The 288358-nt window shown below is 44.2% G+C and overlaps 1 protein-coding gene across 1 annotated transcript; it reads right to left on the reverse strand.

Annotated features, from left to right (window-relative positions):
* Positions 1–18675: 18675 nt before the first annotated feature.
* Positions 18676–171522, reverse strand: LOC133352492 (ephrin type-A receptor 4-like). The gene is made up of 17 exons (XM_061568169.1): positions 171462–171522; positions 157058–157724; positions 154292–154296; positions 131992–132148; positions 125808–126206; positions 121686–121810; positions 94417–94579; positions 87247–87352; positions 61891–61958; positions 59373–59498; positions 56538–56723; positions 52819–52880; positions 48197–48409; positions 44033–44185; positions 33699–33892; positions 20664–20819; positions 18676–18942 (listed from the first exon to the last, which is right to left on the reverse strand). The coding sequence occupies exons 2-17, from the start codon at positions 157656–157658 to the stop codon at positions 18828–18830; spliced, it is 2829 nt and encodes a 942-aa protein (XP_061424153.1). The 5' UTR covers positions 157659–157724; positions 171462–171522; the 3' UTR covers positions 18676–18827.
* Positions 171523–288358: the final 116836 nt, after the last annotated feature.

The following is a 288358-nucleotide window of genomic DNA, read 5'->3' on the forward strand; positions in this document are numbered from 1 at the left end:
TTACGGGTTAATTTTTACATCCCAAATCTCACCTCCTCTGTCCACCTGATCAGTATGAATGGGTAGACCACAGCTATTTGGGTAGGTCACGTGTCGTGGGGGTGAAGTGTGCGTATCCGCAGCTCTTTGAAGACGTCTTGCCGGCGTGGAAGAGAAGGCCAAAATGCCTCTCTCGAGTGGCTCTCCAGGGCAGTGCTCTTCATTGCAAGGCCCACGTGCCCACTGGCAGCCCCTGGTGGGCTTTAGTGCAGCCCCTAGCAATACACGTGTGAACTATTTGTCACAACAGAGGTTTTTCCGGGGTTAAATCGCGTAAATGTGAATGTGTCGTTAAACCGCCACCACCCGACACAGCCAATTAGAAAAGGTTTGTCACGTAAACAAAACATGCCAAATTGGTTACTAGTACAGCATACCGGTGTGCTGGATAGTTAAACCAACAACATTCACAATTCGAGTACGACGTTTCGCCAGTGATTTCACATCCTCTGTTATGGGTAATATTGTTCGCGACAACCTACGTGTTGAAGTGAATTATTTCGTCTTGCAGGCGGTGTGGCGCCACTCACACTGATGATGTCTTATCGGCGAAAGTGCCCCCCCCCCTGCCCTCTGGAAATGAGTGAAGAACACTGCCCTTTCTCCCGCATTGGCACTAGCAAGTAGTTACCTTGTTTTTTTTTCTTACAGTGCAGCTCTGTTTGATCCAAGTGCTACAAGGAGAAACCAAGCAATTTGTTTCCACATTAAACATGACTCATACGCTAGTGCTGCTTAGAGCGAGCAGTGGAAAGCAAGATTTGTTGATTCCACGTGCGCTGTGAACAATGCTTTTTGCTCACAGCGTTAAATATGTTTTCACCGATGAACGTTACACACCCTCTTCGACTCTGTCCAGCCAAATAACGGCACGCCTCTGCAAGGTGCAAGGCGTTCTGTGCCAATTTAATGTGGCCAGACACAAGAGAGAGAGAGGTTGAGTTTGTATTAATTTCATTTGTTACACGTGTGGTTCCGTTTAGCCAGTTGCCCGGATTATTTGCAAGAGAGATTCGTGGTGCGTGAGCGTAGCAGCAGCAGCAACAACAGCACCTCCGATTTAGCACGTTTGGCTACGTACGGCGCGAAAAAAGATCAGCATGCCAACAACAAAAGAAAATAGGAGGAGGGCAGTAATAATACGCAGTGCGCCCACAAACAACAGCCTCCCTGGCAATTAACAACGACCACACTCCCTTCTCGATCCGTCTTCCGTTGTAAATCGGATTAATTCCTTCGGAATATTTAAATGGTATTGATGTTTCTTTCATCGTGTACATCGGACAGAATATAGATTTTTTTTTGCTCTGTATCAAGTTTTAATTTTAATGTTTGTGATTTGTATTAGTTTTGCTATTTGCTTGTGACGGTTTACAGTTAAATTGCCATGCTCTACGTGAGATGTTAAAGGTATGATAATTGTTTTTTACCCTTCTATCTGGCAACAAAACTGACACCTTTTTACAAGGAGTCATGTTTGCATAGACCGCAATACCTGCAGTCATAATACAAACAAAAGACAGAACTCTGAAAATGTGCACTGTCCTTGAAGTTGATTGGTCCACACCCGAGACAGCTTTCCTTAGAGCCTAGTCTCACATGGTGTTGGACCAGATGACGCCAAAAGGCGCACTCAACTTCAAGGACAGTGCACATTATCAGAGTTATGTCTTTTGTTTGTATTATGACTGCAGGTATTGCGGTCTATGCAAACATGACTCCTTGTAAAAAGGTGTCAGTTTTGTTGCCAGATAGAAGGGTAAAAAACAATTATCATATTTTTACTGGTAAATGAGGTTCCCATGATGTTAAAGGTAGTTCTCGATGATGAGCGAATGGTTGCCACGGTGGTAAAATGTTAACTACCTCGCCTGGTATACAGGAGGCCGTGGGTTCGATCCCGACCCTGACACCTGCCGTATATTTGGAGTTTGCATGTTCTCCCCGTGGTCGCGTGGATTTCTCTCCGGGTTCTCCAGGTTTCTCCCTCCCCATTTAGAAACTTAGAGTATTTGGCTGCTATGCATTTCCACAAACCGTCACTTCGTTGAGCTGTCATTTGTGGCCAGGCCGCTTGTGAAAAATAGCCATATACAGAACCGGCCCTAGACCTTTGGGGGCCCTAAGCAAAATTTGGTTGGAGGCCCCTTTGATGTTTGATTTTTTTCACCCACTAGCTAGCAGTGACTTTAGGAGGCCCTTTGCTGGCCACGGGGCCCTTTGCAATTGCAAGGGTCGCTTAGTGGCTGGGCCGGCTCTGGCCATATAGCTCAGTGGGCCTTACCTGGTAAAAAGTATAACCTGTAAAAACAAAGTTTTTCACTATAAATCCTTCATATGCGTGGCGGCTAGAGTCCTCTCGTCCTCTGGCTTGAGATGGCTGCCACCTATGGGTCAGATGATTTTCTGCCAGTATTAAGCAATTGGTAATTAAATATTTAATTTGTTTGTTTTTCCCTAAACAGTCTGTTTGCAAAATGTCAGCTCGATTGGATCACGGGAAGTGGGTTAAAAAACGACCGAAAGATTTGCACGGTCGTAAGCAAGCAAGCAAGCACGCAAGCACGCAAGCAAGCAAGCGAACTTAATTTAAAGGATTTAAAAACCAAAAAAGCATTAAATTGCTTAAAAATACTGTTGCTGGACACTTTTGCCTTGAGAAAAAAAGTATCCTCCCCTATTACAGAAAGATGAACTGAAGCGGTAAAACACACGCCCACCCGTCCTCACTCCGTTCTCCTCCACGTGCGGTCTTCCATGTTACTCGTAACTGGCTGCAAGGTGAAAGGCATATCACCCTCAATGGATTATTCTGCCACGTAATAATTAAATGTTAATTGCGAGCTATTACTCGTAGATAATTAGATATTCATATGATGGGATTCATCCTCCACACTGTGAGACGTAAAAAAAAAGAAACCCACGAGTTTCGCTTTCATATTCCTTGAATTTCAGTTTCGAACAAGTGAATAATTAATAATGTATGGAGAGCATGTGTTTACATTTTCTTTTACTATATCTATTTCAGAGATGTCAGTAACACACACGCATTGTTATACGGTACATGAACATTGTGGTGGAGCAGTAGGATTCCCGTTCATGGCTGACAGCAGTGGCAGAAAATATTTGAAATCATAAAATCACACCAATCACCGTCGTGAAATGCGGTCACACAAGCCCCGTGACTGAGATGACGTGCAGACGTCTACATTTGGCGGTGGGTTTTTCCAAAAAAACTGTAAATTGTAAAGAATTTAATAAATTATCGCTCATCCCTCGATTTCATAAGCGTTTTGCCTTAACACTGCTCCCCCCGCCAAGCCCAAAATGCACAAGCTGTAGCTAAAACATATTTTTTTACTCTCCGACTTGCTGTCCCAAAACGCCGTCGATTGCCTCTCCATCTACGTGCCACACGCTAGGCATGAACTTATTAAGATTAGCACGTCTTAATGTCAAGCTCCAACCCATGGCACTATGCATACACCTTCACGCATCCCATGGGTAGTCTCAGAGGTGCTTTGGTTTAAAGTTGTACAAAATAGTGCACATCTTGAAAGAAGAGCTTTGGGTGCCTTGCCTGTAAAGTTGCGGAGTCTGCTATGGACACGAACTCTCGTACTTTCACCGTCTGTGGATACATCTGAAACTGGCTTTCCTGGAATCATCTGAAATGTTGTACCCGAGCCTGATTTTTTCAGGTTTGTCAGATTCTTACAAAAAACGGGAGCACATCACGTGTATGTGTTTATCGTGTAAGTACATGTGTGCATATATACATACACACGAGTGAGTGATACTTGACTGCATTTGTTTGGGAAACTGACCAAATGTTGTAGAAAGGCTTTTGGTTGTCAAGTCTCTTTACTGGCACTGGTCTAGACCTATTTGTCTTTCATTTGTTTCACCGGCCAATTCCGCCGAGCGTTCTTTCTCAAACTTTAGTTTTGTTTTTACACGAACTTTTATTTCCACGCCTTAATCTCTCTGGGGCCCCACTGCCAGCAATCGTCTTGATGATGTTGTAAACACGGAAGGAGCTGAGCGCATCTGCCGTGGGTGTGTTCCGCGGGCTGCATCCACATGAGTTAAGAGTGTGCCAAACGACGGTTGTATGTACAGTATGTACGTTTAACTTTTTTTGTGCCGTATGTAGCCAACCGTGCTAATCGTAGGTACGGGGGGGGGGGAAGGATAACAAACTAAATACAAAAATCAGGTCTAAAGAAGTGAGTTTTCAATCTATGTGATTTTAAAGTGCATAGCTTCAGTGGCTTCCTAATATCGGAAGGAAGAGCATTCCAGACGGCCGCAGAAGCGCACCTGAAAGCGATGCGGTGACCATTTTTGTTCCATTGCCAGCCACAAGCCGTTGCGAGGATGATCGGGGTTCGCGTGATGGTTTATGCTCCTTGACGATGTTTGTAGTAAGAGTCAGGTATTCCAATGTGGTGCCAGAACTCAGTCTCGTTGTGGCTCCTTCACGGCGCCGAGACATCCACGGTTGGGAAAATGCTGCCATGGAGTTGGCAGGGAATGTAGATAACGCTAAGGCATTCTTCCATTTAGTGCTCTCATTCCTTGGTCACCCTAGTTGCGTCCTGAATAATAAGCTTGAGCGATGGGCACCACAATGGCGAGATGTTAACTATCTCGCCTGGTATACAGGAGGTCGTGGGTTCGATCCTGACCCTGACGCCTGCTGTATATTTGGAGTTTTCATGTTTTCTCCGTGGTCGCGTGGGGTTTTCCCTGGTTCCTCCAGGTTTTCCCTCCACACGAAGAATCAACATCATGCGTTTGGCCAATATAATTTCCCACTTGAAATGCCACGTTGTTGAGCTATCATTTGTGACCAGGTCACTTCCGAAAAAGAGCTATTTCGCTCAGTGGGGGCCTTACCTGGAAAAAAAAATAGTTCATAGTTTACATCTTAATTTCGGGTTTTCGGATCATACCCAAAAATTGTTTGGGGGTTCCAACTTCATTGGGGGGCAGAGTATTCGCGTGAAAAATATCCGCGTGCAAATCTGCTCCCGGGCACAATGAAGGCCGTGTGGGACAGCGTGCCCAACAGCACGTGATACGGATCGCGTCGTGAGAGCCTCGCATACACAACCGCGAAAACCTACGCAGTGGCTTTGAGCAATGTAATGTCGGACATGAAGGGCCCACGACCAGTCCCGTGACCAGCTGAGATATTGTGGGTGGGCACAAGGCAGCAGGCAATGGGGTCGATATGGGGAGAGGGGGGTAGGGATTGTTGCATTCTAGAAGAAAGTTCTAGCTTGCCTATGGGCCTGGATTCCCCCCCCCTCTCCCTTCAAAGCTTTGAGTTGGTAGGATATGGATGGTCAGGTTGACTTTCCTCTACATAATTGTATCACACGCCTTGTTCATTATAATGTTTTTTAGTCCAAAAATAGCAATTAGCTACGGTGCAGAATACTCACTTGAGATTAGTACAGGCTGCTTTGTGCATTTTTACAAGAGGGTAGCGTCATGAGTGATCTGTGTGTGCAATGAAGGCATCCCAACGTTTTCTATTTTTTTTTGCCAAAAGTTACAAATCGTACACATGTGCATAGTTTTCATCTTTCTTTCACTGGGCATCTTTACAGTTCATCGTTCATCGTTATGTCAGATTAAACAAATAAACAACTCTAAAAATAATAATAGGTGTTTCCCCCTTTTTTCTTGCAACAAAACTGAAACCTCTTTACGAGGAATCATGTGTGCATTAACCACAATACTTGTGGTCAAAATGCAAACAAAAAACACACTGATAATATATGCATTGTCCTTGAAACTGATTGCTCCACACCAGAGACGGTTTTTTTTTAGCTTCGTCTCAATTGGTGCTAGACCAGAGGATGCCAAAAGACCAGACGACGACCTGGTCTAGCACCAATTGAGACGAGGCTCAAAAGAAAGCCGTCTCTGGTGTGGACCAATCAGTTTCAAGGACAAAGCATATATTATCAGTGTGTTTTTGTTTGCATTTTGACGGCAAGTATTGTGGTTAATGCACACATGATTTCCTGTAAAAAGGTTTCAGTTTGTGTCCAGAAAAAAGGGGAAAAAACCCTATTATTATATTTTGGTACTGGCAAAGGAGGTCTAATGATGTATACTCTAAAAATCTTTGAAATCCCTAAGTGGTGTGCGTATTATTCAGATACCAGTAATACATGTCCATTTGACGATGCATATATTTCGGCGAGCGAATTGGCTTTCCAATGTCAAATCGCTTGGCCAAGACGCTGCTGGATGCTGTGTTCAGGAGCCTTTACACCACACGTGACAAGCAGCACATCTCACCACCGTCAGTGTTAGCTTAGCAGAGAATATGCACGTAACCAAACACTGCTATCATGCTGGGTCAACCCTGGGTATCATAGCTGTAATGGGAACTATTAAACACATTCCTGCGGAGGGAGCTGGTAGGAACGTTGGGTTGCTCGGTCAATGGCCAGGGTCAACGGCAGCGTGATGTATTCCGCAAATATGCCCGACTGTGAGGGCGGGCACAAGCCGGCGTGAGTAGGTTAAACGTTGAGTTTTATAAGGGCACCATGGGGTGACCAGCCCCTCCCCACCCAGCCCCACCCCTCCCACCCCCACCCAGCCCCACCCTCCCCACCCAGCCCCTCCCCACCCTCCCCACCCAGCCCCTCCCCAACCTCCCCTATCCACCTGGCCCCACCCCTCCCATTTTTGGATGCACGACGGACGGACGGACACAATAATCCCCTGTGGGCTGGTGTAACCAGGAGGTTCCTACCAGTATTACAATTAATACTTGGTAGCATTACTCATTCGTGCAGTATCGCACTCCGACGTTCTGGGAGAGTCTTCATGCAGCGAATGGGCTTCCTAAGATGCTGCATGCATGAAGATGCCCAGAACGCCGAGTCAAACGTAGGTCATCGTTCCAAGCGACATGCGGTATGACTCGAAAGCTCTTCGGAGAGTCAGTCATTGTCGTTGATGTCGTGTGGCGGTAATAATTCCATGTGTAATGTTGGCAATCAATTTTAGCACTGTGCCCTACCCTATATAGTTTTGCATTTTCTTGTAACCCACACAGAATGATAACGGGAATAACCTCGATTGCTTTTCGTGTGCTTCACGCCAGCGCTCGTTCAATGACTGCTTGGTTTACTTTTACGACACGGTCTTTCAAAATTTCTATCCCCTGAGGCTCCAACAAGGCTCTAGAGATGCGGCATGATAATTAGAAAATATGCCCGTTTCCTCTTTGAGAATATCGCTACTGAATCTCATCTGCTTTTTGAACGTGAACAGCTACATTTTCACAGCAGACAAAGTCGGGTTTCTTGGACTCAGGAATAAATTTGTCTTGTATGAGCACGAGGACTTGGTATATTCATCAGTCATTGCTTTGACATACTGATAGTTAATAATAATGCCTATTATTTACCCAGATATGTGGACATAATGAGGAAAATGGAACAAAATGTTTAAAGTGTGCAACGAAACTTGAACAGATGTACGCTTGTAATTACACCAAGAATAAGTATAACCCGTAAAAACTAAGTTTTTCACTATAAATCCTTTATATGCGTGGCGGCTAGAGTCCTCTCGTCCTCTGGCTTGAGATGGCTGCCACCTATGGGTCAGATGATTGTCTGCCAGTATTAAGCAATTGGTAATTAAATATTTAATTTGTTTTCCCTAAACAGTGTAACATTTTGGAAAAAAAATTTCACGAACATTAATTGTCTCGCACAACGAGTCTGTGTGCAAAATGTCAGCTCGATTGGATCACGGGAAGTGGGTTAAAAAACGACCGAAAGATTTGCACGGTCGTAAGCGCGCAAGCAAGCAAGCAAGCGAACTTAATATAAAGGATTTAAAAAGACGGATGATTAGAGAACGTACACAGATGAAAGATATAATGTTGAATGCTTTGGACAGGACACTCGAAGCGATGATGGATGATAGTCGACAATAACAATGGAGTTGCAGCCAAGGAGTGAAATGCTTCCTAGCGTACACACACAGTGGAGATGGAGCGATGAAATTCTGCTCATGTGCAGCTTTTGGGTGGGTTGTTATATTGCAGGGCTGTGAGAAAAGGCGACGGCTCGTGAAAATCTTCATCCAACTGTGGATCAGTCATGGCTAATGATCATTTTTCAGGAAGCTTTCACATTGAGATGTTTGGGTCACTATGGGGACCTCATTTGCCAGTAAAAATATGATAATTGGTTCTTTACCCTTCTATCTGGCAACAAAACTGACACCTTTTTGCAAGGAGTCATGTTTGCATAGACCGCAATACCTGCAGTCATAATACAAACAAAAGAACATAACTCTGATAATGTGCACTGTCCTTGAAGTTGATTGGTCCACACCCGAGACAGCTTTCCTTCGAGCCTAGTCTCATATGGGTTGGACCAGATGACGCCAAAAGGCGCCTTTTGGCGTCATCTGGTCCAACCCATATGAGACTAGGCTCGAAGGAAAGCTGTCTCGGGTGTGGACCAATCAACTTCAAGGACAGTGCACATTATCAGAGTTATGTTCTTTTGTTTGTATTATGACTGCAGGTATTGCGGTCTATGCAAACATGACTCCTTGCAAAAAGGTGTCAGTTTTGTTGCCAGATAGAAGGGTAAAGAACCAATTATCATATTTTTACTGGCAAATGAGGTCCCCATAGTGTAGATGCTTGCCCCGAACTCTCATACTCTGATGGTGCATTGTCCTTGAGTTGTGCGCCTTTTGGCGTCATCTGGTCCAACCCATATGAGACTAGGCTCGAAGGAAAGCTGTCTCGGGTGTGGACCAATCAACTTCAAGGACAGTGCACATTATCAGAGTTATGTTCTTTTGTTTGTATTATGACTGCAGGTATTGCGGTCTATGCAAACATGACTCCTTGCAAAAAGGTGTCAGTTTTGTTGCCAGATAGAAGGGTAAAGAACCAATTATCATGTTTGGGTCAATTACATCCATGAGTGTTTAACTTGCGCGGGAGAACACTGGAGCTCCCCGAAAAAACTCCCGAGTACGATACTCTTTGGTTCTTCCGGTAAAGTCACGTAGGTAGAAAAAAATAATAGATCACGACGTTTCGATTGCCACACAAGCAATCGTCTTCAGGTGGGAGTACGAGTTGACGAAACTCAGCGCTGCCATCCCATGGTTATCTCACAAACCCCATGCGCACCCCCCCCCCCCCACCAATACCTGGCAGGTACAAGGTGGTCGCCCATCCAAGGATCAGCCAGGCTCGGCTTCTTTTATCGCAGTTGGTATTTCCTCCAAGATAGATTGTCCGATAAATCTAATGTTTCACGTAAAACATATTTCCTGTTCTTTTTTTTCAAAGGAAATCATGGAGGCCTCCGGCTTATGAACAAATGTATGACAAACTAATTAGATTGCCAAGTTTACTCTACTTACGCATTTTGCATGAATAAAAAAAGAGCAGAGATTTAGTGCACAAATTTGCACCTAATATAATTTCAAGGGACACTTATAAATACTAAATGAATAGTGACAACAGTTTACAACAGTGAGAAAAATACAAGTGGATTCCAATGAAAGCGTGGCCATAAAACCAGACAATTGCAAATTAGAGGCAAGGACCCATAAGAATAACTTTTTTGTCATTATTTGCAAATTTGCATTCATGTATATAACAAGTGCTTGTTCACAATGTCCAATTGCACAATATTTGCTTAAATTGACTGAAAGTATTACGGCTTCATACATTAAAATTGGTCAGGATTTGGATTCTCAGAATCGTCATGATTTTGGATAATTAACAGGGGTTCTTGGAATGCGCAGTAAATTTTGGTAATCTTTTGTGTGCCGACAAATGTTACTCATTCAAATCTACGTTGGATGTTGCCGTGGTGTAATGGTTAGCACACAGAACTTGCAATACAGTGGGCCACGGTAGTGAGATGTTAACTCCCTCGCCTGGTATACAGGAGGTCGTGGGTTCGATCCCGTCCTTGACACCTGCTGTATATTTGGAGTTTGCATGTTCTCCCTGTGTTCACGTGGATTTTTTCATTGGGTCCTCCAGTTTCCTCTCTCCACATTTATAAACACGCGTTTAGAGCGAGAATAGGGTTTTCCCCTTTTTTCTGGCAACAAAACAGGTGTTAAGATGTTAAAACACCAAACTGAAACCTTTTACAAGAAATCATGTCTGCATTAACCACAATACTTGTGGTCAGAATTCAAACGAAAAAACATACTCTGATAACATATGCATTGTCTTTGAAACTGATTGGTCCACACCAGAGACAGCTTTCTTTCGAGCCTAGCCTCAAACGGCGTTAGACCAGAGGACGCCAAAAGGCGTACCGCGCAAAGACAATGCCACTATCAGAGTACTCTGTTTTGTTGCCAGAAAAAAATGGGAAAAAACAATTATCATATTTTGGTACTGGCAAAGGAGGTCCCATGATGCATTTAGAGTATATGGCTGCTATACATTTACACGTGATAAGCCACTTTGTTCAGCTGCCATTTGTTGCCGGGTCGCTTCTGAAAAAGAGATATATAACTCAGTGGCCCTTAGGGGCCGTCCATAAATGACGTCACGTACCTAGGGCGGGGGGGGGGGGTCAGACATTTGCGAGGATGTGTGACGGGAGGAGGGGGGTTTTGAGAAATGTGACGTCACATCAAAATGCGCAATTTTAAATAAATATAGACAACACGTTCTACTTTATTAAATAGACGTTTTAATAGGTGTTTTCTCCTACGACATCAGAGTGCAGCGCCACATTAAATACGCACTACAATGACAATGGTTTAAAGCGATTTCAAAATGGAAATATGGTTTTGAGGGGGGAGGGGCAGAGCTTTGTGACGTCATATTTGAGGGGGGGGGTCTGACTTTTTGTGACGCCGTGTGACGAGGGGGGGGGGGGGGGCTCAAAAATCGTCCAAAATCGCGTGACTTCATTTATGGACGGCTCCTTGGTAAAATAATTATTTTTTTTAGTTTATTTTAGCACGGGATTCGTTGAAACGAAAGGGCAAATTTCTAAAATCCCCCCACCTCTGTCCACCCAGCCAAAGGTGCAGTTAAGTGATTGGTAGGTTGCGTGTGGTGGGGTAAAGTGTGGGTAACCCCACCTCTTCCAAGACGTCTGGCCAAGCGTGGAATAGGAGGTTCTCTTTTACTGGCACAAACGAAGCTCAGAGATTTGGGTTACCTCTGTGGGGATCTGTTTGATCTGGCATCGTGAAAAAAAGGCCTCTTCTGTTTCCAATTACAACCTCATTTCCCAGTTTCGATTGGGATCCTGACCAAGTGCTTTCTTATGACTTGCATAGCTCAACAGCTACGCAGGGACATACATGCCACTGTACTCTTTGCGCACCGTACACATTTAAAATAACTTACCGTCTCTAAAAATAATCCTGATCGCGATAATAAGATGTAAAATGGTGTAAAGTACATGCTTAAGGGAACACATGCATTTTTAATATGTACGAGTTTTGCGCGTTAGTGATTGCACGCACCGTAAAAAGTATAGATTGCTTTGCTTAATGCATTGCTTTATAACCAAGTGAGGCTTTTGTCGAGATACAATATTGCTTATTGAGTCTGCGAGGCAAAAAAAACCACACGTGATGGTATTTGTCCTAACGACCTCCTGGCTACAGACATAAAAAAAAACCCATCGCAATTGTTTCACCGGAAGCGTTTGGCTCTTTGTGATGTACGAAAAGCGAGGGAATGTCCTAGGTGAATTGACTACCAAGGGCCCAATTCTGATCTTGGCAGAGCGCTTTTGTCTTGCTGCAAATCAATTAGAGAATGCTAACTCTCTGCCAACTTGAACGCATTTCAACAAAATTAGTCTCGAGGCTTTGAACTTTGCTGGTTATTGACCACACACACACACGCACGCAAGCGCACACGCGCGCTAACACATGTACGGGTTTGGGAAGTGGTGGCGCATTCGTTGGTGCGCAGCGCTGGGAACCCCGCTTCCAGATGGTGGGACGCCGTTAGGGTAGATTTTGAAGGTCGTGTCTACTGTGCAGCAGCTGCGGGATCTGGCAGAAGGTAGAACGCATTGCCGAGGTATGGAAGCTTCAGTGGCGTTGGTCATTGATGCCACCTTGATCTTGACAATAGTTCCATCCTGGATAGAATGGTATCTCAATCAGTTTTGCACCTCCATCCATCTTCCCACCCTTCACGAACCGGCATTTGCCATCGTGGTAAAGAATGGTCAAAAAGCACCTTCATCCTGCAGTGGATTGACAAAGTGATTAATATTATATTGTTACGCCATCTCTGGTGGTTATTTTATGTATGTATGTTGAACTTATTTTGCATCGTACGTAGCCAACTCTGCTAATTGGATGTGGCTACATTATAAAAATACGTATCAAGTTTCATCAGTGCATAATAATAATTATTTATCAATAAATGTACACATACGTATGTATGTACGTACAAAACTTGACTAAATAATAAGCGGTAAATGTATTTCCTTAAAAATATTTAGCAAAGCTTTGGCTTTTGTAACAACACGCAGTGCCAATGCGTTATGAGCAAGGTTGGCTTGCAATACTAAATCAAGTGACGAACAACAATATTTATTATTGTGTGCTGCTGCATATAGATCGTTAAAATGAGGTCCACCAAATTTTTCAAAATCTAACCGTTGTTAATCACACGGACCATGCATATTGTTCAAACGGAGCGAAAATTACTAGGGCTGTCCCTCTGTCTGTTAAAGCCTCGGAAATGTTTGGGATTTATGGCTACATTTACAGGGTATGCTGTTTCTTATATATATGTATAAATATTTGTTTGATTTACAAGGCAGTACGATAAATTAATGCAACACTCGTACGCCACGGGTGTAACGCTCACCAGCAGTTGCAGGAGCAAGTTATTGCAGGGCTGCACCTTAACCCCCTTCCCTTCTCCTCTCGGTACGTTGCATTAACTGGAATCAATTCATGACACTGCATGTATATGATAATAAAATACAGTTGAATTCTTTATTTTAGAAAACAAAAAAGATAAGCAACAATCATATTACGTACAGTAGTTATCTGTAAGACGTGAATACAGTTTTACAGACACTGAGGTATTAATAACTCTAAGAGAATAAATCTTCACCATATACTGTAATTATTTACAGTTTTTTTTTATACCAGCAGTAAAAATTTACACAAGAGCCAGCCGTCAAACATATGCAACACATATGCAATACATTATCGTACACCAAATATCAGCCCAATGTGTCCCTATAACTGCAAATGCAGCTGTCAATACGACAGTACCCTGGACCTAATCGGCCCCAGAGCACTGCCGACGCACAGAATCAGAACGGGGGGGGGGGGGGGGGAAACAAACAAAAAACAACAACAACCAGCTTTGTTGTCAAAGGAATAAAAAAAATTATTCAAATGCGTCACGTCATCAACCCTGCAAAAAAGTATCATTTTGCGATGTTTTAATGTCATTTTTCCGAAGTTGCAAAATACCGTCTCCTTGCTTAAACAAATCATGGGCCGGATTGAAGACTTTTAATTAAATCTGGTAACATATGTTGACTATTATGCTCTACCTGTAAGATGGCCTCTTTACTAATTGTGTTCTTTCAATGCACAAGGCGATTCATTCATAGATACCCCACTGATGTCTGTTGACGCTCTTGCCTCCGCCTCCCTGCAGAGGAGATTTAATACGTTTTTTGAGATTGTTAGCAGACGTGTAGCTGCTTTAATGCGATGTTTTGTCGACAATTTTTCCAATTTTCCGTATTCTCTGGATTATAAAATGCAGCTTTTTTCCTTGTAAAATTTACAACAAGAGTTGCAGGTGCGTCCCATCTTGTAGTCTGGTGGGTGTGTGCGTGTCTTTGATCTGGTAGGTGTGGGTATCAGTATTGAGACATGGGGAAAATGTTTTGGGGGGGGGGGGTGGTGTGTTGTTTTTTCGTGAGCATCTTGCAATCTGAAGAATACGCTATTTCTAGTCGGGCACAGATAAATGGTTCACCCTGCATTTCCAGGGCTCCGGTCTAAAGATGTAATTTTGTTTTGAAATTGCATAATGAGCCGAGATACCAGCCTTTACGTAGCCCACCCTCATTCACGAAGCACTATTTCAGTTGCTTTCATGTTATTTGTGCCCGTCGCACACAATTGGAAGATACAGCTTTTGCTCTTGGACTTCAGACGTTATGCCATAAGCGATAAGCAACACTCTCTAAAAACGCCTTAATAAATTAACAAAATTGTACACCGGTCTGACGACATGCATTGCAACTGTGAAAACAAAAGTTCCAAGTTGCGGTGTGATTATACCGTGTGTATATATATACAGACAATGGATATAAAAGTGTAAATGAGAATTGCCATGTAAAGCTTCCTTTGTAAACTGGTGAAGTATATCGTGAAGACCAAAAAGTGCCTTCGCTACTTTTGTGGGATTCTACTGAAACCAATTTGCCGTTGTCAATTTGGCGATTTCATTTCAAATACCACTCTCCGCACAATGGGCAGAATTATCAAAGGATGCCAACTATATTGTATATTAATTCATGTCCGAGCCATATTGGCAAAAAAAATGCAGGACTATTTTTCAAATCAAAATACATATTTTGATATATATATTTTTGACTTGCATTGCTTTTAATAGTGGCAAGGGAACATTAGCCACTGGAAGAGCAGAGACTTTCTTCAATATGCAGCCATCCTTCATCGGCGTCAAAATGCAAAGAAACCGGACGTCAATAAGGCAATGAAAACAATTTTAAAAGCTCAAATCGTACAGCCGAAGCGATGCTGAGATACGTGTCAGCGAAGACAAAATTGACCTGTAACAAAAAAATAGGACGGCTGTGACTTGCTAGCTGTGTACCATTCCGAGCAAAAACCAGGTCGCTGACTTTGTTTCACGTGTGAAGAAGAGACATCTGTAGTAGAACCACGATAGGCATCTCCTGTGTCACCATCACCAACGAAAGTCCTGTCTCGTGGTTTCCTCTAGACCAGTGGTTCTCAACCTTGTTCGGCTCCCCTTGTTGAATTTTGTTTCAACCGAGTAAACCCGCCTTGCCTGACTCCCCCAACATGGCTCTGAGATGATAAGTGTATCAATAATGAGCATCTATATTTCAACGAGTCGTCCATTTTGTGAGGTATATCCTCACCTGCTGGTGTCTGCAAGCGAATAAAAGCAAAGTAAGGGGCGCTATGCGCGCGCGCGACGTGATTTGTTCACACTCGCTGGTTCCTCTGGGAAACCACATTGTTTACGATCAACGAGTTTAGCAAGGTCTTTTACGTCGTCCTAAGTTACCGCCTGGATTCAACATTTATCGTAGTTATTTTATGTTGGCAGATGCATACGTGATTATTCACCAATGACTCTCACGTATGATGTAATTTCACAGATTTATAAAGCACCTCGCGTTGCCCCCTGGGATATTGCCACGTTAGCCCCAGCCAGGGGCCCCCCCCGGTTGAGAGCCACTGTTCTAGACCAGCCAGAGCCGGTAAGCGACTCTGTCGAACCTCATATGTCTGTTAAGCGCCTTGCCAAAAGCATAACGTCACCATGGACACACAGGTCTGGCTTCAGTGGAGTCCACTTGAGTCGGTCCCAAAGGACGTTTGAAGGTTCAGGCCTCTGCGTGCAAATCCAGCGAGATCCGGCCTTAGCCAACTAACAGTCAACGAAACGAGACTCTCGTAATCGAAGCACCGTGTGCGTTCGAGTCTGCTTCTGTCACAGAGTTACTTCAACCGAGTGTAAGAAAAAAAAAAGCATGAAAAATAATTGGTGATGATATTGGCAACCGTGAGGTCGGTGCTAAGCTGTGTTGAATAATTATAGCTTGTTGTGTAATCGTAGATAACGATATGTGCCATATCTGTGATCACACACGAAACGGGATTCGTTTTTTGTTGTTGTACAGATCAGTGAAGGATGCCATGACCATTAGCGAAGGTACTCAACGGTCGATCAGCACAGGGAAACAAAACTATTCGTGTGGTTTGAGGCTCACAACACCGAAACAGTTTCTCTTTACAAGGGGGAGGTGCAACGCGACATTACGAACACCCTGTTTGTCGTTTATCGGAGCTGGCTATGCCAGCTTAATACGTTTAGTATCGATTTAATGCACATACAGTCACCATAACCGCTGCTCTCTTAGGAACATTTGGCATTTTTCCCCTTTATAAATGATTATTTTTGCATGGCCACGAACGGGTTATGACAGCACAATTTTCACATGTCTTCACTAATGCCTGGCTTAAGGCAGTTTTGGCTAATTATTTGTGATTTTATGACCATTCTCATGGCCTGAATGTCACTACGTTTATTATGCACATCTTATGAATGCCCATTTTTTTTTTACCGGACATTGTTCTTTTTCTGTTTGCTCAATTCATTTAGTAGTTTATAGCGGTTTATCACTCCACTGCTGGATGAAGGCCTCCCCACGTTGTGTGTGTCGGTCATGTTGCGGGTCTGTTTGACCTACTTCACCACGTCGCATGGTGGAGGTTGGTGAAAGGTGGGAGAAGGGAACCAGGACCGGTGCAGGCATTAATCACCACTGATGCGAGCCGTGACCAGGAATCTAATTCGGACCACTGGGTTCGTCGTGAAGTGCGCTAACCACCGCTCCACCGTTTGCTCAAAGTAAAGCTGCAAATACCATCTCAAGGTGCACGCTGTCATTCTATTGCCCTTCGCCTCCCTGGCCTCCCAATAATAATAATAATATGAGAAGTTGTCAATTTATGACGTTGCCAGCATGCTCTTCTAGTACTTTATTTTCACGTAGTTTTATGTTTGGACTTTATGGAGCGTTGTTAAATTTCTATGGAAATGTTTTTTTTGTTTTACTGCTTCGCCAAATGTTAGTGGTGCTTAATTGCTAAACTTCTGTATTGCTAGCCGCAAGGGGTGGGTGGGTGGAGTTAATGAACAAAGTAAAGCAATTTGTATTCATGATTTGTAGATGAGAAATAATGATTGTGTATACGTGTGTGAAATATGAGCATAATAATATACAGGCCAGTGTCAATCCACCAGATGGTGTCAGTTATGTAATTTTTCTTGATTTGACCATACTGGTCAGCGAGGGTTAGTGAAGGAGGGGGACCCACCTAGTCCCGTTGGAGACATTACTCGCCACTGATGGCTGTGGAAGAGAATCAACCTCAAGTTGCAGGATTCATAGCTCGGTGTGCAAAACAATGTGGCACCACCTCCAACATGATATTCTTACATTGCACGACTTGCATACAACTAGAAGGTATTCTTGGTTCTTTCGGTAAAGTCACGTCGAAGGGAAACAATAAAATAAGAAAAATATAAAACAATAAAATTCTCACGACGTTTCGACTGCAACACAAGCAATCATCATCAGGTGTGAAAAACACGGCAAGAAAATTTGAAAAAAAATGTCATGCTGTGTTTTTCACACCTGATGATGATTGCTTGTGTTGCAGTCAAAACGTCGTAAGAATTTTATTGTTTTATATTTTTTATTCTTTTATTGTTTTCCTTCTACGTGACTTTACAGAAAGAACCAAGAAAATGAATCCCTGCAGTCACGAAAGCTTTAAATCAAAATGTAACTATAAGGTAGTTAGATCTTCCATTTGGATTCTTTCAACTGGAGTTTGATACCTAGATTCCCAGCCGTGCCTTCCCTCCCTTCACCAACTCGCACTGACCATAGCAGTCAAACAACAGTGCCACGACTGACACAGAATGGGGTGCCCTTTATCCAGCAGTGGATTGACAAAGAACTGCAAATTGTTACCCTGGAATGAAATCTGATCAATCCGTATCTTATCTTCACAACATATAGCCCTGTTGTAAACGTGCAGCGCCGGGGAATACTTTTGCAATGACGCGCAAATGTAGTTTCCATTTAAATGACACATGTGAGAGCACAGAGAGTGCAGTTTATCAGTGATTTGGTAAAACGTCAAATAAACCCAACGACTTGCAAATGAGGTATGACGTTTCTGATCACGTTGTGTTCTTATTAGGTAAATAGCACTATCACAACAAACGTGAAATGAAAAGGTGTTGATTGATAACCTCCAGGTGTCATAACGGTGTTGTCAACAACGAATATAATTGAGAACCAAGGAATACGTAAAAAAAAAAAATCCCACAATCGGAAAAACACAAAAAAATTGCCACTCGTCAGTGCTTCTTCTCCTAATTTGTACAAGCATTTAGTAGCGTGGAATCAAAACTTGCGATGCGACCGTAATTATTTGCTACAACACAAGAGCTTCGTGAATATATCGAGTATAAAACCAAAGCAAAACCGTGTACGTTCATCCTTTCATCGGACAGACGAGCGCAGATGCGATCCGCGGCCACCGTGAATCGCAAGCCACCGGCGGCGTGCGTTGTCCCTCATCGCCTCCCACCCCGCTCACCACGTCACTCACAGCGGGCGCAAAAGGGGGACGTCGTCTCAGAAGCGCCGCGCACGATTGTTACTTCTTCCTCTTCGGCTTCATGTCAGAAACACGTGCGGTGCGTTGCCGGCTGCAGATGTTCTCAACATCATCCCCCAATCTTGCCTTTTACTTTCTCCTCCACCCACCCCCTTCCCCACCAACCCCCCCCCCCTCCCGCCCACCCCCATTCGGTTCCATTTATTCCATTTGCAATGGAGAATTCTCCCTTAAATAATAAAGAGCCGGCCGTGGGGCCCTCCGGGGGCAGTGAGAGCAGGGCGTAGAAGCTCGGGGGCCGGTCCCGGTAAAGTGCCGCTTTACACCTGAACTCCTGAGTCCTGCATCTGCACCATCTGTGCTCTCATGATCTGGATGCTGTTTAGAATCTTCTTTTGATGGCCCACCAGCGTGATGCCTATCCGTATAACGTCGCTGTTCGGAATACACGGACACACACGGCGAAACATTAATCGTGGCAAAAATGCAGTCCCTTTTCTCCGGACGTTTATCCAGCACATCATGAACATTTGATGTAAGTACATCAGCAGTGTGTACTTTTTATAATTGTTTATTATAGCACGTACACATACGATGAAACTCGTCCGTGCTTTGAAGAAGGGCCATTGTGCAAAAATGTCACCTTTTTCTATAAATTTCCTCTTTGGGCAGTGTTATTGGCATATCTGTGGGTTTTTGTTATTGCTCTTCGGCTGGGCTCTCTTAATTGTGACCTTTCCTGCTCATGGTATTTAACTCGCCCTGTGATTGATGCTATTATCTAGAGATCAAATTACATTTTTTTTAATCTGCAAATCTGTGGTAAGTCGAAAGAATGTGGCGACAGACGCTATGTTATTTACACCGGTGACGCGAAGGCATTCCTGGAATACAATTTTCATGTTTAAGATGAATTGGCCACTGGGGTAATCATGTTGTGTGCGTGTGTGGGGAGTGGTGGTGCAACTGTTAACGCTGCGTTATGAACTCAGCGACCCGAATTCGAATCCGACTCACGGCCAACACCAGTGACGATTATCTGAACTGGTCGTGGGCCTCCCCTATCTCGACTCAGTCTCAAATTGAGTATCTGGTGCAGTTTGTAAACATCAGCAGTGTGGAGACAAAGGCGGCCAGGCATGGTGTTGGCTACCCACCCCCTCGTGTGCGTGCCGACCTTCATAGGTGCAATTTGCTAACAGCACTTGCCCTAACAGTCTGTTAAGGATATGTAGGGGATCTTTGTCTTTGATATTGTCGGTGAGCAACTGAAGATAAGGAGGGATTTTATTGCATACGACAAGATGAAACTTCTCGTATCATTGAGATGAGTCGTATTTTCAAACGGCTTTGAGCAAAACTAACGAAAATTATTTAGCATCAGAAGCGTAGCCATTTAATAAAGGTGCTGAAAATTATTTTGTTTAAAAAGTAACATTGCGAAACCTATAAATTGCATACATACATTTTAATTACATGCATTAGCAGCATTGTTTAAGCACAGGATAAAAATAAAATGACTTAACTATCCCAAAATAATAATAATTGATTTTGTTTAAAAACTGAAATGTATACAGCCTAATAGCTGCTATATTTACCAATTACTGTACGTATATTTTCTGCAACAACCTATATAGACTTTCTGTGTAAATATGTTATTTTCGTTTCTTAGAGTAAATAGATGATTCAAACTAACTAAATAAATAATGACAATATCACGACGTTGCGATCGAAACGTCGTGATTTTTTTATTATTTGATCTATCTACGTGGCTTTACCGAAAGCCCTAAGAACATGAATTTCTGCAGTCACGAAAGCTTTAATGTCAAGATTGAAATAAAAAATATTGTCCATTAAAAATTACCCCCCAATAGTAGCATTTAAAAGCTTGCAGATTATATTTCTCAACAGAATAGATTGCATGTAATTCATTATGGGGGAGCCCCTATCATACTGTAACACACTGGGGACCACTACGACAGATTCTTTCCGAAGAAGAATTGTTTTTAACTGCGTTGGTTTTTCGCAGTTGTGCTGTATAGCCCTCCAATGTAATTTCAGAAAAAAAAGTTCACGTATGTATAATTATATTTTACATAAAACACATTTTGATGCCACTGCCATCTGCCGCAGCGAGTAAAAACAATGTTACTCACTCAAGGCTCATCTGTGCAACTGACTCCAGGTGGTTGAAGCCTGCCACGGCAAAGTTGTCCTTGTAACGCCCCATCTTGATGACATCCAACCAGTCCCCCACTGAACGGAAGGCGATGAACAGTGGGACACTGTGCTCCAGAAATGGGTTCTGTGGCCTGGGCAAGACAAGAACAAACCAAACGTTCACTCGCAGTAAGCAGCACGCTCACTCTCTGCACCTCCCGATTAGCACGGTTGCCTATGTAGGGTGTAGAAAAAGTTCAACAACAACAGCCGCCGTTCGCCACTCAGTGGTGGTGATGTCATTATGGCGCCTGTGCCAGGCCAGGTGCACTTTGAAGCCACGTGAAGTATCGAAAGCTCGCTGGCAGGAGGTTACGGGACAGACCCAGGAGCCACGGCACGATTGACTGAGATGACTGGCAGATGCACCAGCTGTGCCCCCTCCTGTGCCAACTTGCAGCATTTTAGCCATCAGGCGTTCCGTCCGTTGTTGTGAGCGTCGCTCCTCTGCCCTCCGTTGTTGTTGGAGGGCGACTGCCTCCAACTGACCAGTAGCGTACTTCACGAGCCTCCTCCATAGTTGAATATACATATAAACATGCATGCTTCTGTGCTGTAATCATAGGCAGACTGGATGCACAATCCAGTGGTCGCGGCTCTATCTCCCGGCGCGGCTATTAAAACAATGGACACATTTATTAAAATCCCCTGCAGCCTGTGTCCAACCCAGCAGTATAAATGTTTATACCGAAGGGAGTCGATTTTGGCAGGACGTGTGTGGTGGGGTCAAACGTGGGGTTTTGTGTGCGGGAGGAAACCAGAGCATCTGCAGAAGAAACCCCCCCCCCCCCACTCGGACAAGGGGATACCACTGAAGGATCCGTACAGGTGGTTCACAGATCCTCTTGCTGTGCTGCTACCTCCAAGCAACATTACGGCCCAGTGCATTCGGGAGTTTCACAAATCTGTATTATCATCCACCAACGCTTGCCTCCAAATTGCCGGATTACAGACATGCAACCACCACATTTCAATTGACAATGTGGCTTCGGTGGACTTAACGATGTTAGCAAATGCTCTCAGTTTCTGCTTTCGACGTTATTACTATTTAATTAAATATATTAAGAAAACGCTTTTTATTTTGTGATCGTATGCACGAACAGTCCGCGCTTTGCACAAGGTGATTGCGGATGAAGTCATAGCTAAAGCCCCACTTGTAAAATCACCTACAACTACAATCACAAAATATGATATGTCTGCAAAAAGCAGTTTGCAGACATATCACATTTAGATAGCACCTTGGGACGAATGCCAAGTGCTATCTATTGCGTAGTGAAATTAAGAATACTGAGTGATTGACAGTTTGACACATATTGACTTGTTCCAAGTGTGTGGAGGGTATGTAAGATCGTATTGCAGTCCATCTGTAAATGCCAGACAGGCGTTTGGCGGGGAGGCGTAGGCGGCACAGGATATTTGTTTGTCTGCAAGAGCAATTTTTGGCGAGCTAAGCCTTCATGGATTTAACATTTCTTTGACTGTCAAATGGTGCCAAGTGTCCAAACAAACGAGCTGCCTTTCGAACGCTTTGGGCTGGAAACATGCGAGGCACTGGAATCATCAGAGAGGGTCAGTCTTGACGAAATAGCCGCTGGGCCACTTGCAAAACATATTCGCAAACTGTGTAGGCCATTTTCCCAGGTTCAAATGGCGAGCCTGCAACATCAATATTATTATACGTTTGTATGTTGTGTGGGTATGTGTAAGTGTATATTGGATGGATGTGGAATAATGGTTTAGCACGCTGAGCTCTGATCCCGGCGATACATGCTTGATTGCACGCCGTTACCCTCCATACCTCTCGGACCTCCTGACGCCCTGCTCCCAAACCACCAACGGAACTCTACGCAACTCTGCCCAGGAGTTACTCTCGACACCGAGAGTCAAGGCCACGATCGCCATTGCATCGTTTCTCCGTAGTCGGCGCCTTCACCTGGAACGCCGCCATGCCCCTCCACATTGGCAGTGCTGGCCCTTTTTTAAATCATTTATATTAAGTTCACTTGCTTGCTTGCACGCTTACGACCTTGCAAATCTTTCGGTCGTTTTTTAACCCACTTCCCGTGATCCAATCGAGCTGACATTTTGCACACAGACTCGTTGTGCGTGACAATTTATTTTCGTGAATTTTTTTTTCAAAAATGTTCCACTTTTTAGGATTTTTTTTTCATATTTATTTTAAAATACCAATGTGATAAAAAATTTCCAAAATGTTACACTTTTTAGGAAAAAAATAATTCTATTTAATTACCAATTGCTTAATGGTGGCAGGCAATCATCTGACCCATAGGTGGCAGCCATCTCAAGCCAGAGGACGAGAGAACTCTAGCCGCCACGCATATAAAGGATTTATAGTGAAAAACTTAGTTTTTACGGCTTAATTTTTTTCCCCCACCTTTAAGCGCCTTCTCAAAAAAACATCTTTCTATCTGACGATTACTGAACGGATCTCTGAGCTGGGCTCCACGCCTCAGGGTCGCTGCCGTTATGGGCGAGTGAAAAATTTGTGCGTAAAAAATTGGCATTGTTATTAATTGGTGCCCGTGTATAGTCCCCGACCTCCCCTCGAGTCAACACTTCATAGCCCGCCGTACCTCGCGCAATGGGTCAACACCAACACCTGAGAAGACTGGCGGTTACAAATGAAGCAATTATGGTCTCTCAAGTTCTCACGTGGTTAATACAAACAGATTTGAAACTTGATATCGATCTCTGGCCTCAACAATAATAATGTGAAAGCAATACAACTTTCGTTTATTTGATAATAGGGTTTTCCCCTTTTTTCTGGCAACAAAACAGGTGTTAAGATGTTAAGACACCAAACTGAAACCTTTTACAAGGAATCATGTCTGCATTGACCACAATCAATGCAGACATGATTCCTTGTAAAAAGTTTCAGTTTGGTGTTTTAACATCTTAACACCTGCTTTGTTGCCAGAAGGGGAAGCACCTATTATCATATTTCCTTGCTCTAATCTTTTCACCTGAAGACGATTGCTCGTGTTGCAATTGAAACGTCGTGATCTTTTATTATGTTTCGATCTACGTGACTTCACCGAAAGACCCAAAGAGTATGAATCGTACAATTGCTTTTTCTTTCAGGAGAGGTCTTGCTGCCTTGAAATGCGTGGCCAATGCCATCGATGAGAGTTTGTTTTGTGGGAGAACCCAGGTACCTGGAGAAAACTCACACAACTAGATTCAAGAATACTAAACGAAACTAGATATTTTTATTTCACCAGGTAAGGCCCACTGAGCCATATAGCACTTTTCTCAGAAGCGACCTAGCCATCACAAATGATAGCTCAACGAAGTGGCTTATCACGTGGACATTTATAGCAGCCAAATGCTCGAAACGCATGTTTCTAAATGTGGAGGGAAAAGCCAGAGTACCCGGAGAAAAATCCACGCTACCACGGCAAGGGAGACATTCAAACTCCCAATAGGCAGGCGTCAGGGACGGGATCGAACCCACGACCTCCTGTATACCAGGCGAGGGAGACATGCAAACTCCCGATATGCAGGCGTCAGGGACGGGATCGAACCCACGACCTCCTGTATACCAGGCGAGGGAGACATGCAAACTCCCGATATGCAGGCGTCAGGGACGGGATCGAACCCACGACCTCCTGTATACCAGGCGAGGGAGTAAACATCCCGCCACCGTGGTGACTCCAATACTTTCTCGAACTGCATGCTATGTTCTGGTGATGCCTCAGCCCAAGCCTATAACACCCAGTATTCCCAAGCAGTCTGTGTCATCCAATTACTAACAAGGTACACTGCTGCCTTAAGCTTCCAATACGTGACAAGATCAGGCACATTGCTGGTGACTTTAGTATCAGGGTTTCTGTAGGCGCACACACAATGGTTTAGCCTATTTTTTTTCTTTTTTTACAAATATTGATACAGACTCTATCACGGTAGAATGTTGTTTTATCAGGAATTGGAGCATTACATATCAGTGATGGGATTACTGCTACTGGGTTAATGCAATGTGCCATCTCAATGGAAAAGAGATTAAGTGCTGGTAAATCCAGCAGCCAATATATTGTATTATCCTAAATAATAGCTGGGACATTGACAGGCGCCCGTCTTAAGTAGACAGGATTCCACTCCCCCATAGGTTTAATTCTGCACACATGTGTGCTCACCAACAGCAGGAAGGCACGACTGCCATCGGAGCTGAACGTGTGGCCGCATGATCGTCTAGAGGACCAAGCCAGAAAGGGTTGGAACGTGGCAATCCCAAAACGAATGTTTCTACTTTGATGGGATTTATGTCGTGATTTCTAGGAAGAGTTTGATTTGAATTCCCAACCCGTGACAAAACAAAATTGGTGTTGAGTAGGCACATCTTCACTACGTCAGCACGTTCATTATCTACCCACTGCTGGATGAAGGCCTCGCCATCCTCCATCACAGTTCAGTGCGGCTACCGTCCATCTCTCTCCTGCGCACCATGTGATCTCATTGCTCCATGTTGTGACCAGCCTCGCCCACTGGCATCCATCCTGCTCAGCGATGTGTCCTGCCGCCCACGCCCATTTACCTTTCTTGGCAGTGAATGCGATGTCTCCGATTTGGGTTCCTGCCATCAAACTATGCGTAACGTTTTTTTTCTGTCTCTCAGTGTAAATTCTAAGCGTGCGTTCCCCCGCGCTGCTTTCTGCACTTGTTAGCTTTTGTTCCATTTTCTTTTCAACATCTGCGTGTATGTAGAACTTCTTTCGCACCGTACATAACAAGTCGTGCTCATCGGAGAAGCGAGTTTTCAATCTATATATATAAAATCGTTCATGTCTGTCTGTCTGTGTGTGTGTGTGTGTATTTCGGCCCATACGCACTTTCATTGGACGGCGGTTGCCCCTGGCAACGGCTAGCCACGCCTTCGCCGCTTTCATTGGACCTGGCAACGGCTAGCGACGCCTTCGCCAAGGGCTGCAGTTTCATTGGACGGCGGTTGCTTCTGCCAACGGCTAGCCACGCCTTCGCCACTTTCATAAGCTCCGTATTTAATTAAATAATAGCCATTACACAGTATTGTTGGAGCGCTGAGGGGGGGGGGAAGGAACGCCACCCGTACCCTGCCTCTTCCAAGCCGACAATTTTAGGCGAGGCCGCAGGCTTTGCACGCTACTAGGCCTCGACACCCACCACGCCACTCTGAGGTAAAAAAATCAAAGTTTTTCCTACTCTTCACTACACCCCCACCACAATGTGTGCTATTAATATTACTTTTAAACCCAACGCGCCAACAATCGATTACTTTAATGTTCACTGTACAAATACTCATTAAGCTGGGTGAGCGTACTGCCAGTCTATCATGTACACTGTAGCCTGCTTATTAAGCTCGGTGAGCGTACTGCCACTCTATCATGTACACTCTAGCCTGCTTATGAAGCTGACTGCGTGTACTGGCAGTCTATAATGTGGACTGTAGCCTGGTTATTATAATCGATTCTTTATATGTTCTTTGTACAAACAGTCATTAAGCTGCTTGAGCGACCCCAGTTCGATTCCAACTCACGCCCACCACCGCTGACGATTATTTGAAACGGACCTGGCCCTCCCCTAGGTCCACTCAGCCTCAAACGCGTAACTGCTGTCGTGTGTGAACATCGTCACTGGGGAGACAAAGGCGGCGGGGCATCGTGGATCCAAGTCCCGGGCGAAGCCGGGTCATGTGTATGTGTGTTTGTGTTTATGTGTATGTCTGTGTGTCTCTATGTATGTGTGTATGTATGTGTATGTATGTGTTTGTGTGTATGTGTGTGTGTATGTATGTGGGTTTTTTTTATGTCTTTATGTGTATGTCTGCGTGTCTCTATGTATGTGTGTATGTACGTGTGTGCATGTGTTTGTGTGTATGTATGTGTGTGTCTATGTATGTGTGTGTATGTGTTTTTGTGTATGTATGTGTGTGTATGTATGTGTGTTATGTGTCTGTCTGTGTGTATTGTGTATGTGTTTGTGTGCATGTATGTGTGTGTTTGTGTGTATGTGTATGTCTGTGTGTATGTATGTGTGTGTATGTGTGTGTATGTGTTTGTGTGTATGTGTGTGTATGTGTTTGTATGTGTTTGTGTGTTTACGCTCGCATTACACAAATGTGTTGCTGGTCTAAGGCGTTCCTCGCACAGCATTGCCGCTTTATTTTTTCAGTCGTTTACTGCCTTACGCACCCTGAAAGTCGTGTGTGTCTGCAGCAAGCGCGTGTATGTGTACCTATGGACGCGCGCGCGTGTGTTGTGTAGGGGGAACGGTAGTGTAGTGCTTAGCGTGCTGTCTGTGTGTCTGTGTGTGTGTGTCTGTCTGTGTCTGTCTGTGTGTGTCTGCGTGTGTCTGTGTGTGTGTCTGTGCGTGTGTGGTGTGTGAGGAGCGGTGGGTGTAGTGCTTAACGCTACGCTGCGCTACCAACCCGGCGAACCGAGTTCGATTCCCGCTCACGGCCACCACCGGTGACGATTATTTGAACCTCCCCTAGGTCCACTCAGCCTCGAACGAGTAACTGGTGTGGCGTATTAACATCGGCACTTGGGAGACAAAGGCGGCCGGGCGTGGTAGATCCAAGTCCCGGGCGAAGCCGGGGTTATGTGTATGTGTTTATGTGTATGTCTGTGTGTCTGTATGCATGTGTGTATGTATGTGTTTGTGTGTATGTCTGTGTGTGTATGTATGTGGGTTTTTTTGTATGTGTTTATGTCTATGTCTGTGTGTCTGTATGTGTGTATGTACGTGTGTGTATGTGTTTGTGTGTATGTATGTGTGTGTGTATGTATGTGTGTATGTGTTTCTGTGTATGTATGTGTGTGTATGTATGTGTGTTATGTGTGTCTCTGTGTGTCTGCATGTATGTCTGTGTGTATTGTGTATGTGTTTGTGTGTATGTATGTGTGTGTTTGTGTGTATGTGTATGTCTGTGTGTATGTATGTGTGTGTATGTGTGTGTATGTGTTTGTGTGTATGTGTGTGTGTATGTGTTTGTATGTCTTTGTGTGTTTACGCTCGCATTACACAAATGTGTTGCAGGTCTAAGGCGTTCCTCGCGCAGCATTGCCGCTTTATTATTGCAGTCGTTTACTGCCGTGCGCACCCTGAAAGTCGTGTGTGTCTGCAGCAAGCGCGTGTATGTGTTCCTATGGACGCGCGCGCGTGTGTTGTGTAGGGGGAACGGTAGTGTAGTGCTTAGCGTGCTGTCTGTGTCTGTGTGTGTGTGTCTGTGTGTGTGTCTGTGTGTGTGCGTGTGTGGTGTGTGGGGAGCGATAGTGTAGTGCTTAGCGTGCTGTCTGTGTGTCTGTGTGTGTGTGTGTCTGTCTGTGTCTGTCTGTGTGTGTCTGCGTGTGTCTGTGTGTGTGTCTGTGTGTGTGTCTGTGCGTGTGTGGTGTGTGAGGAGCGGTGGGTGTAGTGCTTAACGCTACGCTGCGCTACCAACCCGGCGAACCGAGTTCGATTCCCGCTCACGGCCACCACCGGTGACGATTATTTGAACCTCCCCTAGGTCGACTCAGCCTCAAACGAGTAACTGGTGTTGCGTATTAACATCGGCACTGGGGAGACAAAGGCGGCCGGGCGTGGTGGATCCAAGTCCCGGGCGAAGCCGGGTCATGTGTATGTGTGTATGTGTTTATGTGTATGTCTGTGTGTCTGTATGCATGTGTGTATGTATGTGTGTGCATGTGTTTGTGTGTATGTATGTGTGTGTGTATGTATGTGGGTTTTTTTGTATGTGTTTATGTGTATGTCTGCGTGCCTGTATGTATGTGTGTATGTACGTCTGTGGATGTGTATGTGTGTGTCTATGTATGTGTGTGTATGTGTTTCTGTGTTTGTATGTGTGTGTATGTATGTGTGTTATGTGTCTGTCTGTGTGTCTGCATGTATGTGTGTGTGTATTGTGTATGTGTTCGTGTGTGTTTGTGTGTTTACGCTCGCATTACACAAATGTGTAATGCGGGTCTAAGGCGTTCCTTACACAGCATTGCCGCTTTATTATTTCAGTCGTTTACTGCCGTACGCACCCTGAAAGTCGTGTGTGTCTGCAGCAAGCGCGTGTATGTGTACCTATGGACGCGCGCGCGTGTGTTGTGTAGGGGGAACGGTAGTGTAGTGCTTAGCGTGCTGCCTGTGTCTGTGTGTGTGTGTCTGTGTGTGTGTCTGTGTGTGTGTCTGTGTGTGTGCGTGTGTGGTGTGTGAGGAGCGGTGGGTGTAGTGCTTAACGCTACGCTGCGCTACCAACACGGCAAACCCAGTTCGATTCCCGCTCACGGCCACCACCGGTGACGATTATTTGAACCTCCCCTAGGTCGACTCTGCCTCAAACAAGTAACTGCTGTAGCGTATTAACATCGCCACTGGGGAGACAAAGGCGGCCGGCCGTGGTAGATACAAGTCCCGGGCGAAGCCGGGTAGTACAGCTAGTATAGATTTAAAAGTGGACAGCTCCAGTGGCTTCCTCATGTTAGAAGGAAGAGTGGAGCTGGCTGTGTGCAATGAATGAACACTTTTTACTTCAGAAAATCGGTCATGAGCCTTTCCACTATCATGTTCGCCCATCCACAGGCATTCCAGCCTGCTCTCGTTCTATCTATTTCTTGTGCCATGTATGTGGACAACGTGAATTCCCATACTGTTTGGTTCTTTCGGAAAAAGTCACGTAGGTATAAAATAAAATAAATCACGACGTTTCGGGCGCAACACGAGGTCTGCTGCTGAGGCAGACTGTTTTAAAGATCTGCTGCTGAGGAAGACTGTTTTAAAGATCATGCTTTCTCACCTGATGACGGACGCTTGTGTTGCATCCGAAACGTCGTGATTTATTTTATTTTATACCTACGTGACTTTACCGAAAGAACCAAAAAGTATGGAGTCCTGCAATCACGAAAGCTTCAAATCAAGAATTAATTCCCATACCCTTATTTTTATTGTGCTATGTGCAGAACAGCCCTGCAACATCGTGACTGAGAGCCCGCGGATAGATTGCCACTTGCAGTGGTTACTCACAATGCTGGGTAAAGAGACCTACTCAAGGTTTCCATCTCCTTCTGATAATTAAACCCGAGGCCTTGGATTGACTTGATGCTGTCGTGGTGTAATGATTAGCAACGGTGGACTTGAAATCCAGAGGTCATCGGTTCAATGCGATCTCCTAGAGCGGCATTTGAAAATGAACCCCCACCCCCCCTTCCCCACCACTCCCCGTCTCTGTCCACCCTAAAAGATTAATGGAAACGCTACAAGTTCGCCGATAGGTTGTGTGCAGTGGAGTAAAGAGTGGGCACTCCTACCTCTTGTAAGAAGCCATGGAAGAGGTAGGCTAAATTATGCTCGAGAAAGGCTCTCTTCAGCTCACTCTCGTGAAAACCTTCCACCAGCAGGTGGCATGAGCGAGAACTTGCAGAGCTGCGCCTTTACCTTTTATCTGGGATTGGAAGCCGATGGTGCTGTTTTGCTCGTTCTGCTCCGGCTGTTTTGTTCTACCCCAGGTGAGAGCTCAATGAAACAGTCCGATAATTCCAGTGTCAATTTTTTTTGTATAATTATACGTAAAAATGTGAAAACATAAACGCTTTCGAAGCTAACAGGCTGAAAAAACTAAGTGCAAATATATATATATACTTCGATGAGAGAAAAAAGATATGTAAAACGTATAAAATTTGTTTCAAAATAAACAAAAAAATCACGAAATTGTAGTCCAAAAGAACCTTAAGTGGTGGAGGCCCTTTGGCCAGCAGTGGCGTGAGCTGGTCATTGCAGGGCTGCGCCTTGACCTCCACCCTTAATCAAAACCTAATGAGCACAATGGTTGCCTTCCATTATCATTCTCAAAAGCATCTACATTCGTAAGCGCCAATGAACGCATTGATCCAGCAGCCTGCACAGCTGCACGAGCCATGATTATTGGCTTTTAATTATCGACCGAATGTGGTGCTAAAAGTTCAAATGCTGGTCAGGGGTCGGCTGGAGTAATTACTCCTCCAGAAGTTGATAACCGTGAGTCCGTTTGCAGAAAGCCAATAGCATTTGTTCCTTTGTAAAAAACAAATAAACTGACCCCTGCCATATGAATGTGGAATGAACGCCGCTGACCGACTCCAGCCAGTGGAGATGAGTGGCTGCCCATTGGTTTGTTTGAGTCCGGGGCATTTTAGTCTGTGACTAATGGAGGAGGCAATACAGAGGTCTGATGGACACAGTTGTTGCACAGAATTTGATCGTACATTTTACAAGCCGATCAATACTCGATTTAAATGTGTTTTCGAAATTGGAATGGAGGCGGTGTGGGAATTCCATTTATAACACGTGGGATAATTATGGTCTTTATACTTTTAAAATATTGAGAGTGATAGTTTGAATTAAGCATTCAGACGTAATGTAAAATCATCAATCCCCGATTTAAAATCTATCCTTATTTCACCGTACTTGCAATGAATCATGCGTGTAAGAATCATTGTATCATGGAAATAATTAGCAAATAATATGCTAATGACATTTTGGCTAATTGAGTGGACAAAATATGTAAAAATTGAGATTTCAAATGGGATGAAAGAACTCTTTTAAGTTGAATCATGAATATTGATCCTCACAATTTAACATTTATTTTTTAGACGTTTTAATAGTTAGATGATCCTGACCTCTTTGATCCACCGATGAGGGATTGTTAGACAGACTCAAGGTGCGATTACAAACATCTTGGGCCCATTCTTTTACTTATAAGGCCCAAAACCTTTTGAATTCCCCACCTCATCAAGTAAGGCAGTGCATCTGAACTGTTTTCATTTAACAGCACACTCAACCAAAACAATCAGTTTGGGTCCCAGTTTGTGGGGACGAATGTGCGATCTAGGAAGCTGAGAGGGCCCGGTGGGTGGGTAGGAAGCTGAGAGGGCCGGGGTGGGTGGGTAGGAAGCTGAGAGGGCCCGGTGGGTGGGTAGGAAGCTGAGAGGGCCGGGTGGGTGGGTAGGAAGCTGAGAGGGCCCGGTGGGTGGGTAGGGAGCTGAGAGGGCCGGGTGGGTGGGTAGGGAGCTGAGAGGGGCTGGGTGGGTGGGTAGAAAGCTGAGAGGGCTGGGTGGGTGGGTAGGAACGTGTGACCAAGGGAGCTGAGAGGGGCTGGGTGGGTGGGTAGGAAGCTGAGAGGGCCGGGTGGGTGGGTAGGAAGCTGAGAGGGCTGGGTAGGTCGGTCGGTAGGAATGTGCGATCGAGGGAGCTGAGAGGGGCTGTTTGGGTGGGTAGGAAGCTGAGAGGGCCGGGTGGGTGGGTAGGAACGTGTGACCGATGGAGCTGAGAGGGGCCGGGTGGGTGGGTAGGAAGCTGAGAGGGCCGGGTAGGTGGGTAGGAAGCTGAGAGGGGCTGGGTGGGTGGGTAGGAAGCTGAGAGGGCCGGGTGGGTGGGTAGGAAGCTGAGAGGGCTGGGTAGGTCGGTCGGTAGGAACGTGCGATCGAGGGAGCTGAGAGGGGCTGGGTGGGTGGGTAGGAAGCTGAGAGGGGCTGGGTAGGTCGGTAGGAACATGCGATCGAGGGACCTGAAAGGGCTGGGAGTGTTTGGCTGTTGGATGGGCCGCTGAACCGCATGGAGGAAAGTTCGTCATCTGTCAGAGATTGCGAACAGCGTGGTTCTTTGCTGTCATATAATTCCGCAAAAAAAAAAACTGCGGCGACACACCTAGTCTGACATTCCACTGCACACCGGTGGCGATGCACCGCAGTCAGGGACTCCCTGACCGTGCAAAGCTTTAAACTGGAGCTTAAAACGTTACCTGCTCAGCCAAGCCTTTACAGACGAAGATTACATTTGAGTCACAATAGTGTCTGGCCTGATATTAACCTGATTATAATTATAATTGCATGGTTTAGAAGTTTTCTTGGAGAATACAATTTTCTTGCACAAGAACTTCGCTTCAAGGTTCACCCTTTTAGCTAAATTGTTTGATTTGCGAGCTTGGTTAGCTAGGCAGACATTAACTGTTAGGTTTCATTTTTTCTACCTTTCAAATAAAAGCTTTATTTTGGAAAGTATGGTATCAGTAAATGCTGAGCACAATTTGCTATTGTTCTAAAGTAGCACGTATGTATAATGATTACCTTTCATCATGACTAATTGCTGTAAATTATATCACATTTCACACGTGAAAAATGAGGTCACGTTTTTTTTAAATAAGATATTAAACTGACACATTTTCTCTTTTTGAAATGGCTTTTAGAAACGTCCAATACAATAATATTACAATGGACACAGTACAAGCATTCAACTTTGTCTCTAGCTGGGACAATATCGCAAGAACTAACACTGAACACTTGCATTTGTGTGCAATAAATATACCTTGAAATGTTAAAGTAATAATGGGCTTTTCTTAATTACTCCCTGGCCAGTTGGAGCAAGACATAAAGACATGTAATTATGTTGGCTGGCTGTTCTCAGACGTAGAGACATTCCGCAGCCGTAATAGTTCAGCTACACCTTGATAATAAGGTCACATTTTCAGTTTCTTGAGACTGGCAGAGGCAAGTCCGAGAGCATTGCGGTGGACCACGTGACACACACGCACCACATTATGTTGAGTTGTCGCGTCATCCTGCCATGCAAGTGGCACCACGGTGGCGAGGAGATGTTAACTACTTCGCCTGGTATACAGGAGGTCGTGGGTTCGATCCCGATCCCGACCCTAACACCTGCTGTCCATTTTGCATTTGCATGTTCTCTCCCCGTGGTTGCGTGGGTCCTCTGGTCCCCCCCCCCCCACCACATTTAGAATGAACATGCGTTGAGCTTATTCGGCTGCTATACATTTCCGGACAATAAGCCACTTGGTTGAGCTATCATTTGTGGCCAGGTCGCTCATAAAATAAATAAATATATTGCTCAGTGGGCCTTGCCTGGTAAAATAAAAATACAATTCTTTTGCTGCAATGGGGGTGGGTGGGGAGGGCTGTGTGGTTTATTTGTATCATTCACAGAAAGAGTCGGACTTGAACCTTAAGGTGCCGTTGGCGAGCGTGTTGAGCAGTCCGGGGCTGCGGATGAGCCTGTCGAGAGCGTTGACGATCTGGCCGAACTTGGGCCGGTCGGAGCGCTCCTTCTGCCAGCAGTCGAGCATGAGCTGGTGGAGCGGCAGGGGGCAGTCCATGGGCGCCGGCAGCCGGTAGCCCTCCTCGATCGCCTTGATCACCTGGGGGGCGCACGGGGGACATCGTCAGCAGCTCGAAATGTCGTCGCTAAAAACCCCCCTCGATAACTTCTCTGCAAGGCGTCAGGTCGATTTACGTTCGCGTGAAAAGCGCGCGGTGAGGAAGAAGAAGGACGCCTGGAGGTACCGCTGAGAGAGACAGGAAGTGGAGCACGTGCATGCCAGAACGCACGTAGGGTTAATGGCATCGTTTCAAACTGTTCGCAAGAGTATGTGGGCTTGGGCAGGACACGCCACGAGAAGGGATGACGGATGATGGTCAACGTTGCGAATGGAGTGACAGCCGAGGAACGGAGTGTGTTTGACAGGGCACAGGTGCTAGACTGCTTATTCAATCGCAGGATAATGGGACATGGTGGTGGCTTGGGGAGGCCTTCATCCAGCAGTGGATTAACCAATACTGCTGCTGCTGATGATGACCGGAAGATGGAATGAACAATCATTTGAGGAACGCAGCCTGCTATGGCATCGTTCTGTCGGAATAATGGATCCAAATGGGAATCCACCCAAAGCAACGGGTGATGGTAGTGGAAGGCAACAGAGGCAGAGGACAGCTGAGATGAACTGATCAAGTGGCAGAGGAGACAGCACGAGAGCAAAGAGGAATGAAAGAGACATCAGCGGCAGATGGGATATCGCGATGAAGGTGATCGCCAGTGGTGGAGGGCTGCTGCTGCTGGAAGTTTGTGAACCCAGCAAGATGAAGGTTGGAGAAAAAAAGAAACTTTTTTTTAAATATATAAAGCAATGAAAGAAACGGAGGCAAGCGACTAAGCCACCAGCCTGGATGGAATAAGTGCATAGCACACGGTGTTTACTTATCCAATGAAACACATCAGCCATAATAAATAAAGTAACAATACATAGGTGCGCAAACGTAACACACATGCACTCGGATGTGAAAATCAAACATAATATACACGATCAGGTAGGGTTTTACGTAATAAAGCGCGGGGGGGGGAAGTTTACAGTTAACCACTGTGTACAAAATGAAAACTATTTACATTATAATCCTGAGGGCGGAGCAGTGAGCACGAGGTGAACACTGCGGAACGGCGACCACCAAAGTTGTGTACAGATTGATGTGAGGTGGAGAGAGGGCTGTGTGGTCAGAGCAGACGGAGCTGAGGAGGGGAGTGCTGCAGGGAACTAAGGTCGGAGAGGCTCGGGTTACGAGGCCACGCGTGCATCTTCAAGGACAACCAGGGAGATTGTGTCGCTGATGCACAGGGTGAATAGAGAGACGCCAATGGGATTCAACTCTCAGGACGACGGCAATCAGAGGTCGCAACCGGGTACCCGATACCCGTACCCTACCCGATACCTGGCTACCCGTACCCGGCCGGGTACGGGTAGCCGTTTGCGTCCCTGGTGCGGCCGGGTACGGGTACGGGTAAGGGATCAAAACCCGTTTGCGACCTCTGATGGCAATGCAGTCCGTTCCACTCGTGAGCATGAGCCAGGAGCGCAGGCAACATTCTGGATCAACTGCAGCCTGTGTAGTACGGATCTCGGGTATCCGCAGAGGGTGGAGGGAAGCGACAAATGAAAGTTTCGGTCAAGAGGACCAAGGAATTTGCGGAGATGGCCAATTTTCGCGGAGTGATGATGGAAAGGTGTACAGAGCTTCACGGATGGATTCCAAGACACCTGGCTAGCATGGAAGATGAAGCTTAAACACCCTCTAGAGGGGCTCTCTAAGATTCTCCATCTCGTGGGAGGCCCTTCCACCAGCAGCTGTGTGAGCAAGACAGTGCAGAGTAGCACCTTTATATTTTCATACCGAAAAACACCTCTTGCAAAAATTGGTAGATTTCACTTATTTCAAAAACATAACTCCAATTGTTTCTGATGTCCTTGCCTATTTCTAAATGGTCTCTGGTTGCAGCATTTGTGAGTCCGACTCTGATCTCTGTCCTTCGTTGACACTCTGAACTCGACGGGTAATGTCCTCGGTGATAATTTGTGTGGACGTAAGTAGACCATTGTGTGGTTGGTATTGCAGACAGAATTTAAGAGTCTCCAGAAATGATTGCATGACAAGACTATGCCCCTTCCTGGATACTTTCGCCGTCAAATGCCTTAAGTGTTAGACAGGGAACTGTTCATCCTGGCAAAACCAATGTTCGGCGACAAATGGGACATGGGTAATGATGACAGAATGATAATAGTTTATATTCATGTGTGTGAGAATACAGTGTATCTAACATAGGTGGTCGGAGTGACTGAATGAGTGATGTAAATCAGAGTTGACATTCGACACATGGAGAGTCCAAGTATATGCTTCTAAGAAATCAAAGCAAAAAATCCCATGGAAGTCTTGGAGGTTGCTGACTCAAAATATCAAATCACATTTAACTCGGTAAAAAAAAAAAACGTAATTTCAGATACCGGTCCTACCAATTTGGGGAGGGCAACATTTTTGACCACTTGTCTTTGTTACTCTTCAAACCCAGGCCTACTTAGGCTGATATTTGGATAATGTTGAACGGTGCTCCATCCGAATATTACGACGTTATATTTCCATTAACTGTGCTCAATTTTTTCAGATACTTTTTGGATGAGTGTGACACTTAAGCATGTGAAGCCTGTTAACTGGTTGCCAGGATGTACGTGTGTATCCTGCCTTGCTCATAATTAGTTCAGCTGCAGGATATCCCCACTGCCACGTCCTTCATTCACCACTTGACATTTTAGGGATTATAAGCTTGTGATGTGACACATGTCACTGCCAATTAACAGTCGGCACTGGTCTGACGATATGGCCGAATGTAATTACGCCGATTTTCTTTAATTCACGAACTCCTTAAACAACTCGCAGCATCAATAGGAAAAAATATACCAAGGTGCTTATTTAGAATGCATATTTCGATTTAAAGCTTTCGTGACTGCAGGGATTCATCTTCTTGGTTCTTTCGGTAAAGTCACGTAGAAGGGAAATGATAAAATAATAAAAATAAAACAATAAAATATGTAGAAGGGAAATAATAAAATAATAAAAATACAACATAATGAAATATGTTTTATTTTTATTATTTTATTATTTCCCTACTACGTGACTTTATAGAAAGCATATTTCGACTGCTGCATCGAAAAAGCTCCTCACGACGGACAGTAAAATGTTGGAGATGATGGCGGACCACGTGCGCTGTACAACCCAAAAGAGACAACCGTGAAAATCAACGCATCTTGTATCGGAGCATCTATCCATAGTAACGGAAGGTGGTGATGACTAACAGCGACCCGCGCACTGCAACTCTATTCGCAGCGCCAAGCTTTGTAGAAAATCTTGGGCATTTGCCACGCATCTCTTTTAAAACACGGGATGACAATGTAATTATTTTTTTCCTGAGCTGCCTTTAGATCAAATGCTGACGTATAAAATATTAAAATTCAACATGTGATACCCAAAGTGGAGTTTGTCAAAAGTACAAAAAACTACACTGGATGTGTCTCTCCCACTCTTCTCCTTGTCTTGTGAAATAAGAAAGAAATGCACGTGGACTTGGATGAAAGTACAGTCTCTTGAGACGCGTCATCAAAGATTGATATGCATTCGATTTGGTTTAGGAATTTGTTTTTTTTTAGTTTGTGCTACTTTTATGATATTTGAACATTTCCTCCCACCCTAATTTTATATATATGTGTGTGTGTGTGCTGTCATGGTGTAAACGTGAGCACGGTGGACTTTACATCCATAGTGCTCTGGTTAAACTCTTCTGGCGTGGCTGTTGAAACACTGGGCACATTTATTAAATTCCTCCCACCTCTATCAATTCACCGGTATAAATAAGTACACTAAAGTTTGTGTGTCATATGTGGTGAGCTAAAGTCTGTCAGTGTGTGGCTATAGCGTGGAAGGGTAAGCCAAAATACCTTTTCAATAGGGGCTCTCAGAATCAGAATACTTATTTATTCTGGAGGAATCCAATGAGCTATGAAGTTATTTTTCACAGATGTCCAGTAGGCTCTAGACCTATATATATGTCCGAGGCCCTTCTGCCAGCATTTGGTTGAGCAAGACATTGCAGGGGCGCACATTTAGCTTTGTAATACACTGGAATAATAAATTAGAATCACAAATTAGAACAACGCTTTGTCAAAACAGTATTCCGGGCCGATTTGGGTACATAAAACAGTAATAATAAGAATTAAATTAAGTATAAATGTATTCATGTTACATTCAACTTCAGCAAAGGTAAATTAGGTCAAGTTTAAATAAAAAAAAACTCGGCCGTAAATTAAATACCATTAAAAAGTGCAAAATATTGACAGACAATTGTGTACAATCTTGTGCACAATCTTGCGTACAATTGTGTAAAATCTTGCTCAAACAACCCTTTTCCTCTACCCTCGTTAAATGTTACTATGGTGACTGCAATGTTTGGACCCATGAATTCAGTACCTCGTCTGCTTACACTGTGTCGGTTTTCAATGTAATCAATTGCATTGAAATGTGTTTACTCTAGGACACATACGCACTGACCCGAACAAGGTAACACAATATTAATAGATTACGATTTTCCCAAAAACGCATTACACTAATTTGCAATCACATGTATGAAAAACCAAACGATGCTCGAGCCGCATAAGACAGTAATCCGCGACAAAACCACAAGTGAGAGTAATCATGAGTGGGTGTGGTGGTTACGCGTGTACATCTAGCAAACTTGGAGATTACGTATTCCACTGAAATCGTGACCACAAGACAGAAGGTGCCAGTTGGAATATTATCTCTCACCTGCTCACACACGTCGGCTTTCTCTGGGTGGTCTGGTTTCTAAGATGTTAACTACCTCGCCGGGGGATACAGGAGGTCGTGGGTTCCATCCTGACCCTGACGCCTGTATATTTAGATTTTGCGTGTCTCTCTCTCCCCGTGGCCGCATGGATTTATCTCTGGGATCCTCCGGTTTTTCCCTCCACATTTGGAATCAACGTGCATTTAGATTATTTGGCTGCAACACATTTCCAGATGATAAGCCACTTCGTTGAGCGATCATTTGTGATGACCAGGTCGCATATTAAAAAAAGAGCTGTATAGCTCAGTGGGCCTTACCTGGTGATTTTTTTTTTTGCAAATAGTGGACAAAGGGTCACTGTTTCATCAACACATTAATTGCACGTGACGTCAACGGCAGGGTTCGGTTTCTGCAGTGGAAAAAACAACCTGCTGCCTCCTTAGCCGGGCCAAGCTGTTTCGGCATGGCCTTAGCACGGCTCTGCTGTGAAGTGGAGAAAAGAGATACGAGGATAGTATTTGGGAGCCTGTTCATGAGAGGCAGGGCCTGTGCTGGATAATTTTCATTCCTGCACTCCTTTCACCACCCAGAAAGGATTTGTTGAGAAATGGCAAGTATATTTTCAGTGACTCTTATCAAATGTCCATGATACCGACAATACCAAAACAACACTATTCACTGTAATGGCATTTTATGACACGTGGAATTCTCAAAGCGATGTTCTCCAGCAGAGAAGTTTTTATTTATAACCCGGCTGGAGCCAAATGTCACCTAACATTACTTTTGGTAGAGCGGTTTGCATAACCAGAGATGTTGAAAAAAGTTAGGGTCTTCATGGTCAAATGATCAGAGGTGCCTTATCTGATACACATTAGTGATTCTGAATGTGATGGAAATTCTAGATTTATTTGACAGAGGCCATCCTCCACATAGGACATCCACTATATTCTTTGGGTCTTTCGGTAAAGTCATGTAGATAGGTTCAAAGAAAATAACAAAAAACTACGACGTTCGTAGTTTTTGTTATTTTTGTTATTTCTTTTAACCTATCTACGTCACTTTACCGAAAGACCCAAAGAATATGAATTCCTGCAGCCACGAGAGCTTTAAGTCATGACATCCATTGTTATTCATCCATTATCTATCCACAGCTGGATGCAGGCTTCCCCATGGCCAACGCCACCCCTCGCGATCCTGAGATTCCACGTTTTCATCTCACTTCTGACCATTGCATTGACCTCATTGCTCCCAACTCATTAGTAGTACTCCTCTCCGGTATGTTCTCTTGTTATTGATGCCATTCCATCACCAGGCTTGTCCATAGGCCAACATCCCTTTCGTGATGTGCCCTACCCCCATGCCCAGTTATGTCCTTAAATCGATGTCTATCATTCGCTTTTCTTCCGTTACCTTTGCCGTTCTCCATGTTTCTGATCGATGTTGACGCTGTGGGATACATGCACCGATTCAAAACTGTCGTCTTGTCATTCTGCTGCTTTTCAGAGACAAATTTGGTGCTTGAAAAGCACTCCACCGTGCTTTGATCGCTACGCAGCAACAATAGTTCTACTGTCCTTTGTATGGGATAATGGGGATGAGTTGGCCATCGGTGGAAGTTGAACTCACGACCTCAAAAAAACCACACGCAGTTGTTCTACCGGTGAACTTTCCCAGTTGCTAAACAAAGAAGGGTCCTTTTTTCATATAAATACATGTGATTTAGTCGTGAGTTATTCCAACTTTGGATTTAAGCCACGACACAAGTACACAGGAGGTCTTCTCTTGGGAATTATGTCACAAGGTCTTTAATGTGCCCTTTGAAGGCAATCCGCTGCAGCTTTACTGGGCACACACAGGAGTCCTATGCATGAATGCTGGCAGGCATATTACCCCTTGCACCATTGGGTTTCACCCACGGAGTCAACGCCACATGAGTTGTATTGAGGGTACGAGCAAAGTCGGCAACATCTCTCATCACTACATTAACTGAAAGCACAATCAGCCCTTTTGTCGACTCACTGAAGGCATCTGAATGTGGTGTCATGTTTTTTTTTTGGGGGGGGGGTTTGTTTGACCATACTTCACCACGACGGTCACTGCGCATTGGTTAAGTGTTCGCCGAGAACCGGTTCGCTTAACACGTCACTCGCCGCTGACATTTGTTGTCTGTGACCAGGTAGAGAACTCAGGTCGCCGGGTTTAGAGAGCAGTGCGCTAACATCTGTGCCACCACTCCGACAACTACTTCCACAGAGCTTTCCGTAACCGTGAACAAATGTATCACTCGTCTACGTTCGAAGCAAACAATTGTGCGGAAGTTGGAACCCTGCCCACACAGTGCCTCGTTGCACTTGAAAGAATTCTACGCAACGAGGTCAGGTTCTTTGATCATCCAGAACTCAGCGATTCACCCCAATCAGTTGCCTCCTTATAACTCTTCTATCACTACTATCAGGCTGACCATTTTTCTTGGGTTTTTTCGGTAAAGTCACGTAGGTAAAAAATAAAAAATCACGACGTTTCGGAGGCAACACAAGCCTCCGTCTTCAGGTGGAACCGTCACAGCACGCTCGCTGTATCAAGTAAATGTATCAAGTAAATACAGCGAGCGTGCTGGGACGGTTCCACCTGAAGACGGAGGCTTGTGTTGCCTCCGAAACGTCGTGATTTTTTATTTCAATTTTTATTTTTTACCTACGTGACTTTACCGAAAAAACCCAAGAATATGATTCCTTGCAGTCACGAAAGCTTCAAATCTACAAGGGTTGCCATTTCCATGAACTTCCCTCATAGATTCCGACACTGGTTCGTCTCATCCAAACTGTGTTCCACCACCGCGCTACAGCTCCCAGCACTTTGCTTGCCGCGTTTTCCCCCTTGCACTGTTTCCCTTCGGAATTCGCTCCCATCATTTATTTTCCCAAGTTCTCAGGCAATGAACTCAAGTTGCAGGCGCAAAGCGCAGTGTGCAAATCGTTGTGCTATCTCTCCACCCCCGGATTGCTGTGCGATGTATTATGTATGTTGAACTTCTTTCGCACCCGTACGTAGCCAATTAATCGGAGGTGAATACAAGCCGTGCAATACATTCTGAATTGGAAATCTGCAATGTGGAATCAATCATCGTCAGCCATGGTCTATCCACTGGTGGATGAAGGGCTCGTTTTCGTTAGCACAGTACGATGACCGCTCTGCCACCTTTGCCAATTAAAGTGAAGGCAAAGTGTGCGGTTGTGATGGGAACTCCGTCAAGAGACATCGCGGATTGGCTAACGGCCCACCCGTAGCGGAATGCCACAGGTGAGCTGTGAGCCGAAATATATCCCCAATGGTGAACTGAGAGATGACCACATTTAACAATGGGTATAGCCTCCTGAACGGACAAGCCTGATAATATGCGCAGTTTGACAAGTCGATTTCTCAATTTAACTGTTTACAAAGGCTAATTTCAAAACGCGGGTGTGCTGACATTTAAAAAGTGACAGCGTTCATCTCTCGGGGGGATCCTTTGCACGACTAAATCATCCCAACGCAGCCCAAAGTGGCTCCTCCTCATGAGCAGTAACAGAAACGCTCATTAATACTTCAGGCCTAATAGCCACAGGGGCTACCCTCGAAAAACGTGGCACAGTTGACCGTGGTTGACATGAACGCATGCACGCAGGATATGCTCGTGCTGAACTTTCTTTAATGTTTTTTTTTTATATATCCTGGATTCCCCCCCCCCCCCCTTTGGCATGGCAGAGTTGGACGCGCGCTAAACAAAGACTCTGTTTTTTTTTTACACACTGATCGCTGTGAATCCATCTTGAACCCCCTTGAATTCCAAGCCAGTTTGGAGTTAGACTGACGGATGAAAAAAAAAAGCGCATAAAGAATGGAGCAGTGTAAAATCATAATCCGATAAAATTATGGGCACTAATTACATTACTCTAGACATGACCCATCTGTGTGTAGTTTTCCCTGAGCCGAGACTTGCCTGAGCATTCAACTCGCTGTGGCAGTCCGCCTGGCACAGTCAAATTCATCTTTTTCCCTTTATTGTACTGAACAGCGGAACAATTCTGTTTTTTTACAACGGCGTTTAATATGGATGAGAATTATCTTGCTCCATCGCTTGTGAAGAATTAAAATGTATTACACGCGTAATCTGGTATGAATTCACCCGTGAATGGGTCCCTTTGTGTGTGAAAAATGTGGTGTTAACTTGCGTATAATACAACTTTTGTACTGAGCTCACCGAAATGCAAGTCTGAGATAAACAACGGTCGTACAAATCGCCATGTAACGCATATTTAAATGACACCGTGTGTTTTTATTTTATTTCTTGCGACGGATTTATCGGCGTACGCTGCATACTGCGGATACTTGACCTGGACTTGAGTCAGAAATGCGTTCACTCGCCTTCTCTCTACCATCAAACCGCACTAATGGGCTAATCACCTGTTGGGCATACAAGGAGGGTAATTGTGCCAACGTTATACCCCGGGAAGGGAAATGTAATGGGAACTGCAGTAAGGAATGTTCCATTATTGTGGGTCTGGATAATTTGGTAAAGAAACCACCGGCCGTAATGGCCTCCTCTCGCAAAACAGCTTCCTGAGATCTTTAACGACTTATCCGTTCCCAACAAAAGATACTACTTTATATTCAACGTGCAGTATGCCTGGCAGGATTTGCTTTCACACACACAAACCAGTTCTTTTTTCCTTTAGCCACATGCCCAATGGCTCGTTTGATCCACGAACAATAACACGAGGAAAACATTTCGATTTAAAGCTTTCGTGACTGCAGGGATTCATCTTCTTGGTTCTTTCGGTAAAGTCACGTAGAAGGGAAGTAATAAAATAATAAAAATTAAACATAATAAAATAATTCCCACGACGTTTCGGCCACAACGCAAGCAGCTGTCCTCAGGTGAAAACCAGGTCTGTCGTTGTGGCCGAAACGTCGTGGGAATTATTTTATTATGTTTTATTTTTATTATTTTATTACTTCCCTTCTACGTGACTTTACCGAAAGAACCAAGAATATTCTCCACGACAGTGAAGCTCTCCCCTTCGCGCTCCTCCTGTCCCCAACTAAAACATTCGCGGTGGCCCCCCTCCCCCTCGCTCCGCTCCAACGCCCTAAAATTCCCGGAAAATTCGCAAATCGCGTTTTTACCACCGAGGAGATGTTTCTTTCGCGTCGCATCATTTCATCGCGGATTTTTGTTTCAAGGGTTTCGGCGAACGGTCCTTTTGAACATCAAAGCGGACTCGATGAGTTCCGATGCGCGTTTAAAAAAAAAATCCCTCGATCGGACACGAGTCCAGGAGATGATGGAAGTAAGGGGGGGGGGGGAGGGGGGAGAATTAAAATAAAAACTCCAACTCACGTCCTGGTTGCTCATGTCCCAGTAGGGCCGCTCGCCGTAGGACATCACCTCCCACATGACGATGCCGTAGCTCCACACGTCGCTCGCAGACGTGAACTTGCGGTAGGCGATCGCCTCCGGGGCCGTCCAACGCACCGGGATCCTCCCTCCCTGCTAGCAGCAGCAGCAGAAAACGGAACGCGACATTCACACAACCTTATCAACCTTGTCGACGACGACAGCACCGTGACCTGGGAAATCTGCTCCCCGAGCGTATCGTTTCCTGTTATTGTACTGCTATTGTTTTTAATTACACTTGTTTACCCAGGAGAGCCTCACGAGAGTCTAACGAATCTTTTTCAGCAGCAGGGTACCGCCAAGTTTTCACAGTAGCGGGAGATTTTTGCTGCACCGCGTCAAGGAAATTGAGTCATTTGCTGATAATGTTTCCGGAGGAAACCCGTGCAGAACAGGTGGGAGAAAATACAAAAAAAATCGACATCGAAAAGGCACTCGAGTCAGGAATCGAACTCAGGTCCTTCTTGCTGAGGCACAAGTGTTACCACTTGCGCAGAGGTTAGTGCATTGCGCTCTAAACGGTGACCAGTTCAATACCTGGTCAAAGCTAACGTCAGAGCTGGTCATTCACCAAGTTGAAAAGATCAGCAATGTATTGACAGGGGCCTTTACACTTTAAACGTGAAATCAACAGGAGCACCCGTCTGTTAAAAATGTCAGGTATTTCATTGGAACGTGTTTCAAAATGTAATCAAGACATTTCAAGTGAACTCTTCACATGCTGCAGACCGTTGCGGCACTTCTACCATGGGAAATTAAGCAAAGTGCCTCTGTAGGAATCTCTTCAGTTGTCCGTGCAGTTGAATTAAACTTTGTCGTCTCAAACTAAGTTTAAAGCCAGAATTGGGCTTCATGCTCCCTATACTTTACCACGCGTTCAATGTGGCATTTAGTACTTAATTAATTTTCAACGTAAACCGTGTGTTTAGTGTGTACTTGAGTGTTATGTGCAAAAGAAACGTGGTTATAGTTGATCAGCAACTGCTACTGGTTGTCAAACTTTACCTTTTAGAAGTCCCATCGCTCAAGACCATCGTTTTTTGGTGTTATATGTGTTTGTGCACCACTGCCAAGGGTTGTATCACTTGTTCTTCGGCATGCGCTGTACTCTATGGATTGTAAGAAAATGTCCCCCTTATTTGCAAACACAAGTTGGAAGTGCGTCTTATAATCTAGTAGGCGTATGTTACCAGATTAGTATAACTTTATCGATACTAGGCAAAGTGTTTGGGTTTCATCTTACTCTCCTAAGTGTCTTCTTGGTTATTTCGGTAAAGTCACGTAGAAGGGAAATAATACAATAATAAAAATAAAACATAATAAAATAATATTATATTATTATATTATTTTATTACATTATTTTATTATGTTTTCTTTTTTTTCTTTTATTACTTCCCTTCTACGTGACTTTACCGAAAGAACCAAGAAGATGAATCCCTGCAGTCACGAAAGCTTTGCATCTCCTAAGTGTCTTCCAATAAAAATGTTGATGACAGAATGTCTTGTCACGTGATAACTTTCAGCGATTTTTCAATCCACCGTTGGATGAAGTCCTGCCCCACACTGTGTTGGTCATGAGGCTTGTCTGCTGCTTATACTTCACCACGCTGGTCGGCGTGGGTTGGTGATGGGGGTGACAAAGGTCAACTCGGACATCACCTGCCACTTGACGGACTGCCGTTTTGCAGCACCGTGGCCAGGAACGCAACTTAAGTGCACCGTTCCATTCCAACAAGTGTGGTCAAACGACCCACAGCACAGTGTTTGGAGGGGTTTTCATCCATCAGTGGAACTTACTTTGTCCCCCCCCACCCCTTCGTCTTAAACTAGCACTACCCTCGTATTTGCGTGAGATCCATAGGCGGGGGTGGAGGAGGGGTGGGGGAGGGGGGCGGGGGGTAGGTAGGTGTGCGTCATCGCGACGCACGAACGCGGACTCAACACTATTGGATGGCAGGTGACGTTACAGCGCATCGATCTGCCCGTGCGATAGTCAGCAAAACTTACATTTTTAACGGACTATGTTATATTTCGATTTAAAGCTTTCGTGACTGCAGGGATTCATCTTCTTGGTTCTTTCGGTAACTTTACCGAAAGAACCAAGAAGATGGACTATGTTATGTTTGCAGATGTCAGAAAAAAGTCCAGGTAAAGCTTGAAAACTCTCACTATGCATATAAAATATGACCAGTCGCGCATTAAGCGTATTGCAAAGTGAGAATCATGACTGTATAAAAATGTTTCCCCACCTAACAGCAAAACTTAACGTCACATTTTCTAACAAACGTGTGTGGGACTGCATTGCTTAAAACGTACATACAAATGCCTTTTTATAGAAGCCCGATGCATGAGTTTAATTATTAAAAAAATCTGGAATATCACAATCTCTGCCAGATAGGGTCTCACCTGATGACATCACTGAAAGAAATGAAAATCGTTTTGTGGTCCATCAAAATGTCCAGAAATTATCATTCTCGACTCTGAGCTTTGAGCCAACGCTTTTGAATGAGCGGCCTTGTGATCCCACAATTGCAGGGATCAAACGAAAAAGTCTACACTTTATTATGGGTAGAATGAAAACTCTTCAAAGGAAAAACATGTTGAACAAGATCGTCTTATGCGTATCACACGTGCATTCTTGGGGAAGTGGTGGCGATGTGGTCAGCACACTACGGTATATACACCAGGTGACCTGAGTTCAATTGTCAGGCCGTGGCTGACCCGTCCTTAGCGAACGGCATCGTGATCTCTGAACTGATTGTGTGCAACCAACCTCTTCACCAAGCCGCATCGAACAACGGTGGTGAAGTATGGTCAGACAGCCACCGTGACTGACACAACGTGGAGAGAGAGGCCTTCATCCTGCAGTGAATTGATGAAGGGACTGAAACTGATTGTATGTTTTTTTACTACCCATTATCAAACGAATAAAGTAAAAAAACATGTTTTTCCACTCACACAAATTTTTGTTAAATAACCCACATTAGACCAATACAATTTCAACTATATTTTCTCCCCATAAAACGCATTTTCTCCTTGTAGTTGGTAGAGTAGTTTATACCAACTGCTGAATGATAAATTGACCATTAAAAGGCTGATTCTCCTGGGAATGAAATAAATGGACAAAAGTTTCTTTTGAAAATTCCTCTTAAAACAAACACACTTCAGAGCTTGCGCTCCACATTTAAAATCTTTAAAGTTCTCAGTGCCTGCTGATCATGCAAAAAAAAAAACCTATTAAAACATTCGCAACATAAACACATTCCATGCTTTGCATTCAACAAAAAACCCAGTTTAGACTGTGAGTGTGTGCGTGCACTGGGCCAACATTACTCATAGGGTTGCCACCTCTGAGGTTCAAATAAACGGGACACATCATGGGGAAAAATATCTCAGTATCGGAAGAGGAGAAAACCACAAGTAGATGAGTTCTGGATTTTCAGTGCTGTATGACTATATTCTCCATGTTATAGGATGCTCTGGAAAATAAGACATCCTGAAACTGGATTATAAAATCCAACCCCGACGTTTTCTTTTTTAAATATATGGAGAAAATTAAGTCCATAATAAATCCGAGAACATGGGATTACGCAATTGACAAAAACCGAGATTTTTTAATGTGCCTGGAAGAATTAAAGATCTTCCCAAGGCACATCTGTCTCAATAAGAGGGACGTTCAAATAATAATGTGTGACACTTTGCATGTATGCCATTCGTATAGCAAGGCGGTCACGAAGGCGCAATGTTTCGCAGGCATCGTCTGCAGGATTTTTGCGGTCAGGGACAATGTTGCTATAAGATTTTTCTTTTCACCATACTGGCTCACACGAGTAATAAAAAAGAAACGTGACAAAGTCGGATCGTGCCGCCGGCACACACGCAATAACTTCCTTCCCTTTTTCAAATTCGGTCACGGGATCTCCAACTTCCGCCGCCAAGCAGACGCCGCGGCATTAACCAGGGGGCGGCCGCTGGGCCCGAACCGCACATCTACGCAACGAGCGGCAAAGGCGCTGCCGCCGAGCCCGCGTGTCGCCGCGCCCGGGGCCAGGTGGCAACCCCAGGGACTCGGTGTCGTGTGTTTCCTGCCGGCTTTGCTTCGCGCACCACCTTGGCGGTGTATGCGGCCTCGGGGTCGTCCTCCAGCACCCGCGACAGCCCGAAGTCGGACACCTTGCACACCAGGTTGCTGTTGACCAGGATGTTGCGAGCGGCCAGGTCGCGGTGCACGTAGTTCATGTCGGACAGGTACTTCATGCCGGCCGCGATGCCGCGCAGCATCCCCACCAGCTGGATCGATGTGAACTGCCCGTCGTTCTTCTGCGTGGCGGGTTAAACCAAAGTAAAAATGGTCAGGAACGGTTAAAAAACAATAATATATAAATGCCCCTATTCAACTGGCATATTTGAGCAGACTGCTGATATGGAGGCCTCATGGTGCAGGTTCGTCGTTTTCTACTCGCTCATTGCCAAGCTGAGCCAGAACTAAACCGTGATGAGTTGGCCTTGCAAGACATTTGAATTTGACTCCAGGCGAAGCAGTTGCAGGAATTGGGCGTATGTATGTAAATATGTTGAACTTCTTTCACACCGTACGTAGCAAACCGTGCTTATCAGAGGTGTCGGGGAAGGACAACAAACTAAAGACAAAAGGCAATGACACATTCATTGCGTGTGACGTCAAGTCAATACGGCGCGAGGACACAGCGTCACGGCGTCGTCTGCATTTGCGTCCTGACTCGTTCAGTGCATGTTGCATCAGTAGGACGACCTGGCTTCTGCGGTGGAAACACGAACTTGCGCTCCCGTGCCATGCCGGCCTGGTTGAGGCCATGTACAGCAGATTCTACAAACAATTGTAGATATCCATATGAGGGGTAATAGCTGTAAAACACAGCAGAATGTGTATAGCTTGGGCAGCTATTCAAATTGGACCAGGATCAAAATGATCAAGAGGTGGAACACAGCATGGGATGGAGTATTATTGGAAACCTGGGACTTGATAATGAAAAGTAAACATACTGATGTGCTGAAAAATAACTTTTTTGCATCAGTGTCTATGACCTATCCGCTGTGACATATTTACTTCAATATCACAATATCGAGGACGCTTAGCAACGGATTTAACGCAAGAGTGGGAAATTGTATAAAACATAAATTGGGAATTGCACAAAAATGTTTTCTACACCACCTTATTGTATATGGCCTGTCTGTGTCTGGAATGTTGTACTTTTTCACTATTGCATTAAAAAAAACACAATCGGTAAAACCGTCCACAAAAAAGCAAGGGCTCAATTCTAATTTTTTTTATCACTACGTTATTGACAAAGGTGAGCAATGGTTGCCACTTGTAACAACTTGCAGCCACTTATAAAAATCCAGTCCGCTTGAGCTGACACATTTCTCATTTTCTAATATTGTCCTTGGCTGGGGCAGTTTCTGCAAAATTATAGAAGGAGAATAAAATAACAATAATACGAATAAAAATGCGTGCGTTTGCGGTAAATTGGAAAAGGGCCATTCAGCGCTCAAATGCTTTTTGCTGATGTCGTTTTTTTTGCAAATATCCATTTGGTGCGTCCGTAGCTGATGAGTGGGTGTAATAATGCCGCCGTGACAGACTAATTGCTTAATGTGTTTCTCCTTTTCAACCTGTCTCGTTTAATTGTAAATTCACGTCTGTGTTTACCCGTGGCTTTGCCCGCGCCGTTTGTCAGTTGCTGAGCAAGGCGCCGACAAAAGCAGAACCACACTAACTCCGGTTCAATTTCGATTTAAAGCTTTCGTGACTGCAGGGATTCATCTTCTTGGTTCTTTCGGTAAAGTCACGTAGAAGGGAAGTAATAAAATAATAAAAATAATGAGAATTATTTTATTATGTTTTATTTTATTATTTTATTACTTCCCTTCTACGTGACTTTACCGAAAGAACCAAGAAGATCACTCCGGTTCGTTTTCATTGCAAGTTCAGTTTCCCCCGTTATTGTTTGCTTCATTGTAAAGCTTCCCTGCCGATTGTAATACTCGACTGCCATGTTATGACATCTTTATTGGAGGGGCAGCGGGCGGTTGGCGCATCCCATCACCCCTCTGGCGTCGATGTAATGAGCACCACTTTGTGGCGAAATCAGCAGTGGTTGGCCTACGGTCTGACTCGTCCCCTGCCATAGGAACGTGGAATTCCCACCACTGTCTCACAGAACTGTAAGCAGGAGGTGAACACCGCCTCAATTCTCGTTCGAGCAGCAAAATCACTTTTTTGACTCTTTGCTACCGCTCGAACAAGACAGTACCAGCAAGAGCTGGCCTACGATATGTCCATTGGCAATTACTAACAACATGTGTACAGCTTTGATTACAGACGTATTGGGCATGGTGGTTGTTTAACCGTACGTGGCCACGCTCGTCAGTGCGGGTTGGCGAGGGCAAGGATACTCTGGCACCGTTTGGATATCACTCGCCACTGATGTTGGTCGTTGCTGGGAATCAACCTCAGGCTCTGTCTTCTCGACCTGTTCTCCACCTGAGGACGAATGCTTGCGTTGTGGCCGAAACGTCGTGAGAATTATTTTATTATGTTTTGTTTTTATTATTTTATTATTTCCCTTCTACGTGACTTTACCGAAAGAACCAAGAAGATGAATCCCTGCAGTCACGAAAGCTTTAAATCGAAATTCAACCTCAGGTTGTTGGGTGAAGAGCAGAGAGGGCCTCGCACTGTGCCACCGTTCTCTCCGCATTGGCAATTAAATGAGCCGACATCGTATTTTGTATTATTATTATTATGATTCACGTATTAATATCCTTTTAAGAATATTTACAAATTTCTACTATTGGCCAACATATGTTCTGGCTGAATATAAACGTTTAATGAGCATCGCAAACGCGTGTAGCAATGCAACAGAATCCATTTAACAAAATCCAAAACCTGTGTAAAAAAAGAGAACGTATACACACTTGGGAACATGCAAAGAGATTAGGAACGACGCAAAATGGACTGTCAAGGCTTATGAAACCCATTAAAATAAATAACCTTGGAAGTGCATTAATAGCCCAGAAAGGGTGATATAATAATGAATCACGCAGTAAACAAAAACACATTTAGACGCAGGGGAAATTTGAATATTTCACTGCTGAATAAAGTTCTTCACAATTTGTTTCCATCTCTCGTGAGTTTGCAATTCACCTGCACGTCGCCCCAATCTATTAAAACTGAAACTATATATTTTTATGTTATTTTACCAGGTAAGGCTCACTGAGCTAGAAAGCTCTCATTTTCAGAAGCGACTTGGCCACAAATGATAGCTCACCAAAGTGGCTTATCATATGAAAATCTACAGCGATCAAATACTATAAATCCATGTTGATTCTAAATGTGGAGGGAAAAACCGGAGGACCCAGAGAAAAATCCACGCGACCACGGGGAGAGAGACACGCAAACTACATATATACAGCAGGCGTCAGGGTCGGGATCGAACTCACGACCTCCTGCATACCAGGAGAGGTAGTTAAAATATCGTTATCGTGGCACCCTCAGTGGATGGTCCCATCGGACGTGCTCCATTCCTTGGCTGCCACTCCATCACTATTCTTGACCATCGGTTGTCGTCCCTTCTCAGCAACGTGGTCTGTCCCAGCCCACCTACTTTTCTCCACAGTTTGAACTTTAGTCTTTATCGTGCTCCTCTCTCTGTCTCTCAATGTACTTCCAGGCCTGCTAGTCGGCCAGTAATATTATATTCGACCAGTTGAGAGACAATTGAGACTACACGTTCACTTTCAGAGCGAGATCTTGGATATGAAGGCAACTAGAAGATGCAGATACACATTGAATATTGTTTGGTTGTGGTGGTGGACTCGTAAAATCCATAAGCTTAAAGGCAAGATAAGTCTATCACAGATGGATCAATTAATGTGCCAACCTGCAGGGCATTGAGGTACCTATAGGGGACAGTAGAATGAGTATGATTTGAAACCTATCTACGTGGAGTTTTGAGCGTTCTTCAACCATTTTAATACATTTCCTAGATATGCAGGCTCTCCGATGTTTTCAAAGACAGAAAGACAGTCCGAAAATTGAGCAAAATTTAAAAGCAAGACATCTGAAAATGTATTTTAAAATGCATTGATACTTTGCTTGGTAAATGAAGAAATTAGTTGTGCTTGTTTCTAAAATCTCCCCGGTGTCTCTTAACGCAGCCGTATAATGGGTGAACCACAGTTAGTCGATCGCGAGGTCACGTGTGGTGTGCCAAAGTGCGGCTACTTCCAATCTCGTCCAAGCAGTCTGGCCAGCATGAAAGATTAGGCCGAGTCGCCTTCTCGAGGGGCTCGTTTTAGAGCTACCTCTAGCGGAGGCTCCCTTCCACCAGCGGTGGCGGGCAGCAAGCAACTGCAGGGCTGCACCTTTACCTTTGTATGGTTGTACAGAGAGTAAATGAACGTCGCCAAACATGAAGAGGCCTTCATTCGCCAATGAAATTGCGGCTGATGGGGCGATATTCGCTACATTACACACAGGCTTTAGAACATTACAGTATAGCCGATAGGTTTAGGCGAATGTGAAGATAATCTTAACGCCCCGTTTCTTGTAATATTCACACAATTAACGTCACAAATAACATCGTATTAAAGGTCTGCGTTAAGCGAATGCATTTGAACCACGAAGCAATTTTTTCGTATCGACAATAACAAAAATTAAATTATTCATTACTTCCGAACGCACTTACCCTTAGGAAGGAGTCCAGAGAGCCATTCTCCATATATTCCGTAACAATCATGACTGGTATACCTGTAAGGCACACATTGCAATCAGTGAATTTCATTACCGAATGCATCCACGCATACCTAACCACCTAAATACTACAGCACTCACAACTGTCCCACCGGCAAGCTTACCATTGCTGCGCGAAACTTTGGCTTTGCGTCCGAAGCCTCCTAAACATTGTCGCTTATGCAACATTTTCTAATTGGCTTCTATTTTCAGCCAGGGCTCTTCCTCCCCTCAGGTCAACTTGGCATGAAATTAGCAGCTGGCTGTTATATGTCAGAGCTGAGTTGGTGTGTAGCAAGGGAAAGGGCTGAATGCAGTCAACCGCGGAGCTAGTCACACACCTCTAGCTTCAATCAAGTGCTCGCTAATAATTCCTTCTCAGCTTGCAAATCACTTTTCCCGGGGTGGGCGAAATTCTGCTGCTACTACCACCGCCGCTGCTGCTGTTGCTGCTGCTGCTGCCATAACCAAACTTATCCCTTCCAGAAACATCGTGTGCATGTTTTCGTATCAATTCGTCACTTCCGATAATATACACTTGGGATGAGGTTTGTACGTAAAGGACAAAGTAGAATTTCTTTGGGGGGATAATTTAGACGAGGCAATTGTTTTACGCGCCGTTGCCAGATAACACCACGTTTGATGGGATAATGGAAATGTGACATTACATAAAGTGACATTACATTATGTGATGTGACATCGTTGGGTCAATCCAAAACATGAAAAAAAAATCGGGATCTTCCGAACGTTCGTGTTTGGGCCCATGTTTCGCATTTTTTGGATTAATATGAATAATTGGGAACGTCCCTAATATATACGTTGTTACGGACAGCTTGAATGTTGTATTTTCCTTAGGTGATGCACTGATGAGGAACATGCTGCTGATGTAACCAGGAACGCGATAAGGAGAGAGCCAAGGTTAATTACCGTAGAGATAATATCGTGCGATTATCGGTCACCTTTCACCGAATCTAATAACGCTTAGAAATATTCAAACAGACCCATGTACACAAATTATGCAGAGTAAATAGGCTGGATTATTTACATTCCATGTGATCATAGAGGATGATACTGTTGCTTGGTATAAGGTGAAGGCACAGCCCTGCAATCTCACACGCCAGAATCTGTTTTCTTTTTTATACTGGATGAATCCAATGAGCCACAAGGCGCTTATTTTTACCCACAGTCCCTTTCGCCACTGCTGGTAGAAAGGGCCTCCACTAGAAGCAGCTTAGGGTAGCCCATCTAGGGGTGTAGGTTTGTTTAGGCCTGCTCTTCCACGCTGGCCAGACGTCTCGGGAGAGGTGAGAGAATACCCACACTTTACCCCAGCACGAGGAGACCTGCCAATCGACTCGTTGTGCTGCATCCATTTATACCGCTCGGTGGACAGAGGACAGCGGGATTGAATAAAGCAAGCTTGCCCCCATTGTTTCAGCCCCATACATTCCAAACGCGCTCACCCATTACACTCGGACTGCATTGCCAACACCCAGCAACATGAACTTGTTTTCATATTTGTCTGAAAGGCCAGAGCCATTGCTCCAAACAATACGATTTCAATCCCCATTCTGTAATAACTCATATGCAGCAAACATCCCTTGTGCATTAGTAGTGTAAAGGGCCGTAATTTTAACAAGTCATCTGAGCATCTGGAATCTGATACAGACTCTCATGCTGCTAATTAACTCGTGTTTTGTGATTTAAAAAAAAATCCCTCCCCCTAATGCTTCACAGACACCGGGCAGCTGTGGCAATCAAACAGCCGGAATTCTGAAGACCGCCTTCATGGCTCAGTGTCTAACGCATGGACGACCACCAGAAGGTGTGGGGACGTGAATCAGAGATAGCGGGGGGCGGGGGGGTCACACACACAGCACACAGCACAGGAGCAAGTCCTACAAGGATGCAATGTCACGCACACGCAGACACAGAGACGGGCACTACCGCAAGGCAAAGACTCAGTTCGCCCGGATAGCCTCAACAGACTGCTGGGACAAGTTTGCATAGCGAGCACCTATCAAGGCCACTTGATAGGTGTTATGCCCAGCTGCCTTTGTCTCCCCACTGCTGGTGTTCACACAACATGCTAGGTACTCCTGTACGGTCGAGTCAACTTCGGGGGAAGTCCAGGGTATGTTTTCACACCGGTGTTAGTCAAGGTTGGGAGTTGTGCGGTGTGCTAGTCACTCGCACCGCCGCTCCATGCCACATAAACACGTGCTTACAGGAACCCACGCAGCAACGCATACATAGCAAAACAACAACAAAGATATTCTTAGGTTTTTTCGGTAAAGTCACGTAGGTAAAAAAAAAATTAATAAAAGTAAAATAAAAATAAAATAAAAATCACATTTACTTTTATTAAATTTAATTTTTTTTACCTACGTGACTTTACCGAAAAAACCTAAGAATATGAATCCTTGCAGTCACGAGAGCTTCAAATCTAGAACAACAAAGATCCCCTGCGTGCGCCTTAACAAACTGTTGGGGCAAGTGCTGTTAGCGAGCAACTGTGAAAGGCCGGCACGCCAGACGAAGGGGTGGGTGGCCAGCACCACGTCCAGACGCTATCGTTTCCCAAGTGGCGATGTTTACACATCGCACGAGGTAATTATTTGAGTCCGAGTGGACCTTGAGGAGACCCCGGACTGGTTCAGATAATCGTCACAGGCGTTGGCCGTGAGTGGGTACCCACTCATACTACATAGGCCCTTTGCTCACACACCAACGCATAGGGTGGCTGCAGTAAGGTACCTTTTGCTGAAATCCCTTAAAAAAAACAGAGGTCCTTTCACCTGAAAATATAAAAAATAACGGGATCGCTATATAAAATTCTTAGCTTCTTCTCACTATTCCGTCAATACTCGTATGTGCGCACACATTAGCTCACTTATTTTCATCAAACCCCCACTCGTGAATCATTTTTTCTAGTTTACACCCTGTGATTATATTGATTGCAATAATGGGGCTTCATTGCATCACCGGGCTCGCGCGGCCGCGTGGGCATCGTGGGTGGTGAATCAGTATTCAAGGGGCGATGTCACCTTTGCAAAGGTGAGAACAAAGTCGGGGGGTTCGCCGCGATGTGGCGACGCCACGATATATACACCCGTACGATGCAAGAGCCGCGGCAATCGCATCGGTCATTTCGTTTGCAAAAAGTATCGTTTGTCGTAGTTCGTTGAATATGTGTTGTGTGCATTTGGCAGCACGTGCATTACGCGCGTGTTGCGGATTCTAAGGTTGCAATGACTAGAAGGCTTCGAATTTGAAGACTTGTTGTTGCCAGAAAATTCAGCTAAATAACTTTTAATTATTCTTGACTTGCAGTGGTTCTACAGGAAAAAACTAAAGAAATACAATACTAATACTAATGCAACATTCAAATGCAGAGTTATTTGAAAATGGTGTTGCGATAATCGCGACACCGCAAAAGTAAAACGTTATCTCGTCATGAACACTGATTTCACGCGGCCTGAGAAAAAGCGTAGCTTTCTCTTTTCTACCTCTTCATCTTATTCCCCCTCTTTCCTTTTGCTTGTTTTCACCCATTCTCTAGATCACACCCAGAGCCACTTGTTGATGCACGTGTTCATGCCGGTCAGTCCCGACGTCGTGTACTCTCGCTCTGTGCTTGGCGCGTTGACCAAAAGAACAAAGTACATCACTCACTCTTGGTGATGACCCCCTCCAGCCTGATGATGTTGGGGTGATCGAACTGGCCCATGATGCTGGCCTCGCACAGGAAGTCTCTGCGCTGCTCCTCCGTGTAGCCGGCCTTCAGCGTCTTGATGGCCACGGAGGCCTCTCCCTTCCCAGGCAGCCTCAGCCGACCTCGGCACACCTCGCCAAACTCGCCTGCCAATTGCAAGCGCACGTGTCAAAATCCTCGCCCCGGTGGATAAGCATCGTACAAGGTTTTTCTGTCCCCGTATCGTACGGCAAATTTCCGCGGTAATGGAATTACGGCTCGGGACGTGAGACGGATCCTCCCGCGGTGTGACGGTTAGCGCACCGGACTTGCAATCCGGACGTCGCAGGTTCAATTTGATGTCACGGCGGAGCAGTTAAAAGAAAAGTGCAAGTTTCCTAGCTCTCTCCCCGCGTCTATCCAGCCAGCAATGGAAATGGGTACACCACGCAGTCGTACGATTGGCATGCCGAACGTAGTGGCGCAAAGTGTGGGGGCTCCCACATCTTCCAAGATGTCTGGCTGTGTAAAAGCGTAGGTCCAATGCCCTCTCAAGGAAGTCTCCAGAGCCTCCTCTAGTGGAGGCCCTTGCGCAAGCATTGACAAGCAATTGCAGGGCTGCACTTTTACCTTTTTACATACGCCGGCCGTTCAAGGTTAACACGCGCTTTTTTCCTTCTCGATAATTCACGAAAAAAATGACCGATCGCTGATAAAACAGTTCGTGGGGTGGCATTGACAACATTTGTTTGGCAACTTCTGTGCCGGTTTAGCTCACAGCTGTGCAAAGATATCTGGGTATTTTATGGATGGTGGGGAAATGTGTCAACTTCATTACCGCGTTGCATAAATAAAGTTTCCCCGTGAAGGATAATATACACGCTGTCCGCTTCTCAGTGGACGTTAGAGATCCCGTGACATGATTTCGAGAAAAGAGTAGGCCTTCGAATTATTCTTTGGTTCTTTCGGTAAAGTCACGTATAAAGATAAAATAATAAATTAAATTAAATACTAGCATACGACGTTTCGATTGCAACACGAGCAATCATCATCAGGTATAAATTAAATAGAAATACAAATCTAGTATACTTAGAAATGTAATGTAATACAACAGAGAGTCGGATAACATAACAGTCAACAACCTATCTGGTTGATTACGTTCTTCCTGAGAATGCTAAATTTGAGAGAGAGATTAAACACAGAACCAGAAACATAGACAGATATATAAGCAGACAATTGAAACGTCGTATGCTAGTATTTAATTTAATTTATTATTTTATCTTTATACGTGACTTTACCGAAAGAACCAAAGAATAATTCCTGCAGTCACGAAAGCTCCAAATTAAGTTTAGGCCTTCGAATGCTGGCTTTGCGGGCCAAAATTTGCCAAATTTTGGAAAATGTACTCAATTGGGAAAACCGATATCAAAATTGTCCCCTCCTGCGTTAACTTAGCGGGACATTGCCTAAAATGAGCCTTAAGAAGCAAGCGAGGCTTTCCTGCCAACATCAATGCAATTCATTTGATAAATACATATGGAAGACCTGTAATGCGTGGAAGTTAAAATACGGTTTCTGCCGGCTCCTGCACTGATGTGTAACAATGCCAAATGAAATGCGTCGAAATGAAAGTGCCATTACGAGAGATTTTCGTCAATTTATGGAAACTATTTCCCACCCCGTTGTAGAACTTTAACAATGTATAATAAATTAAAATTTACAATGCGGCCATTGTCGCTTCTTCTGCTGTTCATTAAAATGAGTCAATTTGTCAAAATGAAGCAAAATTTAATTCCAGCACCACGTAAAAGGCTTGCTCGGGCCCTGTAAATGTTTCATTGGGCACTTGTTTGTGTTGAGAGATGAATTGAAGCATTCCTTGATTAAAAAATAAATCTAACTTTAAAAGCAAATTATTCTTGCCGTCCGATGTGAATGCAGTAGCGCTGTGACTATTACCCATACAAATGCTGATTTATTTTCCACTTGTTAAAGTAAAACATTTCTTAATGATCACAAGCAATTCATCCGTTAAATGCACGTTGCAATGCAGGGCCACTGATTTGTTTTTTTGTTGGATAAGGGAAGGATTTTACAAGTCGGTTCTTAAGTGGCACAATAGCTCATAAAGTTGATGGATGCCACGTAATAGGAAACAACGGTATTCTGGTGCTGAATTGATGTACGTGTTCATATATGGGAGCTTGTAAGATGTGCACGGTTACGTGGGCGAGCTCGACTCTTACAAATATGATCAAATATTGAACAATGCAGTCTCGCTTGAATACAAATGACCATTGACAGGCCAGAGGACCGCAACATCAGTTTGTTGCCTTCAGACCTTTGAGAAATAAAAATTGTTGTGAAACTGCACAGCATGATTTAACGTCATGAATTCACCAGTAAATATGTAACGTTGTGCCAACGTTGGCCCAACGGTTCCATTCCAACCACATCCCAACGTTAACCGAACGTTGCGCGTTCACTGGGGGGTACTCTTCTGACGTGCTTTCGGGATGTGCACCACGTGACGATATCCAAGGTTTCGCTCCACACGCTGGGAGCTTTGTTCTGGAACCGAATTGAGTTCAATTCCCAGCACGTGGAGCGAAACGTTGGACAACGTGCTGAATAACGCCCGGAAACACATCGGATAGCTTTACATGCAGTAGTATTTCATGAATTAGTCACCAGTTCATTCAGTTTCAAGTGACTCTGAAAACGACTGTTTTATAATTAATCACTTGGCTTACATTACAGCTTACTTTCCCCCATCCTTCGACGGGCGCCTCGCGAGAGTGAAGATATCTGCTTACCGGCTCCAACGACGCCTTCGATTTTGATGTACGAGACGTCGATTTCTCTCGCGAACTCGTGGACAGCTTCGCATGGGTCTTCGTACGTAAAAGGGTCTATGTACATCTTCAGACCGGGCAATTTCACTGCAAAGACAAGCAAAGCCACACATGCCTCAAACCTAGAAGTTGTAATTACAGCATCAAGTGCAGTACTTTACTCAAACTTAAAAAAATTAACCCGTAAAAACAGAGTTTTTCACTATAAATCCTTTATATGCGTGGCGGCTAGAGTCATCTCGTCCACTGGCTTGAGATGGCTGCCACCTATGGGTCAGATGATTGCCTGCCACCATTAAGCAATTGGTAATTAAATATAATTTATTTTTTCTAAAAAGTGTAAAATTTTGGAATTTTTTTTCACGAAAATCAATTGTCACGCACAACGAGTCTGTGTGCAAAATGTCAGCTCGATTAGATCACGGGAAGTGGGTTAAAAAACGACCGAAAGATTTGCACGGTCGTAAGCGCGCAAGCAAGCAAGTGAACTTAATATAAAGGATTTAAAAATAGGAACTGATTAACGCCCCTTCGGCTGGCATTTCTCGTGAAGGAGAATAAGCTATCACGCAAACTCCAATTAAGCACGGTTGGCAATGTACGGTGTGAAAGAAGTTCAACATACATACATGCAAACTCCGCTCATCCTCGCAGCAGCTTTTGGCTAACAATCAAACAAAAGACGGCCATTGCATCGCGCGTTTTCAGATGCGCCACTGCAGCCGATTGGAACACTCTTTCCTTCCGATATCAGGAAGCCACTGGAGCTATGCACTTTTACATCTAAATTGGAAAGTCAATTCTTTAGAACCTGCTTTTTGTGTTTAGTTTGGTGTCCTTACCCCGTCCCTTCGATCAGCACAGATGGTTATGTACGGTGCGAAAGAAGTTCAACATGCACAGGTCCATTCCCGTACGTCAGTTACGAACCTTCCACTCCGTTTGATCGCAAAATATTGTCCGTTCTCTCAGTCTCCACATCGTCATTGACAGGAGCTTACTGCTAACCCTTTGCTGTCCCTACTGCTGGAAAACAAGCGTTTTTGCCTTCCATTCATACTTCTGAAGTTAAACAGTTTTGTGGAGATTGATATAAAAAAGCTCCACGCTTAACTAGTTCTATCCGTGTTTATATATATGTAGATATCTGTCTCCCGCATGTTTATAAAGCATTTGTATAAATGGAGCATAATAATTTGTGAATGATTATGTTATGCAAATAAGCAATTTGCACAAAGTGGGGCAATTGAAACGCAATCTCCATGTACTCGGTAATTCAACAAACTAAGTACAGTTCTGCCTTTCATGAAAACACATCTAAGCGTGGGAATGGTGGCACAGGAGGTGCCGCATGCGATATCAACGCGGTGATGTCTGAGTTTCGATGGCAAACTACGAAAAATATTGGTCGCGAAAGCCTACGCATTGAATTTTCCCAGAACAGTGTTCCGAATTGTCCTGGCTGAGATGAAGCACTCTATATAATTGAGCACATCTCAGATTGTGTTGGCGTATTCATCAGGAGATTGCGTGCAAGAGACTTCCACCGACAGAACATCCAAGGCGCTTGAAGCATGCAGCGCAGCGAACCGGGATTGCTGACCGATCTGCACAGAGTATGAGCGCTGGTCACCCGCCCCCCCCCCCACCCCCTTCTTGTGAGCACGCGTGTGTTTGTGTGGGATCTATTGGAGCACTCTAGTTTCCACCCACACGTAAACATGCTCAAAACGAAAATTGGGCTGACATTTCAAGCTCACGCCGTCGCAAAAGTGTTGTGAGAATCAATGAAAGCTGTCTTGAAGACATAAAATAAATAAATAGCACGTACACCACCGGCTTATTTATTGAATAAAAAAAGAAGCAGGCTGCTTACTTTTACACATTTGGTTGTCTGGAGGCCCTCCGTTAAGCGATTGGTCGTTAACAGGGGTGCTCGTTAATAGGGGTTCTACTATACACTACATTATACACTACATTATACACCACACTATACACTACACAATATACTACAATACACTACATTATAAACTACACTACTATACCCTACATTATACACTACATTATACACTACATTATACACTACACTATACACGACATTATACACTACACTATACACTACACTACATTATACACTACACTATACACTACACTATACACTACTATGCACTACACTACTATATTCTACACTATACACTACATTATACACTACACTACTATACACTACATTATACACTACACTACTATACACTACACTATACACTACACTATACACTGGGTTCTCTGGAGGCGCGTCGTTAAGCGATTAGTCGTTAATAGGGGTGCTCGTTAAGAGGGGTTCTACTGTATTGTAAACGACACAAGGGAGAGTTTAACATATTAGTGAAAAGTAAAACGTTACTGAGAATATCTGCCGCTACTGCTGCAACGTGCTAAAGAGACTTGGTGAACGTGACTGCACGTAAGAGGCTATGCTTACCATGGCTACCTTGGAAATGTTGCTTATCCTCGTCACAGTTTTGCTTCGCTTTGCTGTAACCGCAGTACCTGGGAAGAGAGAAGGCAGTTGCACGTTCAATGTTTGATGGGAAGAAAGTTCGTACAGAGTAAATCAAAGTATATATATATATATACACACACATATATATATACGATTATGTTACATGAAGTGTTTGTGATAGAGAAACATCTGTGAAGTGCTACAAATGGTGTATATGTAAAATGCAGTAAGAGCTAACTGAGTCAATGCTGAGGCTTAACATTTTGCAACAAGCAGTGTGAGAATAGTACAATCTGCGAACGTTTGCTTGTTAAAATGTGATATTGTAGGTGGGTTTAAAAAAACAGAATCTAACACAGGAATAGCAAATCAAAACAATCTTACATTGTACATTCTCTTGCTAATGTTCTTAATCAGTTACCGTATCCGAGTACTTTATTAGAATTTCGAGAGTTGTCATTTGGATTGATATTGTCCGATTACTATTTCGCTTAGACTTTATCTATGTTTGTGAGTGCGGTTTATTTTTTATGTACAGCGCTTTGAGATACTTCAATATGGAAGGCGCTTTATAAAAAATAGGTTAATATTGTTCAAAGGAATTGCTAGTGCTGTGCAATACCACGTATGAACAATGAATGGAAAAACAATGTATTGTTAAGACCAATATTACTCGGCAGCATTAGCTTAAACAAGCAAACTCTGACCCACCTATTGAAGACCTCCCCAATCTGTAAATGCCGTGGGGGGTTATGTGACTATACTTCACCATGCTGGTTAGTCTGAGTTAATGAATGGGAGTGGGCTATACACTGATGTTAGCCGTGTATAATCGAACTCATGTCCACGGGGGGGGGGGGGGGGGTTCAGAAATCTTACATTATAATGGTCACTGGGAAAGTGTCGCACCATGTCACGCATAAGACAAAGCTTTTTCTTGGCTCTTTCGGTAAAGTCACAAAGAAGGGAAGTAATAAAATAATAATAGACGCTGTCTCCCCGACAGACCTGTTCTTCACCTGAGGACGGCTGCTTGCGTTGTGGCCGAAACGTCGTGAGAATTATTTTATTATCTTTTATTTGTATTATTTTATTACTTCCCTTCTACGTGACTTTACCGAAAGAACCAAGAAGATGAATCCCTGCAGTCACGAAAGCTTTAAATCGAAATTTAAGACAAAGCTGTCCTGTTTAACTGACAACACCACGAGGAGGACAAAATGAAGATGTGCTATTGGGTCAAATTGAGGTCACGCGATTTATGATGCACGTAACTGAGATGTAGTTGGCAAATTTTGGTCGAAAATTAAAAAGACAATTCGTTTCACAATGCTGTCAAGGTCAAATCAAAGTCATGAAACCTTTCATGAATATTAGACAAAAAATATGTTTAAGAAGTTATATGTATAGAGTTTGAACAGTGGATCATTGATGGTCTATAATGTACAACCAAAGAAAGAATGTATGTAGACGTACAGAATATTGGAACAAGTGCTATTGTTAGGGAGCATCTGTCTCGGCTAATATAGCTCATTAGGAATGTATCCCAACAAAGCCACGCACACATACATTAGAATGTCAAATATCTGAAATAGAAGTGAAAAAGCTAATTTTCTAACCGTGTTCTTGTAATGCCATCATTAGTCTTGCAGGAGGAATAACATTTCCACATGCGCGTACACACACTTATGCATCGCACGTGAATACATTTTTGGATGCACAGGACAGGATTATATCCACACACAACAGCGCAGGTACACATGTACCCATCCACTCGCTCACAAGACAAGGCAAAGATCCCCCGTACAGCCTTAACAGACTGTTGGAGCAAGTGCTGTTAGCGAGCACCTATGAAGGCCGGAACGGTACACGAGGCGGTGGGTGGCCAACACCACGCCTGGCCGCCTTTGTCTCCCCAGTGGTGATATTTACACACCACACCAGGATACTCATTTGACCTATGGGAGGCCCATGACCGGTGTCAGATAATCGTCACTGGCATTGACCATGAGCGGGAATCGAACTCGGGTCCGCCGTGTTCATAGCGCAGCGTAGCGCTAACCGCTACAACACCACCGCTCCCCAATACATAGACGTATGAACACTTCCATGCACACACTCATCAGTCACGAAGACAAAGGTCCCCAGTTACACATCCAGACTGTTTGGGCAAATGCTGTTCGTGAGTGAGCACATACTAAGAAGGCTGTGCTGTAAGTTTAGTACAGCCAGCACCGCTGGTGGTGGTGGGTCACTTTTGTCTACCCGGGGGGTGGGCTGGCTGATATTGATAGCCGCGCACAAGTTACTCGTTTTATACTCGGGTCTCAAAATAAACAAACAAACCCCAGGTTCAATCATTACCCAATCATCTTCTGCGGGACCAGGGGCAGAACCTGAGTGGTTGGGAAAGTAGTGCAGCGTGCACATCACCACGACACCATTCTCGATAAAAATACAAAGATATCCTGTCTAGCCTTAACAGACTGTTTGGGAAAGTGCTGCTAGTGAGTAGCACCTATGAAGGCCCGTATGGCACACGAGGGGTGGGTGGCCAACAGCACGCCTGTCTCCCCACTGCTGATGTTTACAAAGTGCACCAAATACTAAATTTAAGGCTGAGTCTACCGAGGGGAGGCCCAGACAAGTACAATCGTGCAAGCACACATGGGTAGATGGAGGTACATACAGATAATGTACTGTATAGTAAAGCTCTGCTTATCAGCGCTCCTATTATCCACTCTTCCTATGATTCATGCCATGCCCAGCCTCCCCCACTTTCTGCATCGATCCACCCCCTTTCCTATTATCCGCACATCTATTCATCCTCTTACCTGTGCTTTACATAGATTTCGGGAGTAACTTTGAAGTCACAGAAAATTAATCCGATTATTTGCACTTATCCATTGGACTTGATCTGACCTGAAATGACTCGGAATCAGTCTCTAGGATGTACGGCAAGCCAACTATTATCATCCATACTCACCTTACAGATAAGAGGAGTCATCTAGCAGAAGTGGCTAAATTAATCACAGTATCCCTGTGCATCAACGATTCGTACTACATATTAGGTTGAACTGCACATATAAATTGCAAAAAATAGAATCTGCCCATGCACTAAAATATAATGTCCTACTCCAAAATATTAATGTATTTTAAAAGCAACAGTTGCCACCTGTCCTAGTTTCCCCAGGATCCTCCTCTTGTTGAAGTAGCTTTTCTTGGAACTCTACACATCTTTCCGGAACATTAAATGCCTAATGTTTGTCATTTGCACAATAATACAACACCCGAGACTATTTTACATGATGTTCTCCCCTCTTTATATATTGTGAGATATTCTCCTTTTACGACAAGTCTCGGTTTGTGTACCATTGAGCTTCTTTTTCTTTCGTACGGCTGTTGCAGATGCAGAGCGACGACTACAATTCCACATTCAGGTGGTCAAGCGAGATAACCCAGCGGTCAGGAGCAGCGGAGTGTGTCGCTCTGATGTCTCTTTCGTATTTGTGGATCGGGGCATTGCATCGCTACGTGTTCTGTGGTCTGCTCTGGATGACCACAGTCGCACACTGCTGCTGGAGAGATTTTAATTTCCCATTCGTGCATCACCAGGTATCCGCATCTACTGCCATGGTTTGTGTGGATGTGGTTTAAGGTGGAAGATCAAACCCAAGGACCTTCTGCATTGGGTCTTTCACGAGGTGTTTGTTTGTGAGCTCATTTGAACTCCATTCTGCTAACAATGCTAATGCTAATGAAAGGAGTGTTACTGTGTGTACACAAATGTGCACACACACATTGATGTCGGCAAATCTGTATGCATTTAAACACACACACACACAAAGACAACCACACACACGGTACACACCAATCAAAATAGGTCAACCATTGCATCTGCCTGCCAATTGCATCTGCCTGCCAAGTGGGATAAAAAAAATACAAAAGAAAAGTGCCTGATTAATATACTAATTTGCATTGACAAAAGCTTTGATATTATGTGGCAGCTCACTGATTACATGCAAAGATGGCCAAAGATCAATTAGCTCGAGCATGAAACCTGTGTTTATCCACACACGTGCTGTGGTCAGTAATAACACCAAAAACATCACCATTGATGGTGCATTTGCATACAGCAACAAATTGGATAATGTGATCTTAAATCTCAATATTTCTGAATATATTATACTCGTGTAAATATTCGAATTTTCCTCCAATTTCACCCAGATTCTGCTAACAGGGTCATTTCATTAGACAAAGTGTTCATTCTAATATTCATATCTCTTTGCAGGGCATTGCAACCCTTCCTAATAGGGAACAGCTCATGGAAGCAGTTATCATAGGGCTACCTTTGAAATTACTTTCAGAGACCTGTGGGCTACACAGCAGGGGTTATGCACTTTCTCACTCACTCTACCACTGAGAGTAATGACTGTTGCCACCACATTCAAAATTTACTTTTATTAATCCTCACACCTGGAATTCATCAAAATTAAGTACGTGGTTTCAATGGGATTTTTTTTTCAAATGGTCAATGCTGAAACTATAAACTCTCTATAATTGAGAGCCCCGTTTAATTGAAGGTGGCTGAAACCATAATTCGAACTCAGGATTCCAGTGCTGCCAGCTGAGTGCACTTAACCTCTGACCTCTGAGCCACCTCGGAAATAGTATTAACGTACAGAGTTGTAGGGACACTGGTTCCTAGGTTATGAATTGAACATTCTCATACTGTGCTGTAGCAAAGATAAATATCCCCCCGTATAGCCTGTAACGGACTGTTATGAAGGCCGGCACGGCACACAAGGGGGTGGCCAAACACCATGCCCGGCCGCCTTTGTCTTCCCAGTGGTGATGTTTACACACTGCACTTGGTACTTATTTGAGGCTGAGTCGACCTAGGGGGGAGGCCCAGGACTGATTCAGATAATCGTCACAGGTGTTGGCCGTGAGCAGGAATTTGATGCAGGTCACCGGGTTCGTAGCACAGCGCGCTAACTGCTACGCTGCCACTCCTCCGTGCATGTACACACACGCAAATGTACGCGTGCGTCAGTGTGCAATGTTATTTCACTAATAGCTAAAAAAAAACACGTACCAAAATGTGTTGCGCAGGCAAATATTGTTTCGGCTGCGAATCCAACTGCTTACCCACAAAGCTACCTGCTGTTGAACACATTGTGCATCTTATTATTCTGCTGCTGATAATTGAGGCCAAGGCAAAGCTTGGACGTGCCGTAAATGAGCGCCGCACGACGTGGAAAGTTTGTCAATTGTGGCCAGTGGCGGAAAAAAAATAATTGCGGGAGGGTCCTCTACGAATTTACAAAACAGCCAGTGAGATGACCAACTGACACACTGAGAGATGTAGTGAGATTAGAGAAACGTAAACCAAAAAAAATCGATACCGTATGCAGGGAGATGAGCGACGAGAGATACAGACAAGTTAGAAGCAAGATAGATTAATTGGCATCTTAAAGACAATTATCCGGTTGTGTTTACTAGTCTCTGATTTTGAGCTGATATATGGTGCACCTCTATTTTTTTTCTTGTCCATGAACCCTGGGTGCCCCCTTGAGCTACACAGGGTCTTAAGTTTTTAATAACAACAATAATAATCTTCTTGGTTCTTTCGGTAAAGTCACGTAGAAGGGAAATAATAGAATAATAAAAATAAAACATAATAAAATACGATTCTCATGACGTTTCGGCCACAACGCAAGCAGCCATCCTCAGGTGAAGAACAGGTCTGTCGGAAAGACAGACGCTGTCTTATTATTTTATTACTCCCCTTCTACGTGACTTTACCGAAAGAACCAAGAAGATGAATCCCTGCAGTCACGAAAGCTTTAAATCGAAACAATAATGACATTTTATAGAGTGTCGTTCATGCAATTGCATCCCACAACGCTGCACGTGAATTAGCCGGCGTATTACACGGATAATACAAAAACAAAACCCCACTATTTAGCAAATAAAATACAGAAAAATTAATACGTAAATAATGCTCTGGTATGTGGCACCCGATGCGATCGCTCTTATTGTGCGTGGCAGGGGAGAGCGGGGGGGCACTGCGCTATGGCAGACAACGCGATGGAAAACTTTAATTTTCAAATGCAAGAGGGGCAGACGGCTGGCATGCGACAGTTGGCGGTGGTCGACGTGGGCCGATGAGTTCCACCCGTCAACATTTGTGTTCCGAAACGATCGCGCACGGCTGTCGACAGATACAACGCCATCGGAGCAGCGAGCGGGCCGAGGACAGAGCAGGCATTAATCTGGAGCAGACGGAATCGCATTCGGATTATAATATATTGCAACATATGGCGCACCTAATTCACCAGTGTACAATTGCGTCCGCTGTGTGTGTGCACGTTTCAGGAAGCTTCTCTCTGTTTTTGTAAGAGGCTCGCCTTTGCTTAAATATTTTTTTTTGTTATACTGACGAAGATAAATGTGGCAATATTGAAAGTTTTTTTTTCTTCCTTTTCCCCCCTCCCCCACTCTCAGCATAAAAACAATTAACAAGCAAACAATTGTTCCTTCCAGGTACCCAGAAAAGCCTCTCCGAGTCTTAAGACACTTGTTTCAGGAATTGTCATGCATGCTCAGAGGTGGATCTCAAAACTTCCCAACATTTCAATATCGGGATTTGTGGTTTGTTCTAACCACGCTTTCACTCTCTTTCTTCTTGAACCCTCTAAAAAAAAAAACTTCCCCTCCACATTAAGCAGTAACCTCACTGGTTTCCGTTCCTCACTCAAAACTCACTTGTTTTTTCCCGAGCTCACGACCCTCTTAATCTCGCCCTCACAACCACCGCCGTTACTGTTCCCTATTAATATTCTCATTACATGGCATTCACTCATTCCCCATTCATTCGATCCATTCACCATCATTCACTGTCATCAATTTTGCTTTCACCGATATCACGCATCACAGATTCGCCCACATTGCCTCCTCTCATCTCCTTTATGCATCCCATCTCCACCACTACATTCATACGTACCGTTCTTAATTCTCAGCAAAGCGCCGTGGTTAAGGCGCTACGAAAATTACATTAAGATGAGATTCCCTTAATGGGAATTTACTGGCAAAAAAAAAAAAACCCTGGAAACAACCCCACGCATCCAAGGGATAACACTCCAAGCTCCACACAGATAGATGCACGAATGTGCTATTGTACTGAGTTATATTGGTCGCCTTGCAGCTCAAGCCTACAGCGCTTGGCATTCCCAGGCGGTTGCCTATTCAAGTATTAACCAGGCGTGATTTAATCGCAGTCGATTTGGTACGAGAGACACTGTGGTGACTGGACAAATGATAAATAATTAGGATTCGTTAATTTAATGCAATTTTCTCAAATAATTGTACCTGCTCTCATTGCGTTTTACTTATTATATTTTGCATTTGCTTTGCTTTTTGCTACGACCTGTTTTCCTGCGTGTTATTTGATTCCCCTTAACCAGGTCTCGCAGACTCGGGAGTTTCTCACCTGCTTTGTACTCCCTGCAATACTTTGCAAACAAAACGCAAAAGGTGCACCCCCCCACTGCGGATACCTGCTCATGCCTCGACCTCCACTAGAAGAAGCCATCACCCTGGCTTGCCAGCAGTTCGCTGTACAGCAAAGTGCGGAGCAATATAATCTGTCCCTTCTGTATGGTGAGAGATAGTGTTGCCACCTTGTACGCGTGCGTTTTCTCCAGCTGCTCCTGTTTCCTCCCACATGTCAAAACATCATTGGAACCTCATTTGCCAGTAAAAAATATGATAATTGGTTTTTTACCATTTTATTTGGCAACAAAACTGAAAAAGGTGTCAGTTTTGTTGCCAGATAAAAGGGTAAAAAAAACAATTATCATGTCAAAACATCTTAATACGTAGAGGAATGCAGAGCAACGGTTGGTGCCAAGTCACCACCTGGCAGCCTTCCTGCTTTTCCGTAATTCCTCAGCGATTGTGAGACGCAATTTGCATGAATGACGTTATTTGAAACGAATCATTCGATAATTTTTTTTTTATGTTTTCAGATAATCTATCGAGAGCTCCTCTAGGGCTTATTGGGCCTACTCGCTCACGCTGACCAGGCGTCTTGGAAGTGGTGACAGTACCCACACTTTACCCCACCACACCCCATCTGCCGATCCACTCGTTGTCTATGTTTCTTCGTGGACAAAGGCAGGGGCGTTCAAGAAACTTGCACTGTTGTTTCAACTGTATACGTTCATCTTCTTGGTTCTTTCGGTAAAGTCACGTAGAAGGGAAATAACAAAATAATAATAATAAAACATAATAAAATACAATTCTCACGACGTTTCGGCCACAACGCAAGCAGCCGTCCTCAGGTGAAGAACAGGGCTATCGGAAAGACGCTGTCTTTGTAAAGAACAGGTCTGTCGGAAAGACGCTGTTTTTCCGACAGACCTGTTCTTCACCTGAGGACGGCTGCTTGCGTTGTGGCCGAAACGTCGTGAGAATTGTATTTTATGTTTTATTTGTATTATTTGATTATTTCCCTTCTACGTGACTTTACCGAAAGAACCAAGAAGATGAATCCCTGCAGTCACGAAAGCATTAAATCGAAATGTATACGTTCCTGTCACAGCGTAAATACACACTGTCACAGCTAAATCTCTGAAACAGAATGTCATTATCTGCTTTTTACCACCACCATCGTTATGCTACGCTCTCAGATTTACAAAAGAACAAACGCGATAAGAGACGAAACGAAATTATTCACGCATCGAACCAATTGCTCTTGTGTCTTCTCCCCCTTTTCAAAGAGCTGAATGAATTGCAGATGAAAGCAGAGTTGCTTGAGTAAAACCACCATCGATATCACGAAGAACACAATGATTTAAATATAAAACGAGCCGCTCGCATTTATTTATTAGATCTCAGTTCTCAATTTTTTTTCGCGAAAATACGATTACTGAGCAAGACTAATGAGCCACCTGTGATGATTTAGAATGTTATCCTCCACGTAAGGGTGCCTTTCGTCTGTGAAATCTATTATTGTATTATTATGAGTACATAAATAAACAAAAAAATACGACATTCAAAGCGATAAAATTAGACTGGGAATTTAGAGCTGTGATATCAATAATCGGAGTGATTTCAATCCTTTGTCCATCCTACGTTGTGTCAGTCACGATGGTTGTTTGACTATACTTCACCATGCAGGTTCGTGAAAGCGGGGCCCCATGCACGCCCAGTTCAGATATAATTTTCCATTTTTTGTATTATCCACGGCTGGAAGAGAATCCAACTTGGCACGCTGGATTAACGATGCAGTGCGCAAACCACAATGCCACCACTCCAACCCCACTACGCACTGCCGCACGCGATTGTGTATTCGCTAAACACTCGCAGCGCACGGAGCGTTTTGGAAGCATTTTCGCGAAATGAACAAAAATATAATCGTGGATTTTTATACCACAAAAATAAAATGTCAGCATTATTTTTTGTAACATTAAATGCATGCCAACATGGGCAAGGCTTTACTTTAAAACAAAAAATATGACACACAATCACCCCTCCCGCCCCCCACCTCTGTCTTTACTCAGAACACACGTAATGGCTGTTTTTATGGTCACTGCCTCATTTACACAGAAGTAGAAAGAAGAAATAAAAAAAACGTAAGGTGAATGTCTATATTTTATTTTTTTATGCAGGGAATAAATCTTGATTGCTTACTGCCTCCTTTTGATGTATTACTATATTTCAGGGCAATTTGCATTTCTCGCTCGCATTTCTTCCCTTTTATAGATTCTGCTGGGTACTTGGGATGTGATTTATGCGAGATTTGTGTGTGTGTATTATACGCGGCATTCAAACAACTCTCATAAAAAATGAATTGATATACATATATTTATACGTGAACAATAGACGTGCCAGCCACAGCAGAAATGGTTATTAATATTTCAGCGCGTGGAAACTTTTTGCGCGATTTTAAAATTGAAGATCAAACACATGTTGTCTCCTTTAATAAAAGTCACTTCACAGGCGGAGGTGCAGCCCTGCAGTTTCCTGCTGACGCCACTATTGGTGGGAGTCCTCCACTCAGTGGGTATTTTGGTCTACTCTTCCACGCTGACCTGACGTCTTAGAAGAGGTGACTTAACTGTGGTGTCACCCATTTACACTGCAGAGGCAGGTTAGGTGGGTGGGTGGGTGGCATTAAAACTCGCGCCATTTCTTCAACTGCCGTGCCGGGAAATCAAACCAAAACTGACGACCTCTGGATTACAAATGCAATGCTACTCCATTTGCACCATGGCAGCAAATCAATGCAGTGAAAAAGAATAACAAAGCTTGGAAATATATTTTTGGTTCTTTCAGTAAAGTCACGTAGAAGGGAAATAATAAAATAATAAAAATATCAAACAATGAAATGCTCATCATCAGGTGTGAAATCCACACCAAGAAAATTTGTTTGATTTTTATTAATTTTCTTGCTGTGGATTTTACACCTGATCATGATTGAGTGTGTTGCAGTCGAAACTTCGTGAGAATGTTATTGTTTAATATTGTTATTATTAAATTATTTCTCTTCTACTTGACTTTACCGAAAGAACCTAGAATATGAATCCCTGCAGTCACGAAAGCTTTAAATCAAAATTTTAATAGCTTGGAAACTTAATTCTTTTCTCATCACATTTTAAATAACGCTAGCAGTAATATGTAAATTATGTGTAATTGACGGATATTAGGTACTGGTAGCCTTTCACCTGCACAGTATTTTAAGGACTGCGATATTATCTACTGAATATAATAGTAGTACAAAGGGAAATTGTTTATTCATTCAATTTTTTTTTACTCTTCAACAAATAATTCAAGCATTCATAAGTTGGCAAAGGGCATTTTTGTAAATCTTAAAATACCATACTGATCCTTTGTTGAACAACGCGTACATTATAACGGTGTATTCTATCTGTTGATTTCAAATGGACGGTAAAACTTTTTTTCTTATCATAATCTCCGCTAAATTATTATTTTAGCAGTGAATTTGCAATACAATCCCAAATTCAATTCCATGTTATAAAGTGTGTTAAAAATTCTGCATTAAATCTTTATCCTTCAGAATCACCACAACTCCTCAAGAACTCGACAAATTCATAAATAATAAAACTCCCCTATAATAGGAAAAAAATATATATATAAGAGATGACATTTCAGGCAGTGGTCCTTATTCAAAGCAGAAGCCACAACCATTTCCATGAAGAAGGCCCATTGACCGAAACGCCAAAAAAAAGATTATTTAAGAGCTCCATTGGCTGCTTGCCTGCTCACCGAATGAAATGTAAGGTCTTGTGCATAATTTATATGCCTCTAAATAAGCTGGAACTACCCCCACCTAAAAGGTCGCCCGGTACTCTTGTGTCCCGATGTAAAATCTGTGATCCTCTAGTAATGGCATATATATCGGTCGCCAGATGTCATTCTGAAAAGGATTGGGGCTTTTTTCGTGGAAGGGACCGAAAGACCCCAACGAGTATGAAGGACAGAGACTTTAATTCCCAACCGGTTGAAATGAATCTTGCTACAACTTTTCCGGGCTTTAGAAATCAATGAAAAGGGGCCGTATGTTCACCAAAAACCTTTGTCCGGATGGTATGCGCATGGGATAAATAACTTAAGTGAAGTGTTTTTCGGGCGCACGAAGGATAAGGTGCCATAAAAACGCACGCGCACGCAAACGAACAATCTCCTTTGGGAAAACAAGAATATCTCCCAGTGAAACGATGCTTTTCAACCGGATACACGAATGGTGTTACTGCTGACAGATTCAGGATCAGTCAACAAGTGCAGCTCTTTAACGGAGAAACTGCCCTTCGTCCTGGTTAATCCCGACAATAGCTCAGAATGGCATTTGGCCGTCGGGGAGAGATTTGTATACGTGTGTACGGCGTGCTAATTCGCTGGCAGCGGGTGTGTGAATGACAGAGACCGTGCATGCAGAGTGATGCCAAAGGGCTTGCACCATTTGATCAATATCGGCGCGATGAGAAGCAAAGCCACTTCGGGGGGTGCCTACGGCAGTGCCACTGTTGAGTCTGGCAAGCAAAGTGATGTATTGCAGGAGGGGGGGTACATTTCGAGTGGTGCAAGGTCAGATTATTAGTTGCGTTTCATTAATGTTGGACAATCAATTGGCGTTTAATATACAGCGAGTGGGGGAAAAAAGGACACCCTCGTCATCCATTAAGCGTTTATCTCCTGTCTCCTCCCATCATGACCTCCAATGTCCTCTCATTTGCATCCTCCTGCTGGTGCCCTCCCTCCCCCGCCCCCCTGCGGAGATCACAGCATCTCCCTGCAGCTCTGCATTTACGCGGAGCTCCCCCCACCCCAGCTCCTTCACTCTCGTCCTCTCTCCTTCCTTCCTGCACCTGCCTGTGGATGTAGCTAAAAATGACAAGGTGAAGCCCTACATAGTACTAGATTAGCACAGTTCACTGCGTACGTTGCGACAGAAGTTCAACATATGAACACAATTTTTTTTCTCTGCAGCCATGCCGCTGTCACGTGTTGTTGGTGCTTCCCATTATGAACTTCTCTGTCCATTTGTTTACATTTTAATGTAATTTCCCTCCGTACAATGTCTGCTGTTTGTGACGCGAGTGTTTACTTGTACAAGTGCATGCCTCTTCACTTTTCTCTTTAAGCACACGATGAAGTGGTTGGCTGTCGGAGAGAGATTAATGTTGTAAATGTGTCTTTCCCCCCATTATGGCTTTCTCCTCCCTGTTTCTCTTCATGGTCAATATTTTCAGGCTTTACTTTTTTCCCGTACTGTCTAATTGTATCATATATTATATACCCGTATCTCCCTTTGGTGCCCTGATAGAACACGTGGTAGAGAAGCAAATCCACAATTCTTTAATACACGTCAGTTAACTTAGCCGTTCCTTATCCAATTAAGCCAATTTTCGGGTTTTATCAAACTCCAGTCCGTGTGACTCACCATCCTACATTCACCAATCTTCTCCAGTGAAGTCGGTGCACACTGCACCCACCAAATGATTGCTAAACAGGCCCCGACAATGTAGAAGGCGGTAATTTGAATGACGATCCAGATATTGTATACCTGCATGCGTGTCACCACGTGACAGGCGGCATGATCCTCATTTAAATCGGGTGCTATCATCATTGTGTGGAATGTGTTTTGCAATCATCGTCCACGTAACGACGTCCTTGATAAAAAAAAAGTATAGGAAATGCTCGTTTAATCTTAATTTTGGAGCTTTCGTGACTGCATAAATAATTAAATAACAGCATATTCATATGCTATTATTTAATTTATTATTTTTTAAATCTTTAGACGTGACTTAACCGAAAGAACCAAATAATAAATGCTCGTTTATTCAATGACCACCACGTGGTAAGTTACACCACCCAATGGTAAGCCAAGTGGTTGTGTTAAGTACATCGCTGCAATGGGAATGTAGAGTACCAACAGTTGACCTGAGATCAACAAATAAACATGAACATCGCCAAATACTCGTAGCAAGCACGGAGGAAACTTTGACACGCATTCCGAATTCCCTTCTGGCATTGAATATTTTCATCTTCAGAATGAAATTCCTGCACAGATGCAGTCACTTCCAAGGCTTCATTCAACACAGAGGCGACGCGCATTGTGTGGCCTCAGATCCCCGCCCTTTGCACATCATCAGCGACAAGTCCCAAAGCGGCCAGCGCTGTCTCCTCTCTCGATACCTCTGACCGCGCAGTTGCGTGCGTATGTGTGTATCGCGTCAGCCACTACGCACGTTGATGCTCGCAAATAAAAAAAAATTAACCCGTAAAAACAAAGTTTTTCACTATAAATCCTTTATATGCGTGGCATCGGTTTTATTTTATTATTCATTTCTGTTTTTCTTGAGTAAGAGTTTCATTTTAATCACATTGGTATTTTAAATTAAATATGAATTTTTTTTTTCCTAAAAAGTGGAAAATTTTGGAAAAATTTTTCACGAAAATAAATTGTCACGCACAACGAGTCTGTGTGCAAAATGTCAGCTCGATTGGATCACGGGAAGTGGGTTAAAAAACGACCGAAAGATTTGCACGGTCGTAAGCGCGCAAGCAAGTGAACTTAATATAAAGGATAAAAAAAAAAACCTCCCATCGTCTCGTTGATTTGTATGATGTTAACGAGCTACCTTTATCAACGTCGCATTAAATACGTTTGCGTTTTTAAAGTACAATGGAAATGACCGCTGCATATTATGACGATGCAGATTTCAATAGACAATTTACGGTTCCTCCCCGGGGGGTTCTTCGTCATTTATTTTGTCAAGATGTCATCCTGCAATCGCTCCAAGGTCAAGAGTCGGGACTATGTATTACGCTGATCAAATACATCCCACTCGTACTGGTGTGAAGCCAACCCTTATTCACAGGCGGGTTATTATTTAATTCTTTGTTTATTATTACACAGTGACGGAGGCCAACAGCGAAAGAAAATTGCTTTTGGAAGTTCATAAACGAACAGTTTTTTTTATTTGTTTCCGTCCAACATGCGTTTGCTACTTCGAGCGAGGTTTTTAGGGGGAATTGAATTTCGGCTACACTGAATTACGTTATTTACGTTTAATACAAAATCTAATACTTGAAACCCCCCCCCCCCCCCCGAGACTTTTATGCAAAATATTATTTTAGTTTGACAAAGCTCCCGGTAATATCCGTCTTGTTAAAATACAAAAATGCCCTTATTTTACATCAATAAAAAAATCCAGGAGTTTTAATAAACCCGTTATATTTAGAATTTATTAAAATTGCCTCGCACATAAGGTAACACTTGTGTGTTTTCGTGCAGTATCTTAAATAATGAAGACACCTTGCGGGCTTTGCAATTTTGTATAATTTAAGCAACATTCCCAAATGCCACGGACAATTGTACTAAGAGGCTTGTAGTTTGTTATGATTGGCTCTTGGCCATTACAACAACAGATGGCTGGAGAGAGAACGGTGAAAACAAGGCGCAAATAATGACATGTCTTCCTTTAAAGTGCCTGCAATTTTAAATAAAATAGAGGCCTTTGAACGTATTGAGCATGCAGCTCTGAAGACTATGGTGGTTCACCTTTATATCTATGTGTGAACATGAGCAAATGCATATATTGTCCCCCCCCCGCCCTCGTTTTCCCTGTCATATTTTTAAAGTCGATATGGTACCGTTGACTCATTAGCCAGTCTATTTCTAAGAGGCATTACCATACTCTCGTCCAGTACGACGTCGGATGCTGCCGTGGCGAAGAGGTGAGCGCGACGGACTAGCAACCGGACGTCGCCGGTGCCATGTCGATCTCCCGGCGTGGCAGCGGGAACCATGGACAGGTTTCTTAATTATTCCCGCCTCTATCCACCCATCGGTATAAATGGGGGCACCACAGTTAGTAGTTGTACGCGGTTTGGGTCAAGTGTGGGAACTCCCACCAAGATGTCTGGCCAGCATGGAACAGTAGACCAAACACCATTCACGGGGCTTCTCACTAGCATGAGCAAGTCGTTGCGTGGCTGCGATTTAACCTTTCTATTTTGGCTGTTCCCGTCAAACGAAACGAGATGAGCACCAGGTGACCCTGGTTGTTAGTAGCTGCTTAGTAGTACCTGGTGGCTGGACCAGCACGGCTTGCCGGATGTAGCAGGCGTGGGGCTGTGAGGTGGTCAAGGGATGGTAGCACTGAGTGGTAACCTCCCCCCCCCGCCTCCTATGCATGGGTTTTCTCTGGGTTTCCCAGCGTCCTGCCATATTCCAAGCACGCATTCATGGCATTGGCCAAACAAAAAAAGCGGGATCCTTCTCGAAATAAATCTTAAGACTCGAATTAATTGCACGCTCTCGTGTTGCACTATTGCCAACAATACGGTGAATTATTAATCCTCGTTACGAAAAGGTCATTAAGCGGCAGCACTTATCTTCTGTACATTTTTAAAACCGTGATTAAAAAGCTGCACGCGCTGAGAACACTGGGAGCGATAGCGCGGTGGGTTGTGAGCTCAAGTGAACGTTGCGAAGGCGGGGAGTGGGGGTTGTCGGGGTTTGGTTTGCGACAACAGGGGGAAATTGAGTAGCATTTACGCTCCGCGCTCGCTACACCTTACCGTGCTGCCATGTCCCGCAGGCTCTAGCTGCATTGCTATTGCGTTGCACGCGCCGGAGCGTATCCATTCCTCATCATAAATTTAAAAACATTCAGCCGCCACATGCAGATTGCAAAAAAGAAGAAAGTTGAGGGCTTGTGGCCGTTAAAGGCGCGCACACATCGTCGCTGCTTAACAACTGCGAGAGGCGTTTACAACTTTTTTTTTCGTTCGCCAACGACAACCTAGCCACGAACTATTAACACCTCAACAATGTCACCTCGCGCCCAGCTCAAGTTACGTCACCGTCCTAGAATTTCGCCCGGATCCTGAAGAACGCCGCCGAACACAGCGTGGAACAACGCGGATATTCAGGTTTTTAACACCTCGTTTGAGAATTCAAAGATTGCTACCTCCTGGCTTCAACACTCCCTGAAGACACCGGTTTAGCCATCAACCATATCAGAACATCAACAGGCCGATGTGCCCATCTCGTTCATAAAAGAGACGTTCAAGACACACGCCATGGTAGTGCGATTGTAGCCATGGAACCAAAACCATGGACCACAGAAGAGTAATCCACTTTACGCTGCACTCCTTCAAATGAGGAATAGCAACAACTGCACAAACTAAAGTAAGACTAAACTATTTTGTATTTTACCAGGTAAGGCCCACTGAGCTTTATAGCTCTTTTGCAGAAGCGACCTGGCCACAAACGATAGCCCAACGGAGTGGCTTATCACGTGGACATTTATAGCAGCCAAATACTCAAAGCGCACGTTAATTCTTAATGTGGAGGGAAAACCCGGAGGACCCGGAGAATAATCCACTGCGACCACGGGGAAAATATGCAAACTCCAAATATACAGCAGGCGTCAGGGTCAGGATTGAACCCAAGAACTCCTGTATAACAGGTGAGGTCGTTAATATATCTTAAAGCCCACTTGTCATGGCTGGCAGACCTTGACATTGGCACTCCTGAACATACCGCCATACGCAAGGAATAGATTCGAAACAACAATTTAGCATGTTCTGTGTGGCCTTGTAGCTTGCAGAGCCGGGGCACTGAGCCAGTGTTGCTGAGATCCGGGGTTGAGTCAAGACCTGCCACCAGTGATTAAACCGAGTCTTCAAACGCACCTCCCATTAGCACCGATTGTCTATGTATGGTGCGAAAGAAGTCCAACATACATCTTTGTACATACACACACACAGAACGAGTTGACGGTGTCAGCCCAGTCACCAATAACTGAAAAAAAAGAAAAAGAAATCGTAACATTTTTGGAGTATCACTTAAAATGTCAGGTGCAGCCCTGCAATTGCATGTCATACGCCACTGCTGGCAGAAAGGCCTCCACTCGTGAGGAGGTCTAGAGAGCCCCTGTGGATGATTTCCTTGCCCACTATTCCATGCTGGCAAGACGTCTTGGGAGATAACTCATTCACTTAACGTGGCTTATTCCTGCTCTGAGAATTTAAACATTTCCTTTTGAATGCCAACTGATTGAGGCCCCTTGGGAAGGAGTTCTGGGAAGTCATCTTTCCGAGGCCACCCTCTGGCACTCGCAGCTGCAGAGTTTGCGAATGAAAATGTTTTCGTTTTGTGAGATTATGGCCGATAGGGACACTTGCCGTGTAATTGGGGATGGTAAATAAAGTAGCAATCGTCTCTGAAGACGACAAAACACTGGAAGCTTCAAAACAAGTACAAATCGCCACGTACAGCCGTGAATGGTTAGTGACAAAGAACATTGTTTTTTCTGCTGGTCATAAATACATTAAGGCATGCTAGGTGTTAATTTGATGTCTTTTTTTTCTTCTTCTCCATTCATGCAGGATAATATTCTCTCGACGTGTTAATGAGAGCCTTCCAATCATAAAGAATAACTAGATTCAACTCTGTTGACGTATTGCCATTGCATGTCCCCCGTATGTTGCGTGTGATTAGCTCGAAATATAAAACACTACATGTTGTTAAATTATGCGCAGTTGAAAACGAGTCTGCATTAAATAGTTTTTTTTATTATATTTGGAATTTTTCGGTCAAGTCACATAAGTAGAACATTTAATAAAATGACAACAACTCAATGAAGTTTACCGAAAAAACCAAAGAGTATGGATCCTTGCAGTCACGAAAACTTCAAATCTAGAAATATTTGGCATTGTCCATGAAACTATGTCACGTGAGCCCACCGTGTGGCATACACGTGGAGCGACTGACTCGCGACTTGGGGCTGTCGTGTGGCGTGGGATCCCCGTAGCGCTGCTAGAGTCTTCACTGCCGTCTTTGTCTTCCCTGTCTCGGCGTCGCCAGTCAGGCAGTCTGCCAGCTGTCATGACTGGTAACCGTAGTCGACTATAGACGGATTATTTTGAAGTGTCAACCCGTTGGTGCTTGTTAATAAACAGAGTGCCTCCAACTCTTAGTGTCTCCGATTCAGTCACTGCACATGTGTGCAGTATATTTGCCTACACGTGCCTGGTGAAAATTGAGAGTAAGTTTTAGGTGACGATCATGTCCTGAATCTTCAGCCTCAGTGACAAAGCAAGCAGCTCGCAAAGAGAAAGTTGGTCGTTCATATCCCACTTGTTTGTTAACTCAGGCCATCAACGCTCTCGGGTCGATAAAACAAGCTCAGATTCGTGGGGGAATTTAACAGGATATACACGCCTCCGTCACAGGAATGAGGAATTTCCACGATCGGCTCTGGGCTGTAAATTGGCGATGAGCAACAGGTCAAAGCTCATCTTCTTGATTCTTTCGGTAAAGTCACGTAGAAGGTAAATAATAAAAAAATAAAAATAAAACATAATAAAACAATTCTCACGACGTTTCGGCCACAACGCAAGCAGCCGTCCTCAGGTGAAGAACAGGTCTGTCGGGAAGACAGCATCTGAATGAGAACCAGGAATATGAATCCCTGCAGTCATGAAACCTTTAAATCGAAAAAAGCTCATCTGAGCGGGACATTGCTGTGACTGATTCATCAGGCAAACCCCACCGAGTCCCAGGACTACTTTTTGAGGAGGATCCTCAAAAACACTGAAAGGCATTGTGGCCATGCGACCCAAAACTATGGCCCGTGCAGTCATCCGCTGTATTCTGCACTCGTTCAATGGAGGCGTAAGGAAAACTACGCAAACTCTCTCCTTGAAACCCTCCTGTGGCTCGCAGACCTCGACATTTGGCATTTAGCTGTTTTCATTTATTTTATTTCAGTTTCATTTATTTGGAATAACCCTGTGAGCCATTCGGCTCTTGATTCGGGTGCAACCGCAACAAACAATACAATTACAAGATACATATCGCCATCATTATACGCAAGAACGGAATGAAGAGGATCCTGCATCGGGGTAGTTTGACAAGTGGTAAGAAATTAGAGTACTCGGAGAAAACCCACACATCAAATGGGAAATAACTCAAAGCTCCACACAGATTGATTCAATAATCCATGCCCATACTGCCATACCCTAGCTCTATTTTAATGACAGTTTTTATGAGACGCAACAGACCCCAAAAAAGGGCTTCAGCGTGTCAAATTGTATTCATCGCGAACCTATTGGACTAAGAAAAATATAATTTTGCTTTATATTTAACAAAAATTCGCGAGAAGATCCGGTGCTTTTCATTTGAATTTACCCCATCTGCTTCTCTGTTACATTAAAGTAAAACACGCGGTTTTGTTGAGTTTTCAATTTTCGTACAGCTTTGAAAGTTGAACGTTTTAAACGTGTGAAATCTTCCCCTCTGTATGATAATCTCACATTATACAGAATAGATGTTCTCGCGAATTGCGGCGTGTGTGAATAAAAGTCCCTGGGCAAAATGGATAAACGTGGCAGATTTTCAGCCGATGCTGAAGTCTGTCTCTGGAAAAATGAAGGTATTATATATATAAAAAAGTAACAAATGTGAACATCACAAAATGTAAGAGTTAAGCTTTGTTAAAGATCCATCACATGTGGGCTTTAGAGTTATATCTTAGTACTGCCCTTGGCGACACCATACATTTTTGCATAAAAAATTTAGATTTTGAAATTGTGAAGTGATTAAAGTGGGGGGGGGGGGGTTAAGAAAGTGCAGACTAACACTAATAGGGTTGGACATTTTCTCTGCAACTTACACCGACCAAGCTGAAACGATAATAATTTGTGCGTTTAAACGCTTGTGAACGCAACGATTCAATTTGGTTGGCTATGTCGGGTGGTGGAGGGTTTCACAATGGAAAATTGGCCAGATAGACCGATAACCTTAACCAAAAATCAATAATGAATTATAATATTGGCCCCGAAAGCTTTACGTATTATGCGATCGAACTTTGTTTTGCAGACCACAGAGGGAGGTTGTATGCATGCAATGTACAATTTAAAGCTCGCCTTCAAGAAACACACATCACGTGGTGAGCCCAAGATGTTTTACTCTTCAAACTGCAACTTCCTGTGATCTGCGATAACACATGCTACCAAGTTCAAGGGATGCTGCCCTCGTGCTAATGATCATCACACTGGACTTGCAATCCAGAGGTCACAGGTTCGATCTCCCGGAGTGGCAGTTGGAACAACGGGCACATTTTCTTAAATTCGCCACCCACCCCCGCTTCTGTCTTACCCAGGTGTCACATTTGGGTATGCCACAGTTAGTCGATCGGCGGTGGATGTCAAAGAGCTGCAAATTATTTCGTGTTTTTTGTCAAGAAGATGACCTCCTAATGATCCGTTTATATTTTGTTGCGATCGCATGACTAAATGTAACCGTGTTGTGGTACATTTTTTCATGCTCAAGAGTATTTTGTTATGTCAATCTTATATTAATAAACTTTAACTGTCAGAGCAGGCCTCGGCCAAATTAAAGTCAAATAACCAACTAATAATGTTTTCCCCCCACTCCCCTTCCCTCTAATATTCACTGGTTACCGGTTTGAGGTCATAAAGCTCACTATACGTGATGATTTGGTTCTAATCGCGGGCAGCCGCTATGATTTGCACATCGATTCTCGGCAATGCAGGCTCTCCACACCGATAAAGGCATCATCCCCTTAAGCAAATCAGCCACTTAAAATGTTTAATCATCTTGACGACCATAATCAGCTCCCACTCTGCTCGTACATGCTGTGCGTATGAATATGCACACATTAGACGCACAGTTACGTGCGGCTGAAATTGAATCTCTCCAATGTTATAATTAACCGTGGGCATATCCATTGGATCATCCGCAATAATGTCGGGACAAAATGAAGCATCTCTGAACCTAAATCATCATAACATCCAGGATTAACATTGCAATGTAAAATATTTAAATAAAGGTAAATATGCATAATACTGTCATGGCTGTTTTTTTGAATTATAAATCAAATTTGCTTTTATTGATTTCATCAAATAATTTTTGTATTTTTACGAAAATTCTTCAGTCTCCATCACAGTGTATATACTTAAACATGTGTATCACATGTGCAAAATAATAGACTTGCTAAATAATTAACGAATTCAGTGTCTCTGATTGTGGCCACAGGTCAAAGTGAAATTTGGTAAAATAGTAATAATAACGGAAATAAGTTCAAATGTGTTCAACCACCACTGGACGAAGACTTCTCCCATAATTTGACCATACTTCTCCACGTGGGTCAAAGCGGATTGGTGAAATAGGTTTGGTGGGGGAAGGCCAATTCAGATATCAGTCCCCACCTGATGCTAGCCGTGGCCAGGAATCACCGCACCCAGCATGATCTTACTCCTTCGTGACTGAGGAAATTACTACAATGCACTGTTATGCAGGATGAGTCCCCATTCTTCTTCTTTCGTATGGCTGATGCATATGCAGAGCAACAACTTACAATTTCATATTCAGGTGGCCAGGCCAGGATCAGCGGAGTGCATCGCTGTGATGTCTCCTTCGTATTTGTGGATCGGCCATTGCGTCGTTGTACGTTGTACGGTCTCTGTTCTGGATGAACACAGTCGCACACTGGGGAGTTTCTTATTTTTCCATTTGTGCATCGGGTATTCGCATCATCCATGGTTTCTGGTGATGTGGTTGAGGCTGGACCACGAGCTTCGTGGATGATTAAACCCAGGGATGTTGTGCGTTGGGTCTTTCACGAGGTGTTTGTTTGTGAGTTCTTTTGAACTCCATTCAGGTCTCCACGCTCCATTGGGGTTGAGCTCCATCGATTGACACCGTTTATTTTATTTGAATTGAGGACCTCCCATCCTACCGATTAATGACGATGGCCCTTCTAATGTATGTGCGCACGCCGGTGCGTTCCATCGTGAACTCTGTCATCTCTCTGCCTCCAATAACCCTCCTGGTGAAAACGCATACTTGCAGGCATCACACGCCGACTGCAAATGTGCCAGAAAATGTAAGCTTTTGGCAACAAAAGTGAAGGCGCATTAGCCACGCGTACAGTGTCGCCTTGTGACACGTAATCCCCACGAGCGCCAATCACAGAGAAAGCCACCGCAAGGAATGCCGCGGCCGTGTTTACCTGGATTACAATCAAGGTGCACACTGCTACCGCACTTGCCAATGACAATACCCTGATGGGAAGCGTGGTCGCAGACAAAAATTGAAATTCTACGTCTCCGCTGATTGCATTTAGTCTGTCCACTGTCACCTTGGAACACGGCGCTGTGATAAAGAGGCTACGTGCACATCGAGCGGTTCGGATAAAAAGCCATGTAATGGTTATCGTACTCAATCTATGTCCCATTGCGGGAGTTGAAACAACGGAGCAAAAGTTGTTCTTGTTATTGTTATTGCCCGATCTTTGTCCACCCAGCAGCGTAAATGAATACACCGAAGTTAAATGGATATGCCAACGTTCATCGATCGGCGGGTTGCGTGCGGTTGAGCCAGGTGTGGGTATCTCCCACGTCTGCCAAGACGTCAGGCTCGCATGGAAGAGTAGGCCAAATACGCTGTAGAGTGGCTCTCTGGGACTCCCTCTAGTGGAGGCCCTTTTGCCAGCAGTGGGGAAACAAGCAATTGCAGAGCTGCAACTTTACCAACTTGACCTCGCTCGTAATGAATGAACAAATTTGGCATCAGGAGTAGACAACTGGAACACAATGGTCGACTCTTTTCAACGGAACATGCTGTTTACAATCCACCCATTTCATAACCAACATTCTGTGGAACATTCTCTTCAGGAATGATTTGGGTGGGGTGGCTGTGGACACGACATCTTTCAATCTGGCACCAGTGGCCGCTAAAGGCTGCCCAAATCAATGCCCCCCATCGTCTCTTTTCCTAAGGTCTGATAACCTGGTTTAATTCCAGAAACGTATGAACCCATACATGTACAACTGTTACAACTCGAATATGGCCTCCTGTCGCGTTAGGACTTTGGGCCTTTGCTCGGCAAACGTGATAGAAAATAAATTCAGACATTACAAAAAAAGCTGCATATAAGCACAACTCATGAGCACATTTCCGAAAAAAACGACAATATCAGATTACATTGGCGATGGGAAACTTCTGATACAAGTACACGTTGGATATAAGCACAACTGACCTTACTCCAAAGTGCCGTGCTAATAGCCAGCTTTCTACTGCATGTACACGTGAGTTATCTTTGTGTGGTGGTTAACCTCATTTACCCCCGTAACTGCAGGGGTGGTAACTAACGATGAATGGAGTGCACTGCTACACAGCTTTGTATTTACATGTTCGTTTTTGCACAGCAACGCACGCTGATTTTGACAACCATACAAAATCTAGCAAATGTCCACAAAAGCGGTATTTACCCAATAGTATACGTTATTTTTAATTACATACAGATGTATTTTATGAACCTTTGTGTTCCTGCCAAATAATTGATACGGAAGTGGCCTTGCATGGCATTATTGTGCACATATTTGTAAATGCTTTTTGTTATTAATAATTATTTTGGCTGGGCCCTTGTGTCAGCACGATGTGTATGCATTCGACTTGGTGACTGGGACTCGCCTCTTTAAATACTGGTCCAAGGCTGCTATGAGCAAAACGTTCATCTGCAAAGCCCATAGGCCAAATTAGATATATATTTATATTTTTTTACTTTGACAATGAAAACAATGTCCCGTTAATGAAACAACAAATATGTTGTAGATAAATAGGACAGTTATGTGTGCAAGTGTAAGACAAACAATGGCAAATATCACCCGAAAAGCTTTTAACAGACTCCTTAGGCAAGTGAAAACCTAATAAAGGCTGACACAGCACATGAGAGGGTAGGTGGCCAGCCATCCGCGTTTGTCTCCCACGTGCTGATGTTCACGCACCACACTCAGGTACTCATTTAAGGCCGAGTCAACCTCGGGGAGGCGCCCAGGACAGGTTCAGATAATCGTCACCGATGTAGGCTGCGAGCGGTAATGAAACTCTGATTACCGGGTTCGCGGCCTAATGCGCTAACCACTACGCCACCTTCTTGGTTCTTTTGGTAAAGTCACGTAGAATGGAAATAATAAAATAATAAAAATCAAACATAATAAAATAATAATGTTTTGTTTTTATTATTTTATTATTTCCATTCCACGTGACTTTACCGAAAGAACCAAGAAGATGAATCCCTGCAGTCACGAAAGCTTTAAATCGAAACACTACGCCACCGCGAGCCACAAAAATACATGCAAACAGACGTCTCCAATGCAGGTACAAATGCACCCGTGATAAAAAAAATTTTTTACAAAGGTGTTACCTTGTGATACATTCAGTGCAAAAAAAAAAATCCAATGCTTTTGTAATTTTAAGCACGCGTTATTTAAGACAAGCCTTAAGTTAGGACATGAACAACTGCCTGCATCATATGCGACTGACTACAGATGGAGGTGCACTGCTTGTCTGGCTTTGTATTTACATCTCAATGTTACACAGCGGAGCGCACTGATTTTTCGATCCGTTGGAATTCTAACAAATCATCACGGAGCGCTATTTACTTAGAATAACTGCCTGCATCGTACGCGAGCATTTTAGATTGACGACGCAAGGCAGAAGGAACTTTGTTTGCCCAATAACAGTTATTGACATATTTTTTGAGAGGGTAAGTACAACACGGCCTCATCATATCTCTAAGGCATTTACACAAATAGCTTCCTGTCAAAAGATTAGTAAAAAAAATAAAAGAAAAGGTCACTCCTCAACGATATCCATCTTCAACCAGTATGCCTGCATTCGATCTAGGAAATATCAAGTGAGGCCACACGTGTCATTAAAGTATTCGACAGATTTAAGGAAGAATGAGGAAGATTGCTTCTTACCTTCCCTTCAATAAGAAGCAAACAATGATGAGGACAACTATAATCCCCGTCGCTACGGATAGCCACACAATGGTGCTCTGGCTCGGATCACTCGAGATATCCAGTGCTGCAAAGGAAGACAGAAAGAAACACGCTTTTAATATCCACAATTCAATTACGCGATAAGAGGTACCCGCGTATCAAAGGCAATGCATGTGCTGAATGGTGTTCAGCGATACATTCCACAGTTGGAAGAGAAGGCGTCTCGCAGTGGTAAGCAATTATGACAAGTGACATTTTACTTCAGGGCATCATGGAGGACACTGACATTTTTTAGATTGCTAATCTTGGGTGGCCTGTTATCTAACCAGGCATTAAAAAAAAACGAAGCTATTTTATAATTTACCAGGTAAAGCTCACTTGGGCTATATAGATATGTTTCAGAAGCGACCTGGCTACAAATGATAGCTCATGTGGAATTTTCTAGCAGCCAACTACTCTAAACGCATTTTTATAAATATGGTGGGAACACCGGAGGAACCGGAGCAAATTTCAAACTCCTAATTTTCGGGCGTCAAGGCTTGGAATCGAATCCACGACCTCCTGTACACCCGGTGAGATAGTTAACATCTCACGACCGTGGTTCCAACGGTGGCCTGCCTGTCGAATGGGGGACAGCTTGTGCTATTTTCTTATATTGTAGTGTCAATTTCAAACAGTGTCTGGCACATTTCAAATATGGCATGTGTGTGTATGTACTGCAACTGGGTGAAGTGGTGGCACCATGATTAACGCACTGAGATACTAACCCCGGCAACCTGAGTTCAATTCATCGGTGGTGAATAATACAACGGGATCCGGACCTCCCCTAGGCAGATTTTTCCTGAACAGAGTACTTGATGTGGTGAGTAAAGCAACATCAGCACTGAGAAGACCAAGGTGGCCAGGAGTAGTGCTGGCAACACTACCTTCTTGAGCGCTGTGCCAGCCTACACAGGTGATCGCGAGCACCATTGCCCCAACCATCTCTTCAGGCTATACGAGGGGGGGAGGGATCTTTAACTTAATTTTGCCCAGGGATAGTACAGATGTGCGTCACTGGCGTTGGCCGTGAGAGAGAATAGAGCTCGGCTCGCTCGGTTGGTAGTGCGGTGTGACAAGCACCGTGCTAGGTTGTGATCTGTGCTGGCCTCAAGTGGTGCTCACTGATAGGACTTTCCCAAACCGCCTAGGGAAGGCTGATGGGAAAAATCTTTGTCGGTGTTTGTGTGTGTGTGTGCGCTGTACTGTCGTTTTATGAGACTAGGTAATTTTTTTTTCTATTTGCATATTTAATCGACCTGGAAAACAGGCAGGGCAATTCGAAGCCAAATGTCGGTTTTAATAGATTTACGATCAACTCGCAATAACAGCACAGACTGTAAACAACCACGGGGATGGTGATCGACTGTCCTGGCGGTTTGTTTGGGTCAGCAAAAAACGAGATGAATAAATTACGCAAATGTGATGGAAAACACAGTAGCGGCCCCTTTTCAGTGGCAGCAACGGTTGAGGGAATGCAGGATGTATGCCCAGGGAAGCACAACTCCTGGAGGATAAAAAAAAAAACCAGAGAGTCTAATTTCCACAAAGACTCCACGAGAAAAAAATCATTCAGTTTCAAATTTCACGCACTAACCGCAGGAAGAATTTGCTACTTCACATTTGGCAAGTGTTGGGCAAGTGTCGAACATGCAAGTATTGAGAAGCCACTGGAGCTATGCACTTTTGAATCTAGATTGAAAAGTAATTTCTTTAGAGCAGCTTTTTGTGTATAGTTTGTTGTCCTTCCCCCCGCATCCCCGATTAACACGGTTGGCTACGTACGGTGCGAAAGATGTTCAACATACATACGTACAGGTGCACGGGTTACTTCAACGTTTGATTGGCATGGTTAGTTCTCGAATATTAATTGGACCTCAGTCCAACATATCAAACTCTGGCAGTGCCACCCACCTATTCCCATAATCTACACGCCCCACTGCCAAGACTTTGATGTGGAAAAGAGCCAAGCCCTGTGAATTTCTAGTGGTGGAATGTGCACTGCGGGTATGACAAATTGTTTCGTGATGATAGGACAAAGGCCGTTTTAAACATGACTACTCCTCATAATAATCAGTGCTTTGTCAATCCACCGCTGTAAGTCTGTATAACGGTCTACCCACTCCATTGGCGATTATTTAATCATACCTCACCATGCTGATCAGAGCGCATTGGTAGAGAACGACTGGTTCAGGTATTACTCGCCACCGATGTCGTCCGTGTGACGGCTATCGAACTCATGTTTCCGAGTTAATTGCGCAGTGCGCTAAGCACTGCACCACCACTCCCCAGAATAAAGTCACATACGTACACTCCAGCTCTCAGCATGGCTGGATAAAGCAATGCTGTGGCCGACCATGATGGAAAAAAAACAACGTGGTCCTTGAGGAACTTCAGCTTAAATGCTCAATTATCTAAATTTTGAGAAAGGATGTGAATTTAATGTAATAAGCAATATACAGTAAACTGAAAAAAAAATACTTTGCATGTTGCAATTTTTACACGGGAAATTTTCTTTCAATATGCAATATCGCAGGGATTCAATCTCATTAATATCTTAGAAACCGTAAAAGTGGTCCCTAGGATATAGGGGTTAATAGTCAACAGTGGCAATATCCTGACCCGTGACACCACTTACAAATTCTAGCTTGGGATTCCATTTTAACCCAAGTTTTGCTCGAACGTAAATTATAGAGGAATTGGAACACCGTTCACCGATTTTGTGTTTTCAGAAGACAAACATCCGCTTGCAGAATCTTTGAACACGATTTATGTAATAGGCTCCGTACAGGCGCCTGGCAACACTATAGGCATTTAAATCCATGAGAACAAATATGTTGGCAAAGGTAGTTCAAGGTCTAACATGATTTAAATGGCAGATTGGCATGACAAATTGTACACAAGTAGCTGCTCCGGCATAACGGAAGAGAGGGAAAAAATCAAATTGATTGGCTAGCATACGAAAAAACAAGACGATTAAGACCAATAACTATCAGTTTGTCATGTTAACAGCATACATTAACTGAATTAGTGTCCAAGAGTAAATATATAGCAAGGAAATAATAATGGGGAGAAAACTGTGTTTTTTTTTTAAAGGTGTCACAATCAGAGGCTTAACGAAACAAATTTCAGGTGTGTTTGTGCATGTGTGAAATGGCCAATGATTATAGGCTGGAACAGAGAGTATAAGGTGGAAGGATGCCGAGTGACTGCTCTGATTAGTGAGTTCTGCAGCGTGCCAGAAAGAAACATCTTCAAGGTCACAACGGGCAGTGAGCGAGCGAGAAGAACCAAGCCAAGCTAAGCTCCATGGATGTGAAATGTATTTTTTATTATTATCATAGACTGGAGAAAATGAGGTTTGTACTGGGGCAATCCATTAAAATATTCCTTAAATAACAATACTGGCAGAAACGTGATTGGTAGTCAAATGAAGGTTAAAGTTGGCCTCACAAGGAATAAAAATAATGCATATGCATGGACCCTTTAATGCTCTCCAACGTGGATTTGTCCTTAGAAAACATATATACTTTTTTAAAATATAATAAGGTTAATGACATAATTTCGTACTGTTCACAAAAGTAAGTGGATTCAAGCATGGCACGTCTAGAAATCATGCCTGTCATTTCAAGTGAGGGATGGAAGCAGCTGGTGTGCAGACGCTGGGTGAATTATTACATCGCAGGAGCGTGACAGATCGTGGTGGCTCAGGGAGGCCGTCATCCAGCAGTGGATTGACCGTTGGTCGATAACGATGAATAACAATCCAGATTAACAGATAACGTCACGTGGTACGTGAGCTCACGATGTATAATGGTTATAAGGCTCGACTCGCAAATTCGGATGCCAACAATTCTATATCCTGGTGTGATAGTCGAACCAATGGTACAAGTTTCTTGAATTCCCCTGCCTCTGTGCGCCCAGCAGGTATAAATTAATACAACAGAGTCGGTTGGCAGGTCACGTGTGGTGGCGAAAAGTGTGGATATTTGTGGCTGGCATGGAAGACTAGGCAATATACTCCCGAGGGGGGCTCTCTATAATTCCCTCTAGTGGGGGGCTCTTCCACCAGCAGTGGCACGTGCAAGCAATTGCCGTGATGCACCTTTACCATTTACCTTGTCGTGTGCATGTTTAACTTGCAACTGTGCAGTGTGCATTTGGTTGTAAGTATACACATAAGCAGACACAAAATGCATGCAGTTCATATACATCTGCAAGCACAATAGCTTGTTTAATTTTTTATATATTTTTTGTAGTGTAGCTAGGTAGTGAGAGTGATCTACAGTCTGTTTAAAAATGTAATATGTGTGTTTTTGTGTAATAAATTATAATTGGTTTATTTAGCTCTGAATTAGTTTTTGCAAGACAAACATTAGACTTCAGCATTGGACAATAGTACTTATTTCAGTTTAATTGATGATTAATTTCCCCGTATTTTTTTGCTATTCATGAGCGAGCAAGAGGACTATGATTGTTAATGATCTTTATTTACCATCTCCAAATGTAAGTATGTTTTGCATATACATTGGAAAAAATGGTCAATCAGCAGCCTTAATTGCCGAGGATACAATCCAGCTGTGATCTCTGCTTGAGCAGATGGATAACTGGGAAGGGATGCATCTGTAATTTCTCCACTGTATATTTCTAATTTAAAAAAATGTCTTCCCACCTTTGCACCTGTTATTATTAAAATCGTGGACTTTCATTTCGATTCGGTGAACATTCAGTTCAAATTATCTTCACCAACCTGACAATGCATGAAATATTTATGCAATAGGTTGAGTGTAATAATTCGCCCACACAATGCATAATGTTTGGGACATTTTTACCTTCATGTGCCTAATGCAATTCAAAGAGACAGGACATCGTACACTATAGACCTCTTTCAAGGAATAGCACTGCAATGTGTAGACAAATTCAAGCCACTTACGCAGTGGCTCCAAATGGTAGGAAACGTCTAACATTGGTGCAGTTACATACTTATTTTTTGCGCTGTCAACTTTTTCCAGAAGCGGTGAGTGCCTAATTCTCACAGCTCTGGCATGATCCAGCTTTAAACTCGGTTCTGGTCTAATTAAAACTGGTCATGAAAATGTGAGATGGTTGTGCTATGAATATAATTGTTAAGTGTTACAGGAATGTGAAATTTACACAACTGGTTCAAGGCCACGAATGGAGATGAGCATTGTTCAATGGCACTTTTAATGTGTCGACCTGTAATTTCTTGTTTATGCCCCTAATGGTGGAACGGCCTCTGCCTGAGGAAGCCCCTACTCATCCATGCTGGTGCCACGGTGGTGAGATGTTAACTACCTCGCCTGGTATACAGGGGGTTCGATCCCGACTCTGACACCTGTATATTTGAAGTTTGCATGTTCTCCCCGTGGTTGTGTGGACTTTTCTCTGGGTCCTCTGCTTTTTGCCTTCACATTTAGAAACAAGCATTGAGAGTATATTCTTGGGTCTTTCGGTAAAGTCACGAAGGTAGGTTCAAAGAAAATAATCAAAAATAACAGAAAACTACGAATTTTAGATCGCAACGGAAGCGGTCGTCTTCAGGAAAAGGATTGAAGTCGTAGTTTTCTGTTATTTTTATTATTATTTTATTTGAACCTATCTACGCGACTTTACCGAAAGACCCAAGAACATGAGTTCCTGCGGTCACGAAAGCTTTAAGTCAAGATTTAAGCATTGAGAGTATTTGTCTGCTGTAAATGTCTATATGATAAGCAAGCCACTTCGTTGGGCTATCATTTGTGGCCAGGTCGCTTCTGAAAAAATAGCTATATACCTATATACCTGGTAAAATAAAAATTAACCCGTAAAAACAAAGTTTTTCACTATAAATCCTTTATATGCGTGGCATCGGTTTTATTTTATTATTCATTTCTGTTTTTCTTGAGTAAGAGTTTCATTTTTATCACATTGGTATTTTAAATTAAATATAAAAAACACTTTTTCCTAAAAAGTGTAAAATTTTTGATTTTTTTTTCACGAAAATAAATTGTCACGCACAACGAGTCTGTGTGTAAAATGTCAGCTCGATTGGATCACGGGAAGTGGGTTAAAAAACGACCGAAAGATTTGCACGGTCGTAAGCGCGCAAGCAAGCAAGCAAGTGAACTTAATATAAAGAATTAAAAAAATAGCTTAGTTTATAGTTGAATAAATAGGCACGCTTTATCTTGAGCCGTGGTTCCAAAACTACTCTTCTACGCTGGCCAGACGTCTTGAAAGAGGTGGAATGACCCACACTTTACCTCACTGCACGCAACTTTCCAATCAGCTGAAACTGTGGTGTACCCATTTAAACTCCTGGGTGCAGCAGAGGCAGGGGATTTGAGAAACCTGCCCCATTGTTTCAAATGCAGCACTGGGAGATATACAGTATCTGTCGATCTGTGTGTGGGTGGCAAGTTTCGTGTGATTACCATTACACCAAGGTTGGCAGGATAAAAAAAGAAAAGTAATATTGACAGCTTTATTCTTACAAAATAGTCCTGGCTTGTGCTGAAACAACTTCCCCGTATAATTACTGTTCATGTACTTTTTTTCAGGGAGCAAGGATTAATGGAGGGCATGAGGGTCACGTAAATTTGGAATTTGAATAGTCTGTGAAATATTGGAAATGGCTGTAGAAATACGTTAAAACTCGGTGCTTCCTTTATTACCTTTTCGAAAATGCCAAAAAAATAAACTCAGAATAATTTTCTTTCCCCTGCACCTCGGACATGAATTTAACAAAATAAATAAATAGACATGCCAAGACCGTAGCTCTCGCAGTGAGTAAGTGTGATAAGCAGCGCTAAGCCTGAATATATTTTCGCGTGCGTTTCTTCATCTTAGTCAATAGCGGCGCATAAATGAATACCCCTCCCCTCTCCCACACCACATTTAGTATCAACATGCTGTTCAGAGTATTTGGGCGCTATACATTTCCAAGTGATAAACCACTTCTTTGGGCTATAATAATTTGTGGCCAGGTCGCATCTGAAAAAAAGAGCTATTTCGGCTCAAGTGGGCCTTACCTGGTTAAAAAAAAAACAACAACAACAAAAAATCCGTTACAGCGTTCGTTGAGAATAAACAATTGGACACGATGCTTACGCTCGTTGGAGGTCTGGAAGTGGAAGGGCCTGCTGTACTGCCCGTACCCTGCCGTCGTCCGTGTGCGCACTTGGAAGGTGTAGATTGTCGAGGGCTTCAGACCGTTAATGGTGATGGTGTTCCACTTGGACTTCACCGTGGTGTAGCTTATCTCCGTTTGCTCCTGGAGGCAAATTTGGAGAGAAAGTGGTTTGGTTGCGTTAGAACGTTCCGCAGATGGGTCATTTGTTTTTCTTGCTTTGCTCACCAGATGTGTGTGTTCAACGAGGAACGATCGCTCGGAGTCACGTAGAAGGGAAATAATAAAATGAAAAAAAATATATAAAACTATATTTCACGTAGAAGGGAAAAGGGAAAAAAATAATTAAACTATATTTATTATTTTATCATTTCCCTTCTACGTGACTTTACCGAAAGAACCAAGAATATGAATTCCTGCAGTCACGAAAGCTTTGAAACAAATTTTAAAAGATCACTCAGAGATTAATACGAACAGAAACTGAAAGAGGTCCTGTGAGTTGATCATAGGCGTCTTTGAAAACTCAACACTGCCCTAAAAATAAACAATATGTAATCGGTAACGTTTTTTTCTAAATGGCTCTGTATCCAAAGCAGAAGGAAAATATATGAATTGTATCATAGAGAAAATATCGAAAAAATACACACAGAGCAACACATCATAAAATGGCGCTATTCATTGCAGAGAAACAGAGCCATAGCCGGAAACATTGCGTAGACATTTTCCTCTTCAGGGTACCGATATTGATGCATGCGATTTTTGTTGTTCATAGTTTAGTTATGCACCAACTGCCGACGCAGTATTCCATTATTTAGTTTAAGCTTGTTTGAGTGGCCTGTATGAATAATATAAGCTACTGGATACACACTTTCCCGGTGGACGTATAGAACATGTAAATAAACATCAAGCTCAAATATTATACAGGTAGGCTTTCACGACCCATATTATAATTCATAATCGGTTTCTTTAGGGTTAGCTCGTCGTGTAAAAACAATGTGTTGTAAACCGTCCAGCATGTAAATGTCGTGAGCTCGCTCTCCGAAAACACCCGCCAGCGACGCTGCTGAAGCAGTGATACGTCTGGCCACGTTTAATTTACGTGACACTTTTTTTTTAATTGGCTGTCGGGTGGAGGAGGGTTTACAACACACATTACTATTACTACACTACCTCACTGAAGATAAACCAATTATGAAGCATAAAACTCAAGACGACCCATGTTCCCACCTGTGCCTGATATTATAATCGAGCTCTGTTTTAATTCTGGTCTCAACTGGCTTTGCCTTTCCCTGGTGGCATTTGTTTTGTATGATTACCAATGTCAAACAGGAAGAGAAGAGGATATTTGTATGCATACGTTTGGGTTAAAAGTAAATATACTTTTTTATCATCTTATGAACAAATATAATCTGTGGATTATTTTCATGCACGGCGAGATCAAGCTTAGAAAATTAAAGTGGAAATAAGTTTTGCCTGATTTATTTTAACACTGTATATCTTATTTCTTCCGCATCTTTTTGCATTACGTAGAATTCTCTATGGAAAACTGCGTGCTCCGTGGCTTTGAGGTCATTGTTGCTATTGAGTTAATATATTGATAAAAGAAATAACATTGAAAATTTCATTTTTTTTATATAACAAATGCTGCTAAAACGTTGCATGGGGAATTGTGATCCTGTGTAACTGTGTTTAGTGTGTAATGCAAAGTATTTTAAGCATCATGGGACCTCCTTTGATCACAAGTATTGTGGTTAATGCAGACATGATTCCTCGTAAGAAGGTTTCAGTTTTGTTGCCAGAAAAAATGGGAAAAACCCTATTCTTGTATTTTAAGCAGTTTGAAACTAAGTATAATCCAATAGAAACATGAAACAGGATTTTCCCAAGCTGTACCATTTTAATATGTAACTTCCTTGTTAATATGCTGTATGTGAATTTATATTTACAAATATATGCTAAGTAAAATTAAAAAAAATATATAAACATTTAAATTTACATTTCAAGCGCATTTCTGCATGCACATCATATAAGTCTCTGTGCCTTGTTTGTGTGTGTAACTATATATCTGAGCAGTGTTCTCCACCAGTCTATATGGAGAGCGCATGGTACTACGAACCCAGCGACCCGAGTTCACTTCCTGCTCATGGTGACGAATTCATTAACCTGTCCCGGGCCCTCCCTAGGTCGGCTACCTGGTCCGGTGCCTAAACATAAGCATTGGGGAAACAAAGGTGGCCAGGAGTTGCACTTGCATCCCACCTCCTCATGTGCCATGCCAGTCTTCATAGGTTATCGCTAACAACACTTGCCCCAACAGTCTGTTCAAGCTATATTGGGCGATCTTTGTCTTTAAAACATAAGCATTGGGGAGACAAAGGTGGTCAGGAGTTGCACTTGTATCCCACCTCCTCATGTGCCATGCCAGCCTTCATAGGTTATCGCTAACAACACTTGCCCCAACAGTCTGTTCAAGCTATATTTGGCGATCTTTGTCTTTATTTGTCTTTGTGTTTCCGACAGGACCCATGCCCATCATTTACGGCGTGCATAAAATACGATTGCTCGTCCATTATAGTTGATTATGGTTGTCCTCCCACCAAAGGCAACAGCGAAGGATGAGGAGTCATCCTTGTCTGCTCGATTGTGTTCCCCTGATACGGCTGGAATTGTTCTTGGCAACATCAGCCAATGTTCTTCAGCAATCTTGATGGCGTTTGAAAAGGTGGTACACAGAGACACAATATCTCGGTTGGGTCAAAGGGTCAACGTTCAAGGTCACCGTGGTCCCAATGGCATCATTATTTTGGTCTGTCAGTCTGTGTAAGCCTTGACATAACCTTTTTTGGCTTGATATAAAACAGATATTATAGCTCTGTTGAACTTTTCGTTGTTATTATTATTATTATTGGGTAACAGAAAAGTATAATGCGACTGAAACTTTAGCTTAAGTAAGCATAATATGAAAACAATTGTACCCAAATTGACGTAATGATCAACGTTGCCAACACAAAAGGGCATTTGAAAAGGATATTGTACTTTAAATATATAACATCAACGTAATGCAATGATCAACCTGCTCTAATGATCAACATTCTTATCACAACAACCTTTGGCCATCAGAGAGGGTCACGATGGCAGTGAAGAATCAATTATTTTCTTATTTAATCTCATATTAACTGTCTCATTTCCACTGTTCCTCAGTTTGTTTACCTCATGTGTACAGTTGTGGATTGTCCATGAGTCTAAATGCGTCATTAGCATCTGATATTTTGTATGCAAAGGTACAGCCCTGCAATGTATTGCTCATGCCACCGCTGGCAGAAGGACCTCCCTCTAGAGGGTAAGAAGCAATTTGATGTACTCTTCCACATAGGTGAAAGTACCCACAGTTTATCCCATCACATTCGACATGCTTTGCTTGATCGACGAACTCCGCTGTACCCATTCATCCGCAGCGGAGTGAGAATGGCTTACGGCAGTAACACCGCATATCCCGCAGGCTCGAGAATACCGTATAAGCTAAATTACCCATTATCTTATCTTAACGTAATTCATAAGCGCCTTGACCAAGGCGCTATATGAATGACCAAGACGTTTCGCAAAGAATTAACAACGGTACATGTGAATGTTATGGTCGAGATGAGGTGAATAAAAGAGATGAGAGAAAGTAATGGGTGAATCTGCGATGCATGAATTAGGTAAATTGATGGGAGCAAATGATGATGAATGGATTGGATGGATGAGTGGTAGCGATGGAGAGAGATTGTGAAGATGCAGCAGGGACGGTAGTGGTTATGAGAGGGGAGATTAAGAGGTCGTGGGGTGAGCTATGAAACAAAAAGTGAGTTTTTGATGGAGGAGTGGAGACTAGTCAGTAAAGATGACTGCTTAATGTACGTGTACGTCATTAGCTTTTCTTCTGATTTCATTCCGATTGTGTCACCGGAACGGAATCGGAAGGAAAAACTAACATAAAATAACTTCATCGTGAGGTCTTCATGTCAGAAGATGTACTGAGGCTCCCACAAGGCCATGCGGGAGGGTGTGTGGCACGGTTTGGCACCAGCTATCGCATAGTGCGGTCGTGTCGCTACGGTTCTCTGCGGTGAGTACAACGGCGCTTTGCCTCTCTAAAGCAAATGAATGCTAACCGCTTGCGCGGGTTCAGAGATTCAGCGGTGAACAGGACACCTAGCCTGCAACTTGCAGACATCTCGGAACAGGATAGGGGTCATGTGGAGGGGAAGTTTGTTCCAGTGAAGGGGGGCGAGAAGAGAGAGAGAGCGAAAGCGTGATGGAGCACACGGAGGAGGCGAAACAGAGAGAGACAACAAAGATTAAGAACGTAGAGGACGAGGAAGGATGCAAGTTGCTATGTAAACAACTTAATAGAGTTATGTCACCATTAACATCGAGCTTCAACGGGGGTTCACCTTGAGGAAAGTGGGGATTAAAACGAATTTGGACTTCAATAATATGATTTGCTACGACATGGGTGACCTACTTGCACATTAATAACAAACAACGAAAGAACACCTCAAAACACTCAGGGAGGACCCAATTCGTGAACCGTGCAAGAAAATGTCTCGGCAGAAAGTTCGCCCAGAGGAGATGATTCACGGAGTCGCTTTCAAGGATGCGTCGGACGGCTCACGTTTGCTCGACAAATTGTCCGACCATTCAGGGGTGTGCAGCCACGCTTTGGAAGTTTTACGGGGGGCGGGGGGGAGGCAGTCCTATTCAGGGACGTGCTGTCAATGAAAATATCTGTTACGAAAAGTTAAAAATAATAAAATAAAAAGTAATATTTTTCCACTGATCTGTGATATGTCATTTCTGTACGATTTCAATCGTTTTCATGGTCAAAATTGCCAAATTTGCGGAGCTCCGCTGCAAATGCAGGGAGAGGCGAGAGGTGAGGCAGCGACGCGTTCAGCCTCCCCTCTGATTGCGTAACCCCTCAGACACTGAATGGAGCGCGGCCAATAAGCGCGTGCCTGTTACTATCTCTCTGTAAGGATTGTAATCATACAGAAATGACATTTTATAACACAGATCAGTGGAAAAATATATATATTTTTAACTTTTCGTAACAGCTATTTTCATTGGAGTATGACAGGTGGGCTCTGCCTCCCTTGACCGCACCTCCCTGGTCCTATTAGAGAATGGTTCCCGGTGGCTATTGGTTCGATCGCAAACAGAGGATAGTATCCGCGAAGATTGCTGCCCAATTTCCTTGTGGATTAAGTATGCTGCCGTTCTTCAATTGTCCCACATCTAAGTTAACTACTGGTTGCTGATTCGGTACTGGGCCTGCTGTTTGTGTGCTGCTGCGTATATTTAAAGGTTCCGTCAGCGCAATCGACAGTTGTTATGGGCTAACTGTGAGATTTTTGGCAGAGGCACCAACTTTTCCCACTGCCCAAACATTTAATGTACAAAAACAAAGAGAAAGATCACCCCGTATAGCCTTAACAGACTATTGGGGCAAGTGCTGGTAGCGAGGACCTATGAAGGCCGGCACGGCACACGTAGGCGTGTGACGCCAGCACCACGCCCGGCCGCCTTTGTCACACTGTACCAGGTTGCTCATTTGAGGCTGAGTGGACCTAGGGGAGGCCCAGGACCGGTTCAGATATTCGTCACTGGTGTTGGCCGTGAGCGGGGTTCGTAGTGCAGTGCGCTAACCGCTACACACTACCGCTCCCCACACATGTATACACATATACACAAACACACACATCTACATAATGGTGAAGAGTACAATTTGGACAATAACATTGATGCTACCACACCTCACCGCTGCTTCCTTCCTTTCTTCCCCCTGCGAGCTCCTGCAACTGTTGCAAAGTCAACATTCAAACCTCTAAGGTCAACTCTTAAAATGTTTCATTATCTCCTTGGTTGGTGACCTCTGCACGTCAACTCCAGTTCACATCTCAGTCGCTTGCCCTTCTCTGCCATCCATACACACATTGCCCCGCACAGCAAAAGCCCTCCCCTCCACGAGTCTATCACCGATGCTTCCTTGCATGTTCCATTACAAACTTTCACGCCTCACACTATCCTGCCGGCTGACATGACAATCTTAACCTCCGTTGCAAGCACTCGCACTCATATCGAAAGAAGCTTCTTTTTCCACCCAGATAAAGTGCGGTGCTCAAACCCAACCTGTAACATGGGACATTTTTCATGCCGCCAACACACACAACACCTTAACGTGACGGTTCCACGGATAAAACTCTTCGGAGTTCGCAATGCAAACAAAACACATCTCGTAATGTGGCACATTAGGAATAGACCACTTTTTTCAATTATTCCCTCGTGCAGCACGGGAGAAAAGTGTGGTTTTGTGAAAGTCCTTATGTGCTGTGCAGTACATCAATGCACGTGTGTACACCAACATGCGATAACTGAATTGGGCCTGTGGGTGGCTGGCAGGGTTATTTATTCACCGGACTTGTACACCAGTCACGTGGTTAATTGCGACTCGGTTGAGGATTGCTGTGTGACACACGTGCTGTTGCATTTTATAGATTACCACAATAAATGTGTTTGCCCTGGATTTGGAGCACCTGCTCACGTCCTTCATTTCGAGTGTGCAACATTCACTTTCATTCTCTCAAAAAAACGTCAAGCTTTAGTGCACATGTAGCGATAGGGCCCAAGGCCTCGCTCCATCTCAGATGGTCAGACTGGTAGATACTTTCTCAATGTCGGAATGAAGGCAACTTGACAGCGTGGCTCATCCGAAATTGTAAAATGTGGACCTGCCCCAAGTCGTTGCAAAACAGGGCTGTCCCCCAACCTCCTTGTTCACACCACAGCTGGAGGAAGGGCTTCCAATCAAGGGGACTCGAGGGAGTATTTGGCCTACTCTTACGTGCTGGCCAACCGTATTCCATCAATCAACAAACCATGATGTACCCATTTATACCAGAATCAAAATCTTTGTTTAGACCGGAGGAATCCAATGAGCTAGGAAATATAAGCAAGTTACTAAATATAAATAAGGAATACATTAATACTGGTAGGAACCTCCTGGTTACACCAGCCCACAGGGGATTATTGTGTCCGTCCATCCGTCGTGGATCCAAAAATGGGAGGGGTAGGGCTGGGTGGAGAGGGGAGGGTGGGGAGGGGCTGGGTGGGGGGTGGGAGGGGTGAGGCTGGGTGGGGAGGGGCTGGTCACCCCGTGGTGCCCTTATAAAACTCAACGTTTAACCTACTCACGCCGGCTTGTGCCCGCCCTCACAGTCGGCCATATTTGCGGAATACACCACGCCGCCGTTGATCCTGGCCATTGACCGAGCAACCCAACGTTCCTACCTGCTCCCTCCACAGGAATGTGTTTGTATAAACAACAACAAAACAGTCCCAGACCATACCAAGGTAACACACAGTCCCTCAATAAAATGGCACGTCAACATTGAACTCTCGATGCACAGGTAAGGATCAAAGTTACAAATCACATTTGCAAATGTAAACAGATATGGGGGGGGGGGGGGATTTAATAAACTTAACTATTCTTTAAAACTGTAGTGCCAGGTGATGGAATTGAACGGTGACCTATATATTTACAAGTCCAGAGTGTCGAAGCACGGCACCCTGGCAGCGTAATAAAATAATGAAAATTTAACATAATAAAATAATTCTCACGACGTTTCGGCCACAACGCAAGCAGCCGTCCTCAGGTGAAAAGAACAGGTCTGTCGGAAAGACAAAGGAATTTGCATATCAAGAGGAATTTAGCATATTTATGGAAAATGCAGATATGGGATTAGTCACTACTTGTGGAATGCGTAGGAGGTGGGGGGGTTTCAAAGTCATATTATGCCCGTGCATTATGCAGTATGCAGGATTAGCAGCATCAATAGCGTCCTATCGTTATACACAACAGCAGGTGCAAGCGATAGCAACGCATTGCCTTGGAATTAGATCGGGATAATTAGAGCTAACGCTGGAACACACACATCGGCATATGATGGCAATTAAACACACGGTAAAAAGTGTACATATATCTGCAAAGTTCCTTTTCGTCACAAAGATGTTGCAAAAAAAATATCGAGTAGTCAGGACATGTCATCGCTGCCGTGGTGAACTGTACATTGTAAGTATATATATGTGTTTTTTTGCGATGCGCCCCAAATGTAAACGTTGACAAAATAAAATAAATAGCGCTCGCTGCTAATTGCCCATGCACTTTGTTTAAAATTATCATTATTGCATTTTTAGTCATTGTGGATAGTTGTAAAAAAAAAATTACCCAACAACTCCACTATCATACCGTCATCAGACACTGTGCACAAATTATCGGTTTGTTCAATTCCGTATGTAATTTTGGAAATGTTTAACCACTTCGTTTCACATTTAAATACGGGCACAGGAAATTATACATGCAGATTCCTTTAATTTACACTAATTGCACTGGCAATTGCACACATTCGTGTTGGGAGTATAGAAAGTATTTTTATAATAATATACAAATTCACATAATGGGTAGTCAAATCCTTTAATGTGCGCTAAAATATGAAGCCAAGGTGCCAAGGTGTGATGATTAGTACACTGGAAATGGAATCCATCAAAAGTCACCAGTTCTGTCTTCCGGCTTGGCAGTTGAAACAATGGTTCTAGTTTCTTAAATCCACCCACCCACCTCTGTTCACCCATCTCCAGTGAATCGATGGGGAGTTCATTGTTGTAGGGTAAATAGTGAGTGCTCCCATCTCATCCAACACATCTGGCTAGCGTGGAAGAGTAGGGGAAAATATGGGACTCTTTTGAGCTTCCTCGAATAGAGGCCCTCTTACCATTAGCGATGCGAGCAAGTACCTCTGATTACCACGGTTGGCTAGGTACGGTGCGAAAGAAGTTCAGCGTACATACACGTAATTGCAGGGCTGCACCTTTACCATGTATAACATGAACATGTTATACAGGCGCACAATTCATCTCTTTCTGTTGCAATACTGAAAAGCAAAGAATCGATGGTCTTATTCTTGTATGTGATTGCTCTCTATAGCTAGGACTTTAACATCAGACTAGCAATTGCTCTGTGCTATGAATGTACATTCAAAAATTGGTTCAGCTGATCCTGGTGCTTGTGTGTGTGTGACTATATGTAATACTCAGTACTTTCCATCCATTGTCACCCTAATAATATTTCCCCCCCCCAATTTCATCACACACGCCTACATAACACGCAAACAGTTACCGAATGATTTTTTTTGAGTGGTTTAAAATGAGTTGTATTGACGTCTCAGCCGCCCGTGTTTACGTTAACAGGTTTCTCTCTTACCGTTTCATTTGCGGGACAAAATGAATCCATTTTTGAAATACTTTACCTCGGCAGCGACCGGTCCACTTTTTATTTTTTATAAGCTATTTAGGATCCAGTGGCAAAGCTAGCAGGGCTGAACAGTGACCCCCCGCGAGACACATTAACAGAATCAGTCTTTATTCTGGAGGAATTCGATGAGCTGCAAAGCTCTTTTAAACAGATGTCCAGGCGGCGTAGGTCAGAAAGTTACAACAACAAAGAATTCAAAAACACGACAGGTGTGCAAAGTGTAGGAAAGGTAGGCAAATTAGTAAAACATTAAATAAAACTAAACCATTTTTTATTATACCAGGTAAATACTCTTTGTTTTTTTTCCGGTAAAGTGACGTAGGTAAAAAGATAAATACATTTCGATTTAAAGCTTTCGTGACTGCAGGGATTCATCTTCTTGGTTCTTTCGGTAAAGTCACGTAGAATGGAAATAATAAAATAATTAAAATTAAACATAATAAAATAATTCTCACGACGTTTCGGCCACAACGCAAGCAGCCGTCCTCAGGTGGAGAACAGGTCTGTCGGGAAGACAGCGTCCATTCTACGTGACTTTACCGAAAGAACCAAGAAGATAAATAAATGAAAAACAACTCAATTCAATCGCGACGTTTCGGAGGCAACACAAGCTTCCGTCTTCAGGCTCCTCTCCCCCTCTTGCCCGAAATAGTCGCGTTTCTCTATTAGCTCTCTTCACTTACTACAGTGATTTTGGCTGTAACCGTTACACCTGAAGACGGAAGCTTGTGTTGCCTCCGAAACGTCGTGATTTAATTTAGTTGTTTTTCATTTATTTATTTTTACCTACGTGACTTTTACCGAAAAAAGCAAAGAGTATGAATCCTTGCAGTCACAAAACTTCAAATCTAGAATTATACCACGTAAAGCCCACTGAGCTACATTACTCTCTTTTAGAAGCGATCTGGCCGCAAATGATAGTTCAACTAAGTGGCTCATTATGTGGACATTTATCGCAGCCAAATAATCTAAAGTCCATGTTTCTAATTGTGGAGGGAAATACTGGAGAAAAAAAATCCACACGACTGCGGGGGGAGAGTCACACAAACTCCAACTATACAGGCGTCAGGATTGGGATCAAACCGCCGACCTTCCGCATGCCAGGCGAGGGAAATAACATCTCGCCACCTTCGTGCCCCTTGACGTTATTGTGGAACCGTATATATACGCAGGGACGTAACATAAACCCTTCATGGAACCAAAGATCAGCTTGTGATGGAGAGAGAGAGAGAGAAAACAAAAATGTCTTTTAAAAAACCCAATGACAAATTTGTCAGCTCGTATGATCGAGACATGCACCCTTTACCGGCAGACCACAAGCAAACGATGTAAACATTATCCCTGTGCAGAGCATGCCGGGAAATTATTCCCGGCATGCTCTGCCTGAGCATTACGGATGACCGGAGGCAAACATAGCAATCGGAAGCCACGTGGATAAAATGCTGCTTCAGGCCGTAAATGTGGATTGGGATGCAACAATCCATCCGGCTCTCTTCCATGAGCTGATGGCATCGCTCCATCTTCTCATCATGGCTATTCCTATGAGGCACGTTCCCTCAATTGGCAGCCACTCACCATCAGTCCCGACCATCAGCTATCACCATCCCTGCGAGTGACTTATTCTCTTGCCCAACCCACTTCCTTGGCTTAGCAGTCAATACGATGTCTCTAATTTGCCTTTGTTCTGTGGTCTACGTGATCCTCTTTCTGTCTCTCAGTGTCATTGCAAGATCACGCAAATCCGTGCTTCTTTGCACATTTCTCAGCTTGCGTGTTTTTTTTTTTGTCAGACTCATTGTTACTCGTGTATGTAGTAGTGGTTAACATGAACTTATTGAAAAAAATGCTTCTTTCTAATCTTTTGGTGTATTGATTTTCTTTTGCAACACTGCCTTATATCATTATTTTCATCATCATCATCATCCTCATCATTATTTATACATCTCAAGGTCCCAGAACAAAGATTACTTGAGATAATTACTCAATAATGAAGTGACTGAAGAACTAAACGAAAGAGTGGGACGATGTAAACAAGAAACGGGAACAAACTATAAAGTTTACTTAAGACTACTCTTCCCTTTGTCTGCTTTATTTAAGCTATTCATCTGAAAATAACGTCTGAAAATGTAGACTTCGTTTGAAGCATGGTTGCTCCATTAAACACTACTTCTGGGCAAGCTGTTCCACGACCTTGGCGAAAAACAACTCATACCAGACTCATACACGGGAGGCTTATTTTACTGGCCGTGTCCCTCCTTCACTGCTCTAGCTGCTTCGATGGCCTCGATTGAACTTGTTTAAACCAGAATATCAGGACCCTTGAGGATCATCAGATGAATTTCAGAATTCCAGATCCCCTGGTCCCCGTAGATAAAGGATTTGCAGATAAGAGGGTGAAGGCGTCAAGAGAAGTTTAACTGTCATTGTTTTTTTTGTCTGTCAGATATATTATTCTTATTTTGTCATATATTATTCAAGGGATGCTGCTGTGGTGTAACTGTGAGCATACCGTTATTGCAATGCAGGAGCTGCACTTGCAAAAAAATAGACGGTCCAAAGGTTGTCCATCTCTGCAGCACTTCTGCAGGTCAGATTTGCAGGAATATATTTTGACGAGAGAACACAATGCACTTTTCCAGGTAAGGCCCACTGAGATATACATCATTTTTTCAGAAGCGACCTGGCCACAAATGACAGCTGAACGAAGTGGCTTAGAATAAAACAGTGTAATATGACAAAGTATAGTCAATAAGCATATTGGTTGCTGTGGTGCCATATTATTAACATTCCTTCCCTTTATTAATTCTAACCTTACTCCCTCCCTTTGATGCTGCTAATCCTGCATAATGCACGGGGCATAATGACTTTAAACCCCTCGCCAAACCTCCTACGCATTTCACAAGTAGTGCTAATCGCATATCTGCATTTCCCATAAATATGCTAAATTCCTCTTGATATGCAAATTATTTTGTCAAGACGCTCTTCGCCCCTCCATCCCAGCTTAAATAGTCGCTCCAAGCCTGGAGCGTGCCATTCAGACTGTCTACTTGACAGACCTGTTCTCCACCTGAAGACGGCTGCTTGCGTTGTGGCCGAAACGTCGTGAGAATTATTTTATTATGTTTTATTTTTATTATTTTATTACTTCCCTTCTACGTGACTTTACCGAAAGAACCAAGAAGATGGCTTAATCATGTGAAAATGTATATCAGCCAAATACTTTAGACGCACGATGATTCTCAATGTGGGGGGGGGAGGGGGAACCGAAGGACCCGGAGAAAAATCCACACGACCGAGGAGAGAGAGAGACACGCAAACTCCAAATGTACAGGCGTCCGGGTTGGGATCGAACCCACGACCTCCTGTATACCAGGCACAGAGGCTGTACGATGTATGGGTTTGTGTGTGTCTGTTGTTTGAGATTCAGAGGCCGACGGATTGTGTGCTCCCCGCGTGGCATTTGAAGCAATCGTTCAAGTTTCTTAAATCACCACCCCCCTCGTCCACCCCCCCCCCCCCCCCACTTGTCCACCCACGTAGTATACATTGGTGCACCAAAGGTCACGTTCTGTCGGGTGAAGTGTGGGCACTTCCACCTCTTCCAATATGTGCCTGGCCATCATGGAAAAGAAGGCCAAAACACCCTGTGACTTGAGCAAACGGTGTCATGGCTGCGTCTTTACCTTCACCAATAAATCGAGTACCAACACAGTTTGCGGGGATCTTCAACCAGCAGTAGATCGATGAAGGACCCTAAATAGTTATTTAATCATCATATGGCAATCACTGCTCCCTATCGGCTGTCAGTGTTTGCCAACTGAGATAACAAAATTTTTTTGGTGGTCAAATCTCACCCCTCTCACTCTCTTTTTCATCACAGGAATAAGCAGCCTGGCAGCTTTTCTAAAGTGATTCGTAAATGCAAACATTCCTTATGTGTGGCTTGCCTTCAATTGGCAGAGACGTGTAATTAATTGGCTAGAATGCTCTTGATTTTGTATGCTCAAGGCCGGCAGATTGGATTTTGTGTATTTTGTAAGATGAAAGCCGCCACATACAAATGCGGGGTGTATATAGTGGACCGTAAGTGATTGTCATTCATTAATCAGCAAGATGAAAGCCCTATTCATTGGAAGCTTGTGGATTAAAACATTTGGACTAATGAGGGTTTCGGTTCAGATGAAAGCGCCGAAAATTATACTGTAACATCATTCATCGTGAGGATTAAACAGTTTGGTCACAAATCAGTCAGGTGAATGTGTGGGATACAATGGATGATTGTTTTACAATGGCCACATTCATTCCCCAACAGTTGGCAAGATTAGGGATACAATCAGTCAATGATTCTCGTTGGGGCCCGTGGTTATGTTCTTACGCCATGGTGGCAAAGATATGTTATCTGCCTCGCCTGGTATGGAGGAGGTCGTGGGTTCGATACCCTGCCGCCTGCTGTATATTTGGAATTTGTCTGTTCTCCCCGTGGTGGCGTGGGTTTTTCCCCGGGTCCTCCGGTTTTCCCCTCGACATTTAAAAAATACGTGCGCTGAACGTAATTTGGCCTGTTAGAAATGTTTACGTGATAAGGCCACTTAGTTGAACTATCATTCGTGGCCAGGTCGTTTCTGAAAAAGAGCTATATAGCTCAGCGGGCATTATCTGGTAAAATAAAACAAAATTGCTTATATTTTACAGTACAACAGCAAATGGCAATAACGAAGAGAAGCATAGTGTGGTACATTGGGAACATTAACCAGCCCAAAACGTTATTCTTTAAACATTAAATTCTCATGTAATAGGAATGACGCGCTAAATCACTTGGCATTGAGCATTCGTCCCAGGTAAAACGGAGAACCAGGTAACGCTGCTGACGAGGACGTTATGTAATCTGTACCTAATGAAATGAATGCTATTTTAAAATCCTTTATATTAAGTTCACTTGCTTGCTTGCTTGCGCGCTTACGACCGTGCCAATCTTTCGGTCGTTTTTTAACCCATTTCCCGTGATCCAATCGAGCTGACATTTTGCACACAGACTCGTTGTGCGTGACAATTTCTTTTTAGGTAAAAAAAATATATTTAATTACCAATTGCTTAATGGTGGCAGGCAATCATCTGACCCATAGGTGGCAGCCATCTCAAGCCAGAGGACGAGAGGACTCTAGCCGCCCGTTTTATAGACCAATGTGGGCTGGGTTGTGGCCCATTGAACACGCATATAAAGGATTTATGGTGAAAAACTTTGTTTTTACGGGTTAATTTTTTAGGTACTTGATTCTGGGGTGCAGAGGTGGCACAGTAGTTGAAGCACTGCGCTCTGAACAAAGCGACCTGAGGTTGCTTCCTGGCCACAGCTAACATCGGTGGCGAGTGATATGAACATTGATTAATTCTAGATTTGAAGCTTTCGTGACTGCAAGGATTCATATTCTTAGGTTTTTTCGGTAAAGTCACGTGACTTTACCGAAAAAACCTAAGAATATGAACATTGATTGCCCCCCCCCCCCTCCTATTCACTGACATACACTGACCAGCATGGTGAAGTATGGTGAACGAAAAATATTCTTGACTGAAATGGCATCGGGAAGAGTTCATCAATTGGTAGATTGAGAATGGCTCTGATTGAGTTAGATTTTTTTACTTGATTCATTCATTGTGCAAACATGTATGCTTTGTTCTTAAATATAAAAAAAATACTGTAACATGTTTTACTGCACTTATTTGGGTCTGCTCTCTTTCGTAACATATAAAGCTTTCGTGACTGCAGGGATTCATCTTCTTGGTTCTTTCGGTAAAGTCACGTAGAAGGGAAATGATAAAATAATAAAAATAAAACATAATAAAATAATTATCACGACGTTTCGACCACAACGCAAGCAGCCGTCCTCAGGTGAAGACCAGGTCTGTCGGGAAGACAGCGTTCAGACGCTGTCTTCCCGACAGACCTGGTCTTCACCTGTCTCCCCGACAGACCTGGTCTTGACCTGAGGACGGCTGCTTGCCTTGTGGCCGAAACGTCGTGAGAATTATTTTATTATGTTTTATTTTCATTATTTTATTATTTCCCTTCTACGTGACTTTACCGAACGAACAAATAATTATATCATTTATCTCATCGTCTCTCCGCGAGTGAGGATTGCAGGGATAATCGGTTTGGGGTTGGGGTTGCAAACCTTGCCCGGTTTCCCCAGGCACTTCCTCCTGTGAAATCTGCTTGTCTTCCCGGAACATACAACTCCCATGTTTAGTCAGTTGTGTACAAACACGCCACTCCAGAAAACGCGTTGACATTTCCCACAATGCATTTTGCATGTATTGTGAGAAATGCTTCTTACTACGATGTGTCCTGGTAATGTTTTTTGTTTACATCACCGCACAGGTGACAACCCTAGCTCATGTATGGTGTTTGAACAACACAGCAGACACAATTTCCCACTGCTGATAATGGAATTCGCAGATCATTTGGTTGCAGATGAACAGCATTGTACTCTCCGCACACATTAGCAATGCATTTTTCCCCTCACTTAAAAATAAAATAAAACTTTGATCTGTTAGATTACAACAAAATAATTGGCCGCATCTCTCGACACGTGGGATAATAAACATCATCTCAAGCATTAAACAAACAAAAAAACCACACTCGCAACCACTCTAACACTGAGCATATGTGCGGGTAAAGTTGATGAGTTCTTACTCCTTAAACACGCCATTTAGAATGTCGTAAACACAGCTGCCAGGGACGATATCCAGATAGCAAAGCACGACCTTGAAATGGACACACACGAACGCCTTTTATATTAGTCATAATAAAGGTTTTTGGGTTAGATCGCGTAAGTATAAATGTGTCGTAACTCCTCCACCACCCGACACAGCCAGTAAGGTTTGTCACGTAAACAACTCGCCAATTATTTACCACTTCAGTCCACCATTCTGGCAAATAGTGCAATGATGCTGGATGCAATTACCAGCGAAACGTCGTACAAGTCAACTTGTAAATGGTGTGGATTTAGTCTCCATCACACAGGTGGGCCGAAGTAGTAACTAATTCGCGCGTTTTGTTTACGTGAAAAACCTTACTGACTATGTCGGGTGGTGGAGGGTTACGCCACAATTTATACTTGTGCCATCTAACCCAAAAACTTGTATTATGAAAAATATTGGTCGCGAAAGCCTGCGTGTTAAGTTGCCTTTCATATTAGAGATTATTCAGCACTCTCATTACAGCAATTACAAACTTGCTCTGCATTGTTGTGGATCATCACATGCAATACTGTATACGCGTGTGTGTGTGTGTGTGCATATATATATACAAAGACCCCCGTGTCACTTGTGCTGGCCACCTGCCGCCTGGTGTACCGTGCTGGCCTTCATAGGTGCTCAATCACAACACTTGCCCCAGCAGTCTGTTAAGGCTGTACTGGGAATCTTTGTCTTTGTACCACATGTGGTTAACTGGAGCCCGAACCAGTCCACGTTGAAGTTACTCAAAACATCTGGATCTGTTCCGTGATCTCATTCCGGCGAACCTTTGCCAATTGGCGTGGCCTCAAAGTGCACCTAGCCTGGCACACATTGCTGTGGTTGCGTCACTGTTGCTTAGTGGTGATTTGTGGCTGTTGCTGTCGTTATTGCTGCCGTGTTGCACGTGACACAGAGTGCTTCTAATTTGATTCCGTAATTGTTATGCGACGATACTGTTTCACAATCGTCAGACATGTGCGGTGTGTAACCATGTAATTTGTGTTCAGAGGGAGGTTGGTGAACGGAGTAACGCAGGAGCCTAGAACTGATGTGGGGCACGAGAACTGTCATGAAAGGAACCCACGCCTGTCAACCCGTACGGGTTACCCCGTATTATTGTATAGGGAAATTGAGTTTTCAGGCCCATGCAGCATACAGCCGTTTCAATAGGCCAACATTTTCTTTGTCTATTTGTGTTGTGTTTCTCCCCTGTCATGGGACTTTGTAGGATGAACGTTGAGATTTATAAGGGCACGGAGTGACCAATAAAGTCTAAATTGGTCTGTAATAAGGTAGGGCACTGATAAGGAGTTGACAGGTATGGGAAACCCTGTTATAAGCCTCACCAGTCGCAGGTACATCATAATATTTTATGACCGCATTTTGTCGAGCGAATGTATCCACACATGTTCAGCATTGCGTTTGCCGTACGTTATTGATATTTTAGGAGAGACATCCAAACACATGCTGGAAAATATGAGCGCGCATTGAAGGTTTTTTGTTTGTTAGGGCCCTCTTTAAATGTTTCGCATGCCTCTGTACTCCCTATTTTTTTTTTTGGAGCACAAACCTAATCATTCGCCTGAGCACTGTGTTTAAGCACTGTTACGTTGCACATGGCGGTATGACGGCAGCAGATTTTGAGATCCAGTCAGAGATGCCAATGTTCTGTAGCCAAATTACAAAAAAAAACAAAAGAACCTTTCACTTGTGTTGCACGCATGCAGGTCTGCTGTTCTGCTCGGCAAGACTTGGGCACAATCTGTTGAGATATCCAATAAAGTAGCATAACCCCCTACGAAGGGGATGGGGTGATAACTAAATCACGTATAGTTTTTGAACACTTTCCAACTAAGTTTAAAAACGTCTGCCTCTGCCTGTCTGTAGTGGGGTACACTATCGTATGCATACAGATAATGCAATGGGAGAGCGGTACACAGAAGCAGATCTCGCAGAACTACCTCTGAAATCCCTTCAAGTGACCTATTATCCACATTCTGGGAGAGCATAATATTTGTCACGTGACAGCCAAACTCATATTTAAATTCACAGACCTGGAATTTAGGCAAATCAAGTTAAAACCCAAATATACCGTCACGTGATGGTTTTTTTTGGTGCAATCATTATTGACAGGGCCCAGATCATCAACTGACGGCATTTGAGAACCGAGTTTTTATCGCCGAATCACAGACACCTGCCTGGACTCATATCCAGCATCTTGACGGTGCCAGCTCAGCGCTCTGACCTGTGAGCTATGCGGCCACTTCAGCCATCTACGTTATCACACAAACATTGGAACACGCCAACGTACACACACACACATGCGCGCATACACACACACACACAAAATTTGGCATTATCTCCACCCCCCCCCCCCCAAAAAAAAGTCTCAAAGCATCCTTGTCTCAAGCCACCCATACGTAGAGTAATTCCGCTTTTCAGTGGTGCAGTGTTATTCTTAACAAGTGCATTTTTGGCATGGTGAACAGACTACAATTGCTGGCTTTGTAGTTCTCGCTGGTATGGTTTTATTTGTATACTGTAAAAGCCCCAGCAAGAGCATTGCAGCACGTCAGTGAGCCGTTTACACCTGAGAGAAAGAGTAAGCTACAATGGCCATTTAGGATTTATAAATTCACAACTATGCAGTCGATATCAACGGCTTCTCCGGTATAACCCCCATACGTGGTCATTTACTGATGTCAACTGATACACGGACCCCTCCCCTTACGAACTTTTATAGATACGAACAAACTTGTTTGTATGTCCAGTTGCCTGTTCCGACCGAGTTTTTGAAGATGGCAGAGAGGAAACATGAACACCAAAGGGAATTAGCATGAACATCCACAGAACATAAAGAACCTGTGAAATCTATATCTGCAGAACATGAAGAACCAGTGGCATCTACGTCTGCAGGAGATTATACAACGTTTAAAGCCGTTCCCCGTGTTTAGTGTACACGCCGTACAACATGTTTGGAATCGACAGGAGTAAAGTTTGACTTATGAACAAATCGACTTACGAACAGACCTCTGGGAACGTAACTCGTTCGTAAGTATTCTTTGGTTCTTTCGGTAAAGTCACGTAGATAGAAAAAAACAATTAGGTGAATAAAAATGAAAATATAAAAAAATGAAAAATACAAATAAAAACCACGACGTTTCGATTTCAACACAAGCAATACAAAGTGCTGACGACCGCTTATGATGCTTTTTATATAAAAAAAATCACTTTTATTCACTTTTTTTCTATCTAAGTGACTTTACCGAAAGAACGAAAGAATATGAATTCCTGCAGTCACGAAAGTTTTAAGTCAACATTTCGTTCGTAGGTAGAGGAGTCTCTGTATAAACGACACAGAAGAAGATTCTGGTCGACCGCCACGCCTAAGTTTCACAATTGCGTGCCTCGACCATCGGTGACGAGGTAAAGTCCGAATTAAAGCGGGATTCTAATAATCAACAAATCCCCGTTATTCGTGGATTATTGACCATTTGCGTCTTCCATCCCGTAATCTGTGGCACACCGCGATGGATCGAAAACTCTTCGTGGACCCAAAACCACAAGGGGACGGGGGTTGGGCTAACACGCAGGAGAGGAGCTGCACACCAATGCAGAGATAAGGCTTGCATTTCCTTTTTTCAATTTTACTGCAGCACTTTGTATTGCTTTGCAATTGCATCAGCACAGGCGAGCTGCGTTGGTGCGATTGGTTGAGTAGAATAAAAAGTGTTGTATTTTGTCGTCGCGATTTGTAATTGCGTTTTGTTTCGTGCATCATTATTGGAGTTCCGATGTATTCAACTTTAAAGCTGCTCTCGGATGCAAAACTGTAAATTCAACTTTTGAATATTGATTTCATGTTATAATTAATCATCAGCTGTGATCAATTCAATCAACCAATCTTCTTTATGCGTGTCAATATTGCTCTCGATATTGTCGGCATCAGTGGATGTTACAATTCACTGCTAGATGTCGGCATCCCAAAACCATCGCCATCCTCTAAGGTTCCTGCGAAGTAGTAATCCATCCAGCGCCTGCGCATGAGCTGATTTCATTGCTCCATCTCCTTCTATTCCTCGGCTGCCAGTCCATTTGCATTATTTTTCTTCGAAAGCAGCAAAAGATAACAGGGATTTCTGCACGCTTTGCATGTCAAGATGACATCACCGCTGTTTTTTGCACTTATTCCGCACGCAACCTTGTTTAGAGCCACCAGCTGTCAAGGGAGTCGAGGTTGTGACATTTCGCTGGGGCAGCAGCAGATGAACAACAAGTCAGCTGTGTTTTGCTGGCTCTGTTCTTATTCGGACTCGTCATCCACGATTTCCTGCAGTTGAGCTCGATTTTCTGTTTTGGGAAATAAGTTACTGCCCCCACTACTGTAGACGTGTTTGTGGTTTTGCTGCATCAATGGCATCGCGGTGGTGAAATGTTAACTCCCTTGCCTGGTATACAGGAGGGCGTGGGTTCGATCCTGACCCTGATGCCTGTGCATTTGGAGTTTCCATGTCTCTTCCCATGATCGTGTGGATTTTTTTCTGGGTCCTCCAGTTTTTCCCTCCACATTTATTTGGCTGCTGTAAATTTCCACATGATAAACGACTTCATTGAGCTATCATTCGTGGCCCGGCCGCTTCTATATCGCTCAGTGGGCCTTACCTGGTCAAATTAAAATCGTCTAGTTCATAGGTTGTTTCATGAATGCGGAGAAAAATGTCAGAAACTGTGCCGAGCACGCGGAACAACCTGAAGCACACCAGAGAGTGGTTTTAGTAGGGAGATGATGAGCTTATCTGGAATGTGGATGGTCCGTTCAGGACACGCACAACTGCTCCAGAGGTCCAGCGCAGGTTGTGTTACGTTTGTGTGACAAAGCGCTATATTGGAGCTGTGACCATTTAGGATGCTTTTACGATTTAAGCTAAAAGCCGCTATTCAGGTTTTCAGTATTATTCTTTTTAAATGTAGGATTTCTTTGCAGTGTAGGATTTCTTTGCAGTATAACAGCAGCTTCAACATTGGTTTCTATGTTGTCCCATTACCATCTTCCTGAACATTTGATTCAAAACTAGGGGACAACATTCACGCAGGTTGCATGGATTCTGTAACGCTCTCCAACGTGTGTTTGTTCGCAGAGGTGTTGCATTCTTTGAGGGAACATATGGAGGTTAATGACACCGTACAACTTATAATTAAAGTAAGGGGGAGCTTGGGCAGGAGACCTTGCTATAAAGGATGATGGCAGATGGTCAAAAAGAGCCACAGAGCGGCAACCACGGAGGGAAACGCATCCAAGAGAGATGGTAATGGGACAACCTCGGAGGAGATGGAGCAATGAAATCAGCTTGTGCGCAGGTGCCAGGTGGATTATCGCATCGCAGGATCAGGGGAGAACGCGGCTGCTTGGGGAAACCCTCATCTAGCAGTGGATCGACCGTGGACTGATGACGATGATCACGTAAAAGTATCGTACACCTTCTTGGTTCTTTCGGTAAAGTCACGTAGAAGGGAAGTAATAAAATAATAAAAATAAAACATAACAGACCTGTTCTTCACCTGAGGACGGCTGCTTGCGTTGTGGCCGAAACGTCGTGAGAATTATTTTATTATGTTTTATTTTTATTATTTTTTTACTTCCCTTCTACGTGACTTTACCGAAAGAACCAAGAAGATGAATCCCTGCAGTCACGAAAGCTTTAAATCGAAAAGTATCGTACACGTGTAGTATTCATAGCGAACTCACAACTGACTACTGGCGATTGCTCTTGCGCCTGATATTGTGCAATCTCCAAGACATTAGAAAATCTTGTTACGGGGGAGTTTGTGGCATTAGCTATGCAGTGGCCGTGTGTCACGTCCTGTTAGGTTTCACAAGTCATGCTACGGATACATTCACACCGGGGCACTTATTCTGAATACATTTGTTCCGAACGAACAAATTGTGCAGCACAAACGATACAACTCGTTGACAGAAGTGAACAAAAAACCCCACTGCTGATCTTGCAAATCAACCGAAGACAATAACTGCGGCCTGCTGGATTAAATATGTTTATTACTAATATCACTGTGCATAATTGTAACGCTGTTAATGTTCTTGGCTTAGGTCTATACTGCTAGGCGAATGCGTGAAAAGATAAATGGAGTAGTCAAATTCCAGTAGGGGAAAACATAAACATCCACGGACACATCACACGGGCAGTACACGCAGAGAGTTTCAGTAACTACTGCAATGCTCTTCCTGTTATCCACAGTATTATTTGTGGATAATTGGGAGTCATGTGGGCAAAAAACTATTCAATTATCGGCAGGTTATCCACGGCTTTGACTGGCACTTTTTTCAGGCATTCCTTTTGGGAAAATCCCATCGTATATTTTTCATGTTGGGGGTGATATGTGGAGTTCATTGGCAAATTCATCCTGTTATGTGCAATCACGTGTGCTCTTTGGGGACGTCACGTCATAACTCCTATTACCCACAAATATGTCGCGATAAACTTTGAAACAAGACAATTTTAATTTTACCAGGTAAGGCCCACTGAGCTATACAGCTCTCTTACAGAAGCTCAATGAATTGGCTTATCACGTGGAAACGTATAGCAGCCAAATACTCTAAAACGCGTGATGTTGATTCTAAATGTCGAGGAAAGGACCGGAAGACCTGGAAAAAGATCCAAGCGACCATGGGGAGAACATGCAAACTCCAAATATACAGCAGCAGGCATCAGGGTTGGGATGGAACCCACGACCTCCTGCATACCAGGTGAGGCAGATGCGTGCTTTCCCACACGTGTGATGCATATCCCTTTTAAGCTGTACACATGGCTCCTTAATTCACTTGCATTTTAATCCGGTCACTTTCATTATTACTTTGTTTCTTCGGTTGGAATTTCTGAAAGAGCCGCAAGGGTTATAACCTGCAAGGTCTCCCCAAAAGCAAGATAGAGGCCTGAAATATTTTCTTAGAGGGCTTATGGTAGGCTGAGGTCAATCAACGATGTTGGTTTTTTTAAAATGTAAACACCATGCTCACTCTGCTAAATTCTTAATTCGTTCCTGACATCTCTGTTCCTTGGAAGTTCTTTGAGTGAACAATTCCCCCTGGTCACCGATGATATTACAGGTAGGATCCCCGAAGGTCTACTACCTACTTCGCCATGGATCAGGGCAGTTCTGTTCCACTATAATTATACAAAATCTACGGCAACCGTTGGCACCTGACTCAGTGCTGAGCCTAGGGCTCATGCGCCGCTGTAGTTTATTTAGTTTTATCGTCAGCAAAAAAAAATCTGCATTTATTTCACCATTGTAGAAGAGAGAATACTGCAGTCTGAAAGACATGATTATTTTTGTTCAAAGTTCTGCCCCTTAGCTGTGTCTAGACAATGTTTGCGGTGTCCAGGTACTCACAGTAGGTTGCACCTTGGGTTACGATGGAATTAGTGTTTTGTATGAACACCGGAAACATTCATGCTGAGAAAATGCTCCGGTATAAACACTGCTGAAAGCTCAGTGTAAATCACCACAAGTGGACTCTTGCACAGACCATATAAGAGCACCGGAAACTCGATGACCTCAACAAACCGGTGAAATATATACTTCTTTTCAGAAAACGCTGCACTTCCTTGCATTTTAGTTGAGATCATTGTTCCTACGATTTGCGTCAGCTAGAGTTTAAAAGGAGCACATTATTTTTTAAACATTATATTCCAATTGTTCTCTGGGAATAGTATCGCCAGTGAAACAAAGACACTGTGTAAGGATGAGATGAAAAGACTACATGTGATTGATGTGGTGCGACAGAAGAACGGAAAGAGCGAGCTCGCCTGAACAAGCTCCCAACATACGGAGTCAGACATGGTGACGAACAACACGTGGCACAACCCAAAATCACATCAGTGAGCTATTCAAAATTGAAATGTAAATATCGTTCACGGTTTGCATTGCATTGTTTCTATTTCCTGTATCGTTTGTGCCATTCTGTCACGTTCGCACGACAGCGCAACCGGGAAACCCTACGCAGTGGTAACAACCTCGCAATAAGCACAGCGCTGGCACGAGCAACATGTCCTTACGTTACACTGGTAGGAGGGTGAAGGGCAACTGTTGACAAGAGGACAGCTTTGAATGCGAGGCACAGCTGGCATTGCTCCTGAACGGTGTGTTTATCGCCAGCCCTCAGCTGCAGCTCAAAGCGAATGGAAATTGGAGGCGATATCAAAAGGCCGACACGATGATGTGTTGAATGTGCGGGAATCGTGGTTGGGGGTGTGGGGTAGAAACGGGTCATTGTCGAAGGCACATAAACAGCGCGCAAGGGGAGAATGGGGGATGACTCACGCTCTGGGGGATTTGCAAATTAAGAACGGTGCTGTCGTTTACCTTTTGATGAGGATTAATTGCCTCTTTAATTAGCTTTATTATATACATCTGATGAGGGGAATTGGAAAACAACATCACACCAACGTCCCACAATACAGGGTCATTTACACACGTGACTGCCTAACTTCAACTAGAAATTACAGTATTGATATGCGTACATTTCGATTGCATTAAGTAACATAAAGCACGTATTTAAAGCTTTCGTGACTGCAGGGATTCATCTTCTTGTTTCTTTCGGTAAAGTCACGTAGAATGGACGCTGTCTTTCTGACAGACCTGTTCTTCACCTGAGGACGGATGCTTGTGTTGTGGCCGAAACGTCGTGAGCATTATTTTATTATGTTTTATTTTTATTATTTTATTATTTCCATTCTACGTGACTTTACCGAAAGAACCAAGAAGATAAAGCACGTAGCTTCTTCCCAAAATGATCCCTTTTGCTCGGGCACGCACTCCGCCAATCTTTCGTGATCGTAAACAAATGCAAAAATGTGCTTCACTGACAAAATGTGAATCCGTGCAGCAGGTGGTTGCAAATTTATGAAAAAAATATTTCTTCTTGGCATCAATCGCGACGGAAAGCAGCGGCCCGCAGATGATGAGAGATGCCATGCAAGCTCGCCGCTTTCTGACGAACGCGTTCCGTACAGGTGCCACGATCGTGTGCAGCCGACGTGACTTTTGTACGGAACGTGCTTGTGAATGTGCAGTGAATGCAAAGAGGCAAAGGGGTTTTATTCTTCTTCTTCTCAGTTTAATCCCAAACCTCTCCACCCAGCATTAAAATCTCTTTGTCTTCCTTTGCACAGTGTAGTAGTAGTATTATTGATCTGCACAGAGATCATTGGAAATAAGGTCCTGTGGCCAATCCCTGCTTGGAAAAACGTAGCAATCTCGCGCAATTTTCCCAGACAAATTTGACCACGGTGTCGGCACACAATGCTCCAGTCGTTTTATTGTCATGGGATCTTCCACATCAATAGGTTAGAGCAGACGTGCATGTAGCCTGCAAAGGACAGGCCGAACTTCTGTGCTAAATTCCTCCCACGAGGGCTTAAACTACATTTTGTTGAACCGGCAAAACCCGAGACTTAAAAGGAAAATGCGCTAAGCTTCCCGGCCCACGCCAAATATTCGCGAGCGCTCGGGGAATGCGCCGCCCGTCCGCAAGTGCACACTTGTAGCGAGGTTAGGGTGGAGAGCGGCGGTGAGATTAGCCTTCATTCTTCGGAAGAAAGAGAGAAAAATAAAACAAAAACGATTTGCTCCGCAGCTGTTTCCCCCGCTGGAGATGTCCGGCGGAGAGTTTGGGTCGTGGCCGAGCGGCAGCGGGATTTGGCGGTTTCTTGCCGAGGTTTCTCGGTTCAAGTCGGAGTTGGTCGCCCCCGGTTAATACTGCGGGGCTTGGTTAACCGTGGAATGCTTCGGCACAGCGTGCGTTCGCGATCTCGTGGCGTTATTCCAAAAGGAGTAGGCCCACCGTCCCTCGTTGGCCGGTGTCATCGTCAACATTTGCCAAATTTCAATATTACTCGCAAATGACCGCGGGGTGTGTTAACCGTGAAATGCTGCGCGTGGCGTGTATTCACGATCTCGTGGCGTTTTTTCTTAAAAAGAGTCGGTCGCCGTCCCGTGTTGTACCGGTGTCATGGTCAAATTTTTCCAGATTTCAAAATTACTCGCAAATTACTCTAAGTGGGCAAAGCCACAGATTAACTTTGCTCCCCATACTGGTGGACTATACCCACTTGTGAAAGGTGTCTTGATGAATTTGTTGGTTTTTTTCTGAAACACAGTGCTTTCCTAATAACCTTTGTGCTCTAAGAATAGCGCAAATACCAAAGCAAATGTACAGCACTTGCCAATCTATTTCTTACTCCCGCAGTGCAGTCGTATAGCACCTCCGATAAAACTAAACGTTAGCTCCGAAGCTGTTTGTCTGTATAAAATGTAATTCTCTCTAAAAGGTCTGCATTGCAAAATGCATAGCAGAATCATTGCACAGAAATACAAAACACGAATAACAATAATAACTTTAATCTTCGACGGTCACATTTGCATATACAGTCTGTCTTTCCGTCTGACTGTCTGTCTTTCCGACAGCTCTGTTCTTCACCTGAGGACGGCTGCTTGCGTTGTGGGCGAAACGTCGTGAGAATTGTATTTTATAATGTTTTATTTTTATTATTTTATTATTTCCCTTCTACGTGACTTTACTGAAAAAACCAAGAAGATGAATCCATTGTCATGCTTGTACAATGGAAACGATCGTGTGTGCTTCATTGCTATGGATTTCTTTTGCAACACTTAGCTATGATTTTCAGTCTCATTTAAAGAAAGTTCTCAAACAGCATACTACTTTCTGGGAAGGGAAAAAAAATATCCCACGTTTTTTTGTCTTTTTTTCGTGCCAAACATTGCTTATGAATGTACAGTACTGGGGTTGTTTTCCTCCCACCCACCATTGGGAATCAAGACCTCTCTGTTGCTTCTTTTGGCTTAAACCACCTTGCCGTTTGACAGGTGTGACCGATGTTCGCATCGTATTTGTTAACCCTTTGAGAACTTGCGGATGCACATCACAGGGCACAGCATGCTTTCGAATCGCTGTTAAGCTGCAGCGTTGCGGTTGCTTTTTTTCTTCTTGTCATTTTATACCGCATCAAAGAAATACACAAACTCGCACGGAGGCGCATAAGAAATGCAGCACACGACGGAGCAGTGAATGTTTTTTTGTTGTTGTTGTTGCCGAGGTGAGAGCAAGTAAAAAAAAGCCCTTACCTTCTCGCTAAACGTTATTTCGTAATCCAGGATGACGCTGTTGGGATGCTTCGGCTCTGACCACGACAGGGCAATGGCGTCTTTAGATATTCGGTTTTGACGAACGTCCAATATTTGTCCCGGTGCTGAAAAGCAAAAAAAGGAGGAAGAAAACAAATCCGGTTACTCAATCTACTTTGTTTTCTGGCTTCTTGAATACCAATGACAAAAATATTAAAAATAATCCTGTTACATTCATCTACACGGATTAGAATGTGACAGACAAACGCTGATAAAGCCGACACAAGCAGTTGGGGACAAGTGCTGTTTGCGAGTTGCGATGAAAGCTGGCCAAGGGGTGGTGTGGCTAGCACAAGGGGTGGTGTGGCTAGCACAAGGGGTGGTGTGGCTAGCACTGCACCACCCCTGCTGCCTTTGTCTCCCCCAGTGCTCATGTTGACGTACCGCAAAAGGTACTGACTTAAGTGCCGAGTCAGCCTTGTGGCGGGGCGGGTGGTGGGAGGGGAATGCCCAGGATCGGTTCGGATATTTGCAACTGACGAGCAGGAATAGAACTTGCGTTGCCGGAAAGATAGTGCAGTGCGCTAACCACTGCGCCACCACTTCACAGAATACGTATATATATACACATAGCACACACACAACAACAACAACAAATATGACATTAGAGGTGGCCGGTCAGCATCCCAACTCGATAATAAATTGCATGTTCAGCTCTTGAAAGCTGTTATCCTGAACTTTGGCGGTTTGACGAATCCAAATGTTTCCTTCGGCTTTTGCCGCAAAGTTCTATTTATTATGCCACACGACACGTTGCGTGGGAGACAGAAATGCGCAAAAACTCATTACTTAATTCAATTCACCTTTGCCACGGAAGAAATCACCGCGCTCTTTAGGGAACGTGCACGCGCGTTAACACGTTTGAGCGGGAATGAATTGGGGCTCTCGCACTCGCCACGCTGTCCTGGTGCGAGGGGGGGATGCGACCCGTCCCCCCTCGCGTCTTCAACACTCCCCTCATGCAATTTCCGTGCGTCAAGTGACAAAAAAAGAGAAGTGATTCGCAAAGTGATTTATCTCCCGTTTGTTAAAATTCCTTAATGCGATTTTGGTTTCTTCGGACGCACGTTTGTTTTATTGCTAAACTCCAACTTTCATTAAACATAGTCATCCGTAATGGTTTGTTAGCAACAGATGCTGTTTTGACTATTCAGCCAAACCATCCACCCCACCCCCCCATCAATTTGTATGTATTTGTCTGCATTATAGCGCAAAATTAGAGCACAGAGAAAACTAGCAGACGTAGAACAGCCAAATAACTATTTTAATTAAGCTAAACAAATACATATTTAACGGCGAGATGTGCGTGCGGACAGAAGCCCGAGGTATGGCTGCTGCGATGTTTCACAAATCGACTGGCAAGTGAAATTGTATTATTTCCGTTTCAAAGTTCAAAATGCAAAAATGCGCGGTGCGAATTTGAGTAGAGGAGTAGGCTGATGCGCCGAATGGCATTAAGTATTTACAAGAGACAATCGAGTCTTGGATTCCTTGGATTGATTGATCTATGGCTTAATTTAAATCGGGACATTACAATGCTCAATTCCAAAGACGAAAGGAAATCTATGCCGGTAAACTTTCGCAGCAGCAAGTGTGGTTCCTTACTGTCCACTAGGGAATACACAACTACTCTGTGAAGGCAGAAATTCCAGTTTACGTTGTTTTGGTTTGATAGTTTGTGTAATTTTGGACACTGTGAAAGAAAGCTTCGTCTCGAATGGCTGGAACTTAGAATTGAGGGCAGCACTCACAGGTAGTAATAGCTCTGTTTGTCACATAGCAATTACCAAAACCTCAATTCTCTATATGGGCAAAAAGAGCTCAACACATTCATCAACAGGGACAAAAAATAAAACAAATCTTCACTATGGGAACCTCATTTGTCAGTAAAAATATGATAATTGGTTTTTTTACCCTTCTATCTGGCAACAAAACTGACACCTTTTTACAAGGAGACATGATTGCATAGACCACAATACCTGCAGACGTGATACAAACAAAAGACATAACTCTGATAATGTGCACTGTCCTTGAAGTTGATTGGTCCACACCCGAGACAGCTTTCCTTACAGCCTAGTCTCACATGGGTTGGACCAGATGACGCCAGAGTTATGTCTTTGTTTGTATTATGACTGCAGGTATTGCGGTCTATGCAAACATGACTCCTTGTAAAAAGGTGTCAGTTTTGTTGCCAGATGGAAGGGTAAAAAAAACAATTATCAAAACAAATCTTATAGCACGTAAAAAATGTACATGCTATTAAGAAGGGACATTTCCTGAAACGTAACCTATTTATATTGTATGACGTGTTTTTTTGTTCTCTTAAGGCCATCGTGTTATTGACAAATGTCTTGGCATCAGAGCAATGGCATCAAAGTAACCCGGCTTCTTAGAACAGTGTGCTAACCACGGCGCCACCGCTCCCCCCATAGATACGAACTAATATTGGAACGTGGGGCCTTACGATTGTGGTTTGAATGCCATGTCAACTATGCGACCGAGCCAGATAATGACCTTCATTAAAGTTTAAGAGATTTGAAATCTAAAAAATCTGCCACATATATAAAATTTGCCACAATAGAAATTGTGAACTGCAATTTACCGTTGGTATGCTGCTGTACAGAGTGGAATTTATTTTCTTGCTGATAAATGTGTTTACCACTACACAAAGTCGTCACTGCTGACGTGCGTTTATGAGCAACTTAATGCGTAATGTTGCTGAATCTTCAATAATGTCTCCCGTGCTGTGATGTTTAATATCAAACAAAGTGGTTTCTAAAGCATATTTTACGTTACAATTTGATTATTGTTATTCTCTTTACAACATCGAAATGTGTGACAATAACAGTGCATACCACTGTGCTGAGTCGATTTAATTATTACATAATAGCTTGATATTTACTAAGCAAAAAGTGCAATCATCTCTGTCTCAGGTGTAATGAAATCCTTAGCCATTTTAATCCGATATTTCACTTCCTTGCTCAGTGTCCTTTATTGAAACAGAAGATGAAATAGACCCATTGATGCACACGAAACATCACCGTCTCTTTTGAAGATCAACCTGGGTAAATATCCACGCGCAATATTGATCAATTTGCAATGAATACAGTTTACAATTAGAATGGTAAAAAGCCATTGGCCATTAGTCGTTTGTAAACAGATTTTCTGAATAAATTGACAGCATGGTGGTTATACGATGTCATCAATTTCTGACAGCATGGGAGTTACACGCGTTATAGATTATAACTTTATAATCATTAGAGAGACGTACAATAGGATTGAGTTTACCATAGTTGAATACATATATTCATACATAATTTACATAAAAGCACAAAGACAAGATTATAAAAATGCGAAATACAATGATAAGGGAAAGTGATGTTGCGATAATCGTCATTTCATATTGTATTGCCTCGCAGCATGAGCAATGACATTGTGGCAACCCTACTTCCCATGTGCCTTCTCAAACATTTACACTCACGTTTATGTGCTGCGCTATTATCAATACACCGAATGCTCTCCCCGTAAATCTGGCTTGGTGGCCTAGCGTTAGAACCAGCAGCTCGCAATCGGAAGGTCGGAAAATTCAAATCTTGTTTGGAGGTTGGCTCAGCCCATCATCTCTCCGGATCACTAAAAGGAGAACCACTCAGTAGAGAAGTCACCGGCGGTTGTTCAATGGGTAGACTCAGTCTTGCCATTTTAATTCTGAATTTTCTGGCTCGGAGTTGTAAACATGAGATGAGCACCACTCATTCATGCACTATCGATTTGACAATGCGTACAGATACAGACGCACAATGAGAGTGATCACTCCTTCCGCATGCCAAGGTGAAATTTATAACGTGTGTGTGTGTGTGTATATATCACCTGCTAAGTGTTCTCTCGATCTAAGCAACGTGCACTCGGATGACGCAAGGAACGTCTTCATCTTTCCCGCAACTCCGATTAGCATGGTTGGCTACGTACGGTGCTAAAGAAGTTCAACACACGCACGTACAACTGGCTATGGGACGTCGACCGGTCGTCGTGCAGTTCCCACGTGAAACGGCGTTCACTCACCCGCGGGATTCATCGTCAGCCGAATGGAGGCCGACTGTGGCGGAGCCCGGGTCAGCTCGGAGACTCCGTTTGTGGCCCGCACCTCGAACGTGTAGTTGGTGTGGGCGGCGAGCCCCGTCACCGTGACCCTCCGGTCCGTCACGCCGGACTGGCGCGGGGCGAAGCGCACCTCGGCGCCGCACGGCAAGCACCGGGGGGTCCCCGCCGCACCGCTGCTGCTGCCACCATTGTTGCCGCCGTCGCCGCTGGTCGGCAACGGCTCGGCGGGCGCGCACACCCGGCACGCCACGCTGTAGTTGAGGTCGCGGCGGCCTCCCGTGTCGCTGGGCGCGCTCCACTCGAGCACGAGGCACGTGGCGTTCATGCTGGCCATGAGGGCGCGCGGCGGAGACGGGGGTCCTGTGCACAGCGACGGGGGGCGAGGGGGGAGATGCACCCCAACACGCCGCCGGCGATCATTTTGCGGGTTGTGACTTGCTGACCACCGCCCCACACCTCACTGGAGATCTGTGAAAAAGAGCTGCACAGCTAATCGGAATCTTCCTGGATAAATGCAGGTTTTGATTCTGATCGTTTTCTCGTTCGACCGTTAATTCGTTCGTGTATAAGGTACAGGTGTGGCCCTGGAATGGCTCGCCACTCTCAGCCAAAGAGCCTCCACTAGAGGCAGCTCCAGAGAGCCCCCTCATATTGGGCGCTCGTTCGTTTGTGCAAAAGGTAAAAATGAAAGTAGAGGTTTAGCCTTGGGAATGTCGCGTAAATGTAAGATGGTTGCCCGATGAATAGAACTGTTCCCAGCTGCAGGAATGCGAATGTTTTTTTTTATCCTTTATATTAAGTTCACTTGCTTGCTTGCTTGCGTGCTTACGACCGTGCAAATCTTTCGGTCGTTTTTTAACCCACTTACCGTGATCCAATCGAGCTGACATTTTCTACACAGACTCGTTGTGCGTGACAATTTATAATCGTGAAATTTTTTTCCCCAAATTTTCCACTTTTTAGGAAAAAAAAAATTTCATATTTAATTTAAAATACCAATGTGATAAAAATGAAACTCTTACTCAAGAAAAACAGAAATGAATAATAAAATAAAACCGATGCCACACATATAAAGGATTTATAGTGAAAAACTTAGTTTTTACGGGTTAATTTTTCTTCCGTTCGTTTTCCACCAATGTAGGTGAGCATTGCTCAGTCCCACTTTGAGTTTCCCTGAGGCCACACAGGTCGACGTGGCAAATTAGTCGTAATTTTGTGGCACTTCACCTGTGGAAGTTTCCTGGCTTGGTTGGGAAGTTGAGATTTGCGGTCTGGGCTGCGACCTAATGGACTAATTTCTTTGTTTTGACAACTTATTTTTTGCGGTTTGTGCGTTCTGGTGCCATTTTTTAATGTGTTTATTCATTGCTTATTTACTTTTTTTGCTTGGTAGTAGAGTTTTAATTTGATTGGTAGTGGCTATATATGGGATTCGGTTTAGCATATATAATCATCGTACTGTGGTATGGGATGTTATTAGCATCGCTTCTCAGTGTTTTAACTAAGATCAAGCGTAGGATGGGATGCGATTAGCAATGAATTGTGCAATATCAAATTAAAGTATTATTATTAGATATTCTTAGGTGTTTTCGGTAAAGTCACGTAGGTAAAACATTAAAATTAATAAAAGTAAAATAAAATAAAAATCACGACGTTTCGGAGGCAACACAAGTCTCCGTCATCAGGTGGGACCGTCACAGCCAGATTTGCTGCATCAAGTGATGCAGCAAATCTGGCTGTGACGGTCCCATTAATTTTAATGTTTTACCTACGTGACTTTACCAAAAACACCTAAGAATATGAATCCTTGCAGTCACGAAAGCTTCAAATCTACTATTATTATTAGAGATACAGCCCTGCAATTATTTACTTATACCACTGGTGACAGAAGGGCCTCCATTCGAAGAAGCTCAATGAAGCCCTCCTCGAGGATATTTTGGCCCATCCTTCCTTGCTGGGCAGACCTCTTGGCAGTGCTCACACGTTTCACCCACCACATGTGAATTAATATCGAGAAAGCATTAAACGAAATTCCACACGGATCGTCAGAAACCTACTTGCTAGACTGCCTCACGCGGCCATTTTGCTGTCCTCTATGTATGTGTCTCGAGCATACAAGCTCAGCTCAGTGTATTGCACAGGCCCCGCTTCTAAGGGTTAGCATTTCAGACATGCCAGCACCGTATATGTGACATTTTGGCAATTGTATTTTTCATGCATTTTGATATTCGCCATCTATTACAAACATGAATGAAGCATTTTATTTAGCCTATTTGTAACGGTCACAGATGCACGCGAAGGATTTGGACAAAAAACTTTCACGAGAGTTGTGGGAGTTGGCTGAATGTGAAATTGTAAAAATTGCCTCGTACTCGAATGTTTAGATATCGTTTACACTCTCAATTGCAACTTTACTGCCATGGGGCTTCCCCTGAAATGGTGCCGTGTTCCTTCTGCCAGAATAATTAAATGTATAACGTGCAGCCCTTTGTCAGTCCACTGCTGTATGAAGGCATCCCCGTGGTGTAGACGTCATGGCGGTTGTTTCACCATACAGTATTTCACCACACTGATCGGCTCCCTTGTATATTATATTATATTCATCAGCGAGCATAGCTGTTAGGTTAGCTGACCTACAAAAAGTGTCTGCCTCAATATGGGGCACCATAGTTTAAATGGGGTGCTCTTGCCGACAGCTTCGGGTAAATTCAGCAGCATCAGTTTAAAAAGCCTCGCTGCTGATGAGACCCAGAAGGTCGAATCCGGTCAAGAGTTTTACTAATTTGAACAGATGCTGCTGGGTAATATTGGTCTGGTAAGTCAATAGGACGTGGGCTAAAATGCACTTTTATTTATACGTTGAGACACAGAGTGGAGTTCTGCTTGTATTTGCTTTTATCTCACAATAGTATTAAATACTCAGCTGTGATGTCAATGGGCCTATTCGGAGGTCCAGGCTAATAAAATCATCTCAGTTCAATAAAATCATTCAATTTATATTGACATGTCCTTCGCGTCAACTTATAAAATAATAAATGATGTACTGTTTTGATTTGGTTACTGGTTTAAGGCATTGTGTGGTGTTGTCAAGCGATATTAGAACACACTAGCTCACCGTCCAGGGCTGTTTTGTTACAAGCCAGTTGCTGAATGTTCATGCAGCCCAACGTCATCAACATTTATGACACGATACACAATTGACAAAGAAATATGTCAATCCACTGGCTAGATTAACCAGACTTCACAAACCTGGTCAGTGAAGGTTGCTGAGGGGTAGTAGCCCAGTTCTGGTTTGGTTACCACTCACCACTTCTTCTGCATGATGTAGAGCAACAATGAGCATTTGACGTTGCGCTGCTTGAGCCAGATGATTGCGTTGGGAGAAGCGGAGTGGAGCATTGCTGTGATGGTGCCTCCTTTGTTTGTGTGAATCGAGCGTTGAGTCGTTTAACGTTTCACGGTCTGTTCTGGGTGACTTCAGTCACACACTGGATAGTTTTTAAAGTTAAATTTGTGTACCAAGTCCCACACCTGCCATGGTTTATGTCAGGATGAATTTTAGGGTTGTAGCCGGGAAGCTTCGCGGAAGATCAAAGTCAGGGATCGTCTGCGTCGGGTCTTTTACAGATGTGAGGCATGGCCAGGTAACTAAACTGTAAACTAGACTATTTTTGTTTTACCAGGTAGGGCCCACTGAGCTGGAAAGCTCTTTTTCAGAAGCCACCTGGCCACAAATGATATCCCAATGAAGTTGCTTATCATGTGGAAATTTGTTGCAGCCAAATTTTCTAAAACGCGTGTTTATAAATGTGGTGGAAAAAAGCCGGAAAATCCACGTGACCACGGGGAGAACATGCAAACTCCAAATATACAAGTGTCAGGGTCGGAATCGGGATCGGGATCGAACCCAAGACCTCCTGTATACCAGGCGAGGTAGTTGACATCTCGCCACCGTGGCACGCCACCACCTGAGGTGGCTGGGTTCATTGTGCATTGTACTATGCATGTGCATTAACCACTTTGCCTCCACTCCCCTATCTGGAATTTAATATAGTTGTTAACATATCTACTTAATATAGGGTAACATTTTGTTCCCCTTTTATTCAACAAACCGAGAGAAATGTTCCTTTTATTGACGAAATCTATTGCCATTCTTAAGATGTGAAAGAATATCTGATTTTAATGACATTAATAAACACACAATGTATTTACACCCTCTAACGTGTTTTTTTTTTACGAATTCTATCAGCCGTAAAGCCTTCTGGGAAGGCGTATTTCAGTAGCTATCGCTAGACCAGTTTTGATGTACTACGGTGAAACCACTGGAGCGTTTGCTTGTGTTGAACCAAAGCTGCTGAAAATAAGCCCTCCCAGAAGGCTTTGCAGTTTATGGGAAGTCTAAAACACTATTATTCTTCATGTGGAGGAGCAGGAGATATATTGTCCGCTCATTTATTTTCTTACTTATATTCTCCATGATGATGCTCATGATTATTTTGCATAATGATGTCTTTTATGGAATTTGGTCGCAGGTAATTTTACCATTTTGCATTTGAGCTATTTTACCCGAACCCCAATGCATGCTATTAACATCTATTTTATGGCAGATGGTGTGATCAAGTAATTCCCAAAAGGAAATTGCTCAGCAGTTATGGATATTGAAGCCTCGGCTCCACACACACACACTGGCGCGCTAGCGAGTGCACCGCGAGGACAGCTGTTTAACTGTGCCCTCGTAAAAATAAATAAAGGTACAGCTCTGAAATCTTTTCTCAAGCCACTGCTGCCAGAAGGAGCCACTGCCTTAGAGGGAGCCATGGAAAGACCCTCTCGTGAAGGTACTTTGACCGACTCTGTCATGCTGGCCGGATTTCTTGGAAAGAGTGGGAGTACTCACACTTCATCCCACCGCACATGATCTCCTGATCGACTAACTGCAACGTAACCATTTATACTTTTTGTTGGATGGAGGCCGGGGGATTTAACTACCACGCTGGGAGACGAAGTCGAACAGGGGACCTCTAGATTGTAAGGCCACTGTGCTAACTATTACCAATTTTCTTTGAACCTATCTACGTGACTTTACCGAAAGACCCAAGAATATGTATTACTTAATAGCAGCGTGTTTTAATTCATTTTTACGAATTAGACGCAACATTGCATATTTCAGAAGAGAAAACTTGAAAAGAAAACGGAAGGTGGCAATGGGTTCTGCAGCTTAACAAAGTGTGGACACGAGTGGCGATGTGACAAGCACCGCTGCATCACACAGAATACGGGGGGGGGGGGGGCATCAAAACAGATCGGCTCGAATGAGCCTGTGGTACTGCTGGGAAGTCGAACAGGCGACCTCCGTATTTGTCTAGCGTGCTAACCATTACAATCTTCAACTATTTGTTATATTATTTTACCAGGTAAGGCCCGCTGAGCTACATAGCTCTTTTTTTCAGAAGCGACCTGGCCACAAAGGATAGCTCAACGAGGCGGCTTATCTCCACGTGGAAATGCATAGCAGCTAAACGCTCTCTAAACGCACGTTGATTCTAAAATGTGCAGGGAAAAATCGGGAGGACCCAGAGAAAAATCCACACGACCACGGAGGGAGAGAGAGAGAGACATACAAGCTCCAAATATACAGCAGGCGTCAAGGTTGGGATCGAACCCACGACCTCCTGTATACCAGGCGACGTAGTTAAGTAAAACCACGGGTAACATCGAGGACGTCATACTCTTAGGTTTTTTCGGTAAAGTCACGTAGGTAAAAAATAAAATTAAAAGTTAATAATGGAAATAAAATAAAATAATAAATCACGACGTTTCGGAGGCAACACAAGTCTCCGTTGTCCCACCTGATGACAGAGACTTGTGTTGCCTCCGAAACGTGACTTTACCGAAAAAACCTAAGAGTATGAATCCTTGCAGTCACGAAAGCTTCAAATCTAGAATCGAGGACGTCCCCCGCGTCATCGCGGAGTTCTACCGTCGTGCTGTTTGGATTGTGCGGTTTTTCATAAAACATGCGTTTCACGACAGCACTCTCCCCCCCCCGTGCGCTCTAAGAGAACGTAATATGACCCGCTTGCGATGCCGCTCAAGGTGTTCCCCCACCGCACGGAACCGCAACCCCCGACGCGTGCCAACGTACGTGTGCATGCCATGGACTTGGGATCCGCCTTGGCTCTGTAGTAGCTCTCGTCGCACTCGCAGTCATACGATCCGGCCCGATGCGATAGGCTGTGTGGGGGGCACTTGGAACACATCTGCTCGCCGGCGATCTCTTTGTAGAACCCGATGCCAGCAGGCTTAGAGACGGGGATCAGAGTGGAGAGAGAGAGAGAGAGCAGAGGAGAGAGGATTGAAAACAAACAAACAGAAACAACACCTTGAGCCTCATTGCCAGAGGTGGTTCCATCAAAGCACGCACGCTCTCGCTTGCACAACACGTCTCACTCATGAAAATAATTTTAATGAAGACGCATGCAGCTGTGAGCACGTAGTAATAACAATAAGCACGATGAAACATTTCAATAGCACAGTATCTGTACATACCTAGATATTTCTACATATATAGACATATACAAAGATCCCCCATATAGTCTTAATAGACTGTTGGGGCAAGTGCTTTTAGCGAGCACCTATGAAGGCCAGCACAGCACGCAAAGGGATGGGTCACCAGCATCACGCTCGGCCGCCTTTGTCTCCCCAGTGGGCGATATTTACACATCGCACCAGGTGCTCATTTCTGGCGAGTCCATCAAGAGGAGGCCCAGAACCGGTTCAGATAATGATCGTCACCGGTGTTGGCTGTGAGCGAGAATCGAACTCGGGTCGCCAGCTTTGTAAGCGCAGCGCGCTAACCGCTACACTGCCGTTCCCCTTGTACATATACATCCATACACATATCCACATTTATATCTAGACATGAATATCAATACATATATATCTATACGCACACGTGTGCACACATGCACATCTTAACAGAGGACATAAACGCATACCCACACAAGACTCATGTAAACGGTGTTGATCCACTCTAAATATTTCCCCAGAGGTCAGCCTACAAAGGACCATTATGTGTAAAATTGTAAATGGGAATCTCTTCTCGTGCCTGCGGTCCACTTGGGACAGGCGCTGTTGTCATTCATCGCTGCCGGCATCTCGTCCATGAAAGCGTGCGCACAATTCGGCTATCGCCCGTTCCAAGAGCAGCGCAACGTGACTGAGAGGGCCTCCACGCAGCAACCCACTGGGCTGTCATTGGCCGGACCGCTGGCGAAGTTGGCGTTGGAGGGGGGGACCATTGCAGGGCAAGAGGCTGTGGGTTTGCCCGGCTGTGAAGCATTACGACGCGTCGCGCACCGCTGCCGAAAAGGAGGGCATCGGTTAATATCGACACTCGTGCTCAAGATGCGGGCATGAGATTGGGCACGTAAGAATGCATGTTTCACGAACGCTTGTTGGTGGCGATACGGGGGACAGATTACCGCTGGATTCTATTACCCACGGATTTATTCACAACGGTCCTTCTGAGTAGCACAATGTGCAAGGAAGAAGGACCATTGCCCAAATGTTGCCCACCATCTTCTTTTAAGTCGGTGTTATTGACATAATGTGAGGTTTTGTTTGTTTGTTGTGCTTGTGTATCACTGCCAACGCAGCATCACCAAGCGATCTGTGTGTAACGTGTACGTATGGATGATTGGGATTAGTTACAGAGGGTAGTGTAGAAATGTGGGCCAAGAAATAGCCGCGATTACAACTCGTGGCACTCAGCATTAAGAGAAGTGAATGGACTTTGACAGGACACGTTGTTTGAAGGCTTGGGAATCTGCGCGTACATGCAGTCAAGGAAAACGACAGCAGAGAACAATTGTACCCGGATGGTCTTCATGCAGTGTTGTTTTTTTGCTCCTTTGGGATTATTGTAATGATTCATATTATACACGTATACGTTGCTTCATAGCTCTATTCGCGACGCACATTAACGTTTCGTTCGTGATAGTGCAGGTTCCAAAAGAATTCAACTGTAACCGTTGCTCATTTCCTCGGTGTGGTTCTGCATGTTCAAGAAATACACCTCGCTGGTTGATGAAATTATCAGTGCGTTACTACCTGCTCTAACATATGATTCAGTCATTAAAAAAAACACACACACGGAAGAACAAACGGAAGCGTGTGCAAAGAAGCGTGGAGAGATGCACGCTTGGAATTACAACGAGAAACAGAGAGAGGAACCACGTGGGCGAAAAAACACGCACAGGTTAAATAATTAAAATTACACCGTTAACCCTCGAGACGCCTGCAAGTTGCAGGGTGGGTGTACCGTTCACCGCCGAATCTCGGAATGTGGAAGCGGGCTCAGCGTTCATTTTATTTGGAGACGCCTAGCGCCGTTTCTTTTTAAAGACATTGTACTCCCCGCAGAGAAGTGTAGCGACACAACCGCACTCTATGATCGCTGGTGCGAAACTGTCCCGCACTGCCCTCCCGCATGGCCTTGGGGGAGCCTCGAATACCGATGAAGTTATTTTATTTGAGTTATTTCCTTTTGAATCGTAAGAAAAAAACTAAAACATTGCTTGAGTTTTTTTCTTCCGAATCGGAAGAAAAAAAACTGAAACCAGAAGTACTCAATTAAAAAAACACGTACGTCATCGGAATGGAATCGGAAGAAAACCTGGTGACATGCACGTACACATACGTCATCAAAATGGGAAAGGGTTAAGAAGAGTGGGTGGCCTTGGGCAGGATGCATCACAAGGAGGGATGACCGATGGTTAAGAGCAGTGCCGGAGTGGCATCCAAAGAATGGAACGCATCCGAGCGTGACGTCCACTGGGTGAGAAGATGCCATGAGATTGGCGAGGGCGTGAGCGAGGGTGTGAGTGAGGGTGTGATCGTTTCATCGCGAAATCACGGGGGATGGCGACGGCTTGGGAAGGCCTTAAATCCAGGCAGTGAAATGTTGATGATGAGATGACGATCATTCCCCCAAGAGTGGTGTTGTTCAATGTAGTGCTTTCCCTTTGCTTCACCTTCATTTAGCACGTGTCTATCCCAAATGTGATCATCCCTTCTCGTGCATAGGCATAGGTTAATGACTCTTATCGGCTATTATGGAACAATTACACTTCCTTTATTGTGCTAATTTCTTTGTTGCTTCAATCCGTCTTCATAAGATAATTTTTTCCAGAGTAGCCGTGAATAATCACTTGACAGCATATTGGATTTTGCACAATCATTCCCAATATAGCCCAGTCAGCAGAAAAATGTGTGTGCTAACTGGACTACTCATAGTTGCCTGACAGTTGTAAGACATGATGAATTTTTAATAGCTCATGAGGCGCCACGGTGGCGAGATGTTAACTACCTCGCCTGGTATACAGGAGGTCGTGGGTTTGATGCCAACCCTTGACGCCTGCTGCTGTATATTTGGAGTTTGCGTGTCTCTCCGTGGCGAGATGTTAACTACCTCGCCTGGTATACAGGAGGTCGTGGGTTTGATGCCAACCCTTGACGCCTGCTGCTGTATATTTGGAGTTTGCGTGTCTCTCCGTGGCGAGATGTTAACTACCTCGCCTGGTATACAGGAGGTCGTGGGTTTGATGCCAACGCTTGACGCCTGCTGCTGTATATTTGGAGTTTGCGTGTTCTCCTGATGGTCGTGTGGATGTTTCTCTCCGGTTTTGTCCCTCCACATTTCGAATCAACATGCATTAAGAGTATTTGGCTGCTATACATTTCCACACGATAAACCACTTCACTGAGCTATCAGTTGTGGCCACGTCTCTTCTGAAAAATAGCTATATAGCTCAGTGGTTGCCTTATCTGGTAAAATAAAATACAAATTGTTTAAATAGTTCATTTAATCGTGTTTTTTTAAAAACAATTTCCACAAAAGGTGTCTCGAGTTTCGATTTGTTCCTATTTGTGATGGTGTAGTAAACAAAAAAACCCCAAACACCCCTCACAGATGGTCAAACAAACACTTGCCCTTATACGAAAAATGTAATCATGACGTAAACAACGCTTTGGTAGTCTACGACTTGGGGACCATCTAAAGCAGTGGTTGTTAACCTTTACTGCAGCCTTGCACCCCTTGGGTTATCAATCGTAAAATGTTTTTACGTGAATAAATACATAGGGGTTGATGAAACATGGCCGTGCTTAATTCGTTTTTTTGATGCGTTACCTTCCAAAAAAATCTGGCAACGTCTCGCAACCCCCAGAAAGGGCATCTCGCACCCCCAGGTTAAGAAGAATAACCACTGATCCAATGTGAAGCTCACCACCACCCCCCACGTCTCCTATACCCCCGTCACCTCCCCCGACTACTGCTTGCGCCAACATGCAAGAAGGTTAAATTTTTGTTAAAATTATGAAATCTCATGGCAGCTGCCGTTTGTCATCACGAGGCTCTTCAATCTCCAATCGCCGTCAACGTCCACGGAGGTTATTACCCAAACGCGGGGACAATCCCGACGACAGAGCCTCACTCGTCGCAACCCCCTTGGACGCACGCCATTTTGACCGTGCGTGTGCATGTGTGTGTGTCTCTCTCTCTGTGGCTAAATCGATGTCGGCAGGGGCGCAGCGCTGCAATTGCTTGCTCATGCAACCTGCTGGTGCAACGGCCTCCTCCCATTTGGGTGCACGCCAGAGGTCGCAAACGGGTTTTGATTCCTTACCCGTACCCGTACCCGGCCGCACCAGGGTCGCAAACGGGTACCCGTACCCGGCCGGGTACGGGTAGTCGTTCCCTACCCGTACCCGTACCCTACCCGAAATGAGTGACAAACGGTGACTCACCGGTGACTCACGGCCTACACGTACCCGTACCCGGCCGTACCAGGGTCGAAAACGGCTACCCGTACCCGGCTGGGTACGGGTAGCCGGGTATCGGGTAGGGTACGGGTATCGGGTACCCGGTTGCGACCACTGGTGCACACGTGGTTTGTACGCATGCTTGTGGAACTTCTTTGGCACCGCCGTACGTAGCCGACCGTGCTCATCGAAAGGTGTGTGGTCTTCAAAGAGAGCCACCTTATTAGAGGTGGCACAGAGGCTGATGCGACAAAAAACGAATCACAATCGGGTTTGAAAAGCAAAGGTAAAAGTGCAGCCATCGCAATGTTCACGCCACTCCTGGCAGAAAGGGCTTCCACTACGGGGTGGGTGGGGGAGTCACGATAGCCCCTTCCACAGGGTAATTGGCCTACTCTTCCACGCTGACTATACATCTTGAAAGTAGTGGTAGTGCCCTCATTTTGCCCCACCGCACGCGCGAATTGCCGATCGCCTAACTGCAGTGGACCCATTTGCAACGCTGCATGGTGGATCGAGGCGGTTGGGAGGGATCTATCAAAGTTGCTCCACACAGTGAGATCGAATCAGTGACCTTTGGATTGTGAGCCCAGTGTGCTCACCATTGCACCGTAGCTGCATCCACCTGGCTAAATAAAATGCCTAATCGCTTGTATGTACGTAGCCAACCGTGCTAAATCGGAGGCACGGGGAGAAAGACAACAAACTAAACACAAAAATCACTTCTAATTAGATGACTGCTGCCCATAACATCTGCAACATAACATAACAGCATTGCTCTAACGAGGCCTCACTGCTGATGGGCATCATCACCATCATCATTAGCAACGTTTCTCTACTGCTGGATGAAGGCCTCCCCACCCTGTCGCCATCGAATCACCGTCATCAGGCGGCATAAGGCATCTCACTCGCAAACATGAGAACATTCCCCATTGACGCATCTCTGCAGTGGTAATTCTCTTGGGCAAGCTCCCTCTTTTGGCTGCCATTCCCATCAGCAGTCTCATCCGTCGGCCATCATCCCCTCTCGTTATTTTCTATCCAACCTGATTTTTTTTTTTCGAACAGTCAATGTAATGTCCGTGATTTGTGTTTGCTTCTTGGTCCATGTGTTATCCGCCCCCCCCACTCTCCCCCTGCATATCCCAGTTTAATTTCAAATGTGTAGCTCTCCCCAAGAATATTTTTCCACGCGTCTTGGCTGGCGGTCCTTTCACTTTGTCAGTGTCTGTGTTTTTAAACCACTTGTCACAGTGGGTACCATGCGCTGATTGGACAGTATCTTCTTCAGGCACGTGAATTCGTTGCCTTACATTACAGCTTTATTTATTTTAATTATCAAAGTGCTCTGCCGATGAAACTCAAAAAATAAAATCCAGCGTTTGTCTCCTGAATGATCTGTTGTTATCAACCATTGGTCTGGAATGCCCATATATCGATGTAAAATATATACATTTATATTTTATTGCAGACTTTGGCATGTGTAGTTATTTACTGTATCTCATTACGATTTGAGATCACATCCATTCTTTAGTACATTTGGGTATCGGTGTAATAAACATAAATGCAATATACATCTTACAGCCAAGCAGGAATTAAGATAACCACAGCACTCTCTGATGTTTATATTAATCACGCGAATTTCCCTTCATAAATATGTATCGAACAACATCCACGGGGCTCCGCTTCTCTTTGGCCAAGGGATAATTGACAAATGCAGATCAATTTTGACTCGCGGATAAACCAATCTAGGGCACGATCGTGTTGCGGATAAATGGAGCGTGAGAATATACACAAATGTGAACGTGTCCTCGTGTTCGAATGAGAACGGGACGGTGCTTGTATCAGTTGGCAGTGCTGATGGTCAGTCGCTTGACGGTTCTGGCGCGACTACAGCGTTTATTTTCACGTGACGTCACCAGTTGTTTTCTCCACCCTTGCTAAAGGGCTTGGTGTTCCAGACCCCACCGTGCTCAACCACCGCAGCGTAAGACAACCGACTTCCCTTCTCTGCGTTTCCCGTTGCACTGCTCCAATTGGGAAGTTGCCCTTCCCGTCGTCTCATTTCTCGACTCAAGTTTGCCGTTTCTTGCCGGCCGCGCGGCATTTTTGGGCCCCCTCCGTGCCTTGCGCTCATCAGCCGTGACGGAAAAAAAAAGCGATTACTCCACAAATGTTAAGTCCATCTCAAGTAGAAACATTGTCGGTGAGCCACAAACACAACTGCAGTGGCACTTGACCAGATTCAGTTTAAAATGCAATGACTCATTGCTAATGAGATGCCGACATCCTTGCTGCGGCCTACGCGCCACTGACAGCCCTGTCTAGCCACGATGACTCGTGCCACTGCTATTTCCATGGTCAGTGCACTTCAGAGCTGGTGAAATCCTGTTCCCAAAAGAGCAGCCCCCCCCCCACCCCGTGCCAAGCTCACTCCAGTCAATCTGTTCAACATCCCACCCGTTCTGTGTGCCAAACAGCGGTAACATCACTTTCTTATTCACCACATTTTTTTTACTGTGCAACGCGCTTAACGCTAAGCGTTATTTTCTGTCTCCTTAAGTGTACAATCTTCAGCGATGCGATTAAACGCATTGGAAATATGTGGATTTGGAGCTGTCAGGAAGACATTGCTTAGGATTCTAGATTTGAAGCTTTCGTGACTGCAACGATTCATACTCTTTGTTTTTTTTCGGTAAAGTCACGTAGGTAAAAAATCTAACTAAATAAATGAAAACAACACCTGAAGAAGGACGTTTGTGTTGCGCCCGAAACTTCGTGATTGAATTTAGTTGTTTTCATTTATTTTATTTATTTTCTACCTACGTGACTTTACCAGAATTTAGTTGTTTTAATTTATTTTATTTTATTTTTTACCTTTGTGACTTTACCGGAAAAAAAAACAAAGAGTATTGCTTAGGATCTTTGGAAAGCACACTAATTTATCACATTTTTTTTATTCCCTCATAAAATAAACGAAGATGAATGTAGATATCCATCGCACAGGCTTTTTTTGGGTTAAATCGCGTAAATATATAAATGTGTCGTTAAACCCGCCACCACCCGACACAGCCAACTAGTAACGTATGGATAATATTGGTCGCGAAAGCCGTCGTGTTAAAATTAATGTATATATGTTGAATTTCTTACGTAGCCAGCTGTGCGTGCACACTATTTTGGGTTCATGCTTTTGGTGAGCACCTGTTGTAAGCCATGCAGGATGGTATCACCCAGCCACTGTAGCCTCCTCAGCGCCGATGGTCACACACCGCACCAAGTACTATAACTGCACTCATTTTGGGTTGAGCTGACCCATGAGAGACGCGGGCGAGGTCCTGGATACCATTTAAGCTGTCGACGTGCAAAGTGCCTGGAGTTGCACTCGGTTTGCTGCCAGGGCAGTTGGGGGGGAGGGGGGTGGGGGGTGTGAGTAGTCCAGCTAGTGCATGGCTTCCCGGTGGTTATTCGTTAGATTAGAGACTGGGTCAGGACAAGTGGCATTCTGCTGCACTGCAATTACATTGCATCTTCGCAAAACCGCTTGGCTACCGACGGAGCACTGAAGCCGATTGAGCGCGCACCCGCTGTGAACGTAAAAGGTTTCCGTCGTCGCCGTGCCACGGATCAACGTTGACGTCGCCTTGATACGGGCAGACACTGGAGATGCCCCCGACGACCTCCTCGTGCTGGCATCATGATTTTTGAGCGTAATGTTTTTTTGGGAGGCGGGCGGGGGGAGTCCGATCAGCCTCGACGACACCCACGTTGGCTGTGCCCCTGGCGGCTGGGATTGTAAGTTCCCACGTGCACGTGGTTTTCAGGGCACTCAGAAAAGAGTTTGGCTAAGCGCTCTGTTTTTGGCCTGCCTCTTATCGGCTCTGCGGGTAATTCCGGGGGGCGGACGGTATATGTCACGCTTCAAAATCTGTTTCGCCGGGGTGTCGAGACTGGTTCCGTGTCACTTTTGTGATGTGCTGAAGAGCTTCCCCCCTATCTAGTGGTGCAAAAAATAATGTGTTTCGGGACACTAACAATGTGTTAGTCAGACGCTGTCCGTTTTCCTGAATAGGTCGCATCATAATCTGCCACTGGCATTTTGTGTTATCTTTGCGTTCACAGTGAGAGATGTTTCCAGGCAATCTCCATCCCCTCCCCTCCCTTCCCCAAGAAATATATAAATAAATGGGGAAAAATATGCTATATCTCTACTTGAAGGCCATTAATATACATCGAAAATGTGATGCTTTTCTCTTCAAAATGCAAACGAGTGTGTGGGTGACAATGAAATGTCATCTCACCGGCGGGGTCACTGATCGAAAAAGCCCACAATCGGTGCTGCTTTAAAATTGATTCATTTTTCATTTCTAAAAAAAAAAACTTTATGACTGGCTGCTATATTGATCCAGAAATGAATTTCACTCCCGACACTGTAATCACAAGCCTTAGCTGACAAAATTGTTCAGACAGTTTGACTTGAAATATCTCTGGTAACCTTTCCTAAACATTTTGCCAAAAGTGTTTTTTTATACTTTTAATGATGTCAACGATTACCTGTCACGCGGACGATATGGTTATGCTTTTTTCATAGGGACATTTGGATACACAATGCCATCATGAAAAAAACTACCTTTCTGTATCAATGGTAACCACCAAATTAAAAAATTTAACAACAAAAATGATTATATTTTGCTGGAATTGCTATCCTTTCTGTTTTTTTATACTATATGCGGTATTTAAAAAACAAACATCAATATTTATGGGAATACTGCCATTATGTAATGGTTAGCACACTGGACTTGCAGTCCAGAGGTCCCTGAGTCAATCCACTGGCTTGGCAGTTAAACTATAAACTATAAGCTAAACTCAAAACTAAAACCGACAAATATCTTAAATTCACCTGCCTCTCGTCCACCCAGCAGAATAAAGTGTTGCATCTCAGTCAGTCGATCAGCAGATTGCGTATGGTAGGGTAAAACGTGAGTACGTCCACCTATTTCAAGACGTCTTGCCAGTTTGAGACAGACGTCTTTGGTTCTTTCGATGAAGTCACGTAGGTAAAAAACTAATAAGAGTAAAAAAGAAAATCACGACGTGGGACCACCACAGCCAGTTGCTTCTGGCTGTGGTGGTATCACGTGATGACGAGCGCTTGTGCTGCGCCCGAAACGTCGTGATTTAATTAAAATTTTATTTTTTACTTTTGTTATGTTTTACCTACGTGACTTTACCGAAAGAACCAAAGAGTATGGATCCTTGCAGTCACGAAAACTTCAAATCTAGAATTTTGAGACAGATTAAATATACCCTTAGACTGGCTGTCTAAAGCTCCCTCTAGTGGGGAGGATCGTCCATCAGTAGCAATTTCCAGGCTGCCCCTTTATCTTTGATCTTAATGTATGGAAATGAAAGCATTTCTCAGAGCCGTTTTGCTCGTAACACGACGCCAGGCATGTGGCGTGGCCCATAGTCTTCAAGACATCTCAAATAAAGAGCCACACTCGTTGCTTGCCGCACCACTGCAGCGCAAAAATAAATGTCTTTTGTCCGTCCCGTGCAACACACAAACACACAACACCGGGGAAGCGAGCAAAAAAAAAGTTCCAAAAATAAATATCACTTTTAAAGGTGGAATTATTTACAATGGGTAACTTGACTCCTGATCCGACAGAGAGCTTCTCCCATTTCTGCACAAAAGCTCCCAGTAACAAACACGCCGCATGTTTGGGGGCGGGCGGGGAGGCGGGGGGCCTAATGGGGCCCTGGGATGGAATGGTGCACAAATAGGCGTTTTGTTCCGGTGGTGTGGGGCCGCTGGGTGGTGGTGATGGTGGTGGGGGCGAGGAATCCAAAGGCTCTGAGAGGAGACCGGCCGTACAATGTTCGTGGTGGCATTCCGCCGCGGCGAACGAACGAAAAAAAAATAAAGAGGGCCAGGGCCTTGTTACTAAAGTCAATCAATAGGCAAGCGAGCAATCCCGTAAGGTGACGAGATGGGATAAACACAGCGGAGCAATTTGTACGCAGAAAAGACAGATTTATCACTTGTTCTTTTTCCTCTCCCCGCTGCCCACCCCAGGTTGGGATCGCCCTCCCTGAGGGTGAGAGCAAGGCTGTGCCAAATGAAGCTATTTATCCTGTAAACCCAGCTCCTGTCCCAAGCAAGATAAGACACCAATGAATGTTAAATCTTTTATGGTTTCAACACCCATTTGTCATGCTTTCCCCCATTGCCCTTGTGTCCCTTTCAGTATGCATATAAATGATCATGCTAAACAGTTGATGTAAAGAGGTGGTGGTGGTGGGGGGATCAACATACTTTTGTTCACATTTTCTTGCATGTCGCTATTGTCGGATTATGGAGCTTGGTGGAAGGGATTAGCAGTTGGCGATGAATGATACGTTTGTGAGCGTTTGCTTGTTTATATTTTTATTAACGGAATACGCACGAATGTACTTGCATCCATGTCAATTTAGGGCCATAAGCGGAACTATAAATTTAAATATAAACATAAATTCCAGCCATTATCATATGCGCCAACGGATGCAGGCTTCTCCCATATGCTGTGTTGGTAATGATAATGATTATATATATATGTTTACAATACTTTACAACGGTCAGTGTCAATTCCGTATAAAAACACTGTGTACAAGCCGTCGTATGTTGTTAGGCGAGATGTGTTTCAGACTGTGTCGCGCAATCAACTGAACGTGGAGCGACCATGCACACGTTTTACCGTGCAGCATCCAGCACGTGAGAGCAGCATGTGGCTCTGCACGGACAACTTTCGATTTAAATCTTTCGTGACTGCAGAGATTCATCGTCTTGGTTCTTTCGGTAAAGTCACGTAGAAGGGAAGTAATAAAATAATAAACATATATAAAGCATAATGAAATAATGTAATAATATAATAATATAATTAAATAAAAGTATTTTATTATGTTTTATTTTTATTATTTTATTATTTCCATTCTATGTGACTTTACCGAAAGAATCCAAGAAGATCTGCACGGACAGTTCTTAATCATGGCCTTGCATCAAGCAGGTCGGGATGCATCTTTTTTTACACACTCTTATTTAACTCACTCTGTTGTTGTTGTCGTTGTTGTATCCTCAAATCTTGTAACTCAATTTTTGCCCACTTCCCAATGTGGTATCGACTGCAAACTTGGTATACGTATGTCATACTGATGACAATACTATATTCTATCATAATAAATAAATACATATTTAAAAACTTTTTTTTTTTATATATGTTATGTTTCGGTTTGGGTCTAATTGTCCACGGTCAACTGTCGTTGGCTGTAAATGACCACGGTCCCTTATGTTATGGCAAGCTTCGGGGCCATTTCCTGGAGTTGTGGAGTTCTTCCATTACTAGTACGGTGCATTTCATTAAAGCGTTTTTTTTTTAAATATTACTTATTTAAGGATGCACCACCGACGGCATTACCATGGCATATCCCTCGTATAATCGCCAAGGCCATCAGAGCAGAAGGAACCTAGCCAAACAAGACATTGAAAAGTCAACGCCACAACCGGGACTGTTAACTGCATTCTTTACCTTCCACACCTTCTGCCAACTTAAGATAATATTGTCCCATTGATTTCTTGTTAGCTTTGTAAAGACTGTGTTGTTTAAGAGTACACATTTGCTTAGCAAAGTGTTAAGCCGAGGGACGTTTAGCGTTTTTATTTTTTATTTAAAGCAAAGTTCCAATTGTTTCACGTCATATTTTCATAGCCTCAGATATGTATGGTTAATTCTTAGCCTAAAATAGTTGAATTTGTGTCGTGTTTTTATTAAAACGATTAATGTCGGGCACGAGATTTTCACAGGTTCAAGTTGGAACTCACTGTTCTGTACATATACGTATGGGGAAACATACGCTATGTTTGTCACTGGATAGAATGTTGTACCCAGAGCGTAATCCTCAAAATATCTTTCTACATTTCATGGTTCTGTAATGTATCAATCCACCTAGCATCTGCACATGAGCTGATTTTATCGCTCCATCTCATCAATTGACGCTCCCTTGGATGCATTCCACACCTTCAGATGTTTAACATCGAAATTATTGATTTAAAAAAACACCGTCTCCTCTCTTTCTTCTGCCTTTCCCACTCCCCTCATTCCTCACCCCGTCTCTGCGTTCTCAGATTTTCTATAAATAGGCCATCGCATTCAAGTTCCACTGCGCAAATAAAAAACGTGTAGCAACAAACAACATAAATTGGATTTTGCATGAAAATGTAATTGTTTCGTGTGAAGGCTATACTGGCTCTAACACAGGAACACATGGTTGGTCTTAATTACGAATGAGATGTTCCTAATTGCGCATAAGATACAGTGCATGAAAAGCACTTCTGGTGCAGTGATACATGCATTTGTACGGCAAGGTAGTCAGAAACAGGTATTGAGCATTATGATAATATTTAGCAAACACAAAATAAAACTTATAACTGTGCAACCTCTGCTTATCCCCCTACCATGAAATAGATATTTATAGTCGATTTTGCCCGACCCACTTGTCACTTGTACAAAGAAAGGAAGTTAATAGTGTAGAGAAAAACAAACATCTATCATATAAATAAACAACACACCTGCCACACGTTCAGGTAAAACAAGCTCATTGAATGTCTAAGCTCACTTTTAATGTGAGGTTATCACTATTACCCATGTTAGCCACCCTCCACGACTTGGCCACACTCATTGTACAACTGCTGGAGCGGCCACAATTACAACAATTATCTACGTCCCAAAAAAAAACCCACCCTTGTATTATGGATATCTACGTCCAACAGGCGTGTGCATCAAATTGGGTGGAAATGCGTCTCTGTTGTGGAACGCACTCCCCCATAGGAATGGGATAAAAAGATGACTCTTTTGCTGAACTGTAAGAAGCATTTAGTTTTTTTCTCTTTATAAATGTTCAGCTTAGCAATCATTTGCTCATGCCACTGCTCGCGGGAAGGGCCTCGACTGGAGCGTAATTTGGCCTACTCTTCCATTCTCACCGGGCGTCTCGGGTGAGGTGGCAATGCCCACACTTTACCGCATCAGGCTGCGAGCTTCCGATCGACTTACTGTGGTTTCCGCATGCATCGATGTGGCGCTCCATTTACGAATGGAAATGTACACGTGCCTTAATGGGTACACCCGTTTTATGAATGGTGTACGCATTTAGAAATGGGTGCACCACGATGGTGGTGCAGTTTCAAATATTGTTGTCTTGTTGTTGTTGTTTGACTTGCATCCCACTGGGATTTTTGCACACAGCGTTGGTGTACGGTGCTTTTTTTGGAATATTTTTTTGCTGTTTTTCCCTGGATTTTCTGTTTGAACATAGTCACACAGTCACTTTAAGATGTTTTCTTGTTCATGTTTTTGATTTTTGTTTGTTGCGGTTGCACCCGATTCAAGAGCCGAATGGCTCACGGGGCTATACCAAATAAATGAAACTGAGATATGGACAAAATGGTTGAAATGTAGCAACTTGATGATTTTCCTTACGCTGGTGAGAAGAGACGTATCGGTGAATTCGTTGAAAAGAACCGTACACGAACGGGCATTCACCGCCCGCGTGAATCATCGCCCTCGCGTCAACAGACCTGCAGTATTAGCAACACAGCACGTAACATAGAAACTCCGAGGAGAGGTTAAAACCCCACAGTTGATCCCTCAGCCCAAGGCGTCTTTCTTTACATCTCTCATAACGCGTTGCGCTCGGTGGCGGCGGTTGACATTTTGGAGCTGTTAACACTTTTTTTCCCGAGAACAACAACACACACACACACAAAAAGACTTGGGGAAAAGCGGAGTCAAATTTAACAGCCCCACAAGCCAGCAACTGTATCAGACACCAACCACCTGGGTCCGAATCCAGCGCCGTCACACGAAAAAAGCCTCCCCCCTTTTGAAACCCGGTCCAGTCAAAACAATGGGGGCGGAAATATTGCAACAGAAGTGTCTCTCTCTCTCTTGGCTTGCTGTCTCCCCCGGACTGTTATTGACCGCATAATCTCTTGGGGCCCAAAGTAAACAAGCGAGAGAGACAGTTGCAGCTGAGAACGTTGTTCAAAAGAGACCCAAGGTAAACATCATCCTAGCGTAACAGTTTCACCCCCCCCCCTTCCTTCATCTTCTTCCTGGGGTGGGATTAGAAGCTCTCCTCGAGCCTCCGCCCTTTCGTTTGGATCCCGCTTATCGGAGAAAATGTTGCATTGTTATTTCTTTATCTCCGTCGTCTCGTCGTCTCCCATCCCCAACTGATAATTCCACCCTTGTGGGGGCCCTTGAGTGCTTCCTAGAGAGCTCTCGACTGGTTTCCACGCCGCATTTGTTTCCATAACATTGCGCGAGGCCCGTCGCAGGCACTTGACGATATCTCTTTGTGTGGCGATGGGCAGCAAGGGGGGATAGCAGTGGCAGCAGCAGCAGCGCTACTCGTGCTAAAAGTCCGCCAGATAATGTATATTGTGCCGTCTCCCAGCATGCACGGGAGACATACTGTTGAGATTAAGCTTCAAGGGAATTTGCAATGCAATTAAATAACCACTTTTTTGTTTGTTTAACCAGGTAAGACCCACTGAGCTATGTAGATCTTTTTCAGAAACTACCTGGCCACAAATGATAGCTCAACGAAGAGGGTTATCGCGTGGACATTTATTGCGGTAGTCAAAGCCTCTCTAGGTGCACGATTTTCTATGTGGGGGGGGGGGGGGGGACCCGGAGGACCGAACCTACGACCTCCTGTACACCAGGCGAGAGAGTTAACATCTCGCCATCGCGTTGCCCACCTCACCACCTGAACATTTTTTTGCAATAAAAATAAAATACTGTGCGAATGCGTGGCAATGGGAATGGAGAATTCTAGGTTTTTAAAAGCATGCGCTGATGAAACAATGGAAACGTGTCTACTTATTTGTACATTACGATACTTATGATACACGGTTGGATTGATGAAAGGCTGACAGTTTGACATGTCATTGCATCCAATGGGTTCACATCACTCCTGCAGCCACATAGGGAGGCGCTACCATTCACTGAAATGTAAAAAAAAGTTAATTCTTTAACCAAATTATGACCGATGATCGTAACAGTTAATCGAATTAAATTGGAGATAATACACTAATCTACCCCTCCTGTGTCTACTAATAACTTGGGTACTTCATCAATACTTTGCAATATGTACATGAGGCAGGTGTTGTCGGCTGCTTTGGGGAGCGGTGGTGTAGCGGTTAGCGCGCTGATCTACAAACCCAAGGTACCCGAGTTCGATTCCCGCTCATGGTGAACACAAGTGACGATTATCTGAACCGGTCCTGGTCCTCCCCTAGGTAGACTAAGCCTCAAATGAGTACCTGGTGTAATGCGTAAACATCGCCATTGTGGAGACAAAGGCGGCCGGGCGTGGTGTTGGCCTTCAACCCCACACTGACCAGGCAGGGTTGGTGAACTACGGTCATCCAGGAGTGCTACTGGATGTACAGGGTGGTGGTCCAAATGTATTGTGACCCCACCAATTAATTATACCCTAATATTTTTAGTTTTCCTTTGCATATTCGTGTTTGTTTTAAATAAACCTTACTTTAAAAATAGACGTTTTAGATAATTAATGGGGGTCACAAGGCACCTACATCCCTCTGTACCATGTAACCCGTGATTTCCAAATACGTGCCCATTAAAACTTGCCGGGTTCCTTCCATTAAAATAGTCCGCAATAAATTTAACCTTTTATCTCGCTCTGAATCAGAGACAGCCTCTTAATAAAGTGCAGTTGCTAGGTCTGCAAAAAAGCAAGGCTGATATGTGTATAATATGCACATTATTAACACAAAGCGCTGCTTCAGCATATTATATAACAGCATTGCATGTATATTGAAAAGTACATTCTGCTAAACCAAGGAATAACCTATTTATCGGCCGACGGAACACCAAGGTCAATATTTTACTTGGCGTCTGCGCAAAACATTATGCATACCGGACGACGCACGGCACACGCGAGCACAATCAATTGTGCATTGTACGTGAAAAACAATGCAAGACCAACTTGAACCGTGGAAAGAGCAGGGTCTGTACACACAGGTCGGCCCCGCAGCGACGTTGGCTTGGAGCCCCCTCCACCTCTTCCCACTCCTCGTCACCATAACCATAGGGGAGCAGCTTCTCCCTGGCACTAGATTGTACCCAGTGTCATAATATCTTTACCGTGCCCACGCGTATGCGAACATCGCATATGGGAGGCAGAGACTCGGCCGAAAATTTATTTTCTCACGAATGAAATTCTGTAGGTGACCGAGATAGACAACCCAACATAGGCGCCATCCATTTAGTAGGTGCGCAAAAATCTGTCAAAACTTGACCCCTCCCCCCCTACCTGTACGCACACGTACTTTTTACACCCCCCCTCCACCTGCGTACGTACGCCTGACGCCCCCCCCCCCCCGAATCCTACAGAACGGCCGATATATAATCCACGCAGAAACGATCAAGGATTTATAATATTAAAGTGTTTAAGAAAACAGATAGTCCACCGCCGGACTATCTAACTCATTTGAAGGCCAATGTAGACACATTATTATTGAGGCTTCACCGCCCCCCCCCCCCCGTTTCCTATGCGTGCATTGCCAGTAGACCCCCCATATGCAAGCGTACACATTTGGGTTAACCCCCACTCCCCCCTCCATGCGTACGTACTAAATGGATGGCCCCCTTATTTTGCGAAAGGGGGGGGGGGGTGCGGGGTGGGGCTCCCCTCCCTGAACCTGTGACCCGTCACAGTTGCGTACAAGCACGTGTCCCTCCACTTTTGTCAAGCCCGCCTAAATTCGCGACGCAAGAAACTGTACAATGTTTTGCGTGCGCTTTCCTTGGGGCGAGGTGGAAACAAACGCAGGAAATAGACAACTATTGTTGAGCAGTGAATGCAGGGAAAAAAGGAAAAGCAGCGAAGGCCCCCAACATGTTCTGGAACAGGGCCTCCAGTTACCACGTCCAGGTTTCAACGCGGCACAGCGGTTAACACTTCTTTACAACTAGCTTCATCAGGCCACAGCCACAACTGTCTGGCTGTCGTCTTGATGAAGCTAGTTGTAATTACTGGCGAGACGTCGTACTCAGATTGTAAATGTTGTGGCTTGGCTCTCCGACACACCGGTGTGCTGTACTAGTATACTACACTATATACTACACTACTATACACTACAATACTATACACTACACTACTATACACTACACTATACACTACACTGTACACTACACTATACACTACAAACTACACTACACTATACACTACACTATACACTACACTATTATACACTACACTGTACACTACACTATACACTACACTACTATACACTACACTACTATACACTACACTATACACTACACTATACACTACACACGTTCTGTGCTGGTGACGAATTGGCACGTTCTGTTAACGTGACAACCCTTACTAGTTGGCTGTGTCGGGTGGTGGTGGGTTTAATGACACTTTTATATATTTACGCGATCTAACCCCCCACAAAAAAAACCTGTATTATGGGTGATATTGGGGGGGAAAGCCTACGACGTGTTAAACTGTTAAACACTTGTTTAGTGGGAACGCGAAAGGTGACTATTTCTCTCCGTCATGCGGCATTGGCGAGTGTGATGAAGAATGGTCACCTGCCCCTCGCGACCAATTGTAGAATGGGCGAGAGCTTCATCCGGCAGTGGAACTGACATGTTGTTTTCATTAATCATTCACTTCTGTCACTGCTTTATAGCGACATGACGCCGCCAGGCTGAAATGCCTTCTCGAGGTGCCGTCGAGCGAAATCCCCCGAAGTTCATTATTCTGTGAGAGCAAGTTTCGCTTCGTGGCGTCTCTCCAACAAAGTAAAACAAAGTCGCGTAAGGTCGTGCGTGAAGAACAGCGGACGTCCCGACTCTCACGGCTGCGAGCGGAAAAAGGAACGCCTCGCTCCCTCGAGCGCCGTTGCATCCACTCACTAACGAAGGTTTGCATCTTCTTGGTTTTTTCGGTAAAGTCACGTAGAAGGGAAGTAATAAAATAATAAAAATAAAACATAATAAAATAATAATAATATAATAAAATAATAACATAATATAATAATATAATATAATAATTTATTATTTTATTACTTCCCTTCTACGTGACTTTACCGAAAAAACCAAGAAGATGAATCCCTGCAGTCACGAAAGCTTTAAATCGAAGGTTTGCATGTCCATTGAAAATACCGATTTAAACTCATCAAGCATCCCTCTATCGGCTTGACAGGGGAGAGGGTTTAGTCTTTGCAAACAGCAATCTGTCTTTGTCAGAATCAGGCACGTACGGGGCTCAGTCTGCATTTCTGGGTGCTCGTGGGCACGAGAATGCGCACGCCGAGTGCATTTGCAAGAGTAAAACAAATTCTGTAGTGGTGGTGGATTTTGTTGGGCCTTAGTCCCGAACGACTGAGTTAAAGTTTGCACTTTTTGTTTTCTTTAGGCCTCAATGCCAGCCAAGTGTATTTGTGGAAAGTCAACGGGTTATCGCTGACCATCTGAAAATATGGTATGCAGTATTAGCCGTTAAGATGCTACTCTGATGCGCTGGTTAGCACACTGGACTTGCAATTCAGAGGTCACCGGTTCGATGTACGGTAACTCTCTTTGTGCGGCCGTTCAAACAACGGCTCAAGTTTCTTAAATCTCATCCGTCTCTATCCATAGTGGTTAGCTGATCGGCATGTTGCATGCGATGGAGTTAAGTGCGGGTACGGTACCCTTTTTCCAAGATGTATCGCCGGCGTGGAAGAGTAGGCCTATTACCCTGCGGAGTGGCTCTCGGTCTCACTCGAGTGAAGGACCCTTTTCCATCGGTGGCTTGAGCAATACATTGCATAGCTGCACTTTTACCTTTGCAAATATCGGAATCAGAATTTGTATCTATCGCGGAGGAATCCGACGAAGTAACCATGAAGCATGTTCTTGGTTCTTTCGGTAAAGTCACGTAGAAAGGAAATAATAAAATAATAAAAATAAAACATAATAAAATCATTCTCACGACGTTTCGGCCACAAACGTCGTGAGAATTAATTAATTATATATATTTATTATTATTTTTATTTTATTATTTCTCTTCTACGTGACTTTACCGAAAGAACCAAGAAGATGAATCCCTGCAGTCACGAAAGCTTCAAATCGAAACATGAAGCATGTGTCCCGATGTCAATGGCAATCGTGAATGTCAATGCTTCATACGCCTATAACGCGTGGTGCACGAACAATTACTCCCTGGCAATTGCTGCGACTGCAGTACGTTTATTTTATTTTCACCATAACAATCATTGTTTATTGGGACCACCACGGTTATTAAGTGTGTAATGATTATCTCCAATCGGAGCCATCCTTTACCCAATCAGCAATGTTTCAGTACATTCTCACGACGAGTTTGTCGCGAGCATTCCGCTTGATGCATATGTGTCCTTCTCAGTCCTGTAGCTGAGCCACATTCAAACGAGTGCAGGAATGGGGGCACATAGACACATAGCCACGATGGGCTGTCACCGATATGGTTGAGCGTGTGTGGTTTACATGTCCACGCACCTTTTGTCGATGCGTGGCTGGATGAGGGCCTCTTACCACGCCTTGTGGGCCGTGAGAGATATTTCAGCAATTCCGCCACAAATTCTTGTTGTAGTTACCAGCGAAACGCCGTACTCAAATTGCAAATGCTGTGGGTTTACTCTCCAACACACCAGTGCACTGAAGTAGTCACTAATTGGCACGTTTTGTGTACGTGACAAACTTTACTGATTGGCTGTGTCGGGTGGTGGTGGGTTTAACGACACATTTATATTTACCGAAATAACTTTTATTATGAACAGTATTGGTCGCGAAAGCACACGTGTTAAATTTCATAATAGCACACTGGTCACCGCCGGTTCATGAAAGTGGCGAGTTGGTTTTGCTCCACTGCCCCCTCTATTGCCCACGAAGCCTACTACACCTGTTTGATTAGCCTGGTCTTCATCAATCCAAGCACTTGTCAAGATTAAACCCTGGGGGAAAAAATGTAGTTGCTGCAAGGCAACACTAATTGTCCTTTATACAATATATGAACGAATACCTCTCCTTGCTACCCATAGGTCTATATTTTCCTTGAGCAATTTACTGAAGTTGGAGTCATACTCTTGAGATATTATCAGCCAGCAACATCTGTTCACGCGATCGCCAATGATCACCGCTGCGTTCACGCAATCGTCTAAACCTACGCTGCTCACGTTGAGCAGCGCGCTGTTCTAAAACGATTGGTGAGTTGCGGTATCATTTGCAAAACCGTGTTACTGGTTCCCAGTGACCTGTGCTTGATTTCAGGCCGTGCGCACCGGGGGGCGTGGGGCAGTGGGGGGGCGAGGAAGGGGTGCGTGACCCCTTTAGACAACTCGGCGCTATAATGAGTACCCGGCGTCGTGGTGATGCGGTCAACGTCAGCGCGGTACTAAGAGCCACGAAGGCAGCCAAGCGAGGCGTTGACTCCCAACGCCTTCCCCGCCTGTCACAGATGCTCGCCAAACTAAGAGAAGGCACCGTGCACAATTTACCGAGGCCAAAAGAGCATCTTTGTCGACGAGATTACATCTTCTGTATATATGTATTAAAAAAAAAACAACCTCAACTTGTTCTTCAATAACACTGTGGCCTTGAAAGGAAACGTATACAATAGGCAACGTGTCTTGCAATGCCACCTTCCTTACAGAACATTCCTTGCGATGAAAGTAAAGGTTCCCGGCCCCCCCCCCCCCGATACATGTATTTTTTATCCCCCTGAAATAAAGAGAATTCTTGAAAAATGTCAAGGAAGAAAAGAGTAATACATCAGTTTGTAATACTGGATACGCCCTAAAGGTAAAAGCAGAATAGGAAAAATGCCCCTCAAATTATACCCCAGTATCCGCGGGGTATAAACGGTACATGTATAAAATAATATATGACTATTAAAGGTGTATTTGGAAGGGACCCTGAGGCTTACAGGAACTTTATAAATTGAGAAATGTTATATTAACTATTCCCTGCAGGCAAAAAAAAAGAGAAATGCCATGTGGTGTATTGTGGTGCATAATAATAATAATAAACGTGTCCATCTGGAGCAGCACAGTATCACTCCTGCAATTTCGTACAACTTCTCGCTTAGTTCATGTAACAGGGCAATACAAAAAAAACATACCGTATAAGTATTTTCCAAACAATTTAAAACAACCAATGATATTTACTGTGGGATGGTGAACACTATCACGACCAAATCGCTCGAACTGCACCCAGTGATGGCAGATCGAGGAGGCTAAGTAGGGCTGATCTTGGTGAGTACTTGGATTTGGTGACCACTTAGGACTTGCCTGGTGTTTTAGCAACAGGGCTGTGAGGTGCCCAGGAGCTGGAAGTGCTGAGCATCAACCCACCGTATGCGTGGTCAGGGAGATTGTTCGACCATAACTTCACCGTGCTGATTCTAGATTTTAAGCTTTCGTGACTGCAAGGATTCATATTTTTAGGTTTTTTCGGTAAAGTCACGTAGGTAAAAAGTTAAAATTAATAAAAGTAAAAAAAAAATCACGACGTTTCGGAGGCAACACAAGCTTCCGTCTTCAGGTGGAACCGTCACAGCACGATAGCTGCATTTGCTTGATACAGCTATCGTATCAATCACTTGATACAGCTATCGTGCTGTGACGGTTCCACCTGAAGACGGAAGCTTGTGTTGCCTCCGAAACGTCGTGATTTTTATTTTAAGTTTATTTTACTTTTATTAATTTTTATTGTAACTTTTTACCTACGTGACTTTACCGAAAAAACCTAAGAATATTCACCGTGCTGCTCAGCTCGGGTTGGTGAAAGCGAACAAGCCCACGGTCGTTTAAGATATCGCTTGCTGCTGGTGTTAGATGTCAGACTCAGGCTTTATGTCAGCTGGTAAGGCCCAATGAGCAAAGCCAGCTCTTTTACACGGATGACCACAGCCCAAGACAGTTGGCAGTGGGTGGCAGCGACAGGACCCTGCAGGGAGGGAATGTGCAAGCTAAGCAGACCACAACAAATTATCTACACTGCCCCGTGGCAGTGGAATTGAACTCGGGAAGTCAGATTCAAAGTGGAGAACTACCCACTGCACCACCACTCCCTGCACAAGTCAATGTTATACCAGCTCCAATCCATCTGTGCTTGTTGCATGAGAACTTTGCTCTATTGATACAGCAGAGCACACAACATTCTGCAGGCAAAGCTGGGCTGAATGAACACGTTTAACGCATCAACTGTGAAGTGCATTCCCACACAGCCTCGCGGTGACATTTGCCGCAATAACATGTGAGGGGGGAATGCAATTACGCTTTTAATAATAGTGGGGTTGCATTCCTGGGAGATAGTCGTTCGGCACAATTAAAGTATTGCCCAGGACGAAGCGGGTCATGCACGTGGTGCAATAATTTGTCACGTTTCAAAATTATTTACACGAGCACCATTTTATTTACATTAGCAAAATGGACACTGCTTAAGTAGCATGAACTGTATGCAGTATGTAAAAAAAAATGCTCTATGAAAACATAAAGTTTCATGGTCATGCTGAACAGCTCTCCGACGCATTTTCGGGTTTCACCGCGTGCCATTCGGCACGATATCCCAACGTCAAAAGTTTTCTGGAGAAAAAATAAGTTTCCCTAGAACGTGGAGTGAAACGTCGGACATCATAGCCGAACAACAACGCGCGGTATAACCTGCGAAAGAATAAAATGTTCTTGTTTCACCACGACTGCCTTACTTGGTTTTGAGGCAATGTTTTAAGGAGGCACTTTCTTGGAATTACTTGGCCAATTCCTTGAGCATTTATGGATTTTCTCACACATTAAATTACGTCTGTACTGTTGGCATTGAGCTGTGCAGTGAAACCATCAATTACAACGCTTCTAAAACACCTGAGCAGTGGGTTATACGAGGTGATTATCCCTGAATGGAATGTACAGAACGACTCCGACGTGTCCTCAATAGTTCTCATGCTAAATCCACATAATATTTCTGCTCTTACACGTGTGGTTGGGTGCTTAACCCCATGTCTTCTGCTCTATATTGATCCCTCGTGGCTGGGATGAAGAAAATAAAGTGTAAAAAAACTATAATTTGCTTGTATTTGTTGGTATCTGTGAGCAGCCAGTGATGACCTGGCTGAAACCAACAAATCCACTGGACGAGATAACATGTTTTTTTTTTTACGTGGGCTCTCCATCCAAGGCTTAAACTTAAATCTCAGAGGTACCGGTTCATTGATCTGACACAATGATCAGCCTCCTGACCCACCCAGCCACCTGTATGGGCATTTTTTTCTTCCGTTTTTCCAATGCCCTTCCAATTGTGCCGTCAGTTTCATGTCACGAGACAAAGTATCGGTTCATAATTCTGGCAGGTTTGTGCCATAAAATTTCCCGAGGAAGTGGATACCATAAAACTTCTTCTGACATTCTTCTGAGATCTCTTCACAAATAACCTCTCATTTTGTATGAAGTGTTCCCTTCAATAGAGAGTGTTTTTGGGTGGCAGACCAACTCAGATTTGGAATTTTCTGCCGAAAGTATTGTGCCTGACCGCTGAGATTCTCTCATTTAAATATAAACACAAAAAATAGGTATTTTGTATGACATGCTGAGATTCTCCCATTTAAATATGAAAAAAACTAGGTATTTTCTATGACATGTTACATGAACTGGATCGTTTTTTTCTATCTGTACGGAACTCTGAAGACCTTTATTTGGTCTTCTGCACCTTATAAAAACGTAAAATAAATTATTGGGATTCATTTTTTGCTTGTAATGATTGGTGAATTGTCTTAAGACCTTCAACGCACTCCACTTGGGAGCCCAGATTAATCACCTATGGGTGAAACCGAGATTTTAATCCAAGACCTCATCGGGACCGGATAAGTGCTCTGACCCTCTAAAGCCACCCGACCACCTCTGATGCCCAATCACACGCACCACGAACACTTCACAACACATCGAACGTACCCATTTATAACACACACACAGTAGTCTCGGGATTATAAGACACTCCGGAATGTAAGACGGACCCCACACAGACATACGTAGACAAATGGTCCCCCGCCTTTGTCTCCGCAGTGGCGATGTTTTTACACACAGCACCAGATTCTCATTTGTGGTTGAGTCGTCGTAGGGGAGGCCCAAGACCCATTCAGAAAATCGTCACCGGTGTTGGCCGTGAGCGCGAATCGAACACGCGTCCGTCGGGTTCGTAGTGCAGCGCGACAATCACTGCACCACAGCTCCCCACACACACACACACAACACACACAGAAACACACGCAAACTCTCGTCTCACAGATCCAGCGCCTACCTCTACACGCTCCCACCACCACCTCCTCGTACCCGGGGCCGCAGACGCACCTCCCGATGGGCACGAGCCACTCGCCGTCGGCGCTGCAGAACATGCGCGGCGCCTCCTTCTCGACCGAGTTGTCGACGCACGCCCCGCGCACCTCGATGAGCGAGGACGAGTCGGCGCCCGTCACCGTGTCGGGGAAGACGGCCAGGCCGCGCACGGTGCGCGGGCAGCGCTTGTAGTAGACGCGCACGGAGACGAGCGCGATGCACGCGCCCACGTCTTGGAAGGCCAGGTGGAAGCCCTTCTTGGCGAGGGGGCCCACGTCGCGCACCTCCGTGTTCAGCTTCATGATGCGGCCGCCCAGGTCCACTTGCGTGAAGCTCTCGTCCGCCGCGATGGTGTCGATTTTGAAGAACTGGTTCTCGTCGACGTGAGCCGACGAGTCGCTGTCCGACTCGTGGTAGTGCAGGTTGAAGGTCTCCTTGCACGTCCCGGCCACGCCCGGGATGCTGCTGCAATCGCGGAGCGTGAACTTGAGCTCGATGTAGATCCGCTGGGCGCCCCCGCACGAAATCCAATTAGTCCTCAGCCAGTTGTTTTGGTTTGGCTCCATCACGTGGCAGACCTGATAGGTGGTGATGGGGGTGTAATATTCGTCGTAGCCGCTGATCTCTTCCCACTGTCAAAACAAGAAGAAAAAAAAACGCAATCGAGGACGAAAAATCATTCAAGCACACGGTGCGTGGATTCTGTGACACTTTCCGACGTGCGTTTTGTCATCGCAAAGAATGTCAACGAGAGACGATAACGCTGCCATCCGGGTCACGAAACTAGTTGACGTCACAGGGCGTGTGCCGTGTGATGTCACGGGATGACGTCACAAGCAACGACGTTGCAGGCAAGCGAGCGCTTGCGAGCGCTCCCCCATTATCGCTGATTTGTTATCGCCATGCTCGGGGTAACCCTTTAAATCTATTATTTGTTGGTTTTATGTAATATTAGCCTCTTACAACAACACACCTTCAAACTAAAATCTTGACGAGAGTTATTGAACCCTATGTTACAGACAGATGGACAGCGCTAATGTATTAAAGCTTTCGACGAAATAAATCGGCACACGCAGCAACTGCACTGTCAAAATGTCAATGTTTGTAAAAATGTCAACATTTTTTTCTTGATAAGTGTTTGTTGACAGCAAACTTCACGTTGGCAATTTGTCAACTTACAGACAAAAAAAACCTTCTAGATAGCAATAATCGACAAAACGCTGAATAGAAGAGGGAAACCGGTGAAGGCGCAGCCATGCAATTACTTCCTCACACTACTGCTGGTGGATGTATGCATGAATACAGTATTGCACTTCTTTCGCACTGTACGTAGCCATACCGTGCTAATCGGAGTTGCGGGGTGAAGGACAACAAAATAAACACGAAAAAAGTTCTCAAGAGACGAGTTTTCAATCTGGATTTAAAGGTGCATAGCTCCAGTGGCTTTCTAATTTCGGAAGGCAGAGCGTTCCAGACGGCCGCAGAAACGCATCTGAAAGCGCGAGATGCAGTGACCGTCTTTGTTGGATGGCAAAGCAAAAGCCGCTGTGAGGATGACCGGAGTTTGCGTGATGGTTTATGGATGTGCTTCCTCTTGAGGTATCCCTGGAGAACCCTTCAAGAGGGTGTTTTGGCCTCCTTTTAAACAACGGCCAGATAGCTTGTAAGAGGTGTGAGTACCCACACTTTAACTCACCACAGGCTGCATAACCCTCGACTCATTGCGGTCTACCCATTCATACTGCTGTGGTGGTCAGTGGAAGGGCGATCTAAGAAATTTGGCTGAATATAATATTGCATTTCGAATTGAATATGTTACTTTTTTAATTCGAAGGTAGTTCATTGAGATTCGTTATCTCTTTTTGAGAGGGAGACCCCAAGTGTCAGTATCATTATATGAGCAGTGCAATTACCCCGCGAACAATTACGTTGTGGTGTGTAATTTTCAAACTCGAAATACTTGAAATATAGAGTAGCCCGGCAATACGCACTCAGACACCCACACATGTGAATTGTGTCTAAAAATTGCCTTGCTGAAGGTTGAACGATTCCCAGCAATTTTACAAATTGTTGCGATTCAGGGTCACAGTTCGATATAAGAGTTTTTTCTTTCTTCATCACAACGTGGTGAGCGGTAGCGACCAAACGGGGATGAGGGCACGCTACAGCGTATCTCCACTCTGCGTCTCTATGCAAAGGTCACACTATTGTAGTCCGTCAGCCTTTTGGCTTTCCAGAGCAAAGTTGTTCGGACGAATTTTGTTTCAGAAGAACAACTTCTGGACCGCTTTCCACGTGGAGATACTGGACAGAGTTCTGACTCCTCTATGCATTTTACCTGTAATGATCCACAGTAAATGCAAAGTGAGTTTTTTTAATGCAATTGAGAACTACATGAAAATTATTGCAATAACCAATTTTTTTGCAAATGCTCAGACAGCATATGAGATGCGCTATCACTGAACGTTTAATGCTGTTCAATATGAAGATAACTGATTGTATGTAATGCGTCCGGGAATTGGTGCAAAGACTCACTGCTCAGGTTGCGATTTGATTCAAGAACCAACTTATGTTTTCACATTGTATGTGGACATAGCGGCGAGTTACGGCTGCCCAAGTCATTCGAACCAATTACAAACAACATGCGATCGAAGAATTGTGGTCGTCGCAACTCCTGATTTGACGCGTGCATCGTAAGATTAGGAAGCGATACTAATCCATGCACGCTTACACCTCTCGTCGCTGACATCTATTTGAATGAATAGAGGAGACGACTTTTTTTTGTTTAATATCACAAAAACTATCATGCTAGTATTCATACCCATGAGAGCAGTCCGACAGCGATGTCCAACAGTGTTAGCACAATTCTTGGACCAAACTTGAGCCGTATGATGGATTCTGCTACATTTTGCATGCAGGTGAAACACATTGACAATGTGCGGAAACTTGTTTGCACATTTATCCCCGTATTTATAAATCCCAGACCACCTGGACGCGGTTTTCAACGCCGCAATTAACTTTGGGACTCAACTTGTTTGCAAGCCAGCCGTTTCGAAATACAAAATATTTAGGAAACGATTTGAGTGCGATAATTAGCTCTGAGCCCACACACCCCTCGCGCCGGTGGCGTTAAACACCCCCACGTTTTTTTTTTTAAACAAATGCCCCCCCCTGCTCCTCCACCCGCCACGTGACAACGCCCTGTGTCCAAAACAGTGCTGCTTTATTTGGCAGCCCCCCCCCACCCTTTTTTTCTATTTGGCAGCCCCCCGTTTTTTCGTTGTTGTTGTTGTTGCTCAACGGCGGCACTTAGCGAGCTTCGCATTTTGTATTTTGAGAGCGCACGTGTTGGGCGACCTGGGCGCAGTGAGTCTGAGCGGCAGATGGGCAAATTGAGCGAGCTCTCTGCCCGGCGGAACTTTGCCATTAGCGCTAATCCGACAGCTTAGCGGGAGCAACTGGCGGGGTCAAGCCTTGCTTGTGTCGGCCGGGCCAGGGTCTGGTCAAGCTAGCCTGGACTGATGTCTGGCCGTTTGAAACCAAGCAGTGGGCAATTATCTGGAAACCGGGGTGGCGGGCGTGTCTCTTGCGGTCGGGCGTAAAAATGCCAGCTTGTGTGCACGCGCATGTGTGTGTGTTTGTGTGGGGTTTGGTAGTGTGTGTGCTCGCTAAAAAGCACTTGCCCCAATGGTCTGTTAAGGCTATATGGGGGATCTTTGTCCTTGTAGTTAGCGCGCAGGCTCTACGAACCCGACGACCCGAGTTCTATTCCCGCTCACGGCCAAGACAGGTGACTGTTACCTGACCCGGCCCTGGGCCTTCCCTAGAACGGCTTAATCTCAAATGAGTACCTGGTTTGGTGTATAAACATCCCCACTAAGGGGACAAAGGCGGCTGGGCATGGTGCTGGCCAACCACCACTTCGTTCGCAGCACTTGCTCCAAAAGTCTGTTAAGGCTATACAGGGAGTCTTTGTCTTTGCAAAAGCATAAATCAGAATCCATGTCGGTGTGTGGTGAGCGCTGGCGGAGTGATTAGCGGACTGCACAATGCAACCCACGACCTGAAGTGAATTCCCGACCGCAGGTAGCATCAGTGGCAAATGTATGAACCGGTCACCAGGTAGACCCAGCCTTATACGTGCACCTGGTGGGATGTGTAAACATCAGTGCTAGGGGAGACAAAGGTGGCCGGGCCGTGGTCTGCCTGGCCACACCGCTCTCTCATGTGCCCTGCCGGCCTTGATAGGCGTCTCGCTAACAGCACTTGTCCCAACTTTCTAAGTAGGGATCTTTGTCCTCGTATGGGCATGACCTTGTATAATATTAGTTCATGTGCAGTGATGCAGTTCCCCTGTGTTGATATTAGCAGCATGTCCAAATTAATTTTCACGTCAACCATTATTTCTATTTTTTGTTGAAACCCACAGCGGCACGATGGTTAGCGCCCTGGGCTGCATCTCTCGTCAACCCAATTTATATTCTTGGCCATGCCGGGGCCAAGCGTAGGCCAACTCAGCCTTAAATGAGTACCTGGTGTGGTGGTGTAGAGGCATCGATTAGTGCCAGGGAGACAAGGCAGAGAAGGCATGGCACTGACCCCGCCAATCCAACCGTGTAGTTCCGCTGTCAATAATATGCGCTCCCTAACAACACAATGCCCTCGTGGTCGGCCCAGTCTAATGGGGGGAGGGATCGTGTTCGTCTGTGTGTAGCCCGTGCCAGGACGCGTGCAGTGAGCTCTTGCCCTCCGTGCGGATATGGCAAAGCTCCGAGTCCCAGCTAAAACTTCTTCTTTGGCAACAAACCGGAACATCGTGCCCACGCACAATCTGGAATACCGAAGTAGCAGAACAGATTCGGCAGCTGCGATTGCGAATCCCCCTTTAACGTGTCAACACTGCGCAATGCGCCAATTAATTTGCCTAAATACCAAAGGAGCAATTTCCATCTGCTCAGTTTTGTGCAATTCTCCGTGTGAGAGCGTGGTTTCAGAATGAAGGGGGTGGGGGTGGGGGGTGGGGGAAACAACGCTGTTCTGTTGACATATTCACACTGCTTGTTTCCCAGTGCACAAGTCTCCACGCTCGTACTCAGGCTCTGAATTGTTCTGGGGGAAAACAAAGAAAGAAAGAAATAACACGAACCTGCAGTGACTATATAGCGATTCATAACTGAAAGTTATTTAATGGAAATGCTTTGTGGGCGGGGAGGGGGGGTTATTGATGACTTTATATAACGTCCGTCATCCACTATGGCTAAGTGGTGGACTGACACACGTGAAAGATCGCCTCTTTTGCAAGGGCCACCTGGGCTACACGAAGCAACTTTTAAAAACGTTAAACGCGGACAAGACAAAAGTCGCGGGCTACCCGCTCCGGATAACAGGACGGATTTGACACTCGACTCCACTCACACACGACAAATTATTGCGGACAATCGGAAGCGCTTTCGGCGAATCAGAATTGTACAAAAAACTGCGGTGAATTCCGGACATTAGTAAGAATATCTTGGGCAGACGGTAAAACGTTTCCGTGGAGACACTACAGCCCCTGTTGCAGATAACAAGGGTCACGGATGAGAAAGGAGTTCTTCTGCACGACCCGGCATGCGGCATGGTGACGAGTCGATTCCGTTCAGCACGTACCAAGGCAAGTCACGCTTGCGTCTGCTAAAGCAGCGTGCGCGACACCCACCTCCCCCTCCTCCTCCCTCCGTGTGCGTGGGAATTGAAGGGGAAGAGAGCTGCCGTGATTGCGAAAGTGCTTTGTGGCCAATACTGGGACCCAACGGGCAGTGCACGGTGCAATAATCTCCATCTTCACGGGCACTGCTTAATTGTTAAGAGACTGATACCGGGTGCCTGTTATGAGCAACAAACATCATCATTATTTATGCCACACAGTCGTATTCAGAGTGCACTGTGTATTATGTAGTATTTGCTTTAGTGCATGCCAAGTGATTGTTTATGAAAGCCCCCACTGAGTCTTAGGATTCTTTGCAAGAGGGTCCTGCATTGGGATCTTTGGTCAATGTCATTAATGGAAGGTTGGCTTAAATGAGAAAACTCACATATACGAGGGGATGATGCTCAACACTGTCATCTCCTGGCCGCCATACAGCCCCATCGCAAGCCCCTGGTGGTCCCTCATCTAAGTACTAACCAGGCTGTCAAACTGCTTAGCTTCAGAGATCCAAGAACAAGATGCAGGGTCATTTGGTTGTAGGACAATTAACAAATACAGGCCATCGCCAATTCGCTGTTGGATGAAGGCCTACCCATGCTGCGTCAGTCATGAGGGCTTGTTTGACCATACTTCACCCCGCCGGTCAGTGCAAGCTGGTGAAGATAGAGAGTTTATATCACTCGCCACTGATTAATAATTAGCCGCGGCTGGGAATTAAACTCAGGAGGTCAGGTTCAGAGCGCGGTGCGGTAAACACCGTGCCACCTCTCCTCTGCACCCCCTACCCCGAGAGCCAATTTAACCGCCGCATATAAAGTGTCGTTGTCTGCAGGCGCAGGTAGCAGAGAAGTGCTGTGACTTGTAATGCACCATAAATGCATTGCAGTGGCATCGTGTCCGTGTGCAACAACGGGTCCCCCGTATGAATAACAGCCCTCGCGGCTTAGCACTCGCTCGCTCATACTCCACGCGTTGGAAGCTGCAGGCTTCTGTTACACGTGTGCCGATTAAGGGCGCTCACGGGCCAGCGTTCGCCCGGCGAAGGGGTATCAATTCCGCACAGCGCCAGGGAGTTTTAAGCGCCGTCTCCTTTAACCGCGCCGGTGTGGCTGCGCTGGGAATATCAGGTGCCTCACTCAAAAGCGGCTTATACGAGCAGGACTCCCTCCCTCCACGCCCCCTCCCCTCTCCACCCACCCCAACCCACCTTTGCTTTGTCAGACATTCGGCCGTTGTACTCACGACCCCCTCCCCCCCACCCCCCGAAGGCGAATTAGCCGTCAAGCGCAACCGAAAAATCGACGAAAGTCGCGCTCCGTAGCCTGGCACGCGCAGAAACTGGTGCCCGTGGATTTGCGCGCTCGTGCTGTTCGTGAGAGAAACGCAAGCAGGCGAGAGAGCGAGCGAGAAAGTGAGCGAGAGAGTGAGCGAGAGAGTGAGCGAGAGAGTGAGCGAGAGAGTGACCGAGAGAGTGAGCGAGAGAGTGAGCGAGAGAGTGAGCGAGAGAGTGAGCGAGAGAGAGAGAGCGAGAGAGTGACCGAGAGAGTGAGCGAGAGAGTGACCGAGAGAGTGAGCGAGAGAGTGAGCGAGAGAGTGAGCGAGAGAGTGACCGAGAGAGTGAGCGAGAGAGTGAGCGAGAGAGTGACCGAGAGAGTGAGCGAGAGAGTGAGCGAGAGAGAGAGAGCGAGAGAGTGACCGAGAGAGTGAGCGAGAGAGTGAGCGAGAGAGTGAGCGAGAGAGTGAGCGAGAGAGTGACCGAGAGAGTGACCGAGAGAGTGAGCGAGAGAGTGAGCGAGAGAGTGACCGAGAGAGTGAGCGAGAGAGTGAGCGAGAGAGTGAGCGAGAGGTGGGGGTTTTACATAAAGCTAAGTTTAAAAATGTAAAAAATTTTTTTTACGAAATGATGAACGAAGCAAAGTGCCGAATACACTGAGCATCTTCTTGTTTCCACTGATCGTAAAAAAAAGAAAGAGCGAGTGAGCGAGAAAGTGAGCGAGAGAGTGTTAGCGAGAGGTGGGGGTTTTACATAAAGCTAAGTAAAAAAAGTACGAAATGATGAACGAAGCAAAGTGCCGAATACACCGATCATCTTCTTGTTTCCACTGATCGTAAAAAAAGAGAGAGTGAGCGAGAGAGTGAGCGAGAGGTGGGGGTTTTACATAAAGCTAAGTTTAAAAATGTAAAAAAAAATTTACGAAATAATGAACGAAGCAAAGTGCCGAATACACCGATCATCTTCTTGTTTCCACTGATCGTAAAAAAAACGAGAGAGAGATATGATTCCAATTGTGAAGAAAAGTCGGCTTGCGCCATGGCTTGTTTACTCAAAGGGATTAGACCCATCCGCCCCTCTCTCTCTCTCCTCCCGATGGTCAGTCAAGGAGGGCGACGGAGCCGCGTCTGAAGGAATGGAACGCGTCTGAAGGGGCCGTCGACCCGCTGAGACGGAGCGATTAAAATCAGCTCGCGTGTAAGGTGCTGGCTTGGTGGATTGCTGCATCGCAGAAGCGCGAGAGATGGCGAGACGGCTCGGGGCAGGCACTCATTCAGCGGTGGATAGATCATGGCTGATAATTGTGTGCGTGTGTAAAGTGGGGAGCGGTGGTGTAGCGGTTAGGGCGCTGCACTACGAACCCGGCGACCCGAGTTCGATTCCCGCTCACGGCCAACACCAGTGACGATTATCTGAATCAGTCTTGGGCCTGCCCTAGGTCGATTCAGCCTCCAATGAGTACCTCGTGCGGGCCTTCATAGGTGCTCGCTAACAGCACTTGCTCCAACAGTCCTTTAAGGATATACCTGGGATCTTTGTATTTATTTTTGGTTTGAAATGACTAATCTCAAAGTGTTCAAAGTATGCTACGGTCTAATGCTATTTGAAGATTCGCACAATCACGAAATTAAGGTGAGCTTCAATAACCTTGCTGTTGTGCTTGTTGCCACGTAAACAGAACATGCCAATTCGTCACTAGTACAGCACACCGGTGCGTTGGAGAGCCAAGCCACAACATTTACAAACTGAGTACGACGTTTCGCCAGTAATTACAAGTAGCTTCACCAGGCGACAGACAGATTTAGTAAATCTCTATTTACGTGACAACCCTTACTAGTTGGCTGTGTCGGGTGGTGGCGTGTTTTAACGACACTTTTATATACTTACGCGATCTAAGCCAAAAATCCTCTATGATGGATGATATTGGTCACGAAAGCCTGCGTGTTAAACTGCACCACGTTTTGTTTGGTCAGATAAACAGCTGCAGTTGAAACGTGGACCGTTAGCACATGCAAATTGCAGTGTCTGTCACTTACAGATTCCATTTACTGGACACAGTCTAATATATTTAGCATATATTTGTATATGCAAACAGTCGGGGTACGTGTACAATTAAAGTGAACTCATTGACACGGTTAGACTAATTCAGGACTTGAGCCATATGCGTCCATATTTTCCGTATCAGGCGCCAGACATTTCCGTACCATGGCTGCCTTGATCACATCGTAACTCGGCTATTGCAACTCTCCTCGAAAGCCTCCACACATCCCCTCACCAAAACCCTCACTCCAGATGATCCAAAATGCCCCTTGCCAGACTTCTCACCCATACACGTTAACAAGACCGCATCATCCCAACACTCCACCTCTGTCCACTGGCTCCCAATGTAACCCTCGGATGAATTTCAAGAGGGCACGAGCCGTCTTCAACATCTTCCTTGGACTCACAACTGCCTAACCCCCACCAGCCTTGTCTCACTCTACCGCTGCCCTCCATGCGCTCTGCTCCAAAACTCACGGCTTTCTGTCGAAGCACCCCCCCCCCCCCACCAATCAATCTCAGCCCAGCCGGAGGTGACTCAGTAGGAGGTGGTGGCTCTTGTTTTCATTATCGTGAAATACCTTCCTCTTAGCAATCAGTGTTGCTGACTCCCTGTCCCTATTCAAGTCCAGGACTATGATGTTCCTTTATTCGTCTGCTTATGACTGTGACTCACTCTTTCTTTCCATAAAATAATCATGCCCTCTGTATCTGTACAGCATCTTGAGATGCAATTGCATTTACACGCACGGGGGAAGAAAAACAACTTGTACATTGCATTGCATCTTGGCAAAAAGGCTACATGTTAAAAAGTCACTCACAAATCCACAGAAACAAAGATGAAAAATTAATCATGAGAATTAAATTACGATAAAGTAATAATACGTTACTCGTAGAGGACTAAAATGTTGTTAATTCGTGAAGATGCGACTCAAATAATCAGCCGACTGGGGTGGCGAGTTGAAACATTCACGATAAAAATTTAAATATGTCCTTGCTTTTCTTTACTAAGTGTTGGTCAGTGTCGAAGAATTTAAATAAACTGAAAATATCAAAACAAGTACTCAATCATTTTTGGCAAGTAATAATGTATCAAGCGTTGTTGTGGAACATTGTGGTTAATGAGCGAAATCTACTCCCGTTTATCTCCACACAGATAAAAAACTGTTTTAGTCTATCAGCTTATAGGCTTGGCATTCCACGGGTGACTGGGGGGCGACCCCAATGCCCAAAGATCTGCGGATCCAGAGTAGGACTCCTCAGCCGTCCTCAAGAGCCACCACCAAACCTGATGGACGTCATCCTCAAACCCCGAGGGACTGCCGCGGTGGTGAGATGTTAACTACCTCGCCTGGTATACAGGTGGTCGTAAGTTCAATCCCGACGCCTGTATATTTGGATTCTAGATTTGAAGTTTTCGTGACTGCAAGGATTCATACTCTTTGGTTTTTTCGGTAAAGTCACAGTAATTTTGCTGTGACGGTTGCACCTGAAGACGGAAGCTTGTGTTGCCTCCGAAACGTCGTGATTTAATTTATTTACATTTTTTACCTACGTGACTTTACCGAAAAAAACAAATATTGTCTCTCTCCCCGTAGTCGCGTGGCTTTTTCTTTCTCCGCATCCCGCTTTTTTTACCCTCCACATTTAGAAACGTGCTTTTAGAGTATTTGGCTTCGATACATTCCCAAGTGATACGCCTCCTAATTGGTGGCCAGGTGGCTTCTGAAAAAAAGAGCTCGACATAGCTCAGTGGGCCTTACCTGGTAAACTATTTAGATATTGCTTGAGAACAGCGGACGAGTTTTGTTTTGTACAACATCTCTCCGTTGGATATCGCCTTGTTGTGTATATGTAGGGCACTCTCCATGAACATCACCTGACCGCTGAATGAAATTTACTAAATCTGTCTGTCGCCTGATGAAGCTAGTTGTAATTACTGGCAAAACGTCGTACTCAGATTGTCAATGTTGTGGGTTTACTCTCCAACAAACCGGTGTGCTGTACTAGTAACGAATTGGCACGTTCTGTTTACGTGACAAACCTCACTAATTGGTTGTGACGGGTGGTGGCGGGTTTAACGACACATTTATATTTAAGTGATCTAACCCAAAAAAACCTGACGACGGACGCTCGTGTTGCGTCCAAAACATCGTGATTTATTTTATTTTATTTCTACCTACGTGACTTTACCGAAAGAACCAAAGAGCATAGACTTAATAAGGTCGATGATTGTCCAACGTTTGCGTCTTTAAAACAAGTGCTGCTTAATGTATGGTCTGAGGAAAGCGCATATCGGCTGACAGAACAACGATTATATATATCTACACGTAACTATTTTATTTAACATACGTTTATTTACGTTGTCACTTATTATCACTTGGCTACATGTGCCTGAGAGTGAGTGCCTTTAAATAGCTCACGAGCTAAACGCTCCAACAACAAACTGTGTACTTGGGAAATGTAGGTGTCACGGTTTTCACGCGTATTCCACTGGGAATTGGCCCTCCCTGAAGGCAACCGACATTGTTTCTATCACGGCCAATTCAGACGTTGTATGGGCCATGGAGCACCTAACAGCGGCTTACACGAGTGGGTTATAGCAATACGACCCCTGGTGCTTAAGTGGTGATTCATATAGAAATATTTGTCTAATGACTACAGCAATATGACCGGCGGTGACGGCGGTTCGAGCGGTGGGCGAAGCGGTTAGCGCACTGCACTATAAACCCTGCCACCCGAGTTCGAATCCCCGCCACGGCTAGCATGAGTGGCGACTGATATCTGAACCGGTTCTGGGGTATCGCACCTACACCAACCCTGGTCAAACACCTCCCTGTGACTGACAGAGCTTGGAGAGGCCCTCGTCCAGCAGCGTATTGACAAAGGGCTGTACATTACAATGATCTCGTATGTCAATTTCAGACAGGTGGCACGTATAGCAGATGCATTGTTTTGTTACCACATTAGTTCGAGAGAGAGAGAGAGACCAACACGTTGACATATATATAACACGCGCAGGTTAAATAGAAAATCCATCCAGCAGTGGATTACTGAATGAAAGATTGTACGTCTATCGCTGTAGTACACTGTGTGTAAAAACAAAGAGGATGCAGCTTTCATGCGCGATGCCTTACAACACTGGCCCCCGTGTGTAACGGGAGATGGCGCAGGAGGGGCGAAGGGATTACGGCTCTCACACACCCATTGTGTGCGTTCGCAGCAGCAACCGACTCGACCGCTTAGTAGGGGACAGTGGTTGCTGAACCTTCACCGCAGCAATTGCTTTGCACCCTCTTTGGTTCTCAATCATTGAAACATTTACAACGTTAATAGATGCACAGGGGGTTTTGATGAAACAATGTGAGTTGTACTTTTATGTGCCCGTGCTAAATTCGTGTTTTCGATGATTTAGCTTCCACAAATAAATCTGGCGTCTCTCGCAGCCCCAGAAAGGGCATCTTGCACCCCCATGGGGATATGTGCATCCCAGGTTAAGAACCACTGGCCTATGTGAACAAAGCGAATCAATTGGTCCCAATGCTTATCTTACGGGCAGGGATTATATTCAGCCGGAGCTGTCTGGGGCTGAGCTCTGTAAAATCCATGATAAAAATAATAATCCCCGCTTATGAACGGGAAGACAAATTCAGAGGGTGTGAAGCCTTTTAACGTCTTGTTCACAATGCTGTTGGTGGAAGGTCTACTACTATAAGCGCTATGAAGAAGGGCCCATATCCGAAACGTCACTTGTTATATATACACACACACACACGTATACATGTTTTCTTCCTCCCCCTTTCACGACCGTGCGGTTTAATTACGCGATTGTGTCGAGCTCTGCGTGTGCGACGAGTGAGTTGAGTGCTCAGCGTTTAGCTGCGCGTGCTGCGGTAGGGTTAACGCGCGCACTAGCGCCGGGGGATGCCACACTTCCTGCTGCCCGCCACGGATGCACACGTGGGGTGGCTGCGGTGGTTTAGCAAGCGCTCCCAGTAGCGAGAAACTGCTCAACCTATCCAAATGCAGGGCCCTCTTTGTAGCCGCAGTTTTGAGACTCGACGAGGATTTCCGCGGGGGTGGGTTAAGGAGGCGCGGTCATAGTCATCGTGTTCCCATGATTGATGTTGAGTAACCAATTATAACGTAACGTTATGCTGGTAAGTCATCTGGGAGCGGACGCATCAGCGGATCCCCCATCAATTGAGGGGTTATTCCCACTCGTGTCTCGACGCGCTACCACCACCACCACCACCTACAACCACCACGAGACGGGAGGGTTCGGTTCACATGGAGCTCGTTCATTTCTCAACAACAACATAAAACGTTCAGAGACCGCGTTGCCAGTTGCGTTCACACGCACAGAAGAAGATAAACACCCCACATCAATAACAACATCTGTCCACAATGGTCAACATTACTACCGTCTTAAAACAGAAACAAAACACTTTGGGGACTATCGTTTTTAATGGTAAAAAGAACTGACAATACACTGTAACATGATAATAAATGTAATGTGAATAGCTTAAAAAAGTCAAAGAGTCTCCACTTGTTCGCCATCGTTGTCAACACGTTGCCTGGAATCTTCTCCAGGTGGTCTACAGAGCCCGCAGTCACATTTCTTGTCGTATTATTGCAAATTCTCAGAAGTGTTCAAAATTTTTTGAAGCACCCTGTATATGTGTTGAACTTCTTTCGCACCGTACGCAGCCAACCGGTGCGGGGAGAGGACGACAACAAACTAAGCCCATGAAGGAGTTCAACGTTGCATGTAATCGACTCGCTGGGAATGGCGGTATATGCGGATATGTGAATAGGTCGGATATGTGAATAGGTCGGATATGTGAACATCAACAGAAAGCGACAGTAGCATCGGGCACACGTATAGGGCACTGGGTAAAAAAAAAGCTAAATTATTCAACGTGGGAGGGAATGCTTTCCTGTGATTTATAAGTCAGCGATTGTGCGTGAGATCAAGAATGCCGTTATCATTGCGCGTGAAAAGGTCAGATTTATGAACGTCTGTGGAAAATTACATTTACATCACGCACCTTTTTAGCAATGGGTGTGGGGCCGCTTAATTGATCAGGGCGGATGTGACGGCCGGATATGCGACGTTGTACTCGACAGCACATGTATGTGTACTGCACAGGCATCTCTGTGCTCTGAAAAGGAGCCATCGCCCGAAACGTCATGCTGAATTATTTTACAGACATTTAACCGTTGTAAGCCTTGGTGGGTGCAACTGACAAACGTGTTGAGGCTTTCTTGTTTTCTTTTTTAATCTCCCAGCAAAATGGACAGACGGACTAAACACAGACAATCGAACCATGCAATGGAAAACAAACCCCTGCGTGGAATGGAACTCACCCCCTCATGTGGATCGGCCGTCCATCGCCCCTCTCCTTCCAACGATTTGGAGTCCAACAGGTCAACTGTGGGAGCGAGATGAACACATAGTGAGACAGCGCTCCGTTTCAAGTTGTCGCGGGCTTAACTCCGGAAAATATTCCATTAAGCCCATCGGTGTGAGTGCGTGCGTGCGTGTGTGGGGGAGCGGTGGTGTAGCGGTTAGCGCGCTGCGCTATGAACCCGGCGATCCGGGTTCGATTCCCGCTCACGGTCAATACCGGTGACGATTATCTGAACCGGTCCTGGACCTCTCCTAGGTCAACTCAGCCTCAAATGAGTACCTGGTGCGGTGTGTAAACATTGCTACTAGGGAGACAAAGGCGGTCGGGCGTGGTGCTGGCCACCCACCCCCTCGTGTACCGTTCCGGCCTTCATAGGTGCTCGCTAACAGCACTTGCCCCTACAGTCTGTCAAGGCTATACGGGGGATTTTTGTCTTTGTTAGGCACACAGACGGGAACAACTTGCAAGGCGTCCCGAGAGAGATGAGAGTTGTGTGCCATCGGATGATTACGCACGCGTGGTCACGCGCGCGCGCGCGCACACACACAGCGATGTTCACGCGCGTTGTGTTTAGCGCTGGTGATGTTCACGTCGATATATCATATCACATACGGGAGATACGGAGCAAGGGTGTGTTGTATTGTGATGAAAGCTCCGCTACGGCGATCGTTGAGGTTTCATCACGTGCAGTCTATAATCATGTACAGTATTTATCAATGCAGTATGTAGAGAGAACGCATGCGGAACCTGGATTGTATTCTCGCGTTGCGCGGTCACGAAATACGTCACCAGAAAATACTGCAGGGCACCTTGGCATTCCTGGCTGGAGATGATTATTCTTTAATTAGCAAACGCTTATTTTTTTATCCGGCATATTTGTCAACGAAGGAGCGGTGGCGCCGCGGTTGCCGCCACTATGCTCTCTATTCTGCGCCCGGCAAGTGATGTTAGAACTGGTTTTCACCCCCCCCCCCACTCCTTCCTTTCACCAACCTACACTGCACCAATGTGGTGAAGTATGGTCATACCACCTCCCCCCCCTTACGATCCGATACGGCGGCGGGGAGTCCACTATCTATCCAGCAGTGGATTTCAGAGAGGAGGTGTAACGTTTCAATTGACACCGCCGAGTTTACGTCAGTAAGGGCAAGTTTTATTGTTTTATATTAGTATTATTTTATTATTTTCCTTCTACGTGACTTTACCGAAAGAACCAAGAATATGAATCCCTGCAGTCACGAAAGCTTTAAATCAAAATGTAAGGTTAAGTTTGTTTAACGTGGTGAGAAATCGACGTTTGTGGAGAGAGGGCTGTGCCAAGGTGGCATCTGTCCGGGTCAGCAATTCGTAAAAAATAAATCCACACCCGCCACACCAACCACATTGCAAGTATCCGTCACTTGTGACTGTGGCTTCTCATCACGAACCACCACCACCACCACCTCCTCCAGTCTAAACCAAGCGATCCGAGAAATATTCGTTGAGAACATTACGCCCGGCGTGTGCGTGTGTGTTAGTGAGCATGTGCCCATTGAGTAAGATAAAGTACAATTGTTGTTTCCTCTTGTTTTGTTCAATTCTCACACCGCGTTCAATCGCCCTAGGTGACTTGCCCAACAACGGTGATTAACAAGTGCCGCGTTGCAGCGTTTAACATTCGAGACGGGTCCACTTGTTTTTAACGCGACTCAAGCCTCCCACCCCCCCCCCCCCCCCGTATATTGAACCACGCGACAAGACAGATGTGGAAAAGGGGACTAATTCCAGGAGGGCGATTTGGCCGAGGAGCCGGTAATTGGTACGAAGTGCTTAACCTATTACGACAAACAACCCGCCAATTTATTTGCTCTAATGTTCTGGCATTCGCCCTCTTGCCCACTGGCATCCATCCATCCTCTGGCTAGATCTCGCGTGATTTCTGAACGCACTGCTGCTGAGTCTAGATTTGCCCTATCCCACAGCCGTTACATTGAAGCCCCGCTACGCACGGTCTTATGCAAGCAATGCCGTTTAAAGCATAGACAAGCAGAGAGTGGGTTATGACTCCACATATATTATATAGAGAGTACTGTGTAACACACACACACAAGTATTGAGTCCATCAGCCTATTAGCTTACGAGACCAATGTTATCAAGCAGCACGTATTCAGCGGTTTCGACCTTCTGGGTTCTCATCATGCCGTTTAAATGATTACGATCAAACAATGCCACTGGCCCACATGGAGCTAAAGGCGACAAAGCCTTATAAAATAAGAGGCGATTTTGATAAACTGGAATCCAATGGAACTTTTGAATTGCAATTGACCGTCGCTCTGATCGATGGCATTGAAGACTTCCTCCCCCCTCCTACACTTCACTCGGCAAATGCTAATGCATACACGCCACTTTATTTATTTCTCAAGATAATTCGTATAGGCATGCAGCAGACTGCCGGAGACACATTCATGTCAGGGTCCGTATGGCAACAAGAGAGTTAGTAGCGAAACAGCATCACGCACGGCCGTCTTTGTCTCACCAGCGCGTTTTTTCCAACGTACAAAGTACTCAATGAAGGCTAAGTCGACCTAAGGGAGTCCCAGGGCCAGTCATAATATCAAGTGGCATCAGCTGTGAGTTGGCCCTTGGCTGCCCACTGCGCCACGCACTCACGCATTCACACCCACGCGTCTACAGTTGTGGCAAGTCTAGCCTCGTGCCTCTGCCCCGCTTGAGTGAGTGCGTTAAAGAGTGAGAGATACGCTCCGATCACCCCCCCCCCCCCTTTTAAGAGTTCTGCAATCCATCATTCCGTTACGAGATTGGCACAAAGGGGATCTTTGCCTTAGCTCGCTAAAAAAAAATAGTCAAAGCTCGCCTCATATAGCTGGTTGACGTTTCGCGCGACGCCCCCGCTTCAGATGAAGGTTTAAAGGGACATTTGCAAGGTATCCTTAACGTCCGGATCAGCAGACGTATCGGTCGTCTGTCTAGACAGCGTTATTACCACGAGACAAAACGTTCGATTCAAATCTATAATCAAGATGAATAGACTACCCACGTTACTATCTACAATGCACTATTCAGTACCAACGTGATTATGTGAAGTGCGTTTATAATGGTATGTGCATGCGTACGATGTACACGCATTTGCAACAATGCAAACTGTAGCTGTATCACAGCAGGATGCAACGCTACGTGCACTCCACTGAAAGGGATATTTTATGATATAACCTGCCGATTCGAGTATGTATACACTCATTAGGAGATACGGCAATTACTCTGCGCTGTGTTCGGTGGCTGAAGAAGCTCCCAACACGCGGAGCGAAACGTCGGACATGCCGACGAACAGCACGCGGGCACGTTCCGAAAGCACACCGGCTTCAACAGACCCACACCGACTCCGACCACGGTGTTGCGGATCGAGGCGACCTGCTACTGCTGCTCTATCCGCGTGTCAACCCCTATCGTGCGATGCCGCCAGCGCAGACCGCTGCCAGCTCGTGTTCGGGATCCACCCCCGAGTCTGAGCCAGTTCCGCAACAGACTCAAAACGGTGGTTGTTGTTGTTGTTGCCTCCGAAACGTCGTGATTTTTATTTTATTTTACTTTTTAATGTTTTTACCTACGTGACTTTACCGAGAAAAAACCTAAGAATAGGAATCACTGCAGTCACGAAAGCTTCAAATCTGGAATCAGAGAGTCTGCTTCAACGTGTCCTCAATGCGCTTTCGTGATGGATTGGACCCGTCAGAGTGCGCGCGCAATATCAAATGTTCTTACTTACTCTGGCAGTCGCGCGCGCTACACCAACACTCACCACGCGTACCGATTTAGCACGGTTGGCTACGTACGGCGCGAAAGAAGTTCTACGTACGCACATCACCACACCGGCGCTCATATGCTCCGCTCAGATTCGATGCGTTACGAGACGCACGTCCCTCTGACGACCACGTTTCTCGCTTTCAACTTCTGAGCGTGTTGCGTGGAACAAACACGCGCTCTTCGTGTTTGCACTGGTGCAGAGGCTGCGCATATTAGAAATCAATAAATCATCCACAAGATGTGTATAGCTGCGCGCGCGCGCGCGTGTGTGCGTGCGTATGGGTAAGAGCGCTATCATTTTCACACCGTTTGGAGCGGTGGGACGGTGGTTAGCGCACTGCGATCCGAACTCCGCGACATTGACTTCGTTAGAATCTCGGCCAATGCTAAAAACATCACTTGGTGAGTAATATCTTAAAGGACTCCTCCTGCCCGGGGTATAGTCAAATCACACTCATCAGCGTGGTGAAGTATGGTCAAAAAGAAAAAATCACTCCCTCTATCCAGCAGTGAATTGACAGAGTGCTGCATTTTGCAATGATTTTATATTATGGTTTTCAGACGTGCGGTAGCAGATGCATGCTTTAGAATTACATTGGGAGAGAGAGGAACACGTGGATTTCAGAACATACGGAGGTGAAAAATCCCATTCGAACTGTTAGGAAAAGTCTGCGTGAGCAAAGCACGTCGCTTCAAGGGGATGATGAACCGAGGTGAAGAATAGTTACGGAGTGGCAGAGAAAGAATGGGGGCGCGTCTGAGAGCACGTCCACGCGTGAAATATGGAGCAATAAAAAAAATCGGCTACGGTGTGTGTGTGTCGGTGTGTGTGTGTGTACAGGTGGGGAGCGGTGGTGTAGCGGTTAGCGCGCTGCGCTACGAATCTGGCGACCCGGGTTCGATTCCCGCTCACGGCCAACACTAGTGACGATTATTTGAACCGGTCCTGGGCCTCCCCTAGGTCGACTCAGCCTAAAATGAGTACCTGGTGCGTTGTGTAAACATCGCTACTCGGGAGACAAAGGCGGCCGTGCGTGGTGCTGGCCCACCCACCCCCTCGTGTACCGTGCCGACCTTCATAGATGCTCGCTAACAGCACTTGCCCCAATAGTCTGTTAAGGCTACACGGGCATCTGTGTCTTTGTGTGTACAGCTCCCGTGTTGTGCATCGGTGCATCGCGGAACTGTGGACGACAGCCACGGTTTTGGGGGAATCCGTTATCCAGCAGTGGATTGAGCGCGGCTGACAGGCATTTGCGTAACACGACGGCATTGCCCCACGGCGTGCCGGTGTTGGAATTCCCACTTCGCTCTCCGTGCAAACACAAGGGCGGGATGTCTCTCCGCGAGGAGAGTTTAGCGAGTATCTTAGCAAGCCCGGAACGACGTTCGTGTGGGGGGGTTTGCGATGCATCACGACACGGCCGCTTTTGCTTTACCCCTAGCGGTGATGCATTTTTTTTTCTCTCGACAAGTTCAGCCATCGTTTCGTAGCGTTAAGCAGCGCATCGAACGCAACGCCACACGGCACACACACACATACAGACAGCCAGCCGCTTCAGAATTCGTATTTGCCGATCGCATTTCCGAGATACCGTCGTGGCTGCGGTGCGGTTTGCAAAGTGTGTGAGGTTTGTAGTCCGTCACTCGCAATGCGCGAGCGAGCGTCTTGTACACGCGCGCACGCATGCACGCTGTGTTACGCGTGATCTTGACGAGTGTCAAACGCTGCAATTCGAAGACGCCCGCTGACGTTAAGAGCCTTTAAAGCAACTTTCACGCCAAAGTTGCCTGCCCGGCAAGACCAGCGTGCACAAAAATTTCACAGTAAATCGCATGCACGAATAAAACACGTTGTTCTTTTTGTTGCTGTTGTTGTTGAAAACGCAAAAAAGGGCGCTCTTATGTATGATAACATTGGCCGCGGCAAGGAACGGCAATTTGGCAAGTCTTCTTACCACCCAAGGCGCCGCTGACAAGCGCTTAAACTGCTCCGAATCAATGAATGAATTGCATAACAGCGTGAGACCTCGCCTCTCGAAACGAGCGGAAAAGAATGAGCAATCTTTGAGGGCAATACGAGGCGAATAGACTAAGGAGAGAGAGGTCATTGCTGGAATAACACACGCACACACACACGCGCGCGCTTTGTTATATATATGATGAAACAACGAACCTTCATTGGTCGGATTGTTGGATGAAAATACAGACGTGAAGAATAAAATCCAGAGGTGCAGCGGCAGCAGCAGCAGCAGTTCTCCGTGCCATCACTGCCGAACTTGCGAACGAGTCTCTGCTATTTTGCTCTCGCTCCTCTCGTTCGCTCGCTCGCTCGCTCTCTCGCCTCTCCCGCCTTCGCTGCTGAGCTGGATTAAGAGGTCTCACATGGTCCCAGCGCAGAACGGTGCAAGCGGGGCTGTGTACATTTCTAAGCTCTGCCAACAGGCGGTGACGACTACCGCCAAGTAAGAACCGAGCTGCGAGCATAGACGGTGGTGGTGGGGGAGGAGGAGGAGGTGGGGACACAGAAACGTGACGACACACAGAAGCGAGGCGGGGCCGCTGTTCACAGACCCTCCAATTGCCTCGATCCACCCCCCACCCCCCCAAAATGATTTTTTTCTCCCCCTTTTCTTTCTCATTTATCCATCCAGCCCACCCCACCTGCCCACCCAGCCACCAACCTAAAGCCCCCACCCACCACCCACCCACACATCCCACGGTTGAGATTAGTGTGCAGTATTATGTAACTGCAAATTAGAGTCAGGACTCGTATTTTTTTTGCTGATAGGTACAAAAAAATAATGCCCCGTGTAAGGCAGCGAGCCTGCAATGTGGTGGTGGTGGTGGGGTAGAGGGGTGGTGGTGGTGGTATTGTGACATCTGATTAATCTGGACGGTGGTTCAATGATTCCTCCTGGTGGCATTCCCGCACCGCCAGGGTACAATGCGATCTCATTCGGGAATTGTTACAGGTAAAGGTGCAGCCCTGAAATTGCTTACTCACGCAACGGTTGGCAGACGGTCTCCACTAAAGGGAGCTCTAGAGAGCCCCTGTGGGGGTGGGGGGATATTTCGGCCTACTCTTTCACGCTCAAAACAGATGGTAGTTTTGCCACGCTTCTCCCCACCATACGTGCATCCTGCTGATCAACTCTCTGTCCATTGTGATGTGCTCCGTCTGCAGTCACACAGTGGAGTGCAAGTTGAGTTTATGGATAGACTAAAATTTTACTGCATCTCAAGACCCTGTGTGATAGGAGCGATAAGCCCAACTAGTGAGTTAAAAAAAATGTTGCTTTAATTAGAGTGGGGAATGAGGGAAATAACTCTCCAAGCCACAGAGATAGCTGCCGTGGCATTATGGTGTAAGTAGTATGAAGATAATTAACAGAGAGACAGTCAGTTATATGCATATGACATGAACAAAGTCTTACTTATGGTAATGCCTATTACTTACCCAGGAAAGCCTCAATAAGTTTCAAGGCTTATTTTCAGAAGCGTCCTGCATATGTATGTTTGGCCAGTATCAGTAATGAGTGTTTGGCATGATGGAGAGGAAATTGGAGTGACTATGGGAAACCCATATATATATGAGGAGGTGATACTCAGCACTGCCATCTCCTGGCCAACCCACAACCCCATGCCTACAGCAACTGGCAAGCCCTGGTGACCACCTATTATATGACTAACCAGGCTTAATCGGGATTAGCTTGCGAGATGTGACGGGTGCATTTTTGGTGATTTGGCCAGAGAAATTTAACAGGGGCAGGGTCTATTTCTATGATCAATTGTATGGAATTTCAGACATTAGGTGCAGCAGCAGAAACAGAACGACACCCTATGCAGCAAAGGGTGGTGATTGAGGTCTTTGACAGACATATGGCATTTAAAGTGTAACTCAAGGTCAAAGTGATTCCTTGCCCAAGTGAGCATTGAGGCCATGCTCACCTGAATGTTCACATCCCTGAGCCAGTGTTGGAAATTCCACATTACCATGGCAGGGGTGAGTATATCATTCTGACAATCGTTGTTGACTTTCCCAAACAGTGGTGTCATGTTGTTACTCTGAAGTTTTAGGCTTGCTCCACTATAAAAACAAATCAGTTTAATCACTTGGTTATGCTTCAGGCTATTTTTGGACAAACCAACATGCAGTTATACTGCCCGCTCAGAAGTTCAGGCATTGTGCATGACAATTTTGAGTTGTACCTAAACCCACGACTGCTAAAGCCCAATTCTTAAACCGGTGAAACCCTTTAAAATCCCCCCGGTACGTGTAAAGGCACTATATTACCAGAGAGTACTGCATATACGAGCGCGAACATATTTTAAGGGGCATGTTTTATTTAAACGTAATAAAAGGTCAGTGGCCAGCATTAACAATAATATAAAGCATGTTAGTGTGACGTTTATAAGCTCTTAAATGGTGCTGCTCTAAATGTAAATCCAAATCGTGGTCATTATCGCTTCTCTTTTTCCTGTCTCAGACGGCTTGGCTGGAATGTTATCCCACTAAAGTAGTGTCCCCTGAAAGACGCGAGCTGACTGCTAACCTTTAGGCATGAGCTCGAGTCTGCAAGTCACAGCGATTGTGTGTTTACCGAGCTCAATTGAAACGTGTCAAAATATAAGGCTGCAAGTAACAACTGCACAACTGGAAAGAAGAACGAAATAACTTGCAACGATTTGCTCGTCAACAAATCACTTTCAATGCGCCTGATTTATTCGGGAGCCTTGGGAGCCGCTACCGAAGGCTCGTGGGTCCTTAAGAGTAAATCCGTTTCAGCTCGGGTGGCGGTGACACGGTGGTCGGTTAAAACCTGCGGGTCCAGATTCGCACGCTGTGCGGATATTCGAGGGCTCGCTTGCCGTGACGTTCCTTTACGAAGGACCGCCGTCTCGTACTCATCCATATACATCGCGGCATTCTTGAAATATTGAGGTTTTGTTTTTACCGAATTCGAAGAAATAAAATGGCTCTCCTTGTTACATTTTCTTTGGGTGGTTGCCCTTTTGCGCCTAGCGGGAGCTGGTTCGCTGCTTGTCGCAGATGCTCACCGTTCAAATCTGCCGGTGTAATGACAAGCGGAAAGCACACCGGCCGTCTGCTTCAGAGGAGACGTCAAAGCTTCTCGCCCCCCACCCCCCTACGTCGTATGCAAGTGGAGGTCATCTTCTGCCGACGCTACGGTCCACATCTGTCCAAATGATCCACCGGTGAATCACAGCTGGAATATAACGCAGCGGCAATCTTCACTCCCACACCCCCACCGCCAAATGCGAGAACCTGGCTGAACCTTCCCGACAAAGAGTCGACGGGACTCGGAGACGATTTCCCGGGTCAGCAGCAAGTGTCTGCCTTAAACAAATAACGAGAAGTCCATTACCAAGTCCGCCAATAGATGACGTAAAACAGAGGTTGTTTTTCGGGGTTAGGTCGCGTCAAGTATAAATGTGTCATTTAGTCACCAACACCCGATCGAGACAATTGGTGAGGTTTGTTTCGCTGGTAATACATTAAGCATCATCGGGCAAAAAAAAAAAAATTGCGAGAAAAAAAATCGCCCGATGATGCTGGGTTTAATTACTAGCGAAACGTCGTGCTCAAATTGTTAATGTTGTGGACTTACTCACCAACACACCGGTGGGCTGAAGTAGTAACTAACTATACTCTTAGTTCTTTCGGTAAAGTCACGTAGGTAAAAAATGAAATTAATAAAAATTAAACAATAAAAATCATTTTTACCCTACGTGACTTTACCGAAAGAACTAAGAGTATGAATCCTTGCAGTCACGAAAGCTTCAAATCTAGAAGTAACTAACTAATTGTCACGTTTTGTTTACATGAAAAACCTTACAAATTGGCTGTGTCGAATGGTTGGTGGGTTAACGACACATTTATAATCACGCGATCTAACCTCCCAAATACACCTCTATTATGAATAATATTGGTCACGAAAGCCTACGTGTGGTCATGAGATGTGTTTGACCATCCTTAGCCGTGCCAGTCAGTGCACCTCCGATTAGCACGGGTGGTTATGTAGGATGCGAAATGAGTTCAACATACAGATTCGTGAGCTTGGGGGAGGGCAATGTGCTTCCTGAAACGATCTGTGCGGAGCTTTAAGTCTTATCTCCTCGTGTGCATGGGTGTTCTCGGGGTGCTGTGGATGTCTCCCACATGCCAAGCACTCGTTAATGGCCGTTTCATAATTCTGCACCATCTGACAACTGTTAATAAAAAAACTACTTTCGTTTTATAAATCAAGAACACATTAGGATTGAACAAAAAAAACATCTGTCACCTTTCCAGCCACTAGAGGCCGCTAGATTCACCCAATGTAAAAAAAAATGATTGCAGAGTAAATCTAAATTGTGACAATGCATCAAATCGCAGTATTTCCCTTTAGACACGTCTGCCAGCCGGAGCATGGGCAAGCGATTCCACGGTCACACCTTTACCTTGGGAGTAACAAAGAAGCGTTTTCCCCTCAGACACTGTCTTGTTTGGTAAGGGTGTCGGGGGTGGTCTGTGTGTAACAGCGAAACCTCTGCTTGTCTCTGAGATGACAGGGTCCGCTAGTTAACTGAGGCGCCCATATCACCCTCCCTTGCATAATGTGTACTGCTGGAACATCGTAGGCTTGGGCAATAAACTACTATCCCTGACCTTGAGAGAAGGTGTTCCATTTTTTTCCTTCCTGCCTTCTCTGACATACAGACATTAAAGATCCCACAGGCTCTGAAGAAAAAAAACATTCGATGTATGCCTGCATAAGAATAATATTGGGGGGAGATGACATTTGGGATTTTACTATAAATATAATTACTTGGGGATGCTGCAACGTATTAGTCAGCGCACTGGACATGAGGTCACTGGTTCATTTTGATCTCCTGACGTGGCTATTGAAACGATGATTCACCTTTCTTAAATGCCCCTGCTTACTCGGGCAGTACAAACGGGTACACCATCAGTTCGTCGATGCGGCTGATCGCGCGTGGTGGGGTAAAGTGTGAGTACTTGCCGGTGTGGAAGAGGAGGACACAATTAGCCATAGACGGGCTGTCCAGAGGCCCTCTTTAGGGGAGACCCCTTCTGGCAGCAGTGATGTGAGCAAGGAATTGCAGGACTGAGACGTGACCATGATCTCTACTGAGTAATGGGTCAATATCCTATCTATACATACACACACACACTTATCTTGCATTCAAATGAGCACGAACGAGTGTGTGCACGTTTGAATGATTGAGCGGAGACAAAAAAATTTTCTCAAATGTTTGCAAAGCAATACTCAACGTATCATTGGTATGCGGAGTTTTTCTTTCGTATGCAGAAGTGATGTTTATGAGCCTTACATTGTTGTTGAAGAGATTTTGAGATATCAACTAAATATATTGAATGTCTGATTCTACCTCCACTACCACCGCCACCAACCACCACTACCTTCTTAAATCTAATGTTGGCTCGTCCATTAATTTCATCTGCAGCTTATTTATACTAATCTTTTGAAGTACCATTGTGAAAAAAATCTAAAGCATGTAATCCGATGAATAACGTTCTGATATTGGTTCGTGATAGGACCAATATTTCAAAGAGCTATTATGGTTCATATGAATGAAAATCGTCATATATTAAAGTTCATTTCCCGTACTATATACTCTAGACAAACAAACAATTACGATGGAAGGCCACTGGACTGGTTCGGATAACACTCACCACGTGATCTTAGCCATAACTGGGATTATTATTTTAAATACATATCATGACCATCATCAGCATTGGTCAATACACTGCTCAATGAAGAGCTCACCCAAGTCTGTATCATCTCTCACGGTCTTGTAATGCAACGATCCATCTAGCACCTACCCATGAGCGGATTCCATCGCTCCATCTCTGGAACAGACATCCACTCGCCTGTGTTCATCCCTTTAGCTATCTGCCCCCACACCGAACAAATCTTAGTCTTTTATTAAATCCTTCAACTAACCCGCTACATGGCAGATCACTTGACGACGATGTCGTAATGTGGGGTCTACTGCCGTCATTTGCATGCTGAGATTACATTGTTATCTTCTTATCCATCATATTTTAGGTCTCTGAACAATGGAAACAATTTCAGGTGCAATTTCAGCTTAGGGAACCCATTGGGAAAGATCGTAAGACCATGCATTAGAGATGTTTCATAGTTACGCGAATCAAGGCTTTTTCCAATAAAACGTGAAATATATAGAGGTTATTTTCTTTACTAAATCATCAAAGAATAACACGGAGCAGCAGCAGCAACGATAATAATACAAATAATACGAACACTTCTGGCATTATTGAGCTTAAAAGATTTTCCATTGCATGCAATTTTTGGAAATGAGTCTATACAAAGCAATAAAAATGTTATTCCTGGTTGTTCATCACACGTGGCCATAACGGTAAGTTGTTAAGGACACAGTGAGGGAAGCTTAAGCGATGGCAGAGATTTCCATTTAAATCTATCATTCAAGTTTGAAAGGGTTATGAGTGACAATGAGTTGTCAGATACACCTTTAATTTACCTCTCATTCCTGGGAAACGGGAAGCGTGGCATAGAGATTGACATTTGAAAAGCAATTATGCTACCAATGGTTTTGATTTTTCTTTTAAACAAAGCAATGCAATACACTCAGGTCATGGCACACATCTGTGAGTAGCGTGCAATGCGATCGGCATTCCCAATTCTTCATACAGATATGAAGGGAATAAAAAATCTAAGAAAGCATACTCAGTCGGCGATAATATTCAAGGTTATGAGTTTTATGTCAGGTTCGGTTAAACTTTTCTCGAGGCCCATTATATGTTCAATTCAAAGCCAATATCTGAAGTGATTAGTGGATAGATCCAGTGAATTGCAGCGAGTCTATTTTACATCCACAAAAGGTGACAAAAATCAAGGGCTGCTAGTTTTTTTTTTGGAATAAATTAAGCAAAATGGCAATGGATAATCTCTGACACTGTAACGTGTTCCTCTTTCCATAAAATTCAATCATGCATTTTTTTCGTGATGTGGTTTACATATCAACCGTTGATGCAAATATGGAAACATTTCACATGAAACAGAAGCAAATACTGGCTGAGAATTGAGCATTCATCAATTACTGAACATGCTACTTTCATGGGTGTGTTCCCAATCTTCGGGATTAATCTGGAAAGCGAGCCTAGACACATTATTTTGGCTGATCCAAAAATGTGTTTTTGTTTGTTTAAGATTGATCCAAAATGTCACATCGATTGAGTAGTTTTCCTGCCAAAATCGGTGTCGCCGTGGCATTGGATGACGTCGCTATCCATAGCACGGAGCCATTTTAAACTGGTACATAATGTCAGTGATCTGGAAATCCGATGAAGACCTAACTTAAACGTATAGGCAATGGTAATGCGCAGACCTGAAATGTCTTGGAAGAGGTGGAAGTACCCAAACTTGACCCCACCACACGGCAGATAACAATTTGTACTCCTGCGTGGGACAGAGGCGGGCGATTTGAGGGGCATTTCTATTATTAGTTTTATTATAACTTGCACTATTGTTTTATTGTTTCAGCCTTCAAGCCATGAGATCAAACCGGTGACCTCTGGTTTCCAAGTCCAGTGTGCTCATCGTTACAAAGTGGCAGACTTCAACCTAAGAGTACATTATAGAATTATATATTTTTTAATTAGATGTGTTCATGAGATTCTCATTATTTTCGTTTCCTTGACAGCTATTGCAAATATATTTAAAAAAAAGTCAAATGTGCCTTTGCACCACACTTCCTCTTGAGAATGTCACCATGCAGGTTTAGCAAGAAGGCGTTTGTGGTCACAAACTCCGTCGGTTGAATGATTTGTATTCGTACATGTTTCCCTTAACATTCAAGCGTATTATTGGTGATTTGTCAACCGGGATTATGTCATGGGTTCCACCAAATATTCTGTCACCACTTGCCACTGAGCAAGTGCTTGCTCGCGGGCACGTAAAACAACATCGAGCATTGTTTAGCGTTGGGCACGCATTCCAAACAAGCTGTTGATGTGCCTAATTTCATACAATGCCAAAGGGCCCTTGAAAAGCATCAGGGGCCTGACTCGCGTGGTGTTTTTTGCCCATTATTCCACCCCGTTTTGGCAGAATGGCGGGTTGCTTTTTGCACAAAGTCGGCCCCATTCCACCAATTGCTCTTTATGGATGTCTCTGCTTTCTTCCGTCCGTTGAAGGGCATCCTGCCATGTCTGTGAGCTGGAGTCAAACTGCGGCGGGGGGGGGGGGGGGATAGTGGATGAGGTGGGGTCGGGTGATGGTGAAGTCGCGGATGTGTGGGCTTCGTGAGCTTCCATTTCACGAGCGAATTCACCGCTTCCTTTAGTGTCGGGTCCTCACCACGTGGCACTGTGGTGAGAGCTCTTGACGCGTCAAGAGGACGGACGGCTGCAAGTGACATCCTGGTTGAGTGTGGACGTCTCTGCTCATGAGGTCACTGCTGACGGAAGCGCTTCCACTTGTAGGTAGCCCGAGAGAACACCTCTCGAGGGTGTGTTGGCCTACTCTTCCAACTTCATTCCACAACATGCGACCCGTTTGCTGCACACCGGTGGTTGGACAGCAGTGTTCACGCCAAGAGAGGCTGATGCTGCCTATAATGATTATTGTTTTTTTACCCTTTTATCTGGCAACAAAACTGACACCTTTTTTTTACAAGGAGTCATGTTTGCATAGACCACAATACCTGCAGTCATAATGCAAACAAGAAACATAACTCTGATAATGTATGCACTGTCCTTGAAGTTGATTGGTCCACACCCGAGACAGCTTTCCACCCGAGACAGGAAAGTTGTCTCGGGTGTGGACCAATCAACTTCAAGGACAGTGCATAGTTTGTTTTTGCATTATGACTGCAGGTATTGTGGTCTGTGCAAACATGAATCCTCGTAAAAAAGGTGTCAGGTTTGTTGCCAGATAAAAAGGGTAAAAAACCAATTGTCATATTTTTTACTGGCAAATGAGGTACCAATGGTGCTGCCTATAATGTCAATACAATTGAGTACCACTGTGTGGGAAACGGACATTGGTCATCCAACTATGAGAGACTGCTCCCCCTCCCCTGCCCATGGAAATGTGGATGTTCCAACGTTTCCTCAAGAAAAACTTGACGGACATATGTACCGTCCGTGGCTGATTTGACCAGTTAGACACTCACACTTTTTCTTTCCTTGACAGGGCATTTAATTGTTTTAAACTACATTCTCATCCGCAGGAATTGTTCCACAATGTTATTGTAGAGAAATTACACTCGCCTTACATGTTTGTTCACGCCATCAACTAAAATATTTGTTTTATTTAAGTTTGCACCACACGCGCGCAGAAGCGGTGATTTTTTTAATCATCAGCAAATACAAACAGACGATTTGCTTGAAAGCTCAATCTCCAGAGACATAAGCATAATGAATCAATTGCAATGAAGTCAAATAAGAGACATGGTGATACAGAAATAGCCATAGCAACAAATTGGTAAGGAGTAATGGAATGGCACAGCAATATGCACATGACTGCCAGTACAGGTTATTAATATTAAATTGCAAATAAATATTAATGCATAAAATATCTAAACCTGGCTAAAGTATTACTAAATAATGCAATGCTACAAGGCGTGACAGGTTAATTTGCTAAATTAAATGGAGATTTGTCACGCTCCCTATAGGTAGAGTAGGCACATTAATCACATCATAGCACACATCTATTGATGGGTAATTATAGAACAAATGGGACGATTGGTGCACAACTGGACCCGGTAATACTGGTTAAAGTTTGACTAGTGGGGCCGTTCAAAGGGCGAAGTGATGGTGCAGAACTTTAGTTCAGCGCTTCGCAGCCGGTGTCCTGATGGAGAGAGCCCCCGGTGTGCCGCGGTATTTTTAAATCCTTTATATTAAGTTCGCTTGCTTGCTTGCTTGCGTGCTTGCGTGCTTGCTTGCTTGCTTACGACCGTGGAAATCTTTCGGTCGTTTTTAACCCACTTCCCGTGACCCAATCGAGCTGACATTTTCCACACAGACTCGTTGTGCGAGACAATTAATGTTCGTGAAAAAAAATTCAAAAATTTTACACTGTTTATGGAAAACAAATTAAATATTTAATTACCAATTGCTTAATACTGGCAGACAATCATCTGACCCATAGGTGGCAGCCATCTCAAGCCAGAGGACGAGAGGACTCTAGCCGCCACGCATATAAAGGATTTATAGTGAAAAACTTTGTTTTTACGGGTTAATTTTTGGAATTTACGGGGAAGGAAAGGACCTCGCTGGTTGCAAGCTGAGATGTGCGAACTCTGTGTGCCGGCAAGCGGCTCTGTGCAGCCCCCACCTCGCCTCTCCACTGGTTGGTGGCAGGAGACAGCCGTCAGCCACCACCCCCGGCCCTCTCAACTCCCTCGGTCTCCCATGCGCAGTTTGACAATGAGACACAAAGACAAAGACCATCCCCCCACCCCCGTATAGCCTTAGCAGACTGTTAACAGACTGTTAAGGCTATAGCACGGTTGGCTACGTAGAGTGAGAATTAAGTTCAACGTACATACAAGTGCTGTTAGCGAGCAACTATGAAGGCCGGAACGGCACACGTGGATAGCCAGCGCCACACCCGGCCGCCTTTGTATCCCGAGTGGCGATGTCTACACATCGCACCAGATACTCATTTAAGGCTGAGTCGACCTAGGGGAGGCCCAGGACCGGTTCAGATAATCGTCACTGGTGTTGGCCATGAGCGGGAATCGAACTCGGGCGGCCGGGTTCGTAGCGCAGGGTGCTCATCATTGCTCTAGCGCTCCGCACACAAAAAGACACAGACACAGAGACACGCACACTATTACACAAAGACACGCACACATACTACACAGAGACACACACACATATACTACACAGAGACACACACATACTACACAGAGACACACACATACTACACAGAGACACGCACATACTACACAGAGACACGCACACTATTACACAAAGACACGCACACATACTACACAGAGACACACACACATACTACACAGAGACACGCACAATACTACACAGAGACACGCACACATACTACACAGAGACACAAACATACTACACAGAGACACACACACATACTACACAGAAACACACAGAGATTATCACACAAACACGAATACACTGACTCAGTCGGGCAAATTCCCGTCGCGGATTTTGGCAGCGTCACTGCATTCCCATTTTTTTCTCGATAAGTATAAACACGGGATCGTGAAATCCCTCTCCGCTACAAAGCGTTGCCACCCCACCCGGGGGAGGGCCCACGGTGAGTTTTTGGTTTCGGTCCGCCGCGGAAACGGAGCGAGCTCGAAAGTGTTGCGAGTGCCGTGGAGAGAGAATAAGAAGATGAGAAGCAACCTAGCAGTTCATAGCACTGGGCAATGAAGTCAGTTCACTATGAGACATCTCCTTTACCAGTGGCAAAATATAGAAGTCGGTTTTTACCCTTTAAACTGGTACAAAAACTGACACCTTTATACAAGGCATCATGTTGTGGTTATTGCAAACATGATGCCTTGTGTAAAGGTGTCAGTTTTTGTACCAGTTTAAAGGGTAAATATCTACTACTATATTTTGCCACTGGTAAAGGAGGTCTCATAGTGTACATGCTTACCCCGAGCTCTCAATACTCTGATAGTGTGCTGTCTTTGAGTTGTACGCCTTTTGGCGTCATCTGGTCCAACACCAATGGAGACTAGGCTCTAAGAAAAGCTGTCTCGGGTGTGGGCCAATCAACTTCAAGGACAGTGCATATCATTATCATCATCAGAGTTGTTTATTTTTGTTTGCATTTTGACTACTTGTGTTGTGGTTATTGCAAACATGATGCCTTGTATAAAGGTGTCAGTTTTTGTACCAGTTTAAAGGGTAAAAACCTACTACTATATTTTGCCACTGGTAAAGGAGGTCTCATAGTGTACATGCTTACCCCGAGCTCTCAATACTCTGATAGTGTGCTGTCTTTGAGTTGTACGCCTTTTGGCGTCATCTGGTCCAACACCAATGGAGACTCGGCTCTAAGAAAAGCTGTCTCGGGTGTGGGCCAATCAACTTCAAGGACAGTGCATATCATTATCATCATCAGAGTTGTTTATTTTTGTTAGCATTTTGACTACTTGTGTTGTGGTTATTGCAAACATGATGCCTTGTATAAAGGTGTCAGTTTTTGTACCAGTTTAAAGGGTAAAAACCTACTACTAAATGAGGCCAGTTGCCTGGGATAGATTCCCGACCGTGACTAACATCATAATCGGTGAGATATCCGAAGTTGCCTGCGCCTCTCCCCCCCTTCCCCCTGCGACCCTTTCATGAACCCGCATTGACCAGCGTAATGATGTATGGTCAAGTGACCCCCATGACTGACATTACTCTAAAACTTTAGAAGCACTATTAAACTTTATTACTAAAGCAAACAATTTACCAAGCGGAGGAGGGACATACGTTATGTTTAACTACCATTAGCAGATGTTTAGTGGCAGGAACCAATAAGTGGCTATGGCTAAATCACACGCAATTAGTATTGAGCCTGGTGGACCACCAAGTATAATACACGGTGTTAAAGGCTACTGCAGGGCTTAATCTTTTTTTGATCCGAGGGTAATGCAGCAGATTTTATTGTTGTGCCGTGCAGACATCCACGTATGTATGTTGAACTTCTTTCGCACCGTACGTAGCCAACCGTTCTAATTGGTGGCGCTTCCCACCCTCGTCAAACCCACACTGTTCAGAGTGGTGAAGTATGATCAAAGAGCCCCCATTACGCACACGGTGTGCCGATGGCTCTTGGTCCAGTGTAGGGCTGACAAAGGGGAGCTGCGTGTACATATGCAGCATTGTGTAAATGCACTTCCAACCGACGCCCCTGTTAAACGCTACGTGCCTTTTACTGGTGCGTCTAGAATGCCACGTGTTGTTTAATGACGGTGAACGAGCCAAGATTTAGGAATCATTGGCATTTCTATCAATGCGTCTCGTATATAAAGCAATAACAAGAGTGTGCAGTCGTTTGTTTTGTTATGAACGGGACATTAACACGAGCTAATGAGATTTTCAAATCTTTCACCCGATGACTTGGGTTTGCGACAGGAGTGCACGTTCGTTCCTTTCGCGTGAGATTGAACGCCGTTTTCGATGCGAGGCACAGTAGGAATGTTAATGCACGATTCGATACATATTTGACTTATTGTGACTCGAGAGGGTCTTCTCAGATACCAGCAACAACAAGCAACATACTCTTAGGTTTTTTCGGTAAAGTCACGTGGGTAAAAAATTTAAATTAATAAAAGTAAAATAAAAAAAATAAAAAAAAATTCACGACGTTTCGGAGGCAACACAAGCCTCCGTCTTCAGGTGGAACCGTCACAGCCACGACAGCTGTATCAAGTAAATGAGAGATTGCAAGAGCTACCACTCCGTATATATAATGGTTGGAGAGGGGGGAAGGGCCAAGTACGGCACACTTTTTATTAATATGGTAAGGTGAGGCTTAAGAGGGTGAGCCTTTGTTTTTTAATTTGTTTTATTTTACTTTAATTCATTTAATTTTTTTACCGACGTGACTTTACCGAAAAAACCGAAGAGTATGAATCCTTGCAGTCACGAAAGCTTCAAATCTAGAACAAGCAACACTTGACGAGGCAGCGCTGCCTCAGCTGTTCGAAGAATTGGCACGATCGAGGAGGAGCAGCAGCAGCAGCAGCAGCCGTCGACTCTCCGCTGCTGGATGAATGCCTTCCCTACGCGGCACGCCATCTCGCGTGGCCCTGCGATGCCACGACCCATGTCTCCGTCGTGCGACCGCAGGCTCATCCCGTCGCGCCTCCGATCGTCGCGCTTGGCTACGTACGGTGCGACAAAAGTTCTGCACGCACGTGCTCCCATTTCTTTTGCGGGGGAGCATCTTCTCAGGCGTGTCTCTCTCTTCCCATTGAGTGCAATTCCATGACCACGCTTGCTCACTGACAATCTAATTGCCACGCGTCCTGTACAGTAATTTTGATGCCTCTCATTTTTTTTTCGTCCTCTGATCCACGAGTTCCTTTTTCCGCCTCTCAGTGCAATTCAAGAACGGATTTCTGTATCCTCTTTGTGCATTTTTTCTGCTTTGTGATCCATCTTCTTTTACGAGGAAATCCACGATTGTGATACACACCCAATCGCGAGTAATGCGCAGTGATTGAATTCAGAAAACAGCGGATGTGTTTCGATAACGAGTTGGACCACGCAGAAGAAGTGTGATATGGGATTACATTGTTCTTCATGCAGATTGTTGCGTTCTTTTTCACGATCCACTTCAGTTTCGATGACATTTTTTTTGGGGGGGTGGGGGTGGGGGGTGAAATGGCAAATAAAAAACAATATTAATAAAACAACTCGCTGCAAGTTAAACTTTGTCGCCCGTGCAAACTGTGAAAAAAGTGTGCTGATAACCGTTCGGTTGTGCAGCCTCCAACGTAAGCGAAAAGCGAAGTACTCCTCGACAGTGTTTATGTTTCCTGAACATATTTCATCTCATGATAAATGCATTACTGTGAGTGCAACAACATAAAAAGCCCCCTCCCCACCCCCCCGGGTTACTGGTCTGTTGGCTTTTATAATGCGATGCGCACTCTTATTTCCGAGACAGCACTTACTAGGCCAATGCACTGCGAGCCGTTAACAATGCGGCCGCGGTGTCTGAACAAAAATCACAGTCGGTTCGGTGACTCTAAAAAAAGAAAGTAAACTTTGTCTGATTTCATCGCATAACGCAGGCTTGCTCTCAAGATTTTGGCCAAGAGGGCTCATGTTACACTGCTTGACCATGACTGCACGTTTAGAGGTGCAGTGGTTTTATTGACGATGTATATGAGTGTGTTTATATATATATAAGCAAGGGCTCTGTTTTTTTATACTTGAAAAAAAAAAAACTAAACGAATGATTGTGAAAGAAGTCAAGTGGAACAGAGGAGGCCACGCTTTGCCAACAAATGACGAGGGATCAGAGACAACATCGTTTTCGGAGTGGATACCGAGAGAGGGACGCGAGAAGCAGAGGAAGACAGCGGAAGAGAGACGGCAGGGAGACAATTCAGAGACCATTACTGGATCGCAGCAAGTTACTCGAATAAAAGAATGAGGCGACTACAGTGGCAATATTTTAACTTACCTCGCCTGGTGTACAGGAGGTCGTGGGTTCGATCCCGGGTCATCCGGTTTTAATATCTCGCTTGGTATGCAGGAGGTTCGTGGGTTCGATCCCGGGTCATCCGGTTTTAATATCTCGCTTGGTATGCAGGAGGTTCGTGGGTTCGATCCCGGGTCATCCGGTTTTATTATCTCGCTTGGTATGTGGGTTCGATCCAGACCCTGACGCCTGCTGTATATTGGGATTCTGCATGTTCTCCCCGTGGTCATGTTGACATTTCTCCGGGTCCTCTGGGGGTTTCCCTCCACATTTAGAAACAATATTTTAGAGTATTTGGCTGCTATAACATGTCCACGTGATAAGCCACTTCGTTGAGATATTATTTGTGGCCAGATTGTTTCTGGAAAAGAGCTATGTAGCTCAGTGGGCTTTAGATCTCGTTTAGTATACAGAATTGAAGGGAATGGGCGAGACTTTATCGAGGCAATGGGAAGCTACAGGCAAACAGCAACAACGTAAAATCAAAAAACTTCACGTTACATTGCAATGGCTTAATTATTGGTGATTTTCGAAAAGTTTTTTGGTTTGGCCATGTTTGATTGTTGTAGTACAGAGTTAGGCTGATGGCCTTAATCTAAGTTGTCTTATGGTTGTTGTTTGACTTGCATCCCACTGGGATATTTGCACAGGGTTGGTGTACGGTGATTTTTTCTGCAATATTTTGCTGTCTTTTCTTGGATTTTCTGTTTGCACTTAGTCACATAGTCACTTTAAGATATTTTCTTGTTCATGTTTTTGTTTTTTGTTTGTTGCGGTTGCACCCGATTCAAGAGCCGAATGGCTCACAGGGCTATACCTAATAAATTAACTTTTAACTTTGAGCATACCTTCCCTGAGCCTCACAGCCCAATTATTAAAATTTTGCTAATACCAATGCTGCATGTGTTGCTTTCCCGATTTATCAAATTTCACCTTAATTACGATATTGTTCGTTGCAGCAAATGCCTGTTAAAAAATGTCCAAAACGTTGAAGCTAAGAGGGGCGTTGGAGGTTGGGCACACGGGGCCACGTGCTCAACGGACCCACTCGACAGCGTGGGTGAAAACTTTACCTTAAACAATCACCGCCTCTGTGAAGGTCATTAGACTGTGTATTTAACACGACACATGACCATTTGTATTCATATTCGGAGATGTGGTTGTCATTTGGCGGAGCAGGTGCAGTCGGTCACAATTTGCCTCCAGATGGCTCCATCGGTTTTTTTTGGGTGTTGTTGTTGTTTTTGCGCGGCTGCAAATTATCTCTGAGGAAAGCCTTTTTTGAGAGTGTAGGCCGGATCAGCCTCCCGGGTGCTTTGAAAGGGAAGCGCATTATTTGCATCAATTTATAACAGCACTTGCGCCACCAGTCTGTGAAGGCTATACGGGGGATCTTTGTCTTTGCTTCATTTTTCAGCCCATCAATTGATTGCTTGTGTCACTGCAGGCGAAAAGGGCTTCCGCTATAGAGCGCTCTAGAGAGCCATGTGAATTCTTTGGAAGAGGTGAGAATGCCCACACTTTACTCCACCGCGTGTGACCAATAAATCGACGAACTACGGCGCACCCATTTCAAATATTGGGTGGGCAGAGGGGATTTAAGAAACTTGCCAATTGTTTCAAACGCCATACCGGGACATCGAACCAGTGATCTCCATTGAATTAAACATTGCATCACGGCAACACCTGTTTGGAATTCACATGGCATCAAATTGCCTCTCATTTTGGGAATTTTTTGTTTCAAACATGTTTTAAAATATCTAGTGGTCATAAAATATGTATATACTGCACATATGAGAAGCAGACAAAGATTTTGAGAATGAGATGTTAAAAGTTCACGTGGAAAATGTGACTTGAATTTTCAATATGATAGCAAATTTTATACAGATTTAATGGAAGCCTGGACTGTTAAAGTTTCCTTTGTGTACGTAACTATTGGTATGCATAAGTGTACATGAAGTATAATTTAATGTATCTACAATCCAATTCTCTACAAATCATATGCTGTTGCCGACATGAGCATCATATTTATTATCCAGTGCAGACAAGTATCACCTGCAGGCGACTTGCACTCTTATACTACACAGAGCAATTGGATTTTTTTCATGCAAAATTTTAGTTTTTTTTATTTTCTTTGCTCATATGACTTATGAGACCTGTGGGAGGGGTGATCTCCCTTGTGTAGCGCCGCAATTGTTAGCCGCTAACAGTAGGGCTATTGACATGTTGTTGTTGTTACAAGATCTATATTGTAAATTATTGAATGAGCGAGTACCGCAGCAGTTTATATTCAATGATTGAACATTTGACGTGATAATTCCTATTGTATTTTCGTTTTTCAGCTCTTGAGCAATTAGTAGATAGTGCAATTAAACAACGACGACGATAGTGATAACCACATGCAACACTTTACACGGACACCCACACGGGCTATCTATTTGGGTGTCGGAGGAAACCAGGGGACCGCAGAGAAAACCCCACGCATTTCAGGGATGACATTCGGTACCATTGCCAGCTCTTGGCCACCGTTCCTACCACGCATGGCAAGCCCAGGTGGTCGCCAATCCTTTTAGCTCCTTAGCTTAGCACACAATCCAGTTCGATCTTGTTCAATCGAGGCGGTTGAAACAACTGTGAAAGTTTATTAAATCCCTAACCGCCGTTGTCCACCCAACAGAAAAAATGGGAACGCAACATTTTGTAGATTGGCAGTTCACGTGATGTGGGATGAAGTGTGGGTACTCAAACTTCTTCCAAGACATTTGACCAGCCTGAAAGAATAGACCAAGCGACTCTCCAGAGGGTTTTTTTCCTAGACTTCCCTCCAGTGGAGGGCCTTCTGCCAGCAGGGTTTTGAGCAAGCAATATATACGCTGCGCCTTTAACTGTTTCCTTTATTCATTAAACTGAACCTTGCATTTATAATCGCATGATTTGGCCCCCCTCCTTATCTTCACAGGTACAGCCCCATACCCACCGGACAAATACATTTTAATTCTGAAGTTGTTTTTGCCACCTTTTCTTCGTCTCTCGCTTCAATGATTGCTCGATCGCTTTCATTAAACCCAAGTAAGAGCCCGTTGAGATCAAAAGTCTCTTGTTCAAGGGAGCCTTGAATCAAAACAAATACATCAACCGGCGTAACAGGGTGCCTGGGTGCAAACAATTCTAACCGCAGAAAGTAAACAAATTATGGAAACAATATTCAACAATATAAACCCACGGGCATTATGTAACATTCAATTTAGATATGGTGACATTTCGAAAGTACAGTATCTACAACTCGTTATTTTCAAGGAATTGATTTGCCATAAGCACACAAATAAACGTACTTTGATGCTATAATAATACTTAATAATAATACTTTCAATTTATGTAGCGAAAATTAATACCAACAGCATCTTACAATGATGTACATTAATTATAAGGAGCAAATCCCATATATGTGGTTTGCTACGTAAGGCACAATAGAAGCAAAACACACACAGACACATACCAAGCAAAGGAAATCCCTACTATCAAGCAAATTAAGAAGTAGCAACAACAACAAAAAGCACAAGCAACCAAACAACCCTGTAGTCATCTTCTTGGTTCTTTCGGTAAAGTCACGTAGAAGGGAAGTAATAGAATAATAAAAATAAAACATAATAAAATCAAATAATTCTCACCACGTTTCGGCTACAACGCAAGCAGACGGCTGCTACAACGCAAGCAGACGGCTGCTTGCGTTGTAGCCGAAACGTCGTGAGAATTATTTGATTTTATTATGTTTTATTTTTATTATTCTATTACTTCCCTTCTGCGTGACTTTACCGAAAGAACCAAGAAGATGAATCCCTGCAGTCACGAAAGCTTTACATCGAAACCCTGTAGTTTTAAGCGTAACGCAGATATAATGGGGTAGGGATCAGTGGCACAGTGATTAGCACACTGCTAACTACTGTGCCACTGCTGGGAATTCATATTCTTGGTTCTTTCGCTAAAGTCACGTAGATAGAAAATAAAATAAAAATAATTAAATAAAATTACAAATAAAATAGAAATAAGCGCAAAAAAACTGGGTTTTTAGCTGTTATTTGATTTGATTTTAAATTTAATTTGATTATTTAAATTTTATTTTCCATCTGCGTAGAAATTGTATTTATTTTATAATAAATTTATTATTTTTATAACAAAAACAAATTTGCTCTTATTTTTATTTTCTTTTACATTTTATTTTATTATTTTCATTATATTTTCTATCTACGTGACTTTACCGAAAGAACCAAGAATGTGCGCTATAAACCCAGCGACCCGAGTTCAGTTATTGGCAATAGCCACAATAAGCTGTGAGCGATAGCTGAACAAGTACTGCACCCCCCCCACCTTCACCAACCCACACGGACCCATGTGGTGAAGTAAGTCAAAGCATCTACACTATGGGAACCTCATTTGCCAGTAAAAATATGATAATTGTTTTTTTACCCTTCTATCTGGCAACAAAACTGACACCTTTTTACAAGGAGTCATGTTTGCATAGACCGCAATATCTGCAGTCATAATACAAACAAAAGAACATAACTCATGTAAGATTAGGCTCTAAAGAAAGCTGTCTCGGGTGTGGACCAATCAACTTCAAGGACAGTGCACATTATCAGAGTTATGGTCTTTTGTTTGTATTATGACTGCAGGTATTGCGGTCTATGCAAACATGACTCCTTGTAAAAAGGTGTCAGTTTTGTTGCCAGATAGAAGGGTAAAAAAACAATTATTATGTCAAAGAACTTTAAATTTCAAAGAGAATTGTACTTCAACGAGACATTTCCATAATTCGTAATTATATAAGGCCTTGGCGTAAAATAATTATATCTGAGGCTCACCTTCCTGTCAATGAACAGGATTTCTGGCTCAGACACCATTTAAGAAAATAAAGGTCGAGGTGATAGCTTGATGAAGATGAATGTAACCCAGGTCGCATTGTTAAATTCATGGTCATCAGAGTGTGAAGCTTTCTGTCATTGTGCTAAGCAATTGGGCAGTGCCTTTGTCGATGTGTTGATTATGATGATGATGTGTTAATGCCTGCAAAGCTACGTGGCTTTTGCTTCCCGAGACAGATGGACGGGCGGCATACTTTTTAATTCACATGTAAATGTGTGACGAGGAGGTGGGGGGGGTGAGAAATGTGACGTCACATCAAAATGCGCAACTTTAAATTAATATAGACAACACGTTCTACTTAATTAATTCTACTTTTTAATAAATGTTGTCTCCTACAACATCAGAGTGCAGCGCCACATTAAATACACACGACAATGACAATACAGTAGTTTAAAGCGATTTGAAGCATGTTTTAGTTTTTTTTGGGGGGGGGGGGGGCAGAGCTTTGTGACGTCATATCGTCCAAAATCGCGTGACGTCATTTATGAACGGCCCCATAAATTAATTATCGGCCCTTTTTTCTCCTTGGTTCTTTCGGTAAAGTCACGTAGAAGGGAAGTAATAAAATAATAAAAATAAAACATAATAAAATAATTCTCACGACGTTTCGGCCACAACGCAAGCAGCTGTGATCAGGTGAAAACCAGGTCTGTTGAGGCGACAGCGTCTGAATGAAACAGCACACGAGCTTGAAGCATATATATATCGGCCCTTTGTTCACCCACTCTTGGAGGATGCCTTGCCGTGGCTCGTCGGTTGTGTGTGGTCTTTGTCCACTCTTCATCACGCTGGTGAGCGCGGGTTGGTGAGGGAGGGCACAGGCCCAGTCGATGTTTCGCTTAGCACTGTGGCGCAATAAGCGACGACAACCACCGCTCTCCCCATTTGCACCTCCTATTGGCACGGTTGGCTACGTACGGTGCGATAGAATGTGTGTTGATGATTGTTTTTTAAATCCTTTATATTAAGTTCGCTTGCCTGCGTGCTTGCTTGCTTAGGACCGTGCAAATCTTTCGGTCGTTTTTAACCCACTTCCCGTGATCCAATCGAGCTGACATTTTCCACACAGACTCGTTGTGCCAGACAATTAATGTTCGTGAAAAAAATTCCCAAAATTGTACACTTTTTAGGCAAAAAAAATTATTTTACATATATTCAAATAGAACGCATTCATGGCTTTGGCTGAACGTCAGAGTGTAAGAGCCCAGAGCGTAACCCCTCCACAGGCCGTGGCGGAATAGCGCAGTTGGTAGCGCCCTCGCTTCCCATGCCAACGGTCGCGGGATCGATCCCTGCGTCCTCCACAGGCGAATATATTTTTAAATCCTTTATATTAAGTTCGCTGCCACGCATATAAAGGATTTATAGTGAAAAACTTTGTTTTTACGGGTTATACTTATTTACCCTTCTATCTGGCAACAAAACTGACACCTTTTTTACAAGGAGTCATGTTTACATAGACCACAATACATGCAGTCATAATGCAAACAAAAAAACATAACTCTGATCATATATGCACTGTCCTTGAAGTTGATTGGTCCACACCCGAGACAGCTTTCCTTAGAGCCTAGTCTCACATGGGTTGGACCAGATGACTGCAGGTATTGTGGTCTATGTAAACATGACTCCTTGTAAAAAAAGGTGTCAGTTTTGTTGCCAGATAGAAGGGTAAAAAAACAATGATCATATTTTTACTGGCAAATGAGGTTCCAATGGTGAGAATGTGTGTTGTTAAACCCGCAACCACCCAGCACAGCCAATTAAAATGTACAATTGTAATGGTGTAAATGTTGTGGGTTTGCTCTCCAACACACCGGTGTGCTGTACTAGTGAAGAGGAGACCTGAAATGGTTAAGCAGGATCTTTATTTCCAATGCAACTCACACCGAACTTCCAATCATCATCGAAAACCAACCCCGAACCCTCCAAATCCTCTCCCTTGCAGAGCCCATCTCCCCCCCCCCCTCTTTTATAACACTCATTCCTTTCTCAGGTTTTCTGCCCTTGTTAACCCTCCACGGGGTTTTCTCCCCGTTGCCAATCCTTCTCGGGTTTTCCCCAACTGCCAATCTTTCTGGGGCCAATCCGATCAGAGTGTCCTCCACTCAATGATCGGACTACGTGTCATACACGGCAGCGCTCCCGTGACCGTTGACCCGTGGTTTGTGCGGTGTTTGTGTGCGAGGATGTGCCGACGATCATCTACATCAGCGGTCCCCAACCTTTTTGGCACCAGTGACCGGTTTCGTGGAAGATATTTTTTTCACTGACGGGGGGGGGGGGGGGGGGGTCATCATTGGGTCTTTTCAAAGACGCTCTCCAGCGACGTTTGTTCTTTTACTCATATTGGCTAGGGCTAGCTTGTGGGTTTACCAAAACTGTAACTTAGACAAGTGCGGGAAAGAAGCGCGGACGGAAGTGGTAAATAAAATAATGGGGCAGGCCACGCGCGGACTCACCGCTCTCACCTCCTGCTGCTGTACGGCCCGGTTTCTAACAGGCCACGTGACCGGTACCGGTCCGCAGCCCGAGGGTTGGGGACCCCTGCTCTACATCACCTGCCCCCCCCTTCTGTTAAGAAGCAGCCGTTCTCGGCTCGGATAATTCCCCGATTAGGCGAAGAACACACAACCGGGTGTAGTACCAGAACGTACGAGTAACAATAACTTCCGCAGTGATCACAGGCCACAATCGATAAAAAAAATTCCCCCAGCAGTAATCGCACAGGGGGGGGGGGGGTGGAACAAGAACAAAAACGTTCGCGATACCCCCCTTGTCAGGCCATGAGCCCCCGAACATTCTCTACACTAGTAACGAATTGGTGTGTTTTGTTTACGTGACAAACCTTACTAACTGGCTGTGTCGGGTGGTGGCGTGTTTAATGACACTTTTATATTTACACGATCCAACCCGAAAAAAACCCCCTCCATTGTGGATATTGGTTGCGAAAGCTTTATGGGTTGAACCGGTATGAAAGGCGTTCAACATACAGCACCTATATTGATATCCTTGGTTCTTTCGGTAAAGTCACGTAAAAAAAATCAATAATACAAATTCATTTTAAATAATAAAAGCTAAAAATCCAATTTTTTTATTTTTTTTGACTATTTAATTTTTTATTGTGGATTTTTCTTTTATTATTTTCAATTTATTTTCATTTTCATTATTTAAAAAATTTCTTTTCTTTTATCATTTTTTTTTCTATCTCCGTGACTTTACCGAAAGAACCAAAGAATATGCATTCCTGCAGTCACGAAAGTTTTAAGTCAAAATTTAAACACACATATTGATGTTTGTGTGTGACGGTCCCTTAAAGCCTCACCTCTTATCCACTGCCCATTCCCTTCCTCTTCCCTCCCCTCGCCCCTCCACTCCTTCCCGTCCCTCCCCTGAATACCCCTCAACCGCTATCACTCACTCGTCAGCACTTGCGCTCCCCATCATCTACATAATTCTAATTTGTTGCTGTTTTTTTTAACTATGTTTAAGCGCTTTAGGTAAAAGCTCTATATAAATGCAAAATAGGATTCCAGTATATTTCTGCATATTTCCACGATGTAAACACCCAGTTTAAGCACTGAAAGTAATGCGTGCAACTTCTTCGTGAAGGTGTTCCAGGTGATTAAACTTGAAAATTATATTTAACAGGATTACATTTTATCATAAGTGTTTCCTGTTGTGCATGCCTTGTACAGTTCGTTAGGCTATTAGCATTTGCACGGCATTTGCAATTACAGCATCTAACTTTCACACGTTGAAAGCCTTACAATATTTAGTAGTTTACAGTCATTGACTTGCAGGCACGAGTCATTATGGCACCATTAGCATTACAATAAGGAAGATGGGAAGGTATGAAGCACCAAAGAAGGAGATTTGAGTCAGGATATTAACAGTTTAGTTCTACACGCGTTCAGGGCCGTCCATAAATGACGTCACGCGATTTTGGACGATTTTTGACCTCCCCTCCCCCCTTGTCACACGGCGTCACAAAAAGTCAGACCCCCCCCCTCAAATATGACGTCACAAAGCTCTGCCCTTCCCCCGCCAAAAAAAATAACATGCTTCAAATCGCTTTAAACTATTGTCGTTGGAGTGCGTATTTAATGTGGCGCTGCACTCTGATGTTGTAGGAGAAACATTTATTAAAAGTCTGTTTAATTAAGTAGAACGTGTTGTCTATATTTATTTAAAGTTGCGCATTTTGATGTGACGTCACATTTCTCAAACCCCCCCTCCTCGTCACACATCGTCACAAATGTCTGACCCCCCCCCCCCCCAGGTGTGTGACGTCATTCACGGACGGCCCCTTATGTAAAAAAGCATTGCGCTTGCAAACGTACATTACACCGTGCAATACACTCATAGTTATCACGTGCTATTAGTACAATGTTTCAGTATAAAGCTCAGTAAATCAACGCTACTCTGCTGTAAGGTCGCCGGTTCAATCTCCCGGCAGTCTGAACGTGGGGCACGACCACAGCGAGCCCCGTCGGGCAGCTCGCTGGTGGTGGGGTAAAGCGTGGGTAACTCTTAAATTTCGATTTAAAGCTTTCGTGACTGCAGGGATTCATCTTCTTGGTGCTTTCGGTAAAGTCACGTAGAAGGGAAGTAATAAAAAAAAGAAAGATAAAACATAATAAAATAATTCTCACGACGTTTCGGCTACAACGCAAGCAGCCGTCTTCAGGTGAAGAATGAGACACTACCAAGCTAGGAGCTTTTTTATATAAGCTGGGTTGGAGGTAGAAGAGCGCCTTAACAAAAATAATGTGCATATGAAGAGGAATCCCATGAATATGCTAAATTCCTCTTCATATGCACATTATTTTTGTTTAGGCGCTCTTCCACCTCCAACCCAGCTTATATATAAGCTCCTAGCTTGGTAGTGTCTCATTCTTCACCTGAAGACGACTGCTTGCGTTGTAGCCGAAACGTCGTGAGAATTATTTTATTTTATTATGTTTTATCTTTATTATTTTATTACTTCCCTTCTACGTGACTTTACCGAAAGAACCAAGAAGGTGGGTAACTCTTGTCGTGTAAACCGGGCCACTGATTCGCACACCGCTCGCCAGTGGCCCCGTCACTACAAAAACGCCTCCGAGCCCGGCCAGCACTCCGCACGGTCGATGTCGCGGGACGTCGATCCTCCGTCTCCGCTCCTCGCGTGTGTAAAACTAATCTCAGCTATTTTTTGGTTTCTCGGGTAAGGCCCCGGTGAGCTACGGGGGTCTTTCATCATGAGCGGCCTGCCCATGGCAAATTATAGCTCAACGAAGTGGCTTATCGTGTTGAAATGTACAGCAACCACGCTCTCTCGAGGCGCACGTTCATTCTCAATTAGGAGGGAAAAACGGGAGGTCCCGGAGAAAAATCCACGCGAGAGAGAGGCAGAGAGACCCGCAAACTCCAAATATACAGCAGGTGTCAGGGTCGGGATCGAAAGCACGACCTCCTGCATACCAGACGAGGTAGTCAACATCCTCGGTGGCGAGATATTAGACCAGTGGTTCTTAACCCGGGGAACACATCCCCCCTGGGATGCGAGATGCCCTTTCTGGAGATGCGAGAGACGGCTAGATTTTTCGTCGAAGGTAAAGCATCAAAAACACACATCAAGCACGGACACGTAAGTGCAACCACTCTATTTCATCAAACCCCAAGCATTTATTAACATTGTACATTTTTTAAACAATTGAGAACCAAAGCGGGTTGGGGGGGGGGGGTGCAGGCTGCAGTAAAGGTTAAGAAACCACTGTCGTTGTTAGATGATGCTGCAGTGGTGCGGGGCGAGCGAGCGGCCCACCACCATCACCACCACCACCCAGTGTGCGAGTGGGCGGCTGGGCTGGAGACGACGCTTCTGTGGGCATTCGAGCGGAGCGTGGGCTTCGCCCCACCGCCCCACCACGCCCCCACAGCTCGGACCTGAGATTTTTGTTGCGCCCGTTATAAATCGAACTTATTTCCCGCACCTCCGACCAGCACGGTTGGCTATGTACGGTGCGAACGAAGTCCAACGTACACGCACGCATGCATACATCCACCATCATGGCGTGGAGGAGGCCGTGATGGCATGGAGGAGACCGTGATGGCGGGGAGGAGGCAGTGATGGTGTGGAGGAGGCCGTGATGGAGTGGAGGAGGCCGTGATGGTGTGGAGGAGGCCGTGATGGAGTGGAGGAGGCAGTGATGGAGTGGAGGAGGCAGTGATGGTGTGGAGGAGGCCGTGATGGTGTGGAGGAGGCCGTGATGGTGTGGAGGAGGCCGTGATGGAGTGGAGGAGGCCGTGATGGAGTGGAGGAGGTCGTGATGGTGTGGAGGAGGCCGTGATGGTGTGGAGGAGGCCGTGATGGTGTGGAGGAGGCCGTGATGGCGTGGAGGAGGTCGTGATGGTGTGGAGGAGGCCGTGATGGCGTGGAGGAGGTCGTGATGGTGTGGAGGAGGACGTGATGGAGTGGAGGAGGTCGTGATGGTGTGGAGGAGGCCGTGATGGCATGGAGGAGGCCGTGATGGTTTGGAGGAGGCCGTGATGGTTTGGAGGAGGCCGTGATGGTGTGGAGGAGGCCGTGATGGTGTGGAGGAGGCCGTGATGGAGTGGAAGAGGCCGTGATGGAGTGGAGGAGGCCGTGATGGTTTGGAGGAGGCCGTGATGGTGTGGAGGAGGCCGTGATGGTGTGGAGGAGGCCGTGATGGTTTGGAGGAGGCCGTGATGGAGTGGAGGAGACCGTGATGGCAGGGAGGAGGCAGTGATGGTGTGGAGGAGGCAGTGATGGCGTGGAGGAGGCCGTGATGGTTTGGAGGAGGCCGTGATGGAGTGGAGGAGACCGTGATGGCGGGGAGGAGGCAGTGATGGTGTGGAGGAGGCAGTGATGGCGTGGAGGAGGCCGTGATGGTGTGGAGGAGGCTGTGATGGCGTGGAGGAGGTCGTGATGGAGTGGAGGAGGCCGTGATGGAGTGGAGGAGGTCGTGATGGTGTGGAGGAGGCCGTGATGGAGTGGAGGAGGTCGTGATGGTGTGGAGGAGGCCGTGATGGAGTGGAGGAGATCGTGATGGTGTGGAGGAGGCCGTGATGGAATGGAAGAGGCCGTGATGGAGTGGAGGAGGCCGTGATGGTTTGGAGGAGGCCGTGATGGTGTGGAGGAGGCTGTGATGGTGTGGAGGAGGCCGTGATGGTTTGGAGGAGGCCGTGATGGTGTGGAGGAGGCCGTGATGGAGTGGAGGAGGTCGTGATGGTGTGGAGGAGGCCGTGATGGCGTGGAGGAGGCCGTGATGGAGTGGAGGAGGTCGTGATGGAGTGGAGGAGGCCGTGATGGTGTGGAGGAGGTCGTGATGGAGTGGAGGAGGCCGTGATGGTGTGGAGGAGGTCGTGATGGAGTGGAGGAGGTCGTGATGGAGTGGAGGAGGCCGTGATACACTCACTCATCCTACACTGACTCACTCACACATAATACACTTTATTTTGGTGATTTCGAAAACATATGGTTAAGCCGTGTTTCTTGCGGAAGTGCGGAGTTAGCCTGATAACTTTAATCTAATTTGTCTTATGGTTGTTATTGTTTGACTTGCATCACACTGGGATTTTTGCACACAGCGTTGTAATACGGTGTTTTTTTTCTGGAAGATTTGCTGGTTTATCCAAAACGTTTCTGTTGCGCGTCGTCGCTTTAAGATGTTTCTCTGTTCATATTTAGTTTGTTGCGGTTGCACCCGATTCAAGAGCCGCATGGCTCACAGGGCGATACCTAATAAATTAAACTTTGAAACTTGAACTGATTGCCCTTTTGGCGTCCTCTGATCTAACATCGTTTGTGACTAGGCTCAAAAGAAAGCTGTCTCTGGTGTGGACCAATTAGTTTCAAAGACAATGCATATATTATCAGAGTATGTTTTTTGTTTGCATTCTGACCACAAGTTTTGTGGTTAATGCAGACATGATTCCTCGTAAAAGGTTTCAGTTGGGTGTTTTAACATCTCAACACCTGTTTTGTTGCCAGAAAAAAGGGGGAAAACCTATTCTCATATGTTGGTACTGGAAAATGAGGTCCCATGATATAACACTGCTCTAGTGGATGCCCTTCCACCATCCGTGCCAAGGGTAAACACATTGCAGGGCGATACAAAGACAGAGTTTTCCCCCACCCCTCCGTTGAACACGGAGCCAGTGATCATCTTTGTCATTAGACCTGGCTGAGCCAGTGGTATGAATCCCATATTCTCACAGGATAACGACTGTTGAATTCACACGCAGTGGTTCACACTCTATAGACTCAGCGTGACGATGGCCTTAATAAGAACACGACTGAAGTTTGAAATCATTTCGCAGCTGCTCGGATTTTCCTTCCATCCCAATCGCGTGGCCTGCGACGAAATAGCAACATGCGGGGTACATCGAAAATGTAATTTAACAGTAATTGATTATTGGCAATTCAAACACATTTCTAGACTATTGAATAGGTTTTATTGGATTAATTTATTACTTTTCGTGATTGTGCTTACTCGGACTGTGAGATTGCAATCTTTTAATTTCCCCACTTTAACAGTGGCGCTCCTCTTGAATTAAAGCTGCGCGTCTCAAATATATTTACGCACCATATAAAACAAGAACCCCCAAAAGGGCTGCTGATATTATCGCCCAAATTGCTCCTTTTGTGATTCGAAGCCACGCATCGCCAAGTCGGGCGGCAGCGGTGACACACTGGCAAGCCCACCGCGCTCTCAACCTCGCAAACAAAGTTCGATTCTGACACCAGACCTGGGCCTGCCTTTACCCAACCACCATTAGAACACTGCCGCGCAGCACGATAGCAATGCCAAGACTCTTATAGGAACGCGCTCGATCTCGTCATGTCTCAGAAGCTAAGCAGGTCTGAGCCTGCGTGTGCGCTTGGATGAGTGACGACCATGCCCAGCACAGGGCGTGCTATGCTGATGCGGGCCACGTTGAGGGCAGTAGAAGTCAGTGAGGAAAAGTCCATTGTTGTACTGTACTCTACATACAAAGACAAAGAACCCCCCGGTATATCCTTAACAGACTGTTGGGGCAAGTGCTGTTTGCGAGGAGCAACATATGAAGGCTGGAACGGCACACGAGGGGGTGGGTGACCAGCATCACGACCAGCCGCCTTTGTCTCCCCATTGGCGATGTTTACACACCGCACCAGGTACTCATTTGAGACCGAGTCGACCTAAGGGGGGCCCAGTACGGTTCAAATAATCGTCACTGGTGTTGGCCTTGAACGGGAATCGAACTCGGGTCGCCGGGTTCGTACCACAGTGTGCTAACCACTGTGCCACCGCTCCCCATATGTCGATATGCTCCCCCACATTCACCAACATGCACTCACCAGCCTGGTGAATCATGGTCAAACAACTCGCCCTGACTGATTAGCACGGTTGGCTACGTACGGTGCGAAAAAAGTTCAACGTACATCCGTGCATACCGGAATGGCATCGGGAGAATTTCCTCCAGTAGTATAGTGACAAAGTGCTGTAATTTACTGTTAATTGAATGTGTAATGGCATTGTATTGTGTAATGCAAGGATGCTGTTATAAAGTACCGCATTGAATACAATGCGCTGGGGAATGGCTGGGAGACTGTTCACGATGCTGACAGCGTGACCTTGACATAATAGTCTTACCCCCAGCCCTTCACTCACTCAGCTCTCTCTCACGGAAACTCAATCACCATTTTTCCTGCAGACGACGTAACTCTCAGAGTGGCAGTTGACAGTCGATGTCAGAAACATATTTAACGGTTTCCATTCTGTTGCTTAGCTGTGCAGGAAAGCGTTATAAACTCGGCGCAGTATATATGTAAATCACGAGTGTACATCGCTCTGGAATGTTAAGAATAACATGTGTAGCTCTTCTGTAGAGCATGCAGAGTAACTGGCTTAATTGATGATATATTATCATCATCACTGCTGGTTTTAAGGCTTCCCCAAGCCATTGGCAGAAGCTGGGCAGTTATGGCGCACTCCGAGTGTCTTGCACTGTGGAGGCACTGAGGGTTGGTGGATGTATGCATGCATGCGTGTATGTTGGACTTCGTTCGCACCGTACGTAGCCAACCGTGCTAACATTGTGAAACTCTCTTCCCGTGGGGGCGAATGTGCCACACCCTGACTTTCCAGGAAAAGCTAACGCAGCAAAATGCGGACTCGTATCAATCTGTGCCATATTGATTGGATAGATTGATGCTCGCTTCACACGTGTGCTCCGGTTTTTCTCTCGCGTGTATACGTGTATTAACCGGCTTAAGATACAATCATATAAAGGACCGCAGACCTTGGGCAATGGTTGGTCTCTGCTCATCGCCTGGCTACCTACTCACCTGTCTGTAGTTTCTCGCACTTCTGAATCTCTCTCTCTCCCTTGGAGAGTGAACAGATGCTGTGCGATATTTGATTATATGTCATAATCTTGCAATTCAATGACCTTACTCATTCTAGATTTGAAGCTTTCGTGACTGCAAGGATTGATATTTTTAGGTTTTTTCGGTAAAGTCACGTAGGTAAAAAAAATCAAATTAATAAAAGTAAAATACCGAAAAAACTTAACAATATGAGACCTTACTACTTCCTACACGAGCAGACTCCATCGATGTATTGCCCTCTTGGGAATGTTGCCTCCTTTGGCTGCGATTCCGTTATTTGTCTCGACTAAGGATCATCATTCCTTCTAACGACGTATCCTGCCAAAGCCCGCTTTACATTTCTTGACAGTCAATATGACGTCTTTGTTCTCTAATATATGTTTTCTATTTTGATTTAAAGCCTTCGTGACTGCAGGGATTCATATTCTTGGTTCTTTCGATAAAGTCACGTCTGCAACACAAGCAATCATCATTTTGCTGTGTTTTTCACACCTAATGATGATTGCTTGTGTTGCGGTCGAAACGTCGTGAGAATTTTATTGTTTTATATTTTTACTAGCTGTACTACCCGGCTTCGCCCGGGACTTGTATCTACCACGGCCGGCCGCCTTTGTCTCCCCAGTGGCGATGTTAATACGCTACAGCAGTTACTCGTTTGAGGCAGAGTCGACCTAGGGGAGGTTAAAATAATCGTCACCGGTGGTGGCCGTGAGCGGGAATCGAACTGGGTTTGCCGTGTTGGTAGCGCAGCGTAGCGTTAAGCACTACACCCACCGCTCCTCACACACCACACACGCACACACACAGACACACACACAGACACACACACAGACACACACACACAGACACAGGCAGCACGCTAAGCACTACACTACCGTTCCCCCTACACAACACACGCGCGCGCGTCCATAGGTACACATACACGCGCTTGCTGCAGACACACACGACTTTCAGGGTGCGTACGGCAGTAAACGACTGAAAAAAGAAAGCGGCAATGCTGCGCGAGGAACGCCTTAGACCTGCAACACATTTGTGTAATGCGAGCGTAAACACACAAAGACATACAAACACATACACACACACACATACACACAAACACACACACACACATACACACACATACATACACACAGACATACACATACACACAAACACACACATACATACACACAAACACATACACAATACACACAGACATACATGCAGACACACAGAGACACACATAACACACATACATACACACACATACATACACAGAAACACATACACACAGACATACACACACACATACACACATACATACACACACACATACACACAAACACATACACACACGTACATACACACATACAGACACACAGACATAGACATAAACACATACAAAAAAACCCACATACATACACACACAGACATACACACAAACACATACATACACACATGCATACAGACACACAGACATACACATAAACACATACACATGACCCGGCTTCGCCCGGGACTTGGATCTACCACGCCCGGCCGCCTTTGTCTCCCAAGTGCCGATGTTAATACGCCACACCAGTTACTCGTTTGAGGCTGAGTGGACCTAGGGGAGGTTCAAATAATCGTCACCGGTGGTGGCCGTGAGCGGGAATCGAACTCGGTTCGCCGGGTTGGTAGCGCAGCGTAGCGTTAAACACTACACCCACCGCTCCTCACACACCACACACGCACAGACACACACACAGACACACGCAGACACACACAGACAGACACAGACAGACACACACACACACAGACACACAGACAGCACGCTAAGCACTACACTACCGCTCCCCACACACCACACACGCACACACACAGACACACACACAGACACACGCAGACACACACAGACAGACACACACACACAGACAGCACGCTAAGCACTACACTACCGTTCCCCCTACACAACACACGCGCGCGCGTCCATAGGTACACATACACGCGCTTGCTGCAGACACACACGACTTTCAGGGTGCGTAAGGCAGTAAACGACTGAAAAAATAAAGCGGCAATGCTGTGCGAGGAACGCCTTAGACCAGCAACACATTTGTGTAATGCGAGCGTAAACACACAAACACATACAAACACATACACACACAAACACACAAACACATACACACACATACACACACATACATACACACAGACATACACATACACACAAACACACACATACATGCACACAAACACATACACAATACACACACACATACATGCAGACACAGACAGACACATAACACACATACATACACACACATACATACACAAAAACACATACACACACATACATAGACACACACATACATACACAAACACATGCACACACGTACATACACACATACATAGAGACACGCAGACATACACATAAAGACATAAAAAAAACCCACATACATACACACACACATACACACAAACACATACATACACATACATACACACATACATAGAGACACACAGACATACACATAAACACAAACACACATGACCCGGCTTCGCCCGGGACTTGGATCCACGATGCCCCGCCGCCTTTGTCTCCCCAGTGACGATGTTCACACACGACAGCAGTTACGCTTTTGAGGCTGAGTGGACCTAGGGGAGGGCCAGGTCCATTTCAAATAATCGTCAGCGGTGGTGGGCGTGAGTTGGAATCGAACTGGGGTCGCTCAAGCAGCTTAATGACTGTTTGTACAAAGAACATATAAAGAATCGATTATAATAACCAGGCAAGAGTCCACATTATAGACTGCCAGTACACGCACTCAGCTTCATAAGCAGGCTAGAGTGTACATGATAGAGTGGCAGTACGCTCACCGAGCTTAATAAGCAGGCTACAGTGTACATGATAGACTGGCAGTACGCTCACCCAGCTTAATGAGTATTTGTACAGTGAACATTAAAGTAATCGATTGTTGGCGCGTTGGGTTTAAAAGTAATATTAATAGCACACATTGTGGTGGGGGTGTAGTGAAGAGTAGGAAAAACTTTGATGAATTTACCTCAGAGTGGCGTGGTGGGTGTCGAGGCCTAGTAGCGTGCAAAGCCTGCGGCCTCGCCTAAAATTGTCGGCTTGGAAAAGGCAGGGTACGGGTGGCGTTCCTTCCCCCCCCCCCCCTAGCGCTCCAACAATACTGTGTAATGGCTATTATTTAATTAAATACGGAGCTTATGAAAGTGGCGAAGGCGTGGCTAGCCGTTGGCAGGGGCAACCGCCGTCCAATGAAACTGCAGCCCTTGGCGAAGGCGTGGCTAGCCGTTGCCAGGTCCAATGAAAGCGGCGAAGGCGTGGCTAGCCGTTGCCAGGGGCAACCGCCGTCCAATGAAAGTGCATATGGGCCAAAGTCCACACACACACACAGACAGACAGACATGAACGATTTTATATATATAGATTATTTTATGTTTTCCCTTCTTCGTGACTTTCCCGAAAGAACCAAGAATGTATGTTTTCTAATTCGAGTGTTTCTCTTCCTGCCTCTCAGCTTAATTCCAAGCGTGTACCTCTCCATGCTTTTTTCTGATTTTGTATTTGCGTCAAACTTCACCAGTTACTTATTCACTCACTCACAACGATATACAAATAAAAACAAGACCAACGATTTAATGACGGTCCTGTAATTGCAAACATATCAAGGTGCAAGGGAAATTATTCTGGATGAAAGCCACGTAATTATATTGCCGTAGAGGAAACAGATGCTGCGAAGGATAAATCTAGTAGTGTGCTTGGCACAGCGAGTTGCCTCTTCAGGGTGAAACCCTCCTGAGAGGCCGTTGTTAGTGCCTTGGAGCAGCAGCTGAACGGGTGGCGGATGTCTTGTGAGGTTGGCGTAATTCTCTGGATCAGCTCGCTGAACTGCACAGCATGTTGCTGCCTTCATTGGCTGTGGTCCAGAGGCGGTTCTAGAAACTTCCCAAGTTGAGTTGAGATGGAGTCTTCAAATTTGAAGATTAAAATATGTATGAAGGCACTCCCACATAAAAAAAAAACTATTCAATGCATATTTTGGAGGTAAATATCAATAAAATATCAATGTTGGTGTCTCAGGTGATGGATAATAATTGTGGCGCCACGGTGGCGAGATGTTAACTCCCTCGCCTGGTATACAGGAGGTCGTGGGTTCGGAGCCCCCACCTGATGCCTGCATATTAAGAGTTTGTATGTCTCTCTCCTCGTTGTCGTGTGGATGTTTCTCCGGTGCAACCGCAACAAACAAAAACATGAACAAGGAACGTTTTAAAGTGACTACGCGCAACTGAAAAATCGAGGAAAAAACAGCAAACGAAGCCATGAGTCGCCCCTGTATGAATCATAGCATTCATATTCTTAGGTTTTTTTCGGTAAAGTCACGTAGGTAAAACATCTAAATTAATGAAAATAAAATAAAATAAAACAAAAATCACGACGTTTCGGAGGCAACACAAGTCTCCGTCATCCGAAAAAACCTAAGAATATGAATCCTTGCAGTCACGAAAGCTTCAAATCTAGAATCATAGCATTACACTTGATTTTTGTTGTTGTAAACACCACCCAATTTGTCAATTGTGTGCTGGCAGTAAAACAGACGGAGCTGGATTACCTGACACACTGTGTACAGTGATTGACGCACAACATTCATATTTAAAAATTAAGGCCATTGTCACGCAATCTAATTTAAACAAATCGAATTGTAAACTGTCCATCTGTTCCTCAGTTCATCACTCAGCTCTGCAAATGATCGTAATGAGGTCACGTGACATGGACCAATAATTGAACAATGCCAAGGCAAAGTTATTGTGATGAAGACAATAGTAGTAAGTTCCACAAAAAAAACCCCGCACACAGTTTCTAGGGATTTAAAACTGAAAGACAATTAGCCTCAACTAAAAATATGTTCCATCAATTTTAGATGGGTATCCCTCTTACCCGATTGTGCATTTACTGCCTGCCACTCTTGTCAAATCCTATTCTTTGGCGCCACGGTGGCGAAATGTGAACTACCTCGCCTGGTATACAGGAGGTCGTGGGTTTGATCCCGATCCTGACGCCTGCTTCACATTTGGAGTTGGCGTGTCTCTCTCCCCGTGGTCTCGTGGATTTTCCTCCGGTCCTCTGGGTTTCTCTTCCACGTTTAAAAACGTGCGTTTAGAGTATTCGGCTGCGATCCATTGCCACGTAATAATCCACTTCGTTGAGCTATCATGTCGCTTCTGAAAAAGAGCTATATATCCCAGTGGGCCTTACCTGATAAAAGAAAAACATGTTTATAGTTTAGTTTATTTTTCTCAGTTCCTATCTCTTCATAATCTTCTCTTTCGGTTCCCTTGTTTCTCTCCAACTGGAGCTAAGTGTGCCTACGATTAGATGATGTGTACCTAGGTTCTGCGCTTTCCTGCATTTGTTGTGTGGAAATGATACACACGTTCAAATAATGATAATAATACAAAATGTATATATCACACACAAAATCATTCAATGTCATTGCAGAGAAAACAAAGTCGCAATAAAAATAAGCAGACAATACACCTCTTCTCCACATGTGTCTCTTCACATGTAAACAAACAAAACATCATAATAATTGCACATTGATCTCGGGACATTCTCACCAAAGCATGGGGCTCACTGCAGGTAAGTTGAGGGCTTAGTGGCAGGGAGGACAGCGGAGTGAGCCTGTCGTGGTGACGGTGATGATGCATTTCTGTTGGAGATGAGGTGGGCCAAGCGAGGTGAAGTGATAGGGAGGATTGCCATCGCCAATTCTCCGGCACAGTGGTGACACGCGGCCCACGGGGAAGTTTAGTGCGGCGTCCGGTCACGGGGTCACGTTTTTGTGGGACTTGCGGGAACAGCGACTTTCGTGCGATGCGAGAGGAGATATTAAACTATGCGCAGGCACGCCGGCAACGACAGAGCCTCACCACCCCCTTGCCACAACCCTCCTCGCTGATCAAGGCTTCGGTCTATGCTTGTTTCTAGCACCGTTGGCTTCGTACGGTGCGAAAGAAGCTCGACATACATCCACGAGTCCTTTGTTCAAAGTCTTGAACCAGCCCTGCAATGACTTGCTTACACCACTGCCGATGGAGAATAGTACCTGGCCTCTAGGGATCCCACTCAGGAGGGTTTTTTTTTGCTCTACTCTTCCATCCTGGCCAGACTTCTCGGTAGAGCTGGAAGTACCCACACTTTACCCCACCACACAGAATATACAAATTAATTAGCTGCCGTGTACCCATCTCTACTGCTGGCTCTACAGAGGCAGGGCGACTTAAGAAACGTGGCAATTGTTTCAACTGCCGCACAGGGATATATAAAATATAACCGGCGGCCTCTGGATCGCAAGTCCATTGTGCTAAATATTGGTCACCGTGTTATTGTTATCCACTGTATTTTGGCACGCTAGCTCGCAACAGCAGCCTTGTGGCCATCATCAGTTCTTAGTAAAAATCTCCGTGACAGCAAGGCTGACCTTTAAGGCGCATTGTAGTCAGCCGTGCATGTCATCGCTAGCTGTGGACAGATTTGGCTTAGATGTTGCAATGTTGTTCCTAAATGTTGTTGATGACTGCACATTCTTTTTTTTATTATAAGGCATACAGAGAATTGTCACTTGTCAGGAGAGCCAATACAATCTGAAGCTGCCATCTGTTTCTGTTTTGCTTTTCAGCTTTTATAAATATAGAACTCCTCTTATCCGTGAGCCTATTAACTGTGATTTATATTATTTGCAGGAGCTGTGTACAGCCTTGAAAACTCCCGTCATCCACACCCCTACTATCCAAGATTATCTGTCGTTTTTTTCCCCGTCCCCCCACTCTAGAACAATTTCCTGTTATCCAGATGGCATTTTTTTTAGGGATAAGTGGAAATTGCCGAGGAATATAATTTTTCTAAAATTACTTGAGCTAACGACTCTAATGAAACAAGGCACGGCATAAACAAAAAGTCCCTCGGGTAGTGCCTTGTTTTGTGGGAAGTAAAAAAAACGCGTAAAAATATATATTCACGTACAACCACAATTAGCAGTGACAATAGCTGGGACAGATGATTTTTTTTCACATCGCACGAGCTTTTGCCCGGGTAATGATTGTCTAACTCCAGGTGTGCCCCGTGACAGTAATGCGGAGTTGCCGACTACGTTAAGAGACGATGCATGGGTGACGACCATCTTCCGCAGCGCACTGCGTTGCTGTGTGTACGCACGTACAGCATCGGCAGTAGCAGCAGCAGCAGCGCGCTTCTCTCTGAGCAATCGTGTTTAATTAACACCCAGGGTGCCGTTGCCCAGCAGGACCTGCACTGTAAATGAGACGTTACATCTTGGCCGAAACATTCCGGAGAAATAATTTAAATAAATAAATAACCGTACATCTGCATTCTCGCTGAGTTAACGCCCAATTTAATGCCCTGGTGGTTAGGGATTAAACCTGTCCCGCTCACTACCACGCAGTTTCAATGCTGCTTTATTTCCTCCCGTTGGCTTATAGGGATGGCGACATTTGAAATGGCCAGCGAGAGTATTCGAAGTGGCTAAATATCCGACGGATTTTTTTTTATTGATATTGGTTGCAACTATATTCCCATGATAATGTGCATCAACGAATTCCGAATTGCCAAACTAGACTCCCCAAGCCGATCTTAACTTTGTTTTTTTTATCAAGTTCCATCAGGGCCCTAAGCCATTTGAAAGATACATCTTTTGGTATTTGAGCACGGGTTTCCGAGACAGATGCTATAAATGTCGTAACAAGACAAGATAAGCGAGGTTCGGAAAAGGACGTGGCAGGTGAGTGTTGTCAGCTACGATTAGGCACAAATGGTTGCTGCTGGGTGGGACGTGTGACGATCCAACGACCAAGGTGAACACGGCAGATTGTGGGATGCTGTTAGGGCAGATCTTGGGGGTTCACGTGTGAACTGTGCAGCAGCTGCCGGGATCTGGCAGAAGGTAGACATTGTTGGTGTAGTGTGGTGACATCGACGGCTTTATACGTAGTGCCAAGCAAAAATAGCCATGAGCTCGTTTGTCGGGAGTTTAATTCACGCGTAGCAATGGAGCTTATCCTTCAAGATTGACGTTACGATTGCGAAGTTGTATGCTCGGCAGAGTAATTGTTGTTATGGCGTGCGCGTGTGTGTGTAGTTTTATATTCAAGAAAAGCATTACTCAGCCTGATGACTCGTTTTTTTTTCTCAGCAGGCATCTTGCATTGGGATGTTGGCCTACGACCAAATCATCCCGAATGTGCCAAATATAATCGGATCTTGGCAGGCTTGAGCTTAGTTAATATGGCACTTGCATGGGTGACTGCCAGTGCATGCCAGGTGTTGTAGGTATTGGACTACGAAGTTGCCAGGATATGGTGGGGTTTATCCCAGTTCTATAGTTTCCTCCTGCATGAATCAAACACACTCGTTAATAGAATTGGCCAAACATCCCCATTGCAGGACCCTCCGAAGTACATCTGTACTTCGACTCAGTGAGGCCTTCCTGTGAACACATTCCTGCGGAGGGAGCTGGTAGGAACGTTGGGTTGCTCGGTCAATGGGCAGGATCAACGGCGGCATGGTGTATTCCGCAAATATGCCCGACTGTGAGGGCGGGCACAAGCCGGCGTGAGTAGGTTAAACGTTGAGTTTTATAAGGGCACCACGGGGTGACTAGCCCCTCCCCACCCAGCCCCACCCATCCCACCCCCCACCCAGCCCCACCCTCCCCACCCAGCCCCACCCTCCCCACCCAGCCCCTCCTCACCCGCCCCACCCAGCCCCTCCCCACCCTCCCCTCCCCACCCAGCCCCTCCTCACCCTCCCCACCCAGCCCCTCCCCACCGTCTCCTCCCCTCCCCACCCAGCCCCTGCCTCCCTACCCAGCCCCTCCATGCACGACGGACGGACGGACACGATAATCCCCTGTGGGCTGGTGTAACCAGGAGGTTCCTACCAGTATTATCATTGATATAAACCCCAATGGGTGTCTTGAACGATGGGTACCAAGAGAAACATCCACATATACAAGGGAATGAAAAAAAATATGTACGGACAGGTCAATAATTCCCTTTGTTGTACTGCAATCTACAAAGGGCCTTACAGCCCAGTAGGATGAAGTCTCATGCACAAAATGAATATCTGCATGATCCACCAAAAACCCATTACAAAGTAGGTCTCCACCAATCAAAGAGCTGCTTATATTATATATTTATTTATGCACGACATACAGTCAGACAGACAAATAATCCCTGGTGGGCAGTGTGGAACATTGTTCTTTCCTGTAAAAAAGTAGTGTATACATTTATCAACGTAACTACAGCGGCATCCAACCTAAAGGATGAAACCAAATACGATCTAACATCACAGTTAATTTGCTGGCATGAGAATACACATTAATAGTGACACGACAGATAATAAAATGGTGCATCCCATGACAGTGACAGGGCGGGCTGAGATTGTGTGTGTGTGCGATCACTGAAATGCGATAATGCCCTCAGCGAACAAGTTGTCAATTTGGATTGGTGTGTAATGAAAATAAAGTCGCTTTATATAACAGCCCATCTGTCAATCCACTGCTGGGTGATGGCCTCCCCGTGGTCTTGTGAAGAAATAACAACAACAGCCGCTGGTCACCACTAAGTGTTGGTGACGTCACCACAGCGCTCGTGCCAATCTCGGTGTGTTTTGAGGCTGCAAGAAATGTGAAATGTTCGGTGCTGGCAGGAGGTCACGGGACAGATCCGGGTGCCATGGGTTGACTGACTGAAACGACTGGAAGATGCACCACCTGCGCTCCCCATTGTACAAAAAATTAACCCGTAAAAACAAAGTTTTTCACTATAAATACTTTATATGCGTGGCGGCTAGAGTCCTCTCGTCCTCTGGCTTGAGATGGCTGCCACCTATGGGTCAGATGATTGCTTGCCACCATTAAGCAATTGGTAATTAAATATAATTCATTTTTTCCTAAAAAGTGTAACATTTTTGAAAAATGTTTTCACGAAAATACATTGTTACGCACAACGAGTCTGTGTGCAAAATGTCAGCTCGATTGGATCACGGGAAGTGGGTTAAAAAACGACCGAAAGATTTGCACGGTCGTAAGCGCGCAAGTAAGCAAGTGAACTTTATATAAAGGATTTAAAAATACCTGTTTTTTACCCGCCCTGCGCTCTGCTCGTCGTTGTGAGCGTCACTCCTCCGCCCTCCGCTGTTCGTTTGAGGGCGACTGCCTCCAACTGCCCAGCGGCGTCCTTCCCGAGCTTCCTCGACACATCACCTGCGCATGAGCTAATTTCACCGCTCCATCTCTTCGGGCGGACGTACTCTCGGACGCGTTCAATTCCTACGTTGTCATTCCACCATTATTCTTGACGATCGCCTAATCATCCTTCAAAGTGTTTTTAATCATTGCCGGATAAACGAAAGCGCACGATTCAAAGTTTCCACCGTGTAAATACATTTTCAGAACCGTGTGTGTGTTTTTTGTATATTATCCAATTATCTTTCAATTTCAAGTATGATATACGTTCTCTCGACATTGTAAAATTAATCGGGCAGCTTGGGTTTCAAAGCCATAGGAACAGCCACATGACGAGCAAGGGCACTTAAAGATGTTTGGTGTGTAACTACATATACACATACATCCGTTTCGAGGCTTTTCTTGCGAATATACTCTTAGTTCTTTCGGTAAAGTCACGTAGGTAAAAAATGAAATTAAAATTAATAAAAATAAAACAATAAAATCACGACGTTTCGGAGGCAACACAAGTCTCCGTCATCAGGTGGGATCGTCACAGCCAGAGTTGCTGCATCAAGTTGCTGCATCATCTTGCGAATGTTAGTGGATGATGCTGCATACGCGTGCGACTCAAGGGTTTCGTGACATGCAAGTGGTGAGTGTAAGCAACACTTCAACTGAGGCAGTTTTTCCTATAATACGTGGGTTCGAAAGAAGAATTGTTTCACAACTTTTTTTGTAAGGCTGGCTGTTAATATACCGCGGTTATAGAAACTAGACAGGAAGTCCAAGATAAATAACTCGTCCGTGTGTTTTTGGGTCGTGCCGCGCAAACTCTTCTGCACGATGTCCGACGTTTCACTCCACGTGCTGGAAGATTCTTCCGGCACACATCAGAGAGCTAAAAGGGCACAGCCTTGAAAGTCTAGGCTGTACGAATATGCATATTTGTTCAAGCTGATGTTATTGTAATGCATTGCACACGTGAAAAATCGCTTTTGTTATTCAGCATCACGCTTCTCAGTGAAATCAATGAGAATATCAGGCTGCTTCAGGTGCGTGAATTCCAGCCCACACGTGATGATTGAGTGTCAACCATGAGCTGGCTGTTGGCAGGATAATGCCTCACTTTGCCATTGTAATATATTACAGTGGGCCCTGAGTGGCTTGTGGTGGAGAAGGTTTTGGGGGGTTAAGAAGAGGGGACCACACAGGTATGCAAAGGGTTCCTTGTGGTGTCGATTACCTGACAGTTGAGATTAAAATTGCGAAAAAAGTGCTTGCTTTCGCCACTGATGGTGGAACAGTGTCCACCAGACAGAACTCTGTAAGGCCATCCGATGGAATTTGGCCTCTTCTTATATGCTGTCTAAATCTAGATTGAAAACTAAATTCCTTCAAACAGTTTTTGTGTGTGTTTTAGTTTGTTGTCTCTTCCCCCGCATCTCCGATTAGCAACGTTGGCTACGTACGGCGCGAAAGAAGTTCTAGATACATACGCAACAGATGTCTTGGAAGAGGTGGGAGCAGTACCAGCACTTTACCCACACCACGTGTGTACACATTCATACTGCCGGGCGAACAGAGGCCAGGGGATTTAAGAAACTCGCACCGTTGTTTCAACTTGCCGTGCCAGGAGGTCGAATTGCAAGTGCATTGCTCCTGCTGTGTTTGTCTCGCCTGACGACGGTTGCTTGTGTTGCGATCGAATCGTCGTGATCTATTAATTTTCTGTCTACGTGACTTTACCGAAGGGACCAAAGAGTATGGATTCCTGCAGTCACGAAAGCTTCACATTAAGGAAGAGTGTTTTTGTTTTACTCCCATTCGTGACAATTGACTAAAATGCATCTCGAGTCTTCTTCGACTGGAAGTCCGGCAGCCAATCCGTTGCGGCAGTTGTTCCGAGTCATGGTGTTGTTGTCGGTGGCTTGTGGCACGAAGTGCGGCTTCCGTCGAGGGATCAAGTAAGGTGCGACCATCTCAAGGCTTCCTCGCTAAGCCCTCCCTCCATAGCAACAAGCACGTGTTCCACATATAATGTGCATTAGCCCCCCGCGGCTCACATTCTGTCGCCTTATTTAAAGCCCGCGTGAGATTACAGGCCTTTATTCCCATTCACGGTGCCGCATTCAGACTCGGCTGACTCATTTCAATCTCCCGAACTCAAAGAAGAGTTTAGCTTGAATGCCCAGTCCCACCCAGTATGATAAACAGTTGTTTTAAGATCCATTCAGAGCCGTCTGGCGATTCAAGAGGGTCCTGCTGAAGCAGAAAAAAAAGCAAAATCAGCTCTGGGCCCCGCACACGAACTGTGCTTAAGATTCTCGGAATTATTTGCATTTTTTCGTAGGGTAGGGTAGGGAGGGCACTCCTGCTTTGTGACCAATAGTGACACGAGGGTGAACGCGACTGGTGTAAGGACATCTAGATTCGTTCCACGGCACTGCTGAAAGCGTTCACCGGTTGTGATGAACATGTTTTGTTTACGTGATTAATGTGATTGGCACACCGAGCACTGTGGAGCGATAATAACGTTTCATTTGAGTTTGAAAACTTCGGGTGCATCAATTGGGAGTAAGTGCATTACTCTGCATTTGCTCGTGGAGATGAATAATATTTGGAGGTATATTTCTGCACAGAGACGTAATTATCAACAGCTTTATACAGCCTTTAGGCTCCTCCATGCCCATACCCAATTTCTAATTATGTTTCCATCTGTTTTCATTTATAAAAGTCGAGATAAACTCAAGGTCATCCCAAAGTAAAGCACTCTTTTTTCTTCTCTTGCGCAACTTCTAAAATAATCTCGACAAATTGGAGAACGATTTGAGGTCATCGTACCGAATGCCATTGACGCACCTACACCTGGCCAATGCATTATTCCTCCTGGCAGCTCCCACAGTTGTTTATTAGTGAACAGCCAACCGCCAAGGTGCACTCCAACAACGCATCCAACCATGTGGACTGCAGGTATTCTCTTTGGCGAAAAGAAGACTGATGAGCAACACTTAGTGAGAAGTCAGCAGTGGCTCATAATGCTATATTATGTCATCTGTTTTACACGTAGGCTTTTGTGACCAATATTATCCATTATATAGGTGTTTTTGGGTTCGATCGCACAAGTATAAATGTGTTGTTAATCCGCCACCACCCGACACAGCCAATTAGTAAGGTTTGTCACGTAAATAAAATGTGCTAATTAGTGACTACTTCTGCCCACCGGTTGTGTTGAATGATAAACTCAACAACATTTGAATAATATTGGTCGCGAAGCGTACATGTCAATCAGCAGTGGTTAAATTTCGATTTAAAGCTTTCGTGACTGCAGGGATTCATCTTCTTGGTTCTTTCGGTAAAGTCACGTAGAATAGAAATAATAAAATAATAAAAATTCAGCATAATAAAATATTAATAAAAATAAAACATAATAAAATAGTATGTTTTTTATTTTTTATTTTTTTATTTCCATTCTACGTGACATTACCGAAAGAACCAAGAAGACAGCAGTGGTTGTTTTAAAAAAAAAAACTTTCACCCATCATAGTAATGTGAAATTTTGACTAATTAGCTCAGGAATGTTTATTGATGAACACCCTTGCCCACAATAATTATTCGAGCGTGGGGACATGTTTTCTTTTAACGAGATGTGTAAATATATATATATATATTATTTATATAATTGTATATTTTACGATTTTCAAGGTCCGTTGTGTTGCAGATTTAACAGATCGCTTCTCATTTACCTGTACAAGGAGAGACGGACATTTCAAATGGTAAAATCGGATTATTCATCTTCCAACTCCGCCAATTAAATGTATAAATGTGCATCCCTACTCTTCTTCATAATTGAGATGTGCGTGCACGAATACTATTTGAGTTTTTTTCTGGAGCAATCCCCGCCCATTTATGATTATTTCAAGAACTCTTTATGACTTTAATGTCTTTATTAAACACATTTATATTGCTTCTCTTCTCATGAACTACTTTCACCTGCAACTAACCACATATTTCCGAGCAATTCTGTTTGTATTTTCGTATATTTTGCTGCGAATTATCATCAAATCTTGCAAAGCACAACTCGATTGGCACCTTTGGTTCGCACGGTTGGCTCCGTAGGGTGCGAAAGCAGTTCAACATACGTAGATTTACATATTTTGCTGATGTTTCTTGACATATTCCACCAATTGCATTTGAAAAACACACCTCAATGTTAACTTATTATGGATCTAATAGTGTACAGTGCATCGCCAATCCTTTTTTGGATGACGTTACACTTCATATTACAGTAAAGTCACGTAGGTTAAAATTTTAAATTAATAAAAGTAAAATAAAAAATAAAATAAAAATCACGACGTTTCGGAGGCAACACAAGCTTCCGTCTTCAGGTGGAACCGTCACAGCACGATAGCTGTATCAAGTGATTGATGAACACCCTTGCCCACAATAATTATTCGAGCTGTGATACAGCTATCGTGCTGAGACGGTTCCACCTGAAGACGGAAGCTTGTGTTGCCTCCGAAACGTCGTGATTTTTATTTTACTTTTATTAATTTAAACTTTTTACCTACGTGACTTTACCGAAAAAACCTAAGAATATGAATCCTTGCGGTCACGAACGCTTCAAATCTAGAATTCATATTACAGGTTCAGTAATTTCCCCGCGAGTAATGTGGGCATTACTATCTTAATGATTATGCCTCTGCTGGTAATTTTACTGTTATCACAAATGTACCACTTTAGACACGTCATTTGACAATTTAGTTTCCTAAACACTTGGCAAGCAATAATGCATTTTACCTAGCTTTGGACTAAGTTTCAGCATGTGCCAAACGGTAATTACAGTTGATTTCATTAAAATAACATCCACTTAAATGTTTTGCAACTAATTAAGATTTTTGCCACATACTTCCTGCCAACATGCTGGGAAGTGGCATGTGGATCTGGACCAAATACTCATACGTTTTTACAACTCAATACTATTGTAATTTATATGGCGAAAATTGGTTGCTTTTCATAACAAAAACAAAATCAATAAATACACTGATGAGCGACTTATTAAAAAAAATAAACTTAACACATAATTCACTTTAATTGGAAATTGGGACTAGGGCAATGTTTTTCCACCTCAGGTGGTTATGCATTTCTAATCTGGCTCATAGATTATAGGATATAATTTGACATTAGCATTCGTTTTTTTTTTTGTAGAAGTCTGCACACCTTTACAATTTGTGACCACCTCGCCACCCACTTTATAGATAAATACAGTATTGGGATTGCTAAGCATGACATTGCTATTAGCATCAGTGGAAAAATCATTGTGGTCCAGCAGTAATTTTACGGTAATGCCAGTTTCAGTTTAACGACACATTAATAACAGTTGATTACCGCTGTGCCCTGTGGTGTTGTTGCCTTGGTCATGTATTTTCTGCATTCAAGAAATGAATCTACTGCTCATCATAATCGGCCATGGTCAATCCACAGCTGGATGAAGATCTCCCCAAGCCACCGGCACGTTTCACAATCATACAATGTAACAATATCCACGAAACACCAGCTCATGAACGGATTTCATTATTCTACGAACCAATTTCGAATATTCCTCATTATTTGATATATATTAAAAGCGTGAGCCACCTGTTTGCAGGACTTGTGTGTTGCGAGTGTAATTTTCGCAATTGTTACCAGTAATTCATATTTCAAAATCCCCCCCCCTCTTATTTACGCACTGCTTTATTTCATTTTTACAATTCTTGATAAATATATATTAAATGAAATAATCAAAAGTGTTCCAAGATTTAAAAACAATTACATTTCTATTTCTCTAATGAGTGATGAGAACATGAATGAACATTCCAGCATGGAGTTCAAATGAACTCAGATTCAACCTGCCATGCAAACCACTGTGCTATGAGTTTGATTCCTTGTCAGCGGTCAGTGATATCTGAACTGATTCTAGGCCACCATTCACCCACCAACGCTGACCAGGGTGGTGAAGTCTAGACATACAACTCCTATGACTGACATTGTATGGGGATTCCTTCATGGAGCAGTGAGTTGCCAAAAGTAAATGTAGCAAATGTGGTATGGACACTGTGACAGATTGGGGCATGATCCATATTCTCACGTACAGACTTTAAGCATTCATGTCTTGTTGCAAAAAGGCCAGCTGTTATTATGTGTTTGTGCTATACAGTAACGTATTTGTAATATTCAGTAATTTATAAAATGACAATGCTGGTGTTCAGGAATTAGATTCGATGGTGAGAGCTGTCCCTTGATAATAGCTATTAATCTGTACGAATTGGGGCACTAATGGTTTTACTATAAGATTGTTAAACACCACTGATGATTACCACATTTGCAAATGCAACCGGCAATTTTTATTATTATTTAAGGATATTGCCAAATTAATGAATATGTTGCAACAATTAAACAGCATGTGTACACATTGCATTTGCAGACTCACTGGAAAGGCATTAACAAAGGCTTTCACGAGCGTTTCTGCAATTTATACTTGCTCCTGTTTACTGTCTGGCGTTTTTTGTTGTTGCACTGCCGTGGATTGTAGTGTATTAATTGTTTGTGTTTGATTTACATTTGGGGTGTTTGCATTTGGCTCACCCAAACTTAAAATACATTCTCAAGTGCTCCACATGCAAACAAAGGATGACGTTGTTATATACCGAGTGGTCATGCATCATCCCTGCAGTGCCTTGTTCACGCAGCTGCCAGTCGTAGGGGCCTCCACGAGAAGGAGCTCTCTAGAGAGCCCCTCTGGAGGTTATTTGGCCTACTCTTCCACGCTGGCCAAGATGTCTTGGAAGAGGTGGGGGGGTGGGGGGGGGGGTACCCACAATTGACATCGTCACATGCGGCCTGTGGATCAACTGACTTGTGGATGGCCCGTTCATACTGCTGGGTGGATGGAGGTGTTGCGGGGAGGGGGGGTAGGGGGGGATAGTCCTTTGGTTTTTCCCCTTGACATTTTGAAACATGCGTGAAGAGTATTTGACTGCTGTAAATGTTCCACGTGATACGCCACTTCTTTGAGCCATCATTTGTGGCCAGGTCGCTTCTGAAAGCGAACTACTGTGTATAGCTCAGTGGGCCTAAACCTGGTAAAATTAAATAGTTTCGAGTTAGTTAGGATTTAAGAAACGTGCACCATTGTTTCAACTGTCCCACTGGGAGATCGAACCGATGACCCTCTGGATAACAAGTCCAGTATGCTAACCAGCAACCATAACTTCACACTTCATATCATAACACTGCATTACAGGGGCAATACACGAAGGGTTGTGATTTTAAAATAAAAGCACTATTGGTTTGGTGGAACCATTGTTCAGTTTTTCATGTCAACCGTGTTTAAATGTGTACATATCTCTACAAACATATATATACACACATATATATTTCGCTCTGTATAATTATTCAGTAAACATTTGCTCAAAATGAACACAGTATGGCTGGAAAACAGTAATCATATTTTAATTACGTGCGATATTTCATTATCGTGTCAGCGGTGTTTGCATGATTGTAATTGTTTCTCAGTAATTTCATTCCACGACTAAAAATCCAGCTTTAAGGTCACAGCTGAGAAAACACACGCAACGTTTAATAACGTTATGTTTTCACTTTTAATTGTGCCTTATATATAAATTAAACACGCAATAGCAGAATGTGTATTAAAATAGGCACGGAATGTACAGAGGAACTTTATTTATTTATTTAGTATTGAAAGTTCATTAAAAAAGTTATCCCAGAAGAAAAAGTCTCACTCGTTATTAAAGTTGCGTTTGATTTTTGCGTTTGTTTCACGATGCATACATTAACAGCAAACACAAACAACATTCGGCTAAATATATCTGATGGTGCTCAGTTAAATGTGCCGTCTTTCAATTCCTTAATCATGCCGTTTGCTCTAATTAAAAAAATACTCATGCCTCCTTAGCTATGTAAAGAAAGAACAAAAAAATCCTGCAAATTTTATACACTGAGAAATAAATCATTGTTGCTTTGTGTGAATATAGCGATAGATTGTGGCTTGCAATATTTTCCCCTGTTTTTAAATTAATTCAATAGCATCACAGCCATAATCCCAAAATAATAATAATTATTATATGTCATTCAGCTAAGAGGATGGCATATTTATTCTCTCATAAAGCAGCAGTAATTGTATTCAGCCAGATAACAATTCCACCCGCCCCCCCTTATTTCCAAATAAAAAGAAGAGCACGTACATACTTGAGCTTGCGTTCCACAGGGTTTCAAGGTCAATATTTTAATTAGGGTCTCATTTTTTGATGGATGGGCCCAGACTTGGCAGAGGAATGAATTTATCTTTGGAATCCGCCCTGCTTCCTTTCGTGCAATTACTTTCGCCTGGCCCCCTTTTGTTTCCGCGTTTATTGCACTCAATTAGCACTCCGACTGCACAATTGTGAAAAGCGCTGCCCTTCCCGCTTCGGATTGAACTGGCCTCGTTCAAATGTGGACGTCTCATCAGGGCCGCCGAAGATTCTGCATCAGCTGAGAGCAGGTACGCAGCTCTGTTATTATTATCATTCCCGCAGCAACTTAATTTGATACATTTTCTGGTAGCCTGGAAGGCATCTTGCGCTGTCAAGGTGCTTATAAAATGTTGGTGTCTTATTACTACTGTGGTTTTGAGCGCAGTCGTAGCATTCAAACGTTTTGTTGCATCTGCACGAGTATAGAATACACTTGTGTGTGTGTGTATGTTGTAAGGTCAGGTGCAGTCTGTCACTCGTTCCCTATTACCAATGTCTGCATTACCTGCCGCTGGGTCAGGTCATTGGTAGAGTTGCACCACAGGGGCGAGATGTTAACTACCTCACCTGGTATGCAGGAGGCCGTGGATTCGATCCCGACCCTGACGCCTGGTATATATGTTGAGTTTGCGTGTCTCTCCCCTTGGTCGCGAGGATTTTTCTCCGGGTCCCCTGGTTTTTCCCTACACATTTAGAATCAACGTCATGCGTTTAGAGTATTTGGCTGCTATACATTTACACACGATGAGCCCCTACGTTGAGCTATTATTTATGTAGCTGAGCGGGCCTTACCTGGTAAAATAAAAATATTTAAAACATAACATTTCAAGATATGATGAAAAGTAAAATTTCACAATATGATTATTATCACAATTGCAGTTTGAAGCTGCCAGCACGTGGATCAAAACGTTGGACATTGTGCGGACACAGCACGTGATACGACCATCACAAGGTAGTGATGAGAATAAGTCCAAACTCTTTTGTCCGCTCATGTTGAGATCAGTTAGCAGAAGTTCGTGATTGCCACGACAGGAGCTTTTCTTGGACTCACGTGAGCATAGGAAGAATAATAAAAATATATGAATTTATATGTAAAAAAGTGATGAGGTTTTAAATGTTGCAAGTGAAGAATATCTGCGCACATGCTGATTGCTGTCAATGTATTGACGAATGCTGGCGGTGAACGCACAGGTATAGTTTGGAAAACTAAGCTCAGAAAGCAGCATTGACGTCCAATGCTCGTGGTGACGCCTGTGGGTGTTTGAATGTGCTTTTGTGCAATATCCTCGGTGACACTTTGATGAAGTGTGGTAAAACAAATTCTCCGTTACCCATATGGCATGTGGTGAATTGTCATGGGCTGAAAATAATTTTCAAGGATTTTAATTATATTTAACTTACGTAACTTATTTTGCACGTATTTAGGTTGGTTAATTTTTTTTCTCTGCATGAGTGCATTTTTTTAGTGGGAAATAAGTTAATAAATGAAACTGTTAAATGATTGTGTTAGGTGTTTGCGGTTGTGTCGTACAGCTCGCCGATGTTTTTTTCCGGGTTGTAACGGGTGTTGCTTTGCATGATGTCCGACGTTTCGCCCCACGTGCTGGTAGCTTCTTCAGCAACTTACGTTGTGAAAATACAACCTGAACATTAACTTCATATAAAAAGCTCCCAACGCACGGAGCGAAATGTCAGGCGTCGTGCCGAACGACACACGGTGCACCCAAAAATACATCGAAGAAAAAAGCCTGAAATTATATTATTGCTAATGTCATGTCTTCGTTCAACTCCTTGCTTAGACATCGCCTGTTGTGAAACTACTACTCTTCTGGCTATCCCGTCAGTGTCTGATCCCATCACAGTCCCCCTGCTTTTGTTTCACATCATCCTCTGACCCCTAGCTTACTGTCTTTTCACCCCTATCGGACTCCGTCTCTCTTTCTCTCTCTCACTGGCTCCCTTTACACCACCACTGCCCCACCGACCCCCTCCACTATCAATCGCTGCCCATCTAAATCATCCCCGTTGGTATTAATCTTTCCAGGCATCAGTGGTGAAATTTCATGCCCTGATTCCCTTTCACTATAAAGGTCCTGCCATCCTCGCTGTGTTCAGTCCGAATCAGTCCAAGACCAATATCGATTTTGCCTTGACTCACAAAGCAACAAGAGGCTTACGCAATCAGGCAGGGCAAATGAGTCGGAGCCTATTCGGTCTATTGCAATATTACATAACTAAATGCTGTAGCTGGATAAAAAAAAAATACCTGGTGCTCATGAAGAAGGACCATTGCCTAAATCATCACTTATTGTGCGCGTATGTTTCCTCTTTTGGTGGAGTTTTTTTAACGAATGCGTTGTGATTTTGTTATTTGTGATTGTGCACCACGGCGAATGCAGTACCACACAAACACTTCGTTGTTTAATTGCGTGACTAAAATACACATTCTGTCCAATGCAACGTCAATGCTCATATATAATAAAAAAAAATGTTTTACAAACAAAGAATCGACCAACGCCCGTAGATTTGTCACCTTCCGGCGTCTCTTGATTTGGCGACGGCTGGTACCAGCGGTGCCGAAATCAATTATCACTGTTGGGGCGAGGGGGGGGAAATTGTGAAAAATGCTGATGGGCAGCTGGTGCTGGTTGCGGCAGCTGCACTCGGGCGGCGATGAGGAGGAGGCGGACGACGAGGAGCGACGCTGACAACGAGCACCAGCGTCGCGCTTGCCAGAACGCACACAAGTTGGCACGTGAGCCAGTGGAGTGCAGGTGGTGCGTACTGCCAGTGACCTTGGCCTCTCCCAAGGAGAATGCCCTGGATCCTTTCGTTAACCTTTTGTTGCGAGGAAGCCTTCAGCCACTCTCACGCGGACTCTAGATGCACCTAGCCTGGCACGAGCACCGCGGAGATATAATGACAGGCTTAGCGGTGTACGGCTGCCATCGATGTACTCTGTGTGTGCAGAATATCGGAGGCATAGCTTATACATGTCCGAATATGCCAGCTGTGAAAGGGGATCACTGTGCATTAGTAATGGTGGTTCAAAGGTAAAGGAGCAGCCGTGAAATTTTCTGGCTCATGCCACTGCTGGTGGACGAATCTCCACTCGAGGAAGCTCTGGAGATGCCCTCCCGGGGACCACTTTAGGAGGTGCTTTAGCCATGCGCCTTACACCCTACTTCGTAAGACAGCAATGACACATAGCCCTCCGTCATACTCTTATGTTCTTTCGGTAAAGTCACGTAGGTAAAAAATAAAATTAAAATTAATTAAAGTACAATAAAAAATCACGATGTTTCGGAGGCAACACAAGCTTCCGTCTTCAGGTGGAACCGTCACAGCACGATTGCTGTATCAAGTAAAGAGCAATTCCAAGAGACCCGACCTTGTATATATACTGGTTGAGGGGGGAGGAGCCAGGGTAGGTCCCTGGATTGGAGTTTTTTTTTTATTATGATATTATGATAAGGTTGCTGTTAGGACTGAGCCTTTGTTATGTAGCCCTCCGTCAGTTCAAGGATGGCCTTGCCTAAGCAGCACTTCACCACGCTGCATGAGGACGGTGCAGGCGTCATTCCCCACTGATTTCAGCTGCGGCAGGGGACCAAATTGAGGCCGCCAGTTTCACGGCGAAGTTGCGCTAACCACTGCGTCGTCAACGTGCGTGCGTGTGTACATTCACTTGGCACGCAGATCTATTCCAGAAATCTCCGTGCCCTCGCTTTCACCGAACATTCCGGTTTAGAGAGGGTAGTTAAATGGAATAACGGCTGCTTTTCGATTCACCGCACTCACGTACGTATGGGGCCGTCCATAAATGACGTCACGCGATTTTGGAAGATTTTTGACCCCCCCCCCCTCGTCACACGGCGTCACAAAAAGTCAGACCCCCTCAAATATGACGTCATAAAACTCTGCCCCCCCCCCCCCCAAAACCATATTTCCATTTTGGAAATAAAAATGCTTAAAATCGCTTTAAACTATTGTCATTGTAGTGCGTATTTCATGTGGCGCTGCACTCTGATGTTGTAGGAGAAGACATTTATTTAAAAGTCAATTTAATTAAGTAGAACGTGTTGTCTATATTCATTTAAAGTTGCGCATTTTGATGCGACGTCACATTTCTCAACCCCCCCCCCCTCGTCACACATCGTCACAAATGTCTGACCCCCTCCCCCCCCTAGGTGCGTGACGTCATTTATGGACGGCCCCAATGTACGCACGTGTGTATGTACCCACGTGTGTACGCACGTTGCGAAAATAAGTTCAACGTAGCACGTCCATAGCGCAGTGCAACTCACCGCGTGCGTGAGCGCGGTGAATCAAAAAGGAGCCGCCGTTATTCCTTTTTGACTGCCCTCTCGAAACCGGAATGTTCGGTGAAAGCGAGGGCACGGAGATTGCTGAAATAGATCTGCGTGCAAAGTGAATGCAGATCGATCGCGCCACACACAGGCACGCGCGCATGCGCAGAGAGGGCAAGCGAGAGGTTGAAGTGGATTTGTACGATTTTGCCCCGGTGGATCCACGTCTGTGTTATTACACTATGCAACGCAATTTTTGTTCCTGGGTAGTAAGTGTTATTTCGTAATTGCTTATGCCCAACAAGTTTAGAAAATGGCTGTTATTCCCCACAAACTTAGCTTTTGTGACTAGGAAAGTGATATTTTGAAATTCAACAGTCTGCATTTGCGTTTTACCATCATTTTACTGTTTCTCCTTGAGGCTTGCAAGAAACGGAAAACAGCAAAATGCCTTTGAAAACCCCACCAGAGCAAAGTGAATGTAACCACCAGAATTATCCTATGTTCCTTTGGGTGTGGTGGCGGTTGTGGTGAGTGCACTGCGCCAATGAACTCGATCACTTGAGTTTATCAGCCACGGAAAACATTCCCCCTACTGCTTGCTGTGACCAGCATGGTGAAGTATGGTCAAATATACCCCCCCAACACAGCATCAAAAGGCCTCAAGAAATGGAATAACACAGGGCTGAAATTGATTGATGACTGAATTCTCTGAATTATAAGATGCACTTTATCCCCCCGGTATTTTAAAGCAAAAGTTTGGGTGCTTCACAATCTCGTTGGGGGTTAATCAGAATCAGAATGTGTGTTTATACTGGAGAAATACGATGAGCTATAAAGTTTTTTTTTCAGATTTGTACAACTTTATTGAGACCAGGCACAACTTTGGAGTTTGTCTTACATTCCACAGTCTCTTACAATCTACAAAATACGATATTATTTAAAGGATTATCGGTGAATGTATTTAAAGCTCAGATTGTGTTACTGTTTGGTATAGTTGAGGTTCTCAACAATCTCGAAAACATCAACGAAAATATAAACTTAATTATTATATTTTAATGACAGCAATGGCTATAATTCAATAAGTTTATCAAACTTGTTTTTTCCTCATTACAGTAATTTTTAATGAATGCAGCAATATAATAAAAAATTGCAGTTAAACTCAACAACTACAGGGGATGGTAAAAAAGTGGCAGCTGTCTTAGTATATGTCCACGGCACTTCATAATAGGATCCAGCATTACCACAGGCAATATGATGCATGCAATATACCCCATGCTAAGTGTATCTCCCGCTGTGGCTTATATAAATTCTCCAAACTACAAGTCAAAAGAAGTGCATCGCTCGTCGGATGTTGGTTATATCAACAAAGCAGGGCACGTCTGTTTGGAGATATGTAGCACTATAGGGAGCCAAGTTTATCTTCACAGGAATTATTCTGCATTTTAATGATGAAGACACGTGGTTCCTTTTGTGTTTGTGCGCTTGTGTTTTCTCTGACAATGTTAAGTTTCAGATAATGCTCCTGTTTGTTGAGTGCGTTGTTGCATAAGTGTTACCGTAAAGTGGACAGCTGTCCGTGTGTTCAATACCAATTATCCGGGAAAGGGGATATGCTGCCGTGGAATATTGCTTAGCGCACTGGACTTGCGATCCAGAGGTTTGCAGGGGTTCGATCTCCCTGTGCGGCAGCTGAAGCAACGTGGCAGGCTGCTTGAATCCCCATCACACTTCTGTTCACCAAGCAGACAGTTCGTGGGTCGACGGGCCGTGCGCTGTGGGTTAACGTGTCGTCCACTCCCACCGCTTTGAAAATATCAGGACAGCGTGTAAGAATCTTCTTGGTTCTTTCGGTAAAGTCACGTAGAATGGAAAAAAGAAAATAATAAAAATACAACATAATAAAATAATTAATTGAATTACTTTATTATTTCCATTCTACGTGACTTTACCGAAAGAACCAAGAAGATGAATCCCTGCAGTCACGAAAGCTTTAAAGCGTGTAAGAAGATATAATGTCACGTAGGTGGTGAAATAAAATATAAATAAATCACGACGTGATTTTAAATAAAATACAAATAAATTAGGAGGTGATTTATTTTTATTTTATTTTCTACCTACGTGACTTTACCGAAAGAACCAAAGAGTATGGATTCCTGCAGTCACGAAAGCTTCAAATGAAGGTGTAAGAAGAAGATCTTCATATAGAGCTCATTCGAGTGGAGCTCACCCTTCTGTCCGCAGAGGCACGAGTAAGAATTTTCAGGGCTGCATCTTCAGCTTCACACCTTTACCCAGCAACGCCTCACTCAGTCAAAAGGCACATTTTTAGGACGTAGGTATAATATGTATGGCAGACGGAAGGGTTGGGGGGGGGGGGGGTAGCAACAGCTTCTATCGATGATGTCAAAGGTGAATGTTAAGGTCCTTCATTCATTCAGACGCTGTCTCCCCGAAGACCTGGTCTTCACCTGAGGACGGCTGCTTGCGTTGTGGCCGAAACGTCGTGAGAATTATTTTATTATGTTTTATTTTTATTATTTTATTACTTCCCTTCTACGTGACTTTACCGAAAGAACCAAGAAGATGGGTCCATTAAACCAATCCAAGGCGGCGGCAGTAGACGCTGCACGGATTGCAGCCATACGGCCAGCGTGTGCGTGGATGATGCGTGTTGGTGGTCTTACATTGGGGTGCTTGGACAATTTTAGAGACCAGAGAGGTAAACACCCACCAACATTGATCATTGGTTTTTTACCCTTCTATCTGGCAACAAAACTGACACCTTTTTACAAGGAGTCATGTTTGCATAGACCGCAATACCTGCAGTCATAATACAAACAAAAGACATAACTCTGATAATGTGCACTGTCCTTGAAGTTGATTGGTCCACACCCGAGACAGCTTTCCTTTGAGCCTAGTCTCACATGGGTTGGACCAGATGACGGCAAAAGGCGCACTTTTTTTGAAAATGGTGGGAGAGGAGGTGGGGGTGGGGGGCGACACCCAGTGGTGTCACCTCCTGGTCACGCCGTGCAGCACCTGACAAAGCTTGACCAATTATTTTATACCTACGTGACTTTGACCAAGTTTTATATATATCGTTTATTGTTAAATTTAAATCACAGTTCCTATGATTACTGTTGTTACGTTGTTTTATAGCGTTATTTTGGTGATTTCGAAAACATATGGGTATCTTAATTGTATTATGGTTGTCATTGTTTGACTTGCATCACACTGGGATTTTTGCACACAGCGTTTTTTTTGGGAAGATTTGCTGGTTTATCCAGGACGTTTCTGTTGCGCGTCGTCGCTTTAAGATGTTCTCCGTTCATATTTTGTTTGTTGCGGTTGCACCCGACTCAAGAGCCGCATGGCTCACGGGGCTATACCTAATACATGAAACTTGAAACTTTGGTGGGTAGCCCCAATCCAAGTGCACGACAACCCTGGCTCAAGCCCTGCTGAGATGCCAGCATTTGATCACAGCTCCTCCATGACGCCCCCCACCCACCCCACAGGTGAGAAGGGAGTCTCGCCAACATCTGTCTCTGATCCATCAACCCTCGTTGCTCCCTCCAAAGCGCCGGATTGCAGGCCGCGTGCAGCGTAGCCACAGCAACCAATCTGGCCGTTGTTTTTTTTTTTGCCGTGGCCACATGCAGCGATCGTTCATACTCGCGCAACAAAAAAGGAGGTTGTGTCCACATGTTGCTGCATTCACAACGCGACGTGCAATGCTCACGTGGGTGTGTATGTGTGTGTGTGCGGTGGCGTAGCAGTTAGCGCGCTGAGCTACGAACCTGGCGACCCGGCTTCGATTCTCGCTCACGGCCGACACCAGTGACGATTATCTGAACCGGTTATGGACCTCCCCTAGGTCGACTCAGCCTCAAATGAGTACCTGGTGCGGTGCGTAAAAACGTCGCCACTGGGGAGACAAAGGCGGCCGGGCGTGGTGCTGGCCACCCACCACCTCGTGTGCTGTTCTGGCCTTCATAGGTGCTCGCTAACAGCACTTGCCCTGACAGTCTGTTAAGGCTATACGGGGGATCTTTGTCTTTGTGTACGCGCTGCACTACAAACCCGACGACCCGAGTTCGATTCCCGTTTCACGGCCAACTCCAGTGACGATTATCTCAAGCGGTCCTGGGCCTCCCTTAGGTCGACTCAGCCTCAAATTAGTACCTGGTGCGATGTGCAAACATCGCCACTGGGGAGACAAAGGCGGCCGGGCGTGGAGCTGGCCACCCACCCCCTCGTGTGCCGTGCCGGCCTTCATAGGTGCTCACTCACGACGCTTGCTCAAAATGTCTACTATGGCTATAAGGGGGAATCTTCGTCTTGTCCATTGCTATGTGTACACATGCCTTTGTGAGCACGATGCAGGTGTAGGCTGTGTTCAAATGACCTTTCCGTTCCATGATAAATGGATGTCTTGTTGCTGTTGCGTGGACATTATGGCGATATCACAGAGCATTTCTACGGACAAAAGAACCACGCACGCCACTGTGAAGGTGGCACTCTCTTGAATGTGTCGCGCGAGAGCAAACATGATTAGCAAACATGATTAGAATTATACGTAAAGTCACGTATAAGGGAAACAATAAAATATAAAAAATAAAATTCTCACGACGTTTCGTACTGCAACACAAGCAATCATCATCAGGTGTGAAATCCACAGCAAGAACTTTTTTATTTTATTGTTTCCCTTCTACGTGACTTTACCGAAAAAACAAGAATATAAATCCCTGCAGTCACGAAAGCTTTAAATAAAAAAAAAGATGATTAGAATTGATAGCTAAGCTTGGTGAAACATTATAATCAAACAACCTCCCCATGGACAACATGGCATGGTGGTGGGGGTGGAGGGAGGCGATGGCCTCGTAAATGTTGCTTCTAAACAGAGCTCTATAGCTCAGTGGGCATTACCTGGTAAACAAAAATAAAGTGTAATAGTTTAACTTGCTACTAATGTTTGTTAGCCATGGCCTGGACTGACGCTCGGGCCGGCTGGTTTCATAGCGCAAGTGCGCTAACTGCTGCGCCGCCACTCCTCTGAATTGTTTTAATTTTTTTAGAATCGGAATGTTTATTTTATACCGGAGGAACCCGATGAGCTATGAAGCTCTTGTCCCACTGATGTCCAGCAATTTCAAAGACGTCCTCACCCACCCCCATTCTTAATCAAATCGCAACAAGTTGTACGATTTAATGGGAGCAGCGTTCAACTCCCCTGTAAAAAGTTGCTGTTTTTTTTTTAGCAGCAGTAGCAGCATCAGCAGTGTCCGTCGCGCAGAGGTCGCAACCGGGTACCCGATACCCGTACTCTACCCGATACCCGGCTACCCGTACCCGGCCGGGTACGGGTACCCGTTTGCGACCCTGGTGCCGCAGGGTACGGGTAGACCGTGAGTCACTGGTGAGTAACTGTTTGTCACTCATTTCCCAACGTCTTGTCTCTTCTTCTTGGTTCTTTCGGTAAAGTCACGTGACTTTACCGAAAGAACCAAGAAGACGAATCCCTGCAGTCACGAAAGCTTTAAATCGAAGTCTTGTCTCTTCTCACAATTCAAGTTCCTCGAATCAACCCACCCGCGCCTGCAAACATGGCTTCATCCCAGAGGTCGCAATCAGATACCAGATTCCAGATACCCGTACCCTACCCGTACCCCGCCGGGTACGGGTAGGGTACGGGTACAGCCGGGTACGGGTACCCGTTTGCGACCCTAGTGCGGCCGGGTACGGGTACGGGTAAGGAATCAAAACCCATTTGCGACCTCTGCCGCCGCGTTATTACCCATCAGTGCCTGAAGTTGGGTGTGGTCATGAACGCACGGCTGTGAGGATGCCCCCCGACAGACTCCCGCTGGAACTCTGCCGGGCAGCACTGGGGGTAGACCCCGGGGTGGGCCCAGGACACGCTGCTGCTGGCGGTGGGACGATGTCGCTCGGCTGGGCTGGGAACGCGCCTGGGAATTCCCCAGGAAGAGCTAGAGTCTGTGTGTAGTATTGTAGTGTATATTAGTGTAGTGTATAGTAGTGTATAGTGTAGAGTAGTGTATAGTAGTGTGTAGTGTAAAGTAGTGTATAGTAGTGTATAGTGTATATTAGTGTATAGTAGTGTGTAGTAGTGTCGAGTAGTGTAGTGTATAGTAGTGTATAGTGTAGAGTAGTGTATAGTAGTGTATAGTAGTGTATAGTGTAGTGTATAGTAGTGTAGTGTATAGTGTATAGTAGTGTATAGTAGTGTATAGTGTAGTGTATATTAGTGTATAGTGTAGAGTAGTGTATAGTAGTGTATAGTGTAGAGTAGTGTATAGTAGTGTATAGTGTATAGTAGTGTATAGTAATGTATAGTAGTGTATAGTGTAGTGTATAGTAGTGTAGAGTAGTGTATAGTAGTGTATAGTAGTGTAGAGTAGTGTAGTGTATAGCAGCGTAGAGTCGTGCATAGTGAAGTGTATAGTCGTGTACTATGGTAGTGTATAGTAGCGTAGAGTAGTGTAGTGTATAGTAGTGTATAGTTAGTTCTTTAGGTAAAGTCACGTAGAAGGGAAATAATAAAATAATATTAATATAAAAACAATACAAATTCTCACGACGTTTCGACTGCAACACAAGCAATCATCATCAGGTGTGAAATCCACGGCAATTTATATATTTTTATTTCTTGCTGTGGATTTCACACCTGATGACGATTGCTTGTGTTGTAGTCGAAACGTCGTGAGAATTTGTATTGTTTTATATGTATATTATTTTATTATTTCCCTTCTACATGACTTTACCGAAAGAACCAAGAAGATGAATCCCTGCAGTCACGAAAGCTTTACATCGAAACTCCGCATCTTTTTACTTGTAACATTTCCGGGAGGTGTGGATGAAAATGTTTCACATCTGTGATGTTTATTGGACAGAATTACACTTACCATTAAGAGTACCACTTTCTTTCTCATATCATGTTCAGTTAAGGGCACATGACTGATATGAGAATAAAATAATAACCTCCTCCAAAAGATTATTTTGAGAATGTATTCAGTGGAAGAACTACCATCCCCCCCCCAGCTTCCTTACAACTGTAACAATAAAATAATGCGCGGATCTTTGCAAATCCGCTTGCCGAATGAGGACCCCCTCATACATATATCACTCATCACTAACATCGCTAGGAATCAAGCTCGGGTCGCGTGCCCCATTGCGATGTGTATCAACCACTGGGCCATCGCTCCACCCAGCTGAGGGCAGGAATGGTATGAGGTGTGGGGCTTTGGAAAAGTCTGCAGACAGTTGTTTGGCCAGGGTCTCTGCGCATAGTTCAGCGCTCCTATGGACGGGCTAATAGAGCAATGCAGTCAGTAAAGTCACGTAGAAGGTAAATAATAAAATAAAAAAACATAATAAAATAATTCTCACGACGTTTCGGCCACAACGCAAGCAGCCGTCCTCAGGTGAAGAACAGGTCTGTCGGAAAGACAGCGTCTGAACGTCGTGAGAATTATTTTATTATGTTTTATTTCTATTATTTTATTATTTCCCTTCTACGTGACTTTACCGAAAGAACCAAGAAGATGAATCCCTGCAGTCACGAAAGCTTTAAATCGAAATTCAATGCAGTCAGCTTGAGGCAGAGAGCAGTGAAGGGTGTAACAATACTTGTCTTTGTATCTGTACAGATACATTGTTATTTATTAATGGGCATGCAAATATAATAAGGTGAATGGAAACGTGTTAATAAATGAATACATGCATTATTAACACATTCGTTAACACATTAAAGGAATCGATAGGAAACAGTTCAAGACGGAACGATGAATAGATAAATGAAATAAATAAGTAATAGGTGCATACTTTTTTTAAAACGTTACTTGTTTTTTCGTCAATAAATTAGCGTACAAAGTAATCAATGAGACACAATTCAAGAACGAACAGATGCTTTGTTTTTGTATGAAGGATAGAAAAGGCGTGCTGATTGTGTTGTTAATAGATGGAGGGTTTAGCTTCGCAATGTCGTTCTCACACCGTCGCTGCTGCTGGAAGGGTCTGTACTAAAAGGGCGTTTGAGAGAGGCTCTCCAGAGAATATTTGGCCTACTGGCACCTCCCTTCAGGCAAATGCAATCAATAGCCGATCATCTCCGAGTAAGGCTTCGCCAAACAAACCCGAGTATTCAACGCATTGCGTATGCATTGGGAGGTCATCACGACCAAAGTTGGGCCAAGGAATCATTAAAACCATCTCACACAAAAGCACTTAGCCCAGAAATCCCTCCCTGCTCTCATCACCACGGCACATATTGGATTTTGACCACCAGTTCGCGGCCTGAATGGGACCCATCAGCATAGACAAATAAAGGGAACAGCCAACTGGTCCAACTTAATGACTCACAGCCGTGACCCGCAAAAGCCTTAAACAAAACTGACTTTTTGGATTATGGGCTCGGGGCATTGGCAATGACTGATGGCTGGAATTGTGGGTCAGAACATATCCAGTATTTTATTTTTTTCCTTTTTCAGACAGAAGATGATGATTTCCCGAGCAGGTGGACAGTCACATCCCGGATTATTTTCACAGCCGCACATTAAGCACCAAGGTTAGGAGCCTCAAGTGCCAGATGGAGCGACGTCAATTGAGACGTCGAGCGAGTGGCATTGACACTGAGAGGCATTTATTCAACAGCAAGCGGTATATACACACAATAAAATGTACTTGAAGTTTACATCGATAAAAGAAAAAAACAACATTCCTTGCACACGGAAAAAAATATATATGTAAGATAAAAGAGGACTTAATAATTAAATACAATTGGCATAATCTAAATCAAGTAACATTGTGGTGAATATAGCGCCTCTTAATTTCGATTTTAAGCTTTCGTGACTGCAGGGATTCATCTTCTTGGTTCTTTCGGTAAAGTCACGTAGAATGGAAATAGTAATTATTTTATTATGTTTTATTTTTATTATTTTATTATTTCCATTCTACATGACTTTACCGAAAGAACCAAGAAGATAGCGCCTCTAATGATTTGCGGGAATCATGCAAAATAATAACGTACAGCATACAACAGGTAGAAGGTAAAGGTGTAGCCTCTGCAATTTGTTGCTTGCACCACTGCTGGCAGAAGGGCTTCTACTCGAAGGAGCTCTAAGATAGTCTCTCTGGAGGGTATTTTGCCTACTCTTCCACACTGGTCAAACATATTACAAGAGGTGTGAGTACTCACACTTCACCCCTCACCACGCGCCGGGTGGACAGAGCGGTGAGGATGAAGAAGCTTGCCCATTGTTTCATTCGTCACACCGGGAGTTCAAAACGAACCGGTGACCTCTGGATTGCGAGTTCAGTGCAATAGCCATTTACACCACAGCAGCACCGAAGAATAAAAACATGTAAATGTTTACGTGCGTATCGAGCATACGTACAATGCATTATTGCAGTCCTGCTTTACAGTATGTCCCTATTTTCAACAATCGACTCATCCCGCTGTTGACGAAATCGTGATAAAGTTGCTGACTGGTCACGAAAGACTCAACTCTTACAAGTGGTGGTTGCGGCTAAATTACAGAGCTCAGCGGTTTGGGTTGTCATCGAAAATCCCCCTCCTGATGGCAGAGCTGTGTGCTACGGCTTAGGACAGATCTCCAACAAGACAGCACTTTCGTGTGTCCCTGGGGCGAACAAGGGGCACGATCCTACACAATCAGGGCTGCTCGCTCAATACTCTTATGAGGACATTATCCCACCGAGGCTACTAAGCCATATCTGTGTTTTCGTTGCAGTAATCTTACTTTCTCACGAACATTGTCATTTTATATTGTACTTTTTTTTCTCGCATACAAAGGATCTTCCTGTTTTTTTGGCACTGTTACTAATCTTACACGTAATGTAACGTATCGTCAGTAGGTGATTCAGTCGCAGATAATTTCATCAACATATTTGTGAGATAGTAATTTTTCTCAAGGTTTCATATCGTTTTCTTTTGTTCCCAAGTATATTTCAATTGTGCTATGGGTGTAATGTCACGAGGCAAAAAAAAAAAAAATCTCCATTCAGAAATATGCAGATAGCAGTGTATCACCCGGTGTTAGAGGATGGCCCAGGGGGAAGATTTGTGCGCGTATGTTGAACATTATTCGGTGCACCTTACAAAACCAACCGCGCTGATCGGAGGTGCGGGGAAGGGCAACGAACTAAAAGCTAGTTCTAAAGGAATGAGTTTTCAATCTAGATTTAAAAAGTGTACAGCTGCAGTAACTTCCGAATATCGTAGGAAACGTCACTCCAGACGGATGCTGAAGCGCGTATGAAAGTGCACGATGCAGTGACCGTCTTGGGTCAATTGCCAGCCAAAATATGACGTCAGAAGGACTTCTAAAGTCGCTTGAACTGGTCTCGTCTTTATCTTCTTGGTTCTTTTGGTAAAGTCACGTAGAAGGGAAGTAATAAAATAATAAAAATAAAACATAATAAAATTTCGATGTAAAGCTTTCGTGACCGCAGGGATACATCTTCTTGGTTCTTTTGGTAAAGTCACGTAGAAGGGAAGTAATAAAATAATAAAAATAAAACATAATAAAATTTCGACGTAAAGCTTTCGTGACTGCAGGGATTCATCTTCTTGGTTCTTTCGGTAAAGTCACGTAGAAGGGAAATAATAAAATAATAAAAATAAAACATAATAACATTTCGATTTAAAGCTTTCGTGACTGCAGGGATTCATCTTCTTGGTTCTTTCGGTAAAGTCACGTAGAAGGGAAATAATAAAATAATAAAAATAAAACATAATAACATTTCGATTTAAAGCTTTCGTGACTGCAGGGATTCATCTTCTTGGTTATTTCGGTAAAGTCACGTAGAAGGGAAATAATAAAATAATAAAATTAAAACACAATAAAATAATTCTCACGACGTTTCGGCCACAACGCAAGCAGCCGTCTTCAGGTGAAAACCAGGTCCGTCGGACCTGAGGACGGCTGCTTGCGTTGTGGCCGAAACGTCGTGAGAATTATTTTATTGTGTTTTATCTTTATTATTTTATTACTTCCTTTCTACGTGACTTTACCGATAGAACCAAGAAGATGAATCCCTGCAGTCACGAAAGCTTTAAATCGAAATTGGTCTATTCATCTTACAAGTGCGTCTTGTTTTCGTGGCTGCGCTGCACAGCTCCCCGGCGTGCTTTCGAGTCGTACCGCATGTTGTTCGACACGACGTGTGATCTTGTGCTGCACGTGCTGGGAGCTGAAGACGTTAGGTGGACACGTGGGAGCGAGACGTTGGGCAACATGTTGCACGACAGCATTGGCCACGACCCAAAACAAAGCAAATCAGAGCTCGGTCTCTTCATCCGCAATAAAGTGACTCTCATCAATTTACCCGAATGTATCGTTAATCGCATGCCAATCAAACAAAAGCGTTTTACGTCACGGAGCTGGTAAAAGCCAAAATAATACTCTCTGGTTCTTTTGGTAAAGTCTAGTAGATAGAAAAACTTTACCCAAAGAACCAGAGAATGTGGATTCCTGCGGTCACGAAAGCTTAAAATCAAGCCAACTTTGATAGAAACAAAAAAAAGATGATGCGCAAGCTTTGGTGAGAAACCTGAGACCATCCACGAATGGCACTCGAGACCTGTTTAACCGTGGCACTCTGCTCAGGCAACAGACCACATCGTTTTACTTCTTGGGCACGACAAGATATATCAACATAAACTCGAGTTTTGCCAATATCTCTAAATCGCAATTCTAAAGCGAGTGATGCAATAACCCGTGTTTAATACAATTCACTTTAATTAGTCGTGGATAGAAGCCCGGCGTCCCTAAATCTCTGCCACCATCCCCCTCGCCACCCGTATTCTGCTCTGGCCCACGGATTCGATCCATCGGTGTTGGCGTCTCGGTGTTGTGAAGCCACGAAACCAGCCTTCTGTCGCCTTCTCTCGTTGATGCAACAAACGCGTGGAATCATTAATGTCACAAATCGCTGTTTTAGACCTGTGTAAAAATAGCGCGAACAAAAACTATTCCTGATTAAATACAGGACGTTCTTTCGTCCCTTGCCTTGGCGCCTGTGATGAAATAAGAACTCGGAGAGAATAAATAAAGCGCTTTGACACGTACACCCTCGTAATCATGAGTGACAATCACCGCGAATGTTAGACACCCCGCGTGCACGTTTGCCTCTTAACGATAATATATATAATCACTGATATTGTGGTGCATGAACCACTCACATAGCAGGGGCAATGTCATCGTGCTGATGAGTGACAAAGACTATTGTGGTACATGCCACACTCATCCCACGGTAAGATATGCAAGGCCACACACGTCACTCTCAAAAGAAACGTTGGCATGTATAAAGATGCACACGGCACAATGTACCAAACACAATTATATTGCCGTGTTATTCCAATTGGGGGATGAGGAGGGGGCACAGTGGGCCACACACTAAGCTTGACGAACCTGGCTACCTGACTTCAATTCCCAGCCCCACTGCTCACATGGGTGACGAGTGATATATGCATGTCGTGGTATCGGACATAGGCGTGGGCACACCAACTCCTTCACCAACCGACAGCAAGCAGGGTGGTGAAGTATGGTCAAAGAAACATGCAGTGAGGAGACCTTCATAGGGCAGTGATTTAACAAGGGGCAGACCATATATGCATTTATGATGTATTATTGTTATTTCTGTTGTGTTCTAGATTTAAAGTTTTCGTGACTGTTTTTTTTCGGTAAAGTCACATAGGTAAAAAATACAAAAAAGTATATATATTTTATGTATTATGTATTATTTTTTTATTTTTCACTTACGTGACTTTACCGAAAGAACCTGTTGTGGTTTAACGGTTAGAACACTGGACTTGCAATCCAGAGGTGGCCGCGTCGATCTCCCTAATCAGAAAAATTTTCGGCGCTTTGAGTGGCATATTTGTGCCAGATAGGCGCGCCACGTGTTTAAGCAATAATACAAATTTACTTTGACTTGACTTGCAACGTTGGTGCAAGGCACTTAAATTCCTTCGCCACTGTCCACCCAGCAGCAAAAGTGGGTCCATCGCCGGGCCATCTATGATGCCTTCCAATACATCTGGTAAGCGTGAAGGAGTAAGCCAAATACCATCCAGTGGGACTATCACGCCCCCCGCCCCTGCCACAGTGGTGGCCCTTCTGCCAGCAGTGACTTGAACAAGAAATTTCAGGGTTGCACCTTTACCTAATGTCACCTATCATTATATAACACGTAGCAGAAATCCAACGCTGAATAAAACAATCCTGTTGGACTTACGTCACCATATGTGAAGCGGGGGGCTGTGGGGCACTCTACAATAGATACATCTCAACAGGCGTCACAGTCATGCACATTGAATGAAGAGTGGACGCTGGGATGGACGCATCGCTTGCGAGTGCTTGAATTCGGCTGAGCAATGTCGATTGTGTTGGCTCTCAGCAAACGCAAAGCCAGGCATCGTCCTTCGCAAAGCAAAGACAAAGATCCCCCGTATAGCCTGTAACAGACTGTAGGGGCAAGTGCTGTTAGCGAGCACCTATGAAGGCCGGCAAGGCACACGAGGGGGTGGGTGGCCAACACCACGCTCGGCCGCCTTTCTCTCCCCAGTGGCAATGTTTACACACCACACCAGGTACTCATTTGAGGCTGAGTCGACGTAGGGCGGGCCCAGGACCGGTTCAGACAATCGTCACTGGTGGTGGTGGCCGTGAGCGGGAATCGAACTCAGGGGCTGGGTTCGTAGCGCAGCGTGGCGCTAACCACTACACCACCGCTCTCACAAACCATTCCAGCTACCGCCCGCAGATAGAAAACGTAGTCACTGACAATACATGAACCGCTGCCAATGAGCAAGGTTCGCTTCTTGTATTGTGCGCAGCCAGAAAAATACATCCATCATCACCTTGCACTGTGATTGATAGCAACACAGAATGTGATGCAGTGAGTTTTGGCGCGATACAATTTGGATTTATTTTGCGTCTAAATGCGCATTCTTAATCTCCATTGAAAAGGTAACTGCAGTGGCGTTTTAGATTGATATTTTAACTGATTAATTATTCCTGAATTTATTTTGCTTCGAATTCACAACCACGTGCTCTGTCAAAGTGTTTATGGCTGTGGTCAAATAAATATCATCATCACCATCCATGATCAATCTACTGATGGATGTAGGTCTCCTCAAATCATGTTGATCATGGGAATTGTTTATTCTTCACTACGCTGGTTAAGGGAGCTAACCACGGTGGGCCCGGTTCCACTGCTTCACCACTGCTCACGAATCGTGGGAACTCTATTTAAATTGTATAAAATCAAAATAATACTTTCATGTCTCAGTGTTACGCAGCATACATTAAAAGACTGGAAAGTATTTAAAACTAAATTACTTAAACGTTTAATTTTAACAGGTAAGGCCTACTGAGCTATATAGCTGTATTTCAGAAGCGACCTGGCCACAAATGATAGCTCAATGAGGTTGCTTGTTACGAGGAAATTTATAGCAGCCAAATGCTCTAAACGCATGTTTCTAAATGTGGAGGGAAAAACGGAGGACCCGGAGAAAAATTCCACGCGACCATGGGGAGAGAGACATTCAAACTCCAAATCAGGGTCGGAATCAAACCCATGACCTCCTGCATACCAGGCAAGGTCGTTAACATCTCACCACCACAGCGTCTTGAGCTCTGAGAAGGGTGAGGTTGGACTGCCTGTTGGTTCTTGCCGTCATCTGAAACATTAACTAAATAACTGCAATTCTAATGTGACAACGCACTTTGCAGACGGGACATTTTTTATTTGTGTATAATGCCAAAACAATGACATCCAGTGTGATACATGAAAATGTATGCAGTTGCATATCAAACATTACCCAATATTAATGTAACTTTGTTACATTTCACAAAAAAGACCTTTTTTCTTTTTGTTGCCGGAGCACAGTAATTGCTTTTTATATATACGGTTTAAAAACACATTACAATTCTGTTAACTTCATTAGTAGTTCTGTGTCTGCAATATAGTGGCGGTACATTATCCAAATTGCAATCGAAGTAACAGTCACACATTGGAAGCTTGACGTTGTTAAGTTTCTTTGGAATGCCAAATTTTAAAAGCTATTTAATTATTTTTACTTACATTGCTTCATATGATCACTGGCAACTTGTAAAACAACGTGGTACATCTGCTAATTTAAACATTATCTGATTTATCGATAGAGATCCTAACTTATATATAACGTAGTTTCTAAGATGAATTATATCGCTTTGTTTAATATGGACGTAAATCATACCTATTAAACATCACAAAGATGTTTGTGCAGATATTTTTTTGATTGAGCGAGAAAATTATTTGAAGTTGTCTACACATTTTTGTCGCGATCTTGTGTCATTTAGATTTGATCACATGTTTAATTAATTTTAACGGTCATTGGGAATTGTAACGCTACTCGATATGATTCACTTTTTTTCCAAACAATATTTAAAAGTATAGTACATCACTTTAAAATTGAATTTCTGGACTTTTGGTAAAGGAAGCTAGAGATAAATTAAAGTCTCGTAAATCTTAAGTTGCTTTGAAAAGTTCGACACACGTATGAAACAAAAGCGAATGGGCAGAAAGGCCATCTCTCAATTTATAATGAAATTTATTTTGTTCTTAGGCCTATCAGCCTAGTGGACTAATATTTTCCAAAAGCATTTATTTAAGCAAACAAACTCTGGACAGGTTCTAACACATTCTGGGTATAAGCTGCAGTTTAGGCCTATTACACACAAATGCTGCTGCCTTGCCAGATTCTATATAGATATGTGAAATATTCACCATGCGCTGTTGGGGAAACACTTGCGCGTTTTAACGCTTGTCCATGGAGAAATGCATATGGTGCCGTTTGGCAGGCATGCGACGCAGCGCCGACGAATCCATTGAACACTCCAGACACTTGGCTGTATTTGCAATGCCTCTTAGAAGCCGGAACCCACAGCGAGGGAAAGATACATCGAGAGCGCTCGAGAGAGGACTCTCAGTGGATACGGACTTTGCTCAGCTGCCGTCCCACTCACCCACTGTCTCCTTTGGCCCGCATATTTTCCGTGTTAGTTAAGCTGATCATGACGAAGTCGTCGGGGGGGATGGGGGTGAATTGGGAGATTGATTGCATGAGACACGTGCATTTACTTGCTTGCTCTCCCACATTTATTATGCATGTGTAACTGTGTGGTCTATCCGCAAGCTCTTTTTGATCATCCCTCCCTAATTACGGGTCTATTCAGTTACATTTATTAGTCTGTACACGAAGTCGATGATGCTAATATAATTTTATCCCCTTAAATTCCAGTTTTTCTTTTACGAATGATTCATAGCATATTTTTTTTTGTGGTGTATGCACATTCTTAATTGTCTGCAGTCGTTTCGTACAATGTTACGGCTAACGTGAGTACAAACATTTTACCAAACGTCTTGGATTCATTAAATTGTAAATTCACAACGATGTTGTTGAGTCAAGCGACGTGGAAGAAGAGTTAGGGTCGTCTTTATTCATACTGGAAGTACGGCAAAAGCACAAAAAGCAATGCAATAAAATGTGAAAACAATTAGAAAGCTCCATGAAATATAATTAAAGTCAATGTGATTTCCTGCTCAATTGGCCATTGAGCCGTAAAAAAACGTACCACCACTGTTGACTTCCCCACATATCGCAGTCATGCGGTAAAAAACATAATAATAATTCGTAACGTGCCATCGTATCATGAAAACGATACCATCGTTGGCTACTTGATGATAGTCATGTTTCAGGAATGAGTCGTGTTGGCCATCGAGTACTTAAGCTTCTGCTTGAAGAGGTTAATCATCCTCGTGGGTTGGAACGTTTCTTATTGAATTGTAGTCGTATGAGGTCCGGGATACACATTTTTTGTGTGTGCTCACTTTCTAAGCAGAAGAGGAGCCAGTGCCCTTGAAGGTCTCTATAAATATCCCTGAATAGGTCATGCGGGCAGGCAAACAGTGCATCGGTGCTATTTCAGAGGATGTTCCAAAGCTTCGCCCCGTTCACCAAACCTCCGTGCTGCGAGCACAATAGTGCAACGTGGCATTTGTTTGAGAACGTTTGGAGGATTGGTTGTTAAACCGAGACGCGAAAGGCTAAAATCGCCGGTGTATACGAACTTTATTACACCCCTTTAGAGAGAGTTTATTGTTGTACTTTGACGAGTTCAATGGTATACGCCGAAAACATGGAATGTAAGTGCATCAGTGGTGTAACGTGACAGGTTTCGGTGTGTTCCATCAGACTGCGCACCGTTACGTGTCAATGTTTTGCAAACAAACAAACAAAACAAAATCGCTTTCAAAATGTGCGCCTATGAGACGTTTGGAAAATGTACATTGTTTTCTTCCAGTTGTTTTAGTTCACGGATCAGAGACGTGGTCGACAACGACGAAGCGAGTGAAGGAATCCAGACCGTTGTCAGAGATCTCTTGCAATAAGTAATCCTGCATAATGCACGGGCATAATATTAATTTGAAACCCCCCCCGCCCACCTCCTACGCATTTTCCATATTCTAAATTCCTCTTGATATGCAAATAATTTTGTCAAGGCGCTCTTCTTCCCACCCCCCCCCCTCCAAACCAGCTTAAATATACGCTCCAAGCTTCATTCTTCACCTGAGGACGGCTGCTTGCGTTGTAGCCGAAACGTCGTGAGAATTATTTTATTATGTTTTATTTTTATTATTTTATTACTTTCCTTCTACGTGACATTACCGAAAGAACCAAGAAGAATAAGTAAGTTAGCAGCCGAAGTGCTAGCTTACAGAATCAAGAAGCAGCGAAACGGGCATCATGGAGGAGGAGGGGGGGTCACTGATTACATTGACCGTTGTTAAAGCGAAATAAATCAAGTGCAAATGGACAGCGAGAACAGCCGATGAGACGTGAGGGACAAATTGTCTCCGGTAAGGCAGCGGAGGGAGGGGGAAGGCAGCAGGGGGTCGGTATCAGCGAGGGGTTAGGAGGGCCACGGCTGCAGAGGAAACAACAGCGAAGGGAGAGGAGAGGGTGCATCCATTGTTTTCACAGTTAGAGCACCAGGTACATAAGAACAATAATGTAAATAATGCGCATGTCGATGTATCTGCGAGTGGACCGTCAGCTCACGTAGCCACAGCGCTGTGCGACAGCCGTCTCCTCATCATCCTCATCCTCGTCATCCTCCTCCTCCTCCTCCTCATCCTCCTCACCCTCCTCCACATCCTCATCATCATCCTCCTCCACCTCCTCCTCGTCCTCGTCATCCTCCTCCTCCTCATCCTCCTCATCATCCTCATCCTCATCATCATCCTCGTCATCCTCCTCCTCACCCTCCTCCACATCCTCATCCTCCTCATTCTCCTCCTCCTCGTCATCCACCTCCTCATCCTCCTCCTCACCATCCTCCTCATCCTCCCCATCCTCCTCCACATCCTCCCCATCCAGCACGTGCACGGCGTCAGGCAGTCCGCCCCGGGCACGACGTGACGCAGCTGCCGCGCAGCCTGAGTCGATGTGCGGCCACGCTCCCACGAGAGAGAAGCAGCCGAAGTTCCCCGCTCACCAGAACAATGACGGGCAAATGCATTTAATCAGCAAGGCAAAAAAAAAAACAATTCCAAAAACGGACAACAATTACGACGGTGTAAGAAGAACAAAATGGTTACCTCAAGTCGACTGTTATTCTGCGAGTGGTAAGCCATAGTAATTATGACATGTATGCAAGTGCCGTCACTTTGGTCTCTGGAGAGAAAAAAAAATTAGAGGCTCAAAGGAGAACAGAATGATGGTCCCTTGTTTTCAAGCTGTGCACTGTTTTCCCGCTGTAGGGATGGAGCAATGTCATTAATTAACAACGACAACATTAACAACAACAACAAGTACACTCCTTGATTCAAGGCCGTAATTATAATATGTATTGGGGGGGACACATCCCCCCCCCAATACACCCCTCCCCCCAATATTTGAATATGCTCAAATTGTTCCTCTCAATATATTGCCATAAAAATATATATATTAAACAAAATTTGCAATGCTATGTAAATAAAAACAACTATTTGCTAAACCTTGGCCACAATATCTGGACTTGTCTTCATGTAACAATGCATTCATTTATGTTCATATGATTATGGTTATGGTTGCACTTTATGAAATCCTAATCTCTGCCAAGAAAAGGTAAACAAGAAAAAACAGCAATGTAATACAATACACTATTAGACATTATTGTCAAAAATAAATCAAAAGTCCATCCAATGTGTTAGTGAATTGTTTTTATATTTTAGGCAGGAAATTTATTTTCAAATTTAGATTTTTTTCTGGGGGGGGGACCCCAGACCCCCTGGAAGATTTGGTCCCCCCCAATGTTGACTTCATGGCTACGGCCTTGCCTTGATTACGGAGTTGCATGCACACACCCGACTGGTGAATTGTGGGTACATGTTACGTCGCAGGAGCGTGCGAGATGGTGGCGGCGGCTTGGGGAGGTCTTCATCCAGCAGCGGATTGGCCAAGGCCGATGATTATGTCATCATTGATGATGATGACATAAATTACAGCCTTTTGGCAATTCACTGCTGGATGAAGGCCTCCGAAAGTAGTGTTGATTATGGGAATTTTTTTTCTTTCACATAGCTCAACATGCTGGTCATTGCAGTTTGGTGAAAATGTTTTATTTTTATTTTTGCAGAGGGACACCTGGGTGTTATTGTCTGTGTAAGCGATGGAATGTTGCCTCGTCAGCAACTTAGAAAAGATAACAAGACAATTTCTTCGCTTTCTTTCTATATAATAAATTACTTATCGTGTACAAACAATGGAGTATTTTCATTACGTTAGCCATGCTTCAAAACTCAATCGCTGTTATTGGAGAGGAGGGGGGGGGGGTAAGAATGTACATTTTAAATATAACAATTTTAAAGATATATTTGTACCATATTGCAATGGAAACCGTACTCGATGTACTACTTGAATGATTGTTTCAAAAGTAGAAAATATCACACATCTGACATCTTATAATTGTGTGAAATTATCAACTCAGGCAGTAGAGCTTTCTTTTGATTGGGAACATTTTTCACTTCTTCAATGCTGCATATAGTACGTTCAACTCTTTTGACTTATGACTGATCAGTTCCATACCACGTGACTTTTGTAAAACTTCGTGAAGGCAAAGTTGTTGCACTTCATATTGGACTCTTTTTTCCAATATCAAGCTGATGAATAAATAATAGGCTTCACAATTTTTGGCAACAATATAGGTAAGATGTTCAAACACAAAACTAAGCTAAACAATGCAATGAGTTTACCAGGCAAGGCCCACTGAGCTATGTAGCTCTTTTTCAGAAGCGACCTGGCCACAAATCATAGATCAACGAAGTGGCTTATCATGTGGACATTTATAGCAGGCAAATACTCTAAATGCACGTTGATACTAAATGTAGAGGGAAAAACCAGAGGACCCGGAGAAAAATCCACGTGACCACGGGGAAAACACGCAAACTCCAAAGGAACAGGCGTCAAGATTTGTATTGAACCCACGACTTCCTGTATACCAGGCGAGGTAGTTAACATCTCGCCACCGTGGCGCAAACACCAAATGGATTGCTTGACCACACAACTGCGGGTGGACGGGCCTCGGCTATAGCGAGCTTTATAGAGCACCACTGGATGATATTTGGCCTACTCTTCCACACTGGTTAGACTGTGTCTGTTCACCATCCTGAAGGACGACACATTTCTGCTCGTGTTTCGTTGTTTCCACTGCTCAACTTTGCACATCCGTCTCATTGTGCCTCTTCCTGATTTCCCGTAACCTTGCTCAGTTCAAGAATGACGGTGGTTTTTGTATCAGCTGTGCTATCAAGTTCTCTTTAGTGCAGCACTCTGTGATATATCTCTTTCGGGCGATGGTCAGCAACTGCGATAATAAACAAGTATAACCCGTAAAAACAAAGTTTTTCACTCTAAATCCTTTATATGCGTGGCGGCTAGAGTCCTCTCGTCCTCTGGCTTGAGATGGCTGCCACCTATGGGTCAGATGATTGTTTGCCAGTATTAAGCAATTGGTAATAAAATATTTCATTTGTTTTCCCTAAACAATGTAAAATTTTGGAAACATTAATTGTCACGCACAACGAGTATGTGTGCAAAATGTGAGCTCGATTGGATCACGGGAAGTGGGTTAAAAAACGACCGAAAGATTTGCACGGTCGTAAGCAAGCAAGCACGCAAGCGCGCAAGCAAGCAAGCGAACTTAATATAAAGGATTTTTTTAAAAGTACGTCTCAGACAGGAGACGCTGCGCCTTCTAATAGCACATGCAACTGATAAACTTGCATGTGCACTTCAAGGTCATGTCGCTACGCAAAAGTATCTTAATTCGAGGGTTTTCACGGTTTCGTTTTGTCGGGTTGTGTCCAACGTTTCGCTCCACGTGCTGGGAGCTTTGTCAGGACCTGAATGAACCCGCTCACGCTCTCCGTTCATCAATTAAAGTTGCCACCTGCTGCTGACGTTTGCTCGCTATGCCTGTTACTTCATGAAAACTTCGAGGTAACTATTCATATGCCAATAAAAACAATTTCTTCAAATGTCATTCTTGTCATGCTCTCATCTCTCGGACTCTTTCAACAAAACAAAATGCCACGAGTAGTTTCCGTACATAACGTTTTGTTGTTCGGGCAGCCGCAGGCTAAGCGCGCTCGGAGACCCCCCCCCCCTCCCTCGGCAATTTGTTTTAATTTTAGCTGGCGTTTTTCACGCGTTGGTGTCTTATTGTTGTGCGAGCACATCAGCCCTCGTGTATTTCTAAGCCAGGCTGACGTCCAACGGTGAGAAAAAAATAAAATCGTCAACCAACCCCCAAGGGTAGAGAGAGAGAGAGAGATTGTTCAACTCATCTGGATAATTGTTACTCGTCATCGGCAAGCATCATTGTTGGTGTGTCGCAAATGGCCCCGCGGTGTAAACAATAAAAGTAACTCTTTCGGATCACGAAGGTGATCGTGTTAAGTGGGTAAATTGTGTGCAGGTGGCCACGACTGAATCATGTTCAGCGAATGGATAATGCTGCTCGGGGTTTGCCCGTGGAAGCGATCAGGACTGGGGGGTTCTCGTACAGACTTTCCTCGGTGGGACCCTCCATAGCCATCGGCGGCGCAAGGCACCAACAAAGTCGCCAATTTAGAAATTGCTTTGAGCTCCGAGGCGCCAGATTCACTAAATTAATACGAGAAAACCAAATGTATCATCGTGAATTTAATTCCCAATAAATATGTAATGCTGATTAAAATGAAAAAAAGTTTAATTATATCTCTCATCCCTCATCTTGTTTGTATCTCCTCTCATCTAACTCCATCTCTTGCCTACGTATCTCTCATATCGCTACATTGATGTCTCATCTGTATCGTTCGTCTCTTATCTCACGACTGCTTGATCTCTTGTCTTTATCTATCTGTCATCTCATTAGGAGTGTATAGAAATAAAAAGAGGGACCTCCACCATCGCCTATTGGACACCCGTATGGTCACGTCTTAAACAAGGACATCTACGAATTTGTTTATAAACCTCGACTGGGTTCAGAGGTTCCCCTCCCCCTCCCTCCCTTTTCCCCCCTTCTCCCCCTGCCTCCCTTTTTCCCTCTTCTCCCTTCCCTCCCCCCTCCCTCCCCTCCCCTCCCTCTCATCCCTCCCCTCCCTCCTCAGCGGTTGGAACTCCCTCCCACCTGGCGATCTTTGGCTGTCGATCACCTGCCCCTCTTGAGACCCGGGCGAAGATCACTGGCAATGAATCCAGGTACACAAGGGAAGACCGAAGATCACGTGGTGGGCACACTGTTGGCGAATACCTTGAAGGCCAGCTGTGGGATCTGGTGGAGGGTAGATAGTGCCACTGAGGTGTGGTGCCATCAACAGCTTTGGCTAAGATATATTTATGGGATGAAGGCATTTGTAGTTATTTAAACCCAGTAGCATTCTGAAAACCTCCTCTTCCCCTCTGGATGGTTGAGGAGTTCCACCGGAGGCCATGTACAATGCACTCTTGGGTATCCATCTGTGTTACACAGTTTTATTTTGTTTCCATGCTCAACCTTGTGCTCATTCACACTTGACTTGTCTCAGAACGAATTCGAATTTGTTTGTATTTTTATAAACAAACTCCGGGTCAAGTATTACAATTTTTCATGATTTAGCAAAAATTAATAATTTATTTTGAAGTGAAACTTATGCTTGCTTTTATATTGTATCATTAATTTAGTACAATTTGAATATATTTTAATCAACAATTGTGTAACACCTAAGCAGGGCTTAACATTAGCTAGTATGCAGCAGTGATTTTAGTGCACAAATCGTCACTTTCATGTCGTCTGGTTCCAGAACATAACGTCAGTGATGCTGGCTAATTGTTCACACCGATGGCGAGTGCTGCAAAGTAGGAATTCAGGGACCTGTGACATACTTCTCAAGAGTAGACCATTGTGATGAATACAATTAGAATTATATTTCATTCTGGTAAATCGTCCGATGAAGCTGGTTGTAATCACCCGCGAAACTTCGTACTCAAATTTGAAAATGTTGTGGGTTTAGTAATTGTCAAGTTTGGTTTGCGTGACAAACCTTACTGATGGTGTTGGTGCATTAACGACACATTTATATTTATGTGAATTTTCTTTTTTAACAAAATATGTGTCCCTATATATAAAAAAAACAAGGTTACTGATCTCCCTTTGACTTGGGGGAGAGTCCACGGACAATGTCTATACGTTCATATTGCAGCTTTTGCTTCGGTGGACGGTTTCAGGGGTAGAGCGACGCTTTCTTTCAGAACTGCTGCCCGGCAAATGACGGACACTGTGCAGTGGTGTACTGTGTGGCTCACGGATTGATGCTGGTCACACCATTCGGTTTTATTTGGTGTAACCAGGTGAGAAGTCAAGAGACGAGGAGAAGCCCCACTTGCAATAGTGATCACACTGCAGGCCATTCTTCATTGTCAATTAGAGTAGGAGATAGCCGTATCTGGTGTGCCAGTTACGTATGTCTCCCTTCAAAACGGATGTCGTGAATGTGCATAAGCTTTCACCCCATTGTTACAAGAACATGGCACTAACTGAATGACTAAAACAGACAAAACATTCATTGAGCATCTTGACTCTTTTTTTTCTGTATACTTTCAAGTCGTATGCCTTCAAGTACCGGCATTGAGGGCATGTGAAGTTTGAACACAGTGGAGAGGAAACTTTAAACAATATTCATAATGCTCTCCAATGGATGTGTTTTGTTTTATTTCTTGGCATGTTGCTCAGCACGACGCCCGAAGTCTCCCTGCACTTGCCCGGGAGCTTCTTCAGGTACTGAGCCTTTGTTTAGGTTGCTGAAGAACGTGGGGGCGAAACGTCGGACATCGTGCTGACAAACAAACGGAACGACCCGTAAAACACATCGGAGAGCTGTACGGCGCAACCGCGAAAACATCATATGGAATTATACAAAGTTATTCAAATTGATCGACCCGATTTGAAATCGCTATATCTCTGCAACCACGAACCGCCCATGAATCACACTCTTACCACTTGAAAGCGCGGGGCATAGAGAGGGAGGGGCATAGAGAGGGCGGGGCATAGAGAGGGCGGGGCATAGCAAGGGAGGGGCATAGAAAGGGCAGGGCATAGAGAGGGCGGGGCATAGAGAGGGCGGGGCATAGAGAGGGCGGGGCATAGAGAGGGCGGGGCATAGAGTTTAAAATGATGACCGCGAGATGCCTCTCCCAGCGCACAAACAGCCCCTAGCCTCAGTCATTCGCAAGATGGTGACCCCGCAACACACGAGGCGCTTTTACAATTCTGCAGTTCAGCAAGACCGAATCCGTAATTGTGGTAGAGCGTGCGTTTCAACGGCGTTTTGGCATTGATCCGCCAATGTCAAAGAGCATTCGTCGTTGATACTGACAATTTGAGGAAACAGGCTGTTGATGTAAGGGGACGAGCACAGGGCGACCATGCACCTCAGAGGAAAATGTGAGAAGAGAGGCGTTTGGGACGAATTCAACTATTGTTCGATGTTGTCCGTACAGCAGGTCGAGGGCACAGAGCATTTATAAAATGGTTAGTAAAACGTGAAAACTCATTCAACCGTTTGAAACTTTTTGTGTAATTGTAACATGTTGCCATCGTGAAATATACTGCTTTGAAATTGGGTCCATCCATTTCAAACACCCTTTATATTCACATCGATGCGAAATATATAAGTATTGCAAACCAAACGACTTGAGTAAGAGTTTCAAGGACCCATAGTTTGATTGTGTTATGAATGAACGCACAGGTATTCGTTTTCCCGATGGCCTAATTGGCTCAGTGGGGCCACATGAGACCACTTGATTAGAGCACAAGGATACTTGTCTCGACAACCAGTGCCATTGTAGTTATGAAATGTAAAATATGAATGGCTTTTATTTCTAATTATCCTCCCGAGTTCTTCACCCCTTGAGCTCATAATACTCAATATTATAACCATCTTCTGAGCACAGCACTGTCAAACGTCTTTACCTCGCTGAGCCATTACATTGATAGAACTAGTGGTTCAGCATGCGATGCAATTAAGATTTTATCCTCATGTGAATTGTATGCAGATTTTTTATACATGTCTAATAGCAAACATGTAATGGAAAGTGGTGGCGCAGTGGTTAGCACACTGCCATATAAACCCAACGACCTACGTTTTATTCATGGAAAAGACTATTTTTAATCAGTGGCAAGTGATAAGGCACCCCCCAAATAATTAACTCACACAACCTAACACGAAGTATGGTGAAATCACCTTCATAACTGACAGTGTGTTGAAGTTTTTAATCAAAAAGTGTAGTCATAAAAGGTGAATATTATGAATATATTTTTACGCATGTTAGTTTCCCAATAAAAGGTTGATTTATTTGCGTGTGTTGCTAACGTATTCCTTATGATCACCAATTATCTGGCTAATTGTATCCGATGATAGTTTATTCACATCATTTTAATCTGATTTCAAAATTAGGTTGTTTTGTTCATAATAGAGATCATAGTCTGTCGCCATCTTCATCAGCCATGGTCAATTCGCTGTTGGATGAAGGCCTCCCCAAGCCACCGCCACCACCACCAACCACCTCTCACAATACTGCGAAAGCTACGTTTCAGCAAGCAAACGAGAACAAGCTGCATACATACACAAAGGCACTTTGCTGTTTATTTACAAAGGCATTTTAGTGTGCAAGTCTATCTCGGTTTGATTGTGAACGACAATTGAGCATAGAAAACTTGCCTCGAAATGCATTTTATACGCACGTGTAGTGAGCGACTTCCGACACACGTCTAGTAGAAGTCTTCTTATTTATTAAGAGCACACAAGACGATACGCGGCTACACCCCGGCTGCTCAAACACGCATCCCTCTCTCCGTCCTGCGCTACGCGGGCTGGTTGACGAGCATAGCGGCCAAGACGGAGCGGGTCTTGCAGTAGAACAGCCACGTGGCCGAAGAGGAAGATGACGGCGAGCGGCGAAGCAACCAGGACCCGGACCCCACGCTCACAGCCCCGAAGCTCGGGTTCGGTGTTCCTTATATCCGCCGGGCGTGGCCAAGCTCCCCCTCTGGCCACGCCCCCTTTCTAGAACCTACTAGGCCCTTCGAGATGGTTACCAGAGCTTCTCGACTGACACCGCCCTTAACCTTTACCCCAGATACGCCCATTCAGAGTAAGGCATTATGTAATGCAGCTATAACCGTAATGACCCTTACAGGCCGGCAGGTGTCACCCTGTCATTACACATGTATAAGCGTGCTTATCAAGTTGTCATTATGTTCACCCTTGATATTAAGTAATAACACAGTCATGACAGTTTAAATCCCAATGAATATGTGCGGGAGAAATAGCTTACAGTTGTAGGCTTGGTAATTGTTGTATTTTTAAACACGTTGACAATGTGTGTTAACACAGTATTGAGATCACCATGCGTTGATTCAAAGTCATACTTTAAAGGGATCTGTAACTGTGGTTTTAGGTACATATTTTTCATTTGTTTCAATCAATATTGTGTACGTTTGCCTTATTATACAATCTTAGTGCCAAGTGATGGTGCTAGGAATAAGAAACCAAGAACATTAGTGGGTGTCCTCTGGGATTTCTGGTTTCCTCCCATAGGTTAAACAAAACACACACAAATGCTGAACAAAACATGGCTGCGTATTAATCAATTGGGATTACACAATTCAACATGCCCCTCTACTGCAAAAAACCTGGCATGGCCAGCCTGAAATAAACAGTTAAGGTTCAGTGAGGCATTCCTGGTAAAACAAGCATAATTTTAATAGAACAATAATGATAAATTGACATAATACACCACCAGTTTGTCCCCATTTTAAAGCAGCGCGTGCATGTCTATCTTCTGGAAGATGGCTCTCCGTAGCAATCCATACTGCTTCATTGTAAAAGACACATTTTTCCCCAAATTAACACCAAAGTGTCTTATCTGGAGAGTACGATAAACATTACACTGTTCTGGTCATCTGTTCACGGAAGTAATCACATTTAAAAACTGGCAGCAACAGCACAATTTTATTCCATGTTATGGTTTAATGTCTGGGCAGATATCATCTGTTAACTTTTTTCCATTGTGCTGACAATGAAGAGTGTTGATGAATATGAAGTGTCATTGTTCATATCACATTGTGTGTTTGTGTGTTTCATACCTCTAGGACATTGATTATCTCCTGAGAAATTATAATTTAATGGTATAAAAGAATGCCCCAGGGTGTCATATGTTCACAGCATAGCTCTTTGCTTTCTGTGAAAAAAGCATCAAAGCTATTAACTAAATTTCTTAACAAAATACATTTACGCCCTTTAAAAAAATATTTGAAAAAATGAAGTCATAACCTTATAAACAAATCCAATATCGACATTTGCAGCGACTCATGCACAGTCTAACAATGTTTGAGAAGTAGTATAAAGCTGAACGGCCAAACAAACGTGGTTTTAAATTTCGATTTAAAGCTTTCGTGACTGCAGGGATTCATCTTCTTGGTTCTTTCGGTAAAGTCACGTAGAAGGGAAGAAATAAAATAATAAAAATAAAACAATAAAATAAAATAAATAAAATGTGGTTTTGGTCTATGCAGAAATTGAGGACAATCCAACAAGATGCATTCTTACATTCGTTCGTTTCTCAATCCGCTTGTCCTGGTGAGGGTTGCAGCAGCAGCGTGTTGAGTAGGGCGGTCCACACCTCCCTTCCTCTGGTGACAGACGCCAGCACTACACTACTATACACTATACTCTACTATACACTACACTACTATACACTACTATAATACACGGCTATACACTACACTACTATATACACTACACTATACACTACTCTACACTACTATACACTACACAACTATACACTATCTTCTTGGTTGTTTCGGTAAAGTCACGTAGAAGGGAAATAAAAAACAAAACATAATAAAATAAAATAATACTCACGACGTTTCGGCCACAAAGCAAGCAGCCGTCCTCAGGTGAAGACCAGGTCTGTCGGGGAGACAGCGTGAGACAGCATCTGAATGACGCTGTCTCCCCGACAGACCTGATCTTCACCTGAGGACGGCTGCTTGCTTTGTGGCCAAAACGTCGTGAGAATTATTTTATTTTATTATGTTTTATTTTTTTTATTTTATTATTTCCCTTCTACGTGACTTTACAGAAAGAACCAAGAAGATGAATCCCTGCAGTCACGAAAGCTTTAAATCGAAACTATACACTACTCTACAATACACTACCCTACTATACAGTACTATAATACACGACTATACTACAATACTATATACACGACACTATACACTACTCTACACTATTATACACTACACAACTATACACTACTATAAACTACTATACACTACACTGTACACTACTCTACACTATACACTACACAACTGTACACTACACTACTATACACTATACTATACACTACTCTACACTACTATACACTACTATACACTACGCAACTATACACTACTATACACTACACTCTACTCTACACTATACACTACACAACTGTACACTGCACTACTATATACTACACTACTCGACACTACATACACTACACTATACACTACTCTACACTACTATACACTACGCAACTCTACACTACTATACACTACACTCTACACTACTCTACACTACACTATACACTACACAACTGTACACTGCACTACTATACACTACACTACTCGACACTACTATACACTACACTATACACTACTCTACACGACTATACACTACGCAACTATACATTACTATACACTACACTCTACACTACTCTACACTATACACTACACAACTGTACACTACTACACACTATACACTACACTACTCGACACTACTATACACTACACTATACACTACTCTACACTACTATACAGTACGCAACTATACACTACTATACACTACACTCTACACTACTCTACACTACACTATACACTACACAACTGTACACTGCACTACTATACACTACACTACTCGACACAACTATACACTACTATACACTACACTGTACACTACTCTACACTACACTATACACTACACAACTGTACACTACACTACTATACACTACACACTACTATATACTACACTACTCGACACTACTATACACTACAATACTATACACAGACTCGAGTTCTTCCTGGGGAATTCCCAGGCGTTCCCAGGCCAGCCGAGCGACATCGTCCCACTGTCTACAGCAAGCGTGTCCTGGGCCAGTCCTGGGGTCTTCCCCCAGTGGGGCGTGTTGCCCGGGAGAGTTCCAATGGGATGTCTATCGGGGGGCATTCCTAAACATCCTAACCACGTGCCTGAACCACCTCAACTGGACCTGCAGGAATTACAGCCCGGAGGTTGAGTGGATTCACTCAAAGGTTGAGCCTAAAATTATACTTTCATTTAGGTTTCCTGATACGAAATAATAATCATCTAAACAATATGCATCATGGGAACGCACATTATCTTCTTATTGAGTGTGACACTAAATCCGAGAGAAAGTAGATGAATCCCTCTGCCAGTCATGCCTCACACATATTTTGTTGGTGTCTCAACTATCCATTCCTGTTGAATCACGTAACAAATTACGCCAGCTATTTTGTATACTTATAGTTAATTTCATGCAATTTTCTTCGAAGAGCGATGAACCAAATTGTTATTGCATGAGACAAGTTCACGTAATCACCCGTGGCTTTACGTTTAATGCGAATGTTGCGTAAATCCTGTTGCGGGCCATTCAGTGAAACATTTGTCTGGATTTTTGACTTTTTATTCTCCTCAAGGTATCGTGAGAGTAATCGTCATCTGAATCTCAAAACAACGAATAAACCCGTAAAGTTACTGTACATCTACACTGGAAGCGTGTAATCAACATACTACAACATTCAATGCGATTTCGATATACCAAGCAGCCAAACATGACTCCAAAATATCTCACGATTCTGAGCGAACAGGGGCAGACATACACTCTCAGTTAGTTGATCGACGGGTCACGTATGGTGAGGTGAAGTCTGGGTGCTTCCACCTAATCTCATATGTAATAATACTTTACATTAAAAAAATCGCCTTTCTACAAAGTATTCCAGGCGCTAGTGTGAAAGTGCTGGCCAACATGCCCTCCAGAGGGGGTATCTAGAGCTCCCCCTAGTGGAGGTCCTTCTGCTAGCAGTGGCGTGATTCTAGCAGTTGCGTAGCTACACCTTTGCCTTTTTTTGCACACGTAAGAGAGTCTGGAGAATACCGAGTGTCTGTAAGACTTTTTATTTGCAGAGGGGCGAGGGGGTAGAATGCGACAGGTCAGAGAGGGCGTTGATATGTTAGAAAAGGAAATGAAACACCTCAGAGGGGCGAGTTAGTCATATGTGGAAGAAGAGAAGAGGGCATTCTTGAGCCTGGACCTTCTTAGGTAGTGAGCACCACGGTGGCGGGAGTGGCGCTGGGGTTAGCGAGATGTTAACTACCTCGGCCTGGTGTATTGGAGGTCGTGGGTTCGATCCTGAACCTGACGCCTGTATATTTGTCCATTGGCATGTTCTCCCTATGGACGTGTGGATTTTTCTCCGCGTCCTGCGGTTTTTCCCTCCGCATTTGGAATCAACGTGCGTTTAGAATATTTGGCTGCTATATACATGTCCACGTGATAAGCGACTTATTTGAGCCGTTATTTGTGGCCAGGTCACTCCTGAAAAAGAGCCATATAACTCAGTCGGCCTTACCTGCCGCAATAAAGAATTGTTTATTTTGGGGTAAGGAAGAGAATGCAAACAGTAACAGAGAAAAGCTCGGGTCTTGCGGGAAAGCGTGTGTTGCCAGAGTGGATGGCACGTGAATATCAGTCGAGCAAGAACACATTCCTGCGGAGGGAGCTGGTAGGAACATTGGGTTGCTCGGTCAATGGCCAGGGTCAACGGCGGCGTGGTGTATTCCGCAACTGTGAGGGCGGGTTAAACGTTGAGTTTTATAAGGGCACCACGGGGTGACCAGCCTCTCCCCACCCAGCCCCACCCCTCCCATTCCCCACCCTCCCCTCCCAGCCCCTCCCCACCCTCCCAACCCAGCCCCTCCCCACCTTCCCCACCCAGCCCCTCCCCACCCTCCCCACCCAGCCCCTCCCGACCTTACACTTAAATCCACATCTAGTAATTCGTCACATATCTGACTGTCACGTATCTGCCATGACCAACTAACCTGAGTGTACCTCGAGCAGTTCAACTATTTATAACTATCTAACTATTTTTGTATTTTACCAGATAAGGTCCACAGAGTTATGAAACTCCTTATCAGAAGCAACTTGACAACAAATGATAGCTCATGTGAAAATGTAAAGCAGCCAAATATTCTAAGAGCAAGTTTCTAAATGTCGAGGGAAAACCCGGAGGAGAGAAGTCCACGCGACCACGGGGAGAGCACACAAACTCCAACTGCACAACAGGCGTCAGGGTCGCGATGGAACCCACGACCTCCTGTATACCAGGCGAGGTAGTTAACATCTCGCGTCCGTGGCGCCCCTCTCGCCACCATGGTGCAAGGCGTCACTGACATTTGTTACAGATGTTCACATATCTGACCTTCTCACCTATCCAACTATACCCCGCACATCCCCGTCCCCTGCACACCCCCATTCCCCCACCCAGTGAGCGGAATAGACAATGTTGTTCCGTATATACAAATCTTGTTGCAATATATTTGAACCGACAGAGCAAAAACTCGTCGTGAATCCTAAATTCGCGAGGGGAATCAATGAAACATGAAATGAAAGTAAATCCCAGCGTAATATATATATATTTTTAACCAGGTGTTTGTCTCCTTATAATGCGAAACAGGTTTAGAGTACAACCATATATATATTTATGTATATGTATGTTTGTGAAGTTACACCATCAAGGCCTTTTGGGAAATTGAGTCACTTCTGAAGAATATTCACAATAGCAGGTGACTGCGCCATACAAATACACAGGCCATTATGCTTTCCTTCTTTACTAAATTTCCACTTAATCTTTATTCAACCCCCCCGCCCCCCCCCCTATTTTCTTCAGTAGAAAACATAAACATCACAACTCGACTTAAAACCTTTGGGAGAAAGAAAAGTTACACTTTTGTTTCTTATCAAAAGGTCATTTCTAGGGTCCAAAATATTTGACTACTCAGCCTATTTTTGTTTTTTACTCACATTTGGAGCGATGGCAATTTATATGTATGTGTACAGTCCACACCGATTGAATATAAGAGTACCTTTGGAGCGCCAAACGGTTTTTTTCTTCGCTTCTATATATTTCTTTCGGAATTTGTCTAGTCGAAAAATATTGGTTGTCCTGATAATGCCATACAAATTGCATTCCTGCTTGCAGCCATGAATAAGAATGCAGTTTGTAGAGTGCGAGGGCAGATTAAAGAGAAACAGTCTACGATGAGAAAAAAGTCTCTCCAAGAATCCACCACCGTTGCCTCTCGGATGCTTTCTCGTGTCGAGCCGCGTGATTGTTCTGCACGATGGCAAGAACTTCACGCGGGGAGATCTATGGCGACATCACGAAAGCCTACGACAGTAGAAGCGTTGTCGACTCATCACAAAGTGGTCCCGACTTCATCTCACACTGGGATTTATCACGTTGAGTCAGGAGCAACACCCACCAACAGCGCAAAGCGGTCAGTTTAAGAAAGCACATCATCAAAATCATCATCAGCCATGGGCAATCCACTGCTAGCTGATGACCTCACGAATCCGTCACCTGTTGAATGATTGACTACGAAGTGAACTTTCCTTCACACCCCCGCTTAAGACGAATGCTCATCGCATTCCAAATGAAACCAATATATAACATCTTTGTTTTATTATTCGGCTTGCTTGTCCAGGAAAGACTTTTTTTAGGAGGGTCCTTTAATTCTCACAGTTGGTATTTAGCCTAATTAAGTAAAAACAACAACATTTAACGTGATGTTCTGTTGTTCTTGTTCTTGTTCTGTGATTGGATGACTGGACTGACACCATCAACTGACGACACAAAGATCAATGGCTTAATCAAAAGTGGCTCGAACCTAGAATCCCAGCAGTGCTTGTTCACTGGCCACAAGCTTCGCTGCAACACTACTCCAGCCACACCGCACGACCACACCACACGTTCTCACCACTCAGCCACACCACTCAGCCACACCACATGGCCAGACCACATGGCCAGACCACACGGCCAGACCACACGGCCACACCACCCTTTCATAGATACGTACTTTTACCAGAGACCTGTACCTTCTGGTCTGTCTCGAGCACTGTTAATTATACCGTATAAATCTGAGCCTCACCAGTAACAAAACAATTTGTGATGACATTATTCATATGCAAACATTGAGATCATCAATCCTTAATGTTTGCAAGAACGTTGAAAATCACGTTATTTGTTTGCAAATAAATGCACACCTAAGTGATTTCCTGCTCGAATTAACATTTGTGTGGATGCTTATCTCCTGAATACAGCCCAGAGGCAGTGGTTTTAATTCCCAATTCATCTGGGCAAGAGCGAGTCTCTCTGGGCAACACGGAGTCTATCCAAATGACAACCACCGTTGACTTCCCTCCTCACGAAGCGGGGCTCATTTGAACTCACCATCTTTTTGAGTGTGAGCCGCTTGCTATACTTCTGAGCTCGCCTGGCTGGCCAATAACCATTTAAAAAAGATCATTCTGGGTTATAAAATGCCTTGGATTGACCATCTCAGGAGCGCTGGCTCAGTATTCCCGTGCGGGTATTGGCTGCATCGGCCACCCATCCATGTGCGGTAATCTCAACATGTCAATGAACCCCAAAAAATCAATATCTACACTTTACACATTTTTCTAGCTTGGCACATAGAGTGTCGTCTTCTTCTTTGTATGACTGATGGTGACGTAGAGCAACAACTATACGTTACATTGAGGTGGTTGAGCCAGATAATTGCGGCAGGAGCAGTGGAGTGTGTCGCTGTCATGCCTCCTTCATATGTTTGTGAATTGGGTATTGAGTCGTTATATGCTTCACGCTTCGGTCCTGGGTGATCACAGCCACACACTGTTGGACAGTCCTTAATTTTCTGTTTGTGCATCATCATCATCATCAAGTATCAGAATCATAATATGTATTCATGCTAGAGGAATCCGATGAGCTATAAAGCTTTTTTCACAGATGCCCAGTAAGCACATCTGCTGCCTACGGTTTGTGTGTGGATGCAGTTCGGGTTGTATCCCAAGAAGCTTTGCAGAATATCTAAGCCCATGGCATCTTCTGTGTCGGAGAGTTGTGAGAACACGGAGCGTAGCAACTCACTCTGAAAAGGATTTGATGAATTAATACAATTTACTGATTGAAGGATTGATTAACATTAATTTCGTTATTGTCTTTATTATGTTGTTTCTCGAGTTTTGCTCAAATGATTTTCTCAGTCCGATAGCCTAAATATAAATTATAATCAGCTATATAAATAAAGACGTGAATCTGTATGTGAGTCTCAAAACTTATAGGGTACTTCCCGACAAGGTAGAAAGCTGACATTTGGTTCATATTTAGCTTTTAGGACACAAACAACAAGAACAATCTGAAAATCCGGGATTTTTCATGTTAAGGCCCCCAAATCTAGATTGTAGATGCCACATAAACATGTTTGTGCGTGTCATTCAGAAACCGTTCAAAATATAAGATTGTGTTTTTTTTGATAAAGCGTTAAACAGCAAATAAAATCAAAGCGAGAACCATTGTTCTATAATTTATTGTTTTTGAGATATTTCGAAATCAAGCGGGTTTGAACGAAAAAAATACACATTTTATGATGTTCAAATGTGAATGATTCGAAAACGGTAAAAGATAGCAGCTCATAGAGTATTGAGTTGATTACATTTTGTTCTCTCTCTTTAAAAAGAATAGAATGTTTAAATTCAGCGGTTTCTAATGGGTACGTCTTTAAATAAAATAAGTTGGATCAAGTCGTTGAAAAATATAATTCTGCGGAAAAATACAAATGTTTTGAGTAGTTGATAGTGTTTTATTGGAGATAAAAAAAATATATTAAACCATATCAGGTTCATTATTATATTTATTGAAAACTTTTGCTCGGCAAAGACAGGCTTTATGAACTAGTTGTTAAATAAAACACGAAAACGTCATGAAAATGTCATTTGCATATACGCAATAAAGTATAGATTACGATTCAACATTTGTTTCTTGCGAGTAAGAATTAATATTAATTGATGAATTGATGGATCGTTACATGCCTCGGCAACGAGCATGGACAGGACAGCCAGCTTTTGTTGTTAAATCTCCCTGCCTATGAAGATCATGACGACGATGTCACTTGGAGGAACAGCAACATTTCACAGTCTGATGTTCAGTGTGTCATCCAGTCAAGATCTCCGAGAAATGCAGGATGACTTTCAGGACGAATTTCACACTGGCCAGGAGGTTCCTCAAGTCGAGCGCTCGGCTTGCCATTAGAAAGCTCGCCAATTCAGATCCTCGGTTGGTGGGGTCGACTCAGCCAATCATCCCACCGGGGTCGATTAATTAAGTACCACTTCGTGGAAGAAGTCAACAGTGGTTGTCTCTTGGATAGTTTCATCCCTGCCATAGCAATGGCCAATTGCCATCATTGCCTCAGGGCTGCAAATAGGAGATGAAAAAAAAACGGCCAGCATTATATTTATATATAGTCTCGGGGTGACGGGATGGTGGCCACCTTCGCGCAGCCGTCCCTGTAAAGCGAGCTCCGCTAATTGTGTCAACGATCACTTTACGCACAAAATAATGCCACCACTCAGCAGACCGAATTGTGGTTCATCGACCTCCCCAGTCAGAATAGCAACCCTTTCTCCGCCTATGATAGGGCAATTTACTGCTGTATATTTCTCCATCTGTGGCACGAGAGATTGACCATTTGCATTGATTATCCGTGACAAACAACCTTAATTTGTGTACGCAAGGCATTTTCAGTCGGAGCACTTTTTCAAATAAGCATTATGGAAATGTTGCATTCATTTGCATAACGTGGACGTTTGAATATCATCCGTCGCCGTGATTCTGAATGCCGCTGACGCTGCACGGCTTGAACAAAAACGAATCAAGTGAGCACTTATTAGAGCCGCCCTCGGGGAAACATTACAACTGCCAGTCATGTTTAAATGCGCAAGTATGTGTACCTTGATACGTCAGATGCTCTGGCGTCGTAATGGTTAGCACACTGGGCTTGCCATCCATAGGTTGCCTTTTCGATTTAAAGCTTTCGTGACTGCAGGGATTCATCTTCTTGGTTCTTTCGGTAAAGTCACGTAAAAGGGAAGTAATAAAATAATAGAAATGAAACATAATAAAATAAAATATGTTTTATTTTTATTATTTTATTACTTCCCTTCTACGTGACTTTACCGAAAGAACCAAGAAGACATAAGTTGCCTGTTCGATCTTCAGACAAAACAACCCGCCTTAGTCCACCCAGCAGTATAATCGGTCGATTAGTCAATCGGCGGGCTTGCATGCGGTGGAGGGAACATTGTGCATGTTCCCACTTCTTTTTAAGACGTCTGGCCGGCATGCAAGAATAGACCAAATAACATTCGAGAGCCCTCTGTAATGGAAGCCATGTATCCAGCAGTGGCACGAGTAAGCAATTTCAGTGGCTGCACCGTCCGTTTTCCTTATCGCAATGTGTATAACAATGCATACAAATTAATTCTTTTTGTCGTGAAAATGTTTCGCTCTTCCTTCCATAAACTGTTTTTTTTTTGCAACGTGAAACATTTCCCCCTCGTATTTATCTCAAGCATCCCTTGCCAACATTAAATTGTGTCAATGGACTGCTGCCCAGTTATAAAACAACGGTTACCAACTGACAGCGGACACAAGCCAGGGCCTCAAGCAGCGCCAGCGAAGGAAAGCCATCGAAATTTGCAGGGAGCTTCAGATGAAATGCCCAAAATGAGCATGCACAGCTGCCATGCGCTCAGGAATACTTGCCGGGCGCTGGTGGCTATTACGCGAGTGGCCTGTAATCCAGCACCGTGGAGGCAAGGCGAGGTGAATTACACACAAATGCTGTGAAACTCCCATCACGTGGTGCGTCGAGGCACGCCGGGAGAATACGGCACGGCAAATGAGGCCCCCACTTGTATGGCGATAGAGCGTTTCCCGCTTTTGCACAGGCGGGTTTTTTCCAGGTGCCACGGTCTCCTCCCACATGTAAAAAAAAACGTATCGATTGGTCGAAAATATCTTAATGGAGAGAAGATAGCAGAGCTTGGGGGTGGGTTGCCATGTGGCTGCATTTCCCACGAGGTCTGGTTCTTCGCCACTACGAGTCGTTCCGTCTCTTGGCGGGCAAGCGAACGCGGTACAGGTTGAAATGTTATCATTCATGCTGAAGGTACTGTGATTGGAAAAGCGAAATGTTCAGAAAGTTTTCAAACCAGAAGTTATTAATAGTATCCATTATATCCCTAGGGAAATTCCAGTGTCTCAACTCATGGACCTTAAATTAAAGAAGATAAAACGCACTGGCATTTTTTGGGATTTTGGATATATCTATTTATAATAAATGGAAAAAAAATTACGAACGTGGGAGAGCACATATGTATGTAGTACTATAAAAATACAAATACTTTTAAATGGTCTCTCCAGAGTTGTTGCTCCACTGGGTAAAAGCACACTTCACGTGAACAATTATTTTCGTGCATTGAATTTCCAAAAAAAAAAAACATTACGTCCATCTGGATGGATTTTGTTGAATTGGTTCAGAATCATGGAAAAACACCAGAGCTACTTACACGGCAGTTGTTTCATTTCCCCCCCCATTAGTGCCTCATGCAAAACTGACAGGCCCACAGCACCGGGAGGTTAGCATGAGGACATAATTGTGCTCAAAGTGAGCTTCAGCTAGAATTACTTTTGAATGATTCATTTACGAAAAATTACCATTAACATTTTACTATTCTGCAATGCTTTATTTTTTACTCTTTGCTCTCTCATGCATTGTGGGCATTCCCATTATTTCATTATTTAAGTTGGGGGGGGGACATTTCTAAATGTGCTTAAAATGTAAATTAAATGCACAATTAGAGCAATATAGATCTTGTTCTTCTTGAAACGAATCGGATTAACAATTCCCTGAGTATTCAAACGATGCCTTTCTGTGAGACATCATTAAGGAGTTCAAGGGGATATGCCAAATGTTTCCCATCACTGGACAAATTTTCTTTAGACTTCCAGCGCTATTATCCGACGGACAATTAACAATGTATCACCTGGAAATCTCTGTTCTTCAGTGTTTAAGTAATTCATACGAATTTAATTCAATGAAGTCAAAAGCGAAATTGGTAAATACTCGGCATTATCTGACTTAATGTTTTGTTGGAGATTTTTTTTATCAAGGTTTCTGATTTACTGGTGTGTTTGTCCTATTTGTGAGATAATCGTATCAGTCATTTTGGAATAACGGATTGAACGTTTGGAGCAGCTTTTTGAATGCACAACATTATTCAGGCATGTCCTGCACGTTGACTCTAGCAGTGCACAAAACGCAGCATTGAATTGCTTCAAGAGGTAAACAAATAAACTGTGGAAAAAGAAATCCACAGCCACATATAAACAACCCAAATCGCTACTTATTGAACAAATAACGTAATAAATAAATGAATTACCTGACTAACCAATTATGGGATTTCATTATTTGTACAGAATGTACAGACATCATACAATGTGCATTCCTTAAATCACAGGTTGCTGGGTGACATGTTAACTATCTCGCCGGGTATACAGGAGGTCGTGGGTTCGATCCCAACCCTGACTCCTTCATGTTTTGAGTGTGCATGTTCTTCCCGTGGTCGCGTAGCTTTTTCTCTGGGTCCTCCGGTTTTCCCCTCCAAATTTAGAAATGTCCACATGAAAAGCCACGTCATTGGGCTATCGTTTGTTATAGCCAGGTTGCTCCTGAAAAAAAAACTATGCAGCTCAGTGGGCCTTACGTGGTAAACTATACATTTTTAAAAGGCTCAACACGGCAAGCGGGCAGCAACAAAATGCACTGTTAAAGTTGTAATAGGTAAGCGTTAATGTTCCTTGCGTGGGGCAAGGCTATAAAAGCTGGGGGTAAAGGTGGTGGGAAAGAGACGATGATGGGAGGGAATTTCAAAGTGGAGCAGAAGCGTTGTGACCTGCAGTGTGGTGGCGGTTGAACGCAGCGTGATGGATGAGATGAAACAGTCACTCCGGTAGACCGACTCCTCAACATGGGAGGGTGCAGTTCATGGGATCAGTAACGATGGCAGTCACGATAGAAGAGCGTTCATTTTTTGAACGACTTGAGAAACAACCCAAACAACTGCGTGGTGCTAAAGTAGCTGATTTGCACTCCGTAAAATTAGAAATGAATGAATATTACAAGTTAATACGAAGCCATCACTCCATTACATTTTTAGCACCGCATTAAGTGAAAGAAAACTGATTAAACTGATAAAGTCTATACCGCGTGTACGTTTATCAGAGGATGATTTTTTATAATTATTATTATTAATTTTAAACTAAATCTTCGTCCTTTTGTCATGCGCTCTGGGCCGAGAACGACGATGTAGGATGTTAAGGGGTAGGCATTTCACGGCATTTTTAAATCCTTTATATTAAGTTCGCTTGCTTGCTTGCGTGCTTGCGTGCTTGCTTGCTTGCTTACGACCGTGCAAATCTTTCGGTCGTTTTTTAACCCACTTCCCGTGATCCAATCGAGATGACATTTTGCACACAGACTCGTTGTGCGAGACAATTAATGTTCGTGAAAAAAAATTCCAAAATTTACACTGTTTAGGGAAAACAAATTAAATATTTAATTACCAATTGCTTAATACTGGCAGACAATCATCTGACCCATAGGTGGCAGCCATCTCAAGCCAGAGGACGAGAGGACTCTAGCTGCCACGCATATAAAGGATTTATAGTGAAAAACTTTGTTTTTACGGGTTATACTTATTTCTCATCGAGACAATGAGATCATTGGCTTAGCTACCGTTATCTATCGTGTCACGTGACCTCCATTTACTTCGCTTTTCAATCTGCCCTCAGCTAAATGCCCAATATAGGGGAATAAAGAAATCAATATTAAGGGAAGAATAGGAGAGATAAGAGTGAAGTGTCGAGCAAACACACAGCCTTATTTTATCTTTATTCAGTGCAGCCGCCGCTCATTAAAACGAAACGCCAATGCCAATGCTGTGGGAACCATGAACACGGCGTTCCATCTCAGCAGGGCTCGGGTTAGAGTTGGGGCGAGAGTCACTCACTTGGGGGGTGGAGGGGTGGAGAGGTGGAGGGGTGGAGGGGTGAGACACTTATATGCAACTCAATATAATCAACAGAACGAGCCAATAAGCCACCGGCGGGCCGAGTGGGAATTCGGCTCGAAGGGGCCACTGGTGACCTGGCAACATCCCGAGAGGTCGCAGCTCTGCCAGGGCAACAGTCATTGTCTGTCTGTCTGCCTGTCTGCGTGCGTGCTTGTGTGTGTGCGCATGTTTCTGTCTGTCTTTATATTGCTCTTTCTCATTCTCTTGAACGGTAATGTCTCTCTCACTCACTCTGTATTCCTGAAAGGCAAGCTCATGAAGAGATAACAACACACCCACTTAAAGTATTTTGGCAAAGTTTTTTTTTTTTTAACAAAAAAATCCATTACATGAATATCAAAGATGTAACAATGTGTTTGTTTATTTAAATCTTCTTGCTAAAGCGAGCATTGAAGGTGGTGCACATATCTTCTATGTATAGCGCTGATCCCCTTGTAGAGGTTCCACATTCCAATGGTGGGGTAAGTTTCTCCCTTAGGACACCAACTTATTAGTTTAAAGATTTTTCCGTGATGATTTGATGAATTGGCTCAATGCGTGATCACGATTATATTCAACGATCAATTCTTTTTTGTTTACGTTTTGGTTAATGTAGCAGCGTCTAGTGGATAGAATAGCCAATCAACCCATTAAATACAACGGAAAATAATATGATGTATGTAATGTGAGCTTTAAAATGTAAGCATGCATTTATTAATTCCAATGGGATGACAGGTTTAATCAATCTCTGATTGGTGGGGTTTTGTCTCATCAATGTTCATTATCATAATGACTAGCAGTGGATTGAGCATGACTAATGATGATGAGGATGATGCACATTTGCTCGTGGGTTAATGTCTCTGCAACAGTGCCACCTGTTCAGATGCCATATGCAGTACATAGATTTAAGTGTTATTATTTTTAACTGCTGGCAACCAAAGGCACATTGGTTAGCGCAACGCGGCGTGAATCCACCAACCTGAGTTCAATTCCTGGTCACGGCTGACATCAGTGGTGAGTGACGTGTCGGAACCAGTGCCTGGGTTACAAGGACTTCACAGACCCACTCTACCCAGCCACGCGCGGTGCGAAAGAAGTCCAACGTGCTTGCAATGACCAACAACAGCATTCTTCATTCAGCAATGGATTGACAAACATGTGCGACTTTTTTTACTTAAAAAATGTTGAAGGCTTAAAAGTTTCACCGGTAAACACTTATAGCATCCCGACTTTTCATATCGCGTCCAAAGATTTCGCTCGTTTTAATAAAGCCCTCTGAGACCCCCACGAGCTTATGAAAAAAAAAACACGCGGCTAAGCTATTTCTATCGCAGTTGACTGATGGATTTCAAATATCCTGCTGGTTTACCGCAGATAAATACTGTGAGATTACAGTATTTATCTGCGGTGTTGGTGCTTGCCACGATTTATCATAATCGAGGGGTTGGCATAATTATTGCTGCAGGTATTGGCGAAAAGAGAAACCAGATGGACACGAAATTATTGCCTAGTTTTCCTAGTTTGTCATTTTACAGTGCTATATTGACATTCACCATGTGTTCAAAGTGCATTTAATTAGCGTTCAGCCAATTATTTATGCGGATAAGTGAAGGAATGAAGCAAAATGACACGTTATCTTTAAGTCGTATTTTTTTTCATCACGGTTTCCCGAGCACAGGTCCAAACGCTCAACACGCCAAGTGGCTGGCAACAAACAGCACTCCTCCTCTTGCAAATGTAAAATCAGAGTCCATTATTTAGGAAGTATTAATCACTGGCACCGATTGTTGCTGAATGGAGCTCATTTTGTCTTGACAGGAAAAACATCTATATATACAAGAAATCTAATAAAACATATATTGTTTAACCAGTGGACATTAATATTCAAAGTCACATACGCACCATGAATTTATTTTCATTTTCTCATACATTTTTTATTTATGGCTGCTAGACCAGATTACGTAACTGGCATCAACACAGACAAAAGTTGCTGATGCATTATCTTTCCCATGGCTTGACACAAATGTTGCCTATGAAATTATGCAAAGATGTATCACACGAAAGTCTTCGGGAGCCCACTGCACAATTGGCATTTGTCTTGCTGGTTAATGCACATTTAAAAGGAGAGATCCCTTCACATTCGGGCACATCTGTATTTGCGTAAACTACGGAGGGTAAAATCGACCGGGTGCACTGATGACTTGTCATGCTGCCTCATGCTGGGAAGGAGAATGTTCAACGTAAGCTCATTTATTTTTAAACAAACCGAGTTTCTGAAGTGAAACTCACACTGTCACTCCGCCAACCCATGATGTCTGGCACGCGCGAGTTCAATACACTTATTCTTTAAAATGATTAATTTATCTCGATGGGATACCAGACTATGCCTCGCAATGTTTTGTTTGGTTTGTAATTTTTTTTGACCTACCTAAAATACTTACAGTTAATAATCTACAGCTCATTGTCAATCTGTTGCTGGACAAAAGCCTCACCACACCATTTTATCCACGTGGCGGTTGTTTGGCCATACTTAACCACACTGGTCAATGTGGGTCGGTGAAGTGAAGAGTTGGGGGGGGGGGGCAGGAATCATTAATCACGGTCACCGTTATCATCATCATTATTTATTACTTGATCTCGCATCTCATATGAAAATCACAAAAGTCACGAAGCCTCAATCTAAACATGAAGTGCAACTGAACGGTGAACTTTCACGCGAGTACAATACTTCACATCTTATTGTATTCTGCAATGCTTTCTCACTGAAGCGTTTTAAAAATGTATTATTCTGAACATCATTGCGCCTTTTGGCGTCATCTGGTCCAACACCATGTGAGACTAGGCTCTAAGGAAAGCTGTCTCGGGTGTGGACCAATCAACTTCAAGGACAGTGCATACATTATCAGAGTTATGTATTTTGTTTGCATTATGACTGCAGGTATTGTGGTCTATGCAAACATGACTCCTTGTTAAAAAGGTGTCAGTTTTGTTGCCAGATAAAAGGATAAAAAAATCAATTATCATATTTTCAACATGTTTTGATCGCCCCTTTGAATTAAACAAGAGTATGACAATTGCAGGCCCCTTTAAATCAAGAAAAGCCACGCTTATACTTATCCTTTGTCTCCAGAATGATTAAGTATTTTTTCCCCATCATATGAAGATAATCACGTGATATCTCAGTAGTTTAACAAAACAAAGTACGCACGTGGTTTCAGCAGCTGTACAAAAAAAAGTCCCTTAACGACCTATGTTTTTTGACGAGAAAAAGCAGGGATATAATTTACCTATCCTTTATAAATCTAACCTCTTCATCACCATCAGTTGGCGTAATGGAACTCTGCGGCTCAGAGCTTTCGTGAGCTCACCTGCAATTGCAGTACTCCCCTGGTCTTGTGACCCCCCTCATGAGCTCTTATCGCAGCTCTCCTGCTAATGCACCGCAGACAAATGATCGTATAAGCGTGTCCTAATTTCGAGAGGGCGTTCGGTGAGCTTAGATTGTGGATCTTAAAAAAATAAATAGATATATTGAGGCCTTTTTTTCGTTTTATTTCTGTAAGAGGTGATTGCGCGCCAAATTTCTTCAGCCAAAATTTGGTTGGAAAATTAGAGCATTTGCTAAAGTGTCCCACTAGACGGTTCGGTGGGCGCTATGCAGCCGACTGGAGTTACAATGAATAAAGTGAGATCATTCATTATCATCTTAGTTAATTAATCAATCAACCAAGGAACTATGTTGGGCTACCTATTATTGCACAGACCTCTCTGGCACACGATGTATTGTATTCCGTCTTACTTATAAGCAGGAGAGCAACCCGTTCAGATCATGAGCATCTCTTTTCAAGGGGCATCTGGCATATAAATTGTCCACATCATTATTGTCAGCCATCATCAAGGCCTTCTCAAGCCGCCACCGATTTCTCGCGATCCTGCCATGTGATAATCCACCAGTCGCCTGCACACAAGTTGATTCGATCACTCCGTCTCTTCGGAGGAGGCCGTCTACGTACGGTGCGATGGAAGTTCGACGTACTTACTTACATGCCTTCGAGCGTTGTGTCCTCGACAAACTCCACACTTAACACTTTCACTGATTCTGTTCACCTGCGCAAGTTATCTAAATTCGCGTGTTCTCCTCTCTGTTTCTCAGTGCTATTTCGAACGTGCACAATGCGTCGATGAATGTTCTTCTGAGTCTGTCATGTGTGTAGAATATAGAAAAATCCGCGAGCAATTGCACATTACCACGTGCAGTCAGCCATTCAAGCATGCATGTAAGGCTTGAAATAATTGTCACGAATATACAAGTTGTGCGTGCTTGTGCGGTACATTGAGCATGTGACCAAGGTATGTGGAAATATATTTGCACACTGAGTGTTCAGTTGTTCCACTTGTCTCTGCTTGTAGAAGTGGTATCCAATTTTTTTTTTTAATAATTGTTGAAAAATCTGGAATTTTACTTGGAGAAGAAAAAAAATCGTTGTTGCGTTGGGCAGTTGTGACGTGTACCTCGATACTGTAGGATGGTTAATTTGTTGTTGTGGTCCCATGCAGCCACACTTTGTTTTGCCACAAAGTTCACCGCAAAGCATGTTCCAAAAAAGTAATAATGCCAACGAACAAACTGGCAAAAAACCAGTCCAACGAATGAGCATTTTTTTTTTCCATAATGTCACTGTGCCGCTCGGACACTGGCACTTTGAAGGTGCTAGAGAATTTACCCTTCAAATAAAAGCCAAAACTTAAATGCGAAGGTAAAGGTGCAGACCCTGCAATTGCTTTCTCGTGCCAGGTCTCCATTCGACTGAGCTCTACAGAGCTCCATGTAGAAGTTCTTTGGCCTACTCTTCTAAGCAGACCAGATGCCTTGGAAGAAGTTGCAGTACCCACAGTTTACCCGACCGTGTGCTACCTTCAAACCGACTGTCTGTGTTATTGCTGGGGGAGGACAGAGGCGGGGCTAACCAATCAGTTTCAGCTGCCGCTTAACTCATTTCCTTGCAATTGACACAAGTGAAAAGTGCGCAGAGAAGCGTGGAGAGATACATCCTTGGAATCGCACTGAGAGACAGAAAGAGGAGCAGGGGCATCAGGGAACAAGAGAAACACACACGCATGAGGGGATAAATGCAAACACCTGGGATATCACATTGCCTGTTAAGGAAAGTGAGGGCTTCATTGGCGGTGGGGAACGGTAGTGCAGCGGTTAGCGCATTGCGCTACGAACCCGGCTATCAGAGTTCGATTGCTGCTCATGGCTAACACCAGTGACGATTATCTGAACCGGTCATGAGCCTCCCTTAGGTGAACTCAGCCTCAAATGAGTACCTGGTGCAGGTGTGTAAGCATCGCCATTGGGGAGACAAAGGCGGTCGGGCGTGATGCTGGCCACCCACCCCCTCGTGTGTCGTGCCAGCCGTCATTGGTGCTCGCTAACAGCACTTGCCCCAACAGTCTGATAACGGAGAGCCTCTTTGTCTTTGGGCTTCATTGGCAGGACTTGGGCAATCTTAATTTTGGAGCTTTCGTGACTGCAGGAATTATTCTTTGGTTCTTTCGGTGAAGTCACGTATAAAGATAAAATAATAAATTAAATAATAGCATACTACGACGTTTCGATTGCAACACAAGCAATCATCATCAGGTATAAAAGAAATAGTAACAAAAATCTAACCAGAAGACTATAGACAGACATATAAGCAGACAGACATCATAAAGATACACAGAGAGAGAACACGTATCGGCACAAAGAGAGAGGCCGTCTCTGTGACGGGGCCTTAAATATAGAGAGGGGGCGGGGGCGGAGAGAGGGAGGGGGCAGAGAAAAAATTAGCATGTCAATGAGTGGACAACAACGTGGTACGGTACGCAAGCTTGAAAATTAGGACTTGGGCAGGACTTGGGCAGGACGTGTGGCTGGAAGTAGGGGGTGGCCGACGCACTAGGCCAGGGACAGAATGGCAGCAGCCAGGGGTGGTAACGTGCCCGAGTGGACAATCAATATAATGAGATGGGTCCACGAGATCAGGTCATGCGCAGGGAGAGAGATGACACTTGGCAATGAAATGGTCTCAGGGGATTTGGAACTAAACGGGGAAGCCTTGGTTCAACATTGGCTAGCCAATGGACGATGATGACATAAAATACAATCTAATTACATTTCCCCGTCCCTTATTAACGGTGGGATTGGCGTTGCCGCTGCAAAGTCGAGGCACGAGCTGCCTTCTAAATGCCGTCGTCGCGAGCCCTTTGGATTGTCCCGCCTCGACGTGAGAAGCGTATGCTCGATGGAGCCATCAGATATTGCTCGATGCCTGCTGTGTGTCAGCGAATAGCAATTTTGTGCGCGTCAGTCTCGGGAATTTCAAACTCAGATGATCCGCACACGTGCGTATGCTGCTTTGTCACGATTCACCCCTATAGCGGTTTGACGAATCTTTGCGATTTGAGTTCGCGATTCGATTTATGAATCAACTGTTTTTTTGGTTTTCTTGTGCCATATCTGCAGCTTCTTTCACTTCTCCGAACTGTTACACGAGTATACAACTTGAAGATAATTCGATTGCACATTCGGTACAAAATCGATTGTTAAAGGAACGCGACGGGTGCACGGCGCGACAAACATGGTGAGCCCGAGTTCAATTTCTGCTCAAGTTAAGGAGTGATTTCCAAAACTGATGGTGGGGTCGCCCCTTTTACCAACACTGACTTGCATGGTGAACTAAGACCAAACAACACCCTTGACCATTATTCGTGGAGATTTTGATAACGGGCTGTGTGTGTATGCTGAACTTCTTTCCCACCGTACGTAGCCAACCGCGGCAATCGGAGGCGCAGGGGAAGGACAACAAACTAAACACAGAAAAGCAGTTTTAAAGAAATAAAAAAAAATCCATGCCTCTCCCGTGATTTCGACAGACGCCCTTTTAATTAACAGCAACATCAGTGTTGTTCCGTTGTGCCCTCAAAGTTGTTGGTCAGCTGCCGTGTGAGCGGTATCCACACGCATCACCGTCTTCCCACTCGCTCGGTCAGCTTAAATGTTCTGCTGGGACACGCAGCGTGACCGACTGGATATTTACACCTCGCGCATCTTGCACACTGAGTGGAGTGTAACAACAACAAAAAACCTCCCACGCCGATGTGTTTCCAGATGTGCAAGTGCACTGTAAACTGCACCGCGAACGCAAGTGCACTCACACAAGCGTAGAAAACTTTGACTAAGAGCTCTCCGATGCGGTTCCAGGCTGTGCCACGCGTTGTTCGGAAACAATGTCGGAAATTTTCGCTCCAGGAGCTGAAAGAAGCTTCGAGCAGGAATTGCAATTTTGACTTTTGCGCTAACTAGCCTAAGCGGAAAGCCGACAGCAAGTATGTAAGGTCTGTGAAGTGTAAATAGTTAGTATATTGAACTTCTTTTGCACCATACGTAGCCATGTGCTGTTTGGCACCTTTCACTCCACGTGCTGGCAGTTTCTTCAGCAGCTGCATATGATGGCTCCGAATTGGCCGTAAAGCGTGTGAAGAAGCAGGCAGCACGCGCGCGGAGTGAAACACGTCCGAACAGCGTGCGGTACAACACCGAGAACCCCATCGGAGAGCTCTACAGCGCAAGCATGACATCCTAGGCATTGAAGTTCTATGTATGTATGTATGTTGTATATATGTATGTCTATTGGAATTCTGTCCCACCATTAGCCGTGCTAATTGGAGGTGCGTGAAAAGGACAACAAACTAAACACAAAATCAGTTATCAAGAAATGAGTTTTCAATCTAGATTTCAAAGGGCGTAGCACCGGTGGCTTCCTAACATCGGAAGCAAGAGCGTTCCAGACGGCCGCAGAAGCGCATCTGAAAGCGCGCAGTGATGGTCTTTGTTTGACGGCCAGCCAAAAGCCGCTGCTGCAAGGATGACCGGAGCGTGTGAAGAAGCCCGCTTATGCTCCTTGATGAGATCAGCAAGGTATTGTGGTTAATTTGTGGCAAGCACTACAGTTAAATAACGTTTCAAATCTTCTTGGTTCTTTCGGTAAAGTCACGTAGAATGGAAATAATTAAATAATAAAATTAAAACATAATAAAATAATTCTCACGACGTTTCGGCCACAACGCAAGCAGCCGTCCTCAGAGAAGACAGAGTCTGACTCTGTCTTCTCGATAGACCTGTTCTCCACCTGAGGATGGCTGCTTGCGTTGTGGGCGAAACGTCGTGAGAATATTTTTATTATGTTTTATTTTTATTATTTTATCATTTCCATTCTACGTGACTTTACCGAAAGAACCAAGAAGATGAATCCCTGCAGTCACGAAAGCTTCAAATCGAAATTTAACGTTGCAAATGTCTTGATGGCCAGGGGGGCCCAATTGACAAGTAACGTCAACATGTCATGCAGATCCCAAACATTTCCCATGTTCATGTAATACCTTTTCTGATATCGTCCAAATTGACGTCTCTCACATTTTCTCACTGCTGACGTGAGACTTTTTGGTGATAAAAAAAATCACTGAGCCGTGCACTAACGCAGAGCACATCTTTCGAGTGAAGCCAGCAAAAAACTCCTATCGTTAGTTACACTTTGAGATAACAGCAAGAAATCGAAGCAAGACGGTGGTATTGATCACTTCTCTTATTAGTTCCATCTAAATATTAAAATCACGTACGTGATTTATCGTGAAGGTTCATATGATTGCAAAATGGTACGAGGAAAAGGGATTTTTTCGTTAAAATTTCTGATATGTACATTTCCACCGAGTCCGATTGAGCAATGACTTCAGTTCGGTGCCGTGGTGGCGAAATGTCAACTCCCTCGCCTGGTATGCAGGAGGCCGTGGGTTCGATCCCGTTCCTGACGCCTGCTGCTGTATATTTGGAGTTTGCGTGTTCTTTCTCCCCGTGGTCGCATGGATTTGTCTCCGGGTCCTCCGGTTTTCCCCTCCACATTTAGATTCAACATCGCCACGCGTTTAAGAGGATTTGGCTGCTGTAAATGTCCACGTGATGATGAGCTGCTTCGTTGAGTTTTTAGTTGTGGCCTGGTCGCGTTGTGATGAAGAGCTGAATAGCCCAGTGAGCTTTACCTGGTTAAAAAAAAATTTCGTTCGTAGTAGTAGGTTCATGAGTTAGTGCTTTGTGGATTGCTAAATAGCAGGATCAGCGGAGTTGGAAGTGGCTTGGCAGAGGCCGGCCTCCAGCAAGGGATTGACCACCCCTGATTAATGATGATATCAAATATGATTGCATCCAGCGAACATATATATAACAGTCTTGAGACTCTGTGAGGCTTTCATGGCTAAATAATTGCCATTGTGTGTACATTAATCTTCATCTTTCATTTGCTATTCTCATTCCATTGATGCAACAAGACCTCTGTTGCAGCTTTAATCCACACTATTATGCACTATCTCCCACTATTAAATTACTTTCCCTCAGCGGCTTACACTAATTACGTTACTAATCATTACCGTCAATGTTAGCCAATTGTGTTTAGTGCGAAACATTGTTCAAGTTGCTTTCTGGGCAAGATGGCATCACAGAGGTTGTTTTTTTTTTTTTAAAGAAAACAATGAATAATATTATTTGCCCAATAAAGGTTCCAATGAGAATCATGGCTCTGTTATAGTATTTGATTCAAGGGCGGTGAAAGAGGTCCCATTGCCTGAAACGTGTGTGTGTGTGTGTGCAATGGTGACCAAGCTGATACCGTAAATGCACTGCCCTTGAGAACACGATTTAATAATGGGCAGCTATCTTTGTTAAATTTGAGAGTTGGCACGGGATAGGTTGTCCGATCCCGTGCAAACTCTCAAACCTTCTACTTTTTGTCGTGTTAAGTGCTCATCTCTACACTGCACGGTGGTTCACGTGACAGAATAATGTCCGGGAGCTGACGTAGTCAATACCGCATAGTGAAAGCTTTACTTAAGGCACACATTTCAAATTAGTGTCGCTCAATTCCTTTCAAACCTTCTGAATGTGAGCGTCAGGCAAAATACTTGTTCAATATTATTGATCGTCATGGTCATGCAGCGTCCCGGGATGACAATGTGCATCACTTGGTGGCAACTTTGTTTTCCCTGCCTCCTGTATCTGTGATTATGTCTGGTGAACTTTGGACCAGTTCCTGAAAAATATATAAATAATACAGTTGTAAACTATAGTGCGGTGTATCATTTAAAAAATGTTGACGGTGAAACGTTAACAGCTAAAGCCACATTGATTTATGCTGCTAAAGACAGAATGAACAGATTGATTAATATATATTCAAGGGTACATTTTCAATGCAAACAATACAATATTTTTGGGCTGGGCTTTGTATAAAAACATTACGGATATGGAATTATGAGATTTTAAGGACGAGTTGAGATATGTTTTTTTCAGATGTTTGGGTCATTTACATCGTACAACAATTTAACCTATCTTCACGCTCACAAAAGTGACATCACGTGACGCAACTTTTAGCGCGAAAAATCATGGATAATGGCATTTCCAGTCGTGTTATAATTTCCGAATAAACTTGAAACTTATTTTAATTTTGATAATCTGACATTTTCACATTTTTCAGATTACTACGAAAATTGGAAACGCATCCTGACGATACACATACAATAACTTTAAATAACATATACATACATAGAGAGTAGTATATCGTAACCTAATATTACAATTTCTGTCAGCTTGCCTGCCACTACACCCATGTGTATAGAATAAAAAGATTGGGAATATATGTAGCTTCATGGTGTTAATTTCCAACACGCTCTGAAGACTGTTATGTGCATGTTTAGAATCAGATGTCGGTAACAAGAGTAAATAATTCCATAATAAATGTCCAGAATCAAATTTCATATTGTAACTATTAATATTACCACATGTAATCATTTAGCAAGGTCTCTCTCCAATATGAGTTCATCGTAACGAGCTGTCGCTGTAATAAATAAAATACATTTATTAAAAATAAGTATTTTTTTTCAACAGGCATTTTGCCAAATGTCACGTATGTATATGTTGATGTGCTACATGTAGGATACATTAGTGTGGTGTAATGTTATTCGTTGCACTGACATTCGAATATTTCATGGTGAAACGAGGATTTTGAAATTACAGCAGTGGATTTGTGATTCCAGCGGCGGATTGATCGTGGCTGACGATGATTGTCATGATGGAATCCTGACATGGTATAGAGTGATCGGAATATTCCACTGCTTTAGCAAATGCAATTGCCTATTTGCTATGGACACAACATATCTGAATATTTAAATGCCTTATGCCATTGATGTGTGCCACATTGGGCAATACATATGTGCCCTGACATTTGATAGGTTCTGAGTAATTTTTTTTAGCAATGCTTCCTCATAATATACCTAATTTCCATTCGAGCATTTTTTTCTCAACGTAACATTTCCATGCAAAAAAAAAACTCCCTTGCAATTCATCATTATTAAAGAGAAGTGGCCTTGAACAGAACAAGTAGTTAGAACTCATCATGACAATGCGAGCACAACAGTGGTAGCCAAGGACTGACCAGGCAGTAGGCTGAGCCATAACAGCAAGCACATGTGATAGTCGATTAAAATAAACTTTTTATTTTTATTTTACCAGTTAAGGCCCACTGAGATATTTAGCTCTTTTTCATAAGCGACCTGGCCACAAACGAACGCCTAACGAAGATGCTTATCACCGCGTGGACATTTATAGCCACCAAATACTCTAAACGCGTGATGTTTCTAAATGTGGAGGGAAAAACCGGAGAATCCCGGAGAAAATTTCACACGACTACGAGGAGAGAAATAAGCAATCTCCAAATATACAGGCGTAAGGGTCGGGATCAAACCCACGACCTCCTTATTACCAGGCGAGGCAGTTAACATCATACCATCTTGGTAACCTTAATTCAAACGTCACAAGGTGGTGAGGCTCAGATCGTGGGTGAGACATTAAATCAGCAGTCGATTGAGAATGATTGATCACGAACATACACCCAAAAATAAAAACACTCAGAAATGCAGCGCAAAAGAAAAGAGTGGTGTTTGCTTGCAAGTGACGAACAATTTGAAATGATCAAAGTAATCGGGTTGTGATCAAATGTGGGTAAAGTCTCTAGTAACCCACGTCATGTAAGAGAGCAACGTTTTAATTTCTTTTGTTTTTCAGATTGAAAAAAAAATTGTTGTTTAGCACTTTTTTTATAATTTAAGAGACCTCTCTGCTCTTTTGTGATCTTTCCCATGACCCCCTTCATACACACACTGTCATGGTGTCATTAAATCAAGCTTCAGAGTCACCGTGGAAAGTGTATAAATATTCATAGTGCCCTTGTCAAACAAATTTTCACAAGTTGTCAAAAGACCCCGCAATTGACTTACTAAGAAACTAAAATCCCACATCTTCATACATTTTAAATGAGATATTTAAATATTGGAGAAGTCTGCAACTAATTCACGATGTGCTTTTCGCAGATAATCATGGGTCAAGGCTATATTAGCATTACTCCATTCTGTCTCAACATATTTATTTATAATTTTGGTCCATCAGTTTACACATGTGACTGATGCTCTTGCTTACAGTTACAATGCAACATCCATTGCAAAAAATACAAAATGTAATTGTCAAATGCATTTCCAATTAGTCTGAATTCAAAGCAAATAAATTTAGGACATCATTCAGGCATTTGAAAGTGATTTCACTTCTGAGTTCTGTACAACAGAACTCATCAACATTATAAAAGTACCACAAACATCCAGTACAAAGCAACATGACACACACCCTCAGTCGGGTTTCAATGCTCCACTCAAATGCATGTCGGCTAATGCATCCATACCATGGACCGATGCTCCTTGTAAATGCAATGCGTTTCTGTCAAAAGCCTGAGGTTAGAATCTACTACTGTGTTGAAGTGTCCGCTATAGATGGGTGTTAAGAGTACTATTTGTGCATTAAGACCTTTGAACAGCATGTACTGACAATGCTGTAACAAGAATACCCAGGGCAGAAAGAGCACTTTGTTGTTAAGCAGCGAGTTTACATTATGAGGTCAAACTTTCGAACCGTTTGAATTTTGGAGGGCACATTTTTAGCGATTTGTCAGTTTTCTGTCGAATAAAAAAAACCCGATGGCTTCGCGCTCACAATGCCCTTAAAAAAAGCGAATGTCTGTTTTGCGCGGTTATTTGTGGATATTATTATTTTTAACCTCGGGAGCATAGTCTGTAATCCAGCACTGTGGAGGCAAGTGTTTGTGCATCAACATGCATGACGCGATGTCAAATAAAATAAGACATTGTCAAATGTCGAATTGCTTAGAGATGAGCACACGGGCACTGTGAGAACACGTGACACATCACTCACTTCACGATTCGATGCATCGTTATGATCCGGTCCGACCTGTATTCCATTTAGAACTCAATTATCGTTTTGCCTCTTATTTACCATCTCGTTCGTACCGTTTGCGCAGTTTCATTTGCATCATTAGCTGACATGGAACACAATGCCATATGCCTCATCATTATTAATCCTCATCAGCCGTGGCCAATCCGTTGCTGGATGAAAGCCTCCTACAATTCAGCGCCATCGCTGATGGTCCTGCACACGTCACGATCCACCCAGCACGTCCACACGAGGAGGACGTCATCGCTCCATCTCCCCGGGTTCGACGAACCTCTCACACGCGTTCCATTCCTCAGCTGCCGTCGTCATCATTCTTGATCGTCCACCGTCAAACCTTGCGGCGGTATGACCTGCCCAGCCCAACTCAACCCCTGCATATTTAATTTAGATTAAAGTTTGGATGGTGACATTCACCTGTGTACGGTCTCTAAACCACGTGTGCTGCTCCCCCTGTCTCCCATTGCAATGTGTTTGCAAACAAATTCGCACTCGCCACAACTCTGGCTGTCGCCTGATGTCGCTGGTTGTCATTACTGTCGAAGCGTCGTACTCGAACGCACCCGGTGCGCTGAACTGGGAGCGAATTGGCACTTTTTGTTCACGTGACACAACCTCACTAATCGGCTGTGTCGGGTGGTGGCGGGTTTAACGACACATTTATATTCGTGGTTCATTCAGTAAAGTCACGTAGAAGGGAAACAATAAAAGAATACAAATATAAAACAATATAATTCTCTCGACGTTTCGACTGCAACACAAGCAATCATCGTCAGGTGTGAAATCCACAGCAAGTAAATTTTGAAAAAGTGGCGGTTTTTTAAGCCAAAGAACCTCTATTAATTATTGATCATTCGAGTTAAGTGTGAACAATGGCTTCCGGCACGCAGGGTTATGAAGCTTGCCTACCCAGGAAAGCTTTCACGAGTTCCAATGGACGATTACGTTGACTTTAAACTATTTTTTCAGGAGGGTCCTGCCAAGCTTTGATGTTGCAGGAAGGGCGCGATGTTGCTGCTGCCGCTGCGTGTAATGACACTTGAGTGATTTGCAAATATATGATTTCAGCATTGGGATGTTTGGCCATTGCCAGTGACGTTGTATGGGTGTATATCTAGCTGTGGGGAGGAAAGCGGAGAACTGGGAGGCAACTGATGCAAACTTGGGAATTAAACCCAGCACCTTCGTGCTGCGAGGCACCAGGGTTAACACTGTGGCACCATCTTCTTGGTTCTTTCGGTAAAGTCACGTAGAAGGGAAGTAATAAAATAATAAATATAAAACATAATAAAATAATTCTCACGACGTTTCGGCTGCAACGCAAGCAGCCGTCTTCAGGTGAAGAATTCTTCACCTGAAGACGGCTGCTTGCGTTGCATTCTTCACCTGAAGACGGCCGCTTGCGTTGCAGCCGAAACGTCGTGAGAATTATTCTCCACCTGAAGACGGCTGCTTGCGTTGCAGCCGAAACGTCGTGAGAATTATTTTATTATGTTTTATATTTATTATTTTATTACTTCCTTTCTACGTGACTTTACCGAAAGAACCAAGAAGATGAATCCCTGCAGTCACGAAAGCTTTAAATCGAAACTGTGGCACCATTTCCAGCCTAAATTCAGGCACTGTGATCCTACGAATAGATGTTAAGCGACGAATCGTTGGGGTGATTCATCCCGTGTGCTCCCCTGAAGCACCCATAACATCAAGAGCGCATTTGTTTCTGCAGGAACATGGAGTGTGCTTAAGCAGTGCCTGCTGTGGGAGACTGAAGCACTTTGGCCCTGCCACTGGGAGAGAGGTCCGTGCTTATGCATGATTTCGTCAAGGAGCATAAACCTTCGCGCAAACTCCGGCAAACCTCATAGCGGCTGTTGGCTAACCATCGCACAAAGACGGCCACTGCATTGCACACTTTCAGATGCGCTTGTGCGGCCACTGGAGCTATACACTTTAAATCTAGATTGAAAACTAATTTCCGTAGAGCTGCTTTTCATGTTTAGTTTGTTGGCCTTACCTGCACCTCTAATTAGCACGGTTGGCGATTTCAACATACATACAGTGTGTCGCAGCGGTTAGTGCGCTACGCTATGAATCAGGGGAACGAGTTTGATTCCCACTAATGATCAACACCAGTGACGATTATTCGAACTGGTCCTGGGCCTTCCCTCGGTCGCCTCAGCCTCAAATGGTACAATGTGTAAACATTACTACTGGTGGATACAAAGGTGGTCGGTCATGGTGCTGCTAACAACACTTGCCCCAACAGTCTCTTATGTCTAGACGGGGGATCTTTGTCTTTGTGAAGTCTTTAGGAAGCCCAGGTGACACCTGCTCCATCTTTCTGACCTGCACTGAGAATGCACTGTGGAAGAAATGTCATTCAACAGCTCCGCAATGCTAAAACAAATACATTTTTAAACTGTTGTATCGTACTAAATATTTATTCGTGTGCAGTTGCTGGGATGAGAGCATCACAGGATAATGATATATGTGGCGACAGCTCAAGGTAGGCCTTCATCCAGCAGTGGATTGATCATGGCTGACCTTGATAATGATTCTTATAAATATTATGATTATAATGCATTATATATTAATTTAATCCACTACTGGATGAAGGCCTCCACATGCTGTTAACGTATTAAAATTTAAGCCAGTTGGCCAGGCAACTGTAGAGCAGAGACTGGGTTTTTCTGTGTCCGTCATGGGGGCAATTTGACCATACTTCACCACGTTGGTCAGTGTGGGTCAATGGACCGGGCGGCTCTCCACTGTTGATTGTTTAGATTATTTTGCTGCTATAATATTTCCACACGATAATCCACTTTATTGAGGCCAGGTCGCTTCGGAAAACACAAGCTAATAGCTTACGTAAGAAAAAAAAAGAGTTCAGTTGCATTTGTATATATTTTTTAAGTCATCTGTTTACCTTCCCTATCCATTGCACTCCTATCGCGTTTTTTTGTGCTGTGTTTGTTGTTGTTACATTCTGACCCCGTGCCCCTACTTGGCATCTGTGAAAAAAAGCTTAATCGGCTCATCCGATTCCTCCAGTATAAATACATATTCTGATTCGGATTCTGATGTTAGCAGTGGTTGAGAATCCAACTCAGATTACCGGGTTCTTAGCACTTTACACAAAAAAATGTGCCCCCCCTACATGTTAACCGTTGAATTTGCCACTGTGTTGACTATAACTCTAAACTCTATTATTTAACGAGAACCTATAAACGTGGCATTAAGTCACGAGGGTGTGTGGGTATGGTATATCATTAGGGCCGGTACGTTGATTGGACTGTTCGTCAATAGGTCAGCATGTTGTGGAAGATACTTAGATTTGTGACGATGGGAACAGAGTCAACTGAAACCCCCCCCCCCCTCCGAGTTCCCCTCCATTCCTTTTGACTTTGGGAATTCCTTCCGCTAG

This window comes from Lethenteron reissneri, chromosome 40 (genome assembly GCF_015708825.2).
Source record: "Lethenteron reissneri isolate LAM-NWPU_2019-01 chromosome 40, ASM1570882v1, whole genome shotgun sequence".
NCBI lineage: Eukaryota > Metazoa > Chordata > Hyperoartia > Petromyzontiformes > Petromyzontidae > Lethenteron > Lethenteron reissneri.

Coding starts and splice junctions, on each gene's coding strand:
- LOC133352492 (XM_061568169.1), bottom strand. CDS start 157,658: ATGGAGCCAAACCAAAACAACTGGCTGAGGACTAATTGGATTTCGTGC. Junction 121,811..125,807: donor GCTGACGATGAATCCCGCGG/GTGAGTGAACGC, acceptor TTTGCTTTTCAG/CACCGGGACAAATATTGGAC. Junction 44,186..48,196: donor CCGCATACACCGCCAAGGTG/GTGCGCGAAGCA, acceptor TGCTGCTGCTAG/CAGGGAGGGAGGATCCCGGT.